Source organism: Erinaceus europaeus, chromosome 21 (genome assembly GCF_950295315.1).
Source record: "Erinaceus europaeus chromosome 21, mEriEur2.1, whole genome shotgun sequence".
NCBI lineage: Eukaryota > Metazoa > Chordata > Mammalia > Eulipotyphla > Erinaceidae > Erinaceus > Erinaceus europaeus.
In genome coordinates, this window is record NC_080182.1 from 11,605,047 (window position 1) to 11,840,246 (window position 235,200).

Consider the following 235,200-nt stretch of genomic DNA (forward strand, 5'->3'; position numbering starts at 1 on the left):
CCTAACATATGGTCTATCCTTGAGAATGATCCATGTGGATTTGAGTAAAATGTGTATTCCAGTTTCTTGGGATGAATGACTCTGAAAATGGCCAATAGTTCTAGTTTATCTATCTCTTCATTTAGCTCCCTTATGTCTTTACTGATTTTCTTCCTGGATGATCTGTCAAGTTGAGATAGTGGGGTGTTGTCCCCTACTATGATTGTGTTACTGTTAATATATTGCTGTAGCTCTTTCAGTAGAAGTTTGATGTATTTAGATGGCTTCTCATTGGGTGCATAGATGTTAATAATTGTTAAGTCCTCTTGATTGACTGATCCTCTGAGCATTAAGTAGTGTCCATTGCTATCTTTTTTAATCTTATCTATTTTAAAGTCTATCATGTCAGATATGAGAATAGCTGTTCCTGCCCTTTTTTGTGGGCCATTGGCTTGTATGATAGTTTTCCATCCTTTCACTTTAAGTCTGTGTTTGTCTTATTGAGTTAGGTGGGTTTCCTGTAGACAACATATTGTTGGGTTGTGTTTTCTGATCCATCTTCCTACTCTATGTCTTTTAATAGGTGAATTCAGGCCATTGACATTTATTGATATCAAAGATTGAAGATATTTTAACGCCATTCTTGTAGAGTTTTAGAGTGTTTTGATATATGTCCTATTTGTGGTGGTCTGATTGTTTATAGGAGACCTTTCAGAACTTCTTTCAGGGCAGGCTTGGTGATGGTTGCTTCCTTCAACTGTTGCTTGTCTGAGAAGGTTTTGATGCTTCCATCTAGTCTGAATGACAGTCTAGCAGGATATAGTATTCTTGGCTGAAAGCCTTTCTCATTGAGCACTCGATAGATATCTTGCCATTCTCTTCTGGCCTGTAGTGTTTGTATGGAGAAGTCTGCTGCTAATCTTATGGGTTTTCCTTTGTAGGTGACTCTTTGTTTTTCTCTTGCAGCCTTGAGGATCCTTTCTTTATCCTTATTCCTTTCCATTCTAAATATGACATGTCTTGGTGTCTTTAGATCTGGGTTAATTCTGTTTGGGACCCTCTGGGCTTCTTGAATCTTTATGTCTTTGATGTTGTCTAGACTAGAGAAGTTTTCAGCTATTATGGCCTGGAGAATGCTTTCTTCCTCTCCTTCTCTTTCTTCCTCTGGTATGCCAATAATGCGTATATTGTTTCTTTTGAAGTCATCCCATAGGACTCTGTTGTTGTTTTCAGCATCTCTTAATCTCTTTTTGAGATCTCTTACTTCTTTTTTTATTTCCTTTTGTTGCCCTTGTTGTTTTATTGTTATAGCTATTATTGTTGCCGTTGTTGTTGGATAGTACAGAGAGATGTGGAGAGAGGAGGGGAAGACAGAGAGGGGGAGAGAAAGACACCTGCAGACCTGCTTCACCACTTGTGAAGTGAATCCCCTGCAAGTGGGGAGCTGGGGCTTGAACCAGGATACTTCGGCCGGTCCTTGTGCTTTGCGCCACGTGTGCTTAACCTGCTGTGCTATGGCCAGACTCCCTTCTTACTTCTTTTTTAGTTGTCTCTAATTCATCCTCAATCTTGCTAATTCTGTCTTCAGCCTCATAGATTCTATTCTCTCTGCCCTCTACTGCTTTCTGGAGTTCATCTATTTTGTTGCCCTGCTCTGATACTGTTTTAGCTTGTTCAGCTAGTTGCCTTCTTAGCTCAGTGATTTCAGCTTTCAGCTCTCTAATAACCATGAGATTATTAGAATTTTCTTCCATATTCTCATTTGTTGTTCCTGCATTTCTGATTACAATTTTTTTCAAATTCTTTACTCACTCCTGTTATTATTTCCTTAGCTAATGTTTGGATGTTGAACTCGTTGTTTTGTGCTTCACCCTCTGGAGGACTTTTAGCTGGACTCTTGTCCTGGTTCGAGTCTCCAATATTTTTTCTTGTTGTTTTAACCATTTTATATATTATGTTATGAGTTCCCTTTATCAGTACTTTTCAAAGTATTGATCACTATTGCCTGGATTGACTTGTGCCTAAGTAATTTAATTAAAGGGTTTACCATGGTGGAAGTTAACAGTTTTTTCAATCCCTGAGTTGGAGCTCAGTGGTGTAAAAGCCTCTTTTTTTTTTCTTCCCTGTAGGCTATGGGAGCCTGAGGGCTTTTAAACTATCAATAGGCTTCTTAGCTTAATCACTGACTCCTGACCAAGAGATAAAGCAGGGTGTGGCAGAGATAATCCAGTGGTTATGCAAAGAGACTTTCACAGCCCCTCAGCTATGCCATGGAGGTATAGGTCTTCTCCTGAGTTTCCCGGTTAGATCTCTGTCCCCTGGTGTCCCTCCCTGTTGCTGCTCCAGATTCTGAGGGTAGTAGCAATGGAGACTCAGAGTTGCACTTGGTGAGTCTCTGGGGAGTCCTTTCCTCCCTTCAGCTGTCCCCTTGTTGTGGAGCAGACTGGAGGTGGTGTCTCCACTGATAAACTGTTGAACTGTTAGCAGTCACTTAATCTCTCCTTAGGCCCCTCTCTCCTCTCTGTCACCAGCCACGTGTGTTTGTACTCACGGGTGATTTACTGGGTTCCTGTGGTCATTCTAGTCCTGTCTTGTTTCGGTCCGGGTGGTCTCCTTTGGTATTCCTAGTTGATCTTGGAGAGGAGAGGAGAGGAGAGGAAAGGAGAGGAGAGGAGAGGAGAGGAGAGAAAGCGATCTGCTGCTCGTAGCTCCGCCTCCAGAAGTCGAATCTGTGGTCATTTTTTTCAATTTTTTGTATAGGACAGAGATAAATTGAGAAGGGAAAAGAAGGTAAAGAGAGGGAGAGAAAGATAGACACCTGCAGACCTGCTTCACCACTTGTGAAGCAACTGCCCTGCAGGTGGGGAGCTGGGGGCTTGAACCGTGATCCTTGTGCGAGTCCTTGGGCTTTGTACTACATGCGCTTAACCCAGTGTACCACTGCCCAACCCCTAAAGAAATGTTTTAAAATTAAAAATAAAAATAAAAATTAGGGGCTACGTGGTGGCACACCTGGGTGAGCACACATGTTACAATGCTCAAGGGCCCAGGTTCAAGCCCCTGGTCCCCACCTGCAGGGGGAAAGCTTTGCGAGTGGTGAAGCAGGGCTGTAGGTGTCTCTCTCTCTCTCTCCCAATCACTCCCTCTCCTCTCAATTTCTGGCTCTCTCTATCCAATAAGTAAAACAATAATAATAATAATAATCTAACAGAAAATAAATCAAATAGATGAACGTACTTATTTTCCTCTTAACCATAACCGTAATGCCTGGTCTTGCCAATGAGAAGCAACCAGCACAAGATAAAAACTGAGTGAATCTGGAGACAGTAGCATTGACCTCTTTGAGACATTGGATGAATGCCAGTGGCTGCCAACTTGCCACCCCACCATTCTGATACAGAAGTAAATCCCTCAGTCTTTAAAGCTGCTATATATAACTTGGGTTCTTTATTGCTGGTCGTTGAAAGCATTCCTAATGGGAATACTCCACCAGTGCTTGGCATGTAAGTCAGCTCTCCACATAATTTCAGAAAACACAGGAGGGAAACGTGCCTGATAAGGTTTTATTTTACGTGTCACTGAATTTCATTGCGAGATAAGATGAATGAGCTCTGGCCTCCAGCTGGGCTTAACTCTGAGGAGCCCCAGCAGGGCATGGAGAGAAAAGTATGAGAAGGGACCATTTGTTCCTCTGGTTCCTGGCTTGTGAGTTGGCCTCCTAAGGAAGCCAACCCAGCTTCAGTTCTCTCCCCTTCCCTGTGCCCTGCAAGTCTTTTGGTGATAACAGCCCCGCTGCTGTTCACACAGGTGACTGCGCCACCCATCAGAGTGCTCCTCCGCGAACACATGTGTAAATAGCTGCTTCGCATAGAAGTTTTTCTAAAAATTGTCTTGTTTTTGAGTGTGCTTTATCTGTCGGTATGCTAACCAGCCTTGATACAGAGCTCAAAAAGAAAACACACACACACAACTTGCATCTGAACGCCAACCACACACCACTGTCTTCACAAAGACCGGCTGTCAGGCGACAATCTGGCTCCTGATTCTGTTTCGGAGAATGTGCAGCAGAGAGCAAAGAGAGTCAATGCCCTCGATTCATGGCCTCTCTGGCCAAGTCTTTTCAGTATATTTTGTGCAGAGAAAGGAACAGCGAGTTAGACATGACTGCTGAACAGAGTCTGCTGGGTGCTGAGGGAGAGATATTCACATGAGGTTTTGCAATCAGAGATGAGATATAGCCTCCCTTTGTGAGACTGACAGTTCTTTGCCATAGGTGGCTGGTCCCAGCCAAAGCTCAGAGACTATCACGATTTTTCATGTGGGAGATAAGATATCAAGAACCTTAAAGATAAAACTGTGTTATCAAAGCTTAGCCTTTGAGAATATGATTCTTTCCCTACATTTGAACATTTTTCTCGTATGGCAGGGAAATAAATCACTATAAAGACAACCACTAGAAAAATTAAAGACAGACTATAGGGCAGCAGAAGAAAAGATGATAGAATCAATGCTCGTATATCAGTTACAATAAATAGAAACAGAGTAACCTAGCCTTACAATAGATGAAAGAGTCTCAGGTTGGATCATAAAACAATGACCTGTTGGGAGTTGGGCAGTAGCCATGTGGTGCAAAGTGCAAGGACTGGCATAAGGATCCCAGTTCAAGCCCCTGGCTCCCCACCTGCAAGGGAGATGCTTTAGAAGCGGTAAAGCAGGTCTGCAGGTGTCTATTTTTCTCTCCTCCTCTCTGTCTTCCCTTCCTCTCTCCATTTCTCTCTGTCCTATCCAATATTGACGACATCAGTAACAACTACAACAATAAAACAACAATGGCAACAAAAGGGAATAAATAAATATTTAAAAACAATGGCCCGTTATTGTATACTGCACAGAAAAGATGTATCTTTACCTAAATAACTATACATACATGCATACATACATGCATACATGAAAATACTGAACCGAGACTGTGATGTTACCATCAATTAAAGTTAAATTCAAACGCAACGATTGCCACCTCAACATGCTTCAGCTCAGACTGTGTCCAGAGACTTCAGGTGTGGAATGACAACCCTTCAGCTTCATTACTCGGGTGAGACCTTTTCTTTCATAGCATTCTCTAATTCCATCCCAGGTGGATCACTTTCTAACAAAGTCCCAGAACCTAGATATACACCAGGTTCTGTGAGAGAGAGCAAATGTTCACACGTATCCATAAACAAGTGCAAAATATATACCTGAAAGCAGAAGTACACTAGAGTTTGCAGTGAGTACTCCCCCAACACATCCTCTCCACTATTCCAACCTTTGGGTCCATGATTGCTCAACAATTTGTTTGGCTTTGTATATTAACTCTCTTTTCAGCCACCAGGTTCCAGATTCCATCAGGATGCTGACCAGGTTTCCCTGGACTGAAGACCCCACCAATGTGTCCTGGAGCTCAGCTTCCCCAGAGCCCCACCCTACTAGGGAAAGAGAGAGGCAGACTGGGAGTATGGACCGACCAGTCAACATCCATGTTCAGCGGGGAAGCAATTACAGAAGCCAGACCTTCCACCTTCTGCAACCCACAACGACCCTGGGTCCATGCTCCCAGAGGGATAGAGAATGGGAAAGCTATCAGGGGAGGGGGTGGGATATGGAGATTGGGTGGTGGGAATTGTGTGGAGTTGTACCCCTCCTACCCTATGGTTTTGTTAATTTATCCTTTATTAAATAAAAAATAAATTTTAAAGAAAGTTAAATTCAAAATAGGAATGTTAGGGCGGGGTAGAGAACATAATGGTTATGCAAAGAGACTCTCATACCTGAGGCTCAAAGTCCCAGGTTCAATCCCTTGCACCACCATAAGCCAGAGCTGGGCAGTACTCTGGTAAAATAAATAAATAAATAAGTAAATAATTGAAGCAATGTTTAAAAAAATAGGAATATTAAGGGCTGGGTAAACATCATTAATATAGCATAGGAGTTACATGTGTAAGGTACCATGTTTGATCCCTGGCACCTCCTATGCCCAAACTGAACAGTGTTTTTTGTTTGTTTGTTTTACCAGAGCACGGCTCGGCTCTGGCTTATGGCGGTGTGGGGGATTGAACCTGGGACTTGAGAGCCTCAGGCATGAAAGTTTCTTTGCATAACCATTATGCTATACCCCCACCCCAACTAAGCAGTGTTCTGATATCTGTGTGTGAAATTAAAAAATTAGGGTGGGGGTAGATAGCATAATGGTTATGCAAAGAAATAGGCCTGAGGCTCCAAAGTCCCAGGTTCAATTCCCTGAAGCACCATAAACCAGAGCTGAACAATGTTTTGGTAAAAAAAAAAAATAACAAAGAAATCAAAAACTTAAAAGTGTTAAATGAGATAAAAGCAAGTTAAACAGTAGAGAGAGCAGAATCTCAGTATTAGGAATCTAGTTTCCAGAAATCTCTATGCAACAACAGCAAAACTTCAAAATGAAAAATAAGATGCACAGGGCTGGGTGGTAGCTCACCTGGCTGAATGCAGACATTACAGCTGCAAGGACCCACGTTTGAGCCTTCTGGGTCCCACCTGAAGGGGAAGAGTTTTGCAAGTGGTGAAGCAGTGTTGTAGGTGTCTCTCTGTTTCTCTTCCTCCTTGTCTCCCCTGACCTCTCAATTTCTGACTTTTCTATCCAATAAATAAATAAAGATAATAAAAAATTTAAAAAAAAGAAAAAGAAGATGCAGTAGTTGAGAGAATAACAGCAGACTGAAAATGCAAATAGAAATTGCATTAAAAAATGAGTAAATTTTTACTTCATTGGGGGTGTGGAGAAACTGAATCATAATTAAGTATGATTAAGCTTGAAGTGCAAAAAAATAAAATAAAAGATTAATAATATTAGCAGTATCTCAAAAGAAGTACTAATCATATCCAAATAAGTTCATTCTAATACTGGTGACTTGATAATATTAAAGAATCTCTAATAGAATTAAACATATCAATAGATAAAAAGAACTATATAGCACTTTTTCTATTTAAAATTTGTTTTATTATCTTTATTTATTGGATAGAGACAGCCAGAAATTGAGAGGGAAGGGGGAGATAGATATATATATAGAGAGAGAGAGACAGAGACACCTGTAGCACTGCCTCACCATTTGCAAAGCTTTCCCCCCCGCAGGTGGGGACTGGGGGCTCGAACCCTGGTCCTTGCACATTGCAATATGCGCTCAATATGCCACCACCTGGCCCCCATTTTTTCAACTGAAGCTCAAAAGACATTCAATAAACACCTCACACCTATTAAAACCAATCTATGGCGCAGAAGGTGACACAGTGGATATGATGTTGGAGTCACAAGCATGCATACATGCAAATGTTCATATATGTACATATGTGTGTATTTAACCAATTTCTTGCTTAAGAATGAAACTGGAGACAGGGGTAGACAGCATAATGGTTATGCAGAGATTCTCATCCCTGAAGCTCCAAAGTTCCAGGTTCAATCCATGTACCACCATAAGCCAGAGTTGATCAGTACGTTGATAAAAATAAATAAATAAATAAATAAATAAATAAATAAATAATGAAACTGGAACTACATTCCGGTCATGAAGCAGAAGCTGGCCATCATCATTACCATTACTTGACAGAAATCTGGCAGTTCAAACCAATGTAATTACACCAAAAAAGAGGAACAAGAAATGGAATCACTAAAAAGAAAGTTCAAGCCCATATATAGGTGATGGAATTGAAAAATGTATAACTACTTGGGGCAGGATGACCCCTCAGACTTCCAAGGCTACCATATAAAGATTAGCAGGCTTGTTTTTTAAATATACTTGTCAGTAAATATGATAGCAAGATATTGTAGCTACGATGGAATCAAAGACATATAAGGACCTTTATATGAAAATAATGTTCAGATTATACAAGGAAGGGCCATTCTATATTATGCCTCTAAATAGAAAGACACAATAATACCGAAATGCAATGTTCAATTAATTTGTCAATTCAGAATGATTCTAATTATAATTATTTTAGGATTTTTCTGTTTATCAGGTGGGGAACTTGCCAAAGAGTGATATAAAATTCAAATGGGGAGATGAACGAGAGGCAGGAAAACCTTGCTAAGGAAAAGTAACAAGATGGGGCTAGACCTACTATGTAATAAAAAAACAAGCAAACAAAAACATATCCCAATATTTTTTTTTATCTTTATTTATTTGCTGGATAGAGACAGCCAGAAATTGAGAGGGAAGGGGGTGACAGAGAGGGAGAGAGAGAAAGACACCTGCAGCCCTGCTTCACCACTTGTGAAGCTTTCCCCCTGCAGGTGGAGGCCAGGGGCTCAAACCTGGGTCCTTGAGCACTGTAAATGCCTGCTCAACCAGGTGCGCCACCACCTGGCCCCCTTCCCAATATGTTTATATATGTTTATAACTTCTTTTTAAACTTTTTTATCATCTTTATTTATGTGATAGAGACAGTCTGAAATCGAGAGGAAAGGGGGAGATAGAGAGGAAGAGAGACACCTGCAGCAGCCCTGCTTCACCACTCACAAAGCTTTCCCTTTGCAGGTGGGTACAAGGGCCTTGAACCTGGGTCCTTGTGCATTATAACATGTGCGCTCAACTAGGTGCACCGTCACCCAGACCCCAGTGTTATAACTTCTTTTTTTTTTTTTTTTTTGCCTGGAGGATTATTGCTGAGGCTCAGTGCCTGCACCATGAATCCACTGCTCCTGGAGGCTATTTTTCCCCTTTTGTTGCCCTTGTTGCTTTAGCCTTGTTGTGGTTATTATTATTGTTGTTGATGTAGTTGTTGGGTAGGACAGAGAGAGATGGAGAAAAGAGGGGAGACGAGAGGGAGAGAAAGATAGACATCTGAAGACCTGCTTCACCGCCTGTGAATCGACGCCCCTGCAGGTGGGGAGCCGGGGGCTCGAACCGGGATCCCTAAGCCAGTCCTTGTTCTCTGTGCCATGTACACTCAACCCGCTGCGCTACCACCCGACCCTCAGTATTATAACTTCTAAAGGTATGTGCTACCCCCATATCAAAAACAACCCTGTGGGCCAGAATTGGAAACTCAATAGAATATAATGAAAGACTATAAGCCAACAACTTAGAAATAGAGATGGCTTGGAAAGGCTCAACTTCACCCATAATTAGACAAAAGCCAATTAAAACAGTAAGTTAACTTCTTTGTTTCCCCTATCAGATGGTCAGAGATGAACATCCAGTGCCAGGGAGGTTGTTGGGAAACAGCCATGCTCAAATACTATTGGCTGAAAGGGACATCTTGGTGTAACTTGGAGGAGGACTATTTGGCAATATCTGTGAAAGATCCTTTGACCCAGAACTCATTTGTGTCAGTTTTCATTCCCAGACCCACATGCTAGAGTCTTTCCATTTTAGATAAACAAAAATGTTGATGAAATGTGCTCCAAGATGGTCCTCTCCTGGGTTTTGCCTTCTTAGGTCAAAGCTTAGTGGGTTTCTCACTCTGCTGTGAAACAGAAACGACTGCCACCTCTCCAGATTCAAAGGAGGTCTCGAAACTTTACATCAGGCTCAACCTGACGCTGTTGACTGGCTACGGAAGAAGGGCAAACGCTAGAAGAAGAAGAAGAAACAATTAGAGAAACTGTTGAATCAGAGGTTGCTGGGTCCTGCTCTCTGCTTTTGATTCAACAACTAGGGGCATGACCCAAAACTCTTTATCTCTGATTGCTCAAGAGCCTGGCATGGACTGGGATGGGTGGAGGGATGGGGGGGGGGGGTTGAGAGGAGGAAAAGGAAGAAAGGTGAAGTTGTGGAAAACCTGTGTTCTCAAGACAAGTGGTTTGGGTTGTCCACACAGGCCTCTTGGGCCTTATTCCCAGCCAGCCACACTAAAGGCCTTCTCCCTTCTCCCTGCACATCTGAAAATAGCTCACAAACCTGATGGCTCAGAGTACTGTCACCACCACCACCACCCCCAGGTAAATTCATGGGTTTGGATAAAAAACACAAACCATTCCTACACAAGCATCCATCCCTGTTCCTTAGACAAGCCCTGGAAGTGGCCCACAGGCCAGAGTTCTCAGGGGCCTCAGCTGTTTTTATCTGCTTTTGCAAGATAACATCTTTCCAACCAAGGGTGCTGGGAAAACTGGGTGTTCACATGCAAAAGAATGAAGTTGAGCTAATCCTGTGCACCGTGCATAACATTTTACTCTAAATGAATCAAAGGCAACGCTTCTTTGCATCTGAGAATCATGGTGGAATAAAACTCCTAATTAGGATAACTAAGTTGGAAAGAAACCCCTACAATATAAACAGATTGAGACCCCCAGGCTTTCCTCATGGGTCAAGATGTGGACTTCCTGGTGGAAGGTTTAAAACAATAATACATCTTTCACAAGTGTATACCACCTTCACCCCCAAATCAAAGTAAAACTTACAGAAAGTGTAGTTCAAAATTTCTAGAACCTGCATTTTGGGGCGGAGGGTAGATAGCATAATGGTTATGCAAACAGACTCTCATGCCTGAGGCTCCAAAGTCCCAGGTTCAATCCCCCACACCACCATAAGCCACAGCTGAGCAGTGCTCTGGTGAAAAGAAAAGAATAGAAAAGGAAAAAAAAGAACCTGCATTTTTACATTTGTGCATCTCTTCAAGTATAACATAGATTTAGTATATCTCCAGCATCCAGAAGACTCATGATTCTTTTATTTTTCAAATTTTTTTCTTTTTATCTTTATTTATTTATTGGATTGAGACAGCCAGAAATTGTGAGAGAAGGGAAGATAAAGAAAGAGACAGAGCAAAGCTTTCCTCCTGCAGGTGGGGACTGGGGGCTCAAACCCAGGTCTTTTCACATTGTAATGTGCACTCAACCAGGTGCGCCACCACCCCGCCCCATGATTCTTTTCTCATCAAGACTCCCAAACATCATCATCTTGCCTTACTTTCACCTGTTTTAAAACATTGTATAGAGGCCGGGTGGTGGCACATCTGTTTGAGCGCCTACACTGAACTTCTCTGTTCCAGACTCTTGGAAACAGAGTTGGCAGTCAGCTGAGGTAAAGAACAAACACCTCATCACAGACCCCTGCAAGCGTCAACCCGGCTTTGACCTAGCACGTTATGATTGGGCCCTCCTCAATCGCTATTGAACAGGCCATGGCCGGTGCACCGCTATGCTCCATCGCTGGGGAGCCAGAGACGACCCACCCGAACTGCCCCTGCGGCTCCAGACAGACTATGACCCACATAGTCAACGACTGCCACCTCTCCAGATTCAAAGGAGGTCTCGAAACTTTACATCACGCTCAACCTGACACTGTTGACTGGCTACGGAAGAAGGGCAAACGCTAGTAGAAGAAGAAGCGAACATTACAATGCTCAAGGACCCGGGTTGCAGTCCCCAGTCCTCACCGGCAGAGGGAAAGCTTCACAAGTGGTGAAGCAGTGCTGCAGGTGTCTCTCTGTCTCTCTTCCTCTCTATCCTCCCTTTCCCTCTTGATTCCTGGCTGTCTCTATCCAATAAATAAATAAAGATAATAAAAAAATTAAAGTCATATAAATAAGTGCCATCAAGTTATCACTCTTTTGTGCTTGGCTTCTTTATTTCACTATATTATTTTTAAAAATTCATCCCTCTCATATGAGGGAATTGGCTGCACTTTTTCTTCAGTGTGTATTATTCCACTGTGTGATAAGTCACTATTTGTTTCCACTCACATCTTGGACATTTGTGCTTTTTCTAGCTTTACTGGAACAACTTTACTTCTATACCTTGTTAGACACAGTTTCTTGTTCCTCTTGGGTATATACTGAGTAGAATTGGAAGAGTATAAAGTTCACCTGTGTATGCTCTTACAGGCACTGCCAATTTATTTTCCAAACTGAATGCATCAATTTACATACCTGCCAATAAAGTCAGATGGGTCTAATTCTCAGCCCTGTCACATTGAGTACTACTGGTCCTACCCTTTTAATCTTTCTGGCTCACTGGCAATTTTAAATTTAGACATATCAGTTTCACATATGTAATATTTTGTTTTGAATTTGCTGATATCAGGAGATGCATGACTGCTGAATGTTTGAGAATTGCAGCTGGACCCCTGTGTGTCTTCACAAGTTCCCCAAGGATGTGTGGGTGTGTTCCTGCCTGTATGTGTGCCTGAGTCACAGGTGGACGCTGCTCCAGACCCCGCCCTTCTTGCCCTGGGACAGAACCTTCACTTCCCCATGAACAGAAGTTGAGTTGGGATCCCAAGGGGAGACATTTCCGTCACCAGCAACATCTGGGGACCATCTGGTGAGCCCAGCCCAAGGCAGAGAAAAACAGCATTTATTTGGTACTTTTTTTAATTCTCTTATATTTTCCTTACTCCCTCTCTTTCTCTTCCTGTCTCCATATCCCCCCCCACCCACTTCTTACTGGGTTGCCTGTTCTAAGCCCCCACTGCAACCCTTGCCAACTCCCTGGCCTAGTACTGTGTAGACAGCTCAGCAGAACACTAACGCAGGCAGCCTGAGAGCTCATCAACTTTAGAGCTTAGCCCTGCCAAGACCCTGAACAGCAGACAACAGATTCTGAAAAGTCAAGGTTTTTTTTTTTTTTTTTTTTTAAGATGTATTTACTTATTCAGTGAATGATGGTGGGGGGCGGGGACAGGCTGAGCAGAGAGCCACTCAGTCATACCTGGTACTGAGGATGGAACCTGGGGCCTCACACATGCAAAGCATGTGTTGTATGCACTGATACCTCAGCGTAACTTAAGGAATGTTGACACCTGATAGAGTTCTCTACCCCCCTTCTCCTGGGGTCCTGACCTGGCACAAGCAGGCGGGGTTTGCACAAAAGAGAAATGATCCCTTGAGCCCAGTAAGGTCTGCCCCCCTTTAGCTGAGAGGGGAGCTGGAGGGTCCAACTGTTGTCCCAGTTCTAAGAGACAAGTCACCTCCAGCAGCTGAAACTAGGGTCTGTAGCATTTAAACAGGGTGTCTTTGCTGCAGGGGTCTCAGCCACACCCTTGACTTCAAAGTACCTGCTGCAGGCTGATAACCTTTCCGTCTCCACTTTCAGTCCTGCCCTCTCCCTTGGCTCCAGCCACCTGCGCAGTCACCAGGCTCCTGGCCAGCACAGAGCGGGGCACAGCCCCTGCCCTCCTACTGCTCATAAGCAAGGCAGTGGGTGCTAGGCAGGTGCAGGAGGCCAGAGGGTGGCACCTTTGGAAATCTGAACCAGGGTGAACTGAACACACCCAGGGGCCAGAGACCTACAGTGAGCTCCAGACACACCTACAAGACTTGGTGTGGCCATGCCACACACACAGTGTGTGCAAACAAGACATGTCTACACACTGGAGACCATGGAGGAGCAGGACTGGGCTTGATGGGCCACACAGAGACAGACAGACAGAGGTAAGCTGCAAAGCTGAGCCAGGGACAGCCTCATCTGGCTTTGTAGGCCCCACAGAGCTCCTGAGGTCACTGCAAAGCCGCAGCAAAGGCTCTGGGTATCTAGACATCTCCTGCCGGCCTTCAAGGCATCCAGGAAGGTCAGGGGGCTGGTGCCCCCCCCCCAGCCTGTCCTCCTACCATCCTTCCAGGGGTGGAAAGGGGCAGGCAGGCCCACCTGGCCCCCTCTACACCACACTCACATACCTCCACACCCAGCCACCGGTGGCCTCGCAGGTTACCCCCACCCCCATCTGAAGGAAGGCCCACAGGAATCCTGAGGGTTGGCCAGTCACCGATTGCTTTCATCTAGGACAGCCTGGAGAACCCAGAATGCAGCGGGAGCAGAGCTGGGAGGGGGAGGGCCAGGCTCCCTGGAAGACTCCCTGGAAGAGGCAGTGCGAGCTGAGCCCTTAAGGAGAGTGAGCAGCGTATGGCCCAAAGGCTTTCTGGGCGAGAGAGGGGCTCGCTTTTCCGGGCTAAGGTGCGAGGGCTGAGATCTCCAGGGGCACTCGGTGGGCAGGACCGGCCCCGGGGGTGAGCAGAGAGCGCGGGGTGTGTGTGTTGGGGGACGGATTGCTGGGGAGGATTGACTGCAGGCACTTTCTCTGCGCAGAAATGCAGTGTTAGCTGACTCAGGGCCGGCCTTGGCCTCAGCAGGGAGTGCCACTGGCCATTAGAAGTGTCCCAGGCGGGGGTGGGGGGACGGGAGTCGGGCGGTAGCACAGCGGGTTAAGAGCAGGTGGCACAAAGCTAGGACCAGCGTAAGGATCCCGGTTGGAACCCCCGGCTCCCCACCTGCAGGGCAAGCAGGTCTGCAAGTGTCTATCTTTCTCTCCCCCTCTCTGTCTTCCCTTCCTCTCTCCATTTCTCTCTGCCCTATCCAACAACGATGACATCAATAACAACAACAACTACTACTACAACAAAAAAGAAAAAAAAAAAAACAAGGGCAACTAAAAGGGAACGAATACATAATTTTTAAAAAGGTATCTTAAAAAAAAAAAAAAAAAGGAAGTGTCCTAGGCTGGGCCGGGCGGTGATGCACTGGGTTAAGCGCGTGAAGCTCAAGGACAGAAGGAAAAATCTGGGTTTGAGCCCCCGGTTCACCACCTAGGGAGTCGCTTCAGGAGCGGTGAAGCAGGTCTGCAGGTGTCGCTATCTTTCTCTCCCCCTCTCTGTCTTCCTCTCCTCTCTCGTAATCTGTCTTATTCAACAGCAGCAATGGCAACAATAACAAGGCTAACGAGATGGATAAGATGGTTGTCAGGAGCAGTGGATTCCTAGTGCAGGCACCCAGCCCCAGCGACAACCCTGGAGGCAAAAAAAAAAAAAAAAGCTTCCCAGGCCAGGTTGCCCCCCAAACAGCCTTTTTTCCCCTTTTCTTTTCACCAGAGTACAACTCTACTCTGGTTTATGGTGTGTGTGTGTGTGTGGGGGGGGAAGGATTGAACCTGGGAGCCCCAGGCATTAAATGAATCTGTTTGCATAACCACTTTGTTATTTCCCCCACCCATTGTCACTTTTTCTTTTTTTTAATATTTATTTTATTTATTTATTCCCTTTTGTTGCCCTTGTTGTTTTATTGTTGTAGTTATTATTGTTGTTGTTGGATAGGACAGAGAGAAATGGAGAGAGGAGGGGAAGACAGAGAGGAGGAGAGAAAGACAGACACCTGCAGACCTGCTTCACCGCCTATGAAGCGACTCCCCTGCAGGTGGGGAGCCAGGGTTGGAACCGGGATCCTTATGCCGGTCCTTGTGCTTTGCGCCACCTGCGCTTAACCCGCTGCGCTACAGCCCAACTCCCCCCCCCCCCCTTTTTTTTTTTTTTTAACCAGAGCACTGTTCAGCTCTGGCTTATGGTGGTGCGGGGGATTGAACCTGGGACTTTGGCGCCTCAGGCATGAGAGCCTGTTTGTATAACCATTATGCTATCTACCCTCCGCCAATTGTCACTTTTTCTAAGGAAGAATGGGGGGGGGGGGGCTGCAAAGAAGCCCGAGCACCAGGCTTCTGCTGGATCTCTGGCCGGAACAGAGGTGAAGTCAGGCTTACAGGTGACCTTCCCCCCGGGGGCCACCCGCACCCCAGATTCGTCTCCCGTCGCAGTTTACTCTTTTGGGGATTGCGTGGAAGAGAGGAGAATTTGGAGGTTTAAATGGGATTTCGAGAACACGGTAAACTGCCTGCGGCGGGGTGCAGGTGAGAATCTGCAGGTGGCCTCAGTCTACCCATCTGTACAACGGGGCGGCGGCACTGGGGGTCCCAGCTCTGCGGCGGGCGGGAAAGGTGCGTGGTGGGGCGGGCGGGGAGGCTGCAGAGTCCGCTGGGCAGCCGGGCCGCCTGGCCGCTGGGGCCCGGGAGGAGGTGAGCCGGGAGGAGGTGAGCCGGGAGGAGGTGAGCCGGGAGGCGGAGCTCCGGGCCGGGCCGGGCCGGGCCGGGCAAGGGCGTATCCAGGGGCGGGCCCGGGCACTCGAGGGGTGTGTCTGGCAATGAAATGGGCGGGGTCTGGCGGCGACGGGGCTGTCGAGGAGGCTGAAACCCGCCAATCACGGCGGGCCTGTGGGCGTGGCTCTCCGGCGAGGGGCGTGGCCGTTTGTGGAGGGGCGTGGCCGTTTGTGGAGGGGCGTGTCCGGGGCGGGCCCGCGGCTGGCGTGCGTCAGCGCCTGGAGCCGCGGAGTTTTCCACTGACGACGAGGGCGGAGCGGCGGGCGGGCGGGGCCGAGCGCAGCCAGTCTCGCGCCGCCGCCGCCGGACGCGCAGAGCGTGAGGAGCCGAGCCGCCGGCTGCCGGGCTGAGCCGAGCGAGGGTCAGGGGCGGCCGGACGGGGACGCAGACGCGGGCGGGCGAGGACGCAGCGGGGTCGCGGGCGGGCGCCGGCCCTCAGGTGAGTGAGTGCGGAGGGGCCGGGGCTGGGGAGGGGGGCGTCCCGCGCGGTGGGCGGCGCTGCCCCTCGGACCCCGCGCCGTCGGACTGGGGCAGAGCCGGGAGGTGGAGGCGCCGGTCCCCCCGGCCGCCAGACCCCCGAGAGGTCACGGCGGCGCCGGGGGTCGGGGCGTCTCCTTGTGACCCCGTCAACCCAGAACTTTTCCGCTCAAGTTGGCGGCGCGGCGGGCGGGCGGGCGGGCGGTTGGGCGACCCTCCTGCCCCGGGGCGCTCACCTGTGCTGCTCCGGGCGCCGCCGCCCGCCCCCCGCGCTTCCGGCCGGTCCTCAGTTTCCCCCGGGGCGGCGATGCCCACACGCGGCTCCGTCACTCGCCGCCACACTGAGTCACCGCCCTCCCGACTCGCTCGGCCCCCCTCACACACGCCCCCAAACCCTCCCGAGGTCACCGGGTCCACCCCCGGCCCCGCGCCGCCCTCGCCCGTCACGCCCCCTCCCGCCGGCCCGGCCCGGCCCGGCCCCAGCTGCGGAGGCATTTCTGAAAAATGCAGATGGAGTTCGCGCAGCGCCGGCCTCCCCCCGCCCCGCGGCTGCCTGCGGACCCCCGCCCGGGACCCCCGGCGCCCAACTTGGCCTGTCGCCGCTCCTCCCCCGCTAGTGGCGCTCCCTTCTCCCTTCTCCCTTCTCCCTGCTCGCCCAGTTGCCTGCTTCGGTAGCACGGAATGAATGAATGAATGAGTGGACGGACGGACGGCCGGACGGACGGACGGGTGGCCGGCCTCCTGGGCAGAGGCAGCAGCCAGGCAGGTGCAGCCTCGCTTGTCGCTTGTCGCTTCTCCCGAGCTCGCACTGCGTGCCCCAGCCCTCACTGGGCACCTGCCCGGTGCCAGGCGCCGTCTCCTCCCCGCCCCGGGATCCCTGGGAGGGCTGCTGGGGGAGGGCTGTGCCCGGGCTTCCTGCCTCCTTTCCGGCCGCCCAGGCCCACTGCTTTCCCAGCCAGGCCGGGGGCGGGGCGGGGCGGGGCGGGGCGGGGCGGGGGGCAGAGGGACCGGGACTGGGCCGCCCCTGCTCCCAGGAAGTAGCTCCCAGGGCCTGGGGGGCAGTCATGTGACCCCGAGTGCTGGGGGGAGCTGACCCAGGTCTGGGACGCGAGGTTAAAGGACACATTCCTCGGATTCCTGGAGGAGGATGGAGGCGGCCCGAGGTGCCCCCTCCCGGGTACCAGCTCTGGCTGGGGGCTGGGACCCCGCGACTGCTGAGGGTCCCCGAGATCTGGGGACGCCCCCCCCCCCCCGCCCAGGTGCCTGTTTGCTGGGTATCCGGGACGGGGTGGCCCTCCCGGGGTCCACTCAGCGTGGCCTGGACGGGTAAACGGGTGTGAGTGGGGTGGGGTGGGGTGGGGAGGCGACCCCCTCCAGGGCCGGCAGCCCAAGGTGTCTGTGGCGGGAGGCCGCCCAGGCAGATCCCGGAAAAAGCCCGCCTGTCCTGTCTCTGCTCAGGGCTGGGCTCCAGGGCTCCTGGGGGTGTGGTGGTGCAGTCTGAGCCAGCTCCTGGGAATTGCTTGCTTTTTCCTTCCTCCGGGACCCCGGGAGGGGGCCTGTGCTCACCCTGGGAACCGTGCCACGGGCCGGGCGGGGATCCCGATTCCTGGGTAGCTGCTGGGGGCCCTTCCCCCAGCCTCTGACTCACAGTCTGACACTTTGCTTGGACTCTTTCACTATCTATCATTCTCTTTTCAGACTCTGGCTCTGGCTGAATCTTCTCATCTTCTGCCTCTGCCTGACTGGCTTCCCAGGTGGGTGGGAGAATATGAAAGTTGGGGGCTTCTGCCTCTCTCCCCGAGTCTCCAGCCCCAAGGAGTTTGGGAGTGTGTGTGTCAGGGGGTCTTCTCTGTGCCCCGACTCCCTATCTGACAGAGCCTTGGAGCTCACCACCTCCTCACCTGAATTTGTCATTCTGTTGTCATCCCCCAGGGAGAGCCGGGGGCTGTCTGGCTTAAACCTGCTCCCCTGGCATCTCTCTCCACTCGCTTACTCATGAGCATGCAGAACCTCCGCCGCCGACACCCGCCTCCCCGCTTCTGAGACCCCCCCTTCTGTGTACTATTCTTGCTCATACCCTTTGGCACAGGCTGGGGTGGGTGGGCTTCTGCTGCCTCCTCTCCCCCAAACTATGTTAAGCAGAGGCCTTCAACTTGCTGTGAGGGAGGTTGAGCAGTGAGGATTTTCCAGACGATCAGGATAGAGTTGATTTTTGTTTACTGTAATTTTTCTTTACCATTTTATGGGGAGGGTTAATGGTTTACAGTACAGTTACTGACCCATGGGTATAATGCCTCATCTCCCTGCGGTAGGTATCTGCAAAGCACTGTCACTCCTAATTTGGGTCCTTTTCACTATTGTGTACCAGGACCCCAAAGGCTGCCCACCCCCCAGTGCCCTTCTTCCCCAGAGTCCTTTGCTTTGGTGCAATAGGAAGGAAGGAAGGAAGGAAGGAATGGAGGAAGATGCTGGAGACTAAAGGGAGGGAATGGAGGGAAGCAGTAGCCAGCCCTGCTGTGAGGCTCTTGTAAATACTGGACTGGATCCTAGGGGTAAGCTCTCCTCCCTAGGGGAGTTGAAGGTAGATACTTGGTTTAATAAGATCGCTTTGGCTGCGGAATGGTTGTAAGGAGAGGATAAGAGCAGAATCAGGAGCCTGGGATATGGGTCGCTGCAGTGGGGACAGAGGTCAGAGATGTGCTCAGGGCAATACAGTTAATTTTTTCTTTTTCCTTTTTTTTTTTTTTTTTTAACCAGTGCACTGCTCAGCTCTGGCTTATGGTGGTGCGGGGGATTGAACCTGGGATTTGATGGAGCCTCAGGCATGAGAGTCTGTTTGCATAACCATTGTGCTGTCTACCCCCGCCCTTTTTATTTTTTTACCAGAGCACTGCTCAGCTGTGGTTCATGGTGGTGTAGGGGACTGAACCTGGGACTCTGTAGCCTCAGGCATGAGAGTCTTTTGCGTCACCACTATGCTATTTCCTCTACCCTACACTTTAAAATTGAAAGAGACAAAGAAAATATACAAAGTGCGTGTATTTTAACTTTTTTTTCTCCTAGTGCAGTGCCAGAGATAAAAACCAAGATCTTACACATGTGCTTTTCCACTGAACCACCCTTGGGCCAGTATTTATTTCCCTTTCTTATGAGAAACTGTTGGGGGTGGGGGATACAGCAAAGCATTGGTTCACCATCCTGTATTCTCTTATCGTGGACACCCAAGGGATTTCTTTCCCAAACGACATAGAGCATTTCCAGTCCCCCTCCCTTAAGATTCCTTATGACTGTTCCTATTGTTACTCTCTCCACTTCTTTTTTGGTAAGGTTTTCTTTATTAATGAGAAAGATAGGAGGAAAGAGAAATAAGAGAACCAGAGCATCAATCTGGTACAGGCACTTCCAGGGATCGAACTCAGGGCCTCATGCTTGAGAGCCCTACGCCTTAGCCACTGCATCACCTCTTGGATTGGGTTTGTTTTGTTTGAACTTCATTCCCCATTCCCCTGTCCTCTTGTGTGTGACTTCTTCCACTCAGTCCTCAGCTGAGTCATCTGTGTTGTCTGAATCTAGGTGCTTGCTCCCCCCCCCCCCCAGTATAGAATGACATTCCCTAAGTGCTTGTCACCATTCTAAGACCTTGACATGTGTGGATTCTTGTAAACCTCCCAAGAGGCTGAAGTCACAGACAGAAAGATAAAGGCACTTGCCCAGGGTCACCCAGCCAATCTGCAGCCAAGCCAAGCTTTAACAGCAGTCTGATGCTAGGGCCTCGAGAGTTTGCTGACACTCTACTGGGGAGGCCTCCTCACTATCTGCTGAGTCTGTGCCACGTGTGGATTAGGGAGCTAGCTGTGTCCTTCCAGGGTGGGGGGGCTAACGCGCCTGCGCCTGTGCAGAGGGAAGAAGAGTGGAGGAGGACCGCAGGTTTCTGGCTTAAGTCTCTGGGTGGGTGGCAGTGCTGTTACTAAGATAGGGAATACAGGAAGAGGAACAGATGGCATGGGGTGGGGCTGGGGGTGGGGGGCATAGACAGGGGTTTGATTTGGAGCCTGCAGAATTTTGTTTCTAAGGAACAGTCCTGCAGAGCTACCAAGTGGGCACTTGGTTTGGGGAGTGGCCGGGGCTGGGGGTGGTCACAGGTTTGTGGACCGATTAGGGAGTTGTTCTGTACTCTGAAGCCTGTATCTAAAATTTGGCAAAGGGTGGGGTCTCCCAGCTGGACTGGTGGGTGGGGTGTGTCTGTGAGCCTTGGTCTGTGTGCATGCCTGGCTGTGTCCGGAGCTCCCCTTCTCCAGGGAGAGCCTACAGGTCAGCTGGGAGCTGGGTTGTTTTTCTCTGTGGTTTGACCCTTGGGGGGAGGGGGGCTGCCAGCCCAGCCTGAGAAACTACCCGACCCGCGGAGAAGCCCCCGGAAACACCTGTGCCTTCTCTTCCCCCTGGCCCCACACCAGGGGTTGACAAGGGAGGGGAGCTCCTCTTGCTTCTCTTGTGGCGGGAGGCCTGCCTTGAAGAAGCTGTGCCTGTTACAGCTTCTCTCTGGAGTGTCATCCAGACAGCTGGTGGGCAGCACACCCTCCAGGATGCAAGGGGTCTGGGAGATGGGCCGGGCTGGACTGGGCCGGGCCGGGCTGGGCTGGTGGGAAAGTGGTGTTTAGAAAGGACACCTGAGTCGAGATGGCCAGCTTGCTGGTTGGCTTTTCCTGTTCTCTCTCATTTCCTGTGATGGCAGTGGGGGAGGGGCTCCCCAGCACTGGGGCCTCTGCAGTTTCCCCTTCCTCCCTGGGACCTTCAGGGGCCCAGCCATGGATTCAACAGCAGCAACAAGGTGACTGCACACTGTCCTTAGGACTGAGCCCTTTGGGGTTTCCCAAGCAGTGGAAGGGAGGGATGACTATCTACTGAGACATTTAGGGGGAAGGGGTCCCTGGTCTCCTTCCTGCTTAGGCTCTGGGAGTCTGGCCACCTTGCCGAGGAGGGCTGAGAACCAAGGGCAGAGACCGCCTGGGGCCCCTGAGGTGCTGGGGCCGCCAGCCCACAGCCAGGGGAGAGTGGGACAGCACCTCGACCGGTCAGTTTCACTAGAAGAGTCATTTTTAAGTGGGGAGAATAACTTCCATGAGCAGCTCGTGTGAACTAACAGGGTAGACACTGGAGTGGAGGCAGGCCCTAGATGACTGTTGAGACCGAGCAGGGGCCAGGCCTGGAGGCAGGGGCCTTCTGCGGGACTGGGGGTTTCTGTGGGGAATCTGAGCTGCTCCATCACCAAGGGAGGGAGGAGGAGGAGGAGCTCAGGAAAGTCCGGTGTCTGGGAATGGGGGCCAGTGGCAAAGTCAGCCTGGAGGAGGAGCGAGTGCTGAGGGCTGTGCACGGCGGGCGGGCGGGCGGTTTGTCTGCGGGTATGCTGGGGCGAGCTGGGGTGGTGGGCAGTGTGGGGGGCAGCCAGGAAGTGGTGCCTCTGTGCAAGGCCGAGCAGGCTGTGCAGACTGCCTCACACACAAAGGCACACAGATGCGAGCCGTGTGAATCACCCAGCCAGTGAGTCAGCCCCCAGGATTCCTGTTGGGAATGAGATGGGCTGGGGAGGTCTGTCGGTCCATCTGTCAGTCTGGTGTATGCGCCTGTGTAGGTGGATTGGAAGGAAGCTGCGTGCCGTGTCCTAGGAAGGCTTTGGGGGCAGAGATGGTGGGAGTCTGCAAGCGACAGGGTCAGTGCTTAAACCTCAGTGCTGGGGGGTGGGGGGCTATAAGGAAAGACCTGAATCTCCTAGGAGAAGATAACTGGCTTTCCTTAGGCCTTCCACTTAGAGAGTTTTCCTTCCATTCCAGGTCGTCTGTTCAGACCCCAGAGCACCCCCCAACCACCATGACCGGGTTGAAGCGGAAGTTTGACCAGTTGGACGAGGACTCATTGCTCTGCTACTCCTCCTCCTCCTCTTTGTCCTCATCTGGCCAGCAATCAGGCTCCTGCTCACCCAGCTCTTCCATCTCCCCAACCTGGGGCTCGGATGAAGAGGGGCCCTGGGATCAGATGCCCTTGCCTGACCGAGACTTCTGTGGCCCCCAGAGTTTCACCCGTAAGTGTTCCTTCCCCTGAGTGCCGCACCACATCGTCTCTCCCTTGCCGTAGTTGAACTCCATCAGAAGGACCTGACAAGGCCATTCTGGCCCCTGGAGGCCCTGCCCATGTCTTTACCCCCCCCCCCCCCGCCGCCACCCCCATTTGCTCTCCCTCTTAGCCACAGGGCTGTTGAGGAATGCCCACTGGGGCTCCCCTGCTTAGACGTGTTCAGGATGGGGCTGCTCAGAGTGGCCCTCGGGCCTTCCCACTGTGGCCACTCCCTTCTGTTCCAGTTTCGTTTTTCCAGCTGGCACCCTGTCTTCCTACCAACTGTACACTTGCAGTCCCACGCCCCACACTTCACTGTGGGCCTGTCAAGCTGGTCTCTCTGCTGTCGAGGTATTGTCAGGCTTTGCCTGAACGTTGTAAAAAGGTCTTTTCCCAGCTAGTTCCCAGACTTGTGCAGTTCTGATTCCAAACTGATAAAGTGCGCCCAAGAGCAGGGATTTTCAGCCCTGTTTTCAGTAGTGCTCCCCAAACCCAGTTAGCTTTTTAAGATAGTGTTTTTCTAGTCTTCTATCCATAATACTTTAATACTATAGAGATAATATTTATCTGTTTATATATAGGTATATGTGCATTATACAGAAAAGAGAACTTGATTTTGTGACTAGACTATCTTGGGTTAATGCTGGAGATCAAGGGCTAGTCTGCTGTCATCAAGTCTACTTTCATAGTTTACCCAAGCAGAAGAAGTATAAGGGTTGTTGTAGATGCAGATTGGATGTTAGATAAAATGTGTTGTTCTCCTAGTTAAAACATTTGATAAGACAGCAACCAGTGAATTCTACCTTAAATGATTAAAAACCATGTCAGAACCCGACAGCTGGGCACTAGGGTTCATGAGGAGCTAGTGGAGACAGTTACACTAAAGGAAGGGCAAACTGAGGGTGGTTAGCAGTGTTCCGTAGGTATTAACCAGTTCAGTTAAGAGAATAAAAAGGACATGTGTTGAATTGTGACAGACACATGGCTATTATTTGCAGATGGTTGACTCAAGAATGTAAACAGAGAGCTTTTTAAAAGAACATTCCCTCAAGGAGCTAGGTATGGGGCTGGGTCGTGCGTGGTGCACCCAGCAGAGCTCATGTGTTGCAGTGCAAGCCCCCGTCCACACGTGCAGAGGAGAAGCTTTGCAGTGAAGCAGCGCTGCAGCTGTCTGTCTCCCTCTCCCTTTGCTTTGATTTCTCTGCCTTTGTCCAGTGAACAAATATATACATATATATAGTCAGGTACAAAATTAGCACATTAAGTCGAAATAGTATGGATGGGTCACTATACAGCTGTTTTATGTTCATATCTTGAGATTCAACCCAGTAAAAAGCAATAGTATGCCAGTATGTCAACTTGACTAAATACATAATTTATAGCTTTCTTTTTTTTTTAATATTTATTTACTTATTCCCTTTTGTTGCCCTTGTTGCTTTATTATTCTAGTTACTAATATTGTTGGATGGGACACAGAAATGGAAAGAGGGGAGAGAAAGATAGACACCTGCAGACCTGCTTCACCCCCTGTGAAGCCACTCCCCTGCAGGTGGGAGTCGGGGGCTCCAACCGGGATCCTTAGACCGGTCCTTGTGCTTTGGGCCACATGTGCTTAACCCGCCGCGCTACTCCTGACTCCCAATTGAGGACTTTCTAAGCCCATTGCAATCTGCAGAAGCTATGAAGTAAAAGATAAATATTTCTCTGATTAAATAAACCAAGGTGACTGGTATCTGTTTTCATATATAAAGAACACTACCAATCAATTTCAGATATTAGAAGACTGTCCATGGGACCTACAGAAAGATGTTCATTTGGATGGGTAAAGAACAGAAAGCTCAGCTTTACCACCAGCTCTAGTCCCAGCCAGGCTGCCTCCTGAGCTCAGAGCCAGCTGTCTTCCAGGATGGTAGGGGAGGGGCGGAGAGAGGTGGCTCAGCAGAGGCAGCCACCTGGAAGGTGCTGCTGTGCTCCCAGAGAATTAATGCCCTGCCTCCCCGTTTGCCTCCCAGCCCTGCCCATTCTGAAGCGGGCTCGCCGGAAACGCCCAGGAGGGCGCGTATCCTTCGATGGTATCACCGTCTTCTACTTTCCCCGGTGCCAGGGCTTCACCAGCGTGCCCAGTCGTGGAGGCTGCACGCTGGGCATGGCCTCTCGCCACAGTGCCTGCCGCCACTTCTCCTTGGCTGAGTTTGCACGGGAGCAGGCCCGGGCACGGCACGAGAAGCTCCGCCAACGCCTGAAGGAGGAGAAGCTGGAGGTGCTGAGGTGGAAGGTAGAGGACCCTGCTCCCTCTTTCCCGGCCATATCCTCGGTCAGGCTGCTTCCCTATCTCACCACCAGGAGGGCTGGGTGCTGCGGTGCCCATTATGTTTTTGGGCAAAGCAGCCTGTTAGGAAGGGACTGTTGCCTGTGTTACCTGCAGGTCAGGGAGGGGAAGGGCTTATGGCTGCTATGTTATAGGGCATAGGCACTGAATCTGTCACCTTAGCAGGCAGGGGCTGGGACTTGATGTGACATTTACTGGGAGTCACTGGTGTACCTGCCTTGCGAAGGAATTTGTTCTGGGAATGACGTGAGCAGAACTCCCCGTGCAAAGAGTTTTCAGGGTGTCTGTGGGCAGCGTTCTTGGCTGTGCCCACCACTGTGGCATCCACAATAGCCAGCCCAGGGTGGGCACACAGGTCTGTCCAGTGACAAGAGACACTCTGGCCACTTGTGCGCCTACACTTATGCCTCCTCTTTCTTATGCACTGCAGCTCGCTGAGGCCAACACACCCGAGACAGAGGCCAGTCCGCCTATGACAGTGGACGCCATTGACGATGCCTCCGTGGAGGAAGACTTGGCCGTGGCCGTGGCTAGTGGCCGCCTGGAAGAAATAGCCATCCTCCAGCCCTACCCAGCCAGGAAGCGGCGGGCTCTGCTGCGGGCTGCAGGCGTGCGGAAAATTGACCGGGAGGAGAAGCGGGAGCTGCAGGCCCTGCGCCTGTCTCGGGAGGATTGTGGCTGCCACTGTGACCAGGTCTGTGACCCTGAGACCTGCTCCTGCAGCCTGGCGGGCATCAAATGCCAGGTATGGTGGCCACTTCAGATGGAGGAGGAGGCTCTGGCCTTGGGTCTTCACTGGGCTCCCCTAGATTCTCACGTGTGTCTTTCCTTTCACTGCAGATGGACCACACGGCCTTCCCCTGCGGCTGTTGTGGAGAGGGCTGTGAGAACCCCACAGGCCGAGTGGAGTTTAATCAGACTCGAGTGCAGACTCATTTCTTCCACACGGTCACCCGCCTGAGGTTGGAGCAGGGGGCTGAGAGCCTCGGGGAACTGGAGGCCCCCACACAGGAGGGCCCTCTCAACCCTGCCCAGGAAGGCCCATCCAGCCCTGGCGAGCAGGTTCTGGCCCCCACTTTCTCACTGGTGCAGCCGCCCATGAGCAGTGAGCTGGGGGACAACAGCTCCAGCAGTGACATGACTGACTCCTCCAGCGTATCCGGGACGAGCGATGGCTCTGTGCACGCGCCCCTGCCTGGCTCCGGTCTCCAGCCCAGTGTGGATGACGACAGCCTGGTGCGGATCCTGAGCTTCAGTGACTCTGACCTAGGGGGAGAGGAGGAGGAGGAAAACAAAGGGGCCATGGGGACCCTGGACAACCTCAGCTGTTTCCACCCTGCTGACATCTTTGGCACCGGCGACCCCGCAGGCCTGACGAGTTGGACCCACAGCTATTCCAGCTCCAGCCTCACGTCTGGCATCCTCGATGAAAATGCCAACCTGGATGCCAGCTGCTTCCTAAGTGGTGGCCTGAAATGGTCAGGAGAGGGCAGCCTGCCCAGCACCTCTGCCTTGCCCAGTGCAGATGCCGGCCAGAGCAGCTCAGTGGACCTCAGCTTGTCTTCCTGCGACTCCTTTGAGCTGCTCCAGGCCCTGCCAGACTACAGTCTGGGGCCTCACTACACCTCCCGGAAGGTATCCGACAGCCTGGATCACCTGGAGGCACCCCACATCCCCTCACCTGCCTTCTCCCCACCTAGGGACACCAGCACCTGTTTCCTGGAGTCCATCTTGGGCCTGTCTGAGCCAGCCACCGAGGCCCTGGTTCCCTTCCTGGACAGCCAGTTTGAGGAGACTGCCCCAGTGTCCCTGGTGGAGCCAGCACCTGTGTGAGGACCTGAGTCCCTTTGTTTGGCCCCAGGAATCATGTTGCTGCTTTATTGTAATTAGGGGACTCTGGGGAAGGGTCTCCTGCTTGTCTGGCTCACCCCTGTGGGCCATCCTGTTGGTTTGCAAGCAACAGTCTGGATTGATTGATTGTTGTAATTAATGTTCTGTGCTTACAAAGGACAGGGAGGGGCCTTCCCCTTCAGTCTCATGCTCTGCGGGCATGCCCTCTCCACCCCCAGGACACACGCGTGGTCTCTTCCACTTCCGTGGCGCCTACCAGGAAGAGGAGGAAGTGTGCCGCCCTGGAGCTTTGCAGACTCATTTTGAGTCTTGTGTGACGTTCCTCAGCCCAAAGATGGCAAAGATAAGGGCTGAAAGTAGCCACTTCTGACTTCTCCTGCCACCTAGAGCCCCAGGCCCCTGCACGGGTCCTGAATCCTCTGGACTGTGAAGACTATAATTTATTCCCATAATTTATTTGTCACCTCCCTCTTTCCCTCCCCCTCTCGGGTGGGCACACTCACCCCAGTGAGTCACTTCTGCCTAGCCAGCCCCAGCTCCCGGCCTTCCCAGGCTGTGGTGTGTGCCAGGTGGGGACTAGAGGCCTCTGGCCCCAGGGCAAGGGGAGGGGCTGGGCTCACCCACCAGGACCAGAGCCCTCATCTGCCCCCATGCAGCCCTCTCTGCCTCACCTTCTCCCCAGAGGCCACAGCCTTTGTTCTGTCTGGGCCCATCATCACTGCAGGGGGGAGCAGGGGCAAGGAAGGGCTGGGGCCAAGCCCTGCACTCCAGCCAGCTCTACCTGCCTGCTCTCTGAGGCCGGTTGGGCCAGGGTAGGGATGGGGACGGGGGCTGGGGCTTCTTTGGGCTTCCTGTCCCATATTTGCTGATGTTCACTTTTGCATCCTAATTCTGATTTTGAGTGTTAGGTCTATAATTTATTCATTTTCCTCTGTGTCTGTGCCAAGGAGCCCAGGTGCTGGGCCTGCTCCTTGCTCCGCAGGCCTCAGCCCTTGGGCCTGAGCTCCCGGGTACCAATAAAGAGGCTCAATTTTTCATGGTGTGGTCTGCTCTGTGGACTAGGGGGCATGGGTGCATCCCAGGAGGAGACCCCCCAGCAGGCACGGGGAGGGGCAGTGGTGGGAACACAGCACGCTGGGTGCCCCCAGGCAGGCCCACAGCTCAAGATAGGCAGCTGGCTGAGGGGCTACCGGGGCAAATGGAGCAGCTTTTCCTCTGGAGAGCTTGCCCCTCCAGTGTCAGCTGGTGGGTGTAGGGGGCAGCAGTGAGACGGGAGAGGGCACACTGGCGCACACTCACCCACTCTGAGCTGAGGAGGGCAGCAGTGGACGTGCAGCTGGAAGCCTGGTCTGGAGCTGGAGACTTGCGCACTTGGAAGCTGCAGACACCCACCTGCACCAGCCAAACCTGTCTGACCTGTCCCAGGCAGCCCGGGCTACAGGCCAGAGAAATCTGCGCCCTGCCCTGGGGGGCCACAGTCTGGGGGCCCAGGAAGGAAGGTGGGCCACAGATCTCCTCCTTATGAACAATGATTTACACAAGTCCTGAAAGGGACTCACCAAAATCAAAAGGGGGCTTCATTTGGTCTACATGCTCTCAACTCCACCTCTGTTAGCACATGCTGGGCTCCCCTATTCTGTCTGGATAGAGGATTGCTCAGGCTCAGGGCTCCAATTCCGGCTCTTCTATACCTGCTGAGGTGATCTCCACAAATTCTTCCCCTCTCTGGGCCTGGTTCTCCTCAAAATGCATCTCAGGAGCTTGTTCAGTTCTGACATACACAGTTTGTTTGTGACCCATCTGTTCCCATGGTTCTGCTTCCATTTCTATCTGTCAGGTCCTGTCTTTGTGGCTGATTCTGTCACCTTGGAGGAATCTGCCTCTTGCAGATAAGGTCATGGGGCCAGAGTCCATGGCCACTAGAAGACTCACGGCCTGAAGTCTGACCTCTGCTGGGCAGTCTGTTCCTGCAGCCAGCAAGGGGCAGCTGAGCTTTAAACTTGTCAGGCTACATGGTCCTGGTGCACCAGCTGTTCTGTCTACCTTCACTGGGAATCCTTTTGTAAAGTGTGCTTCAAAGTCTGGGTCTCCCCAGAGGCACTGTCTCTGTCTCTGTGTACTGACTGTCCCTAGCAGCTCCAGTAACCTGGCTAGATGTTCTCCCTCTGGCTGGCTGAAGTCTTCCCCACTCCCCAACTGGGACTACAGGGTCACTTATGAAGGGCTATTTAAAAATTATTTATATATTTATTTATACAAATTATTTATTTGTATATTTATACAAATCAAGAGGGAGAGGGAGATAGGGAGACAAGACACCTGCAGCCCCACTTAACCACTCTCAAAGCTTTACCCCTGCAGGTGGGGGCGGGGGGTGGGGACTGAACCCTGGTCCTTGTGCATTGTAATGAACTCTCAACCAGGTGTGCCACCACCACCACACCCCCTTTTTTTCCTTTAAGCTAAATGAAGACAACTTTTTCAGCAATCCAAATGTGACTAATGTCCAACATTTTATAGTCTCATTGTCCATATAGGCAAACCTGCCTCTCAGCACAGCCATCCCCAAGAAACAGGGCTGTGGAGCTCAAAGTGAAGGGTGGCCCTTAGGAATGAAGGCAGTAAAAAAAAAAAAAAAAAAGGCATGAAGGCAGTAATCTGGAGAGAGCAATCCAGACTGCTGACTCAGACCTAAAGCCAGGCACGTGATTAGCAACATGTCATAAAAACACGCCATCAGAACCATCAAAGACAACTTGGGCTGTTCTAGAAGGGCCTTTGTACCCCATTCACTGTCCTAAAGTTTAGTCATTGGACAACTTCTCTTGAAAACTTTTATTGGAATTCTATATAGATGAAGTGTTCTACTTTTTTTTTTTTAAAAAAACATTTTTTCCTCCAGGTTTATTTATTTTCCCTTTTGTTGCCCTTGTTTTTTTTATTGTTGCAGTTGTTGATGTCATCATTGTTGGATAGGACAGAGAAATGGAGAGAGGAGGGGAAGACAGAGAAGGGGAGAGAAAGATATCTGCGGACCTGCTTCACCGCCTGTGACTTCCCTGCAGGTGGGGAGCTGGGGGCTGGAACCAGGATCCTTCCACCAATCCTTGCGCTTTGTGCCATGTGCGCTTAACCCACTGCACTACAGGCCGACTCCCAGTGCTTTCCTTTTTGTCAGTATGCTTAGAGTTAGAGCAGTTCTCGTTTCCCTGTCAGCTCACTGTTTTGATTTGCTAGATCTTTTTCTCCCTGAAGTTTAAAATGCTTGTCGTATGTCACTGCCAGGGATTTGGTACAGAGAGACTTCATTCTGGACACTGGGGTAGTCGACTAAAGGTTAGATCTAGGCCAGCTCAGAGTTCCTTCCCCTGAGGCCACACTGGCCCATTATTACTATCCTGAAAAACAGGAAAAGAGGTACTGGGAGAATAGCAGAGGTGACCTCTGTCACCCTCTTGCCAGTTACAAAGACCATTCATCTAAAGAGGGGCCACTGCTTTTGCCCCCTGCAGTGTTAAAAGGATTTTTGGAGGATGACTTGGTCTGTGTCTTTCACAAAAGCTGGAGGTCAGACATTTTTTTCCTGTTGAGAGGGATTTCCACGTAGTCAGGTTTGGCCCCAGACCAGGGGAGGAGCAGCCCCCAGACGGTGGGAGGAGCAGCCCCCAGACGGTGGGAGAAGCAGAAGAGGGGTAATATGAGGGTGGGTGGTGGCCTTGGCAACCTGCAGAACACAGGTTTCTGGGGTGACAGCTCAGTTATGGGGGCCTGCTGCAGCTGCCCCAGAAAGGCCCTCTCCCAGCACCAGCACGGTTTCCTCAGCCCCAGGACTGGAGGACTGGACAGGGAGGCATTCTGGGCTAACATAGCTGTAGGGTATTTGTTTTAACCACCTCTTTGTTCCCCTCTGCCTCATCACAGTGTCTGGGATCAAAGTGGGGCCCATTAGAAGGTGCCCAGAGGCCCAGCAGCAGCTCAACCAGTTGATGGCTTCCTTCCCCACAGTGAAACTGCTTTCTGTGCTCTTGGAAACAGCAAAGTTTGGGATGCCTCTAGGACCAGTGAGGCGTGACCCAGATCAACCGCACACAGAGCAGAAATGGGGTAAGAATAGGTCACTGTTCAAATCCTGCTTTCTGCTGAGCCACTGCACACCCCCACCATAAGACTTCTTGCCTCCACAAACAATGCTAGGGCCTCAAAGACCCTTGGGCCTTTTGCAAAATTTCTTCTCTGATTTTGGGGTAGTTGGGGTGCTCCCTGAGGACCTGAAACAGAGAGAGAAAGGGTCTGCAGCATGAGACAGGACACCAGGTCACTGTACTAAGCCACCCTGGCCTATCTATGTCAATGGCTTACATAGTGGCAGACTTCAATGGCCTCCATGAATCTCTTGTCCTTCAAGTAGTTGAAAGCGAGCTTGAAGCCTGCCGAGGCAGGGAGAACATAAATGATAGCAACGCCCCACCCCAACCCCACTCCAGCTGCCAGAGCACAGTCCTTGAGTTCTGCAGTCAGGATGGTGGGCCCCTGTCCAGCACCCTCCCATATGGACCCATGCTCACCTTGGGGTGGGGGGTGGCCTTACCAATGGCAGGGTTGGCCTGATAACTGTACTTCCAGGCCAGCTCGTAGTTGGTGGCTGCGTCCTTGTAGGACTGCTCCTTCTCCATGATGAAGCCCATGTACTCATAGGCCTTCCAGCAGGACTGTAGGGAAAGCAGGGCAGAGATTCTGCAGAGCTAAAGCCACATGCAGGCCCCAAACATAGGTGTGACCCCTGTGTGTGGTGGGGAGGGGGGGGCAAAAGGGACTGTGGTGCCTTGCACTGATGTTAACCACTCAGAGACTCCAGCAGCACCCCCCCACACACACACACCTTTGCAAGCGTGAAACGCAGGACCTCCCAGGTTTACTGGACACTGGCACGATTCTATCCACCTATCCACCTTGCTCTCCAGTTTCCAGTTCCAGACGCCCCTGCTGGCTAGACCAATCCTTGCACACACTTTGACTTCAGGAGCCCTTCCCAAGTCTCCCGCATTGTGCTCCCTACCCAGAACATCTCACCGTGCGGACTTGCTGGTGCTTGCCTGGGCCCCAGACTCCCCGTCACCCTGCTCTTTGTCCAGGGACAGGAGTCCCCTACACAAACTCCACATCTTCATTTTCATTTAAAGATTCATATATTTCTCTAAGAGCCAGAGCATTGCTCTGGCATATGCAATGCCTGGGATGGAATTCCACTGTACGCCTCCTAGATCACCCCCCTCCAATTCGTATGCACTTCGTCTTTTTTCTTTTCTTTTTTTTTTTTCTGATAAGAGAAATTGAGAGAGGAAGGGGAGATATAAGAAAGATACCAAGATACCTGCGGGTACAGAACCTAGCTAAGAGCACACATTACAGTGTGCAAGGCCCCAGGTTCAAGCCCCTGGTCCCCACCTGACTGGGGAAAGCTTCATTAGCGGTACAGTAAGCCTATAGGTATCTCTCTATCTTTCTCTCTCTCTCTCTTTTTAATATATTTACTTGTTATCAGAGACAGAGAGATTGGGGGGAGTAGAGAGGGAGAGAGACAAAGAGACCCCTGCAGCCCTGCTTCACCACTCTTGAAGTTTCCCCCCTGCAGGTGGGGACCAGGGGCTTGAACCTGTGTCCTTGCGCATTGTAATGTGAGCGCTTAAGCAGGTGTACCACCACCTGGCCCCTGTCTTTTCCTCTCTATCCCCCCACCCCCACTCCCTTCTCAGTTTCTCTGTTTCTACCCAATAAATAAATAAATTAAATTTTTAGAAGAAAGAAAGAAAGAAAGAAAGAAAGAAAGAAAGAAAGAACGCCTGCAGCACTCCTTCACCACATGTGAAGCTTCTACCCTGCAGGAAGGGACTGGGGACTTGAACCTGGGCGGCTGCACATTATAGCATGTGTGCTCTCCCACAGGTGCCACCGCCTGGCCCCTTGTACTCTCTTCCTAAGCTACCTGGCGTCTCTTCTGTCTCAGAGACCCACCCTGGCCTCCTAACTGGCTCCTAACTGTATTGTGTGTGTGTTTCTTTCTTCTTTTTTCTTTTTTTTTTTTAATTTATTTTCCCTTTTGTTGCCCTTGTTGTTTTTCACTATTGTAGTTATTATTGTTGTTATTGATGTCATCATTGTTAGATAGGACAGAGAGAAATGGAGAGAGGAGGAGAAAAAGACAGACATCTGCAAACCTGCTTCACCGCTTGTAAAGCGACTCCCCTACAGCTAGGGAGCCAGGGGCTCGAACCGGTATCCTTGCACCGGTTCTTGCTCTTAACCCACTGTGCTACCGCCCGACTCCTGTGTGTGTGTGCTTCTTTCTTTTTTCTTTTCTTTCTTTCTTTTTTTTTTTTTTTGCCTCCAGAGTTATCTTTGGGGCTCAGTGCTGGCACTATGAATCCACTGCTCTTGGAGAACATTTTTTTTCTCTCTATTGTATTAGACAGGACAGAGAGAAATTGAGAGAGGAGGGGTACATAGGTAGGGAGAGAGAAAGATAAACATCGGCAGACCTGCTTCACCTCTCATGAAGCGTTCCCCCCTACAGCTGGGGAGCCAGGGGCTCGAACCTGGATCCTTGCGCTTAGTATTATGTGCACTTAACTGGGTGTGCCATCATCCGGCCCCCTAACTGGCTCCTAATTGGATGCCAGCCTGCCCCCATCCCAGGTCCTGCACCACCTTGCCTTGTTGTACTGTAGACAGCGTCTCAACAGCTCTGTGGAGAGGTCGAACTTGCCACCCTGACAGTAGATGTCTGCCAGCAGGAGCCAGCTCTTCTCCAGGTCGTCGGCCTCGGCCAGGGTCCACTGGGCCTTAGCGAGTCGCTTCAGCTGTGTGCGTGCCTTGGGGACCTGCTTCAGTAGCATGTAGGCCTGTGCCATGGCCAGCAGAACGGAGACGCTGTCCCTCTGCACATAAGGTGAGAGGCAGGTTTCTGCATGGTGGGCTCTGGCCTTCTGCCTGCCTACCCCTGCCCGCCCCCACCCGCCCCCTGCCCGCCCACCTCTGCTTGTGCCATCTCAATGAAAGAGTTCAGCGCCATCTCCACGTTGGCTTTCTCTCTGGTGGCCAGCAGCCAGAGGCTTTTCAGCAGCCATAGCTGGCTCTGGCCCGCAGCCGAGTGCCGGCAGAACTCACGCAGCAGCTTCTCCGCTGTGCACAAGCCCTGCTCCTCCACCTCCTTCCTGTCAGGGGACCTGTGTGATTCAAAGGGCCAGCTGGAGGCTGCCAGCCGGCCGGGCGCATGGCCCTCACTGGCGTCCACCCAGAGGCCGCCGCTCGCCAGCCCTCCCCTGGGCTTCCCAGGAAGACATGCCCTTCCTTACTTGCTCTCCCCTGTAAGGTTCTGGAAGGTCTCTCCACCCATGATCTCGTTGTCTGGGTTCAGACAGATGTGAACCATGTAATAGACAGCACTCTGTCCCCAGGTGCTGTCCTTGCGAACTTTATTTAGGAACTTCAGGGCTTCGTTGGGCTGTCCTAGGTACCTGCAGCAGAGCAGAGAACCACCAACAATCAGATCGCATGCACACTTACAGGTTGGAAAGAAGGGTGCTGCTGGGGTTCTCTAGGTACCTGTAGTAGAAGAGGGAAAAGGCAAGAATCAGAGAGGGAAACTGAGGCCCAGAGGATGCAGAGATACACAGAGAGCCCAGTGGAAGTTTGAAGAGGACAGGAAGTGACACCCTTTTCCCCAGACTCCTGCAGATGGCCCAGCACTGAGCAGAGGCAGCAGGGCTGCAGGGAGGGTCTCCCCACAGGGTCTCCCCACTGAGCACCCACCAGCAGTAGATGCCTCTGCAGTAGTTGAAGCCTGGCTCCAGAGGTGCACGGCTGCACTTCTCCTGGGCCAGCTCAAAGAAGGCAGGGGCCTCTTCTAGTTGGCCACATCTTCGAAGCATGTCAATCATTTTATTCAATAATGAAAAATTGTCTGGAACAACAGCACAAGTCTCCAGAGTGGAAAACTAGTAACATTGGAGGAAGGGGGTTCTGGGGGGGGAGGAGTGGAAGAGGCCCAGGAGACACTCCCATGGGGCCCAAGTAGACATCCCAGCCCCTCCAGAGCCTCTGCCTGTCTGCAGACTGAGAGGGAACACTGCACATGGTGTGAAATGGAGAGACAGCAGTGGCCACCGCTCGCTCACACGGCACTGATGATGTCCGGGCATCAGGACTTTCCCTCTTTGTGAACACACGGTGAGGCAGACGATCACTATTCCCGTTTTACAGAGGAGGAAGCAGACGCACACAGGTTGTAGCACGCTCCTAAGGCTACAGGGCTGGGAGGTGGGGACCAGGTCTAGACCTGGGCAGCTGGGCCCAGGGCCCCCCAGGAGCAGCTGAGAGTCTCGGGGCCCTGTGCAGACTCAGTCTCCTGTCTGGCCCTTCCCAGCAAGAAGGGGTGAGGAGGAAGAGGGCCACAGTGCAGCAGACCTGTGGGCTCCTCTGGGCTCCTCTGGGGGCTCTGTCATCCTAGGGGACCATGCCAGGCTGCAGGGCTATGACCTGGGGGTACAGGCTATCAGGGTCCAGTGCCCAGCACTGCCCCCGAGACCAGGACCTGGCCCCTGGGCCTCCTGGAGGGCCAGCACAGTCCAGCAAGCCTGTATCCATTTCCTGCCTGTCTGGGGCTGTCAGCTAGGAGGGGGCTTGCAGGAAGGAGGGGAGAGGGCCCAGGCCCCACTGAGCACAGCCTGAGCTGCAGCAGGCCTCCTCAGGGCTCAGCTCAGTGGGCAGCACCCACCTGGCACCTCCTGCAGCACCTGGTGGTAAAGAGTGACAGCAGCTTCCTGCTTCTGCTTCCTGAACAGCAGGTCAGCCATCATCTGTCAGGAGACACCGGCTCTGACGTCCCTGTGGCAGCTGGTGTGGCCTTGGGGGCCCAGGTGGGGTGTGGAGGGGAGGTGGTCAGGAACCCCAAGCAGCCTCTCTGGGTGGGTGCGGGGAGGTGCTGCCACAGAAGGGGTCCAGATGATGGGGGACAGACGCCAGCAGGACAGCCATCTCAGACTGCCAGCCCCAGCCAGTGGGGGTAGGGTGGGAACGTCTCTGCTCCAGTGGTGACCCCGGAGGTGCTCCAGATGACAGGGGGGTCTTTCCCACACATCCCGGAACCCAGAGACCTGCTCCTTATCTTCACCAACACTCTGTGTGGGTCTCTTGGAGCAGACAGACCTCTCAGATGCCCTCTGACTGGCCCAGGGGTGATCTGTACTCCCCACAAAGGCAGCAGGTCCAGCCCTCAGTCTCCTCTGCCCTCAGTCCCGGGTGGGGGGTGGGGGTGGGTGGGAGGCATCTGAGGGGCCAGTGTGGGCAGGGCTCTGGGCATGGTCACAGGGAGCAGGGCCCAGGGCCTCTCACCGCAGTGGCAGCCTCGTGGCTCTTCTGGGTCTGTAGGAGGATGGCGCAGTGCTGCTCACACAGGTCCAGGTGCCCCTGGAGCAGGAACAGCTGTGCCAGCTCCAGCTCCACCTGGGACAAGACCACAGGGACGGCCCAAGCTCTGGGGCTGCCCCCAACTCTGAGTGCCCAGTGTCCTGACTATATGGGGGCATGTCTCTCTAGAACTGCTCCTGTGCTGTCTCTCCGCCCTGAACTGAGCACCGCTAAGGGCAGGCCCGTGTGGAGCCCGTGTCCCAGCCCAGCCCAGTGAGGACCCAGTGGACGACTGCTCAGGGCTGAGCATGAACTCCAGCCGCCATGGCTCACAGATCTCTTAAGACACCCACCTCCGTGGAAAGCTTAGGCTGATTTAATGACCAAAGAGCCTGCTCAGTTATATTCTCATGTTCTCCCCACCTCCAAGGGAGACCCCAGAACTCCAGACCAACATGCGTCTCTCCATGTATTCCCCACTCCACCCCCACACCTGACTGTGCATGGTGCCGCGTCCCACCCTGTCCCCAAGGCCGTGGGGCCAGCTGTTGCAGGCTCCCCACCCGTGTCCCCTGCCCCTTAGACCTGAAGCTCCCAGGGAGGCAGAGAGCACACAGGAGCTCTGCATGGCAAGGCACCTTAAGAGAAGGAGCGGGCTCTGAGCACCCACCTTGTTGTCTGTGGGACAGTAGGTCAGGGCATCCTTGAATGACCGCTCTGCTTTGGCATACTCCTTCTCTGCCATATAGTGCTGCCCAACCTGGGTGCAGATGGAGGCTGCCAGCTGTTTCTGGGAGGGCATCATTTCCGGTTGTTCCAGGGGAACTCGCTTCAGTATACGAGTCTGCAGCTCCATGGCCTGGGGAAGCCATGAGTTTTGGCTCAAAACCAATCTTGAGGCCACATCTCAGGTCCATCCACAGATGGACTCTGAGGCTCGTTTCTGAGACTGACATGTTAGAAAGGGGATCTTGGGGAGTCGGGCTGTAGCGCAGCGGGTTAAGCGCAGGTGGCACAAAGCACAAGGACCGGCATAAGGATCCCGGTTCGAACCCTGGCTCCCCACCTGCAGGGGAGTCGCTTCACAGGTGGTGAAGCAGGTCCGCAGGTGTCTATCTTTCTCTCCCCCTCTCTGTCTTCCCCTCCTCTCTCCATTTCTCTCTGTCCTATCCAACAACGACAACAACAATAATAACTACAATAAAAACAACAACAAGGGCAACAAAAGGGAATAAATAAATAAAATAAAATAAAATAAATATTAAAACAAAAAAGGGGATCTTGTGTGTCTTGTGCAAATCCGAGTCATTCTAGACAGGCCAAGTCCTGGAGAATCCTCAGGAACGAGCCAGCACTTAAGTGTGTCTAGTTTGTGTCCACTGTCACTACTCCTTGTCGCACTCCGAGCTAGAACTGACACCCCATAGCTGTCCTGTGCTGGCTGGGATTGGATGGATGTGCTGTTTCTGGTTGCCTTGCTAGAAGGCTGAGGCAGTCCACACAAATCCATGACATCCGATGATGATCAAACAAGTAACCAGAGAGCACAGTCCCCTGCAGCAGCGGCTACAGGGTCAAGTTTCCGGAAGTGGGCACCACTCACTAAGCTACGTCAGGTCAAGCAGGAGGAGTGGCAGCTCCATGGGGAGTAAGGGAATAAGCCCTCGCAGTCAGTCAGAGTGGGCTCTCCCTCTGTAACCACAGAGTGTACCCCCAAAAGAGCGGCAGTCACATGCTTGGGTTGAAAGAGTGAGGAACACCATGCCATCAGTGCTGGGAGTCCCAGAAGACACCTCAAGCCCCTCTCCACACACATTCACTAGCTACTAACTAATTCACTAGCAAACAGGAATGTGGTGGTGTTTATTTCAAAGGGTTTTTGTTGTTGTTGTTGTTGTGAGAAATAATAATAATAAAAGAGTAAGAACGAAATAAGAAAGCAAAAAGCCTGTGTTGTGTTGTCATGTGCACAGCACAGGTTCAAGCCCAACCCCCAAAGCATTTGTAGGAAGCTTCAGTGCTGTGGTCTTTTTCACTCTCTGCTTGTCTCTTTGCCTTTCTGTCTCTACTTAAAAGGAGGAGGAGTTTAAAAAAAAAAAAAAAGGAGTTGGGTGGTAGCACAGTGGGTTAAACGCACATGGCGCAAAGCGCAAGGACCAGCGTAAGGATCCCGGTTCAAGTCCCCGGCTCCCCACCTGCAGGGGAGTCTCTTCACAGGCGGTGAAGCAGGTCTGCAGGTGTCTGTTTTTCTCTCCTCCTCTCTGTCTTCCCCTCCTCTCTCCATTTCTCTCTGTCCTATCCAGCAACACGGCATCAATAACTACAACAATAAAACAACAAGGGCAACAAAAGGAAATAAAAAAATAAATATTTGAAAAAAGAGCAACTCAAGGACCAGTGTAAGGAGCCCGGTTTGAGCCCCCGGCTCCCCACCTGCAGGGGAGTCGCTTCACAGGCAGTGAAGCAGGTCTGCATGTGTCTTATCTTTCTCTCCCCCTCTCTGTCTTCCCCTCCTCTCTCTGTTTCTCTCTGTCCTATCCAACAACGATGACATCAACAACAATAATAACTACAACAATAAAACAAGGATAACAAAAGGGAGAATAAATATTTTTTTAAAAAAAGGGCAAAAAGCATAGTCTGAACTCCAGCATGAAGCACTGACAGCATGAGAACTGCCACAGTGTCTTTTATTGTCTTCACCAGTCTTCCTGAGGACAAAGGCGCCACCGGGCTCCCAACTCCCTCCTGCCTAACCCAGCTCAGAGCACTTTGGAGCACTGCCAGTGAGTCAGCAAGGAGGCCAGAGGGGTAACCTAAGTCTCCTTTGGATGAACAGCCTGGAGCCTTCTAGACCTGCGGTCCCGCCCTCCACTCCCCAGCCCCCACCACAGAATACTAGGATTAAAAATAAATAAATAGGGAGTCGGGCTGTAGCGCAGTGGGCTAAGCACAAGTGGCGCTAAGCTCAAGGACTGGCGTAAGGATCCCAGTTCAAGCCCCTGGCTCCCCACCTGTAGGGGAGGGTCAACTCACAAGCAGTGAAGCAGGTCTGCAGGTGTCTATCTTTCTCTCCCTCTCTCTGTCTTCCCCTCCTCTCTCCATTTCTCTCTGTCCTATCCAACAATGACATCAATAACAACAATAATAACAATGAAAACAAAAGGGAAAATAAATAAATATTTAAAAATCAATAAATAACTTAAAGGCAGTCTTCTTGCCAACTACCTTGTTTAAAGTTTTGATCACATCTTCTTTTTTCTGGCTGTTGTAGACCTTTGCCAGCAAAAGCAAGCACTTGATATCAGTCATCATGGACGGAATGTCGTTCACTGCAAAGTGGAAGTGGGAATGAGCAATCTCTGGCCTTGAGGGGGCCTTGAAGGCAACACAGGAGGCAAGGGTGTGTGGTGGGGCTGGGTGGGAGCTGGAGGAGAGATGTAGATGTCAGGTCCAAAAAGTAAGGGAGTGAGTTTGAATGTTGCCTCACCAGAGTCGTGTTCCAGCGCCTGCTCCAAGATTCTCTCCGCCTTGTTGAACTTCTTTAACCTCAGGAGCAGTTCAGCCAGGTCGCAGCACAGGAAGTCCAGCCCGCTCATCTTCTGCGCGGCCTCATAGTAGTTGATGGCCTGGGTGCACACACCAAGCACTGCCATAAGGGCTGCTGCTACACCCATCTCACACTGTGCCCCTTCACTGCTCCCCATCCCTGTGCCCCCACAGGAAACAGAAACCCAAGATGAAATGTCCCCTAGCCCTCATGCCCACCCCCCCCACACACACACACAGTTGGCACAGGGCTCAAGCTGAGCAGGTGAGGCTGGAGGTGGGGGGTTGCTCAGCCCTCCCCCTTGGCACCACAGTCAGGAGGCAGCTAGGCTGGGACTGAAGCCACGCCCCTCTCTGCCAAGCCCTTCACCCCTGCCCCCTGCCAATATTTCCCCAGCCCAGCCTGACCTTGGTGTACTCATGGGCCTTGACACAGGCTCTCCCAATCCTGCTGACCAGGAAGGCATCATGGGGGTTCTTCCTGTAGGCAGCATCATACACCTCCAGGGCCTTCTCGGGCTGGTGGCAAAGCACAGCTGGGCTCTGTTCTCCTCTCCCACTGGAGAAGGGAGCAGGGTTGGAGCCCTGTGTTGGGCCAGAGGCCTCACTCACTCACCTCTAGAATGTTCATGAAAGCATCGCCTAACAGCAGGCTGGTGTGCGGGCCGGGCAGATGCTCACAGAGCTCCCTGAAAAGACCCGCCAGGAAAGTATGTCTCCATCTGTGTGTCTGCCCTCTGCCTAAACCTACCACCTCCTTCTCGTTCCCATTCTCTCTGTCAATCAGTCCGTCAGTCAGTCACCCAATTCTTACTGGAAGCCTACTGTGCGTGAAACATTGTGCTAGCCATCTCAGTTGAAGCACTCCTCAAGTATCATCAGGGTCATGTCAGAGTCATCACCTATTTCTCTGGCTCCCTTCCCAACACTCCAGGCCACTTTCTATGAGCAACTCTGCTCTTTCCAGAACTCCAATGGGACCGTGACTCTCTGCTGTTCCCTGGCTTGTTACTCACCATGGGACAGCCTCCTCCAGGTCCTGGCCAGAAATTCCCTCCCACCTGTATGGCTGGCATTGGATTTGCCCCCCTGACAAAGCACTCATGAGGTCTATCAAATCATATAAAAAAAGAAGCTCAGGACTTGAAATCCTCGTGTCCATGCTCCTCGGCCTCACGTTAATGATCTCCAAATTGCTGCACAGGCCCTTAATGCCAGGCAGAGCCGGGCACCATGGCACAAGAACATTTCCCATGGTTCCCACCAGAATTTGAGGCTTATGGAAGTGGGGGTGGACCTCACAGGACTTAACGGACTCTGTTCGGGATCCTCACTCAGGATGTAACAGTGCTCTGGACTGGCTGCCCCCACCCCCCACCCCGGTCAGATTGTGGCCCAGGGGAAAAGGCAGACGATTGTCTTCAACGGTCCAAGTGCACGGGCAGGGAAGCCTAGTGGCAAAACCACAGTGCAGAGCCAGCACTGCCTGAAGCAGCAGCCTGGGAGCCCACGCTGACGGGGGCTGGCTGGGCCTCACCTGTAGCATCCGATATAGAGGCGGATGTCTTTGCGGGTCATCAGGTAGATGCTGGCCATCTTCTCCCTGGCTTCCGTGTAGCCCAGCTGCTTGGGCGTAATGTTCCTCAGCATGCTCAGTGCCATGTCCACGTTGCCCCTGCTCAGGACCAAGTCCACGTTGGCGATGATGATGCGGCTCTCCTCTGGCGTGCCCCTGAACTCCCTCATGGCCTCCTGGATCACCCTGGAGGCCTCATCCTAAGACATGGGGACCCAGCAGAGCCTTCGTTAGTGACCTGCTTTGACTTCCCCATCTCTGCATGTGTTTTGTCCACTTGATACTTTGCATAGAGAGTTTTTGGTTTTTGTTTTTGTTTTTTTTGCTTTTTTTTTTTTTTTACTTTTCTCCTATGTTTTTTGTTGTTTGGACAATAGGGATTCTTCTATGGTTTGTTTAAACCATTGTGGAAGTCTTGTATGTGTAACAGGTACATTTGCTTAACTTATACTTTACCTCAGATTTCAGTTCATACCCACCTGCTCACTGGCATTCGCCTAATAGGGTATTCCTGGGTCTTACTTCTTTACCGCATCTTTCCTCTCTCTCCCTCTCTCTTTTTATTTTTTAATATTTATTTATTTATTTATTCCCTTTTTGTTGCCCTTGTTTTATTGTTGTAGTTACTACTGTTGTTGTTATTGATGTCATCGTTGTTGGCTAGGACAGAGAGAAATGGAGAGAGGAGGGGGAGAGAAAGACAGACACCTGCAGACCTGTTTCACCACTTGTGAAGCGACTCCCCTGCAGGTGGGGAGCTAGGGACTCGAACCGGGATCGTTATACCGGTCCTTGCACTTTGCGCCACCTGCGCTTAACCCACTGCACTACCGCCTGACTCCCTCCCCCTCTCTCTCTTTTTTATGATAGTCAAATGGTTAGTTCCTTTTCATAAAAACCTTCTTGTTTATTTATTTTTGTAATTTTTTTGTATAATCTATTTATTTATTGGATAAACACAGCCAGAAATTGATAGGAAAGTGGGTGCAGAGAGACATCTACAACCCTGCTTCACCACCTGCAAAGCTTTCCCCCTGCATGTAGGGACTGTTAACTCAAATCTGGGTCCTTGCGCACTGTAACCTGTGTGCTCAACCAGGTATACCGCCACCCGGCTCCCAGAGCTTCTTGTTTATAAATGAGAAAAAAGCAGGTTTCTTACTCCCATAGCACAGAATACCTTTCTAGTGGTCAACCATCTGTCACTAAGCAATTGTCCTGTCTTCCATCTTTTCACTTCTCATTTCTGCTCTTCCTCAGGAGCGCTCAGTAGGCATTGCTGCATACTGCCTGCTGTTCTAGCCTCATCCTCTCAAACCGCGCCAGTCACTTTCCTAGTATTCTCCACCTTTTCTTCTGGCAGAGCTTCGTCAGGGTTTAGGCCACTGTCTCCATTCAGGGGGTTAGAAGTGGATAATGTGGGCTGGGTAGTGGCGCACTTAGTTGAGTGCTCATGCTAAAGACCCAGGTTCAAACCCCTGGTCCCCACCTGCAGGGGGAAAGCTTTGCAAGTGCTGAAGCAGGGCTGCAGGTGTCTGTCTCTCTCCTTCTCTCACCCCTTTCCCTCTCAATTTCTGGCTGTCTCTATCCAATAAATAAAGATAATTAGAGAAAACAAACAAACAAACAAAAAGAACTGGATAATGTGTCCGTGCTTTCACTCGCTTCCTGAGCTCTGCTGGCTGACTTTAGCCTTTCCTGTGTAACCGGGACTCCTTTATCTATTCCATATTTACTTACTTATTTATTCCTTTATTTCTCTTGTGCTTTCCCTTGAGGAGCTGCCGCTTCTGATTCCTGCTCCTCCTGCTCCTCTCCTTCTCCTTCTTTTTAAAATCTCATGTTCTTTTCCACTGAATGCAGAAAAGCTTTTTCAAAATAAAAAACTTCCTTCTCCTTTTCTTTGTACTTTCCCTCCCAAAGTGCACTCTTCCCTTGTCTTTTGCTTGTTCTGAGTTCTCCCTTCTCCTCTCTCTCTGCCTCTCTCTCTCCCCCTCTGTGTCTCTACCTTCCAGCCACCTCTGCTCACCCTCTGATGAGAACAGCTTGCTTCATGGAACCTGACCTTTTTTTCAGTTGATTTTTAAAAAATATATTTCTATTTATTACTGGATAGAGACAGAGAGAAATTGAGAGAGGAAGAGGAGAAAGAGAGAAAGAGAGACACCTGCAGCCCTGCTTCACCACTCATGAAGCTTTCCCCCTGCAGGTGGGGAGCAGGGGCATGAACCCAGTTCCTTGAGCACTGGAATGTGAGCAGTTAACCAGATTCACCAGGTTCTGCCCCCTGAACCTGCCCTTTTCTCAAGAGCCTGCTTGGGGAGGGAAGGAGCTGCCCTAGGGCCTTGGCTCCCCTTGGCTTTCTGTGGGTCTGCCTTTTGAAGCTGACCTTCAGGACACCAAGCTGGGGACACCGTTGGGCTCCCAGTGAAGACCTCGGCCCACACACAGTTTTCTTAGCTGAGCTGGTGGTTCCACGAATGTCAGACTATTTCCTCCTCGCTTTTCTCTGACCTTCCTCTCCTGTAAAGGAATCAGGAAGAGACAGCCATGGAGGCAGTCGAGCAGGGAGTTCTTGTTCACAGCCCTGCCCTTTTGCCTGGTGGGATGAACGCCTTCCTCTACCAATGGCCCTGCTTTCCCTGGTGTTGGCCACATCCTCGGCTCAGAAGAGAACAAGCAAGTGCAGGAGCCTCTGGCTACACACGCACACACACACACACACACACACACACACACACACACACGGAACCTCTGGCTACACACACACACACACACACACACACACAGCAGTGGTACTTCTGCATGGAATGGAGGCCTTGCAGCTGGCTTCCCCTCTCTAGCCCCTCCCCAGTGCCTGACACATAGTAGTAACTATTGGCTGAGTAAATGACGGACCGAGTCAACTCTTTGGAGATGCAGCTGTTCTTTAAATTTGTTGCAGATGGAGATTCCTTCGCTTTCATTTCTTTTGTTCCTTTTTGGCAGATTTAAGAGAGAAAGAAATACTTCCATGTCCTCATTTTTGCCTATATGGCAGTTTTTATCTTTTTATTTATTTATTTTTTATATTTATTTATTTTCCCCGTTGTTGCCCTTTTTTTATTGTTGCTGTTATTGATGTCATCGTTGTTGGATAGGACAGAGAGAAATGGAAAGAGGAGGGGAAGACAGAGAGGGGGAGAGAAAGATAGACACCTGCAGACCTGCTTCACCACCTGTGAAGCGACTCCCCTGCAGGTGGGGAGCCAGGGGCTCGAACCGGGATCCTTATGCCGGTCCTTGCGCTTTGCACCACCTGTGCTAAACCCACTGCACTACCACCCAACTCCTGGAAGTTTTTATCTTTAAGGACAGCAGGCCCGATCTGGGGTGGGCTTGCTTGCTGGTGAAGCATGTGCTTGCAGGTATGAGCTCCTGGGTTAGATCTCAATCACTCCCTTCACCCAGCGAAAAAGAGATGACCCCCACGGGCTACAGTGTGCTCTACTGCAGGACCACCATCGAAGAAGACCAGCTGCCTTAATGCAGGCAGGTCTCAGACACGATCCTTGGGCTATGCTGACAGCCCCATTCCTGGGCATTAAGTGAGTCAGTGAGATAAGTATAAGGCAGTGCTCAGAGCTCTGTTCCCCCCTGCCCAGCCCTGTGTGACCAACAGTGCCAAGGCCCAGGGCTACCTCATACAGCTGAGCAGGCTGAATACTGCAAAACTCCAAGTGGACACAGTGCATAAAGATTCATTCTGGTGTGAAGGCATCCAGTGGAGCTGTGTTCTGTCTGGTCTACATAACCAAGGCCCTGGAGGGGAGCTCTAGTGGCCTGAGCACTCTAGCTCCGAGGCCCTCGTGGGGCATATAGCTTGTGGCTTGTGCAGGACACTTTATCTTATCAATACGAGGGCTGAATCAGGCTTTTGGGAGAGAAAAGAGATTTCCCCATATAAGTGAAGGCTCCAATAATAACACAAGGAGACAGTCACCAGAATCAAAGAGCCTGGCCTCCATGGCCCCCAGAAGGCCCCATTTCCTGGAAGAGATTGAAGGCATTTCTTACCAGCTCCCCATTCAGCCGGAAGGCCTCTGCCAGCTCCAGCAAGATGGAGACCCGCTCTCCAGGTTGCAGGGAGGGCCCACGGGACTTCTTGCCCTCATCTGTCCTCACGTTGGGCAACTTCATGATCATTTTCAGTGCCTTTATGGCCTCTGGGTAGTCCCCAGACTTGTTAAGGGCCCTGGCCTTGATGAAGTGGTAGAGAGGGTGGTCTCGAACCTGGAGGGGGTAGAAAAGGCAAGGGAGGGCTCCAATCCCCAGGTGGAGGAGGCTGCCACTGGCCCAACAGAAGAGCCTGAGGACAAGGGAGCTTCGGGAGCTCCTTTCCCAAGAGACGGGGTGCAGTGGGCTGGGTTGCAGGCTCCTGGGTGGGTGACCTGCCACAGAGGACACCCACCTGAAAGTTATGACTCACACCCAGCTCCAAGCAGTGGGAACACATAGCAAAGTTGCCCTGGGCCAGGTAGACCTGGGCCATGAGCAGGTGGGCATCTGCAGAGGTGGGGTCCAGCTCCAGGCAGCGCTGCAGGGTGTTCTGGGCATTCTCCAACTCTCCTAGAAATAAGAAACACACCTCTGAGTCTCAGCCTCCCTTTCTCTCTAGAGCCCGCATGGAAGTGGTCAGGTCAATGCTCCGCTCCATCTGGAACCTCAGGGGAATGCTGAGGTCTCAGTTCCCATACCTCAGAGCAGGGCAGAGCCCAACAACAGCAGCTATGGCTGCTGCATGCAAACACCTTAGAAAGACCCTTTCAGTACTGGGTCAGCCCTGGGAGGATGACGTGGTTATTCTTGTCTATTAGCTCTGGGGTCTGGGAGTCAGTCTGGCAAGGGCACAGTCAGCTCAGCACAATCAGCTCTGCAACCCAGGACTCTGGGCTCTTGTGGCTGAGCTGGGATGGCCCTGGCACTCACTATGGCACTGATAGACTGCCCCAGGGGGGCATGGCACGGACAGCCTAGAAATGGGGTGCAGAGGGCCAGTCCAAAAGTGAAGAGCATCTGTCTCTGGGTCCCAAGGAGGAGCTTGTGGCAGGCACTTAGGATGTCACCATGGCAACCCTGTTTTGTCCCCAAACCTACTGGCAGACACCACCACCCCTGGAGAAGTGCTCCTGCCCATGTCTTATACCCAGGAGACCTTGAAGCTGTGGGTAACCCTGACATCCAGTTGCATGATAGCAGGCCTGAGGGTGAGGACAGGGAAGCCCTGAGTCAGTGCAACCCAACGTGATGCAGAGTCAGAGGACAAATACACCGGTGCATTCTGGACCCTTTGGAAAGAGGCTCCCAGGACACCTGAGATCCCAGAGACTGTCAGAGAGGGCAGGGAAGAGGGTACTTCAGAGAGGACAACAGGCCATGGTGGTTGGTTCTCTCCCTCCTCCCCTCTCTTCCCAGGATCTGGGCCTGGAGATGTAGGATGCTGGGATGGCATTACTGGTCAATACCATCTGGTCTCCAGACTTTGAAATTTTGACAGCATAAGTTTCACCTCTCCAGAAGCCCTTCCTGGCAATATTTTAAAAATCACAACCCTCTGGGGGCTGGGCAGTGGCACATAATCATCATGTGCAAGGACCAGGGTTCAAGCCCCCAGTCCTTATCTCCAGGGGAAAAGCTTTATAAGCAGTGAAGCAGTGCTACAGGTATCTCTCTGTCTCCCATTCTTCATCTCCCTCCCCTCTCCCTTTCTCTTTGTCCTATCAAAAATAAATGAATGAATCACAGCCCCAGGCATACCCCACGTGCCTTCCCTGTACCCCGTGTTCCCTCCCCACTTTTGCTTTCTTCATCACATTACCACATCCTAAACGTTGATGCCATCTGCATCGTGTTTACTGTCCAGGGACCTAAAGACAGAAGGAGCAGGCTGGTGTCCGAGGTGCATATGGATGGCTGGAACATGGCCACTAACCTGGCCCTCCTGCTGATGAGTACCCCCAGCTCACCTGAGAGATACTTGACTTGCGCCATCACATACAAGGGCTCCATCAGAGCTGGTGCAGCCTTGAGGACGGGGGACAAGATCATGGTGACTTGTTTAAGGAATGGAGACACGATCTGGCCTGGCGACCGGGGCTGTAGGAACACAGGGTTCTGTCTGGTCAGGCTGCCCCCTTCCAAGAGACTCCCAGGGCTCCCAGAACATAGGGAAGGGATTCAAAACATATTTTAGTTCCACACATATTTATTCTCCACCAGGCACTGTCGAGAGCTAGCGCGTGAGCCTGGAGAATGGGGACCCTGTTTTGCTCACTGTCCCATCTTCATCAGCGCCTGTGCAGTGACTCACCACAAGGCACTGGGACTATCAGGATGTCAGATACTATATCCTGACCCACCAAGAATCTTGACTGGCTGGGAAAGAAGGATGACTGTTTAGGGGACAATGGAGAAGAGGAAGCCCAGTTCCTCTCTAGGGCAGAGGCTGGGGCCAGGGACCGTGGCCCCCGACTCGTAGCAGAACCTGTATCGTATCAGCACCAGCACAACACCCAGGGTTTCGAGCAAGTTAGAGAAGTGCACCTGCTCCCCACTTGCAGGGGGAAAGCTTCACGGTAAAGCAGATCTGCAGGTGTCTCTCCGTCTCTCTCCTTCTCTGTGTCCCCTCCTCTCTCAGGCTGAAGGGCCCTGCCGAAGGCCCTGCTCTGCTCCAACCTGCACTCCAGGGCCCTGCAGCGAGCGAAGACACGCCTTGCTCTAACCTGCTTGGGGCAGAAGTGCAAGTACTCCTTGGCAATGCAGATCAGGAAGAGAGGGTCCAGCTTCTCAAAGTACTCTGCACCCAAGGGGAGGCCCTGCATGCTGGAGAAGTGCAGCTCAGCCACCTCCTTCAGGAGCGAGGTGACCTCCTGATCCCCCTTGTACTTCCTGGAGGTCAGCAGGGCCTGGAGGAAGAGCAGCACCTGTGGGAGACAGGCCCAGGGTTACTGGCAGGGTCCCTGCCGCCTTGGTTGCTTTGCACTGGAAACTGGGAGGTGGGAGATGGGGGGGGTGGGGATTGGGGAGGGCAGAGCAAAGGCAGGGAACCCAGTCCTGGAGAAACCCCCACCCCCGGGAGCTCTGACCTTCGACTTCCCCAGGGACTGCTGCACCTCCTTCAGAAATTCCAGCTGGTGCTCTGCCTCCTCCAGCTGGCCCTCTAAGATCTGACACCAGATGATCCCTGGGAAAAGGCAGAAGCAGAATGAGCAGCTGGCTGGGCCACAGAGCCGAGGAGCCCAGTGGAAGGAAGTTCCCAAACACCTTCACAAACTCAAGGAGAAACCCATCCTCAGGGTAAAGAATTCAGATCACAAGGCAACAGAGAAAAACAGCCCTGGCATTGCTCTGCCTTTAGCTATGTCTCTCTAGAGACGGCCACTATTAACCACGTGGTGGCCTACTCTGCAGGGCACACGCATTACCACGTCCAAGCCTGTAGGGGTGGGGGGGACTCACGAGTGGGGAAGCAGTACTACAGGCATCTCTCCCTCTCCCTCTCTGTGTCTGCCTCCCTTCTCAATTTCTTTCTGTGTGTATCCAGAGAGGGAGAGGGAGAGGGAGACAGAACAGTGGGCTCATCATGCAAGTTCTGTGCCTCAGGGATAGCCCAGCTGGCAATAAGAACACTGAAAAATATGGAGGCCTAGCCCTGCAAACTGCTTTCTTTAGAAGCATTTACATGCTATTAATAGATTTTCCTGCCAGCTCACCCGAATCTGCCACTTCTCCCTAGTGATGACATAATAGTCCACGATGATGTAACCACTTAGCTATTGCCCTGTGCTTCATTTCACAGTAAGTTGTTTTTCAAAGCTCAAATAGTACAATGCCATGGTGAATAGTTTGCATGTTCCAATTCCCAAGGCAGAGCTAGCGGGTCAAAACATGCATGTCTAAAATGGCGATATAGCCAGCTTGTCCTCCAGAGATATTTAAATACTGCCGCCAAGAACCTGAAAGTGTCCTTTCCCCACAACTCTGAAAACATGCCAGTCTTCAGCCTCACAGTCTCTGCTGTGTAACGTGCGAGTAATCAGATGCTTCAACTTACGTTGTCTTATTGGGGAGAATAAGCAGGTTTCATGTAGTTAAGTGACCTTTTTCAACCATGAATTTCTAGTTCATAGCTTCTATCTATTTTTCTTTTTGGTGATTTTTTTGATACATGTAAAAATTACTAACCTTTTTTTACAAATATTTTTATTAGCTTGCTATTTACCACCTGGCTGTTTTTTGGACTGTCTTTCACCACCCATTAACTTTAAATGTTTACATAGTCTACGTGATACATTTTTAAAATATTTATTTTTTTATTCCCTTTTGTTGCCCTTGTTGTCTTATTGTTGTAGTTATTATTGTTGCTGTAATTATTGATGTCATCGTTGTTGGATAGGACAGAGAGAAGTGGAGAGAGGAGGGGAAGATAAGAGAGGGGGAGAGAAAGATAGACACCTGCAGACCTGCTTCACTGCTTGTGAAGCGACTCCCCTGCAGGTGGGGAGCTGGGGGCTCGAACTGGGATCCTTGTGCCGGTCCTTGTGCTTTGTACCACCTGCACTTAACCCGCTGCGCTACCGCCCGACTCCCTAAGTGATCCATTTTTACAGTCTATTTTGGTCATCTACAGACTCTTTAACATTATGATATTACTTACAAAAGTTTTTGAGTAACTTTGCTGAGTTCTAATAGGATGCCAAGGAAGAATCTATATGTCCACCTATGCATACTAAACAGTTTCCCCAGCCCATTTTCACTCTATCTTTTTTGGGGGGGTGAGGAGGGAGGAAGACGGAGAAGAGGACAGACAGCAAGTGCTGCTCCAGCCTCCCATCCCCATGCGCTTCCCACCACCCCGTGCTGCCCACGGTGCTCCCATGGGGCGCTGAGATGGAACCAGGACTTGCTGGCAAGGTGTGCACTTCGCCTGATGAGCATCGCCCACCTCTACTTTCTTGTGGTAGAGTGTTCTTTACATAATAGCACCTAACGAATACTGGAGGTGTTTGCACCGGGGTAAATGCCTTCTGGGGTAACCAGCCTTAACTATGTGCCTCCAAGAGTCAGTGCTTTGTCTGTTCCACTCAGTCTCTCTCTTTCAAACTGACAGCAGATTTGTGAGACAATTGGACAGATGGCTATCAGTGGCTGGGGCAAATTTGTTAAGCCATTGGCTTCTCTAGAGAGCAGAAAGATGACATGGTCACCATGAAGAGGCTTGGCCTGAACTGGAGATTAGAGGGTGGCATTCTGGCCAGTGGATGTTCCTCTGGTTGAGAGGCTGGGACTCTCTCCTGAACAGAGGTGGTGACTCAGGCTGGTGAAGGGAGGAACTTTTGTTATATGCAAACCAGCCAGGTGTTTTTGGCCTCTGTGAGGGATCTCCTCTCTGCACTCCTGCCCCACCTCCCACTCCAGGTTCCCTAGATCCCATTCCCTGGTCTTCAGCAATCTGCCTGTTACTGTAGGACTGCCTCAGGGCATGTTTTGCTGTCAGTCTCCACTGACCCTGTGCCCCCGGTGTTTTCAGTCTGTATTTCTAGAATTTCTCTGGGTGAAAGCTCCTTCCTCTAGTAGACCCATCTCTGTCCATGCTGTCTTCCAAACCAGCTTGGGATTCCCATGTCTTGAGTGTCACCTGGCTTATCACTTCCAGCAGTGTGAAGCTCTTCAAGATTTCAGATGACTCAAGGCACCTTCCTTTCCTGTCTTGTATACCATTATATATATAAATCACTAGTAAAATACAGGGAAAAAATACCACCCACTCATAATTGCACTGCATATGTGTGGAGCCTAGAACATGGGAGAAGTGACAACCTCTGGGAGTCGGGTGGTAGCGCAGCGGGTTAAGCGCAGGTGGCGCAAAGCACAAGGACTGGCGGAAGGATCCCGGCTCGAGCCCCCGGCTCCCTACCTGCAGGGGAGTCACTTCACAGGCAGTGAAGCAGGTCTGCAGGTGTCTGTCTTTCTCTCCCCCCTCTGTCTTCCCCTCCTCTCTCCATTTCTCTCTGTCCTATCCAACAACGATGACATCAATAACAACAACAATAAACAACAAGGGCAACAAAAGGGAATAAATAAATTAATTAAAAATTAAAAAAAAAAAGAAGTGACAACCTCTCTCTCCAAAAGAAGGCGCAGCTTCTCAGAGCCAGGATAAGTCAGTCTGTCTCCAACACTGGGCCACACAGCCTCCACAATCCAAATCAAACAGTGTTGGTTCAAGAGTTATAAAACCCCACAAATTTGGGTTTTTTTAAAAAAAAAATGTTTATTTATTCCCTTTTGTTTCCCTTGTTGTTTTATTGTAGTAGTTGTTGTTGTTGGATAGAACAGAGAGAAATGGAGAGAGGAGAGGAAGACAGAGAGGGGGAGAGAAAGAGAGACACCTGCAGACCTGCTTCACTTCCTGTGAAGTGACTCCCCTACAGGTGGGGAACTGGAGGCTCCAACTGGGATCCTTACGCCGGTGCTTGCACTTTGCACCACATGTGCTTAACCCACTGTGCTACTGCCCAACTCCAGGATTTTTTTTTTTTATATATATATATGTAACGTGAGAATTGGGCTCTGGAAAATTCATCTGACATTTATATAAAGTAAGGGAGAAGCAGCATTTGCAGTCAGGAAAAGTAAAACTCTCAAGGTTACTCACTCTGGTGGTCTTTAAACTACAAGGCCTGCAGAGGAAAGGTCTACAGAAGTAAGGCAAGAGACTGTAGGTGGAGGAGAGGACTAACCCTAGCACTGACTTTGTGAGGCCTTCGGAGAGGGGGGCTGGCTGTCAGTCATCAGGGGCAGGGGTGTGACATCAGAGATTTTATGTAGGACAGTATGACTGTGGCCACACATCTGAGAAGTCCCGCACCTCTTATGTGTGGACACATGGAAAGGGGCCACTAAGCTCACACCTCCTCTGCAGAGAATGCCTCCCTGCACCTCTCTCTGGATCGGCTTGCTTTCTGCCAGGGCCCTCCCCAGTCTGCAGAGACCTGTCAAGGCTGCTGCGCTGCTCTCTTCCAGTTTCAGGGCCTCTGAGTACCACAGGGACGCCTCCTTCATTTGGTCCTGCAGGATGAAGAGGTAGCCCAGCTCCGTGGCCACATGGGTGTAGCAGGGTGCGGCCATGAAGGTGCGCTCCAGGAAGCTACACATCTGCTGCAGAATCACCTGCTGCCTCCCGCACTGCAAGGAACAGACATGCAGAGACTCTAGTCAGTTCCACCTGACTGAGGCCGGGCCAGAAATGGGGGATACAGGGCTAGGTGGGACACCCAGTAGAGAGTACATATTGCCATGTCAAAGGACCTGAGTCCAAACCTTGAAACCCCCACCCCCGCCCCACAGGGCAGAGGGGAAGCTTCATGACTGGTGGAGTAGTGCTGCAGACATGTCCGTTTCCCTCTCCCCTGCCATTTCTCTCCATAATAATGAACAACAACAATAAAAATAGCTGCTGGAAGCAGTAGATTCATCATCAAGCAGACACTGAGCCCCAGTGACAACCCTAATGGCAAAAGAAAAAGAAGGAGGAGGAGGAGGAGGAGGAGGAGGAGGAGGAGGAGAAGGAGAAGGAGAAACGGGGAACACTGGCAGATTGGCATCGTCCCAGGACGGTTCAAGAGGTGCCTGGTGTCTCGGCAGCTAAACTTGTAGACATCCCCTCAACGAGCCTCATGAGTGGAAGTCACCTCCTAGCTCAGGATCCTTCAGTGCAGTCAGACTCCGCTGTTCTTACGGCAAGTCCTGATCCAGGCTGAAGGGGCTGAGACACAGCTCTCTCAGCAGCCTGGTCAGCCTGTGCTTAGCATGAGGTCAGAAAGGTGTGGGCAGCCCAGCCTGTTCAGGTCCTTTCACAGAAAGAAGGCATCTGAGTCCCCCCAGAAGCCACAACCACTGGAATCCTGCCTTCTTCCCCAAACGGAAGGCGCCTGCACCTGTCAGAGCATACCCACTTCACCTCCCAGATCTTCAGAGCATCTCCAAGGGTGCCCAGGCCAAGGGGATGGCCAGAGGCTGGCAGAACCACAGAGCTGAGCCAGCAGTTTGGGAGCTGGATTTGGGCCAGAAAGGGAAGGGACAGGGCCTTTAGAGAGCTTCCAGGGGGGCCATGGGTTTCCCCTCAGCGACAGTAGCAATGCCTAGTTAAGAAACCAGGGCAGGGGCATGGGACACAGCATAATGGTTATGCAAAAAGACTTTCAGGCCTTAGGCTCCAAGGTCCTGAGTTCAATTCTCCATACTACCATAAGCCAGAGCTGAGCAGTGCTCTGATAAAAACAAAGGAAAACAAACAACAACGAAACAGACACCATGGCAGAACCATCTTACCAGTCTGCTAACAGCAAGACTTTTTTTCAGATGGAGGCTTGGATTTTGGGGTTCTCGTGTCTCTAGAGCCTTGATCAGACTTCTGACACGATCTGCAGCCTGCAGGACAAGAACAACAATGCTAAAGGCAATATGGTAACTCCAGCTACATGTTCACATCAGGTAGGAGACTTAGAAAGTATAGATTGGGATTTAAATGAACTTGTGTATGTTCTGGCACTAGTATCATTTTAGAACCTGTGTGTGGATGGTGCTTAGAGGAATATTGTTCACCCAAAAACTGATACCCCCTCCACTGTCTAGGAATCTGTGAGAAGTTGCTCTCTCTCCTCTCTCTCCCTCTCGTATGCTTCCTTCCTTCTTTTCTATAGATTTATGAAAGAGAAGAACAAGGAAGGAGAGAGAGAGAGAGAGAGAAAATAGAGCAGGTGGTCTGGAAGGTGGCGCAGTGGATAAAGCACTGGATTCTCAAGCATGAGGTCCTGAGTTCAATCCCCAGCAACACTTGTACCAAAAGTGATGTCTTGTTCTCTCTCTCTCTCTCTCTGTCTCTCTCTCTACTAGCCCTCTCATTAATAAATAAATTATATATTTTTAAAAAGAGAAACTAGAGCATCACCCTGGCATATGTACTGCCAAGGCTGAAACTCAGGACCTCATGTTTGAGAGTCCAACACTTAATCCACTGTGCCACCTCCTGGGTCACTAGGAACTGTCCTGACAGCAGCAAGGAGCCAGCTCGGGACACTGTGACCATATCCCGAGCCTACCAGGCCTAGGCTGGCCTATGGGCTGATGGCCTAGTCAGGTCCCTGACCCTGAACTTCTACTCCATGTTGACATGGGCCACCCATTCTGCAGTGTCTCTGTCCTTCCAGAACATTCTTTCAATGACTCTGTATGAATGTAAATACGTGAGTTTTCCTGGCCAGTCCACAAATGGTCAGGAAGGTGAACTTGCCCAAGCTTTCTCAGCCAGCTAGGTGACTGGTGGGCTACAGTGCTGAGATCATTCCGATGGCCTCCTCTGCCACCAAAAGGGGGGTCAGAAGAGAAAGCCAGGATGGGGTGGGTCACGGGACTCGGGACTCAGTAAGTGCCAGCAAATGAGAACAGAGAAGCTTTGGGGGTTTGGGGGGGAGAGGAGAGATATCAGGGTCTGACATGTGAGTGGGAGAAGGGCACTGAATGCTAACTTTGTCCTAGGGATTGGCCCTCAGGCAGGACTCCAGGGAGGGCTGCCCAAGGCACAAGGCTCACAGGGAGCTGAGGGCAGGCCTATTCTCTTATTCATCTTGCAGCCAACATGGAACTGGAATCCTTTTTGAGGGTTTCTCCCAAATATGAAGTGTCCCTTCCATCTCCTCTCACCCCACAAACCTCAATCTCACAGCTGTGTGGAAGGATCCGGAAGCTTCCTTTTTCTGCCACGAACCCTAGTGGCTCATGACATGCCAGACTCTCCACCAAAACAGGATATTAATTGGAAAGCCAAAGTTTTGGCAAAAGCCACAAATTCTTTGGAAACAAGAATTTGCCTGGATGCTGATGTTTCCATGAAGAATTCTAGATATTTCTGATGACATGTAAGGGGTATTGTGGGGGATTTCCTTGAACAACTTTTAAGATTTAGGATCAAGTTTGAGTCAGGTATTGACTATTCAATACCTGAGTAATTTATTATTATTATTATTACTATTTACCAGAGCACTACTCAGTTCTGGCTTACGGCTTGTGAGGTTGAATCTGGGACTTTGGCCTCAGGCATGAGGGTCTCTTTGCCTCCTCATTATGCTGTCTATCCCCACCCACCTGAGTAATTCTAATCACTGAAAAAAAAAAAAGGGGCATCTACAATCCGAAGTACAACCATGACTTCTATCAGCTAACACCGGTCTAATTACTGCAGTGCATTGTTCTCAGTCCTTCTGAGTGAATAACTCATTTATTCATTTGTCTTTTGAAACGACCCTCCATTCTCATAAGATGGGTGGGGCTGATTCATTTGATAAATGAGGACCCTGGATCTTCTCTGAGTGGGGAGACCTGCCAGTCTCACACAGCTTCCCCTGCAGGATCCAGTCTTCCACACAGCCTGATGTTAGGACCCTGCTGCCCAAGGCGAAGCCAGAGCAGACCTCTTTGGCAGGGGCTGTGGGGCAGGTGGGGAAAGGAGGGAGTAGAGATCCAGGAAGTACCCTCCAGGTTCCTGGGGGAGGGGCCATGAGGGGCTGCATCTTAGCTGTGTTTATTTAAAAGGCTCAACTTTGGAGCCTCAAAGAACTTACTGTGGTCATGTTGCCTTCTCTGGCAAGCACATGCAGAGCTAGGATTTGGCGGGCGTCAATGTTGTTCTCATCTTTCTCTAGGATTCTGAAATAAGAAGAGCCACATGAATGGGCAGTACTTACAGACAAGATTAGGGTGGCACGGTGGCAGCCTTTGACTGCCCTCTGGTACCCATTCTCCCTTTCTCCTTTTAATAATAGAGCTCCCAAACTGGCAGGACACCCGGCTGACTGAATAAAGACTCTGCTTGCCAGCCTCCCTCCGCAGCTTAGCCCTGGGATTAGGGTCTGGCCACAGGATGTGAGTGAAAGTGCCCAGTGTCCTTCCGGCATGCCTTGACTGCTTCTCTTCCTTCCTTCCTTCCTGCTGCCGGGAATGGGGAGCATGTGGGCTATATCTAGGAATGCAGAGCAGCAAGATAAAAAGGTTTGGAATCAAAAAGAGTTAAGATGCCACCCCACCTTGGCCCATCCCCAAGTTTTTAGTGAGAGAATAACCTTTTATGTCGTCGCTTACTTTGGAGTGTCACTGGACAGAGACATGGCCATGGAGAGAGAGAGAGAGAGAGAGAGAGAGAGAGAGAAAGAAAGTATAGGGGGACATGGATGCGGGAGGCTCCTGGGGACTGAGAGTCTTCACAGTCTGAGGCTGTAAGGCAGAAAGGGAACCTCAATTTCCATCACAAGTCATTGGAAAGATACAACTTCTCATCATACTGTGGAATTTTCACATTCTGTTTCTTTATTGGGAATTCTTTAGTATTTTTCCTGGGACAGCAGTAACTTCATGCATAACAGAGGGTTACTCTAACATACAAGAATCCCAACACAGATCAGGCACAGTCAACATTCAGAGTCCTAACCACCAATGACGATTACAAAAGCACTAGGGACTATGCGTATTTGGAAAAAATAAAAATTAAAAAATTAAAAACTTTAAAAACAAACTATGGACTGGGAGCTAAGAAGATGGCATCATGATTATGCAAAAATGCTTTCATGCCTGAAGCCTTAAGGTCTTAGGTTCAGTATCCAAAAACACCATATGACAAAGCTGAATAGTGCTTTGGTCTCTCACTTTAAAATATTAAAAAATAAAAACAATCAAAAAAGCAAGCCAAAACAATAAAAAAAAAAACACATTTGGACAAAAGAAAAATCAGTGAGCTGAGAAGTGGTCCAGTCTCCTCATAAATTATTTCACACTACTTTATTTCTTGTCACCATGGTTATTGCTGGGGGTTGCAGGCCATATGATGAATCCACCATTCTTGGTGGATTTTTTTTTCACTTTTATTTTTGATAGAGACAGAAAAATTGAGAGGGGAGAGGGAGAGAGAGAGAAAGAGAAAGAGAATTTCAGCACTGCTTCACCACTTACAAAGTTTCCCCCACTGCAAGTGGGAACTAGGGATTTGAATCTGGGTCCCTGAGCATGGTAATAATGTGTGTCCTCAACTGGGTGCACCATTGCTTGGCCCCTCATCTCATAAAAATTTTATTTATGTTCCTTAATTAAAAAGAGAGGCCCGGGAAGTTGTGTAGTGGCTAGAGTACTAGATTTGGAAGCAGTTCAGTCTCTGGCGTTGCTTCTGCTAGAGTCATGTTCTGGCTCTCTCTTTTAAAAAAATTTTAAAGTAACAATCAGAATGGATATCTCCTGTAATACTGGAAGTACTACTCATCCAAGTGAAGATACTTCAAAAATGATACTTCCAGGAACATGCGTGGATTTAAATGTTTATAATCCAAACACTGAGAATATGTGAGTCAGAAATCACGTCAAGAGTTACAAGATAACAGCATGACTCCAAGGAAGTAGTTGGCAGGAACTAACACTGAACAGAAATGAATAAATTAGGCAATGAAGCTGTAACAGAGAGCAGCACGGAAACTAAAACCAGTTTTTTGGTAGGTTTAATGAACGCAAGAAATCACTTTACTATGAGTGAGAAAAAACGAGAGGAGAGACTAAATCACACTATTAATGAAATAGAAACACCACAGGAGAGAACAGTGTTAACTCAGGGGAGAAATCTATGAAGCCATTGGCTGGGCCTGGCTGGGAGAGGAAGGGAATCTCTGTAGGACTCAACGTACAGCACCACTGGGGCCAGGAGGGGTAGGGGGAGAGGGCGCAGTGCACTGGTGGTGACCTCCATGCAGATGCTTCCAGGTCTCCTGTTGATCCAGGGCCACACACCAGAGCAAGCTCTGGACCCAGCTCCTGCCAAAGTCACCAGCGAAGTGTAATCTGAGAAAAGCAGCCTAGGGCCCATGGGAGCGCCCTCTGCTGGCCAGTGGGAGGAGCACACTTATCCCTTTCCGTTTCCCAGCAGCACCTCTGCACTCAGGGCCAGGAGTCAGAGGAGCCACCACACTCCCCAGGGAAGGAAGAGGCTGCCTGTGTGTCTCTGTCCTCACAACTGGGCAGCAACTGTGTGCTGCCTTGGGTTTCAGTAACAACTCATAAGGATGACTCATGTCATTCAGAAAAAAAAAAGCCTACTCACTCCTTTTAGGGGAGAACATCAGGATTAGCCATTTCACGACCCCTGTGGTCAGTGTAGGTAAAGTCTCAGTAGTGGTGAGCTTCAGCTATCTGGACAAATCTGCCCTCAAGACGGCCTTCCCCAGAATCCATATTACAAATGAAGACCCTGGGTCTGATTCAGATGCAGAGGCCTCTCTCCCTCTCTCTCCCTGAAGCTTGGCAGTTCACGCCCAACTGAGTGAGCTGCTTTGAGACCCTGACACTTGGTGTCTGCTTGGCCACTTCCCAATCTTCTCAGGTGACAATGACGGCTTTCCCTGCAGCTCTCAGTGAAATGTATCCCAGACACAGATTGTGACACGTAAAGGATACGCACCTCTTTCCTCTCCCCTCTACTGTCTGCTGGTCCTTTCTCCTCAAAGGCCACTGCCTTTCACCCTCTGACTCTGAGTGCTTGGGCTCTAACAGTGGCTCCTCCTAATGATCTTCTAAGCAATACACTTCTATCTCCTAATATGTCTTTCTTTCTCTCTCTCTTTTCTTTCTTTCTCCCTTTCTTTCATTTATTTATTTTTTATATTTATTTTCCCTTTTGTTGCCCTTGTTTCTCATTGTTGTTGTAGTTGTTATGTTGTTGTTGGATAGGACAGAGAGAAATGGAGAGAGGAGGGGAAGACAGAGAGGGGGAGAGAAAGACAGACACCTGTAGACCTGCTTCACCACCTGTGAAGCGACTCCCCTGCAGGTGGGGCGCTGGGGGCTCGAACCAGGATCCTTGTGCTTTACGCCACGTGCACTTAACCCGCTGCGCCACCACACAACTCCCAACAATACACTTCTATCTCCTAATATGCCTTTTTCCCTTTCTTTTCTCTCCCTTTTTCTTTCTTTTATTGCAGGTCACTGCTGCAAGGCTTCCTGCTCTGCAGGTATCCAGTTGGCTTCAGTCCTCCCTCTTCTCCCACTCAGTGATCCTATCACTATTCATAACTGCCCTGCTGACAGTCTTTCGTTTCCTGTCCTGTCCTTCAGTTACACAGTGTCTCCCACCGTCCCTCCTTGTAGGACAGGATCACATTTGACCCTGAGGCTTCCACAGGAGGAAGCAGCCTGTGGGTGTAGCGAGGTGGCTCCACCCTGACCTCACCTGTGTGCTGTTTCCACTGCCTGCTCCCAGTCCTGCTGAGCCAAGAACAGCCTCATCTTCAGGACCAAGGCGGGCAGGAAGCTGCCTGAGACCACTGTGACCTGGTTCACCAGCTCCAGGCCCCCCGTGTAGTTCTGATGCACCAGGAAGTATGTTGCCTATGAGATCAGGAAGAAAAGCCCTCATCAGAGCCAAGAAAGGGAGCTGAGTGGTGACCGTCCCTGACACATGGGTACCACGGGCCCCCACAACTAAGGAAAGGTATCCCAGCAAACCCAGTGGAAGGAGCCGTCACTCAAGACTGACACATGAGGCTCACAGTAGCCTTGGGTCCCTGCAGGGCAAGGCAGAGGCTCCAGAGATGCAGCTGAGCCCTAAGTTTGGGAAACTCAGCAGACCTGGGAAAGAGCTCGGCCTTGGGAGGGGTCCCCAATCTCGGGGGGGGGGGTGCTGGGCTCTTCCCAAGTCTACAAATGGCCCTTCATTCCCCGTTCATTTTCCTAATGCTCATCACTGAAGACTGCACACTTGGGCCCTGTCTGGCAAGTTAGAGTCAAACAGGGTTGACCAGACTGCTTTTCCATTGCCAAGTTCTCTAGGGCCGGAGTCAGGGGTCCTGCCGGCCTGTAACAGCCAGCGCTTTTCCCAGGAGAGCAGGGGACACTGAGGGACAGAGGGCAGGGCTTCTAAAAGCCCTGAGTTCATACTCTGGCAGGATGCACTCCAGTTCGGAGCCTGCTCTTTGCAAGGAGAGGAGACAGTTTCCTAAGACTCGCCTTCACTGTAGCACTTGTTCCAAGTGCTCCGTTGACAGGCTTTCAGTCCCCTAACCACAGGAGCTGGAAACCATGTCCCATCATGCCCAGACAGTGGGGGCTGGCATGTAGATATTCAAAAGGTCAAAATATTGCCTGAAGAAACCAGATGAGAAGAAGCCCTGTGATCACAAATATGCCACAGGTGTATTTCTCCTCTCCACCTGCAGAGGGTGCTGTGTGTGGTTCTTCAAAAATCTGCAGCTGAGAGCTCTCAGCAGAGCCCATGGCTGAAGGAAGCCAGTGTGCAGTGAGATCTCCTCAGTTGTGGCTGGGCTTTGTGGCACACCAGCTCTCTCACTCTGCCCAGCTGTCACTTTCCCCACAGGTGTGAGTCCCCTGGGGAACCTCCCACACTCAACCCCAAGGCTTCAGCTCCCCGGAAAACCAACTGAGGCAGCCCTGTGGCCTACACTGCAAGAGCCTGAGGCACACAGCACTGACCTTGTTGACAGCTGTTTGGTTAAAGCTGGTGTTGAAATCACTTTTTTTTTAAAAAAATATTTTATTTATTTAGTAATGAGAAAGTTAGTAGGAGAGAGAGAAAGAACCAGACATCACTCTGGTACATGTGCTGCCAGTAACTCAAGCTCTCATGATGAGAGTCCAGTGCTTTATCCACTGCACCATCTCCCAGACTACAAAAAAAAATCACTTTTTAATATGTTTAAAGTTTTGTTGTTTTTTAATATTTATTTATTCCCTTTTGTTGCCCTTTTTTTTGTTGTTGTTATTGTTGTTATTACCATTGTTGTTATTGAAGTCGTCGCTGTTGGACAGAGAGAAATGGAGAGAGGAGGGGAAGACAGAGAGGGGGAGAGAAAGATAAGACATCCGCAGACCTGCTTCACCGCCTGTGAAGCAATTCCCCTGCAGGTGGGGAGCTAGGGGCTCGAACTGGGATCCTTACGCCAGTCAAGTTTTTGCTTTAAAGGAGTGCATATTCATCTTATAAGGGGGGAGGGAAGGACCGTTTTACTCTCAAAGATTCATTCAATGATGGCTACAGAAGGAAAAGGGAATTCAAACACAGGTCAGAAGGGACTGGGAGATAGCATAGTGGTTATGCAAATACGCATTGCTTGAAGCTCTGAGGTCCCAGGTTTATGTTCTGGCATTACCAGGTGCCAGAGATGAACAATGCTCTGGTTAAAATAATGATAAATAAGCAATGATAGAGGGACCAGGTGGTGGCGTACCGGTTAAACACACGTAGTCTGAAATGCAAGGATCCTGGTTCAAGCCCCAGGCTCTCCACCTGCAAGGGGGTTGCTTCACAAATGGTGAAGCAGGTCTGCAGGTGTCTACCTTTCTCTCTCCCTCTTAACTTTCCTTCCACTCTCAATTTCCCTCTGCCTTATTTTAAAAAAAAATGAAAAAATGGTCACAGGAGCAGTGGATTCATACTGCAGGCACAAAGCCCCAGCGATGACCCTGGAGGCAATAAATAAATAGCAATAGTAGCGATCAAAAATTCAAAGCATGTAACACATTTTGCACATGTTGCATATAATCTTGTAGTCAACGAAGTTAGCAGGTGCTTTATGGACAAAAGAACTATGAGGAAGATTAAAAGAGAAAGAAAGAAAACCCAAGAGCTATAGTAGGTCAGACCTGGAGGGTGAGAGCCTACAAGACTCCACCTAGAATAAGACTGAAACTTAGAGCAAGAAAGAGTTTGAGGCGAGGAACAGAGCCCAGGCTGCTATGTGACTCAGACCCTCCTGTGGTCTCCACTCTTCATCCACCAGGTGAGAGTCTTGCTGGTGCTCTGAGGTCACCTGGTAGGTCCCTGACTCCCACAGCCAAGTCAGGGGCATGTCCACTCATTTGCTCCCTAATACCTACCTTCCCCATCAGCCCCAGCACATCTTTGCTGTCCTGTATTCCTTGGTCCAGGTACTTAATGGATTTCTTCACAGCATGGGGCTCTCCTGAGGTCAGGTCTACCCAGCCTCTGAGCACATAGCCCTGGAGAAAGAAACAAGGTCAAAGAAGTCCCTGGTCAGGGACTTGGGCAGTTAAGCACACAAATCACCATGTGCAAGGATCCGGGTTCAAGACCCTCCTCTCCACCTGCAATGGGGACAATTCATGAGCGGTGAAGCAGGTCTGCAAGTCTCTCTCTCTCCTCTACCCCCCTCCCATCTCAATTTATGTTATGTCAAATAAAATAGGACAAGGAAGAAGAGGAGGAGGGGAAAAAGAAGAAGAAGAAGAAGAAGAAGAAGAAGAAGAAGAAGAAGAAGAAGATGTCATTGTTCCTGGTCATACTCATCGTTCCACACCCCAAACCCTAACTGCCAGACGTACCACACAAGTCCCTTTGCCGGAATACTCTCCTTAACTTGGACTTCAAAATAGATCCTTTGTCAGATCGACAACAACACACCTCTGAGCTCAGAGCTGGAGGCCCCTGAGTATGTAGGGTGGGGTCAGTGGCATCTGTGATCCCACACAGCCGACTCTTGCCTGTTGGCTTGCCTCTGGGTACTGGTCAGGACTGGGTCGGCCCTCCACCTGCCTAGGGCCCTCTGGGGGAGGATGGCTGCCTTCCTGTGGAGTGTCTTCATGCTTCTTTTCACAAGCATTCTCCCCAGGATGCCTGCATTTGGAGGTACCTACCTCTCTGGAGTTGTTGGAGACCTTGAGCATGCGGTCGATGTACTCCTTGGCTTTGTCGTGGCATCCCATGAGCCAGAGAAACAGGCTGACATAGTACAGCGCCGTCCCGCTGGCTTTCTTGCGGATTTCCTTCAGTCTGCTCTCCAGCTCCTGAACAGCTTCTCGGTCTGTGGATCCCAGAGAGGAGCAAGAGGGAGGTGAGAACGAGAACGTCGGTCTGGTCCTATGGGGGATACGGAGGCCCCCAAAGCCAGCCGTGAGCAGTGTAGGCCTCCTTCAGACATGCAGCCAGACCTGACTGGGGCCTGGGAAGTAATAGCACGGGGCCAGGACACAGTCTGCTGTCTGAAGAGGTGTCTTCTCTGTTCCAGAACTGTGCTCCACAGACAGACAGTCCTGAGCCCTCAGCCTGTGGTCCAAATCCAGTCTGGGTTGGGAAGCACCAGTTTGGAGGATATCTTAGAATATCCTCCTAGGTGGAGGAGCTAGCACAGTGGCTGTGTAGCGGACTGACATGCAAGAGTTTCCAGGTTCAAGCTCCAGCAACACCAAATCACTGAGCTGAGCAGCACTCTGGTTAAAAAAGTACATATGTAAGTACATACGTCCCTGATTCTAGAGAGTGGGAGGTGTGGAGTAAATAATCAATACTGGCTTGAGTTTTCCAATAAGAGCTTGTCAACGGAAAGAAGGGTGTCTCTCCAAGTCATGAGCTCTGGGTCCATCCCCACTGCTCTCGGCCCATGGCTCTCACTCAGTAGAACCCAGCTTGGCATCTTCTCTAAGGACTCTGGTGGAGGGGAGCCACAGCTGTTCCTCACTGGCCAATAGCATCTGCAGGCACACACCATTTCTCACAGTCCCTGCAGGGCTCTCTCTCCAGAATGGGCTTCTGGCTCCCTGAGTGGACCAGGCCCCGCAGAGCACAGCTGGACTTACCAACGACTTCACAGTGCTTGTGAGCATAAATGAGGGCCATGGTGGAGCACAAGGCCACGTCGGGGTGATTCCGGATGCTCTCGAGGGTGATGATGGCGTCCTGAATGTGCTCTGCAGAGAGAGACCGACAGTTTATGTTCTTTGGCTTTAGGTCTGAAGGACAGGGGTCCCTAGGCAGACTCGTGGAATCCTTGTCATAATGAAGGATAGATACCACATAGCTTCAGTAAAACTCAAGAGGATAGGGGCTGGGAGATGGTGGACCCAACTGAGTGTGCACTTACCACCATGCACAAGGACCCAGGTTCAAGCCCCCAGTCCACACCTGTGGCGGTGAAGCTTCCTAAGTGAGAAGTAGGGATGCAGGGGTCTATCTTTCTCCTCTGTTTCCCACTTCCATCTCATTTTCTGTCTCTAACCAATATATATATATATTTTACCAGAGCACTGCTCAGCTTTGGCTTATGGTGTTGCAGGGGACTGAACCTGGGACTTTGGAGCCTCAGGCATGAGAGTTTCTTTGCATAACCATTATACTATCTACCCCTGCCCCAATAAATATATATTTTTTAAAAACTTAGAGGATGGGGGGCAGGCAGTAGCACACTAGGTTAAGCACACATAGTATGAAGCACAAGGACTGGCATAAGGATCCTGGCTCCCCACCTGCAGAGGAGTCGCTTCACAGGTGGTGAAGTAGGTCTGCAGGTATCTATCTTTCTCTCCCCATCTCTGTCTTCCCCTCCTCTCTTGATTTCTGTCTTACCCAACAACAGTAACAGTAACAATAACAATGACAGCAACAATAACAGCAACAGCAGCAACAGTGAAAAAAAAATGGCCTCCAAGAGCAGTGAATTTGTAGTGTAGACACTGAGCTCCAGGGATAACCCTGGAGGCAAAAAGCCAAAAACATAAAATCTCAGAGGACAAAAGGGTCCCCACAGTCCCCACTGCTCAGAGTTCCTGAAGACTGAGGCTCCCTGGTACACTCAGTGGCCTCATGTCCCAGCCTGCAGGGGCTGGAGGGGCTGCAGCTCAGAGATGTCCCCAGCAGTCCCCACAGATATTCTGCAGGCCTGGATTTCTGGCTGCGGGTCAGCTCTCAGGGAGGACCTCAAGGCACCCCCCTTCCCCCAGCTTGCTGCTCAAGAAACACTGGTTTCACATCTCCCTCCAAGTCCACTGCCACTGGCCCCCAGCCAGGACTGCCTTGTGAATGCCAGTGAGTCACGCTGAGGGCTGGTGTGTCTCTTCCTGTTCCTGTGCCACACCTGCCTGGCCCACCTGCCACACCTCCTCCTGCTCCTGTACCAGGGGCTCTCAGCTTCAGACTGGGATCTCTTCAGCTGGCTCCACCCATTCCTTGTCCAGCTGCGAAGAGGGTACAGCCTAGGGGAGTGAGCTCTCTGAGGGCCCCAAGATCCACAAGGCTCAGCCCCTGGGAGTGTAGCCACTGAGTGTGAAATTGTATCCATGGATCCAGGGGGAAACATTGAGGTGAAGCCCCAGTGTGGTGCTGGATTGAAGCCTGGGGTGAGGAGCCAATAGGTATCACCTTACCTTCCCTGAGTACTCCATAGGCTTTAAAAAACTGCAACACAGGGTCATTGCTGAATTTCTCCAGGCCCTGGGCTGCGGCCTGCTGCACATGGCGGAAGTACTTTTCCTGACTGTAGTAAATGATCCCAGCCTGCCGGGAGGAAGATGCAGTCACAGGAGCCCCTGAGGCCTCTCTGCCTCTGTCTGCCCTGCTCCCACCCCAACCCCACTCCTCCTCAGTTCTGCAAAGGAAAGAGACAACAGGCCATCCTCCCCTCCCCCGTCTTTCGCAACCCCAGGAGGATCAGGTTCCATCCCCTGCAGGTTCCCCAAGAAGGAGTTAGGAGATGTTTGTTTGGCATTACTGGCATGATGGGAAATTCAGCCCAGGCTTTGTTTCAAAAATGTATAAGGGGAGAAAAATACCCCAGTAGTAGAGAGTTTCAAGTTAAGTTCCTGTGCAGTGATTGGTTGAGAGCTGTATCCATGTCCTAATATTCTTAACTCCCACATCTAGCCCAGTCTAGGTCCGGTCCTTGGGAAGTCTGACTTGACAAAGGTCAGGCAGGAGTGAATGGTAGGGGCTCACTTCCCCTAAGGCTGGTGGCTGCTTAGATTGTAAGTGGACATTCATGGACAGTCTCAGACACCATTCTGAGGTGCTAGGGAGTGAGCGGTGGGGGTAGCCTTTTTTATTTCTTAATTTAAAAAAATATTTATTTATTTATTCCCTTTTGTTGCCCTTGTTGTTTTATTGTTGTAGTTATTATTTTGTTACTGATGTCGTCGTTGTTGGACAGGACAGAGAGAAATGGAGAGAGGAGGGGAAGACAGAGAGGGGGAGAGAAAGACAGACACCTGCAGACCTGCTTCACCGCCTGTGAAGCGACTCCCCTGCAGGTGGGGAGCCGGAGGCTTGAACCGGGATCCTTACGCAGCTTAACCCGCTGCTCTACCACCTGACTCTCCCCCCCCCTCCCCTTTTTTTGCCTCCAAGGTTACTGCTGGGGCTCGGTGCGCTGCACTACCACCTGACCCCCCCCCTTTTTTTTGCCTCCAAGGTTATTGCTGGGGCTCGGTGCCTGAATTACAAATCCACTGCTCCTAGAGGCCATTTTTTCCCTTTTGTTGCCCTTGTTGGTTATCATTGTTATTATTGTTGTTGTTGTTGTTATTGGATAAGACATAGAGAAATTGAAAGAGGAAGGGAAGATAGAGAGGGGGAGAGAAAGACAGACACCTGCAGACCTGTTTCCCCGCTTGTGAACCGACCTCCCTGCAGGTGGGGAGCCGGGGGGCTCGAACCTGGATCCTTGCTTACCCCGTCCTTGCACTTAGGGCCATGTGCGCTTAACCCGCTGCGCTACCGCCCGGGCCCTGGGGGTGGCCTTTTTTATTTGCTAGGACAGCGACTGAGAGAGGGAAGGGGGAACAGACAGACAAGGAGAGAGGAGACCCCTGAGCGCAGCTGCCCCTCTGCAGGTGGGTCCTTGTGCCTGAGCGGCGGCGGTGCTCAGCAGGGCAGGGAGTGTGTGCGTGTTCACAGGTTCGCCGCTTCGCGACACTTCTCTGGGCGGCCTTGGGGGCGGGGGCGGCCCTCTGAGGCTCAGGGTGTCGGGGACAGACAAGGCGAGTCTGCTCCAGGAAACCCAGCAGGTGGCGGGCGGGGTGTGGGGACAGTGGAGTCTGGGGACCCAGGGCCGTGCGCATCCGCTGAGGGGGAAGGTGACAAGACGTGGCGGCCAGAGGGTGCCGGGGGGTGGGCCGCGCGTGCCGGTTTGGAGGGGCTCCGGGCTCGGATTGGGGCTCCGCGTCACGGAGAGCACCTTGGGGTCGCCCCGGCCGGACTGCAAGGTGGGACGATCGCCTGCAGCCGCATCGCGGGAGAGGGGTCGGGGTCACGGCGGGGTTGGGGGTCGCGGCGGGGTCGGGGTCACGGCGGGGCTGGGAGTCGCGGCGGGGTCGGGGTCACGGCGGGGTTGGGGGTCGCGGCGGGGTCGGGGTCACGGCGGGGTCGGGGTCACGGCGGGGTTGGGGGTCGCGGCGGGGTCGAGGTTCACGGCGGGATCGGGGTCATGGCGGGGTTGGGGGTCGCGACGGGGTCGGGGTCACGGCGGGGCTGGGAGTCGCGGCGGGGTCGGGGGTCGCGGCGGGGTCGGGGTCACGGCGGGGTCGGGGGTCGCGGCGGGGGCAAGGTACGCACCATGAGCGAGGAGTCATTGCTGCTCATGTCGCCGGCGGGGCTGAGGCGGGGCTGAGGCGGGGCTGAGGCGGCGCTGAGGAGGGGCTGAGGCGGCGCGGAGCCCAGCTGCCGGGACTCCGAGTCCGGGACGCGCCCCGGCTGTTGGCGGTTGGTAGGTGGAGGCGCGCGCGTCCCTAGCAACGGAGCTCGCGGCCGGTCGCCAAGCGCGTCACAGTGAGCCGGGCGCCGCGTGACTGAAGGGCGGCACGGAGTCGGCGCGACGATGGCGAGCGGCCGCAGGGCGGGGTCCCCTGGCGCGGTCGCCCGGGTGGGAGGGCGGCCTGCGGAAGCGCGGCCTCTTGGGCCCACCCCGAGCTCCGCCGAGGCGCGGAGGCCGCAGGTGCCGGCTGTGCAGACCAAGCGGCGCGGCCTTGGGGAGCCCGGGGGGCTCGCTGGCGGCTGAGGAGCGGGGAGTGAGACGGCTTGGGACCCGGAGGACGCCAGCGTGTGGGGTGTGTGGGGTGTGTGGGGTGTGAGGTATATGACATGTGAGGGGTGTGAGGGGTGTGCAGTGTGTGGGGTGGGGCATGTGAGGTGTGTGGGGTGTGTAGAGTGTGTGAGGTGTGTGGGGTATGTGAGGTGTGTGGGATGTGTGAGGTGTGTGGGGTGTGTGAGGTGTGTGGGGTGTGTGAGGTGTGTGGGGTGTGTGAGGTGTGTGGGGTGTGTGAGGTGTGTGGGGTGTGTGAGGTGTGTGGGGTGTGTGAGGTGTGTGGGGTGTGTGGGGTGTGTGGGGTGTGTGGGGTGTGTGGTGTGTGGGGTGTGTGGGGTGTGTGGGGTGTGTGAGGTGTGTGGGGTGTGTGGGGTGTGTGGGGTGTGTGAGGTGTGTGGGGTGTGTGAGGTGTGTAGAGTGTATGGAATGTGTGAGGTGTGTGGGGTGGGTGAGGTGTATGGGGTGTGTGGGTTGTGGGGGTGTGAGGTGTGTGGGTTGTGGGGGTGTGAGGTGTGGGGTGTGTGGAGTGTGTGAGGTGTGTAGAATGTATGGCATCTGTGAGGTGTGTGGGGTGTGTGAGGTATGTGGGGTGTGTGGGGTATATGAGATGTGTGGGGGGTGTGGAGTGTGTGGGGTGTGTGAGGTGTGTGGGATGTGGGGGTGTGAGGGGTGTGGAGTGTGTGGTGTGGGGTATGTGAGGTGTGTGGGGTATATGAGATGTGTGGGGGGTGTGGAGTGTGTGGGGTGTGTGAGGTGTGTGGGATGTGGGGATGTGAGGTGTGTGAGGTGTGGGGTGTGTGGAGTGTGTGTTGTGGGGCATGTGAGGTGTGTGGGGTATGTGTGGGGTGTGTGAGGTGTGTGGTGTAAGGGGTATGGGGTGTGTGGAGTGGTATGTGTGGGATGTGGGGTTTGTGAGGTGTGTGGGATGTGTGGGGTGTGTGGGATGTGTGATGTGTGTGATGTGTGTGGAGTGTGTGGGGTGTGGGGTATGTGAGGTGTGTGGGGTGTGTAGAGTGGGGTATGTGTGGTGTATGGGGTGTGGGGTATGAGTTGTGTGGTGTGGGTTGTGTGAGGTGTGTGGGGTATGTGAGGTGTTTGGGGTGTGTGGGATGTGGGGTGTGAGGGGTGTGGGGTATGTGGTGTGAGGTATGTGTGGGGTGTATGAGGGGTGGTGTGTGAGGTGTGTGGGGATGTGTGAGGGGTGTGGGATGTGTGAGGTGTGGTATATGCGTGGGGAGTGGGGTGATGAGGTTTGTGGGGTGTGGTGTGTGAGGTGGGGTGTGTGTGTGAGGTGTTGTGTACCCACCTCTCCTGGGGTCAGAAAGGCTGTCAGGATTAAGACCTAGCAGGAAAGGAGAGAGAGACAGACAGAGATCTCAGAGGAATCTTGAATCCTGAAGGTCCTCTGTGAAGTCCTCGGGCCCTGAGGAGATGGGGTGACTGCTTTTACTCTGCAGAAGGAGAGTTGGCCACAGCCAGGAATATGTGATGTGAGAAGAGTGGTATGACTTAGGGAACATGGGCAGAACACTGTACCCCCCCCCCTTTTTTTCCCCTCTGCTTGAGGGGATGGATGTAGAAATTCATGGAAGGAAGCCAACTGGCAAGACTGGCATCTGAGGCTTGTTAAATCATCTCTTCTCACAACTGGTGGGATAATCAGGAGTAACTCCAGGGCCCAGAGTAAACTGGGTTTGTGTAGGTGATGGACTTTCCCTAGTGGACATGTCTGTGAGGACAGCAGCAGCAGACAGACGGTGGACAGCAGAACGTGTCCAGCCAGAAGTCTTCCCGCAGGCATGATGGAAGACAGAGGAATGAATAAGGATTTGGGCACACAGGAGAGGTGGGGTGATGGTGAGAGTGAAAATATGCAGGGCCAGTTAGAGAAGGGAAGTGGATGGCAGTTTGAAACACTGGAGAGATGAAGCAGAGAGCAGAGCAGGCGTCAGCCCTGTCCTCCTGGGGCCCCCATCTGCATGCTGCCAGGCCCACCCAGCCCTGGAGAGCAGGTTTTGGTCCCCACTTCCTTACTGACCAAGTCTCTCTGAGCAGCTAGCTGGGGGTGACAGGTCTGTGGGCATGGTCTCCTGTTAGCTGGCTCACCCGCCTTTGCTCTTCGAGTTTTTTTTTTTTTTTTTTAATATTTTCCCTTTTGTTGCCCTTGTTTTTATTGTTGTAGCTATTGTTGTTATTGATGTCATTGTCGTTAGATAGGACAAAGAAATGGAGAGAGGAGGGGAGACAGAGAGGGGGAGAGAAAGATAGACACCTGCAGACCTGCTTCACCACCTGTGAAGCAACTCCCCTGCAGGTGGGGAGCTGGGGGGCTTGAACTGGCATCCTTACTCCAGCTCTTGCACTTGGTGCCATGTGTGCTTAACCCACTACACTACCGCCCGACTCCCAGCTCTTCTGTTCTATAGTAAGTCTGGATTCATTGATTTGTGTGGTGTTCAGTGCTCAAGAAGAGAGAAACTTCAATTTCTGGCTTCTCCTGGCACCTAGGCCCCTTCACGGGTCCTAAATCCTCTGGACTGTGAAGACTGTAATTTATTCCCATAATTTATTTGTCGCCTACCTCTTTCCCTCCCCCTCTCGGGTGGGCACACTCACCCCAGTGAGTCACTTCTGCCTAGCCAGCCCCAGCTCCCGGCCTTCCCAGGCTGTGGTGTGTGCCAGGTGTGGACTAGAGGCCTCTGGCCCCAGGGCAAGGGGAGGGGCTGGGCTCACCCACCAGGACCAGAGCCCTCACCTTCCCCCATGCAGCCCTCTCTGCCTCACCTTCTCCCCAGAGGCCACAGCCGTTGTTCTGTCTGGGCCCATCATCACTGCAGGGGGGAGCAGGGGCAGGAAGGGCTGGGCCAAGCCCTGCATTCCAGCCAGCTCCACCTGCCTGCTCTCTGAGGCCAGTTGGGCTGGGGTAGGGACTGGGCCGGGGGCTGGGGCTTCTTTGGGCTATTCATAAGGACAAAATATGAAATCAAATGCAACCAGTGCCACCAGGCCACATTATGCTGCCACTGCCTTATGCTTCAGATTGTACCCAGAGACGGCAAGCCTGAGATACCAACCTTCCAACTCCAGTAATCTGGTGAGACCTTTCCTAACATGGGGCTACCCAGTTCCATTTCAGATGACGCGTTCTCTAACAAAGTTATAGATCCTAGATGGAGGCTAGGTCCTAGGGGACTGGGTACATACATATCTGTAAATTAGGGACAACTATATGCCTCAAAGTAAAAGTGCATAAAAGTCCTCTATGACTAGTCTTAGTCCTAATAATCTTGGCAATCTAGTAGAATGGCCTAAAGAAGGCAATATAAACTTTCCAATCAAATATTTATTACTTAGATGTCTTCCTCTCCCCTACTTCAGTTCTCTCAAATACTCTGTCTATTCAACTAACTGCACAAAAGAAAGTAAGATGTATCTCCTAATCTCTTCTGACAGCATCAGCATTATTGTCACCCCTTGATAATCTTTAAAAGAAACATTTATACATTTAAACATGTATACATTTAGCCAAGAGATATACTGGCTGTATATGTATACAAAGCCAAAAGACTATTATTGTTCCTAAGACAACGTTTACTAGAATCATCAAACAAGTACATGCAGTAAAAATTGAGGTTAACTCAGACCCCACTAAAATCCTAGGTGTATTTCCTCCCCAACTTGAGGCCAGATCACATAGACTGGTTTGGATACAACAAATGACGCTCAACAATTTAACAGTTGGGAGAATGTCCAAACTCGTCAGATAAAGGGATTACAAAAGCTGGAAAAGATCAAGAGGCTGGATCTCCTAATGGTGGCCTTTTTGGTCACTACCAGGTTACCCCAGTCACCTGTGGCCCTAGTCAGGGAATCCTAGAATTCACTTCTCCCATAGATATGATGGGCCTGCACCACTAATAGATCCCTCTTTCCACCAGTAAATTATACCTATTTCCTCAAACACATGCGCCCACACATACACAGATACATGACCCAATATCCAAAGGGGAAAATCACCTAATAGTCATATAGGAAACATAATTTTTTATGCTCTCAAGATGTGCCCTACCACTATATAGGTCAGTGGTTAGTTAGAATAATTCCAAATTCACTAAGCAACCTAGGTCAGACTTAGTTGGTCTGCAGAATAATTTTAATAATGCAAATTTTCATTATGATGATAGATACTGAGAGGGGTGGGGCAAGAAAGGGGAAGAGAGAGGAAGACCTGCAGTTGGCTTCACTGCTTGATAAGCTTCCTCCCTGCAGGTAGGGACCTTGGGATGGAACCTGGATAACTTATGCACTTTCCTGTTGTGCCACCTTCTGTCCCTCAGCCTATATGACTATTGCTAGGAAATGGTTAAAATATATTACAGTGTGGTCCAGGAGGTGGCGTAGTGGATAAAGCATTGGATTCTCAACCATGAGGTCCTGAGTTCGATCCCCGGCAGCACTTGTACCACAGTAATGTATGGTTCTTTCTCTCCTCCTATCTTTCTCATGAATAAATAAAATTCTTAAAAAATATATATTATGGTGTCTCCATGTAATATGGTATAGTCAGACTTTAAAAACTGTTATAAAGGTTTTTTTTTTTCAGGTGTTTTAGTTTTTATTTCAGAGTCAAAATTTTTCTTCCTAGATAAAGAGAAATTTATGTATTTTAATGAAACATGTAAGAGATCACAAAACTAAGAAGACATTACACATTATTGAATTTGTGGAAATCATGCATTTGGCTTTTAAGTTTATACTTTCTAAACACATAAAGTCAAAATTTCTGAAGTTGTTAGATTTGTGTTTGAGAATAAAAACAAGACTACTGTAAATTTATTGAAGATTGTTTCTGATCCTCTGAATAGGAAATTGTTTTCTATGTCTAAATTAAACAGAACAAAGATCCTGTTATTTACATTGTATATCAGAGTTATGATTTTTTATTATCTTTTTTTGAAGTTTTAAAAACTTTTTATTATGTAATCCCCCCTTTGTTGCCCTTCTTGTTTATCGTTATTGTTGTTGGGTAGGACAGAGTGGAGAGAAGAGGGGAAGACAGAGAGGGGAGAGAAAGACAGACACCTGCAGACCTGCTTCACCGCCTGTGAAGTGACTCCCCTGCAGGTGGGGAGACAGGGCTCGAACCGGGATCCTTACGCCTGTCCTTGTGCTTTGCGCCACTGCCCGGCTCCTGATGGCTGGATTTTAAAAAGCTATTTTTAAAATAGCTTTTCACGGACAGAGACAACCAGAGGAATCAGCTGGCATCAGCGAGCTGTCAGGAATCACTGTGGAAGGACACTCACTCCTTCCAGGCGATTAACACTTGACAATCATTACAGGTCTGCATGACAAACAGTGTGTTTACACATGGCTAGAGGTGGCGTTGTACAGCAAGGCAGGTGCCAGTCAGCATGAAAGCGGTGTGCACAGGTGCAGAAGCTGCGAACTCTGGAGTCCCGGAAGCCGTGAGCTGCTCACCCATCACATGCCCACCACAGCCAGGTAGAAACGTCTGTGAAAAGCAGTGGAACTGGCCGTGCCAGCACCTGCACATGGAACACGTCCTGGGCAACCAGTCGCCATTGGGAGTGGACCCACAGTGCTTTTTGCGCACCACGTGCTCACAGTTGCTGCCGTAGAAGGAGGCAGGGCAGGCACAGAAGGAGCCCAGCACGCACGTGCCGCCATTCAGCAGGATTTGTTGAGCGATTTACTGTCCTGGATTCTCAGAAAGGGCACTCGCTGAGCAGGGCGAAGACAGCCGGCTCCTCCGGGGACCCACTGCTGCCACTTCCAATGGCCAGGCCTGTGTGCTGTGCAAGTTCACTGCGGGCCAGTCCGGCAACGGATCGGATCCCAATTCAAATGCTCTGGGAAAGACCAAGATCAGAATCACACTGACAGAGAGGGGCTCCATCTTCCTATGGTCCGCTAGGGCCTCTCAATTTAGAAGGGAAATGCTAGTCTAGCCTAATCATGGGAGCTTGGAAAGATGAGCGTCCCGGATGAGAAACGGGCTCTTCCTAGCCGGGCTCAGCAGAGGCAGGAGCCAGGATGTCCCAGGAATGTCGATTTTTTATTATCTTAATAATTATTTTTTACCAGAGCACTGCTCAGCTCTGTCTTATGGTGGTGCAGGGGATGGAGCTTCAGGCATGAGAGTGTTTGCATAACCACTATGCTATCTACCCCTACCCTTTATTATTTATTGGATAGAGACAGCCAGAAATCTAGAGGGAAGGGGTGAAGCACCACTCACAAAGCTGTTACAAAGTTTTGTTTTTTTTTTGCCTCCACGGTTATTGCTAGGACTCCCTGCTGGTACTGTGAATCCATTGCTCCTGGAGGCTATTCCCCCCCCCCCCCATTTTTGTTGCCCTTGTTGCTTTTGTTGTTAGGATAGAGAAATGGAGAGAAGAAGGGAATACAGAGAGGGGGAGAGAAAGATACCTGCACCGCCTGTGAAGTGACTCCCCTGCAGGTGGGGAGCCGGGGCTCGAATGGGATCCTTATGCCAGACTTTCTGCTTTTGCTTAAACCGCTGCACTACCGCCAGACTCCCTGAACTACTTTTTAAAATTCATATTTTTATTTTATTTTTTTTGTATTATATTTATTTATTTATTGGATAGAGACTGCCAGAAATTGAGAGGGAAGGGGTGATAGAGAGGGAAAGAGACAGAGAGACACATGCAGCACTGCTTCACCACTTGCAAAGCTTTCTCCCTGCAAGTGGGGACCAGGGGGTTGAACCTGGGTCCTTGAGCACTATAACATGTGAGCTCAACCAGGTGTGCTACCACCTGGCCCCTTAATTTATATTTTAAAAAAATATTTTCAAGGCTGGGGGAATAGAAAGCCAGAGCATTACTCTGGTCCACAATATCATGCTGGATGGAACTCAGGTTAAGGTGTTTTCAAATTTTGTGTTCTTATGCTCCACTTCACTTACCATTAAAGAAATGCAAATTAAAGCTACACTGAGATTCCCTCGCACACAGGTTACATCAACAAACCAGAAGGAGTGGCAGGTGTTGGAGAGGTTGTGGAGAAAAGGGAGCTCTGCTACATTGCTGGTGGGGACTGCTGTATGGAGAGTCCTTAAAGTGGGGTGGAGGTTGGGAGTACATAGCATAATAGCTATGCAAAGAGACTCTTGTGCCTGAGGCTCTGAAGTCCCAGGTTCAATCCCCCCATCAGTCAGAGCTGATCACTGCTCTGGTAAAATAAAAAAAATTAAAAAATACAAATGGGGGTTGGGCAGTAGCGCAGCAGGTTAAGCGCACCTGGAGTAAAGCGCAAGGACCATCTTAAAGATCCCGGTTTGAGCCCCCCACCTGCAGGGGAGTCACTTCACAGGCAGTGAAGCAGGTCTGCAGACTTCTTTCTGTCTTCCTCTCTGTCTTCCCCACCTCTTTCCATTTCTCTTGGTCCTAGCCAACAATAATGACAACAATCACAACAACGATAAACAAGGGCAACAAAAGGGAAAAAATAGCCTCCAGGAGCAGTGGATTTGTGCTGCAGACAGCAGCCCCAGCAATAATCCTGGAGGCAAAAAAAACAAACAAACAAATAAAAATGGAATTACCTTATGATCCAGCAATACCACTCTTAGGGCATGTAAACAGTAATTTGAAGCGAAATATACACCCATAAGTTCATAGCTGCATTACTCACAATAGCCAAAGAGTGGAAGTAGCCTAAATGCCCATCATCAGATGACCGGATAAAGAAGTTATGGGATATATATACCATGGACTACCAGTCTGCGATAAAAGACGATATTGTGTCCTTTGGGACAAAATGGATGGAACTGGAGGTGACTTAGCAAAATAAAGAGATGAAAGACAACTACTTGTGGAAAAAAATCAATAAACTTAGACTTTGTGAGAACTCTGGGGGCTATCTTTGGGAGGAGGGGATACAGAACTTTGGTGATGGCTGTGCTGTGGAACTATACCCTGTAATCTTGTGGCCTACAATTTATCACGAAAAAAATGAAGATAAAAAATTCAAATTTTCCTAAAAATAAAACGACTTACAGGAAAAAAAAAAAAAAAAAGGAGAGTGAAGGCAGGGATCGAGTGGTGAGGGCGGTCCCACAATGGGCTGGGGTGGGAGTGGGGTCCCACAAAGGCCTGGGCAGGGGAAAAGCGACATGATAAGAAGAGGCAGATGGTTTAGCGAGTGCTGGTCTGAAAGGGCCTGGAAGTGATTTGGGCATCCGGGTAGAGGGGGGGTGAGAAGGGACCTGGACACCTGCAGCAGCAGCTCCTGGAGAGGCGGGTAGAAAAGTCTGGCAGGGGAGTCGGGAGCTATGTTAAGTACAGTAAGGATCCCTGTTCGAGCCCCGGATCCCCACCTGCAGGGGCGTCGCTCCACAGGTGGTGAAGCAGGTCTGCAGGTGTCTGTCTTTCTCTCCCCCTCTCTGTCTTCCCCTCCTCTCTGTTTCTCTCTGTCCCATCCAACAACGATGATAACAATAATAACTACACAACAGTAAAACAAGGGCAACAAAAGAGAATAAATAAATCAAATATTAAAAGAGAGAGAGAGAGAGAAGTCTGGCAGGAGGGACCTGGTAGGGGCACACCTGGTTGATCGCACATGTTACAATACACAGGGCCCGGGGTTCGAGCCCCTGGTCCCCACCTGCAGGGGGAAAGCTTTGCGAGCGGTGAAGCAGGGCTACAGGTGTCTCTCTGCCTCTCTCCCTTTCTTTCTCCACCTCCCCTCTCGATTTCTGACTGTCTATATCCAATAAATATAAATAAAGATAATAAAAAGTAGTCTTGCAGGAGCGACGTGGCAGGAGAGCTCGGCAGTGGGGGTCACTGAGCCGGCGGCACGGGCACGCACCGTGAGGGCGCAGTCCTGCTGCTCTGGGGAGCCGGATCCCAGGCCAGGCCAGGCCCAGGCTATAGGCTGTGGGTATCTGGCCTCCAGCGTCCTTAACAACGGAGCTTCCGGCCGGTTGCCAAGGACGTCACAGTGAGGGGCGGGGCCAGAGTGGCGCCACGTGACAAGGCATTGGAATCAAGCGCCGAGTCCGCGCGGGTGTTGCGGGGTCGGAGGGTCAGGTCTGCTCGAGGGCTTGGGCCGCGGCGGATGAGCCGGGTGGCCGCCATGGGCCTGGGCGCCAGCGCAGAGGAGCCCGCGGGCGGCTCCGAGGGCTTCCACCTGCACGGGGTGAGTCCTCTGCGCGCCTGCCCCCTGCGGCCTGGGGCCTGGGGCCTGCGCCCGCCCGGTGCCAACACTGCAGGAGGGCGCCGCTCCTCCACTCCCCGGAGCCGCACCTCTGGGTGCATGGAGGACGCGTCTGCACACAGCTGCGGTCGCCTGTGCGAGCTGCTGGACCCGGGTCCGAGCCGGCAGCTGCGGCCCTGCGGCCCTCGATTGGCTCAGGGGGTCGGGTAGTCCGGGGGCACTTGCCGTCCCGAGGTCCGAAAGGCTCCCCCAGCTTGCAGACGGTGCAAACCTCGCAGGGGAAAGCCTCCGAGTGCGCATGGGGGCCTGCACGGCGGGCGCGGGCACGGGCAGCTGGGCTTGAGGAGGGACCCCGGGCAGATCGGGGCGGGGGCTGCCTGGAGGAAGCGGCGGTGCAGCGTAGGAGAGATGGGGTGGGGGGTCCTGACTCCCACCTCCTCCCTTTTCTCCCCCTGTTCCAATGGATGGATATGGTGGTGGGTGTCAAGTTTACCCGTTTGTGCCTGGCTGTGGAGTAGGAGCTGCCCTGGATGTGAGCGGGGACAGATGTAGAATGGGCTGCTGAGAAGGGAGCTCAGTGCTACCCCAGGGCCCAGAGATCAGGGTTTGTGTTGGCGATGGCTGGGCTTTCTCTAGTGGGCATCTTGGAGAGGTCGTTGTCCATAGACAGAATAAGTGAACAGTGCAATGCACCCAGCCGGAGGAGCCTTCCAACAGGTTTGGTGGAAGGCAAAGGAGTGAATGCAGATTTTGACAAGTAGGAAAGGAGAGGGGGCGTTGTGGAAGACAGGAAAGGCCAGTCGGAGAGGAAAGTGGAGACATCAAAGGCCTGGAGGTTCATTTACAAAACTGGTTTGTGGTGTTTTTTTTTTTTTTTTTTTTTTTTTTTGTGGCATAGGGATTTGCACTTGCTTAGTTTCACCACTCCTGTGCTGATGTTCTCAACCTTTGCCTTCCTTCCTTTCTTCCTCCAGGATTATAGCTGGGGCTTGGTGCCTGCACTATGAATCCACTACTACTGGAGGCCATTTTTTCCCATTTTTTGCCCTTGTTGGATAGGACAGAGAGAAATGGAGAGAGGAGGGGAGGACAGGGGAAGAGAAAGACAGACACCTGCAGACCTGCTTCACCGCCTGTGAAGCAACCCCCCTGCAGGTGGGGAGCTGGGGGCTGGGGGCTGGAACCTGGATCCTTGTGCTTCGCACCATGTGCGCTTAACTTGCTGTGCTACCGCTTGGCCCCCCTCAACTTTTTCATTCAGATAGATACACACACACACAGACTGAGCTCCCCCTGGCGCTATCTTAGTGCTTCCATCTGGTATTGGATGCCTGCACTCACCTGGGTTGCACACGTGACAAAGCAGGCTCCCTACCTAGTGAGATATCTCTGTACTCCCTCGCCCCAGCTGGGAGTTTTTGAGCATATTTTGTGGCAGGCAGAGCTGTAGAAGCCAGAGATAGAGCAGTGACCAGAATAGACATACACCCATGGCCCACAAGGTTGCTCAGTAGATAAAGCTTTTAACTTGGAAGCATAAGCCCCAAGTTTCATCCCTGGCATTATATGTTCCAGAATGATGATCTGACTCGCTCTCACTAATAAATAAATCTTTAAAAAAAAAAAAAAGACATACATCCTTACATCCTTTTCTCTTGGACCTTAACATTTGGATTCCAGCAGAAAGAGAAGTGAGACACAATGAAGAGGGTGACCATTGCTAGGAAAATGACGGAGAGGCTAAGAGGACAAAGTGATGAGTGAGTGCAGTACTGTTCTGGACAGAGGGGTCAGGAAATTCACCTTAAAGCAGACACCTGGGAACGAAAGAAGAGGAGGCAGCAGTGTTGATGGGGAGTGGCCTAGTGCTTGTGGTGAGGCCTAGTGGGCTTGCCTGGGGTGATGGGTAGGATCAGGAGAAGGGGAAGAAGGAGGTCTGCTTGTGTATGACCCTGCTCCATGCCCTGAGGATTTTGAGTTTCATTCCGGGTAGCAGTACTTTTTTGAGTAGGGGGTGTAGTAAAAAGAGTATATGAGAGGGAAAGTAGGTGGTTCAGTCCCTAGCACCCAGCCACCCTGGGTAAGTGCCAGCTGCTGTCATCGTCTGTCACGGATTCATCATGAGGAGCAGGCGTGGGGTGGAGTATACTTTTCTTTCTTCTTCTTCTTCTTTTCTTTTTTTTAAGATTTTATTTATTTATTTATAAGAAAGATAGGAGAAGAGAGAAAGAAACAGACATCGCTCTGGCACATGTGCTGCCGGGGATCGAACTTGGGACCTCATGCTTAAGAGTCTAAAGCCTTATCACTGCACCACCTCCCGGACCACATGGAGTACACTTTTCACTGGCTGCAGTGGGACCTCCAGGACCAGCTGGGCAGAGGGTTGTGCTTGCTGCGGGAGGAGGGTGCGGTGGGCAGCAGTATAGATGACCTCCACAGTGAAGTCAGAGTGGGCTGTGGAAAGGCCCAGACCAAGGGGCATGGAGCACTGTCACTTAAGGCCACAGAAGCTGTGGGTCCAGGTGCTGGGCAGGCTGGGAGAGGGATGCCCCGGGCTGGGGGCGGCAGGTGTCTGAGCCTCAGGACCTCATTCCTTATGGAGCGGCAGACACAGTGTTGAGGGACATGGTGGGCGGGCAGCTTGATGGCCTGGCCTGTGGAGCAGGGGCCTGACGCAAGGGAGGCCGAGTGGCAAAGGGCTCTCCCTGCCAGCCAGGCTTCTTTAAGTAGCCATCCTGGGCATTCAAAGAACCCCTATCCCAGCCTCTTCCAGAGGTGCTCCCCATATCAGGGTTTTCAGCAGCTGGTCTTGGGGCTGGCTAGGTTTCTGGACTCACTCTCAGCAGCAGCCATTGTAGCTTCTGGAGGTGCTAAACAGGGGCTTGAAGAGTCCTCATTACAGGGGCAAATGGCCTGGACCCAAAGGCTGAGTAGTGAGCTCCCCTCCAGCTTAAGGAACCCAAGACCTGAGGGGCTGGTGCTAGGGGCCTGTGAAGTGAAGCCAGAGAGCCTCATGTCCTGGGGGGCTGAGACCTATCTGGAGTCTGTCCACCAGGGCTCACAGCCTGAGGGTGGGGACCCACTCTAGAAAGAAAGACCATTTCGAGCAAGGCTCTGTGGATGGGGCCTTCGAGGTGGAGTTCTCCAAGAGCTGCAAGGTGGGATGCTTGTGCTTTTGGAGATGCTGGTGGGCTCAGAGTTCACGGTGGGGAACACTGGGGCTCACAGTGGTTCCTGAGGAGACGACCTGGACTAGCCCCTTCGCCTTTGGGTCTGTTTCCTCAGCAGCTGGATTCAGCTTGGGTGCATCCCCTTGGGGCCTGGGCCCCCTGGGATCTGACCCTAGGCTGCCTTCCATTGGCTCTTTTGGGAGCCCATTCGGGGTTCCAGTCACTTCTGGGGCTGCCTTCTCCCTTTCCTGTGCATATCTTAATCTTTCTGGATCCGTTGCCTCCGCCCTGTGGTCTGGGCACAGCACCCAGCAGGCTTCACCCAGCCTGTCTCCTGTGAGGCACCTCTGAGTGTGATTGGTGGCTCACCATCAGGGAAGACCCATTTCTTTTTTAAGTTTTATTTATCTATGTATGAATGACTGAAATGAGGAGAGAGAACCAGAGCACTACTCTGGCTCAGTTGATGCTGGGGATTGAACTTGGGACCTCATGCTTGATAGCCCAATGATTTAGCCGCTGTGCTACCTTCCTGGGTTGCAAGAGTCATTTCTTTTTTCTTTTTCTTTTTTTAAAATACATATTTTAAATTATCTTTATTTATTTATTGGATAGAGACAGCCAGAGATTGAGAGGAACGGAGAGAGACAGAGAGACACCTGCAGCCCTGCTTTACCACTTGTGAAGTTTTCCTCTTGCAGGTGGGGACCGGGGGCCTGAACCTGGATCCTTGTGCATAGTGTAACGTGCACTCAGTCAGGTGCACCACCACCCGGCCCCCAAGAGTCATTTCTTTAGAGAGGAAAACTGCCCCCAAAGCAATGAGAGGTTGGACCGAGCCTCAGCAGCATGCGTGGCCTGTCTGGAGCCGGGAGCCGGGGGCCGTGTGAGTGTCTCCACTGGGAGTTGGGGTGGGTGTAGGGCTCAGCAGCAGGGTTTCGCTTACAACAGGTGCAGGAGAACTCCCCGGCCCAGCAGGCAGGCCTGGAGCCCTACTTTGACTTCATCGTCACCATCGGGCACTCGCGACTGGTGAGGCTCCCTTCCTCCCTCTGCCCTGCTCCTTCGAGGCCCCTGTTCTCCTGGAGGGTGGGTCCCAGCTTGCTTCTGCTCAGCCTGGGTCTTGAGCTCTCTGGGGTGCTGTGGAGGCTGAGCGACTCACGGGGTGGCCTGGGTGGCCCCCAGAGGGCCTACCTACCTCTTGGGTGGGGGAAGGAGATGCAGGGAGCCTGGCTAACGGGGAGCCCGGCAGTGCTTGGACCCACATGGCCCTTTGCGTGTTTCAGTGTTTTTCAGGCCAGCTGCGGGAGGAAGTCTGGCTGGGTGGTGGGGTGGGGTGCAGGCCTCATCTAGTGCAGGCATCAGTCACTACCCCAGCCCATCCCTGCACCTACCCTGCTGGGCCAGTTGGCCCAGCCCCCCCGGGGTGTGTGTTGGGGGTGCAGCAGCTGTCCTGCCACCCCACAGAACAAGGAGAACGACACACTGAAAGCGCTGCTGAAGGCCAACGTGGAGAAGCCCGTGAAGCTGGAGGTATTCAACATGAAGACCATGAAGGTGCGCGAGGTGGAGGTGGTGCCCAGCAACATGTGGGGCGGCCAGGGCCTGCTGGGTGCCAGCGTGCGCTTCTGCAGCTTCCGGAGGGCCAGCGAGCACGTGTGGCACGTGCTGGTGAGTGGGGCCGGGGGCTGGCGGTGGCGTGGCGGCTGGACAGGCTGAGAGCCCTTGAGGGCAGGGCTGCTGTCATTCGTTTGGGTCCCTGAGAGGCAGGCTTCTGTGAGACCATGCCCCTGGCTTCTCCTTTCTTTCCTTTTTACATTTAAACAACTTTTTCATTTTTAAAAAAAGATTTTATTTATTTATTAATGAGAAAGATAGGAAGAGAGAGAGAACGAACTAGATATCACTCTGGTACATGTGCTGCCGGGGATTGAACTTGGGACCTCATGCTTGAGAGTCCAAGGCTTTATCCAGTGCGCCACCTCCGGGACCACTTTTCATTTTTCATTATATGTATTTATTTATTTGACAGAGACAGCCAGAACTCATGAGGGAAGGGGGAGATGGAGAGGGAAAGAGTCAGAGAGACACCTGCAACCCTGCTTCACCACTTGTGAAGCTTTCCCCCTGCAGGTGGAGATCAGGGGTTTGAACCTAGGTCCTTGAGCACTGTAATATGTGAGCTTAACCAGGTGCGCCACCACCTGGCCCCCCTTTTTACATTTAAAACATTTTTTTAAATTTAAATTTTTCTTTTATTAGTGATTTTATATTGACTCACAAAATTATGAAGTAACAGGTATAATTCCACACCGTTCCCACCACCAGAGTTCTGTGTCCCCATTCCCTCCACTGGAAACTGCAGGGCTTCTCTCAGGGTCACAGATGGGGGCTGACTGTTTTCTATAACTATATATATATGCTAATTTTTTCTGTGGTCCTGCTTTCTCTTCCCAAACCACACCTACTAATAGGACTGATTACTACCTCCAGACATCTTTCTGTTGCCCCTCTTCTCTGTCTCTCTGAGTCCTGATGGATTTGGGTTTCCAAGCCCTCTGGTCACCTTCTTGTAACATTTCTTCCCCTCTGGGAGTATGGACCAAAAGTCTTTATGGGGTGCAGAAGGTGGAAGGTCTGGCTTTTGTAATTGCTTCTCCGATAGACGTGGCTGTTGGCAGGTCGATCCATATCCCCAGCCTGTTTCTATCTTCTTCTTAAAATTTTAAAGTACTTAAAAAAAAATCGACAGGACAGAGAGAAATTGAGAGGGAAAGGGGAATAGAGCAGCAGAGAGACACCTGCAGCACTGTTTCACCACTTGTGAAGTGTCTCCCCTGCAGGTGGGGGCCGGAGGCTTGAACCAGGCACATGGGAACGTGCGTGCTCTACCAGGTGCGCCCCTGCCCAGCCCACCTGACTTCCCCTTTAGCTAGGTGACTGGCAGTTTCCTCACCCTCCAGACCTGGCTTTTTATTTTGAAAGTCAAGGCGCCACCTACTGGAAGGGTGGTTGTATTGCCAGAAAGCAGTGGCTGTGACTTAAGCCTTTACAGTGCTTTTCTCCCCAGTATGGTCTGTAGCCCGCCAGTACAGTGTTTGTACGGGCGGGTCCCCTGAGAGCTCCCTCGGGCGGGTCCCCTGAGAGCTCCCTCGTTAGTTGTCTCAGTGTTGCGGTTAGTGCCTATCCTCACACATTTGGTCCTCCAGCCTGGTGGAAGGAGCGCTTCCTAAGCCGGAAACGGTCAGACTTGGTCTCTGTAAGGTCCTCTGACATCTCTACCTGCCCTGAGTGAAATGGGGGATGGGTGCCTAGTCCCTTTGCATTTTAGGAGGAGCAAGTGCCATATTAGGCAGCACACACACTGAAGTTGAAATGATACAGAGATTAGCGTGGCCCCTTTGCATTCCTTGGGGACACTGGGAGACTGGGAATAGCAAAGCTTTTCCAGGGGAAAGAGCCTCGACCGCTCGGCTCCTACCCCTCCCCAGGACTTGTGCTGCCAGTAGTAACAGCAGTGGCACTGGTACTCATGTGGGCCATGGTGTGACTTCCTCCTCCCCTCCCTCCCTCCCTTCTTTTCTCTTGCCACCAGGGTTATCACTGAGGCTTGGGCCCCTACACACTTCTTCTAGCGTTTGCCCTTCTTCTGTAGCCAGTCAACAGCGTCAGGTTGAGCCTGATGTAAAGTTTTGAGACCTCCTTTGAATCTGGAGAGGTGGCAGTCGTTGACTATGTGGGTCATAGTCTGTCTGTAGCCGCAGGGGCAGTTCGGGTCGTCTCTGCCTCCCCAGCGATGGAACATAGCGGCGCACCGGCCATGGCCTGTTCGATAGCGATTGAGGAGGGCCCAATCATAACGTGCCAGGTCAAAGCCGGGTTGACGCTCGCAGGGGTCTGTGATGAGGTGTTTGTTCTTTACCTCAGCTGACTGCCAACTCTGTTTCCAAGAGTCTGGAACAGAGAAGTTCAGTGTAGGCGTAGGGGACCAGATTGGGTGACGAGACGTCAAGTGTTGGACAGGGTGGGCGAAGATATCCGCGTATATTGGCAGGTCCGGTCGAGCGTAGACGTGGGAAATGAACTTAGATGATGCCGCATCCCGACGAATATCTGGCGGGGCGATGTTGCTAAGAACTGACAGCCATGGAACCGGGGTGGAACGGATGGTTCCAGAAATTATCCTCATGGAGGAATATAATTTGGAATCGACCAAGTGGACATGGGGGCTACGGAATACTGGGGCACAGTATTCTGCAGTGGAATAGCATAATGCCAGAGATGATGATCATAGTGTGGAAGCACTCGCGCCCCATGAGGAGCTGGCCAGTCTTGCAATGATGTGATTCCTCGCGCCCACCTTTGCTGCAGTTTTTATGAGATGTTCGTGAAATGACAGAGTGCGATCGAGAGTAACGCCAAGATAGACTGGCTGGGCTTCATGCCGGATTCTCGTATCGCCAAGCTGCACATTAAGCTCACGCGAGGCCGAGGCATGATGTAGATGGAAAACAGATGATACCGTTTTTGCAGTGCTAGGGATTAGTCGCCATTTTTTTTACAGTAATCAGATATCAGAGACATGTCTACATGTCTACACACTGATGCCACTACTCCCAGAGGACACTTTCTCTTTATTTTGACAGACACAGAAATTGGGAGGGGGAGATAGCGAGGGATAGAGAGAAAGAGACACCTGCAACCTGGCTTCACCATCTGAGAAGCTTTCCCCCTGCTGGTAGCTACCAGGGCTTAAGTTGGGGTCCTTGCACATGGTTGCACTCAGCTGGGTGCACCACCACCCAGTCCTCTTTCCATATTGCTTAAAATCCTCTTAGCAACCCCATATCCTGCTTGTGATCATGAGGCAATTGAAGCTGTGGGTTGAAGTACTTTGTCCCCAGTTGCAGAGCTTCTAAACAGAGTTGGAAGTTAAATTCAGATGAGATTTCAGCTGTTGTGACCACACAAGGTGCTGCCCTCTGCTGGACAGTTCATGAGCATGGCGGAGGTGGTGGGATTTGCTGGTCTGAGAGGAGTCTGGCACTTCAGACAGGAGGCTAATAACCAAAATATATAAAGAGCTCACCAAACTCAGCAACAAGAAAACAAATGACCCCCATCCTAAAATGGGGAGAGGACATGGACAGAATATTCACCACAGAAGAGATCCAAAAGGCCGAGAAACACATGAAAAAATGCTCCAAGTCTCTGATTGTCAGAGAAATGCAAACAATGAGATACCACCTCACTCCTGTGAGAATGTCATACATCAGAAAAGGTAACAGCAACAAATGCTGGAGAGGTTGTGGGGTCAAAGGAGCCCTCCTGCACTGCTGGTGGGAATGTAAATTGTTCCAACCCCTGTGGAGAGCAGTCTGGAGAACTCTCAGAAGGCTACAAGTGGACCTACCCTCTGACTCTGCAATTTCTCTCCTGGGGTATAGCCTAAGGAACCCAACACACCGGTCCAAAAAGATCTGTGTACACATATGTTCACAGCAGCACAATTCGTAATAGCCAAAACCTGGAAGCAACCCAGGTGTCCAGCAACAGAGGCATGACTAAGTTGTATATATACACACTGGAATACTACTCAGCTATTAAAAATGATAGGTGTCTGGGCTGGAGACCATGGCCTGAGCACAGAGAGCCTCCCTCCGGCCCTCCCAGCCACCTCTCCAGCAGTGAAAGTTGTGTGTGATTCTTTCGCCAGGATGTGGAACCCTCTTCACCTGCCTCCCTCGCCGGCCTGTGCCCCTACACAGACTATGTGATTGGCTCAGACCAGATCCTCCAGGAGGTGAGAGGTCCATGGCTTGTGAGGCTGGGGGGTGGCGGACTGGGGGCTGCTCATGGGACGTGTCTTGTTCTGTTTGGGAGCAGGGCTCAGGTGCTGTGTCTGTCCTAGTCCGAGGACTTCTTCACACTCATTGAGTCCCACGAGGGGAAGCCCTTGAAGCTGATGGTGTATAACTCAGAGTCCGACTCCTGCCGGGAGGTGACTGTAACTCCCAACGCAGCCTGGGGTGGAGAGGGCAGGTACTTCCTGGCATTGGAGGGCTTTGGGTGGGCAGGGGCCATGAGTCCAGAGTCCCTGTGGTGGGGGGTGGAGAGTTGGGGTCCTGGGAGACAGCTTTTCAGCCCTCTCACTTTGGATAGTGTGTGGGGTGGCAGAGATAGGCAGAACTGTGGGGAGACCCCCCCCCACACATGTACTGAACCTTTCTGACCTTTGGCAGTCTGGGGTGTGGTATTGGCTACGGGTATCTGCACCGGATTCCAACCCAGCCTCCTAGCCACCACAGGAAGCCACATGAAACCCCATCACTTGGTACCCCATCACCTGGCCCCTCGTTACCTGATAGCTCATCACAAGCTACTCCTTCACCGGGAGCCCTGCCATCTGGACATACCCCCCAGGATTTTCCTGATCTTCTTGGCCCAGAGATGAGCTCCAGGCAGGGTGACTATGTGGAGGTATGTGGGGGGGGGGGGGGGCATGGAACTGGGTGGGGCGGAGGGAAGGCAGGAGACTCCCTCACAGGGACAGTAGGAGCAGAAGGGCCCTTCCTGGGACTGTGCGCCTTTCGGCTCCTGCCACTGAGGTCTGGGGTAAGGTTGGTGTTGAGGCATTAGTTGTCTCTTCCACTTCATGGGGAACCCAGAGCTCGGAGTTAGGCAGGGCCTAGTCGGTGTGCCAGGCAATCTCTGGTAAAGTCACGTCAAGGGTGGGGTGTGCAGAGCCCCAGGAGGCTGCTTGTCTGCATCTCTTCAGGGGAGCACAGGCCATGACTTCTTGGCTACCAAGCTGCTGCCTGCCGCCTGTGCAGGGTCACAGTGAATTCAAGGAAGTCTTCTTCCTGTGCGCTACTGGTGGGGCCTGGCCAGGGGAGCACCTCTGACTCCTCAGTAGTGTGGTCTTGCTGTTGCTGTGGTGGCGGCCAGTTGAGCCTTTCTGGCAGACCACCGAGGCCGTCTGCCCTCTCGGACAGAGTGGTGCTCACTGGGCCAGCATGAGGAGAAGACTGCAGTCACTGATTGCCCCTCCCTGTTCCCTCTTCTTCCCCGACCCCCCCCACCCACCCCTTTCCCCCAGGCTCTACTGCAGGCTCCTGGCCCCTCCATGGAGGAAACACTTCTGGAGACTGGGAGTCCGGGTCAGGGTGTTCCAGACGTTGAGCTCGGGGGACTTCCATGCCCCATGGAGATTCCCCTTCAGCCTCCACCTCCAGTGCAGCGAGTCATGGATCCAGGTAGTGAGCGAGCCCTGGACAGAAGCTTAAAGTGGGGCCCAGGCGCAGGGCTCAGACCATTTTCAGAACTGCTCAACCGTCCTGGCTCAGGGATGCAAAAAGTCTTAGACGCTCCGATCCTCAGTGTGGAGAGTCTGCTGTGTGGATGGGGGGGAGCCTGCTCAAGGTGACACAGCTAATTGGGGCCAGGGCAGGCTGAGCCACTGCCAGTGCACTACTTCTGTGATGCCTAACCCCAGGCCCCCTTCTTTCCTCAAACAGGTAGTGGGGAGCCTCTTTAGAACTGGGTGGGGGAGGCACCAGGGGCTGAGACTGGCTTCATGGGCTGGGCAGAGTGAGCCCAGGGCACTGGCCCTCCAGCAGTTGGGATTCTGTACCGACAAAGAACTGCACCCCTTCCCACAGGCTTCTTGGATGTGTCAGGCATCTCCCTCCTGGACAGCAGCAATGCCAGTGTCTGGCCCAACCTTCCTTCTTCCTCAGAGCTCACCACCACAGCCGCCTCAGCCTCTGGGCCAGAGGACGTCTGTTCCAGCAGCAGTTCTCATGAGCGTGGTGGTGAGTGGCACTTTCTGAAGTCTTTTGGGAAGGACCCTGGGATGCTGGAAGGGCTGTCTCCAGTCTCTCCCTTGTGCTAGGCTGGCCTTTGGTTGCCAGATCAAAGCATCTGTACACAAGATCTCGCCTGGGGTGGGGGGGGTTACTGCTCCAGGTCACACTGACCTTAGATTTCACAGACCTTCTCAGTCCCCCACCCCCTCTGTTCCAGGTGAGGCCACATGGTCTGGGTCGGAGTTTGAGGTCTCCTTTCTGGATAGCCCAGGTACCCAGGCACAGCCAGACCACCTGCCTCAGCTGACTCTCCCTGACAGCCTCACCTCTGCAGCCTCGCCGGAGGATGGGCTGTCTGCTGAGCTGCTTGAAGCTCAGGCTGAGGAGGAGCCAGCAAGCACAGGAAACCAGGATTCCGACGCAGAGGCTGAAGCTGACCAGCCAGGTCCGGGTCTCTAGCGCAGAACAGCACTCTGGGCTAGGACAAGGCTGATGGCTTTTCACGGTCACACTGCCCAGCCCCAGCCCTGTGTGTTCTGCTTGAGACACGCAGGGGCTTTTGTTGGGGTGTGTATGTGTGTGTGTGTGTGTGTATGGTGGGGGACTGTGTCCACTCAGGCCCTGTATCTGCTCTCCAAGAGATGACCTCCCACCAGTTATTCTGCCTGATGCTCCTGGCTTTGGGGGAATTGAGAATCTCAGACAAGTCCTTTCAGGATGGTAGGGGGCTTGCAGGAGCTGAGGCAAGAGAGCAAAGGATTCCTTGGCTTGGGTGGGACATGGCATCTTGGTGGGTAGTAAGAGGACAGCTTTTGGCCACACCCCCTCAGGGCTGGGACTTGCTCCTGCAGTGGTCACTGGCTGTCAGGAGGCAGAAGGGTCCAGACATGATCAAGTGTGCAGATGGGACGTGGAACATTTGCTAATCACTTTGCAAGGCTTGTCTTGATTCTGCCTGCTCACTCAACCCCACTTGTACTGGAAGGGGCCCTTCAGCCTGGGGACCTGTGACTTTATCTTGTGCCCCGTCCCATGCCCCACTGCACAGGTGCTGGTGGAGTGGCAACATACTCACACACCTCTGCTTCTCCTGCGGGCAGGGGGCCGAGAATCCTAGGGACCACGTGTGCTCGGAGCATGTTTCTCTGCCCAGGGGCCTCCATCCCACAGACCTAGTAGTCCCAGTGATTCCTGCCAGTCCCCAGATGTAGTCTTCTCTCTTCCATGCCAAGCAGGCAGCCGGCCTACAAGCCCATGGCCACCACCTTAAGCACATTTTCAGAGCATGTCTAGCTGACTGGGTCTCTGAATACACAGCTCCCAACACGGGTGAGTGAGGGGTCTAGACATGATGGGCAAGGGCCCCTCTTCTTTCCCACAGTAGAGGGAGGCTGTTTCCCCCAGCCACAGGTGCCTTTGGAGACAAGCCTAGGTTGTACCTCCCGCTCTGCCTAGCTGGAAGAAGGGGGCTCCACCTTGGGTCAGCTGCTCTTCACCTGAAGCCTCTCCTCCCTGGGCTGGAGTCCCTCATCCTGCCCGGCACCTTGCCGACTGCCATGAAAGTTGCCTTTGGACTTTTGTCTTCTAGCCTCTGCCCATGAAGACTTTCATGTTCATCTCTTGATGTGCAAGGGCTGCACTTACAGGAAGTCCAGAGCTCTGGTGACAGAGACCATCCTCTGTTGGGGCTGGGGGGAGGGTGGTGGCACAGGCTAAGTACATGGGAGAGTAGGGAGGCCCCCAAGTGAGCAAACTCTTCCAGTTTCTAGCACTCTGACTGCACTTAAAGCAAAGCCTCGTCAAGCCTACCAGAGCAGCTGATAAGCCCGCAGAACAGGGAGGCTTTGTGTCCAAAGCCAGTGCTGGAGCCTGGTTCTTGGTATGTCTGGGAGCTCAGTGTCTGCCCAGAGGAATCCAGACACAGAACGGTGTGACCACGGTACTGCTCTGAGGCCAGTGTTCCCTAACTTCAGCCTGCAGTCTGACCCAAAGTAACCCTCACCCAAAGATTCTAGGTCCTCCCTCCTGCCTCTTACACCCTCTCACTCTGAGTGGGGAAACAGCATGGATACCAATGTTAGTTATTTTCAGAGAAAACATGAAGCCAGAAGGTTACTCCCTCTGTAATCTGCCATGAAGGAAAATGACAACTGAAAGAAAAAAAAAAATAAATGCTCAAATACTACACTTTGAAATATTTTAACTAAAGCCTTTATTCTATACAACTGTGAATTACAGATTTTTCACTCTTTTGGCATTGCAGACTGTCAGATTTTCTGGAAACTGTTACTGGTTTGCGTGGAAGGAAAAGAAAAGCACAACCATGCTGGGGCTAGGGAAGACTGACAGGAAGGGATGCAGCTGGCCCTGGAGGCTCAGCGGGCAGGGCGGAAATGGTCCAGCAGGACCGACTCCTGCAGCCCAGGGGGTCCTCCGTGCAAATACAGCTGTGGGTTGGTAGATGAGGTTGGGGCTTTTTGTCTTTTATTTTTTACAACTATTGCTAAAAAAATGTGCACCAAAAGCACACTGTTGTATCCAACAGATAGAAAGGATTTTTAAAAATAGAAGCCGGCTGCTCTCTGTGTAATGGAGAAAGACTCATTGGAAATGTGGCATGTCTTTGCACATGTCTTCAAAATGCCAAAGGCAATGACCTGTCCACTCTCCAGAGGCAGCTGACCAGCAGTGATGAGGGAACCCTGTCTCTACAGTTGTGTGGATCAGAATATTTCAAATAGTAAGAGTTGGACCCAGGCCCACCAGCTGCCTCCAGCCGACCCTATGAAATGTAGAAAACAAAGTAATAATTTAAAAACACAAAAACCTTCCCTGCCTCCTCCCCAGTCCCTGCTGTTGTGGGGACAGGCCACATGCAAGCTGGGGAGGCAACTAGACTGCAGTAAACTGCCCTCTGAAGGCACTTGTGCTTCTGGCTTCATACAGGAGGCTTGTCTTATGTTGCTTTATGAGGGTGGGCCACTGACCTGTTCTGAATACAAATGGCCTTGGGGAGAATCCAGACAGAGAGAGAGTGAGAGAGAGAGAATGTGTGTGTATGTATGTGTGTGTGTGTGTATATATATATATACATATATATATATTTTTTTTTTGCCAAAAGTTGGAAGTGTCTGTCCTCAATAAGTTATTGTTCTGTACAAGATCTAAATGAATCTGAAATCTTTAGATTGTTAAAAAGAACAGGGAAAGGAAGTCTGGGCATAGACACAACAAAAACCTGCATAGAAAACTCTGGAGAAACAAATACATCTGCTTCCAAGGTACGAATATCAAATTAACATATATGACATCCTTTTATTCTGACGCCATAACTTTTAGGTAGCATTTAAATGAAGTCAGAATCTCATCATGGTATGAGGTTTCCAGGGTGTCACGCTGCTCAGCTAGAGCAAGAACTAGCGGTGTCGCCTGGCTTAGTCTATAAATAAAATGACACAGTGGAGGAAGGAGTGGGGCAGCTGCACTTCCTTGTGGCTGCAGCACAGTCCAGGGCACTGGGGGTGGGTGGCCTCACTGGGCACAGGCTGGGTGTATTCTGGGCTGGCAGTCCCAGTGCTGCTTTCCAGCACCTGAAATTTCAACAGATCGTCCTACAAGAACACATATCTAAGATGCGGTATTAAAAACAAGCCCAACAGTAACTGAAATGGGCTGCCTCTTGAATTGTGCAATAGCAAACTCCTATTAAAAATAACTGGCTTAAAAGGAGAAAATGGAAAAAAAAATTTTAATGACAAATTTGGAAAAAGCCTTCAAACGTTCTGCACAAATGGAATGTACTCTTTAGAAAAGCTACAGAGCACGTGGGCTTAAAGTTGAAACACAGTGACAGATGTGACCCTACCGGTGTGTCTCTACCAAGTGCTGACAAAGATAAGGTCCTTTCAAACAAAAGGAGGAAGCAAAGTCTGTGCTGGCCTGTTGTGTTCTCTGTACATCTCGAGAGACACAGTCTGCGCAGGGCTCTTCTGCTCTCGCGCTCTGCCTTCCTGGGGACAGTTTAATCTACACATGGAGACTGGTTTCTATATTACATTTCAATTAGTCACTTCAATTGTAAGAGAATCTCGGTCCATACCAAATCAGCCGTTAGAAGTCTTGCTCCCGTTGGGGCTCAGTGGGCTTCCTAGGACTACTCTTGGGGCCATAGAGGAAGGTCAGTAAGTGAATACCCGGGAGCGTTCACCCACCCTTCACGTGGACTTCTGACGGTAATGGAGGGTGAGGTCACCACCACTCTTCCATATGAAGTGTTTCACTGTTCGAAGGTCCATATTTGGATCCAAAACCTGAATAGCAAAAAATAACAAAAATGGTCAAAGCCTCTATCATCGAAGGCCTTTATTGTTACTCAGGAACTCTTGTCACGGGATCCAGTCCGTCCTCTCCTCGCCCATGCCTGGTGGTCTGCTCTTGCTGACACCGCTTCCGCTCATGCAGGCATGACCAAGGCACAGGGAGATGTGCAGAAACATCATCTTCAGCCATTCCTCTGAAGAAATGCCTTGAATGCATCTTGATTTAAAACAGCTCCACCACTTCTCCACCCACCTCCACTTCCAATCTTTTACACGGCAGATGCTGCTCTGCAAATCAAGACGATCACGTGTCCTTTTCTTGTCAGGGAAAAGAAAAAAAAAAAAAAACCCAGCACACCCAGCTCCACATCACAGTCTGTATGTGCTTATAAGTCTGAGTCCCAGCCCCGAAAGCCTCCCCCGGGGTAAACCCGAGCTTCAGGGCGGCTGCAAAAAGCTCCTCCAGAAGTGGTCTCAAATAAATATAAGAGATGGACCTCCTGCTCCTGAAAGTCTCTAAAAGAAGTCCTCCCGAGGTGACAGACTTGGGAATCGCCCACACGCCAAATTATGAGACTCTTTGTGGATGCCAGCACTGGGGAAAAGGGGGTTACGGTCTTCAAGTCCACTTACCTGGTCCTGACACAAAAGCTCAATTTTCTCCTCTGCCAACACAGCAATATCCTCTTCTTTTTCCTGTTCTCCTGATTTTTCATTATTAGAAGAGCTAGTGGTTTGAGACTCATTATCCAGGTTGATGATTTTCTCATAAACATGTTCCATTACTTTCCGAACCTGGAGCATGTCACTAGCAGAGAGTCTATCTCTATAAAATGCAAGGGCAGATTTTTGACATCAGGGAAACAGCTACATGTAACTTTTTCTGTAATCGGTGCTCACATTTGATAAAGATAAAATATCCCACCAAATGTAAGCCAGTACATGTTTTTAGTCATTGCCTTAACCCATTTTTAAGAATATCAATGGATTTTCTATAGTGATCTTAAACATAGCTCATGTGCAAGCCATAACTAGTCTTAAAAACTTAATATAGCCTCTTAGACTTTATACTCTCAGAACATGGGCAAACTGAATGCTCCTGGGAGAGAGGGGTTTATCAGGCTCCAATGTTCTTGGTGCTCAGTTCTCCCTGGGGTTTCCTCCCGAGAGCCATGTCTAAGCCTAGCAGCTAAACCTGCGAGCAGCGAGGTCCCAACTCCAGGCTTTGCCTGACTCTGGATGGACCACAACCTCAACACCTGTCTGGCATCTCTTTGCTGAATGTGCCTTAGGGACTTGACAGTCTCCACTTTCAAAACTACTCCTCAGACGTCTTACTCCCAAACCTACTTCTCCTATGTCCCCAACATGAATTAATGGTCCAAACGATAGGGCTTATGGAAGCCTTTTCTCTAGGCCTCCCAAGTCAGCCCATCTGGACATCTCAGGATTTAAGTCTCAGGTTGAAGGTCCTCAGTTCATCCCAGGGGTGTTCACATGTCAGTGCAGTACTGTAGGCTCAAACTCTGGAAATCTTTACTAGTCCACCTCTAGCTAACACGATACTTAGGAATCACTGTGACAATCCCGTATGGGTAGGAGGGCAGACAGAAATATTAGGTTGTCGGAAAAATCACGACACATTTTTGCATAGAAAAACAGAAAAAAAAAAAAAAACCCACGCATCATGTCTTTTTCCAATACTAAGGAAGCAAATTTTTTAGCCATGTGCTTGAGAATTACTGGAGCTTTTTACTGTTATCATGGGGTCATTTTTGTATGTTTAGAAATTTCTGAAACAAAAGTTTTTAAAAAGTTGCACTGATATTTCTTATGAGGGTGTCCCTAGTTTAGCACACCATGTCTGAACGTGAACATTTTATCTCCTGGGGTTCCCTGCCATGACCCCCCTCTCATGTCTGGTACTGACATCCTGGTATTCATTGCAGGACATTCAAATTCAGCATCCATGGAAGCTCTCATTTTCTTTCTGACTTTGAGAGTTATCCCATCATCCCTCCATCCTATGTTGCAGTGATAATGGTCTTCACTTATTTTTAATGCTGGGTACATGTTCCTACTTCCAACATCCCGGATCAAAACACTTCAAATCCTGCACCCAGGATACCCATTGTTTTTTAGTTTTATCCATCCGTACATGTCCATATCAAATATGTTCTTCAAGATGCCAGCATTTCTGGAAAGTTCCAGCAGCCAAAAAACTAATTTCTCTTACACTCATCATCCTCTATAAAAACAGTAAATATACAGGTTGTATCCTAAACTATGAGTTATGGCAAGAGGCAAAATCCATGTCTTTTCTTAAAAAAAGATTTGTTATGAAATGGAGGAGGGATAGAGAGACAGAGACCAGAGCACCACTTAGCAGTAGCATGTGTGGCGCCACGGATCAACCCTGGGGTCTCCTAAATGCAAGTCCTATGTTCTCTCTCCTCAGGTCAAAATCCATGTCTTAATTATTTCTGAATACACAGTAGGTTGTTGGTTAAATTGTATAAATGTTCAAGTCTTAAGCCTAGTATTCATTCCTTTGTGATGAGACCAATCATCAGGAATTCTCTCTTGTAACTACAGCAAGACGTCACAAGACAGTCTATTTACTTACTTTTTTAAGGTCTTTGCTCCTGAAGATGCATGAGGTTGGAGGTAGAAAGGGATTTTGTTGAATTTGGGCATGTTTTTCTGAAATATTAAAAGTAAAAAAAAAAAAGGTATAATAGTTTCTATTAGCTGATAAACTAAAATGTCAATAGGAAAATGACTTATAAGTAGTAGTTAATAGTTAAAAATGACTTTGAAATGGACAGTAAGGAGCTTCAGCCATTAAATTCAGTCAGCCATAGAGGAGATGTATCAGAAGAGTGTAACATTTTGTTTTGTAATAAGAGGTATGTAAAGACAGATTACATGTAATATCAGTGGCAAAATGAAGCTGCACCATGGCTTTTCTCAAATAACAATACAAGGTATTAGAGGAAAACAAATTTTATTTTAATTCTTTAAGCCATACAAACCAAAATCTCAATTCTACATTAAAATATTAGGGTTGATACCTAAAGGTCCAAACAAACAAACAAAAAAAAAGAAGGGTCTTGAAAGAAGCCCGTAACATTCACCTTTTGAGCAAAACCATAAACTACGCTGGTGTGGGCCACCATCCCAGTGGGAAGGACAATCAGCTCCTCCCACTTCCTCTGACATCAGTGTGAGTGAGGCCAGAGGTTCTAAGAGTGGAAACTTCAGCCAACCGTCTAGATGACTATCATGAAGTAAACCACATACTTAGATGAAGGATAAATTAACTGGTCATCTTTTCTCTGGGTACTAATCCCCTCCGAGCCTCCATGCCATATCCTGTCTGGATGACTCCTCTCAGGAATAAGCCACAGGCCTAAAGTCAGCACTTCATCCCAGGTGACTTTCACACTCAAGGAAGTAGTGGTTTATGGAGAGCTCGGACTTAGAGAAGACCATAGAATATCCATCAGGTGTCACACTGGCTTTAAGTTCTTGGAGGTATATCTGGGACAGAAAACACATTTTCTGAAGGTTCTAGAGATTAAATCTGTCTTCATATGGCTTTAGGAAAATACAAAATAGGTCAACAACACATAAGAAAGTCTAGAAACAGGCCCATGTATACATAGAAATTTAGTATATGACAAGATAGCACTTTAGTAGGAAAAGGACAGATTCTTCAATAAGTTATGTTGGCACATTGTCTTTTTTTTTTTTTTTTTTGAGGATGATGGCATCCTAATATACAGAAAACAATAAATTTAATAAAGATGCAAACAGAAATTATCATAAATGTACTAACGGTGAATACAGAAACATTTTGCTACTTTGGAGTAAGAAATATTTAAGCAAGACATGAAACTCAGAACCAGAAAGACCAATCTGATCATATAAAAATAAAAACTTTTTTTTTTTTTTTTTTGGCCTGGCAAAGACACCATGAACAAAGTGAAAATTCAGTTGAGAGGTCTTGATAGTATCAATGGGTTTATATTCAACATGAAGAACTCCTACACGTCAGTAAGACAAGTAACCCACTAGGAGAATGAGTGAAGAATACAAACAGGAAGGTCACAGAAGAAATACAAATGGCCAATGTGAAAAGATGCTCAACCTCACCACCAAAAAGAAAACAAAAACAATAACAACAAAAAATGCACAAAAATGAGAAAATATTTGCCTATCTTTTTGGAAAAAAATGTGTCCAAGCGTTAGTAAGGGTGTGGGAAGATAGGGTAAGGGTGTGGGAAGATAGGGTACGAGTGTGAACTAGACTAGCCTCTGTGGGGGCATTCTGGAAACATCTATCAAAATTTAAAATGTGCATACCCCTTGATCCAGCAATTCCACTTCTAGGAAACTATCCTAAAGAGTACACACAGATTCATATACAAGAGTGTTCTCTGAATCATTGCTTGTAATAGAAAACACTGGAAACAAGCTAAATGCCCAGTGGTATGGGACTGGTTAATTAAATTATGGAACATTTATACAGTGGAAAGCCAGCTAATGCAGTCATTCAAAAGGAATGACCCATATGAACAGACACAAGATGTCCAAGACCGATTTTTAAGTGAGAAAAAGAAAAAAGTTGCAGAGCAGTATTACAATAGATTGGTACAAAATAAATGAACCAAACACATCTGTACACACACACACACACACACACACACACACACACACACACAATATGCTTGTGTATGCATAGAAATAAGTAAGATTATGCATTGAACGGTTTACCCACAGTTACTACTTCTGAGGATGGGGGAGTGAATGGAAGAGAAGGAGTGACTGGGGAAGGGGGTTTTACTTTATTCATTTATCACCTTTAATAAGCATATATTATCTTTATAATTAAAAACTAACAACGATATAAACATAAATAACGATCAATACTTCTGCAACTTTGGAACTGCAGGAAAGCAGAAGAGAATTCCCCATGGCAGTCTAGCTTCCCCCCCCCCAAAAAAAAAAGTAAAGAAGAGGCTTATTGACTTGAAAATAACTTGAGTTGGGAACCTGGTGTCAGGTAGCAAAGAAGAGATGGGGGGATTCTTGGCAGTCTAGTTTTTATTAACATTTAAGACAATACAGTCTAAAACAGGACTTTAATGGTTTGGGAAAAGTAAGAGGGCAAAGTGGGGGTGGAGGACACTTACATCCACAGTGATGTCAATTACCCATTGTGGCACCGTCTCATTGAGAAGCATTGACTCGGTCTCACCCCCAGAATCTCGGCAGAGCAGCCTAAACATGATTCATCACGAATTAGTGACATGGCAAGGACAGATGTCAAAAAATCACTGTGACCAAAGAGATGGCACCCTTACAGGGATCACCGAGGACACTCCCCACCTCTCAGCCAGGGAAATTGTAGCCTGGCAGAGTGATCCACTCAGCTCAGAGGGAAAACTAGCCTAAAGCTTGAGCCCCCAGATTCCAAAGCCAGGTGCAGCAGGCAACACTCACACAAGGGCCCTTGCCAGTGCTGCACAGTGCGGCACACAGACCTTGTGTAACAGCAGTTAGGATATGTTTGGTAACCGTACTCTCGGGAAACCGTCATAAGGGAAGATAAGTCTCTGTTCATGTCAAGACAGACATTTTTCTTACTTCTGGCCCTAGAGAGGATTTGCGACCTCATCCCTCTGGCTTCACCAGGGCCTTTCTGGCAACTCGGAAGTGATATCAATCCAGTTCCTCCCTGCAGGGCCTCACAGAGATTGCTCAACAGCTGGGGTGGGGTCACTGTCAGGCACAGACGCGCTTCGTTCATCTTGGTTCGAGATGACCTATGCCAACACTACCGGGGTACTCCTAGTGAGGCCATCTGACTGAGCCCTGATCAGTGAGGGAGAATGAGAGTTTCTACAGACACCACCCGAGAAGATGCCTCACGGCCAGCTAGCAATCTCATTCTAACATCAGAGGCTAAATCTCACAGCGTGGTCGAACGACAGCAGACACAGCTACCTCATGGAGAAGAAAATGCTTCCAGGTCCACAACACCCCTTAACTAACTAACAGCCTCTCTCTGATCTAATACTTCTTAGCAAATGGAGTGCTTTCTTAGGCAGGGCTCCCAGTGCTCTCCTCATACCTGAATAGTGTGCGACCTCCAGCTTCACCAAAGATCACAGGGGTGTGTGGGGGTACTTGAAAATACCCATTTCCCTTCTGTACTCGGCTCTCCTGCTCTCCATTTACTAAGGAAAGAGACAGACGCTGTCAGTATACAGACTTAGTGCTAAAGACAACTTAAGCAATGTTATTTTCTATAGGCTTTTACACTCCAAGATAAACTTGTAAAAGAGTCCTGTTATATTAGAAGAAATATAGTAAACAATCAACAGGGCTAAACTCCCGAAAATAAGAAGTATGGCAACTTGTGGTACATAGCATCTTAGATTTTAATAACAGAAATTAATGGTTTAGTGGTCCAGGAGGTGGCACAGTAGATAAATTATTGGACTGTCAAGCCTGAGGTCTCAAGTTCAACCCTGGGCAGCACATTATACCACAGTGGTATCTCTCTCTCCTTTTATTTTACTTTCATTTTTAAAAAAAAAATTATCTTTTTTTTTTTTTTTTTAATATTGGACAGAGACAGGCAGGAATCAAGAGGGGAGGAGGAGAGAGGTAGAAAGACACCTGCAACACTGCTTCACTACCCGTGAAGCATTCCCCCTGCAGGTAGGGATCGGGGCCCAAACCTGTGTGCTCAATCAGGTGCACCACCGCCTGGCCCCTTATTTTCATTTTAAAAAATACAAATTATTTGTAATTATGATAGAAGCTGAGAGAAGTGTGGAGATAGGAAAAAAGAAGGAGAGGGAGACAGATGCACCTGTACTGCTTGTGAAGCTTCCTCATTGCAGGTGGGGACCAAGGGATTGAACTGGGATACTTATGCTGATAACATGTATGCTTTACTGGCTGGCTGTGCCACCACCTGGCCCCCACAAGTCATTTTTAAAAAAATATTCAACAGTTATACTAATGACAAGTATTAGTGAAATATGAAATACTAAAAGCCATACTGTAATTTTTATTCCCTGCAGATTTCATTTTGTTTAGTGTGCAATCTTTTTAAGTGTCACCTTGATTGGTGTCCTATACCAGAGTAAAAGACTCTGGGGTGGGAGGGAGGGTTCAGGTCCTGGAACATGATGGCAGAGGAGGACCTAGTGGGGATTGTACTATTATGTGGAAATGTTATGCATGTACAAACTGTTGTATTTTACTGTTGACTGTAAACCATTAATACCCCAATAAGGAAATAAAAAGTGCCACCTTGTTGATAAGCACTTCCCTAATTTACGTAGAGAAGATATCACCTTCTTAAAATCCACATGGCACCTTCAATTATAGCATCAAACACCTCTCTGGACCTTGTAACGTTTTCAGCAAGGAGCTCTCTGCCCTATGAATGCTGCCCCCCATGTGTACTTATTACTCCCCAGTGCAACTCACAATAGGACCCCGAATACTCGAGCTGTTTTGAAGTATAATCTAAGCAACTTTTGAGTTGGTCAGTGTGCAAGTGCAGAGGTGATTACCAGAGAAGAAGTGTACAGTGTCCTGCGCTCTGGAAGGGGAGGTGAATGAGGCTGCCCCGTCTTGACTATGGCAGTCTGACTCAATGGTCATGTGTGGTCTCCTATGACTTCCATATTTCCCCAAAGCCTGGATTAAAGAGGTGCTAACTGTAGCACTGTTTTTATTTTTCTTAAATAATATTTATTTACTTATTGGATAGAGATAGCTAGAAATTGAGAGGAAGGGAGAGATAGGGAGAGAGACAGAGAGAAACCTGCAGACCTGCTTCACCACTTGTGAAGCTTTCTCCCTGCAGGTGGGGGTTGGGGGGTTTGAACCCGGGTCCTTGCACATTGTAACATGTACGCTCAACCAGGTGCGCCACTACCCAGCCCCCGTACCACTGGTTTTGTTGATGTCTTTTTAGTTACTTAACCTTTATCATTCACTTGGGTCACTGAGGACATCCTGTCATGCTACCGATGGAAAACAATATACTGATTACAGGAAAAGACATGCCAGCAGCTGCAGAGAATGACAGAGCCCACACCAGAACCTAACTTTCTCAACCATCTCTGGAGATAGCTTTCCACTGAGGTCCCCCCCCCCCCCCCCCCCAGTGACTGTACAATTCTGACAGAGAGTAAAGTGGCCCAGGTAAGAAGTCACTGTGGGTAGGGTCAATACCTTTTCTGACAGGGATAGCAGAAGACTGGCTTTTCAGGAAACATGTCATCCCTGTGAAAAAGATTTAAATCCCCCAAACCATTAAGGATGAAACAGCCCACCAGAACAAAGCACCTGGCAGCAGGTCCTTATCACTGCTGACCCAACCAGAAGTGAGAAACTGTCACTGGAATCCTCAAAGATTTTAGAAAATTGTCAGCAGAGTAAGCTCTCAGTAGGTGGGATTCAAGGAGACTTCAACCAGCTGTCTGTGACATTTTAAGTTTTCTTCTACCTCTTCCTTCAAGCTGCATAGAATTCGCACATTCAAAACAGATTCTCATCTGCCGTCCAGAGAAACAGTGCCTGTGCCTGAACACATATCTTTGAATGTTCTCAGCGACACTGATTCTACACACATTTATTCATGCACCTTGGTATCTCTTGAGTTGGAATTTGACTTTCTGTGAGGTACAGGTGATAACCACTATATTAGGGAATGTAACTGAATTTTTTTAACAGTCAAGATGAGGTGTGTAAAGAGACTACACACTAACATTTCAAGTTAATGTGAAATATTAACTATGTAAGGACAAAATATGGCTTCTGGTGTGGCTTTGGATTTAAAACCAGGAGATCCAGGGGTACTCAGAAATATTCCTGGAATAAGTCTGTTAAGTTGTCTGTTATCTAGTGGGTTATCAGAAAAGTCATGACACATTTTTGCATAGAAAAACATACAGGGCCCAGGTGGTGGTGCACCTGGTTGAGTGGACAAGTTACAGTGCACAAGGACCTGGGTTTGAGCCCCCAGTTCCCACCTGCAGGAGGAAAGCTTTGCAAGTGGTGAAGCAGGGCTGCAGGTGTCTGTCTATCTCCCCTTCCCTCTTGATTCCTGGCTGTCTTTATCCACTAAAATAAATAAAGATAATACAAAGAAAATTAAAAGAAAAACAGAAAAATACGACATGACTTTCGGCCACACAATGTATATGTCCTATCTTAGCAGCCTCACTAATTAATTAGTAGGTACCTGTAGGAATCTCAGTTGAGACAGGATCAATGCTCTTAATGTAGGACGTGGAAAAGTGGGTAATTAACTCAGGCATACCGCAAATCTGGTGCAACAACTGGATAGAATTACTTAAAAAGTGCGATGTTTCTTTTTTGCCACCAGTGTTATTTCCAGGGCTTCGTGTCTATATTCAATGGCCCCATTCCAGGTGACCACTATTTTTTTCCTTCCATTTTTCTTATGATAGAGGCTGACATAGACAGACAGAAGGCCTGGGTGGTGGTGCACCTGGTTGAGTGCACGTTACAATGCACAAGGATCTGAGATCGAGCCCCAGGTCCCCACCTGCAGGGGGAAAGCTTTGCGAATAGTGAAGCAGTGTTGCAGGTCTGTCTTTCTTTCACTCTATTCTCCTACTCTCTCAATTTCTGGCTGTCTCTATCCAATAAAAAAAGACAATAAAAAATTTAAAAAGAGACAGAGACAGAAGGTGTACTGTAACACTGAAGTATCACCCCCTTAATTTTCATGCTTCAGGCATTTGCATAACTATCATGCTATTGCCCCAGCCCCTAATCTTTAAAGACACAGTTCCAAATGTCACTTTTTTATGAAGTCTTGCCCAGATTTCCAAGTCACACTGTCCTTTTTCTGAGGATTTTCTCTGGGAATTTCAGTGGGTACACCCCTGAGATGTGACATGTGCTGAGAACCACAGAAACAACACAGTTTAAGTGTTTCAAAAACTTAGAGACTAGTTTTTGAGAAAAAAAAAGAAAAAAGAAAAAAAAAAGGGTGGGACCAGAGGCTTGAGCCAGTGTTCCTGTGCGTGACAGGTGCTCTCTCCTGGTGAACCAACACCTGGTTCCCAAACATTTCTCAGTAACAGTCTTGAGTATCTTCTGAATAAGTTTAAATTAATTATTCTGAACAAAAGCACGAACCATGGTTTACTTCATTTTCTTCTTCATCCATTGGATTCACATGTGTTCTAGGCCAATATTCTAGGAGTGCTTGCAGTAAAAGTCCTCCTAAGTTCACTGCAAGAGTCAAACAGGAAGAATAGTAATGTTAGCTGTAATTATTATTATCATTATCAATTGTCACCAGGGTTACCCATGGGGTTCAGTGCCTGCAAACATCTACCACTCCTGGCAGCCATTTTTTTCCTTTTCTTTCTTTTTCTTTTTGATAGAGACAGAGAGAAACTGAGAGGAAAAGGAGAACAGAGGGAGAGAGAGAAAAACAGACATCTGCAGTACTGTTTCACTGCTCAGGACTTGAACCTGAGTCCTAGTGCCTGGAATGTGTGTGCTCTACCGAGTGAGTCACCACCCAGCCCCTACATCCTTTTTTTGACCAGAGCATGGCTTAGCTCTGGCTCTCGATGGTGTTGGTATTTGAACCTGGGACCTCATGCATGTGAGAACTATGTGCTATTTCCCAGCCCAAGGGTTACATTCCGTAAAGGACTATTTCAGTATAAAGCCTCCAACACTGTCTGTACACATCAGCGGCTTCTATAAGCTACATTCTTAGGACTATGGCTAAAGATAAAATCAACCACATCAAGGGCTCTTTGAAGAATGGACACACAGAAAACAGCAGAGAAAGTCCTCTCCTTCAAGAAGAGAAAGGTACAGACGGTGACCTAAACTCACATTTTGGGTCAGATCCATCAGGGCTGCTGAAGCCAGCATCTTTTGCAGACACCCAAGCAGCGAAACAGTCACTCTCATCTAAAGTAATAGTCAACATCTGTCAAAAGGAAAAAACCCATTAAGGCCACTGCTTTGACTACATGCCTCAATACATCTATAAACCCTTACGTGTTGCACTATTTGATTTCACCTCTAAGCCACCAGCTGAGAGGCAAATATGTTTCAAGAAAAAAAAAATTTTTTTTTTTTTAAATTTCATGGGAATACCAAAAGGCATTTTGTAAGTATTAACCTGAAGACTTATTTCCTGTCACGCTAAGACACACCGGACTCAACAGATGGTGAGAAGTGTTTTTCCAGCTGTGCTAGATTTCAGCAATCCAAAAGTACACCCACACCAGCTGCTAACTTACCCCTGTTTTCAAGTCTACCGAGAACCAATTTGGCACATAGACCATCTTGAATCTCTTCTTAATTTCATCTTCAAAATCCACTTTGCCCAGATCTTCAACTTTACATGCCTACATGTAAAAGAAAAGAAAGTGCAGTCATCATCAATGCTGAGTGAACTCCTCTGGGACTTAGCTGTCAAGAAGTCATACATGCTCACATCTGCTAAGTAAAATGAAATCCGAATTACTTAAAAAGAACGTGGGCATTTTTCGTGGGTCACCAGGACTTCGCTCAGGTTGCTCAATTTCACTGTCCCCAGTGAGGAGTAAGTGAACTGCTCCACTGCCTGCGAGGCTTCCCCTCGTGTGCTGGCCGAGTGCTCAACCTGGTACTGTATGCACCCCACTGGACGAGCCCCCCCCCATCGCTGGCAAACTTCTTAACCTAAAAGAATTTGTCTCTAGATAGCTATCTGTTATTCGCTTTTTAAACTAAAAACGCCAAAATATCCTTCTGAGGAGAAGACAACTGAATTTTGCTGTGACAGATCACTACACTTACTGGATGCAATGTCGGAGTGGGGGGTAGGGTGGGCGCTGAGAGGGACAGATAACACCTCTAGGCCTTTTACGAGAACCTGGTGCTGCCTTTAGACAACAGCTATAATCTCAGCATCGAGTTTTAAGTTTCTTTCCCGACCCCTGTAATGCTTCCTTCTCTCATTTCCTAAATACACGTGCTGCCTAAAGGTGTGTCTGCACTTCCTCTGGTACCACAGAGCACTTCCAGATGGAGCTCATCTCAATGCTAAACAAGGCTCTTCATCCCAGCAGCAATCTGGCTCCTGCTTTACGAGTCAACTTCTCAAAGGGGAATCCCTTCACTGCTCCTTAGAGGCAGACAGAGATCACTGTTGCATTATCTCCATATGGGAGCTCAGACCTACAGGGATGCAGAGGTTACAGAGGCTCTGGTGCTGAATATGAGCCCCAGACCTGATAAAATCAATGGGGTTTACAGTTAACACTATTAAAATGACCTACTAGCTTTTTCCTAAACAGAGATCCCAAATCTTCATCTGCTATATTCCAGCCTTTAGGTTCATGATTAGTCAACAATTTGTTCTGCTTTATATCTTAACTCTTTTTCAGCCACCAGGTTCCAGATAATATCATGATGCTGGGCAATTAGCACAGCAGGTTAAGTGCATATGGCACAAAGCACCAAGGGCTGGCGTAAGGATCCTGGTTCAAGCCCCTGGCTCCCCACCTGCAGGGGAGTTGCTTCACAAGCAGTGAAGCAGGTCTGCAGGTGTCTATCTTTCTCTCCCCCTCTGTCTTCCCCATCTCTCCATTTCTCTCTGTTTTATCCAACAATTACAGCAATAACAACGATAAACAACAAGGACAACAAAAGGGGAAAAAATAGCCTCCAGGAGTAGTGGATTTGTAGTGCAGGCACTGAGCCCCAGCAATAACCCTGGAGGCAAAAAAAAAAAATCATGATGCCAACCTGATTTCCCTGGGCAGATGACGCCACCAATGTGTTTTGGAGCCCCACCTCCCCAGATCCCTACCCCACTAGGGAAAGATAGAGACAAGCTGGGAGTATGGATCGACCTGCCAACGCCCATGTTCAGCAGGGAAGCACCAATGACCCTGGGTCCATGCTCCCAGAGGGATAAACAATAGGAAGGCTATCCAGGGAGGGGATGGGATATGGAGTTCTGGTGGTTTTGTGTGGAGTTATCCTATGGTCTTGTCAGTGTTTCCATTTTATAAAAAAAAAAAAAAAAAAAAAAAAAGTCACCAGGATGGTGGATTTGTATAGGTGTGAAGCCCTAGAGACAAATAGATAAATGAGTATGAACACTTTTTTAAGAAAATAACAACAACAAACTATGGCCACTTTAGTGATGGGATATCAAAAGCCGTGATGGTGAATTTTGATATCCTCAGTCTCCACAGAGCCCTTTCTAAGGGTTTTAGGTGAGGCCCTAGTTCTCTAAGTGAACATAAATTTGTTATAGAGGAAGAAAAAAAAAGGCTGGATTTTTGTTCTAATCTCTTGTCCTGAGGCCATGTTTCACACTAAGCAACTATTTCATAATGTGACTTCCCACACGACTGTGCCTCAGGGCGGGAAAGTATTAGTATCAGGCCAAGGTTTCTATTCATACGAAGTCCTCACTTTCTAGAAAGAAATTATCTATTATTATTCACCTAAGCACCGCTCAGCTCTGGATGATGGTGGTGCAGCTCTAGATGATGGTGGGGCCCTAACCCTAACGCAGAACCTTGAATTGAACTCAGAACCCTGGAGTCTCTGGCGTGAGTCTTTTGGGTTACCATTATGCTATCTCCCCAGACCTGAAACTACTTACTTCATTCTTTAGATTCTTACACCTAGGTGTTTTATTCCTAGCCAAGGTGTCAGATCTTTGCAATTCTTCTTTGATCATATATACAACATTCATACCTTCCTTCAGATCTCCAAATTCTTGTGCTAAGATAGCTGTTTCCCAGTGTCTTTCTATTCACACATACCCCTCTTGCTCTGAACATGGGCTATCTCTGTTCTGGAACCATCTGAGATTAAGATTCTTGGTGGGGGGAGGGGGAGAGCAATTCAAGATTTTTTTTTGGGGGGGGGGCTGGGCAGACTACATAATGGCCATGCACAAGACTTTCAATGCCTGAGGTCCCAGGTTCAGTCTCCAGCCCCAGTATAAGCCAAAGCTGAGCAGTTTTCTGGTCTCTGTCTTGCTTTCCTTCTGTACCATCCCTCGTTAAAACACAAATAATAAGTAAATGAAATATATATATACACACACACACATGCTGGAAAGTGACCTGAGTCTCATTTTTCATCTTATCTTCTTACAGCCCTCCACATACTCACTGTGGTCTCTAATTAAGCAAAATTGCCTTTCTTGCCTTTCTATTTCCATGCCTCTCCCCAAAGTGCTCTCCCATTTTTCCACTACTGAAATCCTTTAAAGCTTTGTTCAAATGAGTTACCCACCTTAAAGCTCTCCTCATTCCCTAGCTACCAACCAGATATAGCTTCTGTAGTCTATGTACATGCCAACCATCTTGTGATCTGCTTACCCTTGATCTACAAGGCTTTCACACTCCTCTCCCCTCACTTGTCCTTCCTCCTAGAAAGGATCATGACTCAGACTTATCCCATCTACAAGCCTCAATGTAGTTCTTGGCACACGTAACTCATTCAATCCAGGAAAATGCTGTTCGACAAATACACCAACAATCAAGAGGGGCATTTATTTGTCAGAACAGTAAAAACAGAAGCTTTTTTTAAAAATATATTTTTTTTAGTTTTTATTTTTATTTATGTATTTATTCCCTTTTGCTGCCCTTGTTGTTTTATTGTTATAGTTATTGATGTCATTGTTGTTGGATAGGGCAGAGAGAAATGGAGAGAGGAGGGGAAGACAGAGAGGGAGAGAGAAAGAAGACACCTGCAGACCTGCTTCACTGCCTGTGAAGCGACTCCCCTGCAGGTGGGGAGCCGGGGCTCGAACCAGGATCCTTATGCCGGTCCTTGTGCTTGGCACTGTGTGTGCTTAACCTGCTGCGCTACCGCCCAACTCCCCTCTTTTTTTGCTTTTTTAAAAATTATCTTTATTTACTTATTGGATTGAGGCAGCCAGAAATTGAGAGGGAAGGGGGAGATAGAGAGGGACACCTGCAGCATTGCTTCAACACTCGTGGAGCTTTCCCCCTGCAGGTGGGGACTGGGGACTTGAACCAGGTCCTTGAGCATTGTAAGATGCACACTCATTTGGGTGTGCCACCACCCGGCTCCCGCAGACACATTTTTCAATCTGCCTGTAAATTCTTCAGTGTTATTTAGAATGGAAGGGCTTAATAACTGCCCACCATCTAAGAGAGAGAGTCATCGTAATATGAGGCAGAGTTCTGGCTGATGGCTATCGTAACAGTATTCTGTGAGTGCCACTGATCACGATTTAGTTACGTAGAGAGGAGAGAGATGGGTAACTGCAACTCTGCTTCACCATTTGTACCCTGCAGGTAGGGCTGGTGGGCTTGAACCCTGTTTCTTGCACATTATAGCATTATCATGTGCCACCACCTGGCTCCTTCCTCTCTGTTTCTTTGATTAAAAAAGGGAGAAAACAAAAATTTATTGGGAGTAGTGGAATCCAGTAGGCATGAAGTCTCAGGAAAAAATATGGGAGTGGTGGTAGATCTGACCAGATTCTTCACCAAGGAAGACACTCAGATGAACAACAGCATGTGAAGAAAAAAAAAAGCTCCATATCACCGACTATCACAGAAAAGCAAATGAAAACAACAAGGCAATACCACTTGACACCTGTGAGAACGCTGGAAATCAAACAGGACAGAAACAAGTGCTGGCTAGGATGTGAAGAAAAGGAACTTTTGGCGAGAATGTAAGTTGGTCCTGCCCCTGTGACCAAGTCTGGAAAGACCTCAGAACATTAAAAATGGACCTACTATATGACCCAGCAACTCCTTTGCTAGGTGTCTAGCTAAAGATCACAAGAATACCTATCTGAGGAGACGTCTGCAAACCTATACTCATTGTAGTGCTATTTGTAATAGCCAACATTTGAGAAAACTACAAATGTCGACGACAGATGAATTGCTAAGGGAGTTCTGGTATATATATACAACAGGAGACTACTTAGCTCTAAGAAACGGCAATGTATTCTCCTCTGGGATAAGCTGAATGGTACTTGAAGGAATCTTGTTAAATGAATTAAACCAGAAGAGAAAGGCAAATAAATAATAAATGATCTCATCCATCACGGGGGAAGTGAGTACAAAATTAGTTATGGTCTGTTGCAGTCGATCCAAGGACTCTAAAGGAGAGAAGACAGAAGGGGTTTGGGGACACAGTGTCCTAAGTTGCAACGTGTGCTGTGCCGACACCTGGCATGGGAAGATAGGATTGAACACCTATGATGACAACAGTCTTACAGAGCAATTATTTCCCCAGCAGAGTGATTTTAAAGAGATTCTAGTGGGTGAGGGGAGCTCAGTCTATCAGAGCATAGAAATGGCATGCCAGAGGTCCCGGGTTCAATTCCAGGCACCACCATGTGTCACAGGTGGGCAGTGTGTATTTGTCTTTCTCTCTCACAATCATTTTTTTGTTGATGGTGCCAGCGCTTTGCCACTCCAGGTTAACTGTTTCAGACAGACAGAGACAGACCGCATGTGTGCATGTATGCACGCGGGAGGAAACTAAAACCACTGCACCGGAGCTGTCTTTCATCTTTGCAGTGGGGCTGGGTTTGCACCTGACTGGGATGCATGGCAACACAGGTGCCTTTCCAGCTGAGCTATCATACCAGCCAGATAAATGCTTATTGCAAAAGCACTTACTCTTCAAATGAGGTATTTTGAATTTGCCTCATTTATACACACGAGAGCGCCACGAGACGGGGAGAGAGAAGCCAGAACACCACTCTAGTACATGTGCTGCTGGGAACTGAATCAGGAACTATGTCCCCATCTGCCTGTGATTAATTCTTAATTCAGATATCAATAGTCATTATTTTGGTTATCACACAATAAAATGGAAGACAAATGGAGGACATTCATGATCCAATTAACCTACACTTAATACAAAAAATAAATAAATAAAAGACACTTACCTTCAAGACATCCCAATATGCCACATTATTATTGGTGTCTTTGGTTAATATATGTCTTTTATCATTAAGGATGTGGCACTGAATAATACTAGCACCCCCTAGAGGAAGAGAAGAAAAGCCAAATGGTTAACAAGACAAACTTTTTTACTTTTAAGCCCACAGTCCAGTAGTCAATGTTTGCAGTAAAAGGGCACAAATCATTCTAGCTACCACGGAGGGGGTGGTAAATGCAAAGACTAAGTATAGTTGTCTCTAAAGCAATTTAAGGTCACAGGGAAACTGTCTGATTTCATTAACAGATTAAAAAAGACTCCTGAATTTTTGTTGCCCTTGTTTTATTGTTGTAGTTATTGTTGTCATCGTTGTTGGATAGGACAGAGAGAAATGGAGAGAGGAGGGGAAGACAGAGATGGGGAGAGCAAGACACCTGCAGACCTGCTTCACTGCTTGTGAAGTGACTTCTCTGCAGGTGGGGAGCTGGGGGCTCGAGTTGGGATCCTTATGTAACATAAATTCTTATCTTACTAAAAATAAGTCGGAGGTGCCAGGTAGTGGCGCACCTGTTTGAACGCACACATTACAGAGTGCAAGGACCCAGGTTCACGCCCCTGGTCCCCACCTGCAGGGGGAAAGCTTCATGATCAGTGCAACAGTGCTGCAGGTCTCTCTCTCTCGTCTTCCCCTCCCATCTTCTGTCCAAAAAAAAAAAAAAAAAAAAAAGTCAGGTTGGGGAGATGCACAGCAGTTTACGATGTAACTGACTTTCATGCCATAGGCTGAGGGGTCACAAGTCACAGGTTCAGTCCCCTGGCAATACCTAAAGCCAGAACTGAGCAGTGCTTTGGCCAAGACAAACAGTGTTCTGTCAATGTCAGATGACACTCAAAGAAACCATCTACTGCATGTGCGTGTGCATTTTCTGGTGCCAGGGTTTTCCGCTGGAGCTCTGTGTACATATGCTTCCACAGGTCCTGGCGGGCTCTTTATCTTTAAAGAGTGAGAGACAGAAAGAAGGAGACACACCACCCATCAGCCCCCACCCCCCACCCCCCGCCTGGTGCTCCCATGTGGCGTCTGGGCCTCAAGTCACATCTCTGCCCGTGGTCAAGCATGTGCTCTACCAGGTGAGCAATCGTCTGGTCACCTCATCTCTTACTTTCTGCCAACCTCAATAAAAAGTACAATACTTTCCAATGCTCTTACCTTTAATAACCTGGTCAGGCTGTGTGCAAAGGGGGGTTATGGGATTTGTACAGTCATTGTCATAATCTCCAGAAGCTCTAAAGTTATGAATTCCCTTCAGTGTCTAAAGGAACAAAATTATTTAGTCATTTTGTGTTTATAAAAAACTTGGCCAATCTGTTCAAAAGTGGGAAAAAAGCATATGAGAGAAACATAGGAGACAAATTAAACAATAATAGGCAAAAAATACTAAGTCACAAAGTACTGTTCTCTGGTAATTTAGAACAAAAAAATGACGAAGGTGAATACTAGGTAGGATTTCAGGTAAAATTATTTTGATCTTAAGTTGGGAGAAATAAATTTCAATACGACACATGACATTTTTTTTACAAGCATAGAGAAAGACCACTTGATCTGCATATAAAACAGGAATAAACACAAAAACTTTCTTTTCTGTTGTCTACAAACAGACTGGGAGCCAAAAAAATTCAAATGTTTAAATGATATTTACGACTTAAGAGGACTTCCAACTACTTCCCCATGTCTCCTCTAATCCTCTTCCTACTCTTCAGAGAGAAGGAACCTGAAGGCAAACTGTTTTGCTTTCTCTCATGTTTAGAAAAAACAAAATCCCAGCACGTTTTTCTGCCGAGCTGGTAGTTAAGACTGCCTACTTTCAAACCAGGCTTCATGAGATGAGAAACACTGTTCGTACTGAATGGTGTTTTATTAGAAACAGATGCTAAGCACACCCCACCCCACCCGACCCCACACCCGTGGTTTAGCCTGTCTTCTGACTCCGAAGTCAGTATCTTCATTTCTATCATTATCTTCATTTTAATATAGCCCTTAGGATTAGAAGGGCTGTCACATTTCTGCCCTTCACAGTACAAAAGCACACAAAGGACAGCACTGACCACTTGCTGCTGGTCTCTGGCAGGTGTGTGATGATGGACGCATGCTTATAAAGCTTCGCCAGGTTACACTGCGGCTGACTTACCCACTTATTTACTGTGGACTTTGTTGATGCGACCCAGATTGCAGGAGGGGGATCAGCGGATCTGTCAAGCTCCATCTGGAAGCCAAGGACAAGAACAGTGTTTTGCAGACTGGTGACTGGCAAGGGCTAGCTATACATGTCATCAAATAGCAATTCCTTTATTCCATAAGGGTGTGCTGACTATATCAGGGTGTGAGTGAGGGTAAAGACATTCACAGCCCAATAAATATCTTTTTTTAAAAAAGATCCAAGAAGTCACTTTTTTTTTTTCTGATCACTAACAAAAATGTAAACAAACAAACAAAAAGTTTAAACAAGCTCAGTGTAACTGGATTCATGTCTTTAACACAGATTTAACTGCATTTGGCCAGCACAGGCCGCCTTAATCACAAAGCTAGAACATCAGACATACCTTGAGAATGGGTGCTTTTTCTTCACAGATTAGCACACGGATGTCAGGGTTCCTTAGGTCTGTACAATAAATCTTCCTGTCCCTGCCCCCAGAGTACACATGTGTGAAGGCGTCATTGACTTGCAGAGCCCAAACTCCTTCATCGTGGACTCGGTATGTTGCTATACATCTCTGCTGGCCAAGGGACCAAAGGCGAATCGTCCCATCAGAGCTGCCAGAAAGGCACTAGGAATAATAAAAACAATCAAGGTTAGAAACCTGTCAAAAAGTTCTTGCTTTCAGATGCTACCATGATTCCATCCTGACTCCTCTGGGCAGAAAGCCTCACTAATGTGTCCTGGAACCTCTCCAGAGCTCTGGTTCACTAGGGAAAGACAGAAACAGGCTGGAGGTATGGATTCATCTGTCAATGCCCACGTCCAGTGGAGAAGCAACTACACAAGCTACAAGTCCTACCTTCTGCGCCCCCCAAACAACCTTGATCCATATTCCCAGTGGGGTAGAAGTGATAGAAGGAAGAGGACAAGAGGGCTTTGAACTCCAGCTCCATCAGGACCCAGAGAGAGAGGAGGAAAAGGCGAGGGACATATGGAGGTCGTAATGGTGTCATTAGTGGCTTAAAGGAGAAGGGAAGACTAAAGAAGAAAAAGGGGGGCAATTATGTATAAATGCAGACAGGTGTAGTTGGCTGGCCCATGTTTGCAACCTTAGGGGAACTGCTGTGGCTTGCAGTGGGGAGACTGAAGATTCAGAACTCTGTTGGTGGAAATGGTGTGAAACTATACCCCTGATGACATGTAATTCTATAAATCAATATTAAATCACTAATAAAAAAAAAGTTCTGGCTTTCCTGGACTTTGTACTTATTAGTCTCTCTCTCCTCCTATCCCTCTCATTAATAAATGAATACATAAAATATTTAAAGAGAGACAGAGACAGAATGAATGAATCAGACATCACTCTGGTACATGTGCTGCCAGGATCGAATTCAGGACCTCATGCTTGAAAGTTCAATGCTTTATCTACTGCGCCACCTCCCGGACCACCAGCCAGCGCCTCTCTTAACTCCACACTAGCAAATACACCTCTAGCTGTCCTGCCTCTGACCAGGGTTTGCAAGGAACAAGCACCACAGGCTGAAATGGCCAGAGCAACAAGATCCAGCAGAGGATATTTTTAAGTGAAACTGCTGCTGGCGTCTCTACTCAAGAGGCCCGCTGCCTACCAGAAAATACTGTAGCCAGGGGATTCTGCCCCTGAGGGAGATGGAGTTTGAAGGCAGCTCAACCACGGAATGTACTGTACAAGGCCAGTGGTTCTCAGAATGAGTTCCCAGCAGCATCAGAGCCCCTGGAAATGTGTTAGGCATAGAACAAGGGTCCAGGGTGAGGTGGGGGGGAACACCTTGTAAAGTGTACTCATTACCACGTGCCAGGACCTGGGTTCAAGCCCTGGTCCCAACCTGCAGGGGGAAAGCTTTATGAGTGGTGCTACAGTGTAGCAGAGGTGTCGCTCTTTCTCTCACATCTGTAAAAGCAAGCAAACAAAAAACTATTCCCAGGCTCTGTCTTGGCCTAATGAGGCAGAAATTTTGGCAGGACCAGCAGTCTGTCCTTTACCAGGGTCTCTAGGTGACGATGGTACACAGAGTTTAACAAGCACTTCACGAGGCCAGCGAGCCTCTGAGGGCTCTCAGTCACACCTCCATCTCCTCCTGTTGTATGCTTTACATTGGTTGGGTCTAGCTCTCCCCCGTCAGGAAAATTGGTTTAGTCCTGCTAGTTTCGCAGGCCCGCTTGTCCCCGCCCCAGAGAACCCCGACAGAGTTCGAGACTTCTTGGCGCCGCCATGTGAGAAGGATGCAGGAGAGTTCTGTTTGGTATTAGTTTGGGTTAGTTTATGAATAGTTGTTTGTGAATAAAGAAATACAGCTTCCCGGCCCAGCCGCGTGTCTCTGGTCGTCTCTGTTACCCGCCCGTGAAGCCAGCCCGGATAAAACAACTAACTTTAAATAAATAAATAAATAAACAAACAAACAAACCAAAGGGACTATATCAAACTGAAAAGTTTTTGCACTGAAAAGGGCACCACATCCAGACAGAAAGACACCCAACAGCAATGGGAGATCTTTATACAACACACACCTGACAAAGGGGTAATAACCAAAACACATAAAGAGCTCAGCAAGCTTAATACCAAAATAAAACAAAAACAAACAAATAAACAAACAAAAAACAAGCAACCCCATTAGAAAATGAGGCCTGGACCTGGATAGACATTTTACCGAGGAAGAGATCCAGAGGGCCAAGAAATATGAGAAGGTGCTTGAAGTCACTGATCATCAGAGAAATGCAAATAAAGACAACAGTGAGATACCACTTTACACCTGTGAGAACATCATACACCAGAAAGGACAGAAATGACAAATGTTGGAGATGACGTGGAGAAAAAGCGACACTTTTGCAGTGCTGGTGGGAGTGCAAGATGGTCCAACCACTGTGGAAAGCAGTCTGGAGACTTCAGCACACTAGAAAGTGACTTATCCTGCAACCCAGCAATTCCTCTCCTGGGAATATACCATAGGGAAACAGAAACACCGACCAGAAGAGATCTATGCAGACCTATGTTGATAGCAGCACAGTTTGTAATTGCTAGAATCTGGAAGTAACCCAGATGAACAACATCAGATGAGTGGCTAACAAGATTGTGGTATATGTACACGATGGAATACTACTCAGTTGTCAAAAATGATGGAGTCATTTCCTTTGTGTCTTCTTGAATGAAACTTGAAGACATCATGTTAAGTAAGATAAGCCAAAAGGAGAAGAACAAACGCTGACTGATCTCACTAATAAGCAGAACTTAACTTTTGGGGAAATGAAGGGAAAGAAGTGAAATGTGGACTGGACAAGGTGTATTGTATCAAAGCAAAAGACTGTGGGAGAGGTAGGGGAGAGATGAGTTCTCCACTGTAAACTAAGTTCACAAAAGGAAAAGAGCATATGCAGCTTTCAGGAATATTAAGAGTTTATTGTTGGGGTTGGGTGGTGATGCACCCAGTAGAGCGCACACATTACCATATACAAGGGTCCAGGTTCAAGCCCCTGTCCCCACTTGTTGGGCCAAGCCTGATGACCAGTGGGGCAGCGCTTCAGGAGTCTCTCCTTCAGTCTCTCTCTCCCTCTCAAAAAAAGAATCTACTGACAAGCCCGTGACTTGCCATGACCTTTAGATCTCTGGGCATATATATTTGCGTGAACATTCTCTCAGAAACCCCACAAGCTGCCAGGAGTATCAGTGGCTTAGACACCCACTCCAGCCAGTTCACAAGGGAACCAAGAGATTGACAGTAAAAGTGTCAGGAATAAAGTCATAAAAAGAGCCCCAACATTCATATGGGAGAAATGTGGCCATCATGTGGGGAGAGGCCAAGGAAGGACTTCCTATTCTAGGGAGAGATGCTACCAGGAGGTGGCAACCAGTCTGCAAAGTCTTGATGAATCAGACCGTACGTAGCCTTGCATCTACAGAGTCCAGATCTGATGACTTTAGGATAAGGAAGGCAGAGATGGGGGGCTGGACTGCTGAAAGCAGATGAAGAAACAGAGTTCTATCAACCCTGTATAGAGCATAAAAACATCTTTGACACTAGCTGGTATTCTAACACTCATACTCTCTAGCGATCACTCCACCCCTTTTTTGCAATCAGGGTTAGTGCTAAGTTTCCACCATTCCAGGTGGCCATTTCTTTTTCTTTTTGACAGAGGGTGAAGACAGAGAAAGAGGGACACCTGTCACACTGTCCACTGCTCATGAAGTTTCTTCCCCTGCAGGTGGGGGTGGGGGCTTGCACCGAGGTCCTTGTGCCTGGTAAAGTGTGTGCTCCACCGAGGGAGCCCCTCCCAGTCCTGAGAGTAAACCCCGTTGAAGTACAGCGCTGACAAACTTCTTTGCCCTACTACGTGATTGTACAGTTAAAGGCTGGCTGTTTTGTAGGAGCTCTAGCGCCTACCTACTATTTTGAAGAAGCCAGAGGAATCATCCAATCATTTTCCACTGTCTCCACGCTGACACTGAATAAATAGGGAGACCCCTTCATTAGGTGGTGATTCCAGAATGAGGACAGTGGGCCCCAAATGGTTCTGCTGAATCAAACGCAAGGCACAGATTTTTGTGGCCATGATCATACTCTTGTGCTTCTGCTAATGGAATGGCAAGACCAGGCCACTCTTGACCTGCACAGCTGCTCCTGGGATGTTGACTCCTACACGTGACCGCCCACAGAAAGCACTCAAAGGCCAGGTGGGTCAGGGAAGAGTGGCCACATGTCCCGAAACCTCCAGACACCTGCCAGGACTTGTAGTACCAGCGAAATCTGTGAGTGACCCAGAAGGATATGACTGATTCAAACCAAGATCGCAGCTTGTCCCAGCTCCTTGAGCAACCGCCTGAGCCCAGGGAAGAAAAGAAAAGTCTGCTTAGCAATGCTGGCACAAATTCAGACTGCAATGACCTTCAGCAGGAAGATTTGCTAAATGTAAAGGATTAGCCAAAACAAAGGATCCTGGGATCCATTAGTCTATTCCACATCATTCTACCCCAGATCTCCGACTCGAAGTGCCATCAGAGAGCCTAAGTTAGAAACTTGTTGGGCAGCTCTGCAGGATGCAATATATGTATTCCAATAATGTTACGCCAGTAACTAATAACTATCTCTTTCACATTTAGAGAGCTCAAGAGCCAGTCAGGCTTCTTTCACAGATAATGAGGAGTTAATACGCACTTGTTTTGCTGTCAATTCTCTAGTGCAAACATGAGGTGTCACCGGGAGTGAAATTTACACTGAGTTGATAATTGCGAATAAGGGGGAAAAATGGATGGAGGAGAAACTCAAGGAAGGAAACTGCTTGTTCCGAGTAAGGCTGCCAGTCCGTTTTTCCCCACAGTGCTACATCACTGTCCCCTTTATGGTTTTTTTTTTTAAATTGTTTCATTAGGGAAATAATGACTTCAAAGACAATCACTGCCACATGGGTGTTATTTCTATTTTTTCCATGACAGCTGCCTGCATACCACTCCCACCACCAATTTAAGTCCTCCTGCACCATCAAGCGCTCATCCCAAAGCTCACTTGCCTTTGCTTATAGAGCAGGTGAAGTGCACTTCTAAGTGTTATGTAATATTTATTTACCAGACACTGCTCACTTATGGTGGTGCAGGGGACTTGAACCTGAGACCTTTAATGTCTCAGACATGAAGGGATGAAAGGATTTTTTTTTTTTTAAAAAAAAAGACTATTTATTAATTAATGAGAAAGATAGGAGGACAGAGAGAAAGAACCAGACATCACTCTGGTACATGTACTGCTGGGGACTGAACTCAGGACCTCATGCTTGAGAGTCCAGTGCTCCAGTGCACCACCTCCCAGACCACAAAGGCTTTTTTTTTTGTTTTGTATAACCATTACGCTATTTCCCCCACCCCCTCGTGAGGTATTTAAGTCACATTGGGTAGCAGCACATTCAAACTGTTTATGCAAGAAGTAAGGCATGGATGTAGCAGGTAGGAGGAGCTTAAAGCAAGTCTACAGACAAGCCCATAGCACCCTCTTCTGGAGACTGTCATTTCTGCAACACCCACTTCCTGGCAGGCTCTTCTAGATCATGTGATCCAGACTAATACTGGGCAAAGCTACTACAAGACCTGGGTAACCATCTTAAGTGTGGTCTGACAGTTACATTGCAAACAGCAGGGAGCTGCATGCACTGGACTTCTTTCACTTACATGAAAATGGGGTTGCAAAGAAACCAAAAAGCTCTAGAAAATGTCAGTGCTTACAAAAAGCTTACTACTTCTAGTCCTCTTAGCCAAGCTACCAACTAAACATTATGACCCCCTCTTTGCAGATGACCGCATTAAGGATTAGTAAAGTGAAGTCCTCTTCTCAGGATCACGTCACATTAACAGTTAGGTTCTTCCACATTTCCAAAGACCTGCACAGACACCTTTAACTGGCCTGGTTCTGAAAAATGATTTTCCTCTCCTTGGCTAGTTTTAAAAATCTTCATTTAACTTCTCAACTAAGGTTCCTCTAATTCCTTCATGATATAATTTCCACAGAAGTGACAAGTTTGAAGGTGTTTCTCACCTCAGCATCTTCCTACTCTTTTGTTAACCTCAGTCAAAATCAGTTCTCATCAGCTCTGGACTTATTCCTGCTCTCTGGGGAAAAAAAAATGGCTGGGGGGGGGTAACAGGGGCACATGGTATGCCAGAAAATAAAATGGTGCTAAGTTTTCCCTTTGTTTGTATTATCTATACTGATGAAAAGATATCTTTCCACTGCTACAGAGTAGTTGTTTATAAGTCATAACTTACTAGATTATGTCCAATCAAATGTTTCTTTGGAACAGTGCTCCCAAGAACTAAGGTAGATAACTAAGTTTATAGACTGCATTTACATAGTCCTTACTGACAAGATATGACCTAAAGTCGGACCAGTGTGCGGAAGGACTGGCAGTCAGCTTTTACATAGACATCATATAAACACACACACACACACACATATAAACATCATATAAACATGTATATTTAGCATATACGCATCAGAGTTGTAAATACTCAGCTGCATTGGAATGATTCTATGAAGTTGCTTGCTTTGCCTTTATTTAAAATTTATTCAAATAGAGTAGTTCTAAAATAGTCAATTGAACTTTTTAAGTATTTACAATTAGACCAGAATTGGTAGTATCTGTGGCTTTTGGTGCAAATTAACCTAAGCAAGAACATACAAAGTCAGGACACTTCTGCCGTGTGAAATTTCTGAGAAGGCCACAGATCCAAATGAATTTGCATACCTGGGTGCCATCTCTGTTCAACAACAGTGCTTTCACATTATCTGTGTGGCCTTTCAACTTCATTAGTTTTGCACATGTCCGTGGGTCCCAGACCCTTAGAACCTGCAAAATTTAACAAAATATTTTATAAACTGAGCATGTGTGTGAGCAAATGTAAATAACATGACTTTTATAGGCCCAAGGAACTACTGCTTCTGCCAGTGGACACTGTCTTTTTTAACTATGAAACCTTTATAATAGGGGGAGGGGGGAAACAGCAAGCAAATCTCTCTCACCTATACCCCTTTCATACTCCCTCCATCTCCAGCCTCACAGTAATTATATATCAGTAATTATATGGCAATACTCCTATTTATTCAAACAAAAGCTCTCTTTCAGCACCAGCCAGGCAAAACAAGTCTTTATATTCACTAATTACATGTATCAAATTACTTTGGCTTCTTTGTTTCACAGTGTTAAAATACATTCTCTGTGTTGCCCCCTTACCTTCTCAGTGGACCCTGACACAATGATTGTTCCCAGCTGATTCATTGCCAGGCTGTAAATGGAATCTTTGTTCCCACTTAAAGAAGAAGCTATCAAGGATAAATAAAACTAAATGTTAACAATATCACCAGCTGTTTAGCAGACAGTAAAAACTGTTAAGTCTACTTACTTTACATAATCTTATTTTTATTTTTTTTAAAGATTTTATTTATTTATGAGAAAGACAGGAGGAGAGAGAAAGAACCAGACATAACTCTGGTACATATGCTGCTGGGGATCGAACTCGGGACCTCATGCTTGGGAGTCCAAAGCTTTACCACTGCGCCACCTCCCGGACAACCATAATCTTATTTTTATTAGTGCTTTGAGAAGGAAAGTCTATTCATCATGGAGAAAATTGCAAATAATACTATTATCAAAATTTCTTTCTTGATTTCAGTATACAGAAATGTTCAACAAATACTTATTAAACTGGATCGCTCTCTCATTTATTTATTTGTGTATTTTTTTCTTTATTGGGGGATTAATGTTTTACAGTAGCCAGTAAATACAATAATTTGTACATACATAACATTTCTCAGTTTTCCACATGACAAGTCAACCCCCACTAGGTCCTCTGTCATCCTTTTCCAGGACCTGTACTCTCCCCTCCCCACCCACCCCAGTGTCTTTTACTATGGTGCAAACACCAACTCCAGGCCAGGTTGCTCTCTCATTTAAAAAACTACCCACAGCAGAAATATAGCCAGAGACATACACGGAATAATAAAAATAACGAGTATGCCCAAACTCACTACTATTCAAATGAAACAAAGCACTATTTTCAGCTATCAACTCAGACAAAACAAAATGCTATTTCCTAATTCTGAAAAGAATTACAGTAAAGTAGCACCCGCACGTGTTACTTGTGGGATGGTAGTTTGGTACAACTTTTTGGGAAGAAGACTGGGCAGTAGTGGCAAGAACCATGTTCACATCCTTGGATTGAAGTGAAAAAAGCTAGAAACAAAGCTGGATGATCTTAAGTTTTACAATTAAAAAAAACCTAAGCAAACACACTGAAAAGTTCTGAGTAAAGGAGTTATTACATATAAAGTGTTTAGACGAGTTACTGTATCAACAGTATCCCATAAAAGTTAACTACTGTTATTTCTGTAACCACTGAGAAATAACTGATATGGCCTTTTAAACAGTTCTAAGTAGGTTGTAGCTGATGCTCAGCCTGTACCACTACGAATGCCTGGTCTCCAACCTTGAGCCAATTCTGCACTTTCTGCTTTGCTTGTTTTTCTCAGTGTTTTTTGAGACAGCTCTTATGTCTGTAAAGATGCAGACAGACATATATCACAAGAGAACCAACATGAGCCACCTGTTAATCACCGAGATAGTGTATGGGCAGAAAAATCAAGAAGAACAATGGGGAATAGTGTTTAGACATGTTTCCACGGGTAAAAGGGGTAACAAAATTCAAGAGATTATAAATACCAAGACCATATCATGAACTTCTTGGTCAGGCTTGGCCAAAAATGTGTTTCTAGAAGTCTCTTTTGACATCTGATCTAGAACTCTAGTAGTCTGAAACAAACAGATTAAATTTCAAATCCAGATTTCTATGGGTCTGTTCTGGTAATTTGAGATGTCTTAGTTGATGAGATAGCACTGCTGTAAACCTACTGTGAGTATCTGAATTCTCTTTTAGAAGTACCCTAAACTCCTAGGACTATTTTGGAATTGTTTGGTTTCTTTAAAGCTAATGTGAAAGAATCCTATAAAATAAGTACTGAGAACATTTACTTTCTTTCCTCTGGGCATTTTCTGTCCTGGCCATTCACTCACAGGCTCTTAATATTCAGAAACACTTTTAAAAGTCAAAACTGCCTACTTTGTCAGGCAATGACCACTTCCATCAATAATATCTGCTGAGAGTGTGGCTCTGGGCCAGGCAATGCTGTGGGAGATACAAAGTAAGGTAAGACTCTTCTGTGCTGCAGAATTTAGACCTTAGCCGGGGAGCTAAAACATGCATATACACACATAAGCAACCTCAAAATATGAACCGCTGTCTTGATACATAAGATTTATCAACGATAAGCCATTCTTTATTTGTCAGTTTGGATGACTTTCAAAAGATTCTTATGTGCCACCTGCGCTTAACCCGCTGTGCTACAGCCCGACTCCCAAAAGATTCTTTTACAAAAAAACTTACTTGTGACAGTGTTATTTGAGGCAGTCAATGCTGTTAGAGTGTTCACATCCCACAGGAATATTTGTCTGTCCAGACCAGCTGATGCTACCAGTTCTTTATCCTTGGCATATGCTAAGGCCTTGACATAATCCTGAAACAGCACACACACTATGAACTTCTCTGTCCATCAGTAAGAGAATGAGTCATATAAATTGCTTAGACCCTGCCATTACACTAATGACACGGAACTAGGTTAGTTGTTGTACCTTATGTGTCCTTAATGTTGACATGCAAAATCCCTTATGTGCGTTCCACACTTTTACAGTTGTGTCAGAAGAGGCAGATATTACTGTAGGTACAAAAGAACCGACAGACTCCTTAGTAAGATGACTTACTAGAGGACTTAATCTTGAAACAACAATTCAAACTAATGATCATATACACAACACACAATCTATTATATTCTACTGTTGACTGTAAACCATTAATCCCCAATAAAGAAATAAAAAAAATGATTTCAAACATCTGTTTTTGTTCGTTCATAAACAAACACATACACACATGGCCTAAAAGCACTCTAGAACATACTGCATTCTATCTCTCCTTTTTTAATAGACAGGCCTCCTTTTAATGTTATAGCTGATGACTGAGAACTTTCTCTAATAACACTGCAAATCTAAAATATGGATCTTACCATAATAAGACAGATATTAATAAGGCTAGAAATACTGTATGAATCTGAATGCAGGCAAAGCTAATTGTTTATGAGGACAATGCTTTGGGGCCAGAAGCAGTAATTGACAGTGTGGCACATGGGGGTTTCTGGGAATCTGTTTCTTGCTATGAAGAGTCACGTTGTGAATTAGCGAAGTGAACTAAGATATCCAGGTATATATATTCTCATGATGTAGTTTTTTTGGTAAATCCTACTTATTTATTTGATAAGTGAGATTGACAGGGGGAAGAGGACAGAGAGAGGGGGAGAGAGACAGAGAGCCCTGTAGCACTATTTCACCACTCATGAAGTTTCCTCTCTGCAGGTTTGGCTGGGGGCTTGAACCCAGGTCTTTGTGCCTGGGAATATGTGTGCTCAGCCAGGCCCACCACTGCCAGGCCTGTATATTTTTATATTAATGGCACACTTCGATAATGGAAAATGTATCATACTGAATAGCATCCAAAAAATACTTACATGCTACCTCACCAGAGTACCTTGGAACCCAACCTCTCTAGACCCCTGTCTCACTAGGGAAAGATGGGAACAGACTGGGGTATGGATCCACCTGCCAATGCCCACGTCCAGTGGAGAAGCAATTACAGAAGCCAGACCTCCCACCTTCTGCACCCAATAAAGACCCTGGGTCCATGCTCCCATAAAGAATAGAAAAACTTCCAATGGAGGGGATGGGATATGGAACTCTGATGATGGGAACTGTATTCCTCTTATCCTATGGTCTTGTTGATCATTATTAAATCAATAATAAAAAAAAAATACTTACGTGTTTTCCCATTACAACAGAGTACAATGTCATTTACCCAATCTGTGTGGTGTTCCATAGACGCAATATACGGGTCTTGCTGAGATGAAAAGAAAAATCATGAAACTGTTAACAGTTTATATTAAGATGAGAAAATATATCAAAAATTTGTTTTGAGGTTTTTTTTTTTGTCACCAGCATTATAGTTGGAGCCTGGTACCTATATCACTCTACTATGCTCCCATGGTCATTTTTTTCTTTTTTTGTAGAAAGCCAGAAACAGAGAGAAACCTAAAGAGACAGAGAGATGTGAGACACCTGCAGCACTGTTCTACCACTTGTGAAGTTTCCCCCTGCAGGTAGAGACCAAGGTCTTGAACTCGGGTCCTCAGGCATGGTAATGTTGAGTGCTCTCCTGGGTGAGCTACCACCTGGCCCCTTGGAGCTTCACTACTCAAAGACTGGGTTTCCAGGACACATGCTTATTCACCTCTATGTCTTCTGGATGAGAAGGCAACCATGGGCACTGGGTGTGACACAGACGTGGCCCCCAAAGGGGTTTACTAAAAGAACAGGACGTGAACATCTAGATCTGCAGACTGAGGGGTGGGGGGGTTTGACTCAGGGGTGAAGACTCCCAGCAGACACAGGGGTAAAGACAAGGCTACTGACTGTGGTAAGGAGTCTAGCTAACTGTGAGGAAGATGAACATTTCTGTTTCTAGGATCCGAATGCTGTGCTTACTTTTGGAATGAGATGTTTTTCTCATGGCATCTACAGTTTCTTTGGAGAAGAAATGGAGGCCAAGAGCTGTAGAAATACCACCCATGTCACCATTTCCACTTAGTACCTTGAGATCTTCTATTCCTTTAGCCTGGTCTAATCACCAGAAGAAGGTCTTTAATAGAAAAGTATTTAGTCACACTCTACACTGAGACAGGTAAGTTTGAATCACTTTATGGGTAACAAGAACAGCTCTCTGGGAGTCGGGCGGCAGCACAGTGGGTTAAGCGCAGGTGGCGCAAAGCACAAGGACCCGCGTAGGATCCCCAAAGCCCCCAGCTCCCCACCTGCAGGGGAGTCGCTTCACAGGCGGTGAAGCAGGTCTGCAAGTGTCTGTCTTTCTCTCCCTGTCTTTCCCATCTGTCTCCATTTCTCTCTGCCCTATCCAACAACAACAATATCAGTAACAACAATAATAACTACAATAAAACAAGGGTAACAAAAGGGAATAAATATAAAAAAAAAACAAAAAAACAAAAACAAAAACCAAGAACAGTTCTCTACAAGTCTATTTGAGAAATGATACTATTCAATTTTTATCCTAAAATGGAGACCAGAAAAAAAAAAGATTTGAGAGTAAGTTAGATATTTTTCTAGGCTAATCCCTGTGTATGTTCTATTTCTTCTTTTTTTGTGTGTGTAGCTGAAGTCTTGTGTATGATTTCACTACTCTGTGCTACTTTTTCATTGAGAGAGAAAGAGAGAGACAGGCAGAGAGAAAAGAAACCCAGACTGTTCTCTGATGCCACAGCACTTCCGACGTGGTGCTAGGTCTTGAACCTATACTGTACACACAGCAAGGCCTGCAACCAGTGAGCTATCTCAAGTTAAGGAAGACACAGGAGTCAGATTTGAATATTGTAAGCCTCCCCTTCCAGAAAAAAGCAGCATTCCAAAGCCATCGTTTCCACTGGCTAAAGAAAGAGCCCATAGGACTAATGCCCATTTAAAAGGAAGCATAGCAACTGTACAAGGTAGGGGCTCTTTTGGGGCTCAACATTAGCTCACAGAACTTGCTAAAAAGACACAGATTCTTAGTAATACAAGGTCTAGCTCTAGGGTTTTGAAGTTAGAGTGGAACTGATTCTCTGTGATTTACCAGCTATTTAACTCTGAATTTTTTTTTTTTTGAGTCTTTTGTTCCTTTTGTGGAAATGGCTAACAACAGCCACCTTAAAGGATTGTTTTGAGAATTAAAATGATCTTGCATGTGCAAGTGCTGTAACAGTGTCTGGCACTTAGGCGCTCAATAAATGCTACTTTCCTGCCCCTGAATCTTCCTTTCTTAGTCATCCACAGTACTGGCATTCAAATAAAACAGAAAGAGCTTCTTGCCATTAGACTAGGGATTTCTCTCTCACACATTAGAATCCTATTCCCTGTTTTGAAAGGCTGACCTTAGGTCTCTTTAAGAAGGAAAATATGGTGTTCCCATTTTTATTCGAATGGTCTATTATCTAACATGGCTTTGAGGGTTTTATGGGTGCCCTAACCTCTTCTGAATGAAGGAATATTTGTTCAAGATTAATTATAAATGTAAAAACACATCCAACATTTTTTTTCTAGGAACATCGAAAAAGGTTGCTAAGAAGCTTCTGAGGAACATACTTAAATCAGAAATAAACTGAAACAGAAAAATTTATAGAAGAATGTTCCTATCACCAAACCCAGCTCATGGCAGGGTGGGGTGGGCGGTGCCCTATCCTGCCCCACTCTGCCACCCACAGCTTACAGAACTCTCACTGCAATGCCTTTAAAATTCAAAATGATTAAATTAAAGGTGCCATCCTAGACCAAAGTTGACTGTGTAGGTCTGAACAGTGAATGTAATCACAGGCTTACCTTGTGCTGATTGACACTCCATATTCTTATAATGGAATCGCGACCAGCTGTGAAAAGTCTATTTAGAGCTGGATCCAGCTGCAGGGCATTGACTCCATTCCGGTTGTACTTCTCCACTTCATCTCGAATAACGTAGGAAACCTAACATAGGTGTCAAGATGTGCTTTTTATGAAGTTACAAAACGTGGACTTAGACAGACAGCCCAGTAGTGGGTCAATCAGAAATTCAAAAATTTCATTTTTTATCTAAAAATTTTAAAAATTATTTATTTATTGGCTAGAGAGAGAAATCAAGAGGGAAGGGGGAGATATCGAGGGAGACAGACACCTACAGCCCTGCCTCACTACTTGTGAAGTTTTCCCCCTGCAGGTGGGGACCAGGGGCTCGAACCTGGGTCCTTGTGCACTGTAATGTGTGCACTCAACCAGGTGCACTGCCAACCCAGTCCACAAATCCCATTTATTCAAAACAAATAAAACTTAACTTTTCAATTCAATTAGAATGTTAAGTTCACGTTGATCAAGTTTGATGATAAGCTAGCCAAAGTGCTCCCTAACTCGACTCCTCTCCCACCAAGTAGTTGGACTAAGTCTTAAATATAAACTTTGCTTATAGATGCCCAGTTGCTTACTCTACTAGACGCATGCTTTGGCCTAAAGGGCCTTGAGTCCAGCTGTTGAGCCTACCTCCCCTACCCCCCATACACCATACACACACTGTGCCTCCAGCCGCATAACCGCCACTTTCCTCTCTGGAAGCTTTTCCCTTCACTCTGCCTGGCTAACTATCCCGCTACAATCTTTAGGTATTGCTCAAATTACGGAGCCTCAAGGGACTGGGTGCTGGTGGCTCTACACTTCACATGTTATATGCCCAAGGATCCTGGTTCCAGCCCCCGGTTCTCACTTGCAGGAGGCAAGCTTCATGGGAGGTGAGGTGGAGCTGCAGGTCTCTGTCTCTCCCTTCCCTCCTGATTTCTCCTCATCTCTATTCAATAAAATAAAATAAAATAAAATAAAATAAAATAAAATAAAATGACCCTGCCTGACCCACTAAGCAAAGGGAGGTTTTGAGTTTTTATAATGCCTCCGACTTCACCTCCAGAGTACGATTCCCCTGCTTTATTACGATTGCTCTGTCTGCTCTATCAACCCAAACAAAGCAATTAGAAAATTAAGAAAAAGTTATCAAGCAGAACTTTTCTATCATAACACTGTGGAGATGAAGGAACCTATTCACAACAGCATAAAAATAAACACCTAGGGGCCAGGCAGTGGTGCACCTGGTTAAGCACACAGGGACCCGCCTGCAGGGGGAAGCAGGGCTGCAGGTGTCTCTGTCTCCTTCCCTCTCTATCCCCCCTCCCCTATCAACTTCTCTGTCCCTATCCAATAGAAATACATAAAAATAAAATATGTAACGAAGGAGACAAGGTCCATAAAAAAATCAAAACTAAACCTTGAATAAAGGAGAAAGTGGTCCTGGGGTGGCACAGTGGATATAGCATTGGACTCTCAAGCCTGAGGTCCTGAGTTCAATCCCCAGCAGAGTGATGTCTAGTTGTTTCTCTCTCTCTGCCTGTCTTCTTGATGAATAAATTAAAAAATCTTTTAAAAAGGAGAAATGCCATACTGTATATATGGAAGACCGAAATTGACAATTCTTTCCTAAACAAGATGCCCACTGGATTCCATTCTAGAAACCGACAATATAAATGCTCCTTTTTTTTTTTTTTGGGGGGGGAGGTATGTGTGCGGAGGAATACCCATTTTAAAATATGAAGATAACTGGATGTTCTCTAAGATCTTTTTTTATTATTTTTTTAATATTTATTTTATTTATTTATTCCCTTTTGTTGCCCTTGTTGTTTTATTGTTGTTGTTGGATAGGACAGAGAGAAATGGAGAGAGGAGGGGAAGACAGAGAGGAGGAGAGAAAGATAGACACCTGTAGACCTGCTTCACCGCCTGTGAAGCGACTCCCCTGCAGGTGGGGAGCTGGGGTTCGAACCGGGATCCTTATGCCGGTCCTTGTGCTTTGTGCCACCTGGTTCTCTAAGATCTTAAAGCCATTTTAAAGTTACCAGAATTACAATGAAAAACCATGACATCTGGGGAATGTTATGCATGTAAAAAAAAAAAAAAAGAAGTAGAAACGCAAAGCAGAAATTGACTGAGTTTGGAGTATGGCACCAAAGTAAGAAAGCAGAAGTATACTAGAGTTTGCAGTGAGTACCTCCCTAATACTTCCTCTCCACTTTTCCAAGCTTTGGGTCCATGATTGCTCAACAATTTGTTTGGCTTTGTATGTTAACTCTCTTTTCAGTCACCAGGTTCCAGGTATCATCAGGATGCCGGCCAGACTTCCCTGGATTGAAGACACCACCAATGTGTCCTGGAGCTCAGCTTCCCCAGAGACCCATCCTACTAGGGAAAGAGAGAGGCAGACTGGGAGTATGGACCGACCAGTCAACGCCCATGTTCAGCGAGGAAGCAATTACAGAAGCCAGACCTTCTACCTTCTGCAACCCTCAATGATCCTGGGTCCATGCTCCCAGAGGGATAGAGAATGGGAAAGCTATCGGGGGAGGGGGTGGGATATGGAGATTGGGCGGTGGGAATTGTGTGGAGTTGTACCCCTCCTACCCTATGGTTTTGTTAATTAATCCTTTCTTAATAAAAAAAAAAATATTAAAAAAAAAAAAAGAAAAGAAAAACCATGACAAATGATTTATGGAATAAAACAAATTCAGAAACATTTTTCTATTTATAAATCCTCTATTTTGATATAAACTATTTTAAATCTATGAGGGCACAATAAACTATTTTAATAAATTATCGGGAGTGCTCAGTGGCTTTATTGGGAAAATTGTAGTTCTCTAAACCTTAAGCCAAAACAAAGTATCACAGGGATTCAATATTAAAATTTAATAATTAAATACTTATTTACTTTATTTTTGTCATTAGGTGACAGATAACTGGGGCTTGGTCTCTGTACAACAAACAAACTGACCACCAGTCATCAAGGTACTTTAGTATTTATTTATTTCTCTTTTTAAAAAAATTTTTTTGTTATCTTTATTTATTAAATAGAGACAGTCAGAAATTCAGAGGGAAGAAGGTGATAGAGCGGGAGAGAGACAGAGAGACACCTGCAGCCCCGCTTCACCACTCATGAAGCTTTCCCCCTTGCAGCTGGGGACTGGGGGCTCGAACCTGGGTCCTTGCACACTGTAACATGTGCACTCAACCAGGTGCACCACCACCCGGCTCCTTATTTCTCTTTTCTTTCTTCTTCTGATAGAGACAGAACTAGAAAGGGAGAAATAAAGTGGGATGATACCTGCAGCATTCCTCCACCAGGTAGGGAATAGGGGCTTGAACTTGGGTCCTGTGTGCGCTCTACCGGCTGTGCCAGCACTGCCCCATCAAGTACTCTTAAGAGACTGGTGAAGAGTTGGGGAGGTGGCATAGTGGTGGAGTTTTAGTCATGGTGAGCTGAAGGTCCCATGTTCAATCCCTGGCACTGCATATACCAGAATGCTATTTTGGCCTCTCTCAGTCTATTTCATGAGACAAACAACAACAAGGGCAAATTAATAAAAAGGTAGGTAAATAATTACAGTCTCTACATAAAGAAGGCTCTCCTAGGTGGGGACCAGGGACTCGAACCTGGGTCCTTGTGCACTGTAATGTGTGGGCTTAACCAGGTGCGCCACTGCTTGGCCCCCAATAGAAAATTTCACATAAAGAAATAAGAATATATAATTGAGCCCAAGGGCAAGATATTCAACCATGACTCACTAAATAAAATCCTATCATTTGGTATGAATTGAGAGAAGCATGCAGGAAAGCAAGCCCCACCCCAGAGGTTCCAGGACTGGGAGAAATCATGGGTTTTGTATAGAGAATGGGGAAGGTTCCTGCTGTCATAGGGTTTAAGCTGATCCCAGCCTAATCAATGCAACCAGTACCACCTTGGCATGTTTCACTTCAGACTGTCCAGAGACATTAGGTGTGGATGGTCAACCCTCCAGCTTCATTACTCTCCTCAGACCTTTCCTAGCTCATAGGACTCCTTAATTCCCTTTCTGGTGGTACACTTCTTAACAAAACCTGAAAACCTAGATATAGACCGGGCTCATAAGATAGGGTATATGTACATATACTTTAAAGCAAGCGTACACAATAGTTTGCAGTGAGTCAATAAATGCAGCAAGCAAGGAGAAAGCCCTAAAAAAGACACCATAAAGAATCTAATTAGGGAGCCAGGCTGTAGTGCAGCGGGTTAGTGGAGGTGGCGCAAAGTGCAAGGACCGGCATAAGGATCCTGGTTCGAGCCCCTGGCTCCCCACCTGCAGGGGAGTCACTTCACAAGCGGTGAAGCAGGTCTGCAGGTGTCTATCTTTCTCTCTCCCTCTTTTTTTCCCCTCCTCTCTCCATTTCTCTCTGTCCTACCCAACAATGATGACATCAATAACAACAATAACAACTACAACAATAAAATAAGGGCAACAAAAGGGAATAAATAAATAATAAACAAAAGAACCTAATCTAATATTTCTACTTAGACCTAGATATCCTCCTCACCTACTTCTTATTTCACTTCCCTCAATAACTCCATAGCTAACCTTCTCAGACAAAGTAAGGAGGTACAAAAGATGGCTAAGGGTAAGAGACTGGCACACTTTAATGACATCTCTTTGGTCACTACCAGGCCACCCTATCATTTGGGGCCCTAGTCAGGGAGTCCTGGGATTCCCACACAGACACGATGGGCCTAGACCTCTAACAGAGCCCTCTCTCTACTGTCATTGGTCATCTCCATCAGGAACAACATAATGGACCCCTCTGTGGGCCCCTAGAGGACCTTGCCCTCAATGTGGATCAACAATGGTAGGGAATGTTCCATTCTCCAAAGGGAGGCTGGATAACATACGCTACCTACTACTTGAGGAAGATGGGTTCTGAAATTAGTGCAGCCTGGAATGTTCCTAGCTGTGTCCACAGAATGCGAGCTCAGACCTACAGGGATGCAGAGGTTACATGGGCTCCTGTGCTGAATATGGGCCCTAGATCAAATCAATGGGGTTTACAGTTAACAATGTTTATATACTTTCCCCAATTTTGGGAGCTACTCTCTTCCCTGATCTAGCTTTCTGGTCCTTTTTTCCAACTATGCATCATCTCCCTAGACAATAACCTGGGTCCACCTACATATTAGCTGTCAGATTCAAGCAAAACCTAGTCATGGGCCCCTTGGAATATACCTAAAACAGACATGCTAGCTTTTTCCAAAATGGAGACCTCAGATCTCATCTGCAATGTTCTTGTTGTTGATTAGTCAACAATATGTTCTGCTTTATATATTAATGCTTTCTCAGCCACCAGGTTCCAGATGCTACCATAATGCCAACTGGACTTCCCTGGGCAGACGACCCAAACAATGTGACCTGGAGCTCCGCTTCCCCAGAGTCCTGTCCCACTAGGGAAAGAGAAAGACAAGCTGAGAGTATGGATCGACCTGCCAATGCTTATGTTCAGCGGGGAAGCAATTACAGAAGCCAGACCTCCCACCTTCTGCACCCCACAATGAAATGATTCTGGGTCCTGATGGAATTGGAGTTGAGACCTCTGGTCATCTTCCCTCAACATTTTTCCTCCATCTCTGTGTAAGGACCAAAATTCATTATGGGGTGCAGAACTGGAAGTTCTGGCTTCTGCAATTGCTTCTCTGCTGGACACAAGTGTTGGCAGGTCGACTAATTCTCTCAAAAGTTTAATACATACCATATTTATCTATCTCATTCTTTTGGGGATTATACTTTCTCCATTAGAATAAATGCTCTCAGAGGACAAGAAATCTGTCAGCCTTATTTCTTCCATCACAGTCTCACCAAACATCTGACACATATAATAAATATCTGTTGTGTGAGTCAGATACTGGAAAGCCATCAGGAATCAAGCTGGCTTCAACGTCAATTTCAGTCTCTCTTAATCTCTCTCCCTGGGGTTAAAAGACTCCTCCACCTGTACGTCTCGATACATTTCCTTTTATAGAGATCACACAAACACATTTTAGTTTTAATTTCCAAACTTCTGGGAAAGTATCTCACTGGCCTAGTGGAGAAAGATGAGAGACTATAAGCTTTTTCCTCTGCAGGTGGAAATCTTTAAATCTTTAGCAAAATAACCTGTGGCAAGCTTACCACAAAATAACAACAGGAACTGGAAGTATTCCACTTAGAAACATTTTGGCGCTCACAATTACAGAAGAATACAATCACCAAATGTTGCGACAGACCGCAACTGGTTGACACAGAAAGTGATGATATATTTTTCACTGAAACACTATTGGGCTGTATATAGTAGTGTTTCAAAATATTAAACGTACTTAAAAATAAACACAAGTCTGAAAATATATACACACTGCATACATAAAACGGATAGCTATTCTGAATAATGGTGATTTTCACTCAATCATGTGCCTTTTTATATCAATGTTTTATAGTGGACCTATATATTACTTTCTGAAAGTTATAATTTAATTTTTATCCATTTAATCATTGCCTGTACTCAGGAAATCAAATTGTGCAAAACGACTGCAAGTGAGAAACAATTTCCTTATTGTCTAGATAAGATGCCCCATACTCAAGCCCCCAAATTTCTTCTTTTAATTCTTGGTTGACTTTTTTCTGGATAATTATTGCTGTCTCTATCCAATAAATAAAGATAAAAAATATTTAAGAATTAAAAAAAAATTAAAAAATTTCCTTTTGTTGCCCTTATTGTTGTAGTTATTATTGTTGTTGTTATTAACGTTGTTGTTGTTGAATAGGACAGAGAGAAATGGAGAGGAGGGGAAGGCAGAGGGGGGAGAGAGACACCTGCAGACCTGCTTCACCGCCTGTGAAACGACTCCTCTGCAGGTGGGGAGCTGGGGGCTCGAACCGGGATCCTTATGTGCTTCCGGTCTTAACCCGCTGTGCTACTGCCTAACTCCCAAGAATTTTTGTCTTTTTTGAATGGATGCCCAAGAGAAGAATTGCTGTATCACATGGTAGGTCCATTCCTAGTATTTTTTTTTTTTTTAATTTCTTTATTGGGGGATTATCATTCCCAGTATTCTGAGGAATCTCCAAACTGCCTTCCACAGGATTGCTCTGGCTATTCTGGGTCCTTTGTGGTTCCATATAAACCTTTTCTTCTTTTTTAAAAAATGTATTTTATTAATTTTAATGAAGAGAGAGAGAGACAGACAGACAGACACCGACCCCAGAGCACTGTTCAGCTCTGGTTTATGGTGGAGCTGGGGACTGAACCTGAGACCTTAGAGCCTCAGGCATGAAAGTCTTTTGCAGAACCATTATGCTGTCTCCCCAGCTCCCCATATAGATGTCTACAGCACTTGTTCTAATCCTTTTAAAGAAGCTCATTGGGATTCTGACAGCATTGCATTCAATCTGTACACTGCTAAGGTCAAGTGACCATCTTACTGTCAATTCTCCCAATTCATAAGCATGAGACTTCCTACACACTTGTATATTCTTTTATTTCTTTCTGTAGTCACTAGATGTTTTCAATGTATAAATCTTTCACGTCTAGCAAATTTATTTCTAGATATTTAACTATTTGGGTGCTACTGTAAATAGGACTGCTTTCTTGATTTTTAAACTTTTTAATTAAAAGTTTTTAAATCATCTTTATTTATTTATTGAATAGACAGCCAGAAATCTAGGAGGACAGGGGTGATAGGGGAGAGGCAGAGAGATACCTGCAGCCCTGCTTCACCACTCGCAAAGCTTTCCCCCTGCAGGTGGGGACCGGGGTCTCGAACCTGGGTCCTTGTGCGTTGTAACATGTGCGCTCAACCAGCTGTGCCACCACCTGGCCCCACTTCTAAGAGTTTTCTATGTGATTTTCTATGCGTCCTAGCATGCTGTCTGCCAATAGTGATAGCTTTACTTCTTCTCCTCCAGTTTGCAATGTATTTCCAAGTTCGTCACTCTGGCACTACCACCAGCTCTCCTCCCCATACCAACACTCTGACTCCAGGAAAGATTTTCTCTTGTTTCTAAGATTTCTTGATTTGATCCATTTATTGTTGACTTGATTTACGCGCTTAGAAAGCTCATTCATCCTAGGACCTGTGGCACTTCAGCTGGAGGAAGATGTCTTGTAACAGCTCGTTAACAACCACCTGTTTTCTTTGCTCCTTAAAGGCTAAAACTTTCCAACTGATTCTTCATTTTTTTTATAAATGTGGTATCACCTTTGTCCTTGGCTAAGTTTTTAGAAGTTTTTTAATGAGAGAGATTCAGAGTTTGCGAGAGAACACAGCACAGCTCAACTCTGGATTATGGTGGCCCTGGACCTGAGAGTGCAGAGCCTCAGACATGAGAGCCTTTTGCATGACCATTATGCTATCTCCCCAGCCCTTGCTTTATTTTTAAAGCTGTCTCTTACTAGTCTATAACTCTCCTATTAACTTTATCATGATGGGAAAGTAGGAAAAATAGCGTCACTAAGGAAATGGTTAAAATATGGTATGTCTGGTCTGTGTGGCCAATGCAGAATGAGCGTGAAAGCAGCATCTGCATACTTCCATGTTCCCAAACACTGTATCAAAAACTTCCTAAAGGAAAAAGATAAGGCACTACAAAGATGTAGAAAACCAGAACCCAATCACTTCAACAATTAGTACGCACCCAACAGGTTTTACTCTAAATATGGAAGAGGCAGTAGTGGGCACAGAGTCTCTCTAGAGCGTAACTAGAAGTGACAGAAAATGAAATGAAGTCAACCCTACAGCAAGACAGAGATGATCCTTGCAGGTACAGGAGACAGTAGAGAGAAAAGGACATACAATAAAGGAGCGAACAAAATGCTGGAAAGCTTTCAGTCAGTCAGGAAAGAGTATATATAAAAATGCAGAGAAGATGAGACCTTCTTTGGCGGTCTTTTTAAAAAGAAAGGCAGCTCAGGAGGTGGTGCAGTGAACAGAGCATTTGGACTCCCAATATGAGGTTCTGAATTTAATCCCCGGCATTACATGTGTCAGAGTGTGCTTTGGTTTTTTTTTCTCCCTCCTATCATAAATGAATACATAAATCTTTAAAAAAAATTAAAAGGGAGGACAGGGTTATTAAAAAGACTGCTAAGGATGGGAAGCCAGACCTTCAGTAGGAAGTGGAAGAAACAGCAGCTTAGTCCCAAGTAGCAAGTATCCACTGAAGTTACACAGTAAGTGCTGCTAGTTGGCTCGACAAACATTTGACTAATATCTCTAGCAATTAGCTGGGAGTCTAGACAAATAACAACAACAACAACAACAAATCAGCTAGAGAGGATGATTCTCTCAACTTCAGATCTGTCAGCATTTCAAGTTTGAATATCCCTGAAGGTAAGGGCAATATGCCAGAGGGTAAAAGCAATCAGGAGACAAGCATCTCTTTGATTATTTTGTTTCAAGAGAATCAGACTGGCTTTCTATTATTGACACAAATTACCACAAATCTAGAGGCTTAAAACAAATCCCATTTACTATTTCACATTTCTGAAGATGATGTAGCCAGGGTTGAGCTTGAGTGGACAGGCTGTTTCCAGTCTCACACACAGTCAAAATCAAAGGGTGAGACCACAAGGCCTGCATTCCTTCCAAAGGGTTCTGGGAGAATCTACTTCCAAGCTGGCTGCTGAATAATTTAGCTATGGTGGTTGCATGCCTGAGGGCCATTTCCCTGTGGCTACTAGCCAGGGGTTGGTTTATCCTTACTCGTGATGGCTGCCAGCATTCATTCCCATGCTTCTGATGTGGCCCTTTTGAGATGCCTAGGCTCTCTCAGACTTCTGCCTCAAGCAAAGGAAGTTCTCTGCTTCTAAGAGTTGATATGACCAGACAGAACCCAGTGGGATGATCCAGGACCCATATACTTAAAAGTCTGTAGCTATGTTTATATCTGTAAACAAGTAACAGAAATTAGGGCATCTGGGACGGGGCACTTGCCCCCACCCCATAACTAATTTTTTTTAATGTGAAAACAAATGCAGATCTACTATCAAATACAAAATTCACAATATTTTAAGGGGAGACTTTAAGACTTTTCAGGCTAATCACCCAGGATCTGTCAAAGTGTACATTAACTCATCTCCATTTAGATATCTAACAGGTGTCTTCATTATGGCCAAGTCTCAAACTGAGTTCCTGAACCTTCTCTCCAAAGTGGCTTTTCCTCTTACCTGCCTCACTGATGAAGTAGGACCTCCATTCTTCCATTTGTTCAGGATCAAAACGTGGTGTCAAACTTAATTTTCTCTTATCTAACATCTTGTTGGCAAGTCTTATCAGCTCTATCTTTAGGACTTATCTAGAATGCAACCAGTGCAAGTAGAGTCACAATCACATGTATCTGAATTTTTCTTTCTTGTTCTTATGTTTAAAAAGGGATTTTAATTGTGTATTCTTTAAAGAGGAAGAGAGACCAGAACACTGCTGAGCTCCGGCATACAGTGGTGCCAGGGGAACTGTGGTCTCTGGAGTCTCAGGGATGAAAAGTCTGGTGCGCTATCTTCCTGACCCAGTGTCTGGATTTCATGAATGGGTACTGTTTTCTCTGCTGTGCTCTCACTCCACTCCTGCATCAGGATGATTTTATTAAAAAATACTTGTACGTCACATTATTTCTCTGCCCAGATCCCACTACTTTCCATCTCTCTCAGAACAAATGGAGCATGGCGAGAGCTCACCAGTTAGGTCATGTGCCTTCCTGTGTACGTGGTCTAGGTTGGAGCCCTGACACCACATGGGAGGTGTCAGAGCATAGCTCTCCCTCTCTTTGTCTCTATATCTGAAGGAAAAAGTGGCCTAGATCAGTGAAGTCAAGCATGTGCCTGTCTCCACAAAATAGGATTCTGGCCTACAATTATATCTCCCACTCCTGATCACTCATTCCCTCCAGGCACGAAGACATTTGTATTACTACACAAACAGGCCAGATACATTTTCACCCCAGGACCTCTGCATTTGATATTCTCACCGCAAAGTCCTTCTGCAGATGGCAATTTCACTTCCTTGAGATCCTTACTCAGAAATCCTTCTCAGGTCCCTATAGCTACAATTTCATTTCCCCTCTGCTGCTTTTATTTTCAACCATTTTTATGTTTTTAATTTTTATTGCCACCAGGATTATCATGAGGGGGCTCAGAGTCAGGACTAAGAACCCACTGCTCCTGGTGGCCATTTTTTTCCTTTCTTTTAAATTTTTTTTTACTATCTTTATTTATTTATTGGATAGACAGTCAGAATCAAGATGGAAGTGGGAGATAGAGAGGAAGAAAGACAGAGAGACACCTGCAGCACTGCTTCACCACTTGCAAAGCTTTCCTCCTGCAGGTGAGGGCCAGGGGCTTGAACCTGGATCCTTGTGCATTGTAACATGTGCACTCAGCCAGGTGCACCACCACCCAGCCTCCATTCTTTCCCTCTGCCCTCTTCCTATTACACTTGCTACGGCAGAGAGAAATTGAGAGGGGAGGAGGAGGTAAAGAGAGACAGATAGATACCTGCAGACTTGCTTCACAGCTCATGATGCATCTTCCCTGCAGGTGAGCAGCAGAGGCTCAAACCCTGGCCCTTGTGCATGGTAATGTGTGTATTCAAGTGGTGTGTCAATGCCCTAATTTGAACTCTTAAAAAGTTTATTTCAACTGGAATTGGCATATTGCACCAAAGTAAAAGACTCCAGGGTGGGTGGATAGGGAGAATACAGGTACAAGAAGGATGACAGAGGACCTAGTGGGGGTTGTATCGTTATATGGAAAACTGGGAAATGTTATGCACGTACAAACTATTGTATTTACTATTGAATGTAAAACATTAATTCCCCAATTATTATTCCCAAAAAGTTTATTTTCCCCAATGACTTTTTATGAAATATTTTGAACACACAGAAAAGTTGAAGAAATTATACAGCAAACATCCATATACCTATCACATATGTTCTGTAATTAATAGTAATATTATTATTTTTCCACAGAGCACTGCTTATCTCTGGCTTACGGCAATCCTGGAGATTGAACCTTGAACCTGGGACCTTTGTTGCCTCAGGCATGAAAGTCTTTTTACATAATCATTATGCTATTTCCACAGCTCTTCCTTCTAAAAAAAAAAAAAAAAAGCTTTGTGGGCAGAGAAGATAACATTAAGCCTACAGCTCCAAAGTCCCAGGTTTCAATCCCCAGCACCACCATAAGCCAGAGTTGAACAGTGTTCTGGTAAAAAAATAAATGTTCTTTTTAAAAAAAAGCCTCAAAGATTAAACAACCAGCCCACAATTAGCACAGTCAGGAGCAAAGATCACACTAAGCTTCGAATAATAAAATGTCTAGAATAAAACAGGTGGCAAGGAAAGGGGCACCATATTGGCAAAACTGACATTTGTTGGCTGTCTCTCCATTTTCTGTTTCTGCTCTCAGTATTTTTTCTCAAGACAAGCATATCCTAGGAGAGGTTATGCAAAGGCTGCTTAAGACATTCTCTGTTACCTTGTATAGTGGGGTGAAAGGACACGAGGTATGTGAGGAAGAGTTAGGATTTGGGAATAGGAGCGGACAGTTTGTTGGGATCTCAATGGTGAGGCTGACTTTACATTACTTCTTGGAGAGTCACAGTGAGGCTGACAGCTCAATAGTTGCATGAAACTAGTGTGGGGCCTCTTTAGTTTTCAGATGTAAGTCAATATATGCGTTTTATTATGTGAGCCAGGTTAAACTGGATTCTGAGTCATTTAAAATTAAAAGGAATCTCCTGCTATGGAAGGTGGAGTGTTCACATATACTTTAGCCATCACTCGGTGCTTGTGCATGGTTGTGCACCTACTTTTACCCAACCTCGCCCCCCCGAAATTCTGAAGTAAGCTGAGAGAGGACATGGATACAGAATGTCAACAACCAATAGGTCAATGCTGCAAGCTGAGAATCTGATCCAGGAGTACACAGCACACACACTGTGAACAGTACTTTTCTTTGAAGAAAAGATATGTAAACCTAACTTTGGTGTCTGTGTGTTTTAAATGAACTCACACAACTTTAAAACACATTTTCTCTGAATCTTCTCTTTAGCATATCAACCCTAAGACAGTTCTTCTGAATGTTCTTCATAGAAAACAGTTCAAGTCACTTCACCCATCTGACTACTGTATTCATGGGTTGAACCTCAGAATCTAGTTCTATTCTCCTAGCTGCAAGAGTGCTTTATATTGATTCATATTCAGCTTATTAAGCACACCCCCCGCCCCCCCACCCTATGCTGCAGTTGATTTATATTTGCCCATCCAAAACATCATTTACGGAGTGTTCAGGATTCTATACCTATCAATGAGAAAATAAAACAAAGTTAAGTTTACTGAAGATTTTATGGCCTATCACCTTTTTCTAGGATTACTTTCTGGGAAGCCTACTTTGTCCTGATTACCTATTAGACACTTCACTGATTTTAATTACACATAATACTTCATCTTATAAAGCAAGTTAAAGTGCTGCTATGAACTCTCAGCTCCGCACGTTGGGGGCCCACTCAGGTGCTCAATGAATCAGTGCATCCTCCCAGCACTGCTGTGTACGCTACATCGCCGCTCCCACTGCCGAAAACAATAACTTCTAACCATATATATCCACAAAAGTGGATTCACACGGGTGCATAAAGCCTGTACGGCACTGTCAGATGATGCTTTCTCCTGGGGCGGGGAGGGGGGGGGCGGTAACAGACTACCGAAACAAGAAAGAAAAATTCAAGGGTGCACCCTTGAAAATTAGGCAAATGTGAAGACGAAGTTAAAATTCCAAAAGGATAAAAATTAAAAAAAAAAAAAATTCCCCCACCAACACTGGCATGTTCCTACGGCGTTTCCCTACCACCGGGGAAACCTGTCCGGCAAGAAGGGCGGGCAAGGGGCTCCCACGTGCAGAGGCCGCCGCCCGCCGCCCCCGCCCGCCCCTCCGCAGCCCGGCTGGGGGCGCGCCCCGCGGCCCCGGTCTGACGCCGTCCAGGCCCCGCGCTTTGGAGAAAGGCAGGTGGGCGGGGAACAAGCGCATTCGAAACACTGCTAGAGAGCGGGCGACGGGCAAGCCCGGGGGCCAAGTCCCGCAGCTGCGGGTCCAGGCTAGGCCCGTGATGGCCCGGAACCCTCCTCAAACCCCGCGCCCCCGCCCCTTCCTCAAGCCGTTAACGCCACGGCCCCACCCCTCGCCTCTGGCCGCGCCCCGGGACGCTCGCCCCCAGCCGCTACCTCGGCCCGATCGCGCTCCGGGGAATATGCTCGCCGGAAGGGGACCCGGGGCGGCCAGCCACGGCCCACGGGTCGAGGAGCGGAGCTCCCATACCTGCACTTTCCTCCGCCCTGCCGTGTTCTGCCGGTGATGGGCCGCCATCTTGCATGTTGACACTCCTACGTCACTTCCGGAAGTGAGGCGGCCGTGCCGGATGTCCCGCCTCTCCCCCTTTTGGCCAAGGGCAGGTGTCGGGTTTGAAGTCGGCTGGTGTCTCACGTGTTGTACCTCTGTGGTTTGTCACTGTGTCGAGTGGCCCTGTGCTGAGGCAGAAATACCCCCTCAAGCAGAAACGGCGTGTGCACATAGTGCTGGCGGGAAAAGAGTCCCTGTGAGGCGAAGGAGCAATGCACGAATTGCGGAGTCTGCGGGGGCTCGGAAGGCGTGGGGCGCGACGACTCCTAGCCCCCAGCCCCACTAGGTAGCCCAGGGAACCGCACGCACATATTTGCAGAGAGAAAACTGACCTCAGAGGAAGAGAAATAGGTGCTTCTCTCTTTCTCTAAAGCGTCCGTTTCGATGAGAGTCTAGGAGGCTAACGCACACAGTAGTGAAAATCCAGTAGTGAAAATCCAAATCCCAAAGGGGATCCTGTAGGATCTGGTGTAACTCATCTCGAAACACTGGGACCGCGAGACTTTTCCAAGGAAAAGTATGACTTAGTTTGCTAATTTTAGGAATTGAGGAGGGGCAGATTCTGATGAAAACGAATCATACCTTTATTGTCCCCTAATGGATCCATATGTTTGTGGCTGTTAAGGACTTGCTGTATATATAGATAGTTCAAATCGAGATAAAATGTAACTAGAACCCCTTGAAGATAATATGAAAGGAATATAATTTTATAATAATTTACAGTAGCTTCAGTTTTGAATATGGGTGTTGAAAATACACTTTGGAGATAGTTAAATACAATATAAACTTTCTTTGTACTTTCAGTACTGTGACTGTTGGTGTATTGCAGTTACATAGGTGACTCATGGATCACAGTTCTTTTGTATAGTGCTGATATATTCTTGTCTAGCTATTTCCTTTTTTTTTCTTTAGATAGGAGAGAGAGAAATGGAAAGAGGAAGGGAAGACAGAGAGGGGGAGAGAAAGACACCTGCAGACCTGCTTCACCGCCTGTGAAGCAACTCCCCTGCAGGTGGGGAGCAGGGGACTCGAACCGGGTTTCTTACACTTTGCATGTGCGCTTAACCCACTGCGCTACCGCCCGACTCCAGCCACCCCCCCCCCCCACGTGAGGTTTCAGCACTCTGGACCACCTTTTCATTCAGAGAGAGTCACAGAGAGAAAGACACAAAGGGAAGAGACCTCACAACACCAGAACTTCCTCTGGCGCACTAACATCTATAGTGGAGTGTATGGGTTTGAAGATGGTTGTGACAAAGTGTACACCCTATTTAGTGAACTAGCTCTCTGGCCTGTCAGTTCCTCGTTTTGTTTTATTAATAAATGGGAATGAAAGACTAGAAATTGATGGGAAAACCTTTTTTTTAATTTTATTTTTTACTTTAATGAGAGAGAATGATACACACACACACACACACACACACACACACACACACACACGCTGAAAGACCAGAACACTGCTCAGCTCTGGCTTATGGTGGTGCTGGGGATTGAACCTGGGACCTCAGAGCCTCAGGAATGAGTGTCTTTGAAGTACCATTATGCTGTCTTCCTAGCCCTGACAGAAAACATCTTTTTAAAAATTATATTTATTTATTGGATAGAGACAGAAATTGAGAGGAAGGGGGAGATAGAGAAAGAGAGACACCTACAGACCTGCTTCACCATTCGTGAATCTTTCCCCCTGCAAGTGGGGAGCCGGGGCTTGTAACTGGGTTATTGCGCACTGTAATGTGAGCACTTAGCCAGGTGTGCCATCACCTGGGTCCTGGCAGAAAACTACTTAAGCAAGACTGACAATGAAAATTTGTAGAAAAAGAATCTGTACTTCATTTTATTACCAAAATATTTATTTATCCATGTAGTCATTCAAGCAACAAACTTTATTTTTAGCACCTACAAAGTGCCAGGAACTGTATTAAGTGTTAGGAGTCCAGTAGTAAGTGCACATAGTCATATAAATTTGAGATTCAGGGAAAACCAGGCATGAACTAAACCCAAGTATTGTGATGCACAAAATGGCAATGGAACAGGATTAGAGCTATGCACAGAATCTCCAAACTTAGGGGTCAGGTGGTGGCACACCTGGTTAAGTGCATACATTATAGTGTCCTAGGACCCAGTTTCAAGTCCCTGATCCCCACCTGCAAGGGGAAAGCTTCACAAGTGGCGAAGCAGGGCTGCAGGTGTTTCTCTGTATCTTTTCCTCTTTATTTTCCCCTCTCCTTTCAATTTCTCTCTGTCTCTACCCAGTAATAAATAAACAAAATATCTTTTTAAAAAAAAAAAAGAATCCCCAAACCTCTGTTGAGTGTTCAGGTCACCAGGTGAGGAATAGCCCATATTCCAGGAGTGTCAGTCAGCGTCTTGGAGACTGTTGATTTCAGTGATCTTTCAGAATCATGTAGGGATCGAGTTCTTTTTTCTCTCTCAAAAGTTGTAGATGTGCTTTACCTTATTGTTGTGCTTCTATTAGCACTGCTGTCTGGGGACTCCCCACTCTCTAATGAAAGAATAACACAATTGGATGTTGCCCATAGAATTCATTGATCTGATAGTATTGGGGTTTCAGAAAAGTCACGGCACATTTTTGCATAGAAAAACATAAAAAAGTAGAACTTTTTCAATAGTCTAATATATCCTATCACCAAGAAGTTCCTGCTCTTTAAAAAAATAAATTAATTAGATAAAGACAGAGAAATTGAGATGGAAAGGAGGAGAGAGAAAGGAAGAGTGACAGCTGCAACACTGCTTTGCCACTTGTGAAGCTTCCCCTCTGCAGGTGGGCACTGGGGGCTTGAACCTGGGTCCTTGCACATGGCAAAATGTATGCTCTACCAAGTGTGCCACCACTTGACCCAGAAGCTTCTTCTCTTATTGAACACTTAGGTTTGGTGCTTTCTGGGAGACCACCTTTTTTGATTGCTGGAGCAATGAGGATTGGAATAATCCAAAGGTCTCTTCTTTCATGTGTCTGGTAACTGGTGTATTAATTCAGTGAATCTGAATCTGTGGCTAGAATAACTATTTAAGAGCCTCTCCACTAGGTTTTTTGGTTCCTTACAGCATAGTAACAGGGTTCCAGAAAGAAGCATCCCAAGAGAGACAAATCCAGGTAGAAGTTAATGCATTTTTTGAAACAACTAATGCAGTTCATATAGTGTAATTGTAGACTACATGTGATTCATTAGAACTTATGTTCATTACATTTAGGGAGATTCTTCCTTTAAGGAATTTGTAGAGTGGGGATAGATAGCATAATGGTTATGCAAAGAGATTCTCATGCCTGAGGCTCTGAAATCCTAGGTTCAATTCCCCGTACCACCATAAATCAGAGCTGAGCAGTACTCTGGTAAAAAAATAAAAAAGAACTTATAGATATGTTTTCTAATTTAATTAATTTGTTGGATAGAGACAGAGAGAAGTCAAGGGGGAAGGGGAAGATAGAGAAGGGGGAAAGAGACAGAGAAGCACCTGCAGCACTGCTTCGCTACTCATGAAGCTTTCCCCCTGCTGGTGGGGACTAGGGCCTTGAACCTGGGTCCCTGTGCACAGAAGTGTGAGTGCTTAATCAGGTGCACCACTACCTGGCGCCATTTTTAAAAATAAGTTATTTTCTATGATAAGTATAAGACATTTTCTACTATAGAAAGATGTTTTAATTTTCTTTCTTTTTTTTCTTTTCTATCACTGGGGCTTGGTGTCTGCACTACAAATCCACTGCTCCTGGAAGCTATTTCTTCCCTTTTATTGCCCTTGTTGTTTATCATTGTTGTCATTGCTGTCATTGTTCTTGGATAGGACAGAGAGAAATCAAGAGAGGAGGGGAAGGCAGAGGGGGAAACAAGGATGGACACCTGCAGACCTGCTTCACTGCTCGTGAAGCAACCCCTCTGCAAGGTAGAGGCTTGAACCAGGATCCTTATGCCGGTCCTTGAGCTTGACGTCATGTGCTGCACTTAACCCACTGTGCTACTGCCCAGCCCCCTACATTTTCTGTCAGTATGAACATGGGAAGATGTTAGTTGTATTGGTATTGGGCAACCAAAGAGACGTTTTTGCATTTGACTTTGTAATTTTTTTAGTGGTTTTATTTTCTGTTCTCATCTGAGTCTTTTGTCTTTCTTTGGGGGAATTCCCAACTGTGTGTCCCAGTGATAAAAGCACTAGTTACTCCACAGAAAGTGAGACAGACGACAAATTACTTGCTTTTTTTCTTTTCTTTTCTTTTCTTTTCTTTTCTTTTCTTTCCTTTTTTGCCTTCTTACAACTAGAGGGTGTGTGCATAAGACCTCAACTAGATCAGTCAGATGGACTTTTGACAGCAGCCTCATGACTTTTAAGTCCGAAATATCAGCTAAACTGCTGTGTGAGAGAGTAAATATTTATGAAGAGCCTTACACATGGGGTAAGTTGTTTAGCAATAGCTATATAACCTAACCCTCCTTCTCCACAGGGAAGGAAAAAGCCACATCACTCACAGCTTTACAGAAATATTCACGCTATCAGCTACTTCCATCTCCATCTCATTCTTTCTATTCTCTTGTGAAATTGGGCAGCTTAGCCTGGCAGTTCCTTCCAAAAGTCAGTTAGCATTTCTTGCATGGGAAGACGGGTATATTTAGTCAAAATATGTTTCCTTGATACCAATTATATTATGCTCAGATTTTGAGACTTGTACCCAAGGTAGACAGCATGAAACATTAACATCTTGGAGGAAAAAAAAAAAAAACAAACAACCAAAAGCCCAACTATACCTGGTAGGGCTACTCCAGGGTCTGAGTTTGATCCTCGGTGCAACAGCAGAGTTCTGAAGACAGCACCAGTGGGGCTCCATGCATGATGGCACCAGTGGGGCTCCATGCATGATGGCACCAGTGGGACTCCATGCATGATGGGCTGTGCTTTGATTTCTCTCTCCCACCTTTTCCCCCTCTCAAAATGTAGACTAAAAACTGGGACAAGAGGTGCTTCTGTGGTATGGCACATGTGCACACCTTGGGTTTACTTCCTGGTACAGCCTTAGAAAAACACCCTCAACTGTGATTAAGTGAAAATGCAGTCAAATTTAAAAGTTAGTGAAGGCAGAGGATTCTGCTTCCAAGTTGATCAGCTCTGAGGGACCAGGTGGTGGCGCACTTGATTGAGTGCACATGTTACAATGTGCAAGGCCCTGGGTTTGAGCCCCCACTCCCTCCACCCCCGCAGGGCAAAGCTTTACAAGTGATGAAGCAAGTGTTACAGGTGTTTCTCTGTCTTTCTTCCTCTCTATCATCTCTTTCCTTCTTGATTTCTGGCTATCTTAATCCAATAAACAAATAAATAAAGATTAATAAAATAAATTGACTAGGTTTGTATGTGTTAAGTCTTGTTCTGAGGTTGGTCCTTCTCTCTACCAGTTACTTCAGTAAGATAATTAACATCTTTCAACTTTAGTTTCCCTGTCCGTACAATGGAGTAACATGTGGCTCTTAGAAATATTAATGAAGGGAGTCGGGCGGTAGCGCAGTGGGTTAAGCGCACATGGCGCGAAGGGCAAGGACCGGCAGAAGGATCCCGGTTTGAGCCCCCGGCTCCCCACCTGCAGGGGAGTCGCTTCACAGGCGGTGAAGCAGGTCTACAGGTGTCTGTCTTTCTCTCCCCCTCTCTGTCTTCCCCTCCTCTCTCCATTTCTCTCTGTCCTATCCAACAATGATGACATCAACAACAGCAGCAATAATAACTACAACAATAAAAAACAACAAGGGCAACAAAAGGGAAAATAAATAAATATAAAAAAATAAAAAATACTAAAAAAAGAAATATTAATGAAATAAATTTAGTGAAGTACTTAAGAAATATCACTATTAGAGTATCATTTGGATTAGAAATATTCCTGTGTTAGCTATTACTTACATAAACACACAGTGTGTGTGTGTGTCTAAATATGTGTGTGTTTTGATTGTTACTGGGGTATCCCTGGGGCTTGGTCCCTGCATGAAGAATCCACTGCTCCCAGGGGACATTTTTTTTTCCAATATAGGAACAGAGAGAAATTGAGAGGAAAGGAAAGAGGGAGAGAGACACTTACAGCATCACTTCAAAGCTGCCTGTGGAAGCTTTCCCCCTGCAGGTGGGGGCCCAGGGCTTGATCTTAGGTGCTTGTGTGTGTTCGAGTATGTGTGTCACCACCTGGCCCCTAGCTCTTATTTTTAATCACCACTGTAGGTAGACTATCTCATATGTCTTGTATAATATAGGCACTATCACTTCAAAAAATTTTCAATCCGACTTGAAATTTTCTGTCTTTTGTCCTAGCCCCCACTCTTATTCTCATTATCCCGGAAGAAGATTCTGAGTTGAGATAAGGCCTTGTCGTTGACTATCCTCGTGCTTTCTGACATGCTTTCTGACTTCATGACCAACCCATTTACTGACAAAGTGAAGGAAACCAGGTATTTTTATCTTTTTATTAGTGATGTGATACTGATTTACTTAATTAGATGTCAACAGGGATATAATTTCACACTGTTCCCACCACCAGAGTTCTGAACCCCCAATCCGTCCATTGAAAGCAGTAACAGTTCTCCCAAGATTGCAGATATGGGTTAACTCTCATCTCTACAACTATCTGTCTATATCTATACATCATTGCCCCCCTTCTCTTCCAGGTCCAATCCTCTCTTTCCCTTCAAGCCACTCACGCAACTATTACTACATCCAAATATCCCTCACTTTTTCCTCCTCTCTCTCCGAGTCCTGGTAGATCTGGAGTTCATAGCCCTCTTATCCTCTTCCTCCTATCAGTTCTGCCCCACTGGGAGCATGGATCAAAATTGTTTTGGGGGTGCAGAAGGTAGGAGCTCTGGCTTCTGGGATTTCTTCTCTGTTGGATATGGGCGTTGGCAAGTGGATGCATACCCCCAGCCTGTTTCTATCTTTCCCTAGTGTGGCAAGGCTCTGGATAGGCAAGGTTCCTGGACACACTGTTGAGGTTGTGTGCCCAGAGAAGTCAGGATGGAATCATGGTAGCATCTGCATCCTGGTGTTAGAAGGTGGCAGGATATAAAGCGAGACAAAATGGTTAATGGACAGGAGCCAAAAAGTAGGAACAGAGCAGATGAGATTAGGGATCGTAGGGTGGAAGGAAGCTAGGAAGTCCATTTCAGGCATGTTCCTAGGGGCCTACAGCTTTGATAGTTTTTGCCTGAGTTTGATAGCTAGGATGAATTTGAATAAAGATATTGTCTGAGAAAAATGATGTCAGAGTAGAGAAAAGGGCTAGAAAGTTGGATTAGGGCAGAGTGTAGCTCCCATTCTTGAAAAAATTCTTTGAATAAAATTAACTATTTACCTTCATCCACCCAACCCAGGGTGGATATATATATATATATATATCACAAATCTTTTTGGATGGTGTTTTTGGTTCTCCTTAGGCTATAATCCCAGGAGAAAAATTGCAGGATAGGTCCATTCTAGCCTTCTGAGAGTTCTCCAGACTGCTCTCCAGTGGGGCTGGTCCAGATATGTCTTTCTACCACACCCTATTCTTGGCTCTGATTAGATTTGTGAAATGGGGGACATGAATGTTTTTTCTGATTTTTGTTTTAATTGTTTAAAAGGAGTTAACATGCTTTGAAAATTTATTTAGAAACCAGAAGTTTTGGTTTCCATGGCTGCTGTCTGCTATTGCTTAGTACATTATCCTGATGATTTTCAAGATTAATAAAGAATCGAGTTTTAGACCTCATGTAGATAATCCATAAGTACTAAATTAACTTACCAGTATATGAATTCCATAAAATCAGTGAAATTCATGAGAAATTGAGAAACCACAGTTTCCTCCTAACTTTAATGATTCCCCTAAAAATAAAGATATTGTGATTTACAACAGACTGTACATATAAGATGGTATAGTAGTGGTACTTACATCATAATTCAACACACACACATATATGGAAGTACAGGGAGCTTAAAAAAATTTTTTTGTATTTTTTTTTCAAGTAAAATTTTTTTAAAAATGTGTGACTAATAGTGGTTTATAAGATTATAAGGTTGTAGGGTATGGTTCCAACCACACCCAGCAGAGTTCTGTGCCCCCCACCTCCCTAATGATGACCACCATAGTTCTCACAGTATTTGATTTGATTTGTATTGCCATCAGGGCTACCACTGGGGCTTGTTGACGGCACTAGGATTCCACTGCTCCCAGGGGCATTTTCCCCCCTTTCCTTGTAATTTTATTAGATAGGGCAGAGAGAAATTGAGAGGGAAGCAGGAGATAAAAGGGAGAGAGAGAGAGAGAGAGAGAGAGAGAGAGAGGGAGAAAGATGGATACCTGTTTCCTGAATCTCCAGCCCCCCCCCCCCCCACACACACACAGGAAGTTGGAGCTTGAACCAGAGTTCTTATGCATGGTAATGTGCACTCAGCTCCTAGTGCTCACAGAGGCCTAGACACGGTTTGTTTAGCTCTGGGTTTGTTGTTTTGGCAAGTTCGTGTGTTTTAATTTTTAAGATTCCACCTATGAGGGAAACTATCCACTAGCTGTCTTCCACCCCGTTACCTACTTTGCTGAGCACGATCACGTCCAGTTCCATCCATTGTGTCCCAGCGGACAGGATATCATGTAAAGGAGGATTGTGTGACTGAATGTAGAGACTGCAGGTGTTGATAGTAGAAGCTGTGTGCTGTTCTGTCTTGTCAGGGTTAAGTGCAGTCTAAGAAATCATGTACTAACTGATGCCCTGGCCAGTTATGTCAGAACCCATTAAGAAAAAAACAAAACCTTTGTTTCTTTTTCTCTTTCTGTCTATATTTTCTGTCTATATTTTTTATATGCTGATATTAGCCCTCTTCCCCATCTCAAAAACGTCTTGACCTCTGCCTCGCTCTGCCACTGGGAGGCAGTAGAAGACCACCTCAGATCTTGGAACTCACTGACTAATGAATGTACCAAGTGAGACCTTAAAATGCTTGGCCCTGGGAGTGGGCGGGAGTGCAGAGGGTTTAAGCACACGTGGTGCAAATACCAAGGACGGGCTAAGGATCCCAGTTAAAACCCCCCCTCCCCCGCTCCCCACCTGCAGGGTATTTGCTTCATAGGTGGTGAAGCAGGTCTGCAGATGTCTATCTTTCTCTCCCCCTTCTCTCTCCATTTCTCTCTGTCCTATCCAACAACAACAACAACAATAATAACTACAACAATAAAACAACAAGGGCAACAAAAGGGAATAAGTAAATAAATATTTTTTAAAAAACACTTAACACTTATTTCCTGACAGAATGTCATCATGAAAGTACCTTTTCAGGAAACCTATTTGCTCCCATAAAATTAACTATGAAAGCAAAATAAAATGAACACAGTTTGGGCATTTCCTAAGTGAACAAATAAGAACAATATTAAAGATGCAGGACAAATGTACTTTTAAAAAAATAGTGGGATTTTTGTACAGGAGATGAACTGACTGAGGCTTCCTAAAATAATAGTAAAAAAAAAAAAATACAGTGAGGCTGGTGATAGGGTTCCACTGGGACAGTGCCTGCCTTGCCAGTCACATAACCCAGGTTTGAGCCCAGCCTCCACCACACCTGGGTAAGCTTTGGTGCTGAGGTGTCTCCCCCTCTGTCTTTCTATCTTTTTAAAAAATATTTTTTATTTTTTATTATCTTTATTTGTTTATTGAATAGAGAGCCAGAAATCAAGAGGGGAGGGGGAGATAGAGCAGGGGAGAGACAAAGAGACACCTGCAGCCCTGCTTCACCACTCACAAAGCTTTTCCCTTTCAGGTGGGGGCCGGGGACTCAAACCCTGGTCCTTGTGCATTCAGTCATGTGCGTGACCACTCGGCTTTCTTTCTTTCTTTTCTTTCTTTCGTTCTTTCTTTCTTTCTTTCTTTTTTTACTATCTTTATTTATTGGATAGAGCCCGTCAGAAATTGAGAGGGAAGGGGTTGATAGAGGGTGAGAGACAGAGAGACACCTGCAGCCCTGCTTCACCACTTGCAAAGCTTTCCCCTTGCAGGTGGGGACCAGGGTCTTGAACCTGGGTCCTTGCACATTGAAACGTGTGCTCAACCAGGTGTGCCACCACCCAGTCCCACCCTCTTTCTTTCTATCTCTGTGTCTTTTTCTTTTTAGTGAGTTCAGAGCAGTGAAGCCCCAGTACTGATCAATAAATACATTAAGGTACCTCTTGCCCCCCCACCCGAGTCTTGATTTTAGAGATGTCATATGCAATTATGGAAATTAGTTATAATTTTCATTTATATCAGTTTGAATTTATAATTAGTTATAATCAGTCAAAATGATAGAAAAGTGACCTTCGGTCAGTTTTGTGACTCCCCAATAAAACTTAAGTGTGGCCCAACTTCCCTGTGCCACAGAAAGTTAAACACCATCTTGCCAGCTTGTGCAGGTAGGGAGAACTGTTTTTTTTTTTTTTTTAATTTTTTAATTGACTGGGTAGAGACAGCCAGAAATCAAGAGAGGAGGGGGAGATAGAGAAGAGGAGAGAAAAAGAGACTCCTGCCCCTTGTGCACTGTAACATGTGCACTCAGTCTGCCTCCCATTACTTTAGGTTCAGGCAGTATTCATACTGTATTCATACTGTTCAGAGGCTAGACTGGGAAACCAGGAGGTGGCTCTGGAGCAAATGAGGTAGGGACTTGAAACAACCATCAGGTCTTGCAGTGTCCTAGGTCATGGTTTTCCGTGTGTTTCCTCTTAAAGCTTACAGTAGGCCTTCCTCTTCCACTTAATCCATTTTTTTTTTTTTTTTATCAAGTTTAGGTCCCTCTAGAGCTGCATCAGGTAGCCCTGTCTCTTGAGACCACATTTTCACTGGTCACCCGAATCCACTTACAGAGTCCAGCTATCATATGCCAGGAGGCAGCAACGATCTTTAGGTCACAGTGGTTAGGACTGAGATGCCCAGTGTCCTCCGAAAGACCTCTGATCTTGCCCTCATTTGGCTCTCAGATCTTTTTGTGACAGCAGGAAATCCTAGTGTCCAGGGCCCCATCCCTCTGAGGACCGTCTGTCATCATTGAGCAGGTTCTGCACCAACTAGGATGTTTTTTTTATTTTTTTTATTTTTATTTTTTTATTATTTTTTTTAAAGTTTTGCTCAGCTATGGCTTAAGGTGGTACTGAGGATTGAACATGGAATTTCAGTAGCCTTAGGTATACAAGCTGTTGCTCTAACAGACTGAGCTACCTCTCTGGAATTTTGATTTCTCTCTTTTTTTTTTTTTTCCTCCAGGGTTATTGCTGGGCTCGGTGCCTGCACCATGAATCCACCGCTCCTGGAGGCCATTTTTTCCCCCCTTTTTGTTGCCCTAGTTGTTGCAGCCTCATTGCGGTTATTATTGCCATTGTTGGCGTTGCTTTGTTGGTGGATAGGACAGAGAGAAATGGAGAGAGGAGGGGAAGACAGAGGGGGAGAGAAAGATAGACACCTGCAGACCTGCTTCACCGCCCGTGAAGCGACTCCCCTGCAGGTGGGGAGCCGGGGGCTCGAACCGGGATCCTTACACCGGTCCCTGCGCTTTGCGCCACGTGCGCTTAACCCACTGCGCCACCGCCCGACTCCCAACTAGGATGTTTTTAAAGTATTTCCAGGTCTTTGTCTCCTGGCAGAGTGTTTCATCTTGCTTTTTTCTCTCTGTTTCTCTGTCTGTCTCTATATAACTGTGGCTTTAACAGCTCCCGGCCATTTAAAATTTTTAAAAAACATTTATGTATTTATTTTCCCTTTTGTTGCCCTTTTTTATTGTTGTTGTTGTTGTTAGATAGGTCAGAGAGAAATGGAGAGAGGAGGGGAAGACAGAGAGGGGGAGAGAGAGTCACCTGAAGACCTGCTTCACCACCTGTGAAGCGACTCCCCTGCAGGTGGTGAGCCGTGGGCTCTAACCTGGATCCTTCTGCTAGTCCCTGAGCTTTGCGCCATGTGAGCTTAACCACTGCCCTACTGCCTGAGGTCCTTTGCCCAGGGAGGTCACTTTAGAGTCATGATAGCATCTGCAACTTTGTGGCTGAAAAGCATTAAGATAGGAAGCAGAACAAATTGTTTAGTAAACAGGAGCCTAAAGATAAGAATAGAGCAGATGAGATTTGGGGTCTTCATGTTGGAAGAAGCCATTTAAAATAGGAAGTCTATTTTAGGCATATTCCAAGGGCTCATGACCTTCTAATTTTTGCCTGAGCCTGACAGCTAACATGCAGATGAGCTAAAAGTATTCTCTGGGGAGATGGCGTCAGAGTTGGGAATCAGACTAGAAAACTGGATCAGCTGGGTCCATACACCCAGAGGGATAAAGAAGAGGGAAGCTATCGAGGGAGGGGATGGGATACAGAGTGCTGGGGGTGGGAATTGTGTGGAATTGTACCCTTCCTATCCTATAGTCTTATCAATATTTCCATGTTGTATGCTCTCCTCCTGCCAAGAAAATTGGTTCAGTCCTGCTAGTTTTCGCGGGCCTGCTTGTCCCTGCCCCAAGGAACCCCGAGAGAGTTCCAGAGTGACAGAGTTAGAGAGTTCTTGGCACCACTGCGGGGGAAAGAGGCAACAGAGTTCTGTTTGGTGATTAGTTTGGGTTAGTTTATGAATCGTTGTTCCTGAATAAAGAAATACAGCTTCCCTGCCCAGCCATGTGTCCACGAGTCTCTGTTACCCGCCCGTGAAGCTAGCCCGGCCTGCTGGAGCCTCCGAATTTTAACAACAAATGGCGCCCACGTGGACCTGACTTCACTTATCTCTCAGATAAGTGAAGACAATTTGGCTACCTATGTACTATGGCCTTCTCTTCTGTTTGTGAAGAGATCTCCAAAGGCCTCTGCCCTTTCTTCATGAGACTGTTTCGTTGTTTCTGGAACATTTATCTCTGGACCACTCTGTGGTTTCCACTCACTCGGGCACACTCAGAACAGCCAGTGGAGTTGGAAAGAGCCAGCGGGCGAGAGGCGAGGCGCAGAGCTGCCATTTCCACCTGGTGGAACAGCCAGCCAGCCAGCCAGCTAGCCGGCCGCGCCCAGACAACCCTGCACACCGTGCCCGCAGCCCCGCAGCCTGCAGGAGGCCGACGCCAGCACACAGGAGCCTGACACCAGCACGCAGTAGCCCGACGCCAGCACGCAGTAGCCCGATACCACCACGCTGGAGCCCGATGCCAACACGCTGGAGCCCGATGCCAACACGCAGGAGCCCAATGCCAACACGCAGGCCAGCCCACAGGAGCCGGCTCTCCACCGCGTGGCGCAAGGCACTGGACGCGAGATCCCTTCACGCTGCTCGGCCACTGTGAGCAGGGCAGCAGATATGACAGGGCCATGGAACAGGGCAGCAGACATGGCAGGGCCATGGGGCAAGGCAGCGGTGGCCTATCATGGCAACCGCCCCTGGGCACCTCAGCCCGCACCTTCTGCACAGCTGGCCCGCCCGCCCATGTGCTATGAATTCTATACAGATCCTGGACCTCCCGGACCCCCCGAGCTCCCTGCCGAAACTGGGCACCCTGGCCGAGATCCTCAGCTCCGGTCTGAAGGCAGACAAGCTGGAGTACGCAGAGATTCGTGCAGAGATCGCAACCTGCAATTCCTTGAAGTGGAGCTGCGCGGGAGGCCACCTCCGGATGGTGACCCCCAACAACTAAGACAATACACATCTAAATTCGTGTTTAAAATGACATGTCTTTGTAACAAAGGTTTCTCTCCTTGTGTATTAATGACCATGTTTATGGGTGTGTTTAAAGTTTGGTAAACAGTAACTTTAGGGCTAAATTCTTACTAGGCAAAGTTAAATGAAAAAGGTTTTCAATGTAATTCTCATAAAGATAAAGTTAACTTACATTTAAAGTCTGAGGTAAAAATTAGTTAACAATCAATATATTTTAACTAAGTTGGTCTAAACAAGACCTGCGCACACCTAGGGTGTGTCTCCATCTTAAATGGGTATAACAAAAGGTTAAATAGACTTGTTGATATGTAAAACTCTCGATTACCTTCTCTATTAGAAATGGTAGATTACACAATGGCTATGCTAACTATTCTCATGCCTGAGGTTTTCTTTCCTGCGCACACCTAGGGTGTGTCTCCATCTTGAATGGGTGTAACAAAAGGTTAAAAAGACGTTGTTGATATGTAAAAGTCTCAAATTCCTTCTCTATTAGAAACGTTAGATTGCGCTATGGTTATGCTAATAACAAGTTTTGTTTCATAGTAAGTAAATTGCAGCCAGCTGCCTTTGGGACTCTAGGCCGTTCCCCGCCCCCATGCAAATGTCTGTCGAGACAAGTACGCCCCCCAGAGGCAGGAAATGTTTTTTTTTAAGCTGATAAAGTTTTGCCCACAGAGGCAAAAACAATGGCCCCCTCAGGCCTTCCCTTGGCAGCACACTGGTTCTTGTTACTTGCTTACATGTTTCTCCATGTTTGTGCCAGTTTCTTTTTTAAAAATGCCTGTATGATAGAGGTTTCTGTTCACCCCACACCCCTGATACTGTGGTCATTTAGTTAAAAAGAAAAAGGGGAATTGTTGTATGCTCTCCTCCTGCCAAGAAAATTGGTTCAGTCCTGCTAGTTTTCGCGGGCCCGCTTGTCCCCGCCCCAAGGAACCCCGAGAGAGTTCCAGAGTTTCAGAGTTAGAGAGTTCTTGGTGCCACTGTGGAGGAAAGAGGCAACAGAGTTCTGTTTGGTGATTAGTTTGGGTTAGTTTATGAATCGTTGTTCCTGAATAAAGAAATACAGCTTCCCTGCCCAGCCGTGTGTCCACGAGTCTCTGTCTACCACCGCAATGCTAGCCCGGCCTGCTGGAGCTTCTGAATTTTAACAAATTTCCATTTTATAAGAAAAAAGAAAGAAAGAAAGCTGGATCAGGGAAGAGTCGCTCTCAAATATGGGAAAAGTATATAAATACCATTAAATGTAACCTCCATCCATCTGACCTAGGGCCCATGCTTATTCATATTTAGCACAGAAGCCTGTGTAACCTCTGCATCCCTATCGGTCTGAGCTCACATTCTGTGGTCACAACTAGAAACATTCTAGGCTGCACTCATTTCAGGACCAGTCTTCCTCAAGTGGTAGAGTAGGCTGGGGCAGTCTCTACCATTTTGCTCTACATTGAGGATAAGGTCCTGCAGAGACCCACTGGAGGGTTTATGATGTTCCTGATGGAGATGACTAGTGATGGTGGAGAGGGGGATCTGTTAGAGGTCTAGGCCCATCATATCGATGTGGGAATCCAGGACTCCCTGACTAGGACCCCGGATGATGGGGTGGCCTAGCCACTTTTTAATCCAGATGTTCAGGTAGGAGAGGGAGAGGGGAAAGGACAGGGAGAAAGAGAGAGAAGAAGAAGGAGGAGGAGGAAGAAGAGGAGGAACAAAAAGGAGAAGGAGAAAGAAATGGAGACGGAGAAGGGGAAGAAGAAGAACAGAGGAGTGGAGGGGAGGGGAAGAGAAGGGAAGAGGGGAGGGAGAGTGATGCTATAGCAGCATCAGAGCTTCCTCTGTTGTAGCTCTTTCTTCCCACGGGGCACCAGCGCTCAGCATGGCATTACAGGTGTCCTATCTTGTGAGTCCTTCTCTTTTTGCCTTCACTGAATTCTCTGCCCTCCAGACAGAACTGACTTATATCCTGCACATACTTTCCCACTCTGTTCAGTGAGTTTGAGTTTTTATGAAGGCAGGACCAGAGATAATCCAGGCAGTTTCTGCTTAAGGCTCAGAAATAAAAAGCACTTCTGAGGTCAGCAAGTACTATGGGACAGACAACCACCAGCAGAAGGTGGACAAAGAAAGAAAACTGCATCAAAAGCAAAATTCCCTCTAATGTCTCAACAAATTATCCTCCATGCAAGCTGGATCGGAAGACAATTCTTTTCCCTAGTAATCCCCCTAGAAACCACAGGCATTCTTTATGCCTCTAAGCACCTTCAAACTGCATCCAAAATCAGGGTTGTGAGTCTGGAAATCTTTCTTTGCTAATTTGTTGTACATGAATGCCAACAGGAACCTTTGAATTGTAGATGCTGTGGGAGGGACAGTTTCCATGGTGATGCCACAAAGCACCCTCTTTCTTGCACTTCAATTACATGTTCACTGCTGAGCTGCTGTGAATGAGAAGGTAGCAACTCACTCAGACTTGGAGGGCAGCTGCATCCTGAACCACTGAGTTGTACTGTGCCTGCCTGGCCCTGTCTCTTCATGGCTACCCCAGCCCCACTATGGGGAAAGGTATTTACAGAATCACAGGACAGAAGACCGGCTTCCACAGTGTAGCAAGAAAGCTTACAAGTTAAAATAAAAAGCGCTGAAACAAGATGGGAAAAACTGGCAAATGATTTAACTAGGCAGTTATGGTAAAAGTAAATGACTAGCTTACAATGTCTGGACACATACTGAATCTCATTAACGCTGAAGGAAATATATACATAATAAGGGCTTCTTGTGATGGGCACATCTGATCACACACTAGGAGCTGCATTTGAGCTCCTGGCCACCACATCAGAGCACCATTCAAAGGGTAACTTCATGTGTGCCAGAGCCGTGCTGTTGCCCCCAGCTGGAAAAAGAAAGAAGATAAAATAATTCATCAGGGGAGTCGGGCGGTGGCACAGCGGGTTAAGCGCATGTGGCACAAAGCACAAGGACCGGCGTAAGGATCCTGGTTCGAGCCCCCGGCCCCCCACCTACAGGAGAGTCACTTCACAAGCAGTGAAGCAGGTCTGCAGGTGTCTGTCTTTCTCTCCCCCTCTGTCTTCCCCTCCTCTCTCCATTTCTCTCTGTCCTATTCAACAACATCAATAACCACAGCAATGTTAAACAAGAAGGGCAACAAAATAAGGGAAAATAAATAAATAAATACTAAAAAAAATAATTCATCAGAAGAAGCAGAATCTTAACAAAGCATGGGGGGAATCAATTTTTTATCTACCAGATGAGAAAAGATAGAAACATTGGATAATGTACTGTGTTAACAGAGTGAGGGAAAGCTATGTCACACACCCGTGGGAGGAGAAGTTGGTATGATCTCTTTGGAGAGTGACTTAGCAGTTCCTCTTCTAGAAATTCATCCTACAAATACAATCATATTTTACTTGAAAACAGAAGTCAAAGATGACTCACTGAAGCATTGCTGAAGCAAACGTGTGAAGCAAATCAAATAAGCTTTTGGTACAATGAGTTATTCTCATATGGCAGGACACAAAAAAATAGAGTGGGGTTGAGGCTGGGAGACCCTCAGTAGATGGCCCTGTGCCTCATCCATGGGTAGCACCAAGGGAGCACCATGCATAGTTGAATACTTCTTTGGTAGTTCTCTCTACAAGTATTGAACCAAAAAGTGGCTTGGGGAGGCAACTCCATGTTATTACAGGTGCCCGAGGCCCTGGATTTGTTCCCTTGTACCACATCAAAGAAATTGAGGTTCTGGGTGGTGGTTTACCTGGTAGAGTGCACATCTTACTGTACTCAAGGACTCGGGGGGTGAGGGGTCATTCTATTACCACGCAGGGTGGGAGCTTCATACACGGCAGGACAGTGCCCTGGTGTCTCTCTCCACCTCTGAGTCTCACGCTATCTAGAAAAAAGGAAGAAGCCCCTGGAGAGGTGGTAGGATCATGCAGGTGTGAAGCCTGGTGGCATAACAGTTGATTTCATAATGTAACATTCCATGAGTTGTTTGTTCAAACTGAGTGCAGAATTCTGAAAAAGATAAAGAAAGAGAGGGTAGGGCGGTCTGGGAGGTAGTACATTGGACTCTCAAGTATGAGGTCTTGAGTTTGATCCCTGGCAGCATATATACCAGAGTGATGTCTGGTTCTTTCTCTCTCTCCTCCAATCTTTCTCATCAATCAATCAATAAAATCTTAAAAAAAAGAAAGGATAGGATTGTGAATCTTCTGCAGATGTAGCATAGATATGTGGAAGACTGTATTTTCTTCATAGTGAAGGAACGAGGCAGGTATCAGAGCTAGCTCAAAGGAGAAGTCAAGGAAACACATCTTCTAGTGGATAAAGGAGCACTGAAGTGGGGGCCAGGCAGTGGCACGACTAGTTGAGTACACACGTTACCATGTGCAAGGACCTGGGCTCAAACCCCTGTTTCCTACTGCGTGGGAGACACTAGGGAGTGGTGAAGCAGCTCTGCAGGTGTCTGTCTTTATTTTTCCCTCTCTGTCCCCCCACCCCTTTCAATTTCTCTCTGTCCTGTCAAATAAAATAGAAAGAAAAAAGAAGGAAGAAGAAGAGGGTGAGGAAGAGGAGGAGGACATAAGGAAAAAATGAGGGCCCAGAGTGGTAGATTCTTACTGAGCCCCAATGATAACTGTCGTGGCAGTAAAAACCAAAGCAAACAAAATAAAACAAAACAGCAATGAAGTGAATGTGAAATGAGGTCAAAGCTGATCCCCCCCCACACACACAGGTAGAAGACTCCATTTCTCTGCACCTGGCAAAATTGGTCTGTATGTAGGATAGACACTGATTATTTTGCATTATTGTTACCTACAACTTATAGAGTTGTAAAATAGTTTCCATAGAATCAAAATTAGTAATGGTGCAGGGTGTATTACTGCACTTAGCTCTCTACTGATACAATTTTCTACACCAGACTGAAGAATAAAAGCAAGCCATTTTATATAGCATGTCAAGTGCTTGGTCCTCATTCCATAATCTTTGTATTGGGTTTTTGGAAATAGTCATGACACATTTTTGCTTAGGGAAACATAAAAAAAAAACCAAAAAACCCCCTGTCATGACATTTCCGACAACCTCGTGTATGTTCACATAACACATTTGATACTGGAAACCTCAGGCTCCCTGGAATTAGCAGGGCGTTCTTGTCCCCGATAGTATAGGAATTATTATTAGAGGCTATAAAACTGACGGACAGGGGATTTTTCTCCCCCCTGGAAATTGGCATTGAGGAGAATCAGGAAAGAACATCCATGGTACCTGCTCCTGTGGCTGTTCTTCTAGTTGTCGCTGCCTGGCCTTTTTTTCCTGCAATTTTTCTGATCCTGCATCCTGAGGCAGATTCCAGCTTTCTCCCTGGTTCGGTAATTTGCCTCACATTCTTCTTGGTTTGGTGCAAGGAAGCTTGGGAAGTGTAGTTTTCCTGTTTCTTGTCATAATGATAATATTACAGGCTTGTGGAGCAAGAGTCACAGTCTAGCAGTGGCCTGTAACACACTGACTATTGCTCCATAGAAGCAGAAGTTGGTAATTGCAGCTGACAATGGAGAGAAAAATGGAAGCGGCTGGGTGGTGGCGCACCTGGTTGAGCGAACATATTACAGTGTGCAAGGACCTGGGTTCAAGTGCCTGGTCCCCACCTGCAGGGGGAAAGCTTTGTGAGTGGTGAAGTAGGGCTACAGGTGTTTCTCTGTCTCTCTTCCACTGTATCTCCCCCTTCCCTCTTGATTTCTGGCTGTCTCTCTCCAGTAAATAAAGATAATCAAAGAGAGAGAGAGAGGGAGAGGGAGAGGGAGAGGGAGAGGACTGTGAAGTGAAAGGGAAATCTGTTCAATTTTATACCTTTATATACTACCTGATTTTTTTTTCCTCTAAATTTTCCTTGATCATGTATTGATTTTCAAGCAAAGGAAAATGCAGTCTTTTATAAACCTTACTCTGACCCATCACATAGCAGTGAAATGTGCCTTTCAACCACAGCAGAAACACCAGGGGAATGGATAGAGGTGTATAGTGGTACTGAATGGGGGGGGTTTTGAGGCCTACCCTTTGAAAAGCCAGTTAACCAAGTGGCAAGGGTGTTGCAAGAAAACCCGATTCAGTCAGGTGCTAGCAAATTTTTTAATATGGCTGAACCAGGCCTTAAGAAGACCATCTGACTTTCAGGCTGAGTAATGGGTAGTGGGCCAGTGGAAGAGAAGGGCTCCCGTCCTATGACTGTTTGGCTAACGTAAGGGGTCTAGTTCCACAGCTTTCCAGTTGCTGGAAAGAGTCCAGTCACATGGAATGAGTCACATGGTGCTCTTGTCTCTTGTAAAACTTTGAGATAATATCATTAAACAATTCTCTCTATCAAACATGCTCCGGATCTGACATCTTTTAGTACCAGAGACAGAGCAAAAGAGCAGATAGACATTATCTTATTACTATTTTTTAATTTTTTGTCATATCTATTTATTGGGAAGAGAGAGAGAAATTGAGAGGGAAGGGGGAGATAAAGAGGGAGAGAGAGAGACACCTGTAGCGCAGCTTCACCACTCGCAGAGCCCCCTCCCGGCCCCCCCGACCCCCCGCAGATGGGGACTGGGGGCCTGAACTTGGGTCCTTGCTCATCGTAACGTATGTGCTTACCAGTGTGCCACCATCTGGCCCCCAGATAGACATTGTTAAGTGGTTCATTATTAGGGTAACAGGTTGCTGTAGAAGAGAGTGAGAGTATAAGAATCATATTTCTTCATGTTATGCATGTACAAACTTTTATATTCACTATCGACTGTAAAACACTAATCTTCCAATAAAGAAATAAAAAAATAAAAGAATATATACTGAAAAAAAAAAGAATCCTATTTCTCTGTATGTGAAGAGAAAGATGGAGTTTATAATACTTGCTTACTGATGGTCATAGTCATGGGAGAGGATCCCTTAACAAACCTCTCTTTCAAGTATTGACAGCTGAGTAGGCAAAGAAAAAAAAAAGGGATGAAAAGCAGTGTTGCAAATTAAGAACCATCTAGGGGCTTTAAAAATTTATTTATTTATTTATTTATTTTCCCTTTTGTTGTCCTTGTTGTTTTATTGTTGTAGTTATTATTATTGTTGTTATTGATGTCATCATTGTTGGATAGGACAGAGAGAAATGGAGAGAGGAGGGGAAGACAGAGAGGGGGAGAGAGACAGACACCTGCAGACCTGCTTCACTGCCTGTGAAGTGACTCCCCTGCAGGTGGGGAGCCGGGGGCTCGAACCGGGATCCTTACTCTGGTTCTTGAGCTTTGGGCCGCGTGTGCTTAACCCACTGCACTGCTGCCCGAATCCCTTCTTTCTTTCTTCCTTTCTTTCTTTCTTTCTTCCTTCCTTCCTTCCTTCCTTCCTTCCTTCCTTCCTTTCTTTCTTTCTTTCTTTCTTTCTTTCTTTCTTTTTTTTTTTAAGGAAAGTTTATTTATTTGTTTGTTTATTTATTTTTATTTCAGATCTAGGCACAAGCAGGCACACTGGCCTGATGAACTCACATGATCTGCCACCCAGCTCTAATAGCTACCAAGTCGTGGCCAACTAAGCCCACCCATCTCCCCCCTCTCTATATCATAGACAGAAGGAAATACCTGCAACCGTATACCTCACTCTGAACTTCCCTTCAGTGTCTTGAAAACTTAAGAACCCTTTAAAAGAAAAAGAGAAAAGGTGGCTGGGTGGTAGCTCAGTGGGTTAAGCACACATGGCTTGAAGTGCAAGGGGCAGCTCAGGGATCCCGGTTCCAAACCCCCGGCTCCCCACATGCGGGGGTAGCTTCATGGGCAGTGAAGCAGGTCTGCAGGTGTCTCTCTTTCTTCCCCCCTCTCTGTCTTCCCATCCTCTCTCCATTTCTCTCTGTTCTGTCCAACAACAACAGCAATAATAATGACAATAATAACAACAATAAACAACAAGGGCAACAAAAGAGAAAAAATAGCCTCTAGGAGCAGTGGATTCATTGTGCAGGCACTGAGCCCCAGCGATAACCCTGGAGACAAAAAAAAAGTAACTACAGTACCATTACCATTTTTTTTAAATGAAAAATTGATTAGCAAAATGCCATTGTCTAGGGGCTGGGTGGTGTTGCACCTGGTTGAGTGCACATGTTACAATGCTAAAGGACCAGGGTTCAAGCCCCCAGTCCCCACCTGCAGGGACAAAGCTTCGCGAATGGTGAAACAGTGCTGCAGGTGTCTTTGTCTCTCTCCTTTTATATATCCTCCTTCTGCTCCATTTCTGGCTGTCTAGCAAATAAATAAAGATAATTTTAAAAAATTAAAAAAATACATTTTTTAAAAGATATATCATTATCTTATCTTAGAGATGACAATAGATACCGACTCTCTGCAGACTATTGTGCACTTTTGCTTTCAGGTATATATTTTGCCCTAATTTATCGATACATGTTGGTTTACAAGCCTATAGATATTTCAGAAGTTCACATTTTCACCTTTAAAAAAATATTTATTTATTCCCTTTTGTTGCCATTGTTATTTTATTGTTGTTGTTATTGATGTCATTGTTGGATAGGACAGAGAGAAATGGAGAGGGGAGGGGAAGACAGAGGGGGAGAGAAAGATAGATACCCGCAGACCTGCTTCATCACTTGTGAAGTGACTACCCTGCAAGTGGGGAGCCAGGGGCTTGACCTGGGATCCTTAATGCCCATCCCTGCACCTTGTGCCATGTGCGCTTAACCTGCACCGCCCGACTCTCCACCTTCTTATTTTTTAATACTTATTTATTGTTGGATAGAGATAAAGAGAAATTGAAAGAGGAGGGGGTGTAGTGAGACAGAGAGACAACCACAGCCCTGCTTCACCACTTGTGAAGCTTCCCCCCTGCAGGTGGGGACCAGGGGCTTGAACCTGCATCCTTGTGCATTGTAATATAAAAGCTTAACCAGCTGTGCCCCTGCTGATCCCCAAATTTCACCTTCTTTGAGTGCGTTACTTCACCATCACTACCACCAAATCACCAACATCCTTCCATCAAAGTTCATCAGGTCACCCCTACAATACCTCCTCCCTTCCAGCTTTTATTATTCTGAGTTCTGATGTCCAAGCCCATAGGCCTCATCTGGCTTCACTTCTTTTTATAAATAAATATATATATATTTATTATTGGGTAGATACAGAAAGAAATTGAGAGGAGAGGGGGAGCTAGAGAGGGAGAGAGGTAGAGACACCTATATATCTGCTTCACCACTCATGAATCTTTCCCTCTGCAGGTGGTGTCCAGGGACTTGAACCTGCATCCTTGCACACTGATGTGTGCACTTAACCTGGTGCACCACCACCTGGCCCCAGCTTCACTTATTTTTCTGGCTTTGTTTACCCCTATGAACGAAGCATTCTGTATTTTTATTTCATGTCATTCCCATTAGTATCTCTTGTAGGTGTGGTTTAGTGGCGATGAATTCCTTCAGTTGTAGCTTATCTGAAAAGTTCTATGTGCAGGGGCTGGACAGTCACACTGGTCAAGTGCACACATTACCATGCTCAAGGAGCGGGGTTTGAGACCCCACTCCCCACCTGCAGAGAGGACACTTCATGAGTGATGGAGCAAGTACTGCAGGTGCTTCTCTTAGTCTTCCCCGCTCCCCTCTCAAAATTTCTTTCTGTTCAATCAAATAAAGAAAAACAAAAAAGGGAAAAAGGAGGGGGGAGTTTGCCAAAAGCAGTGGGTTTATCATGCAGGGACTGAGCCCCAGTGATAGCTCTGGTGGCAATAAACAGACAAAGATAAATAGATTCTATGAGCCTCCTGGATAATTCGGCAGGACAGAGTATTCTTGGGTAGAGACCTTTTCCACTCAGAGCTTTAAATATATTCTATCTTCTAGAGTTTTTGCTGAAAAATTAGCTGACAGGCTGATGGGACTCCCTTACAGATATTTTTTTCCCTTTTCTCTGGCAGCCCTCAGAATTACTTCTTTGTCTTTGGCCTTGGACATTTGAACTATTCTGTACCTTGGTGAGTTTAGGTTTGGAGATTCATTTTTCGTGGATGGGGGGCTGCCTGTCCTTTTCTATAATTTGGGGGGAAATTCTCAGCTAAAATTTCTTCAAATATGAATTCTGTCCCTTTCTCTCCTCCTTCTTGTACCCCCATGACACATAGCCCCCACAACCCTCTTACATTATCCCCATTTTTCGTGCCTTTTTTTCTTTTTGCTATCTATAAAATTTTTATTGATTTAATAATGATCAACAAGATTGTGGGATAAGAGGGATACAATTCCACACAATTCCCACCATGAGAGTGGCATATCCCCTTCCCCTCCATTGGAAGCTTTCCTATTCTTTATTCCTCTGGGAGTATGGACCCAGGGTCATTGTGGGGTGCAGAAGGTGGAAAGTCTGGCTTCTGGAATTGCTTCCCCGCTGAACATAGGCGATGCAGGTGGGGATGAGTTGTTTGAACCTGGGTCTTTGCACACTGCGATGTGTGTGCTCTACCAGATGTGCCGCTGCCTGGCCCTTGCTGTGTTTTTTATTTGAACTGTGTCTCTGCACTCTTAATTCCTCTTACCACCATTTTGAATTTATCCACTTTCCCTGTGCCTCACTAGTTCAGAATTATCTCCAACTTTCTCTGAGGCTTTTAAGTCCCTTAGAACTCTTCAGGCAGAGGAAGAGCAAGACTTGTAGATTTTTGAAGGGACTGCCAGTACATGGTTTACTGTAGCTGCAGGCAAACTTAGACGGGCCTGAGGGTGTGGCGCAGGGACCCAGAGCACCTGCTGCAGTGTGAAGTGTCACACCTACAAGGCAGACAGAATAGTTCACTTGGATGGCACAGTGCTTCGCCCTGTGTGCGACCCAGGTTGGAGCCTGGACCCCACCACACTGGGAGAAACTTTAGCGCTGTGGTTTCTTTCTCCTCTCCCCCTGCCAAAAAAAAAAAAAAAAAAGTCAATGTGGAGTGGTGAATCCCAGAGATGACCCCCTAGAAAAATGTCCATTTCAAAATTTTACCAAATGCCTCATGAATACTAACAGTTGACTGTACTCTACAGAGGCCGGGGCAGTGGCTCAACCAGGTGAGTGCACATATTGCCATGCACAAGGGCCTGGGTTCAAGCCCCTAGCCCCTACCTTCAGGGGGGAAGGTTCACAATTGGTGAAGTATTGCAGGCTTCTCTCTTTCTCTCTCTGTCTGTCTGTCTCTCTCTCTCTCTCCCCCTCTTTCTCTCTATACTCCTCCCCTCTTTATTTAGGAAAAAAAGAGATAAAAAAAGAGTCTATCAGGAGTGGGGGAGTCACTCAGGTGCAATACTTTGACGGCTCCAAGTTAAAATCAGTCAGCCATAAAAAATAAAGTAAGAAAGAAAGAAAGAAAGAAAGAAAGAAAGAAAGAAAGAAAGAAGAGTTTGGATTCACATTCCTGTAACTTGGACCCCTCTTGTTTGGAAGTCCTAGTTCCCAAGAGTGGAATACTTCCATCAGAGTTCCCGCTGAGTTGAAGGTCATTTCTCCACAAGGGAGACTCATGTGTGTGAAAGCAGGGGCTTCAGTGGGACACCCCTTAGTACATGTATGCTCGATAAGAAAGGTCAGTGTAGAGGAGAAGGCTCCCAGCAACCCCCAAAGGCATGCTAGTTAACGAGTGACACCTCTAGGAATATGCCTCTCTGGATAAAGAAAGCCAACCAGTGTAGGTTCTGGCCAAAGGCAGGAGCAACATGGGTGGGCAGTGAAGAAAGCTATGCTTAGTATTGAACAGGGTCTTGTGATCAGCTATAAAGTCTCACGCTGAGGTTGGTGGAGTATGTGTATTCCCATTAGTGATTCCAACCCCCATAAAGAGTTTTAGGGGTACTTAGTTTTAGGATTGAATTCAACAGCAACAGCTTGTAAGGAGACATGCAGACCTGACGGTGCTAATGCCCCTTGGAAAGTCTAGATGATGTGGCCAGTGTGGCGGATGGGATTTTCTGCTTATCCTTGTTAGGGAGAGGGGCAAGGCGCCTTCATTTGTCATAGCACATTGTCTCTAATGTGGCAGCATCAGCTGGAGCCTATTGACAGTGTTGTTATTATTGCTGTTATTCCCGAGTCACCCTCCAGCCTGTGCTAATCTTTTTTTTTAAATTTATTTATTATTAGATAGAGACAGAGAGAAATTGAGAGGGAAGGGGAGATAGAGAGAGGCAGAGAGACACATGAAGCTCTACTTCACCACTTGTGAAGCTTTCCTCCAGCAGGTGAGGACCAGGGGCTTGAACGTCCTGTGCACTGTCATGTGAGCGCTTAACCAGGTGTGCCACCGCCTGACCCCCAGCCTGTATTAATCTGAACAAACCCCCGTCGTTGCTTCCTTCACTGGGGTGAAGTGACTGGGTCAACGCCAACATGTTGGTTTGATTGATTTTAGGATACACTCAGTAAGGAATTGTGAGAATTGGGGCTGGGTGGTGGCGCACCTGGTTGAGCACACATATTATGATGAGCAAGGACCCAGGTTCAAGCCCCTGGTCCCCACCTGCAGGAGGAAAGCTTTGTAAGTGGTTAGGTTGTGTTGCAGGTGTCTCTTTGTCTCTCTCCCTCTCTGTCTCCTCCTTCTTCTAGATTTCTGGCTATCTCTATCCAATAAATAAAGATTAAAAAAAAAGAAATTGTGAGAGTTACAAGATTTATTGCACACAGGTCCCAGAAGGTACATGGCATGTCTAAGGATCTAAGGGTCACCCAGCGAGGTCTCTGGTAGGAAGGAGGAAGGTGGGGTGGAGAGGATTTCTTACTCTTTTTATTCTAGGAGTCATCTCTGGCTGGGCTAATGTGCCTTTCATAGTTCACCTCAGCTAAAACAAATGCTTATGTGTGTTAGCCCTTTCCAACGTGTCTCTGAAATGCTATGTTTGCTGTTCTCTGACAGGAACAGAAAGTAGAAGACACTGTCTTCCATAGTGATGGTTTCTATCAAAGGCGGTTTTTAGGCATTAGCATGATTGATTATGATTCTTTTGTTAATGACATGCCAGGGGGTGATCTCAGCATGATACCACGGGAGAGCAGCCTCCTTGGGCTTTTTAAAATTTTTTATTTTATTTTATTTTTGCTACCAGGGTTATTGCTAGGGCTTGGTTCAGGCACTACAAATCCACCACTCCCAGTGGCCATTTTTTTCCTTTCTATTTTTTATTTGCTAGGACAGAGAGAAATGAGAAGGAAGGGGGAGTTAGAGAGGAAGCGAGAAAGAGAGACACTTGCAGACCTGCCTTCTGTCTCCGAGTCTTATACACGGTATGGTGTATGTTCTACTGATTAATTTATCTCCCAGCACCTTATCTGGTTATTAAAAAAAGAAAGAAAAATGTATGCCCCCTTTAACCTGTGTTAATGCACTTTGATGAACAGTGCAGACTGTCACCTGGTATTCATCTCACAACCCCTAATTGCAGCTAATCAAGCATTTATCTTCTTGCTGCAGGCACATTTTTAGCCACCCTCAGGAAAGGAACATAATTGCAGTAGAAACCATAGAAATGAACCTATGAAAATGTAAGAGATGTGTGTTACCACTTATTAGGCATACTTCCTTTTTTTTTTTTTTTTTCCTAGCCACATAAAGACCAGAAAGAGAAAAACAACATCTTAAGTAGAATTTATGAAGCAGGGAAATCATTGACAAGGCCCCAGAATAAAAAAAACACCAAGGCATTTGCATATAAAGAAATTGTATTCAATATACTGATTTTATTTAGCAAGAAGAAACATAGATTCTTGAATTCATAAATCTCAAAGCACAAATAAAGCACAGTTGGAGGTGGGGTGGTGGGCAGGAACGCACTGAGTCAAGTGCGTATGGTGCAAAGCACAAGGACTGGCACAAAAATTCCGTTTCGATAACCCTGGAGGCCAAAAAAACACCACCAAAACAAAAACCACAGTTGGCCCTTTTGTAATCTATGGTTTTCAGTTTGTGCCTTGTCCAGGTCAACCAATTTTAGATGTCAGTTACCTGAAATAACAAATCTGGAATCCAGGAACAGGAAGGGTCAACTATGAGGGAGTTGAGTGTCCGCATACATATTTTGGCATCTGTGGGAATTGAACTCAACCCCTCATAGATACCAGAAGATTGCTGTGGTTAAGTTCTGGGAGAGTTAGAAGCTATATTTGTTTTTCCCTCTTCTGGGGCTGGTGTGTTTAACCTTTAGGTCACTGTATTATTTTCTTTTCCACAGTGTTTTTATTGCTATTTTATTTTATTTATTGTTTAATTTTTTATTATCCTTGTTTGATAGTGACAGCCAGAAATTGAGAGGAGGGGGAGATAGAGAGGGAGAGAGACAGAGAGACATCTGCAGCATTGCTTCTCCACTCATGAAGCTTTCCCCCTATAGTTGGGGACTGGGTCTTGAACCTGGGCCCTTGAGCACTGTAACCTGCGTGCTCAAGCAGACTCACCACCACTCAACCCCGATATCTATTTCTATTTAAAATGATGAAAGTATTCTTGACTAGATCAACCTGACCTGCCTTTGCCATTGTGAATATTATTGGTCAACTATAGAATTGTTCAGTTATAACCTTACTGAGCATCAGGCATACGTAGTACTTTTAGTTAAGGAAAATTGAGGTGAGGTGCTTTAATTAGTGGAGCTAAAACCACAAACCAGCTTCTTGACTGTTTTCTCTGCTTCCTGTATTAGTGATTCTCTGCCAAGCACTGGTTTTTCTTCAAGCCATACATACTCCTCTTTAGTAATCTCACCCATTTGATTCTTTTATGTTTTTACTTCCAGTTAAGAACTGATGTCTTGGGAGACGGGCGGTAGTGCAGCAGGTTAAGTGCACATGGGGCAAAGCGCAAAGACCAGCGCAAGGATCCCGGTTGGAGTCCCCGGCTCTCCACCTGCAGGGGAGTCGCTTCACAGGCGGTGAAGCAGGTCTACAGGTGTCTCTCTTTCTCTCCCCCTCTCTGTCTTCCCCTCCTCTCTCCATTTCTTTCTGTCCTATCCAACAACGATGGTATCATCATCAACAACAATAACCACAACAATAAAACAACAAGGGCAACAAAGGAGAATAAATAAATAAATAATATTAAAAAACAACAACCTAGAACTGATGTGTTGAGACTGGGTGGTAGCGCAGCAGGTTAAGTGCACATGGCGCAAAGCTCAAAGACCGGTGTAAGGATCCCGGTTTGAGCCCCTGGCTCCCCACCTGCAGGTCTGCAGGTGTCTATCTTTCTCTCCCCCTCTGTCTTTCCCTCCTCTCTCCATTTCTCTCTTTCCTATTTAACAACAATGACAGCAACAATAATAATAACAACAACGATAAACAACAAACACAACAAAAGGGAAAAAATGGCCTCCAGGAGCAGTGGATTCATAGTGTATGCACCGAGTCCCAGTGATAATCCTGGAGAAAAAAAAAAGAAAAGAAAAGAAAGAACTAATGCATTATAATCTTTTACTTTACTTTTTTTTGAATATTTTATTTAGTGAGAGAGAGATACAGAGAGACACAGAGAAGAGAAAAACCAGAGCCCTGCCCAGCTCTGGCTTATAGTGGTGCTGGGGATTGAACCTGGTACCTCAGAACCTCAGCTATGAAAGTCTGTTTGCATAACCATTCTGTTGTCTCACCAGCCCCTAGTCGTTTACTTTTCAAAGCAAAGCTTAACATTCAAAATTTCTATGAGAGCACTCTCTGAATCACAAGTTGGTATCTTTTTTAAATTTTTATTTTTAATTTCATTTTGTTAGTGATTTACAAAATTATAAGATAATAGGAGTATAATTCCACACCATTCCCACCATCAGAGTTCTGTTTCCCCACCCCCTCCTCTAATGAAAACTGCACTAGTTCTCCCAAGGTCACAGATGTGCACTGACTTTATATTTATCACTATATATCTATATTTACATATTTTGCCCAATGTTTTTATGGTTTTGCCTTCACTTTACATCTTTTTAAAATTATTTTATTTATAAAAAGGAAATATTGACAAAGCCATAGGATAAGAGGGGTAAAACTCCAAACAGTTCTCACCACCAGAACTCTTTATCCCATCCCCTCCCCTGGTAGCTTTCCCATTCTTTTTTTTTTTTTTTGAGGCCCCACCCCCCAGCTTTCCTATTCCTTATAAGGTGGGATGCAGAAGGTGGAAGGTCTGGCTTCTGTGATTGCTTCCCCGCTGAGCATGGGCATTGACAGGTGGATCCATACAAGTTACTATCTTTTATGAATGAATGGATTCCATTTTCCAGAGCATATTCTTTTTCCTATGGGGGAATAAAAGGTATGTGACCTATGGAAATAAGTTGACCTTCTCTATGTCAGTCCTAAATAAATTAGATTGTACCTATCTGATAATGACAAAAGAGGAAAGTCTGCTTTTAAGGAAGCTTGTTTTTGCTTATCTCCATTCATTCCTTTACAGAAGTTTAGGATGTACACACACATCATTATTATTTTTCTAATTTTAGAATTATTTAATATTGATTTACAGAATTACATGTCAACAGGAGTATAATTCCACACTGTTCCCACCACCAGAGTTCTGAATCCCCAATCCCTCCATTGTAGTTCACCAAGATACTAAGGTTGCAGACATGGGTTAACTGTCATCTCTACAACTATCTGTTGACATTTATGCATAATTGCCCCCTTTTCTTCCACATCCATCCTCTATTCCCCTCCAAGCACACATAACCCTATTAATACATCCAAATGTCTCTCCCTTTTTCCTCCTCCTCCTCTCTCTCTAGGTCCCAGTGGAGCTAGAGTTCAGAGCCCTCTTATTACTTCTCCCTCACTGGGAGTATGGATCGAAACTTGTTCTTGGGGTGCAGAAGGTAGGAGGTCTGGCTTCTGTAGTTGCTTCTCCACTGGACATGGGCATTGGCAGGTGGATCCATACCTCCAGCCTGTTTCTGTCTTTCCCTAGCAAGGTAGGGCTTTGCAGAGGCGAGGTTCCAGGACATTTTGGTGAGGCCGTCTACCCAGGGAAGTCAGGACACACATCATTATTTTCATCGTTATTTATTTTGAATGCATTATTTCACTGTCTTTTCTCTTCCCATGTTGCTGTTGAAAAGTGAAAGGCCACTGTGTTTCCTGAGCTGTTTTTATTCCCAGGGAACTTTCAGTATTTATTTTGTTCCTTAGTGCTTTAAAATTTTATGGTGACATATCTTCATGTGAGTCTATTGTGCCAGGATTTCTCATGTCCCTTGAATTTGGAAATTCATTGCTTTTGGTGATATTGTGATATAAGAAAAATATGCATTTGGACTTCATCCTTTGTTCCTGAACAGAACTTCTAAATCCCCTTGGAGTTCTTGATAGGAATATCTTATGTTATTTATAGTATTTGGTATTTCACAATTAAAAGACAATGGAAAAACAGTAATTATATAACCCCTTTACTATGGAAAACAGTCAGGAGACTGGTCAGAACTCAAGAAATGGAGCTACCTTATGACCCAACAACCCATCTTCTAGGGATTTACTCAGGAAAACAAAAACACCTCTTGGAAGACCTACGCACACCAATGTTCATAGCAGCACAGTTTGTAATAGCCCAAACTTGGAAGCAATCCAGATAGATGCCCAATGACATAAATGGTTAAAGAAGTTGTAGTACATATACACACCGGAGTACTATGCAGCTATTAAACATGAAGAGGTCATTTCCTTTGTAACGGCGTGGTCAGAACTCAGTGATATCATGCTGAGTGAGACAAGCAAGGAAGAGAAAGACCAATACTGAATGATGTCACTTACAGGTGGAACTTAAAGTTAAAGAACAGTTAAGGAAAACATAAGGTGAACCTTGGACTGGGTGTGGTGTATTGCACCAAAGCAAAGGACTCTGGGGAAGGAGAGGAAGGGACAGGATGAAGGGACAGTGGGATCCTGGGGTGTCTCCTAGATACCGGTCAGGAGGAGATGAGGGGCTGTGCCTGTGTGTTAAAAGACTACACTATAAACCATTAATTCCCCAGTCAAATAAAAACAAATACATAAATAGACAACTAATAATATAACCCCCTTATATAACTAATAAAATAACACAACACATAAATAAATAATAATAAAATATAAATAATAAAATAATAATGTAACCCCTTTATGTAAATGTAAATAATAAACCCCTGAGTTTATGCTGACAATGGGGTTTAATTGTCAGAGAGCCCAGTCCTGTGTGGTTAGAGGCTTAGAATTCACAAGTTTCTAACCTCACTCTCCTAACTTCCAGAGAGGAAATAGAAGGTTGAGAATTGAGTCAGTCATAAACGGCAAGTGATTTAATTATCTATCCCCATATAATAGAGCCAGCAAAGAATTTTTTTTATTTAATTATTTTATCTTTATTTATTTTTTGGATAGAGACAGTCAGAAATTGAGAGGGAAGGGGGTGATAGAGAGGGAGAGAGACAGAGAGACACCTGCAGCACTGCTTCACCACTTGTGAAGCTTTCTCCTGCAGGTGGGGAGTGGGGGCTCAAACCTGGGTCCTTGCACACTGTAACGTGTACGCTCAACCCGGTCCGCCACCACCTGGTCCCTCCAGCAAAGAATCTTAAGTGAAATAAATTGGTTTATTTATTTTGCCAGTGTTATCTCTGGAGCCTGGTGTTCCAGCACTGCCCCCCCCCTCATTTTATTTTAATGAGAAAGAGAAGACACAGAGGGAAAGATACCAAGAGAGAAAGAGACCAGAACACTGCTCAGAACACTGCTCAGAACACCGCTCAGAACACCGCTCACTCTGGCTTATGGTGGTGCTGGGGATTGAAGCTGGGACCCCAGAGCCTCAGATTTGAAAGGCTTTTACAGAACCATTATTCTGTCTCTCCACCCCCCTCTTTTTTTTGGTCATTTCTTTCCTTTTTATATGAGGGAGAAAGAGAGATACCTGCAGTGCTGCTCCACTGCTCATCCAGCCTCCACCCAGCACCCCCTCGACTGCCACCACAGCAGGGGACCTTGGGCTTGTGCCTGGTAGTGTGTGCACTCTGCCCAGCACCTTAAATGAAGAAGTGTTAAGAGCTTCCTGGTGTGTGAAGATGAGAGGGCGATGGGCCCTGAATTTCATGGGGGCTAAAGTTTCTGTATCTGAGACCCTCCCTCCAGACCTCAGGTGTTTACCACCGCATCTGAATATTCATTTGTTTCCTTCCTTCTTTCCTTCCTTCCTTCCTTCCTTCCTTCCTTCCTTCCTTCCTTCCTTCCTTTATTTTGAATAGAGACAGAGAGGGAAGAGGGAGATAGAGAGGGAGAAGAAGAGAGACTTGCAGCACTGCTTCACCACTTGTGAAGCTTCCCTCCCCTGAAGGTGGGGACTGGGAGCTTGAACCCTGGTCCTTGCGTACTGTAATGTGTGTGTTCAACCAGGTGCGCCACCAGCAGGCCCTCATTTGTATACATTTTTTAAAGTTCTTTTCAGCCAGTGAAATAGCTCACTTGGATACTGTGCTGCTTTGCTATGTGTGTGACCCAGGTTCGAGCCTGGCCACGAATCAAAGGCAGCTTCAGTGCTGTGATCTCATTCACATAACCATGTATTGCCTGGATGGAATGACAGAGGGGCACCATCACGAGCCAAAGCTGGTCAGTGCTCTGGTAAAAAAAAATGACAGGGAAATGTCATCAAGGGTATATATATATTTGTTGTTGTTGGATAGGACAGAGAGAAATGGAGAGAGGAGGGGAAGACAGAGAGGGGGAGAGAAAGATAGATACCTATAGACCTGCTTCAGCCCCTGTGAAGCGACTCCCCTGCAGGTGGAGAGCTGGGGGCTTGAACCGGGATCTTTATGCCAGTCCTTGTGCTTAGCGCCACATGCGCTTAACCGGCTGCACTACCGCTCGACTACATCAAGGGCATATTTTAAAAAGACTTTTTTACTAATGACTCAATAATGATTGACAAGATGGTAAGATAATAGGGATACAATTCCATACAGTTCCCACCATCAGAGTCCAGTGTGCCATCCCCTCCATTGGAAGCTTCCCTATTCTTCACCACTTGTTAACTTTCCCCCTGCAGGTGGGGACCAGGGACTCGAACCTGGGTCCTTGCACACTAAGTCCTTATCCAGGTGTGTCACTGCCTGGCCCCAATGATTTTTTTAAAAAATGTTATATGCATTTTAACTAGATAGAAAAACTGAGTTTAGGAGGCTGATGTAACCTTGGATCCATTGGCATGGTCATGGTATTTATTTATTTTTTTCACTGAACAAATGTTTGTTAAGTATCTTCAATGTACATTTGGGAGTAGAAGACGTGGTAGTCGCACTCAGTCAAGGAAAGTATTCACAAAGCCTGAGCATAGAGGAGAAACTGGACGGTTAAAAAATGAAGTAGTGTTTGGTCACTTTAACGAGACTGAGAAAAACTATTTGAAGCACGGAGAAAAGAGAGCACAAGTTTCAGGGAAACGAGGAAACCTTTTTAGGGGAGACCTTTGAGCCTGACTTGGAAGGAAAACAGTTTGTCAAGTGGGGGAGAGGTGAAGTGGACCCACGGTCCAACTCTGTGCCCAGTCAGAGATGAAAGAACAAGCAATATTCAAACAATAATTTCTCAGACACTCAGAAATAGTAATAGGTGTGTGTGTGAGTTAGAAAGGAAGAGAAGAGGGCGGGGCACTAGCGTATCAGGCTAAGTGCACATGGAGCAAAGCATAAGGGCCCTTGCAAGGATCCCAGTTCAATCCCCGCCCTCCGCCTGCGGAGGGGGAGGGGTCACTTCACAAGCGGTGAAGCAGGTCTGCAGGTGTCAGTCTTTCTCTCCCCCTTTCTGTCTCCCCTTCCTCAGCCAATTTCTCTCTGTCTTATCCAACAGTAATAACAACAAGGGCAACGAAATAGAAAAAAAAAGGCTTCCAGGAACAGTGGATTCTCAGTGCAGGGGTACCGATCCCCAGGGACACCCTGTAGGCAAAACCAACCAAACAACCAAATAAACAGATAAATAAAATTAAAAAAAGGAAAAGAAGGCAGGGCCATAGAAAATGGGGTTTATATGTATTGCCCATTTGATAGACAGATAGTTATAGAAATAATAGTCAATCCATATCTGTGATCTTGGGAGAACCACTACAGTTTCCAGTGAAATGGGGACACAGAACTCTGAAATGGAGTGAATGGGGACACAGAACTCTGGTGGTGGGGACGGTATGGAATTGTGTCCTTGTTATCCTGTCTCCAGGGTTACTGCTGGGGCTCGGTGCCTGCACTATGAATCCACTGCTCCTGGAGGCCATCTTTTTTACCATTGTTGTTGCTGCTGCTGTTGTTGTTGGATAGGACAGAGAGAAATAGAGAGGAGGGGAAGACAGAGTGGAGAGAAAGAGACACCTGCAGACCTGCTTTACCGCTTGTGAAGTGAACCCCCTGCAGGTGGGGAGCCGGAGACCCGAACCAGGATCCTTGAGTCAGTCCTTGCACTTCACATTATGTGCACTTAACCTGATGTGCTACCATCTGGCCCCCTTATCCTGTAATTCTGTAAACCAATATTAAATCACTAATAAGAAAGAAACAAAAATTAATTTCTCTGTTGCTGAGTAAGGGCTAAATCTTGAAAGACCACACCAAGTTTCACTGATTATTTATTTATTTAATAAAGACAGAAATAAATCAAGAGGGGAGGTGGAAAATAGAGGAGAGAGACAGAGAGACACCTGCTGCATTGCTTCACCACCAACTAATCTTCTCCTCATAGGTGGAGACCGGGGGCTTGAACCTGGATCCCTGCACATTGGAGCACATGCTTTCAATCGAGTGCAGCACCACCTGTCCCCTACCTCTTCTTTTTTTGAGGTAGGCTAACCTCTCCCAGTGATAGACTCAACACAATCCTCCTCCTCCTCCCGTCAGTTATAATATCAAAAACAATGAAGTTGGAAATGAAACTCAAGTTCAGTAGATGGCGGTATTTTCAAAGGAGATATCTGTGGATTAGTTTGTTTTTGGTGTTCCAGTTGGAGGTGTGGACCACGGTTTTAGGGCTTCATTTTGGAAGTGAGAGCCTGGAGGCGCTTTATTCTCTCAATCAGTGTAGCATAGGCTTTAGCTGCTGACCATCTTTACCAGGCTGGACCCTTCACCCTCTCCCGATGGAGCACTTTCAGCCAGGAGCTACCATGCTAATTCCTTTTGTTAAGTGCAATTTCCGAGTGCAAGGAAACTTCATCACCACTAGAGCATCTGCTGCTGGTGCCCATAATGACAGGCTGGGGAAGCGAAGGCCACCCCGCCGTGACCTTATAAAGAGAATTCTATATGCAGTCCATCCCAGTATCCTTAGGAAGTGTGTCCTTACTCCACTGCCCTCGAGCTTAACGCTGCACGTATCTACCCCAATTCAATATTAACGTCGTATGTTTTCGCTGTGATTGTTATGCCCAAACTGCAGCGTGAAATGGCTATATTTGCAAAAAGACACAGTATTTCATTAAGATGAGAGTGACTGTGGAGGATTGATTCAGTAATGATCTGAAAGCTTCCAAGAACAGAGAGTCTGGCAGAGTTGGGTTACAACAGAAAAACAAAAATGAGCAAAGAGGATGATGACGTGATGGAGGCTTCAGGGAGGAGTGACTGATGGGGCTCCGTAGTGGCTCACTGGGGAGCATGCACATTCCCAAGCCTGGTGACCTACCTGAGTTCAAGATCTCAGTCCCAACCTGCAGTGACATGCTGCAGGTTCCTGTCCTTTCCTTCCCCTCCCCTCCCCCTTCCTCTTTCCCCCTTCCAAGCCCTCTCCTCCCCTTCTTCCTCCACCCCCTCTCTCTCCCCCTCCTTCTCTCCCTCTCCCCTTTGATAGAGACAGAGATAAATCAAGAGTGGAGGTGGAAAATAGAGAGAGACAGACGGAGAAACACCTGATGCACTGCTTCACCACCAATTAATCCCCTTTCTCTCTCCTCAGCCCCGTCTTCCCTCCCCTTCTCCCCTCCCCCTTCCCTCCTTCTCTCCCCTCCCCCTCTTCCCCTTTCTCTTCCCCTCCTCCTCTCCCTCTCCTTTTCCCCCTTCCCCCTCCCCTCTCCCCTCTTTCTCCCCTTCTCCTCTCCCTTCCTCTTTCCTCTCCCTCTTCCCCTCCTCCTCTCCCTCGCCCCCTCACCCTCTTCCCTCTCCCTCTCCCCCATCCCCTTCCCCCTCCTCTTCTCCCTTTCACTCTCCCTTTCCCTTTCTTTCTGTCACCACGTATTGAAAGCGAAAGGGGAAAATCCCTCAGGGAATGGTGGAGTCTTGCAGGCATAAAGCCTGGTGGAAAATAACCCCATTTAAATGGATTCACTTACAGTGACATTTTTTTCCAGGACAAATGATTCCCCCAAAGCTCCCCCCACCCCACCCCCACCCCCACCCCCCAAAGTGCTCCTCAGTTCTACCCTATAATGGGTTGCTACGACCTGCTAGGTATGAAGAATTTTAAGATTTACTTTGTGTTTGGTTAGTGGGGATTTCAAAGCCTGGCCCAGGTCACTAGCCCCTTCCCTTCAGAGGAATGAGGCCTCCCTAAGACAGTGGCACCTGCTTGTTCCAGACTTCATTCTGGAAATGCTCACCTGGCTCAAAGAGGCGCTCTCTGGACGTCATCGCTAGAGCGATGCAGCCGCTGTCCTGGTGGGCTGTTCTGCCTTTCTTACCATGGCAGCCAGCTCAACCAGAAGCTACACAGGCGAGCACAGTATGTACAGATTCAACCCATTCTACAAGAGTGAGAATTCCATTTTTTTAACATCTTATAGTATTTATTATTATTTTTAATTATTGATTTAATAATGATCAGTAAGACAATAGGAAAAGAGGGGTACAACTTCACACAATTCCCACCACCAGAGTTCTGTATCCCATCCCCTCCATTGGAAGCGTTCCTATTCTTTATCCCTCTCGAAGCATGGACCCAGAATCATTATGGGGTGCAGAAGGTGGGAGGTCTGGCTTCTGTAATTGCTTCTCCATTGGCTGTTCATGGGCGTTGGTGGGTTGATCCATACCCCCATCCCACCTTTCTCTCTCTCTCCCTAGTGGGGCAGGGTTCTGGAGAGGAGAGTTTCCAGCACACACTGGTGAGGTTGTCTGCCCAGGGAAGTCAGGTTGGCATCATGGTAGCATCTGCAACTTGGTGGCTGGAAAACATTAAGATATAAAGCAGAAGAAATTGTTTAGTAAACCTAAAGGCAAGACTAGAGCAGCTGAGATTTAGGGTCTCCATTTTGGAAAAAGCTAGGAGGTCTATTTTAGGCTTATTCCAAAGGGCCCACTATTAATTTTTGCCTGAGCTGAGCCTGACAGCAAACAGGTAGGCTAAAGTTACTGTTTGGGGAGATGGTGTCAGAGTTGGAAATAGTACTAGAAAGCTGGATCTGGCCAGAGGAGGAATATATATTCCTCCTTTTGGTGTGAGAAGCAATATGGGAATTCTTCCCCTCTTCATCACTGATCTGTAGATACTGAATGTGAATGGGGTGGCCAGGGCAGTGGGAAGATCAGGTGAGAGACCCACTGCAGTAATGAGATGGGAATTGACAGTCACTTAAGCCAGCTGTCTTACTAGGTTGATAGAAAGAACTAGACGTCAATGGCTTTGAGGGTAAACCAAGTGGATATGTGATGTGAGAGAAAGAGAGGAGTGGAAGATGACACTAAGGTTTTTGACCACTGGAAAGACTGAGTCTCTGTCAACTGACAGAGAGGAGATCTGTGCTAGGGCACGGGGATCCCAGCAGTTTAGCTTTAGAGTTGGGGTGTCTGTTGGCATCCCTGTGGTGATACCAAATAGGCAGTTGACATATAGTTCAGAGGTGAGGAGAGTTGACTGTCACCAGCAGATACTTTGTAGCTAAAGCCACTGTGACAGAAATGAATAACAGAAAGGCCAGCTTGGAATACAGAGAACTCACATGTTAGAGGTTGAGGAGAATAGGAGAGCCCAGGAATGAGAATGAGAGGCAACTGCTGGAGAGGAAGGAAATCAGATCTTGGTGATGTGAACACTAAGGAAAGAATATGTTCTAAGAGGAAAGAATGGTGAACTGTGTTGAATGCTGGAGAATGGTCAAAGATGTGGACTGACTACTACCTATTGGATTTAACAGTTTGGATGTCACTGGTGACTTGACATGAAAAGATTGTGTGTGTGTGTGTGTGTGTGTGTGTGTGTGTGTGTGTGTGTTGGAGGAGGAATGGAGGTGAAAGCCTGACTGGAATAGGTTCAGAGAGAACAGGAGGGAAGCAATTGGAGATAAAAAGAGGAGACAACCCTTTTATTTTTTATTTTTTATTTTTTTTATTTTTTATTTTTTTTATATTTATTTTATTTATTTATTCCCTTTTGTTGCCCTTGTTGTTTTATTGTTGTAGTTATTATTGTTGTTGTTGTTGGATAGGACAGAGAGAAATGGAGAGAGGGAGGGGAAGACAGAGAGGAGGAGAGAAAGATAGACACCTGCAGACCTGCTTCACCGCCTGTGAAGCGACTCCCCTGCAGGTGGGGAGCCGGGGTTCGAACCGGGATCCTTATGCCGGTCCTTGTGCTTTGCGCCACCTGCGCTTAGCCCGCTGCGCTACACCCCGACTCTCGGAGACAACCCTTTTAAATAGGAGTAGAGAATTATGGGTTGAAACTGGTGGCCGTGGGGTGCAGCTGGGGGGGGGGTGTCTCAAAATAAGGCTTTTTTTTCTTTAGTTATTAAAGAAATACTAGAGTGTTTGTAAGATTTTAGAGTGATTTAAAAAGTGGGAAGCATTTATGATGCAGGAGAATTAAAGGGAAATGAAGCTATGTCACTAAATCTATAAGAAGGTAAGATCGGTACTCAGGCAGGGTCTTTAGGCTGAAGTTTCTCCCAAGTGGTAGTAGGAAGCATGTCAGTTAATATTTGTGATATAACAATCCACCTCAAAACTTAGTGTCTTAGCTTACTGATAAGGAGGATATCTCTTTTTTAAAAATTATATTATATTTATTTATTTATTGTATGGAAACAATCAGAAATAGAGAGGGAAGGGGGAGATAGAGAGGAAGAGAGACAGAGAGACACTTGCAACACTGCTTTACCACTTGCAAAGCTTTCCCCATGCAGGTGGGAATCAGGGGCTCAAACCTGGGTCCTTGTGCATTGTAACATGTGCACTGAACCAGGTGCACCACCACCTGGCTCTACAAATAGCTCTTTCTAGGCTGGCATGATTGATTTTTTAAAAAAAATTCTTTATTGGGGGATTAATGTTTTACAGTTGACAGTAAATACAATAGTTTGTACATGCATAACATTTCTCAGTTTCCCACATAACAATGCAACCCCCACTAGGTCCTCTGTTACCCTCTTCCAGGACCTGTACTCTCCCCGCCACCCCAGCGTCTTTAACTTTGGTGCAGTACACTGACTCCAGTTCACATTCTGCTTGTGTTTTCTCTTCTGATCTTGTACTTCAACTTCTCCTTGAGAGTGAGATCATTCCGTATTCATCCTTATCTTTATGATTTATCTCATTTAACATGATATCTTCAAGCTCCATCCAAGGTGGGCTGAAAACAGTGAAGTCACCATTTTTAATAGCTGAGTAGTATTTCATTGTGTATGGAATACTACTCATCTGTTGTTGGACACCTGGGTTGCTTCCAGGTTTTGGCTATTACTAATTGTGCTGCTAAGAACATAGATAGGTATATACAATCTTTTTGGATGGATGTGTTGGGTTCCTTAGGATATATCCTCAGGAGAGGAATTGTAGAATCATAGGGTAGGTCCATTTCTAGCCTTGTGAGAGTTCTCCAGACTGCTCTCCACAGGGGTTGGACCAATTTACATTCCCATCAGCAGTGCTGGAGGGTTCCTTTGACCCCACAACTTCTCCAGCATTTGTTGCTGCTACCTTTTCTGACGTATGACATTCTCACAGGAGTGACGTGGTATATCATTGTTGTCTTTATTTGCATTTCTCTGACAATCAAAGACTTGAAGCATTTTTTCATGTGTTTCTCAGCCTTTTGGATCTCTTCCATGGTGAATATTCTGTCCATGTCCTTTCCCCATTTTTGGATGGGGTCATTTGTTTTCTTGTTGAGTTTGGCAAGCTCTTTCTATATTTTGGTTATTAAACTCTTGTCTGATGTATGGTATGTAAAGATCTTCTTCCATTCTGTGAGGGGTCTCTTGGTTTGGGTAGTGGTTTCTTTTGCTGTGCAGAAGCTTTTTAATTTGATGTAGTCCCATAGGTTTTGCCTTAGTCTTCTTTGTAATTGGATTCGTTTCATTGAAGATGTCTTTAAAATTTATGCGGAAAAGAGTTCTGCCAATATTTTCCTCTAAGTATCTGACATTTTCTGTTCTCACATCCAAGTCCTTGATCCACTTGGAATTTACTTTTGTGTTTGGTGAAATAAATGGTTCAGTTTCATTCTTCTGCATATTTCAACCCATTTTTTCCAACATCATTTGTTGAAGAGATTCCCCTTTCCCCATTTAATAGTCTGGGCACCTTTGTCAAAGATTAGATGTCTATGGGTGTGGGGGCTTACTTCTGGGCTCTCAGTTTTATTCCACTGGTCAGTGTGTCTATTCATGTTCTGGTACCAAGCAGTTTTGATGACAATGGCCCTATAATACGATTTGAGATCTGGGAGTGTGATGCCTCTAGTCCTGTTCTTTCTTCTCAAACTTGTTTTGGAATTCTAGTTCTTTTCTGGTTCCCGATAAACATTTGTAGCATTTGTTCTATTCTCCTAAAAAATGTGGTTGGGATCTTGATGGGGATAGCATTAAATTTGTAGATGACTCTGGGTAGTATATTCATTTTGATGATGTTAATTCTTCCAACCCATGAACATGGAATATCTTTCCACTTCTTTGTATCTTTTTCAATTTCCTTGAATAGTAGCTCATAATTTTTAGTATACAAATCTTTCACTTCTTTGGTTAGGTTTATGTCTAGATATTTTATTGTTTTTGTTGCTATAGTAAAAGGAATTGATTTCTGGATTTCAATTTCTTCTAACTTAGTGTTTGCATAGAGGAATGCCACTGACTTTTGAAAGTTAATTTTGTAGCCTGATACCTTACTGTATTGCCTGATGATTTTCAAAAGCTTCTTGCTGGATTCCTTAGGTTTTTCTATGTATATTACCATGTCGTTTGCCAATAGGGAGAGTTTGACTTCTTTTCTTCTTTTTTTTTTTTTAAATTTTTTATTTAAGAAAGGATTAATGAACAAAAACATAAGGTAGGAGGGGTACAATTCCACACAATTCCCACCACCCAATCTCCATAACCCACCACCTCCCATGATAGCTTTCCCATTCTCTAGCCCTCTGGGAGCATGGACCCAGGGTCGTTGAGGGTTGCAGAAGATAGAAGGTCTGGCTTCTGTAATTGCTTCCCCGCTGAACATGGGCGTTGACTGGTCGGTCCATACTCCCAGTCTGCCTCTCTCTTTCCCTAGTAAGGTGTGTCTCTGGGGAAGCTGAGCTCCAGGACACATTGGTGGGGTCTTCAATCCAGGGAAGCCTGGCCAGCATCCTGGTGGCATCTGGAACCTGGTGATTGAAAAGAGAGTTAACATATGAAGCCAAACAATTTGTTGAACAATCATGGATCCCAAGCTTGGAATAGTGCAGAGGAAGTGTTAGGGAGGTACTCACTGCAAACTCCAGTGTACTTCTGCTTTCAGGTATATATTTTGCAGTAGTTTATGGATACGTGTGAACATAAGCTCTCTCTCACATAAACTGGTGTATATCTAGGTTATGGGACTTTGTTAGAAAGTGAACTACCTGAGATGAAATTAGAGTGTACTATAAAAGGAAAGGTCTCACCCGAGTAATGAAGCTGAAGTGTTGTCATTCCACATGTGAAGTCTCTGGACACAGTCTGAGCTGAAGCATGTTGAGGTGGCAATCGTTGCGTTGGTTAGGTTGTGATCGGTGGATGCAATATTATTTGGTATGGATTGGGAGACGCATACGGGAAAGTGGGCCCTATCCAAGGGTTCCGGGACTGGGGGAAGTAGGGGCTCTATAGTGGAGATGTGAGGTTCCTGCTGTCTTAGGGTTCAAAAAGACAATTGATAGTTACTGTTATCATCACATTATTTGGTAATTGGGTTAACTTTGAAAAGTCCTTTTGTTAGGGTTTGCTGTACAGTATCCAGTATCTTGTATATAGCTGTGCTATTGGATGCTGACTTCTTTTCTTCTAATCTGTATACCTTTAATTCCTTGCTCCTTCCTGATTGCTCAGGCAAGAACTTCCAACACTATGTTGAATAGTAATGGCAATATTGGGCATTCCTTTCTAGTACCTGATCTGAGGGGAAATGCTTCCAGTTTTTCACTATTGAGTATGATGTTGGCTGTAGGTTTGCTATATATAGACTCCACTATCTTGAGGAATTTTCCATCTATTCCCATTTTTTGTAGTGTTTTTGATCATGAAGGGATATTGTATTTTGTTAAAAGCTTTCTCTGCATCTGTTGATATGACCATGTGGTTTTTGGCCTTGTTTTTATTGATGTGGTGGGTCATGTTGACTGATTTATGTATATTAAACTAACCTTGCATCCCTGGGATAAACCCCACGTGATCATGATGAATAATCTTTTAAATATATTGCTGTATCTGGTTGGCTAGAATTTTGTTCAATATTTTAGAATCTATGTTCATCAGAGATATTAGTCTGTAGTTTTCTTCTTCTTTTTTTTTCTTGGATGTGTTGCTGTCTGCTTTTGGTATCAGAGTGATGTTGGCTTCATAGGAGCTGGAAGGGAGTATTCCTGTGTCTTCAGTCTTCTGGAAGACTTTTAAAAGTAGAGCTATTCTTCTTTGAAGGTTTTGTAGAATCCATTTGTAAAACCATATGGTCCAGGACTTTTGTTTTGGGGAAGGTTTTTGATAACTGTTTCAATTTCATTAGCTGTGATGGGCCTGTTCATGTTATCTATTTCCTCTTTACTTAAATTTGGAAGTTCATAGGTATCTAGGAAATCATCCATTGCTTCCAGGTTCTCTTGCTTGGTGGCATACAGTTGTTCATAGAAGCCTTGTATGATATGTTGAATTTCTGCAGTGTCTGTTGTGATATCTCCTCTTTCTGATTTCTTTGGGTCTTCTCCCTTTTTGTTTTGTGAGTCTGGCTAAAGGTTTGTTGATTTTACTCACTCTTTCAAAGAACCAACATTTACTTTCACTGACCTTTTGTATGGTTTTCTTATTTTCAATGTTATTTATTTCTGCCATAACTTTAGTTATTTCTGTTCTTCTGGTTACTTTAGGGTTCCTTTGTACTTCTAGGTCTTTAAGGTGGGCAATTAGGTTGTTTTATTTGTGGTTTTTCTTGTTTCCTAATGTGAGCTTCTATAGCTATGAACTTCCCTCTCAGTACTGCCTTAGCTCCGTTCCAAATATTTTGATGGCTTGTGTCTTCATTTTCATTGAACTCTCGAAACATTTTGATTTCTTCCTTGATTTTCTCTTTGACCCAATAGTTGTAAAGTAGTGGACTGTTGAGCTTCTACATTTTGGGACTGTTACTAATCTTTTGTTGATTGTTAAGTGTTAGTTTAATTCCACTGTGGTCTGAGAAGATGCTTGGGATGATTTCAATGCTATTATATTTGCTGATGCTGTCTTTGTGGCCTAACATATGGTTTATACTTGAGAATGACCCATGTAGACTTTAGTAGAATGTGTATTACAGTTTCTTGGGGTGAATGACTCTGAAAATGTCCAATAGTTTTAGTTTAATCTATCTCCTCATTTAGCTCCCTCATTTCTTTATTGATTTTCTGCCTGAATGATCTGACAAGTTGAGAGAGTGGGGTGCTGAAGTCTCGACTATTACTGTGTTGCTGTTAATATAGTACTGTAGCTTTTTCAGTAGATGTTTGATGTATTTAGGTAGCTTCTACTTGGGTGCATGCACGTTAATAATTGTTAAGTCTTCTTGGTTGACTGATCCTCTGAGTATTAAGTAATGTCCATCCCTAGTTTTTAAATTTTATTTTTTAAAGTCTATCGTGTCAGATATGAGAATAGCTGTTCCTGCCCTTTTTTGTGGTTCACTGGCTTGTATGATATTTTTCTATCCTTTCACTTTGAGTCTGTGTTTGTCTTGTTAAGTGGGTTTCCTGTAGACAGCATACTGTTGGGTTGTGTTTTCTGATCCATCTTCCTACTCTGTGCCTTTTAATAGATGAATTCAGGCTATTGATATTTATTTATATTATAGATTGAAGATATTTTAACATAATTATTGTATATTTTTAGTCTTGTGATATATGGCATATATATGGTGGTCTGACTGTTTATAGGAGACTTTTCAGAACTTCTTTCAGGGTAGGCTTCGTGATAGTTGATTCTTTCAACTGTTGCTTGTCTGAGAAGTTTTTATACCTCCATCTAGTCTGAGTGACCATCTAGCAGGATATAGTAGTCTTGATTGAAAGCCTTTCTCATTGAGCACTCGATAGATATCTTGCCATTCTTTTCTGGCCTGTAGTGTTTGTGTGGAGAAGTCTGCTGCTAATCTTATAGATTTTCCTCTGTAGGTGACTCTTTGTTTTTCTCTTGCAGCCTTGAGGATCCTTTCTTTATCCTTATTCCTTTCCATTCTAAATATGATGTGTCTTGGTGTCTTTAAGTCTGGGTGAAATCTGTTTGGGACCCTCTGGGCTTCTTGAACCTTTATGTCTTTGATGTTGTCTAGACTAGAGAAGTTCTCAGCTATTATGTCCTGAAAAATGCTTTCTTCCCCTCCCTCTCTTTTTCCCCCTGGTAAGCCAATAATGCATATATTATTTCTTTTGAAGTCATCCCATATGTCCTTTTGAGATCTCTTACTTCTTTTTTAGTTGTCTCTAATTCATCCTCGAGCTTGCTAATTCTGTTTCAGCCTCATTATTCTTTTCTCTCTCCCCACTACTGTTTTCTGTAGTTCATCTATTTTGTTACCCTGTTCTGGATATTGTATTAGCTTGTTCCGCTCGTTGTGTTGTTAGCTCAGCTATTTCAGCTTTCAGCTCTCTAATAACCTTGAGATAATTAGTGTTTTCTTCCAGAGTCCATTTCTTGTTTCTGAAATTTCTGATGACAATTCTTTCAAACTCTTTACTCACTCCTGTGACTATTTCCTTAACTAGCATTTAGATATTGACCTCATTATTCTGTACTTCAACCTTTGAGGGGTTTTTAGCTGGACTTTTGTCCTGTTTTATTTATCCAGTATTTCCTCTTGTTGGTTTAACCATTCTCTATAGTATGTTATGAAGTCTCTCATACTTTTCAAATTACTGATCACTCTTGCCTGGATTGACTTGTGTCTAAGTAACATATTTAAAGAGTTCACAGTTGTGGAAATTAACAGTTGTTTTAATATTATTTCTTTTTTTTTAAACTTTTTTTTAATATTTATTTTATTTATTTATTCCCTTTTGTTGTCCTTGTTGTTTTATTGTTGTAGTTATTATTGTTGTTGTTGTTGTTGGATAGGACAGAGAGAAATGGAGAGAGGAGGGGAAGACAGAGAGGAGGAGAGAAAGATAGACACCTGCAGACCTGCTTCACCGCCTGTGAAGCGACTCCCCTGCAGGTGGGGAGCCGGGGTTTGAACCGGGATCCTTATGCCGGTCCTTGTGCTTTGTGCCACCTGCGCTTAACCCGCTGTGCTACAGCCCGACTCCCTTAATATTATTTCAATCCCTGACTTGGAGCACTGTCTTTTGTTCTTTTTCTTCCCTGTAGGCTATGTCAACCTGAGGGCTTTCAAACTATAAGTAGGCTTCTTAGCTTAGTCACTCATTCCTGACCAAGAGATAAAGTAGGGTGTGGGAGAGATAGCACAGTGGTTATGCAAGAGACTCTCACACCCCAAGGATCCAAAGCCCCAGGCTCAATTCAGCTTCTCTGCCAAGCAGGACAGCACTGCTGGGCCCTATGAGTTTCTAAACAAGTCCCATTTGTAGTCTGTAGGTTCTGAGTCAATTAATCATCATGTTCTCATCAAGAGAACAATGTGTAATGGCTTCCACTATACAGCCCCACTGCTAGACACCGAAGTGTAGATCTTCTTCATAGTTTCCTGGTCAGTTCTCTGTTCCCAGATGTCAGGACAGGGCCTCCCCCCTGCTGCTCCAGCCTCTGAGGGCAGTAGCAATGGAGACTCACAGTTGTGTCTAGTGATTCATAGGGGAGTCCCTCCTCCCTTCAGCAGTCTTTTTGTTGGTGAAACAGACTGGAGGTGGTGCCTCAACTGGTAAACTGCCGGACTGTTACCATCTGCTCAATTTTGCCTTAGGCTCCTCCCTGTCCACAAGCCACACCGTGTTTGTACTTACCAGTATTTGGTGGGTTCCTGAAGTCATCCTAGTCCTGTCTTGATGTGGTCCCAGGTGATCTCCTTTGGTATTCCTAGTTGACCCAGGAGAGGAGAGGAACACAGCTGCTGCTACTCTGTAGCCCCGCCTATTTAGCATGATTGATTAATTTATTGACTCTTCTTTTTCTCCCTCTGTTTTGTTTGTTCGTTTTAAACAAAATGCCACAGAGCTCTGGATATTGGTTATGTAGGAGATGAAACACAAGACCTCTCACATACAAATACTTAGGCACCACCACTGTGCAATCTCCCTTGTGCCTTAACTGATTTTTCTCAGGTTTGCTGCAGGCTGGCTGGAAGTTGAATGACCCTGGATCATGTTTGGCTGGCATTATATGTTTACTCATCTATCTGGAAATTTTCTGACTATCAACTAGAATGCCTCCATTGTTCTCCACAAAACTTTTTAAAATTTATTTATTATTTTATTTAAAGATATTTTGTTTATTTTAATGAGCAAGATACAGAGAGACAGAGTCAGAAACCAAAGCATTGCTCTACTCTGGCTTATGATATGCTGGGAATTGAACTTGGGACCCCAGAGCCCCAGGCATGAAAGTCTTTTGCCTAATCATTATTTTATCTCCCCAAATCCATTTAAAAATATCTTTTATTTACTTATTTACTCAGTAGAGACAGAGAGAAATTAAGGAGGGAGAGGACATAGGAAGAGAGCAAGGCACTTGAAGCACTGCTTCACCTCTTGAAAAGTTTCCACCCTGCAGATGGAGGCCAGGGGCTGGAACCTGGGTCCTTATACATGATAATGTGTATGCTGAACCAGGTGCACCACTGCCAGGCCCTCCATATGACCTTTTATCTCTGGGAGACTAACTTGATCTTGTTCATATGGCGGCTTCAGATTTCCAAGTTGAGCAAGAAAGAGCAAGTATCAATGTAATGATGTAATGTAATGTAATGTAATGCAAGTATCATTTTTTAAAATTTCTTTATTGGGGAGTTAATGTTTTATATTCGACAGTAAATACAATAGTTTGTACATGCATAATATTTCTCAGTTTTCCATATAGTAATACAACCCCCACTGGGTCCTCTGTCATCCTTCTTGGAGCTGTATTATTCCCCCCCCCCCCCCATCCCAGAGTCTTTTACTTTGATGCAGTACACCAATTCAAGTTCAGGTTCTACTTGTGTTTTTTCTTCTGATCTTGTTTTTCAACTTCTGCCGAGAGTGAGATTGTCCCATATTCATCCTTCTGTTTCTGACTTATTTCACTTAACATGAATTTTTCAAGGTCCATCCAAGATTGGCTGAAAACGGTGGAGTCACCATTTTTTAAAAATAAATTACTTTTCTTTCTTTCTTTTTTCTTTTTATTTATTTATTTTTTAAAATTTATTTTATTTATTCCCTTTTGTTGCTCTTGTTGTTTTATTGTTGTAGTTATTATTGTTGTTGTCGTTGTTGGATAGGACAGAGAGAAATGGAGAGAGGGAGGGGAAGACAGAGAGGAGGAGAGAAAGATAGACACCTGCAGACCTGCTTCACCGCCTGTGAAGCGAATCCCCTGCAGGTGGGGAGCTGGGGTTCGAACTGGGATCCTTATGCCGGTCCTTGTGCTTTGCGGCACCTGCACTTAGCCCGCTGCACTACAGCCCGACTCCCGGAGTCACCATTTTAAATAGCTGAGTAGTATTCTATTGTGTATATATACCACAGCTTGCTCAGCCACTCATCTGTTGTTGGACACCTGGGTTGCTTCCAGGTTTTGGCTACTACAAAGTGTGCTTTTTGCATGGGTGTGTTGAGGTCCTTAGAGTATATCCCCAGGAGAGGAATTGCAGGATCATAGGGTAGGTCCATTTCTAGCCTTCTGAGAGTTCTCAGACTGCTCTCTACAGGAGTTGGACCAATTTACATTCCCACCAGTAATGCAGGAGGGTTCCTTTGACCCCACAACCTTTCAGAAAAGCTCTTTCTACTCTGATGGCCATTCCAGAGAGTTCCAGGCAGATTGTTTTCAAGAACAACCATAGTCACAGGTGACTGGAGGCCATCAGGTACCTCAGGAGAATCAGATGTTCCCTTTTGGGGGCTGAGTGGACCCAGTGCATCATTTGCCACTGCTCCAGAGAATCAGCCAAACTCTAGCTTACCTTTGAAAAGGAAGAAAAAGGGAGTCGGGTGGTAGCGCAGTGGGTTAAGTGCAGGTGGTGCAAAGTGCAAGGATCGGCGGAAGGACCCTGGTTTGAGGCCCTAGCTCCCCACCTGCAGGGGAGTCGCTTCACAGGCGGTGAAGCAGGTCTGCAGGTGTCTATCTTTCTCTCCCCCTCTCTGTCTTCCCCTTCTCTCTCCATTTCTCTCTGTCCTATCTAATAATAACTTCAACAATAAAACAACAAGGGCAACAAAAGGGAATAAATAAATAAATATTTTTTAAAAAAAAAGAAAAGGAAGAAAAAGCTGTGAATGGATTCAGGTCCCATCTAGACTGCGTTGTGTTTTATAAGCTATTTAGTCTACAATGTCACTTCATGAGAATGCTCTCATGACTAAGTAAGTTTGAAGGTGTGAAAGAGTTGAGGCCAGGGAGAGACATTGTTACCGTGTGCAAGGATCCATGTCCCCACTTGTAGCGGGGAAACGCGGGGAAACTTGATATGTGGTGGGGCAGTGCTGCAAGGAAAGATGCCTTTCTTTCTATCTTTTCTTGTCTCTCTCCTTCTCCATCTTGTTCTGTATACCTCTTGGTCTCTTACCTCTATCCAAAATAAAAGGGAAAAAAATGGCCACCTTGAGTGATTAAGTCATCGTGTAGGCACTGAGCTGCAGTTGGTCACCCTGTGACAAAGAAAGCAAAAAAGAGAATTTTAGCACAGCATGATGCTGTAAAGTGTTTTTTTTTTTTTTTTTTTACTGCTCAAAATGAATCAGGTCGATGGCAGAGGGATTCCTCCTTTTGTTGATGTGTAAGTCATTCGTATAATATGCATGAGCAGGGGAGAGCTGTAGTAGGAAGTTGACTGTCCACTGGTGGAAGATAGATCAGCTGGAAGGGGGACGCAGGTTGCCTGTGCAGGCAGATAAGAGACGCCAGCTGTTATATTTAGTAAAGCAATAGGCCTGAGGAGAGCAGTCTGCAGTCTATCAATGTTCTGAGGCATAAAAGCATAGATCCTTCTTGGGGAGGGCTGAGCATTTAGCTACAAAGATACTTTGGCCACAGCCAGACGTGGATAAATTGAAACTTAGGTCTAAACCATGACAGGTCAATTTATCAGGCCCTCAATGAAAAGCTTCAATGATCGAGGATGTGTGCAATGCAAAGGATGTGCTGACACTGTTCCTGCTCCAAAGGATCTTGGGGAAAACAGAATTGTGAAACAACTGAAAATTATTTGTAGTCTAAACCACAGACCAACCAATTCAGCACCAGGACAGAGTGGGCGATGTAACTGAGTTAGCATGCTGGCTGTCAGGAAGAGGAGGGTAGATGTGATATCATTTCCCTTCATTGTGGGCAGACAGGGAAGGGAGAGAAGCACACAGGCATAGCTCCTGTCCTATCTGCTGAAGGGTGTAGCAGCCTTCCCTCGTGCCGCGTTGTGCAGTGAGAACGCACAACGTTCCCAGAGGGACCAGAGTCTCTCGTTTTATCAAAACAAATAAACCAGATTAAAAAATATTTTATTTATCTATTAATAAGAAAGATAGGAGGAGAGAGAAAAATAACCAGACATCACTCTGGTGCATGCGCTGCTGGGGACTGAACTCAGGACCTCATGCTTGAGAATCCAGTGCTTTATCCACTGCACCACCTCCAGGAACACACAAGAAACCAGATTTTTTTTTTTTACATGGAGTATGTTGATTTTTGTCAAGTTCTGAATTATACTGTTTTTAAAAAGGTTAAGATACTTATGTCTTAACGAGAGAAAGGAAGAGAGAAAGAACCAAAATATCATTCTGGAACACGGAATACTGGGAATTGAATTATGGACGTCATGCTTGAGAGTTCATCACCTCGTCCACTACACCACTTCCTGGGGCCCCCTCAATACATATTTAAAGTTGTAAAACACAGTCTGCAACTCTCTTGGTGGAGCTAGGAAGGGCGATGAGAAGAGGGCTTGAAGAATAGGCTGTGACTGATGGAGAGCATGTCCCCAACTCCCGCTGGGATGGGACATGGAGTGTCATCTTCCCCACATGCTCCTGTGTCCCACAACTGCTTTCAGTTTGGTCTGCAATGGTGGGGGCTCAGAAGGAGAGACTTCCTTTGTTCATTTTATACAGGACAATACCAAATTATGAAAATAATTCATGGTAAAAAATTTTTTTCCCTAATATTTGGGGACTATAAAACAAAAGCTAAGAACTCCTTAACTCCATCCCCTTCATATACATTTCTAAGATGTGATCACTGACGGTGTGTTTTTGTGGTTGTTGCTCATTCTAAGATTTCCTTAACTTATAAAAATGTCTGCATGACTTCACTCTCTCCCCTGAAGACAGAGGGAAGTTGAGCCTGGCACTGAGTGGAGAGCAGTGCCTTTGCAGCTGCACATCTCTGGCTTGCAAGCCCTTCTCTGTCTCCCTTCCACTAGCGCAGCCCAGTGTCGTGAACCCACACCCAAATCAGACTTTTAGGCTCCTCAGCCCACCTCTGCCATTTAAGTTACTAATCGTGTTACACAGCCATCTCCTGCTTTCGCTTTCCCACCACTCCAAGGGTTGTTTTGAGATGCAGTAAAAGATTTGGGGGAAGAAACTGACACAAAACAGGTTGTAGTTAAGTGTTTACTATTGTTATTATTTTCAAAGTTTTTTTTTTCCCTTTTTACTAGGGAACCTTTCCCAATTATCCCAAATTCCTACCTTTCTCCAATTTACTTACTTTTTCCAGTGCCAATTTTTTAAAAACATTTTATTTATTTATGAGAAAGACAGGAGGAGAGAGAAAGAACCAGACATAACTCTGGCACATGTGCTGTGGGGGATCGAACTCAGGACTTCATGCTTGAGAGAGTCCACTGCGCCACCTCCTGGACCAAAGCCATTTTTTTTATTAGTAATTTAATAATGGTCAACAAGATAACAAGATTGTGGGATAAGAGGGGTACAGTCCCATATAATTTCTGCTACCAGAGTTCCATATTCCATCCCCTCCACTGGAGGCTTCCCTATTCTTTACCCCTCTTGTTTGACATGTAATTATTGCCTTGTACTGGTTCAGCATCTGTCTGTCCCATGTGCCCACATACAGCTGAACTATCAGGACAGGCTCCATGCCTCTTACTTCTCTGTGCCTCTGCAGAGACATCGCTTGAACAGTGGCTGGTGTGCAGGTGCAATGTTTCTCTGTCTTGGGTGGTGCTCTAGCAGAGGTCAGTGGGATGCAGTGGGGAACAGGGGATCCTGCTCTCTTCCCCTCCAATGAATAAGGAGAGAGGGAAATTGAGCCTTCGCTTGCATCGAGCTGCTTTTTATTGTACTCAGCCAAAATTCAGAGCAGGTTTAGAATTCCTCGCTTGCACCAAGGCCCTAAGGGCAGCAGTGCTAGGCACTTCTCCTTTCCCCAGGGAGCCTCTGAGATCATCTCAGTAAAACTTTAATGCTTGAAAGTCAATTAGAGGGGAGAATTCTCCTGTAATCAGAAGAGGCAATGCTTTTATTGGAAAGGTGCAAAGTAGAGGGGAAAGATGTCAGCTGCATGAGACTCTGTGGGGCTAATGGCTTGGGCTGGGAAATTTCATTTCCACAGTTATTTGCACAGGCTAGATCTAGCGGGCATCAAGGCAAGAGGAGGGACTGTGATGTGGGGTGGGGGTATGGGGGTGTATTTACTGCTGGTGGTCCTAATCATCAGCCTTAGAATGTGCTGGAGTTCCCAGAGCAGGTTTATACCTTCTCTCTCCTAGATCCTTCAACAGATTCCTAAAGTGAGAATTACTGCCTCTTTCTCATTTTAAGAGGAAGAACCAAAGTTCAGAGAAATTAAATATAACACTGGAGTTGCAATCCTAACCTGTCCACTTCTTTTCAGAAAGCATCCTGATAGGTGTGAAGAGTGTGAATGAGGGGGAAGGAGGGGACCTCCTCCAAGAACCATCTCCCAAAAGGCACCTTCCTGTTGCTTGTTAAGGGAATTTTGAAAAGCTATTGGGAAGTTTATCACATGAGAAAGTCATGTGGAATGTATGACTTAAATGCCAATGGACACATGTAGAACTTGTGTATGTCTGTTCCAGTTGCTATTGTGGAATGGGCCATCCCTAAATTGATTACTGGCTTAACCCCATTCTGTTGTACTGAAAAATTGTGTAAGCCAGGAATTCAGATAGGCAGCAGTCAGGCTCCATGTCTGGGGCCTCAGCTGGGAAGGTGGATAGGCAGGGGCTTGACATAAAGTGGAAATCTTCTAAGTGTCCAAATGGTTGGACACCAGGGCTGCTCATCACATTGTTGGCAACTGATGCTGGTTGTCAGCTGGGAGCCCACATGCGGCCTCTCTCTCATACTAGTCGCAGGGCATTGGTGGTATTATACTGAGGCTGGCTTTCCTGTGGGGTGAGTATCGCCAGAGAAGTAGGCAGAGGGAGCCAGGCTGGCCTGTTTCTGACCTAGTGTGACTTTTATTTTTCTTTCTTGATTGAAATAGTTACAAGTTTTCCCACACTTAAGGGAAGGGGCACGGAAGCTCCTTTCCTCTTTCCCTTCTGACTAATCCTGAGGAAGATGTAGTCATTGTTTTCTTCTTATTATTTTGCAGGGGCATTGCTGGGACTTGGTGCCTACAGAAATCCACTGCTCCCAGTGGCTATTTTTTTTCCATTTCTTTGTCTTTATTTGATAGGACAGAGTGAAATTGAGAGGAGAGGGGTAGACAGAGAAGGATGGAGACAGAGAGACACCTGCAGTCCTTGTCTTGCTGCTCGTGACGCTTTGCCCTTGCAGATGGAGTTGGGGCTTGAACCTAGAATGTATATGCTCAACTGGGTGCGCCACTGCTCAGGCCCAGCCATTGCTTTTTTTTTTTTAATGAGGTTTTTTTTTTATTTAAGAAAGTATTAATTAACAAAACCATAGGGTAGGAGGGGTACAATTCCACACAATTCCCACCACCCATTCTCCATATCCCACCCCCTCCCCTGATAGCTTTCCCATTCTCTATCCCTCTGGGAGCATGGACCCAGGGTCATTGTGGGTTGCAGAAGGTAGAAGGTCTGGCTTCTGTAATTGCTTCCCCGCTGAACATGGGCGTTGACTGGTCGGTCCATACTCCCAGTCTGCCTCTCTCTTTCCCTAGTAGGGTGGGTCTCTGGGGAAGCTGAGCTCCAGGACACATTGGTGGGGTCTTCAGTCCAGGGAAGCCTGGCCGGCATCCTGATGACATCTGGAACCTGGTGACTGAAAAGAGAGTTAACATACGAAGCCAAACAAGTTGTTGAGCAATCATGGGCCCAAAGCTTGAAATAGTGGAGAGGAAGTGTTAGGGGGATACTCACTGCAAACTCTAGTGTACTTCTGCTTTCAGGTATATATTTTGCAGTAGTTTACGGATACGTGTGAACATATGCTCTCTCTCACAGAAACTGGTGTATATCTAGGTTTTGGTACTTTGCTAGAAAGTGAACCACCTGAGATGGAATTAGAGTATACTATGAAAGGAAAGGTCTCACCTGAGTAATGAAGCTGAAGGGTTGTCATTTCACACGTGTAGTCTCTGGACACAGTCTGAAGTGAAGCATGTTGAGGTGGCTTTTTTTTTTTTTAACCACCATATTGTTGTATTTCTAAATGCCATTATTCCTTTAAAATTTTTTCGTGATTTAATATTGAACTATACAATTATGAGACAACAGGGGTATAATTTCACCCTGTTCCCACCATCAGAGTTCTGTGACCTTACTCCCTCCATTGAAAACTGCAGTTGTTCTCCCAAGGTCACAGATATGGGCTGACTATTATTTCTGTGGTTATCTATATTTATACATATTTACCCATTTTTTCCATGGTCCTGTCTTCTCTTGCTTTCTAAGTCACACCTAAACCTATCACTCCATCCAAATGTCCTCCCTTTTTCCTTTTCTCTCTCCAGGTCCTGATAAAATTGGAGCTCAGAGCCCTCTGGTCATCTTCCCCTCATATTTCTCCTCCTCTAGGGGTGTGGACCAGGATTCTTTATGGGGTGCAGAAGGCGTCCTTATTCCTTTAGGATCCACCAGTTCCCCGGTAGTTAGGAAGCACAGCTGGAGTGAGCAGGTGTTGAGATCATTCTTTGATTTTGCCACTAATTAGTTGTGTGACCTTGAAGAAATCACTCCTCATCTAAATGTATGTCTTCTCATCTATAAAATCATTTGTTACACAGTAACTATGAAATAACAAATACACCTGTAGAAATTAGTAAACTGGAAAGTTCATAAACAAGTTTTTAGATCTCATTTGTCACTTATAAAATGTTTTTTTTTTTTTCTTCATTCTCCAGAGCACTGCTCAACTCTGGTTTATGGTGGTGCTGGGGGTTGAATCTAGGACTTTCCCCCAGCCCTAAAATATTTTCTGTGTGTAGCTCTTCTATAAAATTCAGGGTGGGGTATAGCAAAATGGTTATGCAAAGAGACTCTCATGCCTGAGACTCTCAAGTCCCAGGTTCAATCCTCCACACTGCTGTAAGCCAGAGCTGAGCAGTGCTCTGGTAAAAAAAAAAAAAATCTATAAAACAAACAAACAAACAAAAATATTAAAATTCTCAGCAAGATTGTTCTAAGGTACTGCAATACTCCCAAGTTTCAGGTAAAATTCTCTTTTGTTGTAAAGAATCTTGGTGACAGCACAGGGAGAGAGAACTTTGGGCAGGTGTGAGAATGAAAGTGGTAGTCAGTCCAGAAATGCTGGGAACCGCATTCATCCTTGACCACAGTGAGGGAAGTGGCCCCACAGCTGGAAATACCATGTAACATTATTAATTCCTGCATAGGTCAAATCTGAGCAAGACCTCTTCTAGCCATGTCACATCCAGATATTATAGGGGTGTCAGGACTGCACTCAGGTCTCCCCGGGATTGCATGGGCTTGTCCCATAGCGCAGTGACTCCTTGTCTAATGCCTGCTGTTCTCAATATGCTCCCTCTCTTGCTCAGGCAGTGAGTCTTTCTGCTGCTTGTTCTGTCCCTACCTTCACTCACATAGACAGAGGATGGGGTGAGGGAGACAGAGTGACAAAGTGTGTTTGCGTCCGATTACTAGCCTGAGTAAGTTCTTTTACACCTTTTCTTTTTGCCTCCAGGGTTATCACTGCGACTGGGTGCCTGCACTACAAATCCACTGCTCCTGGCAGCCTTTTTTTTTTTTTTTTTTTGGATTGTACTGAGAGAGATTGAGAGGGGAGGGGGAAGACAGAAAGGGAGAGGGAAAGATAGACACCCACCTGCAGACCTGCTTCACCGCTTGTGAAGTGATCCCCTGCCCCCTGCCAGTGGGGAAGCAGGGGCTTGAACTGGGATCCTTGCCCAGGTCCATATGCTTCATATTATGCCTAATGCGGTGCACTACCACCCGGCCACATTCTTTTGTATCTTTAATTCTGGTTTTCCTCTGGTGGAACACAAGCCTGGCAATCCCAACATGCTGAGAGAGCTCCTCTGGCCTATAGTCTTGGAGCAGTCTTGCTGTGAGAGTCTTCTTGTTGGCCTGGCAGATGGGGAAGGGGACCACGGGGTGGGGGAGAAGAGAGACGGGGTGGGGGGGGGGAGGAAGTTTGGAGAAGGGAGGTGATGTAGAAACCTACCCAATTCAGTCAGAATAACAAAAATTAGAAATCTGATGAGCAGGATTTCATTTTACCCCTTTCTCCAGGGAACAAATCAATGAACTAATCATTATCTTCATCAGAAGCCCATTTTGAAAAAGAACATTTGGAAAAGCACACAGAACTAAAGGAGTTGTGATCGGGAAGTTTATTTGAACATAATTTCTGTTTCTAGCTTCCTGATAGATGATGGGTGGCAGCACAAATCAGTTTAAGGAGCTTAAAGAGAGAGAGAGAGAGAGAGAGAGAGAGAGAGAAAGAGAGTTCTTTCATGAAATCACAGCTCTGTACTGATGTTCAAAGGACCAAATGGAAACTTAGAGAATCCTTTGAAATCTAAAGGTTTCTTGTCTTGCTTCTTCTTTTTTTAATTTTTTAAAAAATTTATTTATTTATAAATTGGAAACACTGACAAAAACCATAGGATAAGAGGGGTACAATTCCTACCAACAGAGTTCCATATCCCATTCCCTTCCCTGATAGCTTTCTTATTCTTTAACCCTGTGGGAGTGGGAGTATGGACCCAGGGTCATTATGGCATCAGAAGGTGAAAGGTCTGGCTTCTGTAATTGCTTCCCCGCTGAACATGGGCGTTGACAGGTCGATCTATACTCCCAGCCTGTCTCTCTCTTTCCCTAGTGGGGCAGAGCTCTGGGGACGTGGGGCTCCAGGACACATTGGTGGGGTTGTTTGCCCAGGGAAATCAGGTTGGCATTATGATAGCATCTGCAACCTGGAGGCTGAAAAAGAGTTAAGATATAAAGCCGAACAAATTGTTGATTAATCAGGAACCTAAAGGCTGGAATATTGCAGATGAAGATTTGGGGTCTCTGTTTAGGAAATAGCTAGAAGGTCTATTTTAGGTATATTCCAAAGGGCCTATGACTTAATTAGTTTTTGCCGGAGCCTGTCATCTGATATGCAGGTGGACCGAAGTTATTGCCTGGGGAGATGATGCCATGGGTGGAAAAAGGGCTAGAAAGCCAGATAAGGAAAGAAAGTAGCTCCCAAATAAGGAAAAAGTGTATGAATATTGTTGACTGTAAACCCCATCGATCTGATCTGATCTGGGGCCCATATCTAGCATAGGAGCCTATGTGACCTCTGCATCCTCTACTGTGGTCATCAGTAGGAACATTCTGAGTTGCACCAATTTCATGACCTGTCTTCTTCAGGTGGTAGATAGAGTGTGTTATCCAACTCCCTTGCCTTGATTCTTACAAGCTCCTAGTGAGATAAGGGTTATTGTGAACTTACAGATGAAGAGATTGTGTTTTAGGGTCCTACTTTGGCTCCTGGAACAAGAGGGTCTTTATTTTGTCCTCATCAGTCTGGGGGATGTCAGACTCTCTAGGTTCATTTTCTAGCACTCCCTTTTTCAAGTGAGCCATGAGCTCCTGGAACAGTGGAGGGCAGGCCCTTTACCCCAGGTACAGTGGTGCCCTTCCAGTCCCCAGGGCTCTTGGTCATAGGAGTTCTCAACTGGGGGATCTGAGTGTTCTGTACTCTTTGCCTCAGGTCTCAGTATCGAGAAATAATCTGATAACTCTGGGGCTGAGACATGAGCCAGCAACATTATCTCTCAACATGGAAGAGGAACTGTAAGTCTCTGCAAAACCATATGCTGTGGCAAGTAGTCTCATCTGAAGCATGAGCCAGCCTTCTTTTTCAGTTCTGGCTTATTCTGCCTTGTTAGGATGTCCAGCATTGTCATTGTCATTGTCATTGTCAGATTTCTTTCCCCCCTCCTGCATCACAAGATCATTGTGGCAGTTAAGAGAAATAACCCATATTGAGTGCTTGGGACATAAGGTATAAAGAAGAATCTCCCAGTAAATGTTGGTTGATATTATTATTATTTCAGCATTTCACAAATGTGTGAACCAAGGCCCAGAATAGTCTCCAATGAGGGCAGAAGCCTGGCCATGGACCTGGGCTCTTCTTTTCTGATTTCTCTCCCATAACCCTATCTCTGTGCAGAGCCATCAGCCACCCTCACTGTGTAGCTTGAAGATACATTTTTATATATTCACACAGTGTCTTGTCATTGTACCATTTACACATTATTCCTGCTAACTCCTTACTTTCAGAAAAATTACTTTCCTTCAGTAAATGAATCCTTTCTTTAAGTTGATTACAGTAGAAAAGTCCACAGAGCTCTTAGGTTCATAAGGGGGCAAGAGCTTTTTTTTTTTTTTTTTTAATTCCCTCCAGGGTTATCACCATTTTTCCCCATTGTTATTGTTGTTGTTATTATTGTTGTTCTCGGTTAGGACAGAGAGAAACCAAGATAGGAGGGAAAGACAGAGAGGGGGAGAGAAAGATAAGACACCTGCAGATCTGCTTCACTGCTTGTGAAGCGACTTCCCTGCAGGTGGGGAGCCGGGGGCTTGAACTGGGCTACTTGAGCCAGTTCTCGTGGGCCACTGCCCGGCCCCCGGGGCTAAGAGCTTTAAGGCAGCTCCCCACCCTGCTTTATCAGCCCTGCAAGGCTGTATTCTGCCAACTCAGGTTTTCCCATCTAAGTCGGGACTCACCTACTGTTTACCAAGGCCCATTAAACCATTAAGAAAAACGATGCTTTCTTTAGTGGGCCAGGACCATTTGTGTACTTTGTTGGGAGCGAAGCTCCTTCCCTCTTGCTCTCTGGAAAATGTTCTTAAACTCATTAAAAGTTCCAGGAATTCTATGTCCTGGGCTGGCCCAGGTGCAGTTCCCAACAAGGCATGTGGCAGGGCTATTACTTCCTTCTTGATCACTCAGTTTCTTGGCCCTCACAGCTCCAAATTGATGCCATACTTTTCTTTTTTAAAAAATATATTTATTTTCCCTTTTGTTGCCCTTGTTGTTTTTTATTGTTGCTGTAGTTATTATTGTTGTTATTGATGTCATCGTTGTTAGATAGGACAGAGAGAAATGGAGAGAGGAAGGGAAGACAGAGAGGGGGAAAGAAAGATAGACACCTGCAGACCTGCTTCACCACCTGTGAAGTGACTTCCCCGCAGGTGGGGAGCCAGGGGCTTGAACCAGGATACTTAATGCCGGTCCTTGCGCTTTGCGCCACATGCGCTTAACCTGCTGCGCTACCGCTGGACTTCCAAGTGCCATACTTTTGTCTAACATGTGTTCCTGTGCTTCTGAGTGGATGCCCTCTCACTTTGCACTGTCAGATTCATCCCATTCATTGTAAAGTCTGACATTGACTAGACTCTTGTTGTTTTCTCAACTGGGATCCCCCCTTGGGGATTGCTAGCTCCATTCTTTGCCTTGAATTGGTCACCATGCCACTTGGAAATTTCCCATGAGTCAGAGGAGCTGCTGCCCTTTCTAGAGACTGTGGGTGAGCATACAAACAGAGAATTGGGCTAGATCCCTCAAGACACCATGGCAGGGCTGTGTTCAGGAGGTACTGGCCCCCTTGGTTTTCAGTCCTTCTCAGCTGACAGAGCTCCAATTTATATTGGGGTCAACGCTTAGCCATTAACCAGGTCTGTTTGTCTTAACTACTTCTTGGAAATGTAATTAAGTCACAAGAGAACACAGTTACACTCTCTGCATGTGTCCATCAGGTCAGGAAGTGACATTCCTGGATAATAAGAATCACCATAACAGATGCAGCATCCAACTCCAGAGAAGGCTTGCAAACATGTGGTTGATGAAATTAGGGCTTTTTATTTTTATTTTTTTTCCTAAATAAGGAAGATAAAGAGTCACATAAAATAAGCTGTAACCTTGGCAACCATGATGTGCTGCTGTTGGAGGCTGGAAGAAGGGTGGACGTCTACCCAAAGGAGAAGCAAAGGGAGGTGAGGGAAAAAGCCACTGTCAAGGTTTGCTCAGCTGCAGCCTGGGGGTGGGGATGACATACTGCACCTGCCCAACATTCTGGCTTATCTTACTAGTTCGTAGGTAGAGCAGTCCTCCACTGTCAGATATTCCAGTTTCTGTAAATTCTGGTGAAAAACAAAATCAAGGCTGTGCATAAATATCTGACCCACTTTGGCTCAGCTTCCACCCCAGTGAGTAAACCCAGGGCTGTTTATTCGGCTTCTCTCGAATCCTGAGGCTGGGAAGAGGCTGCCTGAGTCAGCAGACATGATTTTTTTTTTTTTTTTTTTTTTTTAATAAATGAAATGTTCATGACTCATGAAAGCCAAGGACAAGATTATGGATCTGATCTGACCAATCTGTGAATTCCTCCTGGAGAGAAATGATCAACTACCAGAAACTTAAAAGGCCCCCGGATCTCTCCTGGGCTCAGGAATCCTTGCAGCCTGATTACAGTTCACAACAGCCTCTCACATATTTCTCCATGACCTCCTGCCTTTTCTGATGTCTTTAATTTATAATTTCCCTATTCAGTAATATTCTCTGACCCTGGGTTTTACTTAGCCCAGTTTCTGTTATCCACAGTTAACTACAATCTGAAAATAGTATCTCTGAAAAGAGACTTTGAGAAAGAAAGGCCACATTCACATAAGTTGTTCTAATTATCCTTTGTTCTGATTGGTTATTGTTGTTCATCTCTCACTATGCCTACTTTATAAATCCAACTACCATAAGAAAAACATGAAATCATATTAGCATCTGCAACTTCGGCTGAAAGGTGGCAAGATACAAAGCAAGACAAAACAATAAAATTGAACAATAAAACAGGAACTAGGAAGTAGAATAGAGCAGGTAAGAATAGGGATCTTAGATGGAGAGGAGCTAGGAAGTCTATTTTAGGTATGTCCCTAGGGGCCCATGACTTAAATAATTTCTGTTTGAGTTCGATAGCTGACAACTAAAGAAACAAAAGAAACAAACTGAAGAAACTAAAACATTGTCTGGGAAGATGCAGTCAAGAGTTGAGAATATGGCTAAAAGTTGGAGTAGGGCAGAGAGTAGCTCCCAAACTTGAAGAAAGTACATGAATGCAATGAACTGTTTACCTCATCCATCTGACCCAGGGCCCATATCTATTCACGTTTAGCACAGGAGCCTGTGTAGCCTCCTCGTCCATCAGTCTGAGTTCATGGGCTCATGGTCACAGCTGGGAACCCCTTCCTTCCCCTCCCTCCCCCTCCCCCCTGTTGCTTTGCTGGAGGCAGTGCCTAACACAGGTTGTCCCAGATGAATCTTCCCCTTAGACTTTTTTAAAATAAGAATTTATTTATTCATGAGAAAGATAGGAGGAGAGAAAGAACCAGCCATCACTGTGGTACATGTGTTGCCAGGGATCGAACTCAGGGCCTCATGCTTGAGAGTCCAGTGCCTTAGCCACTGCGCCACCTCCCGGACGACCCCCTTAGACTTTTTTAACAAAGCGTATGTTCATGTCTCTTATCGCAGTTGGCAGTAGTTGGTGACCTGGTAAAAGGGAGATAACCTGTAGAGCACACACTTTAGTAGGGTGTGGGAACAAGTTCAAGGCACCACCCAGCAGGGACGCTTCATGAGCAGTGCAGTAGTGTAGCTGTGGTGTCACTCCTTTCTGTCTCTCTTTCCTTCTCTCTGTTTATGTCTTTCACCCTCTGTCAAAAAAGAAAAAGGAAGAAGAAAAAAAGAAAAAAACAAAAAGGCCACAGGGAAGAGACAGTGGAGTAAAGGCACCGAGGCCAAGGTTAAGCCTGGTAGCAAATTAAATAAAATCCAATGGAGTGGCAGTAGGCACCGAGAGATGGCTCACCATGTTGAGTGCATAGTCTGCCATGTGTGAGGGCTTGGCTTCAAGTCCAACAGGCACTTCGTGTGGGCACCACCCGGAGGGGAGACTTCATATGTGGTGAAGCAGTGCTATGGTATCTCCTTACTTTCACCCCCTTTCTGAAAAAAAGGGAAAATAAAACAAAACAAAACAAAGGTTGCCAATGATGGTGGAGCCCTGCAGACATGGAACCACAATAAAAATTCAAAACTTATATGGAATAGAGTTCTACCCATGTTTTCCCTCTAAGTATTTAGTCTGAGAATCTGCTCTAACTTCTAAATCTTGGATCCATATACTTTCGTATGTGATGAAATGTGGTGGTTCAGTTTCATTCTTCTGCATGTTTCAACCCAGTTTTCCCCAACATCACTTGCTGAATAGGTTTTCCTTTCTCCATTGGATGTTTTGAACTTCCTTGTCAAAAGGTAGTTGACCATAGATGTGGGGGGTGGTTCCTGGGCTCACAGTTCTGTTCTACAGGTCTGTGTGTCTATTTGGTTCCAGTACTAGGCCATTTTGATTATAGTGGCTCTCCAGTATGCTTGGAGGTCAGGAAGCATATTGCCTCCACTCTTGCCTATCCCATAACTTGTTTATCCAGTTATCTGTCAGCGGGCATGTAGGTTGCTTCTAGTTGTATTTGCCCCTGCCAGCCTGTGCTTAGAATCAGGCTCTGCACATGTAGACCATTATTTATTTTCATTATGGACACAGGCTTTGGATGCTCCAGGTTCACACAGTAAATTCCTCTTTCTCTTATATATTTCTTTAGATGGGTCCTGGCCTCCCCATCCTGCCTCATACCTCACACCATTTGCTGTCATTTAAATGGAACATAAGGGGCTGGGGAGGCAGTCTAATGGTATGAAAAAGACTTTCATGCCTGAGGCTCCAAGGTCCTAGGGTCAATCCTCAGCACCACCATGAGCCAGAGCTAAGCTGTGTTCTGGTGAAAATAAAATAAAATAAAATAAAATGTTGGTCCAAAGTGGTGAAACTACAGAAAAAAAAAGTCTAGGAACACAAAGGCTTCAGGACTTGGCATAGGCCATTCTAATAAGAGCTGATTTCAACATTCTCTTCTAACCAAATGTGTCTGCTTTCTTTTTATTTGCAGAGTCCTTAGAGGTATTTAAACATTTTAACCTTTCAACTTTTAACAGTACCCAATAGTTTAGTTGTTCTGATCACAGGAATCATCCAAGTTATCTAATTTTCCATACTCATGATGATAAAAGCATTACTCAGAGTTCATTATGCTTCTCATTGTCTCAAGACAGAAGTCACTATTCATAGTCTCTTTTAAAATATTTACTTATTTATTCCCTTTTGTTGCCCTTGTTGTTTTATTGTTGTAGTTATTATTGTTGTTGTTATTTGATGTCATCATTGTTGGATGGGACAGAAAGAAATGGAGAGAGGAGGGGAAGACAGAGAGGGGGAGAGAAAGATACCTGCAGACCTGCTTCACTGCCTGTGAAGTGACTCCTCTGCAGGTGGGGAGCCGGGGGCTTGAACTGGGATCCTTATGCCGGTCCTTGCGCTTTGTGCCACATGTTCTTAACCCGCTGTGCTACCGCCTGACTTCCCATACTCTCTTTTTGTTAGCATTTGATTCTACTGTAGCTAATAAACATGCCACATATGTATATATAAATATAAAATGTGATCAAATACACTCAAGTACAATGAAAATATGGTGAGTTCTCATTCAGTGTCATCCATAACTTAATTTAGAGGAAATGACATCCAATAAAGCCAACTTTACCATAGACTAGGCGATCAAACCAAGGGTTAATGTCCTGTGGCATGTCTCTGGTTACAGAGCATCACCAAACTTTTAAATAAAGGCCTCAAGCACAGGTAATATCAAACTATCCCTTATTGCTTCATTTCCCAGCCCCCTTAGCCAGTTCAGGGTCTCAGCTGCCTGGAGCCTTTCTCAGTGGCTCAGGGTGAGTGATGGAGACCGACCCTGCAGGGCACCTTTCTATCTGGAACTCTCTCTCTCTGGCTCTCTCTCTGTCTCTCTCTCCTCTTTCCCCCACACCCACGCATCCAGCCTGGGGTAATTTAGACACTGCAAGTCAGTGAACACATCTCTGGAGTGTGGGAGGAAGCCAGAGTGCCTGCAGAAAGTCCATATAGCCGTGGGGAGACTGGCAAACTCCACAGAGACAAAGGGCCTGCCAGGGACTGATTTTTCTTTCCTATCAACATCCATGCAATGTAAAGCTGAGACTCTGCTGCGTGTGTCTATGTGCATGAATCAGATATAAAGAACATAGGTATATGTGAATCTACACACACACACACACACACACACACACACACACACACACACACACACACACACACACCCCGCTGATTCCTGACTGCAAAGACTGTGAACTTCTAATTAACAGATCTGCAAAAAAAGTGTTTCTCTTGAGGTAATATTTATTTACACAAAAGCTGTACTGAAAGGAGTATAGCAATTAAAAACTTTCTTGTGACAAAACTGAAAGTTGAGAACATACGGTAAGGAGAATTAAGCAGAAATTTAAGTGCATGCTTAAGAAAAAAAAATATCCATGGGCTTCAAATTTCCTGTTCTACCACTTATAACCTCCCCTTCACATTCCTGCATTGTAAAAGTGTCTTTTTTTAAAAAAAATTTTTATCTATAAAAAGGAAACACTGACAAAAACATAGGACAAGAGGGGTACAACTCCACACAACTCCCACCACCAGAACTCTGTATCCCATCCCCTCCCTTGATAGCTTTCCTATTCTTTAACCCTCTGGGAGTATGGACCCAGGATCATTAGGGGATGCAGAAGGTGGAAGGTCTGGCTTCTGTAATTGCTTCCCCACTGAACATGGGCATTGGCAGGTGGATCCACACCCCCCAGCCTGTCTCTATCTTTCCCTAGTGGGGCGGGGCTCTGGGGAAGCTCTGGGGAACCCACGTCGGTGGGGTCATCTGCCCAGGGAAGTCAGGTTGGCATCATGGTAGCATCTGGAACCTGGTGGCTTAAAAAAAGAGTTAATATATAAAGCCAAACAAATTGCTGACTAGTCATGAACCTAAAGGCTGGAAAAGTGTCTTCTGATGGTGTTTGCTAAGGTATCTCTGAGACAAAAGGTCTTCCACATGACAATGTTGTCTCTCCTGTCCTCTAACTCATGAAGCTTTACTCATTCTTCTTACTAAACATTTCTTGTGAATCTCTGTCTGTAATTAGTGCATCAAAATGTCCTCCTTTGGTAGTAGTGTAGTCAGGTTCACACCGCCTACCTCTTGTCCTTTTGGCCACAGGATTATTATTATTTTTTAAATAGTTATTATTATTTATTTGATAGAGACAGAAAGAAATCAAGAGGGAAAGGAAAGATAGAGGGGGAGAAAGAAAGAGAGGCACCTACTACCCTGCTTCACCTCTTGGGAAGCGTTCTTTTTGCACATGGAGAAACAGAGGCTTGAACCCAGGTCCTTGTACGCTGTGATGTGTGCTCTTAACCAGGTATATCTATCATCCTGTGGCCCTTCATTAATAAAATCTCAGACTCAACCAGATTTTGTAATCCTAAATTAAATGTTAGGTGTGTTTTCTCTGTGGCCCACAGGGAGTTCAGTCTGTCTTATCTGCCTTCCCAACTGAGTGAGTGAAGGCAGAGGTGGCTTCTTATTTCTGTGTCTCCTCTCCTCAGATTCCTCACCCTACCATGCTCTATGATTTGGTCGGAACTCAGGACACACACATATACGAGATTTAACTTGCTGTGAGGACCACCAGACTTTCTTTGGGGGCAGAGATATCTGAGTGAGGCCCAGTGGATGGCAAGCTTGTTATCCAGAGCCTGGGGAAGGGGGTCCTTAGGTAACCTCTTGCCATGCAGTCCAAGCCTGTGGTTCTATCTCTTTTAGATCATCTGGCTGTCCACATTTCCAGCCTGAGGGACCAGGGTGTGGGTAAGTGGGACCTGGCTCCACAGAGTATGGCCTAATGTTTGCCATCCCTAAGTGATGGCTCCGTGGTGGGAGAGAAACTATATGCCTGAGATGGTGGCCACCTCCCATCCCCATTCAGGCAGGCCCAGCATTCTGTTCCCTCCAATTAACTGTGCATAACAACAAGGAGTGAAACCAAGTGATTTAAGTAATAATTGATCATATTCAGTTTACATTAACAGGCTTCTAGTGTTTCCTTTGCCCTTTGAAATGAGCCTTTGTTCTGATGCTCAGCTCTTCTGTGTGCTCCATAAGCTTTTAGTGAGTACTTCCCTCCCTTGCTCCCTCCCTACTCCGCCCTTCCTAGAGCTCTGGAGTGTGGGTCTTTATGGAAGCAGCCAAGCCATCTCCTATCTAGCATGCTGCATCCTAATTAGTAGGAATTGTTTTTTCAAAGAGAGAGAGAGAGGGAGGGAGGGAGGGAGGGAGAGAGAAAGAGAGGCCATAGCACTGAAGTTCTTGCAGTATGATGGGAGTCTTGCTCAAATCTGCATCTGCATATGGCAAAACAGTATACTATCTTAGTGAGCTACTTCACCGGCCCAGTGCTGAGTTTGAATGTTGATTGATTTATTTTATTATTATTTAAAAAATTGTGACTTTTTTATTATCTTTATTTATTGAATAGATACAGCCAGAAAACAAGAGAGGAAGAAAGACAGAGAGACATCTGCAGCCCCGCTTTACCACTTACAAAGCTTTCCCCGTGCAGATAGGCACTGGGGGCTCGAACCTGGGTATGCTCAACCAGGCGTGCCACCACCCAGCCCCTGAATGTTGACTGATAAGCATGAATTCCTGAGTTCCACCTGTATGCTAAGAGGTACAAAGGAAGAGGATACAGTCTTTGCCTCATGCCAGTTTTCTGATGGGGAGATGGGGCCTGCCCAGTATGAAACAGAGAAGGAGGTACAGGATTTGGCTGTGTCAGCAAAGTAAGCTACCTCTGATCCTGGAGGAGAGGATCCTGGAGAGCCAGCTCTGAATGTTGGTGCAGATTCTAAAAGGATGGCAAGGAGAGGTCAGCCCGTACAGAAGCTTGGCAGGAGCATATGTGTGGATTTGGTCAGGAATCCCCATTTGGCATGAGGGCAGGTGAAGTTAGGGGAGGGTGCCTTGAGATGGCCAGTGAAGGCTAGCCAGGTCTTCTATCCTTTTATCTACTCCCCACCCCCCCAGTTTGACTCTTCTTTGAAATCACTTAAGCTATAAACTTCCCTTTCTTAACTTCATAGCTTTTAAAGTGTGGGGAACCTAATTTTACAGAGAAAACCAGGCCGTAGTTCAAATGAAGTTTTAGGTTCCCTGGGCATATGTTCTCTTTTTTCTCTATTCTACTGATGTGTGTGTGTGTGTGTGTGTGTGTGTGTGTGTGTGCGTGTGTGCGTGCGTGTGCGAGAGAGAGAGAGAGAGAGAGAGAGAGAGACTGAGTATAAATGTACCCTAGGAATCTTAGGAACTCCCAGCAGACACCTGTGTTTGGGGTGGTAATAAGTCAGGGCAGAAAGGCTCATAATTTTGAGCTTTATGGGTGTGACCCTGTCCCCCACTTCCCTTCAGAAGTCCTGGTAGCAGCTGTGCCCTTTTCTCATACCTGGGCTCCCTGATGGTGAAAGATAGGCCCACAGATGGGCAGGTAGGGAAGCCTGGCTTGAGTTTCTTCTTGAGCAATGTTCCTGTGGGCACGTGGATATTCTTTGGCCAGAGTGTCTTTATAACCACTGTGCCAGCCTCCTTCTCTGACAGAAACACATAGCTGAGTCTGGGGTGGGGGAGGCTCACTGGTCTTCCCTGAACAAGGTATTTATTAGCAGACTGGACTGGTCACGCACAGATAATCTCTGAGAGTCAAGTGAGGCGGGAGAAGCTGAGGACACACCCCAGTGGTCTGACTCTCCAGTCATTACAGAAAAGCTACGTACATGTTTACTTCAAGATGTTTCTTGAGGAGGGAGATAGCATGATGGTTATGCAAAGAGACTGTCATGCCTGAGGCTCCAAACTCCCACGTTCAGTCCTCCGTACCACTATAAGCCAGAGCTGAGCAGTGCTCTGGTAAAAATAAATAAATAAATCTTAAAAAATGTATATTGACTAAAATGTCTTACGAATAGGCCTCTAGAGGTCAGACAGTGACACACCTGGAAGAGCACCCATGTTCGTTACATGAGGGCCCAGGTTCAAGCCCCTGGTCCCCGTCTGTAGGGGTGACACTTCATGAGCGGAGCAATGCTGCAGGTGTCTCACCCTTTCTCTGCCCTTCTCTTTCTCTCTCTATCTTGCTCTGTCTTTCACCATTTATCAAAAGGAAGGAAAAAAGAAAAGAAGGAAAGAAAAGAAAAGGAAAGAAAAGAAACAAAGGCTTCCCAAGAATGGTGGTGGAATCATGCAGACACTGAGCCCCAGCAATAACTTTGGTGGAAAAAAAAATCAAGTTCCCCAACATTAGGGTTCCCAATATCCATTTTTTAACATTTATCTATTTATTGTTAATTTTTTAAGACTGAACAAAATCGAGAGGGAAGGGGAGATAGGGAGGAAGAGAGAAAGAAAGATACCTGTAGCCCTATTATACTGCTCATGAGCCCTGTCCCTAGTCCCATTGGTGGGGGCCAGAGACTTGAACCCAGGTCCTTGTACATGATGACATCTGCACTCAGCCAGGTGTGCCACCAACCAACCCCCCATATCCTTTTTTAATTTCCAGGATTAGCCATAAAATTGACAGCATTACCTTTAATTTCAAACTATGACAATCCAGTGAGTTAGAGATATGTTTCTTTACTAAAATTTCTTCTTGTTTTATTTCTTTATTGGGGAATTAATGTTTTACATTTGACAGTAAATACAATAGTTTGTACATGCATAACATTTCCCAGTTTTTCATATAACAATATAACCCCCACTAGGTCCTCTGCCATTTGTTTTGGGCCTGTATTCTCCCGCCACCCACCCCAGAGTTTTTCACTTTGGTGCAATACAACACTAAAATTTCTTTTTAGGGGTAGAAAAATAGTTTTTTTTTTTTTTTTAAAGAAATACCCAGATAAATGTCTTGAGATGGACAGCAAGACTCCAGGTGCATGCATATTAAAACATGGAAGAAGACATCTTTGAATTTTTTAAATTTTATATTTATTCATTTTCCCTTTTGTTGCCCTTTTTTGTTGTTGTTGTAGTAGTTATTATTGTTGTTGTTATTGATGTTGTTGTTGTTAGCTAGGACAGAGAGAAATGGAGAGAGGAGGGGAAGACAGAGAGGGGGAGAGAAAGACACCTGCTTCACCGCTTGTGAAGTGACTCCCCTGCAGGTGGGGAGCCAGGGACTTGAAGCGAGATCCTTACGGGACCTTGCTCTTTGCGTCACGTGCACTTAACCTACTGCGCTACCGCCCGAAAATCCCAGAAGACATCTTCGTAACTATTGTTCAAGGCACTGAAAAAAAATTGCCTCATTACTGAGAGGAAAGATGGTATGAAACTGAGGTGAGTAAAAAGAATCTAGGACCCAGTAGGGTTGAAGGAGTCCATGGGAGAACTCCCTGGGGTCAGGACAGCTGGAGCAGAAATGGACAGTAGTGGGGCAGGCTACGATCAAAGGACACATCTGGTAATAGTGACAGATGGCAATAGGTTCAAGCAAACCTGGGGGCTTTGTTTAGGGAAGCAGCCAGGACCAATTTTGTGCTCAGGACTTTGAAAGAGAGAGTGAGCCTCATCAAGGTTAGGCTTTGTAGAATGCAATTAACCTGGAGTCACGTGGCAAACTGAAAGGACTGGTTTCCGTATTTCTCCTATGACACCCAGTCATACCCTCTCTGGACTCACACCCCCAGCAGTCATGGTCTCTTCCCTATGCACATAGTGACTGCACTTCCAGAGGTCTCTAAATGTGCCTTAGAAACACTACTATTCACAATAGACCCTTTTGTGGGCCCCCATAGGACCTTGCCCACAACACGGATCAACAACGGCAGAGAATGTTCCATCCTCCGGAGGCTGGACAACATACTCTATGCTACATCTAAGGAAGATGGGTCTTGATATTGGGGAAGCTTGGAATGTTCCTACTCATGACCACAGAATGTGAGCTCAGAACTATAGGGATGCAGAGGTCATATAGGTTCCTAAGCTGAATATGGGCCCCAGATCAGATCAAATCGATTGGGTTTACAGTCAGCAATATTTATACCTCGTTCCCATATTTGGGAGCTACTCTTTTCCATGATCCAGCTTTCTAGCTGTTTTTGCAGCTATGACATCATCTCCCCAGAATGACTTGGATCCACCTGCATATCAGATGTCAGGCTCAGGAAAAAAACAAAAACAAAAAGAAAAAGAAAAACAAAACAAACAAACAAACCTAGTTTAGTCATGGGACCTTTGGAGTATACCTAAAATAGGTCTACTAATTATCTACAAAATGGAAACCCCCCCCAACTCTTCATCTGAACTATTCCAGCCTTTAGGTTCATGATTAGTCAATAATTTGTTTGGCTTTATATGTTAACTCCTTTTTTCAGCCACCAGGCTCCAGATGCTAACATGATGTCAATCAGACTTTTCTGGGCAGACCAATGTGTCCTGGAGCCCCACTTCCCCAGAGCCCTGCCCAACTAGAGAAAGAGAGAGACAGGCTGGGGGTATGGATCGACCTATCGGTGTCCATGTTCAGCGGGGAAGCAATTACAGAAGCCAGACCTTCCACTTTCTGCACCCCATAATGACCCTGGGTCCATATTCCCAGAGGGATGAAGAATAGGGAAGCTACCAGGGGAAGGGATGGGATATGGAGTTCTGGTGGTGGGAATTGTGTGGAGTTGTACCCCTCTTATCCTATGTTTTTGTCAGTGTTTCCTTTTTATAAATAAAAATTAAAAAAAAAAAAAAGAAATAACCACTATTCACATTCCTCCTGGCCAGAAACAAGCAAACAAGCCACCCTGGAATGACTGAACAATCAGGGTGTTCATCTTCTGTGGTGTGGAGGGGGGCGGTCACTGAACTGCAGCCCTTGGATCACCTGTGACTTCTTTTTTATTTATTTATTTATTTGTTTATTTAAGAAAGGATTAATTAACAAAACCATAGGGTAGGAAGGGTACAATTCCACACAATTCCCACCACCCAATCTCCATATCCCACCCCCTCCCCTGACAGCTTTCCCATTCTCTATCCCTCTGGGAGCATGGACCCAGGGTCATTGTGGGATGCAGAAGGTGGAAGGTCTGGCTTCTGTAATTGCTTCCCTGCTGAACATGGGCGTTGACTGGTCGGTCCATACCCCCAGTCTGCCTCTCTCTTTCCCTAGTAGGGTGGGGCTCTGGGGAAGCGGGGCTCCAGGACCCATTGGTGGGGTCTTAAGTCCAGGGAAGCCTGGCCAGCATCCTGAGACTTCTAAGGGCCAAGGAGGAGAGTGGCAGGGAGCAGTGATGGGGTTGGGGACAGGAGAGACAGCTTCTTTCTAGTCAGATGTGTTTCTCCTTGTCCCTCCGGTTCACCTCTCCTCCTCTAAGTTTCCCTGAGGATATCTGATGCCTTCCAGACATCTGGTGGCTGGGAGGCCACCGAGGTTTTGGTTCAAGCCTACACTCATTCCGTTTTACAGACTTGGCACTACTGCTCCTTTTAGACTTTTCCTTGTCTCTCCCCCTCCCTTCATACCCAACCAGGACAAGCCTGGAAGAATGAAGCCAGGGTAAATTGAGAAAATATTTAAAACCTATTAAGCGTGGCTACAAGTTTATTGTCATCCTTAAGTTAATTATATCCTTTTTGACTGCCAGCCAGTCCCTTTGCTGGGCTTCCATATAGACTTGGCCACCTATGCCAGCCTGTGGCTGGCAGCATGCCTATCTGACTGTCTCGATCCTCTTTCTCTCTCTCCACCTCTCCCCCCACCCTCTTGTACAAAGAAGTCAGCACAGCACTCTAGTTTCTTCTCTCTTTCTCCCTTCCTTCCTTCCTTCCTTCCTTCCTTCCTTCCTTCCTTTTTTTTTTTTCCCTAGAGGGGTAAAGTTCTGGTTTCTCATGAGAATGGGGTTTGAACCTGAAGCTCTTCTGTCTCAGAGCCCATGGGCAAAGCCACTATACCAGGTCAGCACTCTGCAAGTTTTTTTCTTTTTTGTTCTCTTCTCTTCCTCCTTCCGTTCTTCTTCTATCCTCTTCCTCCTCCTTCTTTTCTTTTGACTCCAGGGGCTCTGTGCCTTCACTGTCTGGAAGCCATCTTTTACTGTTGTTGTTATTATTGTTGTTGTTGTTGCTGTTATTGCTGGATCGGACAAAGAGAAATGGAGAGAGGAGGGGAAGACAGAGACGGGAAAGAAAGACAGACACCTGCAGACCTGCTTCACCGCTTGTGAAGCGACCCCCCTGCAGGTGGGGAGCTGGGGGCTTGAACCGGGATTTTAATCTGGTTCTTGTGCTTTAGTCCATGTGCACTTAACCCACTGTACCACTGCCCCAGCCCCTAGAATTGAAATGTTCTGAAGCTGAAATGAGGGAGGGCAGTGGTGGGTAACAAGACTATGTATGTGTATGTGGGGTAGAGACAGGGTAGCTCGTGGGAGGCCTCTTGTGTACATGCTAACTCTAACCACGGACACAGATATTCAGCTTGTAATTTTTTTTATTTATAAAATGGAAGTATTGACAAGACCATAGGATAAGAGGGGTACAATTCCATACAATTCCTACCACCAGAATTCTGTATTCAATCCCCTCCTTTGAAAGCTTTCCTATTCTTTGTCCCTCTGGGAGTATGGACCCAGGATCATGATGGGGTACAGAAAGTGGGAGGTCTGACTTCTGTAATTTCTTCCCCACTGCACATAGGCATTGGCAGGTGGATCCATACTCCCAGCCTGTCTCTCTCTTTCCCTAGTGGGGCAGGGGTCTGGGGAGGCAGGGCTCCAGGACATATTGCTGGGGTCATCTGTCCCGGGAAGTCCGGTTGGCATCATGTTAGCATTTGGAACCTGGTGGCTGAAAAAAGTTAACACATAAAGCCATAAAAATTGTTGATTAATCATGAACCTAAAGACAAGAATATTGCAGATGAAGATTTGGGGTTTCCGTTTTGGAAAAAGCTAGTAGGTCTATTTTAGGTATATTCCAAGGGGCTCATGACCTTAATAGTTTTTGTATGAGCTTGACATCTAACATGCAGGTGGCCTAAACTATTGTCTGGGGCGATGGTGTCATAGTTGGAAAAAAGGGCTAGAAAGATGGATCAGGGAAGAGAGTAACTCCCTAATATGGGAAAAGTTTTCCAGCTTGTATTTTACAGTCAAATCGCAGGTCTGCTGCAGTAGGTATGAGCAAACCATTTCTTAATGAAGCAGGTAAGTGTAAAAAGCAACACTCAAACGTAGCACTGTGCTTACCCCTTCAACATGATGCCGTTGTCATGTCGCTGTTCCCACTAGGAAACTTCAGGAATTGCAACTTCTGGACCCACCTACAGGGTGGGTGGGAACAACATGACCTCCAGGCCCCCTGGCTTTTGTCAGCTGGTTTAGAGTTAGGCCCCAGACCCAGATAGATGGCAATCACACAGCTCTTCCCCAGGAATTTATTTTAGTCTGAAAATGGAAGGGATTAGCAGGTTAGCATAGCGGTTGAGACTAGCCCATTTAATGTCAGGTCATCCAGGATCAGAAAAAGACAAGAGGAGAGTCAAGGCTCTCCAGATTCCTTGCTTATTTTCATCTTTGGTTCTATTCCGTCAGAGTCAGCAACTTCTCTTCTCTGGGGTTCCGTATGATACTTCTATACCCTGTCAATAAGGTGTTTTTTTTTCTCTTATATTCTATTCTAAATTTAGGATATTATTACTTGCAACTAAAATAATTTTCAGTAATACATATCAGAACAGGGAAACTAAATAAACTAAACACTACATACAGGGATAAGGAATGAATTATGGAAACTAGTTGATGGCATAACGTTCACTTTTGTGTTGCAGGACACCTTATGAGCTTGGCACTGAAGTCTGATCAGCATGTACATGTAGGCACAAGCCTTTGGGAAACTGTGGGAGGGGAAAAAGAAATGCATAGCAAACTTTCTAGATTCTTGAGGTGGGATGTTATTGGTACACAGGAGCTGTTTCACCTTAACTTTGGCTAAAATCACAAGTAGGGAATGTGGTGAGGGAGCCAAAAGTATCTGCTACACTCAGAAAATCTCTAGAAGACAGTCCTGCAACACAAAAGTGGGATGCAGAAGGTTGAAGGTCTGGGAATTGACCTCAGTTCCTCCCACATGGAATACCCTGAAGGCTGATTTACTTCAGAGTTGTGATCTAAGAGAGCAGGGAAGAGGTGGCACTGCCGTTTGTGACCAAGTCTCAGAAGAAATGACATGCTACCACTTCTGTAATACTGTATTGGCTGTACCAGTTCCTCTTGGAATGGGACTATGCAAAAACATGGACATCAGAGATAAGGGTCATCTGGGTCATCTTAGAGACTTATTATCATAAGACTCATGCAGACAAGCCAGAGGATAAATGCTCAGCCTCCTGCTTCTCAAAAATATTCTAGATGGTTCCTTAAAAGAGGGACCTTCTTCAGAGACTTGAGTCCCAGTTGACCATGCACAATCATCTTAAGTACTTCTTCTTTTTCTTTCTTAGCTTTCCATTCTTCTATTTACTAAAGTGCTTTTCTAATGCCTCTGAAAAAAACTCAAAACAGGGGGCCGGGCGGTGGTGCACTGGGATAAACACACATGGCACAAAGTGCAAGAAACTGCACAAGGATCCTGGTTCGAGCCCCTGGCTCCCCACCTGCAGGGGAGTCACTTCACAGGCGGTGAAGCAGGTCTGCAGGTGTCTATCTTTATCTCCCCCTCTCTGACTTCCCCTCCCCTCTCCATTTCTCTCTGTCCTATTCAATAACAATAACAACAGCGATAACAACAAAAACAATAACAACAATAATGGCAACAAAATGGAAAAAATGACTTCCAGGAGCAGTGGATTTGTAGTGGAGGCACTGAGCCCCAACAGTACCCCTGGAGGTGAAAACAAAACAAAACAAAATAAACAAAAATAACAACAACAAAAAACTCAAACCAGAGCACGAAGGCAATAGATAAAATACTTTTGAAATGAACATGTGTGTTGTACACTTCTTATGAAGTACTATTAAAGCATCAATACTTAATCATAGGATGCATTGGATCGACCTTCCCGTGGTGCATCTCGTGAGTACCCATTCATTGGGGAAACTGACGATCCTCCCTAGCCGACTGAATCCACATGGATCCCAGTCACTTTCAAAGCCAGCAACAAGCAGCTCCTGACAGCTTTCAAGCTGTTGGTCCTGCTCTTCGAGTCCTCCAACTTAATGTTGAGGGGCTGTCCTTTGCCAAACGCGTTCTTATTGGTCAATTGGCGATACAGCATTAGGCAGATGTTATCTGCCTACAAGAAACACATATAGCAGTCGATGAAGCTGCTCGATTCACCATCAGTGGATTCGATTTAATATGCTATAATCTCCATCCTAAACACGGCCGAGCCATCTACGCCAAATCGTGTCTTGCGGACGTTTACCATACGGCCTCTTCGACCTTCTACGACTCCATTACTATTGGAACTATTCAGCTCGTCAACGTATATAAGCCTCCCAGTGCCTCATGGGATAATGAGGTCCTGCCTAGCCCGAATCACCCAGCCGTTTACACTGGAGACTTTAATAGTCATCACCAAGACTGGGGATATTCCTCCACTCGTGCTGATGGCTCTATCTTAGCCGACTGGGCTTCCACGATTGACCTCTCCCTATTATATGATCCCAAACAGCCAGGCTCTTTTCACAGTGCTAGATGTGATAAAGACTCGTCACCTGACCTGTGCTGGATTAGCACAGTCAACGGCCAAGCCTTTCCCGCTACGAGACAAGTTCTCAAGATCTTCCCGCACAGTCATCACCGCCCAGCTATCATCCACATTGGTCTCCAGCTCCCACTGATTCTGTGCTCGGAGAAACTAAGATGGAACTTTCGGAAAGCAAACTGGCATCTGTTCAGTGATCTTACCAACAAATCTATTCCTACAATTCCAATTAACTCTATCCCCTCTGAAGATTCCTACAGGCGCTTCCGCCAAGCCATCTTCAAAGCAGCTTCCCAAGCCATTCCTCATGGGAGACATGCTAACTATACGCCTTGTCTTGATGCTGAATGCAAGCAACTACTAAAGCAGTATGATGAGTCGGGCGACCCAGATGTGGCTGACCATCTCATTGCCTCCCTGGATGCAGCACGCCAAGCCCACTGGCAACAACTCACGGAAAGTCTGAACTTCACCTACTCAAGTAGGAAGGCCTGGAAGCTTCTTCACAGACTGGGTGCCGGTAGCCAACCCCCTCCCATCTCCCATCCTCCCGTATCTCCAAATTCAGTGGCCAGTCACCTAACTCAAGTTGGACGTGCTAAGATCGACCCAGTCTGGAAAAGAGAATTTCCCATGAGTGGTCATCCCACTTCCGGTTATCTTGTCCATCTCCAAAACTCTCTCCCTTTACACTGTCTGAACTGGAAGACGCTTTGAAGAGGGTTAAACCGGGAACAGCTGCTGGCTATGATAACATCACCCCAGAACTCATTCTTAACCTGGGCCCCGCAGCAAAGAAGTGGCTTGCTTCATTCCTGTCCCACATCTTGGAATCTGAGTCTATGCCCAAAGTTTGGCGTCGTGCGAAGATTATAGCGGTTTTGAAACCAAAGAAAGACCCAACACTGGCCGCCAGCTACAGACCAATTTCTCTCCTCTCCGTGTGTTACAAACTCCTAGAGAGGCTGCTTCTGTCATGTATTTCTCCTCTTACAGAGAAATTCCTATCACCCGCCCAAGCTGGTTTCCGCCCAGGAAGATCTACCTGCGAACAAGCCCTGGCCCTCTCAACTTACATTGAGAATGGATTCCAGAAGAATTTAAAGACGGGTGCTGTCTTTGTTGATCTCACAGCAGCCTATGACATGGTCTGGCACCGTGGTCTCCTAGTCAAGATCTCAAGATGCCTGCCTCCATGGGTGTCCAACACTATATCGTTTCTTCTCCAAAACAGAAGATTCCGGGTGCATCTGGGTGACAAGTCTAGCAGATGGAGACTTGTCTCAAGTGGCCTCCCCCAGGGCTCTGTTCTGGCTCCTACGCTATTTAATATTTACATCAATGACCTCCCAGAAACTTCCTCAAGGAAGTTCATCTACGCCGATGACATCTGCTGTGCAACTCAGGCATCAAAGTTTGACATCCTCGAGGAAACACTCATGAAAGACATGTCTCTGATATCTGATTACTGTAAAAAATGGTGACTAATCCCTAGCACTGCAAAAACGGTATCATCTGTTTTCCATCTACACCATGCCTCGGCCTCGCGTGAGCTTAATGTGCAGCTTGGCGATACGAGAATCCGGCATGAAGCCCAGCCAGTCTATCTTGGCGTTACTCTTGATCATACTCTGTCATTTCACGAACATCTCATAAAAACTGCAGCAAAGGTGGGCGCGAGGAATAACATCATTGCAAGACTGGCCGGCTCCTCATGGGGCGCGAGCGCTTCCACACTATGATCATCATCTCTGGCATTATGCTATTCCACTGCAGAATACTGTGCCCCAGTGTGGTTTCGTAGCCCCCATGTCCACTTGGTCGATTCCAAATTATATTCCTCCATGAGGATAATTTCTGGAACCATCCGTTCCACCCCGGTCCCATGGCTGCCAGTTCTTAGCAACATCGCCCCACCAGATATTCGTCGGGATGCGGCATCATCTAAGTTTATTTCCCACGTCTACGCTCAACCGGACCTGCCAACATACGCCGATATCTTCGCCCACCCTGTCCAACGCTTGACGTCTCGTCATCCAATCTGGTCCCCTATGCCTACACTGAACTTCTCTGTTCCAGTCTCTTGGAAACAGAGCTGGCAGTCAGCTGAGGTAAAGAACAAATACCTCATCACAGACCCCTGCAAGCGTCAACCCGGCTTTGACCTAGCACGTTATGATTGGGCCCTCCTCAATCGCTATCGAACAGGCCATGGCCGGTGCACTGCTATGTTCCACCGCTGGGGAGCCAGAGACGACCTGAACTGCCCCTGCGGCTCCAGACAGACTATGACCCACATAGTCAACGACTGCCACCTGTCCAGATTCAAAGGAGGTCTCGAAACTTTACATCAGGCTCAACCTGATGCTGTTGACTGGCTATGGAAGAAGGGCAAATGCTAGAAGAAGAAGAACTTAATCATGGAGACAGAGCAAACAGAAAGATGACACAGTTACGACAGGCTTCATGGAAGTAGCAGGACTGTGGGAACTGAGGGTTTGGGAAAGGTAGTGCTAACTATGGCAAGAACAGAGCAGCTTTGGAACTACTCAGAGTGGAAAGTGGGCTTGGGCAGGCAGGAGCAGACCACTAGAAATGGGCTGGGGACAACTGCCATTGGAGAAACTCATCAAATCAGGTGAGAGGCGAGAAGGTGCCGGGCTAGCACAGGGGTGCCTCTTCCCGGGTACGTACTCTCTGGGCTACAGAGAACTCAACCGGAGCCAGCCTGGGCTGCTACTCACTCAGCGACACGGGAGAGATGACTCGAACTCATGGCGGAGTGGCAGTGCAATGTCTTTAGTGATCAGAGAAACAATGCTTTTATAGGATAGACCCAGAAGTGGCAAGTTGGAAACGGAAATGGAGAAAGGCGAAAGGGGACTGGAAAGGTAGAAGCTTCCTTAGCAACTGGTGGGATTAATTAATTAATACCCTGGAGGCAGGGAGGGTCCTGAGGGCAGAAAGAAGATAGATCAAAGGAATGGAATGGGTGGGGAATCTCTCATGCTAAACAATGATTATGTAGATAGGCCATAGTATCAGGAATGCAGGGTGGAGCAGGGGGAGCTGGCTTAACAATTTCCCGACAAGAAGGGTTGTGCTAGGTGAGACTAGATCAGAATGAAAGTTGGGAGGAAAGAACAAGATCTTACAAAGAAGCACCCATTAGGTCCTTCCCTGAACCAGAGAGACAGGAAGATAGGATTGAAGGATGAAGGCTGGGGGTAGGGGCAGATGGTGCCACTGGTTAAGCACACACGTTACAGTGCACAAGGACCCAGGTTCAAGCCCCTGGTCCCCACCTCTAGGGGGAACTTTCATGGGTAGTGCAGCAGGGCTACAGGTGTCTTTCTGTCTCTTTCCTTCTCTCCCCTCCTCTATTTCTTTCTGTCCCTAACTAATAATAATAATAAGAGCTGGGCTTCTATCAAGACTTGAAGGAAGTTAGGGGTTCTATTTGTTGACACTTGTTAAGCACGTATTGAGCATGGAATCATAGCAGTAAGCAAGATCATAGTCTTTTTAAGGACCTGGGAATCACCCTTAGCACCCTGACTGCTAGTGCTTCCTCAGGGATGTGCTTCCAAACTCAGTCACAGCCAGTTCTCCTTGAAGTTTGCTCCCAGTTTTCCCACAGAATCCCCTGCACATGCTGCTGCTCGCACACCTCTGCCGGGGATGCACCATGGCCCTTAGCCTCTGCCTGTCTTCATGGGTGTCTTATCGTTAGTGAATGGCCCCTACTAGGGAAACAAAAGTGGTTATTCATAACATCATCAGAAGTTTAAGATATTGCCAGTGCCGTGCCTGTGTGTGACAGAATACTAGTTTAAGTTCTTTCACTGTTGTTTTATTTTTATTTTATTAGGGGGGAATTAATGGTTTACAGAAAGTACAGCTGTTGGTACATGTATAAAATATTCTCATTTTTCTGCCAAACTTTTTCACCCCCAGCCTCAGTCCTTTTCCTCTGCCATCATGCACCAGGACCAGGAATCACCCCTCCCCCCAGAGCCCATTACTTTAGTGCAATACACCAGACCCATTCCGATCTTACTTAGTGTTCCCCATTCCCGTCCTTATTTCTCAACTTCCGGCCATGACGGAGATCATCCCATATTCATGCTGCTCTTTCTGGCTGATCTCACTTCACAAGATTCCTTCAAGCTCATCCAAGTTGAGGTGAAGAAGGTGAAGTCACCATTTTTAATAGCTGAGTAGTATTCCACTGTGTACATAGACCACAACTTCTCAGCCACTCATCTGTTGTTGGACATCTGGGTTGCTTCCAGGTTTGGCTGTTGCTTGGTTGGTATTCAAGTGGTGTGGAGGGCTATGCAGAATATGCCTTCATCTTAGACTCCTCTCCCATGCTCACTCCCTCGACATGGTCCACCTTCATGGAACCACTAAAGATTCTCTACACACTTGCAGGTCTTGTGCATCATCCTCCACAAACCTCAGCCCTACTTTCTCTACACACTGAGTTCTTTCTTACATATCCCCCGAGCTCCAGCTCATAGTCCAGTTCTTGTTGGAAGAATGGCATATCCCTGCTCAGTGCTGTGGAAGCTGTTTGTATTTTGCTTACAGCTCCTTCATGTTCCCCTTCTTGCTTTAGAGTTGCATTTTTTTATTATCATTGATTTAATGTGGATTTACAAAACTATAAGACAACAGGGGTATAATTCCACACCCTTCCCACTGCCAGAGTTCTACATCTCCATTCCTTCCATTGGAAATTTCAATGGTTCTCCCAAGATCACAGACATATGTTTACTGTCTCTCTCTCTCTCTCTCTCTCTTTCTCTCTTTCTTTTGGCCATTTTTATTCCTCTTTTTTAAATGTTTTATTTATTTATTATTGTATAGAGACAGAGAGAAATTGAGAGGGGAAGATAGGGAGGGAGAGAGACAGAGAGACACCTGCAGCCCTGCTTCACCACTCATGAAGCTTTCCCCCTGCAGGTGGGCACCAGGGTCTTGAACCCAGATCCTTGCGGACTATAATGTGCACACTTAACCAAGTGCACCACTGCCTGGCCCCATTTTTCTATGGTCCTGTCTTCTCTTGATTTCTAAGTCACATCTATACCTCTTCTCTCTCTGGGTCATGATGGAATCAGGTTTTGGAGCCTTCTAGTCATCTTCCCCTAATATTTCTTCCCACTAGGAGTATGGACCAAAATTCTTTTTGGGGTACAGAAGGTGGGAGTTCTGGCTTCTGTAATTGCTTTAGAGTTCTCGTTACACCACTCTTTCTTGACAGCCGACTGCAAGTTCATTAAAGGTCCACGTCTTCCTTTGGCAGTTCCAGGTGCTCTGCCACAGTTCAGTGTCATCTCTGTTTAACAAGCAGACGGGAGGCACATCTGCTCCTGAAACTGATGTTCACTAGTTGGTCAATGATGGTGAAGTTGGGCTGCTCATCAGATGACAGGACTGAAGCGGGCAGGGTCTTCCTGCCTCCTAGCTCATAAAGGAGATGATGATGTTGTGTGATTCCAGGGATGCAAATGTGGGGGGAATCCCAGCCACATCCTGGTGTTGACATCCTCTCCTTACGATGGCTCTTCACAGGTGCTGTGCCCCAGCTTTCAGAGGTATGTTTCCCTTTTCTGTGTCCTCCACAGAGGTAGGGAATATAGTGAAAGTCCTAAATGCAATCTCCATACTTCTTGCAAGGCCTATGTTTGCATATTACTCTTTGACACTTAAGGCTGTACACTTGGAATCATTTGCAGTTACCCTGAAGATGAATCCAGAAAGGTTTCTGATACTTCAGAGTGAGAAATCTGAATGTGACTTAATAGCTTAGGAAATAATATTTGCAAAGAGTATGTATTTTAAAAGGCCAGGGCCTTTGTAAGATAATGGATTTAGAGGTTTCCTTTTCCTCTTCAAATGCACACACGTTTTTATCCATGAAAAAAAAAAGAAATATGATTAACTCTAAATACTTTTTTCTATCTTTTGATTTTCTCTCATTTTCATTTCGAGAGCCACCCTGAAATCAGACAAAAGTTAAGAATGTATGATTACAACCTTTTTCTTTGTTTTAAAAATTTGCCTCCCCCCTTTTGTTGCCCTTGTTGTTTTTATTGTTGTTGCAGTTATTATTATTGTTATTGACGTCATTGTTGCATAGGACAGAGAGAAATGGAGAGGGGGAATACAAAGAGTGGGAGAGAAAGGTGGACACCTGCAGACCTGCTCACTGCCAATAACGCAGCTCCTCTGCTGGTGGGGAGCTGGGGGCTCAAACCAGGATCCTTCTGCTAGTCCTTGAGCTTCGCACCATGTGCGCTTAACCTGCTGCGCTACCGCCGACTCCCGGACCAAAGCTATTCATGAGGTGCAGAATATGGGAAGTCTGGCTTCTATAATTGCTTCTTCTCAAGTCCAGTTCTTTTGTGCATACTACTATATAGTGAAGGACTCAAATGTGCCTTTGATTCCAATCCAGAGTTCCTTGAAGCACCCACCTTCTACCCCTTGTCCTAAGCAATGCGCATTTGCATCCTTTATCCTAGGTGACTGTCTGCTAACCACAGGAGGGTGACAATGGCAGAGAGATCTCAAAATCCCCCAGGATTTAACAAAATAGAAACTTAAAGAGAAGTAGTTTTGGATTTGGTGATAGGTTCATTGTGAAGTTGCTTTGGTGGCCAAGGGGGTCATCTTGGCATCCTTTGTAGCCACTATATAAACTAATAGGATTGATTTATTTCCCTAGGTCTGAATCTCAGGCCCAACATGCTGATGGCAACAGAGGAGAGAAGCTGAGAGGGAGGGAAAGGGAGGCAAGTGAGTGCTTGTGAGCAAGTTCTCCTTGTGAGTGTCTGCAGGTGGGGGAGGGGGGGCGCAAAGTCCCAGAGTCTTTGGGTTCAGTGGCCTGCAGGCTAAACTGAATGTAACAGCATGGTCTGACTTTCCAGATGAGGTTCTCTGTCTTCTCTCACCCACTTGGATGAAGCCGAAGGAAAAAACAACCTGTTTCTTTATTAATGATGTTTTCTGCAGAGTTAGATTAAGCACTGATTAAAGGCAGCTGCGTCCAGAGTCTAAATGTAAGTACCCTCTCAGTCACTTCTCCAGTTACAAGGTTTCCTACACGATTCTTTAAAATCACTTTGGCTCTCTTCCCACTTGCCTTCCTCCATGCTCTCCACCCAGCTTCCGAGCCGCCCCTCCCAGAAGGGCTCTGACTGCCAAGGGCAGAAGCTCAGACTCTGAGAGAGCCAGGCTCTGTGGAGAGCTTCAAGAGGCATCTCTGAGGCTGCCGTCGGGAATCACCTTACTGGAAGGCAGGTATGTCCTTTGGATTGGCGCTGGGCTATTATGGAGCTTGCTCCTTTTACATTTCTTCACTAGGCTAGAGAATCGGCCTTTTGTATCCACTTGCTATTCAAATCAGAGGTTGAGACTAGGTACAAGAATGTGACTCAGGTGATGGGCTCCAAGTTCTGGAGAGGTATGGGGACACGGGAATTGGAGAGGTCTGGCTGGCTAATAGATGTTTGCAACCCTGAACTGTGGAGGAGAAAGGAGTTATTATTTATTATTATTATTATTATTATTATTATTATTATGTGCCTCACATTAATTAGAATAGCTTATGTGTCAAAGTTAAGAACTTGTTATTCAGACCAACACCAAGAATGGATAAAGAGACATTGTGAAGGGTAAAGCTACAGTTGGACTGTCTGGTTTGGTTGGATGGGGTGGAGGAGGGCTGTGACGGTAGGATCAGTGAAATAACTGTGGAAGTGACAGATGAGTGGGGTGGTGGCCGTGAGGCTGATGTCCTGGGAAACTGATCCAGCCTAGCCTAGCCTAGCCCAGCCCAGCACAGTAAGAAGTTGTGTGGTTTTCATTTCTCATTGGAATGTCTTAGCTTAGAGTGTGAAGAACTAGGCAGCTTGGATGAATTTCTCTTTTCTCTTCTTTTCTTTTCTTTTCTTTTCTTTTCTCTTCTTCTCTTTACTTCACTTCTCTTTTTTTTTTTTTTAAAGGCTTGGCATGGCAGTTTATTTTGAAGAAATCTGACATTGTACTTTTTTTCTTTTTTAAAAATTTATTAAGTGGAAATATTGACAAGACTACAGGATAAGAGGGGTACATTTCCACACAGTGCCCACCTCCAGAACTCCATATCCAACACCCTCCCTTGATATCGTCCCTATTCTTTATTCCTCTGGGAGCATGGACCCAGGGCCATTGTGGGATGCAGAAGGTGGAAGGTCTGGCTTCTGTAATTGCTTCCCTGCTGAACATGGGTGTTGACAGGTCGATCCATACTCCCAGCCTGTCTCTCTCTTTCCCTAGTGGGGCAGGGATCTGGGGAGGTGGGACTCCAGGACATATGATGGGGTCGTCTGCCCAAAGAGCTTAGGTTGGCATCATGGTATCATCTAGAACCTGGTGGCTGAAAAAGAGTTAAGATATAATGCAGAACAAATTGTTGACTAATTAATAATGAATCTAAAGGAAAGAATATTACAGATGAAGATTTGGGGTTTCCATTTTGGAAGAAGCTAGTAGGTCTGTTTTAGATATTTTCCAGAGGGCCAATGACTTTACTAGTTTTTGCCTTCACCTGATATCTAATATGCAAGTGGACCCAGGTTATTGTCTGGGAAGATGGTGTCATAGTTGGAAAAAGAACTAGAAATCTGGGTCAGGGAAGAGAGTAGCTCCCAAATATGGGGAAAATATATAAATATTGTTAACTGTAAACCCCATCGATTTGATCTGGGACTCATATTCAGCACAAGAGCTTATGTAGCCTCTGCATCCCTGCTCGCATTCTGTGGTCATGGCTAGGAACATTCCAGGCTGCACTAATTTCAGGACCCATCTTCCTCGGGTAGTAGGTAGAATATGTTGTCCAACTTCCCTTCAGAGAGTGGAACATTCCCTACCATTGTTGATCCACATTGAGGGCAAGGTCCTACAGGGGCCCACAAAGGGGTCCATTGTGTTGTTGCTGATGAAGATGACCAGTGACAGTGGTGAGAAGGATCTGTTAGAAGTCTAGGCCCATCATGTGTGTGGGAACCCCGGGGCTCTCTGACTCACCCCAAGTGATAGGGTGGCCTGATAGTGACTAAAAAGTCATTGTTAAATTATGCCAGTCTCTTGTCCTTATTCAGCTTCTGTAGTCCTTACTTCGTCTGAAAGAGTTAGCTTTGGAGTGATTGGGGGACATGTAATAGGAAGTAGGTGAGGAGGATATCTAGGCTTAAGTAGAAACTATTTCATTAGGTACTTTAAGGTGTCTTTTTAGTCCTGTACACTTTCTTGCTTCATTTGTTGATTCACTGTAAATTATTGTGCACTTTTGCTTTAAGGTATGTATTTTTCTCGAACGTATGGATAACATGTACATATGCCCAACCTCATGGGCCCTGGTCTATGTGTAGGTTTTGAGATTTTGTTAAGAAGTGTGCCACTTGAAATGGAGTTAAGGAGTCCTATGAGCTAGGAAAGGTCTCACCAGAGTAATGAAGCTGAAGCGTTGACATTCCACACCTGACATCTCTGGACACAGTCCAAAGTGAAGCATGACAAGGTGGTACTGTTTGCATTGATTAGGCTGGGATCAGCAGATGCAGTCTCAGTTGGTCTGACTTGAGAGAAGCATGCAAGAATGTGAGCCCCACCCTAAAGGTTCCAGGACTAGGAGAAGCATGGGCTTATAAGAGAAAGGAGAAATTTCCTGCTGTCTTAGGGTTTAAGAAGGCAATAGATAGTTATTGTTATAACCAAATTACTTGGCAATTGGGTTAATTTTGAAAATCCCATTATTGGGATTTGTTGTATCATATAAGGCCTCACCATAATTTACATCCTTGTATGCTATTTATATATTGTTGTATCTTATAAAGTAATGCCATCAGTTGCTTCTATTCTCCCTGGTCTAAGCTTTTTGGAGGCAACATTTCAAAGAACAAGTCATTAGAAGAAATGTATTAACAATTAAGTCCACTGTGAACATTTAATCTGACTGAAGGAACATATACTCAGCCTATGGTCTATGCATCAAAAAATTTGAGACATTCAATCCATTTTCCCCCTCTCATATTAATTAAATAGTTATTTGTGAGACTGTAAGTTAATAGGAGTGTATATTAACACCATTCCCACCCCCATAGGTCTGTGTCCCTCCCCCACCCTCTTCAGCCCCCCCCAATGAAGCTGAACATCCATCCTCACCCTCCACCCAGAGATTTTTACTTTGGTGCCCTACTCCAAACTCAGTCAGATTTTGCTTTGAGTTTCCCTTTTTGTTCTTCTTTCTCAACTTCTGTTTATGAGTGGGGTCATCCCATACTTGTCTTTGTCTTTCTGACTTAGCTCACTTAACATAATTCCTTCTAGCTTCATCTAAGAAGGATCAGAGAAGGTGGGTTCATTGTTTTTAATAGCTGCATAGTATTCCATTGTGTATATATACCACAGTTTTCTCAGCCATTCATCTTTGTTGGGCACCTGGTTTGCTTCCAGGTTTTAGCTATTATGAATTGTGCTCTATGAACATATGTGTACACGTATCTTTTTGGTTGGCTATTATGGAGTCCTTAGGATATATCCCTTGGAAAGGAGTTACTGGGTCATATGGGAGGTCTGTTTCTAGCCTTGTGAGAGTTCTCCAGACTGCTCTCTACAGAGGTTGGACCCATTTACATTCTCACCAGCAGTATAGGAGTGTTCCTTTGTCCCCATAACCTCTCCAACATTTGTTGCTGCTGTCATTTTTGATGTATGCCATTCTCACAGAGGTGAGGTGGTATCTCAATGTTGTCTTTGTTTGCATTTCTCTGACAATCAGTGACCTGGAGCAATTCTTCATGTATTTGTTAGCCTTTTGGACCTCTTCTGTACTAATATTCTGTTCATATCCTCTGCCCACTTTTGGATGGGATCATTTGCTTTTTTGTTGCTAAGTTTGGTGAGCTCTTTATATATTTTGTTTATTAGTCTTTTGTCTGGTGTATGACATGTGAAGATCTTTTCCCATTCTGTGAGGGGTCTCTTTGTTTGTGTGATGATTTCTTTTGCTGTGCAGAAACTCTTCAATTTGATGTAGTCCCATTGATTTGTTTTTATTTTTGTCTTCCTTGTATCATCAAAGATGTCCTTAAAGTTTAGGTGGGAAAGTGTTCCACCAATGTTTTCCTCTAAGTATTTGATAGTTTCTGGTCTAACATCCAGGTCCTTGATACTTTGGAGTTGATTTTTGTTTCTGGTGAGATAAAGTGGTTCAGTTTCATTCTTCTGCATGTTTCAACCCAGTTTTCCCAGCACCATTTATTGAAGAGAGCCTCCTTCCTTCATTCAATCATTTGGGCCCTTTATCAAAGATCAGACGCACACAGATGTGGGGCCTTGGCTGGACTTCATGGTGGTGACTGCTTGAGATTTAGGTTCTCCAGCACTTACGTGATTCTATTTCTTTAAGTCTTACTGCCTTCTTTTGTAATTTGTAGTGAAAAGTTCACTGTGGAGTTGCTTTGATCGTCAAGGGACCAAGGGTCAAAATGATATAGTAGTGAATCAACCTTGTAGATTTCTTAGAAATTTTAAGAGGCAATTGGAAGCTGGGCAGTGGTGCACTGGATTATGCGCATATAGTGCAAATGCAAGGAACCCTGCAAAGATCCTGGTTTGAGCCCCTGACTCCCCACCTGCAGGGGGGTCACTTCACAAGCGGTGAAGCCAGTCTGCAGGTGTCTGTCTTTCTCTCTCCATCATTATCTCCCCTTCCTCTATCAATTTCTCTCTGTCCTATCCGAAAAAAACAAAAGAGCTAATCAATTTGAAACATTTCACATAGTGCTGCTCCCAAAGTTCAAAGCTTATGCTTACTTTTTTGTGGATCTTTGGCATTCCAGCTGGTATGGATCAGATCTATGCTCAAACACTGTGAGTATGCAGTGCAAGCCCTTTGACCTTTTGCTATTTCCCATTGACCTTTGCTATTGGTTAGGGTAAATTTGAGGATCAAGCGGTTCAGTTTGGCTGCTTATCGAAAGAGAGAACTAAGAAACACCAGTCATAGAAGAGTTTAGGTTTATACCCTGGCCTTTAGGAGAAGTCCACTCACAGTTCACCTTAATTTCTAATAGATCTTTCTTTTCATATCCCCCAAGGATAATATTTATCTTATGAGCTTGTTCTGAGGATTGCATAAGATAATGTATTTCAAACAGTCAAATTTTTATCTAAACAAGACAGATATCAGAAATGGTAGCAGCAACAAATACTGGAGAGGTTGTGGGGACAAAGGAACCCTCCTGCACTGCTGGTGGGAATGTAAATTGGTCCAAAGCCTGTGGAGAGCAGTCTGGAGAACTCTCAGAAGGCTAGAAATGGACCTACCCTATGATCCTGCAATTCCTCTCCTGGGGATATATCCTAAGGAACACAACACAGCCATACAAAAAGATTTTTGTATACCTATGTTCATAACAGCACAATTTGTAATAGCCAAAACCTGGAAGCAGCCCAGGTGTCCAACAACAGATGAGTGGCTGAGCAAGTTGTGGTCTATATACACAATGGAGTGCTACTCAGCTTTTTAAAAATAATTAATTAATTAATTCTTTTTGTTGCCCTTGTTTTTTTTTTATTGTTGTAGTTATTATTGATGTCATTGTTGGATAGGACAGAGAGAAATGGAAAGAGGAGGGGAAGACAGAGAGGGGGAGAGAAAGACAGACACCTGCAGACCTGCTTCACCGCCTGTGAAGTGACTCCCCTGCAGGTGGAGAGCCGGGAGCTCGAAGCGGGATCCTTCCGCTGGTCCTTGTGCTTAGCGCCACCTGCGCTTAACCCGCTGTGCTACCGCCCGACTCCCTCAGCTTTTTAAAAAAAAAACATTTATTTATTCATTTCCCTTTTGTTGCTCTTGTTTTTTATTGTTATAGTCACTATTGTTATTGATGTCGTTGTTGGATAGGACAGAGAGAAATGGAGAGAAGAGGGGAAGACAGAAAGGAGGAGAGAAAGACAGATACCGCAGACCTGCTTCACTGCTTGTGACCCCCCCCCCCCCCCCCCCCCCCCCCGCAGGTGGGGAGCCGGGGGCTTAAACCAGGATCTTTATGGGTGTCCTTGCGCTTTGCACCATGTGCGCTTAACCCGCTGTGCTACCGCCCTACTCCCCACTACTCATCTTTCAAAAAAATGTCGATTTCACCGTTTTCAGCCCATCTTGGATGAAGCTTGAAAGAATCATGTTAAGTGAGATAAGTCATAAAGAGAAGGCTGAATATGGGGTGATCTCACTCATAGACATTAGTCGAAAAGCAAGGTCAGAAGAGAAAACACTAAGCAGAGCTTGGACTGGACTTTGTGTGGCGCACCAAAGTAAATGACTCCGGGTGGGCGGGGGAGGGCTCAGGTCCTGAAACTTGATGGTAAAGGAGGACCTAGTGGGGGTTGAATTGTTATATGGAAAACTGGGAAATGTTATGCATGTATAAATTATTATATTTTTCTGTCAGCTGTAAACCATTAAGTCCCCAATAAAGACATTAAAATAAGCCAAGATAGATACCATTAACAAATGAGCCCCCCCATTGTAAAACTGTTTGTGATTTTGCATAAGTCAAAAATTGCACATGCATGACAATGACTGCCATGCCAGATATGTACAAAAAGGTCTACTGAGAAGAGATGCACCCACATGGTAAAACTTCCACGTGTTAGGTGGCTTTGGTTCATGGGTAATCATTTCCTTTTCTTGCTTCCACAATATTATTTAATGGATGATTCTATTAGCCAGAGTTCTGGCAGGAAACAGATGTCACATTCAAACGGAGCAATCTGAGAATATTTTACTAGCACAAAGAAGATTTTAGTAGCACAGGTAAGTGAACGTGCAGCTCTCAGCTGTGGTGAGAGCAGAGTATCATACCTGACACTTTACATCTAAAGAAGCAAGGGAAGTAAGGTGCTGTGGTTAGAGGAAGAATTGTATGGAAGGGCTGTGACTCACGGCCACCACAAGGGAAAGAATTGGGGAGATAATCCCTGGCCTCACTTTCCCCCATTCATTAAACTCTCCCATCAACCTCTGTATCAACCTCAAGCAGAAGCCTGAGCTCAAGGACCAATTGTATTTTTTTGATTGACTAGACATTGTTTTACAGTGTTACAATTTTTTAATGGGAGGGATTAATGGTTTACAGTTGTTGGTACATGTATGAAGTTTCTAAGTTTTCTGCAAAACACTCTCACCCTCAGCCTAGGTTCTCCTCCGTCATGTCATTATGCACCAGGACCTGAAAGCCTTCCCTCCCTCCCAGAATCCTTTACTTCAGTGCAAGAACTATGGTATTTTAAGAGAATGGTTTCATTGCACCGCTACACCTGAGAGACCCCTTTACTCATTCCCCCAATATTCCCTCCTCCTTTCCTCTGATAATCACCAGTTTTCACAAAATCTAAGAGTTTTGTTATTATCTTTGCATGCCCTTTTGTGTAGTTATGTTTTCTTTGTAAGTGACTTACCCAGTAATTGTGTTTCACTTCCGTACTTATTTCACTTAGCACAATCATCTCTAGTTCATTTGTTTTGTCCTGAAAGGTGCAATGCCATAATTTTTAATAGCCAAGGAGTATTACATTGAGTAAGTCTCCCACAACTTCTTTATCCAGTCATATGTTGATGGGTATTTAGGTTGATTCCAGATCCTGACTACCGTGCATAGTATAGCTACCCATGCAGGGATGTATATATCTTTTTGAATCAGTGTTCTGGGACCTGGCACATGCATGATTCTAATGCTCTCAGGCCACGTTTTCATTCAGATAGAGACAGAGAGAAAGAGAGAAATGACAGCTGATGCCGTGTCACTCCCATGTGGTACCAAGTATCTTCTCCCTGTTACTAGACTGACTTTTTATTGTTGTAGTATCTTCTTTTGATATGATAAGCTTTTTAATACTATGTATTCCCCTTTGTTTATCCCTGCTTTAGATCCCCTTGCCAATAGAGTTATTTACAAATATGAAATCTCTGATGTCAAGGTACTGAAGCATTGCAGTTGTGTTTTCTTCCACTGTTTTTATGGTTTGGGGGGTCTAGTATCCAAATCTTTAGTCCATCTTGAGTTAATTTTTGGATATTAAATGAACTGATGATCTAATTCCATTTTTCAGTGTCTGACTGTCCAGGTTTTAAAAAACATATTTTATTTATTTATTTATTTATTTATTTTTACTTTTTATTTATAAACAGGAAACACTGACAAAAACCATAGGATAAGAGGGGTACAACTCCACACAATTCCCACCATCAGGGCTCTGCATCCCATCCCCTCTCCTGATAGCCCTCCTATTCTTTATCCCTCTGGGAATATGGACACGGGATCATTATGAGGTGCTGGACACGGGATCGTTATGAGGTGCAGAAGGCAGCATCTGCAACTTGGTGGCTGAAAAGCATTAAGATAGAAAGTAGAACAAATTATTTAATAGTCAGGAGCCTAAAGGTAAGAATGGAGCAGATGGGATTTGGGGTCCCCATTTTGGAAAAACCTAGTAGGTCTATTTTAGGTATTTTGACATTTTTTGAGTTGATAATTTTTTAAAAGATTTATTTATTTATTTATTTGTTTATTTATTCCCTTTTGTTGCCCTTGTTGTTTTATTGTTGTAGTTATTACTGTTGTCATTGTTGGATAAGACAGACAGAAATGGAGAGAGGAGGGGAAGACAGAGAGGGGGAGAGAAAGACAGACACCTGCAGACCTGCTTCACCGCCTGAGAAGCGACTCCCCTGCAGGTGGGGAGCCGGGGGCTCGAACTGGGATCCTTAGGCCGGTCCCTGCGCTTTGTGCCACCTGCGCTTAATCCGCTGCGCCACCGCCCCGACTCCCGAGTTGATAATTTTTATAAAGCATTCTTTTCACCCAGACCTCATTAATTTTTTTTTTCAGTGTTGACTTCACTTCTTTCATCATCTATAATAAAATATAAATTATGCCATTTGGGGGGAGGACTTGTTTTATTTTGTGCCATTTATTGTTCTAGAATCTCTGTTTCTCAAAACAAAATAAAACATAAGTGGGATAAACATCCCCAGAAGCAGACTCTGTGTCTAGTTTCTTCTTCAGCAGTTTCATGATCGTGGCAGCAACGGCACACCTGATTCCCTGCAGTCTGTTAGCATAAGGCCTAACATTTGCCACCCAGGACCTGTCCACATCCACTTTATCGAATCAGCTACCACTTAAATGTGGCTGACTGAAAAGGACTTCTTACCTGTCTTAAATACCTTTCACAATTGCTAGAATCAGCTACAGGATTTTGTTATATGCCCACTTGATTAATGCCAATTCAGTGGTATGTTTGTGTAAGAAAGAGAGTGAGAGAGGGAAGGAGGGGTATAAGAGAAAGGAAGAAGTGGGGAGAGAGCGACTTAAATTTAGAATTCTTTTTTATTATCTGTATTTATTTGTTGGGTAGAAACAGCCAGAAACCAAGAGGGAAGGGCATGATAGAGAGGGAGAGAGAGGGATAGAGAGACACCTGCAGCCCTGCTTCATCACGGGTGAAGCTTTCCCCCTGCAGGTGGGGTCCAGCGACTTGAACCCGACTTGAACCTTTGAGCTCTGTAACGTGTGCTCAACCAGGTGCGCCACTGGTTCCTGAGAGTAACTTGAATTTTACAGTCCATTCTATCATCTAGATGCCTCCATAGGCCGTATGACCCTAAGGGAATGTGGGACAGAATGCAGTAAATCTACATTTGGTAACTTAACAGACTTAAAAAAAAAACTTTTTAATTTTAAACCAGAGAACAATTCAACTCTGGCTTATGGTGGTGCTGAGGCTTGAACCTGGGACAGCAGAGTCATGGGCATGAAGACTTTTTTCATAGCCATTATGCTATTGCCCTAGTCCCCAGAGTTCTGTGTTTGGTTTCAGTTGACATATTCTCACACATCCTGAATAGCACATTGCCCTTAGTGTGTCCCATGCGTTGCCTTTAATTATAGCCCTGAAGCCCCATCTAACTACTTTGGGCTTTACAGAAGGAGGAGTGGTCAGCTATTGGGGATGTCTTAGCGTGATGTTTCCTGGCAGATTTGTCAAGACAAGTCCTGACACTGTTTTTCCACCTGTGCCTGTGCTCCTTTCAGAGCTTAGTGCCCAGGGGAGTGATGCTTCTTCTGTATTCAAACACCACCTGGTTCTTTCTGTTGAAGATTCCGGGAGCAGCCTCAGCTCCCAATGTTTGAAGCTGAACGTGTCTCCCCATCGTTGCTTGCTCCACTTGTGCTCTCCTAGTGGGCAGCCCCACTGTTAAGTTTAGCTCCGTAGCCCAGGAGACTTGGTTCCTGTCTGTCTCGCAGGTGCCACTCTAACCCTTAGTAGTCAGCCGTCTCAGTTACTCTCACACCCGTCACTCCATTAAGTAGTCATTTTCCAAAGAGTTTTCAAGCTCATTTATATGATGTCTGACACCCTACCTCTTTCACTCTCCTGTTCCAAGCTTATTGATTCTCACTAGTTATTGACATATTTAAAAAAAAACATTGGTGATTACTTCTCTGTCATTTTAATAATAGCAAAAGTACCCCCACTCTTTCATCTCCCTGTTGCCCTCCAGGTCAGACGTGGAAATCATCCAATCCAAGAGCCATACAGGGCTGGTAGCATCATTTGGTGTGACCCTGCCAAGGCAACCACAGGTCAAAATCTAAATTCAGTAAGTTTCAGAGCTTTATTTATTAATTTTTTTTCATAGCAACAATCAGTGATGATTTTTTGAGTGGATAAATTTGCATGACTCATGAATGATGTTGTAAATAGCCAGTTGGCTTTTGGCAGAAAAAAGGCCCCCACCTTGTCCTAGGTAGGGTCCATGGTCTTTATCAAGGGTTATAGGGCTTCATGTACTTTCCCAGATCTGGCCACTCCACTCCACAGTATCTCCACTCCCTGCAGAAAGAACTGCAGATACCACTTTATTCATTCATTTACTATTATTATTTTTACCTAAGGGCACCGGTATGTGATGTTTGTTTCCATCATTCTTAATGTTTCTCCCACCCCCTTCATTTCTAATGTCTTTCTGTTATCAAGGGAGACATTAAAGCCACCCCAAACTGGTTAGAAATCTATCCTGTGTGCACACAAAGCAGACGCTACAGTGGTACCTGTCTTTAATTTAATTTTGCTGCCAGGGTTATTACTGGGGCTTGGTATGCACTACGTATGAATCCACCACTCCTGGTGGTCTTCCCCCCCCCAATTTTTTTTATTAGATAGGACAGAGGGAAATTGAGAAGGCAAAGGAGATAGAAAGAGGGAAAGAGAGATAGATAGACACCTGCATAACTGCTTCACCACTTGTGAAACAGACTCCCTGGGTCCTTGAGTTTGGTAATATGTGCGCTTAACCAGGTGCACCACCACCCAGCCCCCGCTCGCTCTTTTGTAATGTCCTTTCTCTTATCTATCTTTGCACTATACCAAGGCACCATAAATGTAAGAGCAGCAGGAAGAAGCATGATTTTTCGTACTGCTAGTACCTATCACTGTACTGGAACATACATTGAAAACTTAGTTGCATGAATAGTGTGTGCATTCAACAATGTGTGTTGCATTCCCCAC

The 235,200-nt window shown here is 46.6% G+C and overlaps 4 protein-coding genes and 1 pseudogene across 17 annotated transcripts; 2 read left to right on the top strand and 3 right to left on the bottom strand.

The window, feature by feature from the left end:
* Positions 1-16,119: 16,119 nt before the first annotated feature.
* Positions 16,120-27,653, top strand: CSRNP1 (cysteine and serine rich nuclear protein 1). Of its 5 annotated transcripts, none has more exons than XM_060180393.1 (5): positions 16,120-16,290; positions 22,157-22,404; positions 24,449-24,711; positions 25,196-25,510; positions 25,606-27,653. In XM_060180393.1, the coding sequence occupies exons 2-5, from the start codon at positions 22,194-22,196 to the stop codon at positions 26,596-26,598; spliced, it is 1,782 nt and encodes a 593-aa protein (XP_060036376.1). In that variant the 5' UTR covers positions 16,120-16,290; positions 22,157-22,193; the 3' UTR covers positions 26,599-27,653. The 5 variants fall into 5 exon arrangements, with proteins under 5 accessions (XP_060036376.1, XP_060036378.1, XP_060036377.1 ...); XM_060180395.1 differs by lacking the exon at positions 16,120-16,290 and adding an exon at positions 20,067-20,255; XM_060180394.1 differs by lacking the exon at positions 16,120-16,290 and adding an exon at positions 20,254-20,276.
* A 1,457-nt stretch (positions 27,654-29,110) lies between these two features.
* TTC21A (tetratricopeptide repeat domain 21A) lies at positions 29,111-67,632 on the bottom strand. 4 transcript variants are annotated; one of them, XM_060180398.1, is made up of 29 exons: positions 67,572-67,632; positions 65,390-65,519; positions 63,827-63,937; positions 62,888-63,054; positions 62,111-62,233; positions 59,448-59,605; positions 55,807-55,891; positions 53,519-53,617; positions 52,180-52,372; positions 48,271-48,368; positions 47,908-48,108; positions 47,152-47,281; positions 45,597-45,754; positions 45,203-45,418; positions 41,108-41,346; positions 40,187-40,259; positions 39,979-40,089; positions 39,512-39,650; positions 39,250-39,353; positions 36,692-36,880; positions 36,007-36,117; positions 35,390-35,471; positions 34,426-34,576; positions 33,969-34,130; positions 33,647-33,839; positions 33,327-33,551; positions 31,205-31,325; positions 30,976-31,043; positions 29,111-30,884 (listed from the first exon to the last, which is right to left on the bottom strand). In XM_060180398.1, the coding sequence occupies exons 1-29, from the start codon at positions 67,596-67,598 to the stop codon at positions 30,807-30,809; spliced, it is 3,942 nt and encodes a 1,313-aa protein (XP_060036381.1). In that variant the 5' UTR covers positions 67,599-67,632; the 3' UTR covers positions 29,111-30,806. The 4 variants fall into 4 exon arrangements, with proteins under 4 accessions (XP_060036381.1, XP_060036383.1, XP_060036382.1 ...); XM_060180400.1 differs by lacking the exon at positions 67,572-67,632 and adding an exon at positions 65,114-65,200 and having other exon boundaries at positions 65,390-65,480; XM_060180399.1 differs by lacking the exon at positions 40,187-40,259 and having other exon boundaries at positions 39,979-40,129.
* A 310-nt stretch (positions 67,633-67,942) lies between these two features.
* GORASP1 (golgi reassembly stacking protein 1) lies at positions 67,943-90,419 on the top strand. Of its 4 annotated transcripts, XM_060180406.1 has the most exons (10): positions 67,943-67,946; positions 77,142-77,235; positions 81,378-81,458; positions 81,894-82,097; positions 86,143-86,229; positions 86,338-86,468; positions 86,669-86,906; positions 87,526-87,682; positions 88,088-88,240; positions 88,452-90,419. In XM_060180406.1, exons 2-10 carry the CDS (start codon positions 77,155-77,157, stop codon positions 88,691-88,693), a joined length of 1,374 nt encoding a protein of 457 aa, XP_060036389.1. In that variant the 5' UTR covers positions 67,943-67,946; positions 77,142-77,154; the 3' UTR covers positions 88,694-90,419. The 4 variants fall into 4 exon arrangements, with proteins under 4 accessions (XP_060036389.1, XP_060036391.1, XP_060036390.1 ...); XM_060180408.1 differs by lacking the exon at positions 81,378-81,458; XM_016185760.2 differs by lacking the exon at positions 67,943-67,946 and having other exon boundaries at positions 77,077-77,235.
* Positions 73,148-74,090, bottom strand: LOC103108723 (teratocarcinoma-derived growth factor 1-like; annotated as a pseudogene).
* A 3-nt stretch (positions 90,420-90,422) lies between the features above and the next one.
* WDR48 (WD repeat domain 48) lies at positions 90,423-140,219 on the bottom strand. Of its 4 annotated transcripts, none has more exons than XM_007517299.3 (19): positions 140,139-140,219; positions 125,760-125,900; positions 123,156-123,234; positions 121,923-122,005; positions 121,678-121,807; positions 119,472-119,560; positions 118,986-119,087; positions 112,129-112,353; positions 111,717-111,791; positions 110,738-110,840; positions 109,535-109,632; positions 103,887-103,994; positions 103,474-103,570; positions 102,757-102,852; positions 98,693-98,798; positions 97,752-97,839; positions 95,180-95,256; positions 93,187-93,379; positions 90,423-92,544 (listed from the first exon to the last, which is right to left on the bottom strand). In XM_007517299.3, exons 1-19 carry the CDS (start codon positions 140,184-140,186, stop codon positions 92,449-92,451), a joined length of 2,034 nt encoding a protein of 677 aa, XP_007517361.1. In that variant the 5' UTR covers positions 140,187-140,219; the 3' UTR covers positions 90,423-92,448. The 4 variants fall into 4 exon arrangements, with proteins under 4 accessions (XP_007517361.1, XP_060036386.1, XP_060036385.1 ...); XM_060180403.1 differs by lacking the exon at positions 90,423-92,544 and adding an exon at positions 92,582-92,747; XM_060180402.1 differs by lacking the exon at positions 90,423-92,544 and adding an exon at positions 92,582-92,841.
* Between the last annotated feature and the right edge of the window lie 94,981 nt (positions 140,220-235,200).

Excerpts from the sequence above, each read along its gene's own strand:
- CSRNP1 (XM_007517307.3), top strand. The coding sequence starts at position 21,134 with ATGGATTCAACAGCAGCAACAAG. Across the intron at positions 22,405-24,448 it reads TGGCCCCCAGAGTTTCACCC|CCCTGCCCATTCTGAAGCGG; the intron begins GTAAGTGTTCCT and ends TTTGCCTCCCAG. Across the intron at positions 25,511-25,605 it reads TGGCGGGCATCAAATGCCAG|ATGGACCACACGGCCTTCCC; the intron begins GTATGGTGGCCA and ends CTTTCACTGCAG.
- TTC21A (XM_060180398.1), bottom strand. The coding sequence starts at position 67,598 with ATGAGCAGCAATGACTCCTCGCTCATG. Across the intron at positions 36,881-39,249 it reads TGATCAAAACTTTAAACAAG|GCCATGGAGCTGCAGACTCG; the intron begins GTAGTTGGCAAG and ends TGGCTTCCCCAG. Across the intron at positions 34,131-34,425 it reads TGCAGAGGCATCTACTGCTG|GTACCTAGGACAGCCCAACG; the intron begins GTGGGTGCTCAG and ends GCTCTGCTGCAG.
- GORASP1 (XM_060180406.1), top strand. The coding sequence starts at position 77,155 with ATGAGCCGGGTGGCCGCCATGGGCCTGGGCGCCAGCGCAGAGGAGCCC. Across the intron at positions 87,683-88,087 it reads GCAGCGAGTCATGGATCCAG|GCTTCTTGGATGTGTCAGGC; the intron begins GTAGTGAGCGAG and ends CCCTTCCCACAG. Across the intron at positions 88,241-88,451 it reads CAGTTCTCATGAGCGTGGTG|GTGAGGCCACATGGTCTGGG; the intron begins GTGAGTGGCACT and ends CCTCTGTTCCAG.
- WDR48 (XM_060180402.1), bottom strand. The coding sequence starts at position 140,186 with ATGGCGGCCCATCACCGGCAGAACACGGCAGGGCGGAGGAAAGTGCAG. Across the intron at positions 112,354-118,985 it reads TGAACAGAGATGGCACCCAG|TGCCTTTCTGGCAGCTCTGA; the intron begins GTATGCAAATTC and ends TATTATTCCTAG. Across the intron at positions 98,799-102,756 it reads AGAAAATGAAGTAAACCATG|TAAATGGAGAGCAGGAGAGC; the intron begins GTTCGTGCTTTT and ends CTCTTTCCTTAG.